The 288,358-nt window shown below is 41.0% G+C and overlaps 2 protein-coding genes, 1 non-coding gene and 1 pseudogene across 5 annotated transcripts; 3 read left to right on the top strand and 1 right to left on the bottom strand.

The window, feature by feature from the left end:
- The first annotated feature begins 67,083 nt into the window (after positions 1-67,083).
- On the top strand, positions 67,084-71,863 carry LOC117979067 (peptidyl-prolyl cis-trans isomerase NIMA-interacting 4-like; annotated as a pseudogene).
- Positions 71,864-71,984: 121 nt separating this feature from the next.
- INTS7 (integrator complex subunit 7) lies at positions 71,985-167,487 on the bottom strand. The gene is made up of 20 exons (XM_003814185.6): positions 167,172-167,487; positions 152,892-153,021; positions 151,926-152,072; positions 148,698-148,835; positions 142,911-142,957; positions 138,782-138,981; positions 138,170-138,292; positions 119,426-119,543; positions 114,203-114,337; positions 112,621-112,718; positions 109,813-110,052; positions 108,124-108,261; positions 106,707-106,913; positions 100,083-100,277; positions 99,454-99,557; positions 98,014-98,082; positions 84,156-84,288; positions 78,208-78,306; positions 76,374-76,559; positions 71,985-73,701 (listed from the first exon to the last, which is right to left on the bottom strand). The coding sequence occupies exons 1-20, from the start codon at positions 167,263-167,265 to the stop codon at positions 73,414-73,416; spliced, it is 2,889 nt and encodes a 962-aa protein (XP_003814233.1). The 5' UTR covers positions 167,266-167,487; the 3' UTR covers positions 71,985-73,413.
- LOC112438492 (small nucleolar RNA SNORA26) lies at positions 157,369-157,490 on the top strand. Its single transcript, XR_003026911.1, has one exon. It is a non-coding gene; the product is annotated as a small nucleolar RNA SNORA26 (small nucleolar RNA).
- On the top strand, positions 167,458-234,501 carry DTL (denticleless E3 ubiquitin protein ligase homolog). 3 transcript variants are annotated; one of them, XM_003814190.5, is made up of 15 exons: positions 167,458-167,770; positions 174,804-174,929; positions 176,478-176,576; positions 178,968-179,029; positions 179,114-179,234; positions 194,080-194,145; positions 196,110-196,222; positions 198,012-198,085; positions 199,420-199,523; positions 199,793-199,897; positions 203,302-203,414; positions 209,371-209,460; positions 211,739-211,874; positions 231,340-232,172; positions 233,932-234,501. In XM_003814190.5, exons 1-15 carry the CDS (start codon positions 167,719-167,721, stop codon positions 234,028-234,030), a joined length of 2,193 nt encoding a protein of 730 aa, XP_003814238.1. In that variant the 5' UTR covers positions 167,458-167,718; the 3' UTR covers positions 234,031-234,501. The 3 variants fall into 3 exon arrangements, with proteins under 3 accessions (XP_003814238.1, XP_063453370.1, XP_054964360.1); XM_055108385.1 differs by lacking the exon at positions 167,458-167,770 and adding an exon at positions 167,792-167,893; XM_063597300.1 differs by lacking the exon at positions 233,932-234,501 and having other exon boundaries at positions 167,566-167,770; positions 231,340-232,582.
- The last annotated feature ends 53,857 nt before the right edge of the window (positions 234,502-288,358 follow it).

The raw sequence follows: 288,358 nt of genomic DNA, 5'->3' as shown, positions 1-288,358 counted from the left end.
GTGAGAGGAGGGAAAGTGTCCTACAGTCCTATGATTAGGTCTTGGTCTTTGGTGATCCTGTGCCCCTGGACTAACAACTTCACCAGTGCTCCTCAGTTTTGTTTTGTTTTTTCCCTCCTTAAATGGGACAGGATTGCTAAAGGGGATGAGAGTTGTGTATTTCTCTTCCACCATGTGGAAGGCTAGAGAGAGCTGGGAGTGGCTATTTCCCTTCCTCCAGATTGGTTCAGCACTGGTAAAACCCCAGCAGGTTAGACTGTGGTAAAATAGTTTCTCCTGAGGGTAGACTTTGTTAGAAGAAAAAGAATCTTCTGGCATATTTCACAGTGGTTCCTTCTCCCCCTTCCCTACCAGAAGCCCAAGGGGATTTTTCTGAGATATTCACTGTGAGAATTTAGTAGAGCTCCAGGAGGTAAATCTCACAATATTTTCTCTCCCCACAACCCCCAACCTCTGCATTATTGGATCCCCCTGGAATTTTTATCTCTCAGGCTTATCCACAGTGAACTTCCAGCAATTCATCAATTACAGTTTGGATTTTCCTACCCAGCCACTAGTTCCCATAGTGTTTTCTGCTCATGAGTCTCTGGCCAGTTGTGATTTTGTGTATCTGCCTGTCATTCTCTCCATTCTTGAAGGCAGTGGTTTGCCCTCTAAGCTGACTTCTCTGATGGATCTAAGAAGAGTGGCTGATTTTTCAGTTTTTTAAGCTTTTGACTAGTTGTTAGGACAAGGTAGCAACTTCTAAGCTCCTTACATACCAGACTGAAAACCAGAAGTTCCCATATGATCTTTTTTGAAGCTCCAATCATTCTCTCTTTAGCCATTGAGACAGAGACTCTTCAAGTCAGCTCCCAAGTCCTTTTGCCATGACTCTAGTAATCTTTAATAGCTTCCTTGCTATCCAGGCTCATTTTGTAAATCTCCTGCCTCAGACCTAGAATCATCCATTTCCCTCAAAAAGCCTGGTTTCTTTTAGTGAAATTGTATTTTAAGACTATATTCTGGGTGCTAGAAGTGCTCATTATTACTGGATTGGTAATTGTTTCTAGGGTTGTAGGCCGTATGATACTTTCATTCAAATTTAGGGATATAGGGCTGTTGTTGTTATTTAGTTTGTTTCTCTCTTTTTTTAATAACATTTTTTACATTACACCTTTATTCCATACCAAGAATCTCAGTTCCTAAGGACACATGGGATGACAGAATTAGAAAACTTTGGCTGGGCACGGTGACTCACACCTGTAATCCCAGCACTTTGGGAGGCCAAGATGGGCAGATCACTTGAGGTCAGGAGTTCAAGGCTAGAATGGTCAACATGGTAAAACCCTGCCTCTGCTAAAAATACAAAAATTAGCTGGACTTGGTGGAGGTGGAGGTTTCAGTGAGCCGAGATCATGCCACTGCACCCTAACCTGGGCGACAGAGCAAGACTCTGTCTTAAAAAAAAGAAAAGAAATTGTAAAACTTCATAATTATTTATTTTATTCAATGTCGAATACACAGTATCAGAATACTAATACTAATGCTAATGCTGCAATTATAATTAGGGAGAACAAGTTTTTAAAATAGTTTTTTTTTTACAAGTGTGTTACTAAAATAGTTTTTCTTTTTTCTTTTTTTTTTTTTTTTACAAATGTGCTCACTATTCCTGCCCAATCCCAATTTTGAAGTTCTCTCATATCTATACTGCCTGAGCAGACAGATACAGATATTACATATTATACTCTCTTTTAATTCTCATCTGGTCTTGGTTATACAAGATAAAGGTTTGAAATGAGGGGTTGTCTAGACCCATGAAATCAAAAGTTGGATTCTACAGTCACCCCACCACAATTTGGGTTGGGCAGACACTCATTTTATCAGAACTGGAGATGAGGACTACTTGACTAAGAAATTTTGCTCCTCAAGGTTAGACGGTGCACCAAGGATCACATAGGCTCTTTCTGCTAATTACCATCTCTAGCATGCTTCATAGACAGTGTCTATATTATCAACATTATTACTGCTGTTATTTCAGTAACCAACATTCCTGACGAGTACTATGCCTTCCTTATAACAATAAAGATCAGAAGGAAAGAATCCAATGGAATGCTTCCAAGTAGATTTCAGAATTTCAAAAGCATAGGTATGTCAAATGGAAAAAAAAGGGATATGGAGTCATTAACAAGAAAGTAGTATGTGATGACATTAGGGACAAACCAGAAAAAAACAGAATGATAAGTGCCTCATAATAACATTAATATAACTAATGTTTATTTATCATTTACTATGTGACAGGCACAATACTAATTACCTTATCATAGCATTATCATATTTAATCTTCACCACAATACTATGAAGTAGGCACTATTTCCTGCTATCTATAGATGAGGAAATTAAGGCTTTGTAACTTTCAATAAGTTGCTCAGTATCACACAACCGGGGCTAGGACTCAAATCCAGTCTATCTCCAGAGTTGGAGCAAATTCATAATATCAATAACAATTACTATTTAATAAATATCACTGATGTGTCAGGCACTTTATATACATCATATTTATTTCTCACTGCACCCTGGGGAGGTAGCTATTACAGACATTTATAGGATATTACTGTATTAACTATTAATAATATCTTGATATAGAGTTACATTCAAAAGTATGAAAAGCCAATACTGAATTTCCTCAAAAGTAAATCATCATTAGCATCTGTTTCTCCTCCTGCTCCTTCTGTGAAAATGGGCAGTGGGAAAGAATGGATAGAGTGTGGATGTCAAAGCCAGACAGGCCTAGCTCTGACAGACTTGGGATCCGACTCCAACACAGTTGGGAAAATAGTAATGGAAGAGATCCCACGAGGGGCACAATTCTCTAACTCTTTTGTAACCTTCATTTAGTGTGCTGTGGATATAGCAGCTTGTTTGTTGGGGAGTAGAGTGAAACCTCAGGTCTCTAAAATGTATTGGAAAGGTTAAGAGCAAATGCATAGAAAGAGGTAGTGTTAGAGAATAAACATAATTCAAAGAAAGATAGGAACATTATTCTTTTTTGAGATGGAGTCTTGCTCTGTTGCCCAGGCTGGAGTGCAGTGGTGCAATACTGGCTCACTGCAACCTCTGCCTCCCAGGTTCAAGCAATTCTTCTGTTTCAGCCTCCCAAGTAGTTGGGATTACAGGTGTGTACCACCACACCCAGCTAATTTTTGTATTTTTAGTAGAGACGGGGTTTCACCACGTTGGCCAGGCTGGTCTCAAACTCCTGACCTCAGGAGATTCACTCACCTTGGCCTCTCAAAGTGCTGGAATTACAGGTGTGAGCCACTGCACCCGGCCTCTGAATGCTATTCTTTGCAAATAACAAACCTGAAAACCTGGAAGAATAAGACAGCAACTTTCTATAGTAAAGATGAGTTCCCAGAATTAGGAATACGACAGGGAAAACTTTGATTATTTGGGGAGGAAAAACATACTTCTAATGTTATGCAACTTGTCCTCATTGCTTAAGATGTGGTTTGAAGTTCCAATTTGCAAATTATTCAAACTTGTTGCTTTTCTTTCTACCATTGCCTTCTTTGGACCACTTTATTAACTATTTTCAGGATTATCAGTGGGTGCGCAAGGAAAGGGAAAAGAAGATGGACCCATGTCCATAAAGAATTTCTTTTCTTTATTATTATTATTATATATATATATTTGAGACAGAGTCTCACTCTGTCACCCAGGCTGGAGTGCAGTGGTGCGATCTTGGCTCACCGCAACCTCCACCTCCCAGATTCAAGCGATTCTCCTGCCTCAGCCCCCTGAGTAGCTGGCATCACAGGCATGCACCACCACACCCAGCTAATTTTTGTATTTTTTGTACAGACAGGGTTTCACTATGTTGGCCAGGCTGTTCTCAAATGCCTGACCTCAGGTGATCCACCCGCCTCAGCCTCCCAAAGTGCTGGGATTACAGACGTGAGCCACCGCGCCTGGCCCCATAAAGAAATTTTGATAAAATATTTGATAAAAGAATGGCAAAGTGGATGAAAACCCCGGTTAAAATTAATTTTCTAGTTAGCCGAGTGATTCAAACACCCGTGATTAGATGAACACTTGGAGCCACAGTGGGGAATCTGTTGGTTCATTGGCATAGCTTGCTTGACTAGGGCACCAACTACACACACCCTCTTAATTTGCAATTTGCCCCTTCCCTAAAGGTTTATAATATAAAGATTAGAGCACATGAAACCATACCTGGGGATAACTGCAACACAGGTGGGATGAGAAGATGAGTACAGTTACCCGGGGGAGGAGACCTGAAAAGTCCCTCTTTGCTTTGTACCGGATTCCCTCACATGTGCTATAATCAATCTCCCCAAAAGCCTTACCCAAAAGTCTACACTGTGGGGAATTCCAGAAGAAAAGGAGTCTGTTCTTGTTAGAATGAAGATCCTGTACATGTCAGGAATCTTGGTTACTGAAACAATAGCAATAACAATGTTGATAACACAGACACCCTCTATTAACTGTGCTAAAGATGGCAATTAACAGAAATAGCCTACGTGATCTTTGGTGTGCCCATCTAACCTCGAAGAGCAAAGCTCACAGTCAAATAGTTCTCATCTCCAGTTCTGATAAAATGAGTATCTGGCCAGTCCAGATGGTGGTGGGGTGACTGGATTGGTGGTAGTAGGGTCCAACTCTTGATTTCAAGGGTCTGAAAAATCCCTCAACCCTTTATCTTAGCAAGTTCCATGATGCTTCCACGGGCAATCCCTGCTGGTGTTACGAAGAGCTTGCGGGGACTACCTAGCTCCATGCTCCATCCACAGGGTCAAGAGAGCCTCTGTTTAGTGGCTATTACCCTGGATCAGCTCTGGCCTCATTCTCTCATCTCCTGCAATTCCCAGTGCATTCACTGTGGACCTCTACACACAGTCCCAGCCACTTCTCCTCACGCAGTTCTCGATCCCATCCTGACTGGGCAGGGAGTTCAGTATATCACAGGCTTAGTGTCCCCCCCAGTCTCATCTCATGGAGCTGAGAAGTCAGTTTACAATCTAAGACCTGAAGTCTGACTCCCTGTTTATGCCTGTTGGGTGCCTGTGTGGCCTGTCTCTTCGTTGCTTGATTCATTTGGTTTCTGGGACAACCTAGTGTGTCCGGAATTGGTGGGTTCTTGGTCTCACTGACTTCAAGAATGAAGCCGCGGACCCTCGCAGTGAGTGTTACAGTTCTTAAAGGCGGAGAGTCCGGAGTTTGTTCCTTCTGATGCTCAAATGTGTTCAGTTTCTTCCTTCTGGTGGGTTCGTGGTCTCGCTGGCTCAGGAGTGAAGCTGCAGAACTTCGTGGTGAGTGTTACAGCTCATAAAGGCAGTGTGGACCCAAAGAGTGCGCTGCAGCAAGATTTATTGCAAAGAGCAAAAGAACAAGGCTTCCACAGTGTGGAAGGTGACCCCAGTGGGTCGCCACTGCTATCTGGGATAACCTGCTTTTATTCTCTTATCTGGCCCCACCCACATCCTGCTGATGGTTCCATTTTACAGAGAGCCGATTGGTCTGTTTTACAGAGAGCTGATTGGTCCATTTTGACAGGGTGCTGATTGGTGCGTTTACAATCCCTGAGCTAGACACAAAAGTTCTCCACGTCCCCACTAGATTAGCTAGATACAGAGAGTGCTGACTGGTGCATTTACAAACCTTGAGCTAGATACAGAGTGCTGATTGGTGTACTCACAATCCCTTAGCTAGACCTAAAGGTTCTCCAGGTCCCCACCAGACCAGCTAGACACAGAGCGCTGATTGGTGCATTTACAAACCCTGAGCTAGACACAGGGTGCTGATTGGTGTGTTTACAAACCTTGAGTAGACACAGAGTGCTGATTGGTGTATTTACAATCCCTTAGCTAGACATAAAGGTCTAAGTCCCCACTAGACTCAGGAGCCCAACTGGCTTCACCTAGTGGATCCCGCACAGAGGCGCAGGTGAAGCTGCCTGCCAGTCCCGCGCCTTGTGCCCGCACTCCTCAGCCCTTGGGTGGTTGATGGGACTAGGCGCCACAGAGCAGGGGGCGGCGCTCATAGGGGAGGCTCAGGCTGCACAGGAGCCCACAGCGGGGGGCGGGTGGGGGGTTGTTGCGGGGAGGCTCAGGCATGGGGAGGTGCAAGTCCCGAGCCCTGCCCTGCAGGGAGGCAGCTAAGGCCCGGTGAGAAATCGAGCACAGCGCCGGTGGGCCAGCACTGCTGGGGGACCTGGCGCACCCTCTGCAGCTGCTGGCCTGGGTGCTAAGCCCCTCACTGCCGGGGGCCGGCAGGGCCGGCCTGCCGTTCCGAGTGTGGGGCCCGCCAAGCCCACGCCCATCCGGAACTCTAGCTGGCCCGCAAGCACGGCGCGCAGCCCCGGTTCCCGCCCGTGCCTCTCCCTCCACACCTCCCCGCAAGCTGAGGGAACCGGCTCCAGCCTCGGCCAGCCCAGAAAGGGGCTCCCACAGTGCAATGGCAAGCTGAAGGGCTCCTCAAGCACGGCCAGAGTGGGCACCGAGGCCGCGCCAAGAGCGAGCGAGGGCTGGAGGGCTGCCAGCACGCTGTCATCTCTCACTAGGACTTAATGTTCCTGAGGAACATGGAGGGTGATCATGTTGACCTATGAGGCATACCTCTCCTTGCTGCCTGGCTTCCACCACCCTAGTCCTAAATTCCTCCCAGTTACCCTGTCCAGAATGTCAGTGCTGATGCTGAAAATCAAAGCTCAGCAGAGTGGCTGGAGTTGTTTTTTTCTAGTTTGGGGCCACTCCAGGCTTGGGGGTACTCCAGGCTTTGGGTTTTGGCTGCAATCTTAATTCCCTCTTGCTGTGCTCCCTGCCCACCTCCAACCTACCTTCCAAAGCCAAGTTTTCTGAAATTGCGTTCTGCTGGTCTGGGATTCCATCCAGAGCCAGTGTGCTGCAGCAGGAGAAGGCCCAGAGGTAGATTCACCATGAAGCTTGCTCAGAACGTTTAAACTTCAGGGTACCTCAATCACACAGGCCCCTGTGAGTGCTGAAACTTGTACAGTGACCTAGGTGGGGAGAGAAAGCCACGTTGTGATCAAGAAGAATTTCTGCTGGTAAATTGCCCACAGTGATCTCAAATAAAAAGGATATAAATCTCCATATAAATAATAATAATTGTCTTTTTTTACTCATTCTAAATATTCTAATATTCTATTCACTTCCGTACGTAAATTTGTATTTATAATCTTTGTTATTTTTCTTACAGAAAAACTATAAAATTTTAAAAGCATCTGGCCCCACAAAACTTGGATCTGCCCTTGGGAAGACCCATGCCCAAGCCCCTATCTCCACAGATGATGATTTAATTGATCTAGGGCAGTAGATCTCAGCTAGGGTCAACCCACCTGAGATCCATTCAGGGGATGTATCTCCCAGTCACCCACAACCTCCCCGCCCCCGACTCCCACCCACCAGGGGATGAAGATTTAACAATGTCTGGAAACATTTTTAGTTATCACAACTTGGGGGTGAGGGCTTGTTATTTGACATCTAATGGGTAAAGACCAGGAATGCTGCTAAACATCTCACAAAGCACAGGAAAGTCCCCCACAACAAAGAATTCCCTGGCTCAAAATGTCAGTGGTACCACAGCTGAGAAGCCCTGAACTAGGATGGGGTTCTGAGCCTCAGCATTTCTCAAAATCTTTCAAATCAATTAATTTGAACATACAACCCAGGTTGCGAACAAGAGTTGTACAGATAATAACAGTAGTTAACCTTTACTACTGAGTACTTACTATGTGTCATTGTTTTCAATGAATTAACTCATTTAGTCATTTAGTCTTTGGAATAAGCTTATCAGATAAGGTTGGGTTTTTTTGTTGTTTCTTTGTTTTTGTTTTTGTTTTTTTTTTGAGATGGAGTCTCGCTCTGTTGCCCAGCCTGGCGTGAAATGGCATGATTTCGGCTCACTGCAACCTCTGCCTCCTGGGTTCAAGCTATTTTCCCACCTCAGCCTCTCAAGTAGCTGGGATTACAGGCACACGCCCACACCTGGCTAATTTTTGTATTTTTAGTAGAGATGGGGTTTCACCATGTTGGCCAGGCTGGTCTTGAACTCCTGACCTCAAGTGTCCACCTGCCTCAGCTTCCCCAAGTCTTGGGATTACAGGTGTGAGCCACCACACCTGGCCTCGGATTATTATTGTTCCCATTTTACGGGTGAGTAAACTGAGGTACAAAATATTAAGAAATGTGCCCTGGGATTCAAACCCAGACAGTTGGGCTCCAAAGCCTGAGCTGTTAACTAGTATTGTGTACCTGACCCTGCTTGACTGGCTTACTTCCTCCCGCTGGAGATCTCTATGGGAGAAGGGAGGTAGAATCCCTGCCTGCTCCCAGAGTGCAATTCTCTGCCCGCACCCATTACTGGGAAGCAAAAAGAAGTAGGTACAGCTGAAATGAGGAAAGAAATATAGCACCACTTGGACCTGTGTGCCAAAGGATAACCCGCGAGTTGGGGGTGTGGGCATTTGTTCCAGTTTTGCAGGTATGTTTTTGTCTAGTTCAATTTACTGGATGCAATTTCTTAAAATGAAAGTTTTATTCAGAAATAGCAGAGCCATGTTCAGGTAAGAGCTCTAAAAAAAAAAATACTTTGGCCCACTAGATTATAAATAATTGTAATTGTTGCTGCCATCACCAGCTCTAGAGCCATAATGGGCTGTATGGCAATGTACCTTTCACAGATGGCTGTCTCTAATTGAAAGCCATGCCAAACAGCTGTCAGAAATGCTGACTACCAGACTGGGGAAAGTAATGCCAAATGGGAAAAATGCAGACAAGGACTGTGGCAAAATGGTAGAAATATGTAACCGAAGATGACTCTCTCTTTATTCACTGTTATAAAATGCTCAAGCGAAAAAGGAAAGTGCACCAGTACACTTGAACTTCTTACTTCAGGTCCACAAAACTGAGAATAAGAGGACAGTTTCAGCCTTCAGTGGAGGGGATGTGGTGGGGATAAGACAAAGACACAAGCATTTCTGAAATGAAATAGACTATAGAAAGAGGTATAATAAAAGGCTATGGAAATTCCAAACTTGGACAGGAAACTTGAGTCCCATATGAGAACCACAGCTATGGCCAACTCTGATTTCAGCCTGTTAAGATGTTGAGCAGAGAATTTGGCCTCAACTTCTGATCTACAGAAACTTAACAAATTTGAGTCATTTTTAACTGCTAAATTCATGGCAATTTTTTACATAGCAATAGAAAATGAATACAGTGGGCCGGGCACGGTGGCTAACTCCTGTAATCCCAGCACTTTGGGAGGCCAAGGCGGGTGGATCTCTTGAGGTCAGGTGTTCAAGACCATCCTGGCTAACACGGTGAAACCCCGTCTCTACTAAAAATACAAAAAATTAGCCGGGCATGATGGCAGGCGCCTGTAGTCACAGCTACTCGGGAGGCTGAGGCAGGAGAATGGTGTGAACCTGAGAGGCGGAGCTTGCAGTGAGCCGAGACCGCGCCACTGCACTCCAGCCTGGGCAACACAGCGAGACTCTGTCTCAAAAAAAAAAATTAAAAAAAAAAAAAAGAAAATGAATACAATGGGCCGGGCGCGGTGGCTCACTCCTGTAATCCCAGCACTTTGGGAGGCCAAGGCTGACGGATCTCTTGAGGTCAGGAGTTCAAGACCATCCTGGCCAACATAGTGAAACCCCATCTCTACAAAAAATACAAAAAATTAGCCGGGTGTGGTGGCATGCACTTGTAATCCCAGCTACTTGGGAGGCTGAGGCAGGAGAATCGCTTGAACCAGGGAGGTGGAGTTTGCAGTGAGCTGAGATTGTGCCACTGCACTCCAGCCTGGGCAACGGAGAGCAACTCTGTCTCAAAAAAAAAAAAAAAAAAGAATACAATGAATTACAGAATTACATTGATTGATTTCTTAATGGTAAACCAACGTTACATTCTGGGATACACCCTATTTGACCATGATGTGTTGTCCTTTTATATACTGTGTTGTCTTTTTAGCAAATTTTGATTTGCTAAAATTTTGGACAGAATTGTTTATATATGTGCATGAGGGACATGGCTCGAAGTGAAAGCAATGAGAAATTTGAAGGACAAAGAAATGGAAGTAGAGACTGGGCATGGTGGCTCATGCTTGTAATCTCAGCAATTTGGGAGGCCAAGGTGGGCAGATCATTTGACGTCAGGAGATTGAGACCAGCCTGGCCGACTTGGTGAAACCCCATCTCTACTAAAAATACAAAAAAATTGGCTGTGTGTGATGGCGCATGCCTGTAATCCCAGCTACTTGGGAGGCTGGAGCAGGAGAATTACTTCAACCTATGAGGTAGAAGTTGCAGTGAGCCGAGATCACGCCACTGCACTCCAGCCTGGGTGACAGAGCAAGACTCTGTCTCAAAAAAAGAAATGGGAGTAAGGAAGGTGAGAGAACAACATAAGCAAAGGTGGGAAAATGTCAGAATCTGTTTGGAAACCCACCTATAGTTTAATTTGGCTGGATAACCCCATCTAGGGAGGAAGACAAGTGGTAGGAATGAGGCTGGAAGACCTAGGGAGTAGAATGCATCCTTCATTTGGGAGACACATTAAAGAGCCACTGAAAGTTGTTGGGGCACATGACTGGAGGGGGCATGCCAGCAGCAATGTATAGTTTGAAGTGTGCCAAGCAGAACCTGGAAGATGGTAGAAAAGCCCTTGCAATTGTCTGACTAGAGAACATTACAGCCCAGGCAAGGAAGCAAAAGATGGAGGAATAAATCCAGCCCTTAGCCCTCATGTTGCTAAGCCTAGATGCTAGATTGGCCCTGAAAGTGAGAAGGCAAGCTGAGAGAAGCTCTCAACTGGGCCTTAATACAAGTAAGAAGGTTGATTGGAAGGGTGGAGTTGAAGAGAGAGAACTCTTTGGGTACCTAAAAGCATCAGCAGCGCTTTTCCTATTATCTGGTGTTTGCAACCAACCACTGATGCACAATCTGCAAACTGCCGATCAGCTACAGGTCCAGCTGTCCATGTTCCTGCTGGATCCAGGCCTGGTTGGGTAGGTCCCCAGAGAATACAGTTACTAATGGTGGCCTAGGAGGAGGAGCCTCCAAAACCCAGCCCAGAAGGACTCCAAGAAACGGGTTTGAGCTTGCTTTCCACTCTGGGATGGGACGTGGTTCAGCTCAATAGATGAAACACAGGAGAAGAGAAAGGGGCTCAGGGAGCAAAACTGTGCTCACCCAGTAGGGGCTTAAAGCATCTCTCTTGGGTTTGTGGTCCCAGTGCAGAGGCTGATAGGAAGGACTTCTCTGAGGTGAGCCATCACGAGGCTTCGTACTTATCCTATCACAGAGGTTAGAAGGGAGCATAACAGCCTTGGGGAAGTGCAGCATGTTGGGTTTTTATTTTATTTTATTTTATTTTATTTTATTTTATTTTTTATAGCCTTAAATACTTTATCTTTTTTCTCTTTTTTTGTATTGATTTTTATTTTTTTTGAATTTTATCTTTTTTTTCAACTTTTAAGTTTGGGGTACATGCGCAGGTTTATTATATACATAAATTGCATGTAGCAAGGGTTTGTTGTACAGATTATTTTCACCCAGGTAATAAGCATAATACTTGATAGGTAGCTTTTTAATCCTCTCTCTTCTCCCACCCCCCACCTTCAAGTAGGCCCTGATGTCTGTTGTTCCCTTCTTTGTGTTCATGTGTACTCAATGTTTAGCTCCTACTTATAAGTGAGAACATGCAGTATTTGGTTTTCTGTTCCTGTGTTAGTTCACTTAGGATAATGGCCTCCAGCTTCATCCATGTTGCTGCAAAGGACATGATCTCATTCTTTGTCATGGCTGTGTAGTATTCCATGATGTATATGCACATTTTCTTTATCCAGTCTACTATTGATGGGCATTTAGGCTGATTTCATGCCTTTGCTATTGTGAATAGTGCTGTGATTAATGTACGTGTGCACATGTCTTTACGTAACAATTTATATTATGTAACAATTTATATTATATAAAAATCTTTATGTAACAACTTATATCATATAAAAATTATATTAAACATAAATATTAAAATATAAATTATATTAATTATATATTTATATATGTTAAATATATGAATTATATATTTATATATGTTAAATATATAAATTATATTAAAGTAACAATTTATATTACTTGGGGTATAAACCCAATAATGGGATTGCTGGGTTGAATGGTACTTCTCTTTAAAGTTCCTTTAGAAATTACCCCACTGTCTTCCACAATGGCTGAACTAATTTACATTCCCGCCAGCCATGTATAAGCATCCTCTTTTCTCCTCAACCTCATCAGCATCTGTTTTATTAGACTTTTAAATAATAGCCAATCTGACTGGTGTGAGATGGTATTTCATTGTGGTTTTGATTTGTATTTCTCCAATAGTTAGTGATGTTGACCATTTTTTCATATGCTTGTTGGCCGTGTGTATGTCTTCTTTTGAAAACTTTCTGTTCATGTCCTTTACCCACTTTTTAATGAGGTTGTTTTTTGCTTATAAATTTAAGTTACTTATAGATTCTGGACATTAGACCTTTGTCAGAGGCATAGTTTTCTCTATGGGAGGCACATATTTTCTCCCATTCTGTAGGTTGTCTGTTTATTCTGTTGATAGTTTCTTTTGCTGTGCAGAAGTTCTTTAATTTAATTAGGTCCCATTTGTCAATTTTTGCTTTTGTTGCTATTGCTTTTGGTGTCTTCATCATAAATCTTTGCCAGGTCCCATGTCCACAGTGTTATTTCCTAGATTATCATCCAGATTTTGTAGTTTTAGGTTGTTCACTTAAGTCTTTAATACATCTTGAGTTGATTTTTGTATATAGCGAAAGTAAGAGGTCCGGCTTCAGTGTTCTGCATATAGCTATCAATTATCCCAGCACCATTTATTGACTAGAAAGTCTTTTCCCCACTGCTTGTTTTTGTCAACTTTGTGGAAAATCAGTTGGTTTTAAGTGTGTAGCTTTATTTCTAGGCCTCTATTCTGTTCCATTGATCTATGTGTCTGTTTTTGTAGTGGTACCATGCTGTTTTGGTTACTGTAGCCTTGTAGTATAGTTTGAAGTTGGGTAACCTGATGCCTTCAGCCTTGTTCTTTTTGCTTTGAATTGTCTTGGCTATTCAGGCTCTTTTTTGGTTCCATATGAGTTTTAAAATAGTTTTTTCTAGTTCTCTGAAGAATGTTATTGGTAGTTTGATAGGAATAGCATTGACTCTGTAAATTGCTTTTGGCAGTATGGCCATTTTATAAATATTGATACTTTCTATCCATGAGCATGAAATATTTTTCCATTTGTTTGTGTCATCCCTGATTTCTTTGAGCAGTGTTTTGTAATTCTCCTTGTAGGGCTCTTTCACCTCCCTGGTTAGCTGTATTCCTAGGTGTTTTATTCCTTTTGTGCCTATTGTGAATGGAACTGCATTCTTGATTTGGCTTTGAGATTGGATGCTGTTGGAGTAAAGAAATGCTACTGATTTTTGAACCTTGATTTTGCATCCTGAAACTTTGCTGAAGTTGTTTACCAGATATAGGTTTTCTAGGTATAGAATTTTATCATCTGCAAACAGAGATAGTTTGACTTTCTCTCTTATTATTTGGATGCCTTTTCTTTCTCATGCCTGATTGGTCCGGTTAGGACTTCCAATTTTTTTCTTTTTCAACTTTTATTTTACAATCGGGGTACATGTGCAGGAATGTTATAGAGGTATATTCCATTATGGTGAGGTTCAGGGTATGATGGAAACTGTCACGCTGTTAGTGAGCATAGTATCCATGATATACATAATTTTTTAGCCCTTGCCCCCATCCCTCTCTCCCCACTCTAGTAGTCCTGTGTCTCTTGTTTCCATCCTTATGCCCATGTGTACCCATGTTTAGCAACCACTTATATATGAGCATATGCAGTATTTATTTCCTATTTCTGTGTTAGTTTTCTTAGGATAATGGCCTCCTCCAACTGCATCCATGGTGCTGCAAAGGACACAATTTTATTCTTTTTTATGGCTGCATAGTATTCTATGGTATATATGTACCACTTTTTAAAAATCCAATCCACCATTGTTAGGCACCTGGGTTGACTCCATATTTTTGCTTTGGAAATAGCACTGTGATGAACATAAAAGTGCATGTGTCTTTTCAGTAGAATGATTTAATTTCTTTTGAGTATATACCCAGTAATGGGATTGCTTGATTGAATCATAATGCAACTTCTAGTTCTTTGAGAAATCTCCAAACTGCTCTCCATAGTGGCTGGACTAATTTACATTACTATAACAGTATACACGTGTCCCCTATTCTCCACGGCCTCACCAGCGTCTGTTAGTCCTTGACTTTTTAACAAAAGCCATTCTAACTAGTATGAGATGGTAACTCATTGTGATTTTGATTTTCATTTCGCTGATGATTAGTGATGGTGAGCATTTGCATTTTTACATAAACTTGTTGACTGCTTGTATGTCTTCTTTTGAGAAGTGTCTGGTCAGGACATTGACTTTTGTTCCTTTGATGCATGCAAGCTCCCTGGGAGAGGCACTATATTATGAGTACATTGAGCAGCCACCCCACAATATTCTTCAGGGAACTGCCCTCTACATTCATTCTTTCTCCAGGAGAACTTTCACTTTCACCAGCAGAGGCAGGTTTCTCTAATGAAATGCTGGTTTCCTGGAAGGAGATGAGCGCATCAGTTGTTTTGATCATCTTGGGGCACAGAGAGCTTTGGGAGGGATAAAATAAAGGACTTGGATGGATTGATGAGAGGTGAGAATGCACCTAAGAAGCTGAGCCAATGAAGTGGGTGGAAGTATGGGAGGGTACTGGGGTGGCACTGGCACCAAGATAAGACTGCAAAGCACAGCTTTGCTTAGGGATCACTCTGTAGCTCATGTAACACTCCCTCACCTTCCCTTCTGCGGTGGTTTTGAAATGTGTCTAATATAGTGATCTGCCTCCCCTTTATTATGGGCTGGACTTAGTGATTCGCTTCTAATAGAATATGACAGAGACTTATTCTATGTTACTTCTGAGACTAAGCCATAAAAGGCGTTGTGGCTTCCATTGTAGCCACTCTTTCTTGAGTCACTTGCTCCATTGGTAGCCAGCTACCATATCACAAAAAAAGGTCCATATGGCATAAAACTGAGGCATCCTTCCAACAGCTGTGTAAGTTGAAGCATCTGAGAAGTGGATCCGCAAACCCCAGCCAAGCCTTAAATGTTTGCAGCCCCTGTCAACATCCTAACTGCAACTTCATGAGACACTTCAAGCAGAGCCACCCAGTGGAGCTGCTCTCATTTCTGACCTAAAGAAACTGTGACATATATATGTTGGTTATGTTTGTTTTTGAGTCTCACCAGGCTGGAGTGCAGTGGTGGAATCTCGGCTCGCTACAATCTCCGCCTCCCGGATTCAAGTGATTCTCATGCCTCAGCCACCTCAGCACCTGGGATTACAGGTGTGCAACAACACACCCCGCTAATTTTTCCATTTTTAGTAGAGACAGCATTTCCCATATTGACCAGGCTGGTCTTGAACTCCTGGCCTCAAGTGATGCATCCACCTCGGCCTCCCACAGTGCTGGGATTGCAGGCATGCCACCACGCCCAGCCACATGTTGGTTGTTTTAAGCTACTAAATGTAGGGGTAATTTGTTACGCAGCAATATATAACTATTATACCATCCAGCGGGTCTCAATTTAGCTGTTTCAGGTCAATGTAATTCAGTGACTCTTAGCATAGAAGAGCCTGGCAATCAAAGATTGTTGAGTAGGACCAGTCTCTATTTCACATGAAGGAAAATGAGGCTTTATCTGAATAGGGCCAAAGTGCCTTTCTTTGTTTAATTTTGTTTACCTGAAGAAATGCTTTTGAACCTGGGCACAGAAAGCTGTATGTTGCAGTGTGCAAGTGTATGCAGAACGCTGAGAAGGGAAACCATTATTCAGCTGTTAAACAGCAGCTTTTTGAGCAGAAATATAAACTAGGACAGGGGACATGTTGCTCTCTGGGGGTAAATCCATGGAATATTTGTTTCCTTTAGCCTGGAGGCATCCCAAACAGAAGGACAAATCTTAAAACTGATTCTAAAAATTATTTTTGCTTTGCCAGAGAGTGGAGCCTCATGCACTTCCTCACATCCTGAGCTTCCATTCACCCTGATCCCAGAAGGATGACTCTAGTTTCACAAGTCTTGACAGCCACTCTTGAAAAAGGAATGAATAACCTTGCTTGATAGGAAGAAACAATTTTGAAAATGGGAGGCATTGTAGATTCTGGGATGAAATTGGGTCAGTTTGTTTCTGGACCAAATACAGCTTGCTCCATCAGGTAAGCCAGTGGGCTGGGCAGTCAGTGGACACATCTGAAGGCCCATTGTGGCCATCACTCTACCCATATTATAAGGGGTTGCTGACCTGAGGAGCTCTTTAACTGTGGCAGTCAGAAGTGATTGCCAGTTGGGGCTGTGACTCTGGAAGTGCTGGGGAAGGAGATAATTGCAGAAATCTTATTTCCTCCCATCTGCTCCATCCTCCTTCCCCATCAGCTGGGAATGTGTGATTTAATTACCTTAGCTCTTCTCCCGGGGTGGGGTAGGGGTGGAAGGCTTGTGCATATTCAGGGGCCTCAACCTCCACAAGAGGCTTTCTTTGCTCCCTATCAGATGCAGTCCCTCCACCTTCTGAATGCTCATTCTACTGTATCTGTACCTTCATTACAACACCATAATGTCACACTGCCCTTCATGCTATTGTATTATGCTCCCTTGTAGTGGATGCTGTGGTGTGCTGCCCAAATCCCCACGTTCAGGCCCAAGGCTCCCATTTTCCCAACTTCCAGGAGTGTTGCTTGCTGAAAGCTCCAGGCTCAGCTCCTTCTCAGAAATGTCCCTCCACAGAATGGAGCTGTCTTGTGTAAGGCTACTCCCCTTCCCTGGGGAAAGCCTACACTCTATGACATTCAATAAAGGGCACAGACACCTCTCCCTGGTCTCAACTTGAGACATCTCTGAAGGGCATCTCAGCTTCAGTGTGTCCCATGGAGCCCGCTCAGGCTTATGTTGCATTACAGCTCAACTTACCCACCTCTGCCCGCTTCCTTCAGTCACACACAGATGTTGTTTTGGGGTATACTCCCCAATAAACCTCTTGCCCCCAGTTCTCTATCTCAAACCCAGGGAACTCAACCTACACCACTCCCATTAGGCTGGAAGTGTATAAAAGGCCACCTGTCAAGTCCTTTGTTATCTACCTCCTCCTTCCCTCCTGCTGCATCACCCTGGTACCCAGCACAGTGCCGAACAGAGTAGACCCTCTACTAATGTCTAATGAACAGAAAACAGATGATGACTTGGACAAAGACTGGGCAAGGACTTTCTACTCTCCTTCTCAAGGATGTACTCCCTTTATATCCGAAGTCAACACTGAATATCTTACTGTCCGTAATATGAGAAATATTCACAGAGTATAGAGAATACAAAATATGTACACTCTAGGGTATTACTTGTGTAAAGTGTTTCCTGGAGAAATTCACTTTTCAAAACCTGAAGAATGTTTATTTTTAAAATCAGGAAGTGTGTCCCAGGCTGACTTTAATCTGTCTGCTTCAGGTCGGCAGGTCTCTGGGGAGTCAGGAGTGGCATCACATAAATCTGTTTTGTTGCAGGCACCCTGGCAACATTTTCTGTGTTGATGAAGAATGTCAACAACTCATTCCAGTGACTCTGCAGGCATTCTCAAAAGATCTGTTTAACTAAATTCTTTCCTTTTTCAGTTCAATGATAATTTTGCCTCACTGAATTTTAGTGGCAGTGCCTGTAACCTAATTGGTGCTGTATTTCTGCTCTCGTGGGTACCATTCATTCCAGGAGAGGTTGCAAAGCCTTGGTTCCAGACTCCCCTGGTGGATTGGCATTTTACTCCTCTTCCGGGACTTTGACCTTCTGTTCTGCTTGATTAGCCTTGCTGCCCCTGTTGCTTGAGCTGCCCTTCCTAACCACCTTCCTCCCCACAGCACAGGGGGATGTCAGAGGATGCTTGTTTGAACTGGATTATAGATTACACAAATCCAGGAGGTCAAGGTTCTTGGTTGAACTGGTTGTTAACATTTATTTTTGTATCCCCAGGATGTAGCACAGTATCTGGCTCAAAAATGTTTGATGAATGAATGAATGAACAGTCAAAGGATGACAGTTTCCCCCTCAAGACTGTGAAATACCAAAGGCAGTTCAGCCTGGCAAGCCAGTGATAATTTTCCTCATTCTTTGTAGACAAGAAGCATGAGCTGAGCTTCTCAAATCTTCCCTCAGAGCACAATGACCTTTACAGATGGTCTTACCTGTACTTTTAATTTCTTTTTTCTTTATTTTTGTTTCAGAGATAGGGTCTCACTCTGTTGCCCAGGCTGGAGTGCAGTGGTGTGATCCTAGTTCACTGGATCCCCAAACTCCTATGTTCAAGTGACCCTCCTGCCTCTGTCTTCCAAAGTCGCTGGGACTACAGGTGTGCGGTTTTTTGTAGAGATAGTGTCTTGCTACATTGTCCAGGCTAGTCTTGAACTCCTGGGCTCAAGAGATCCTCCTGCCTCGGTCTCCCAAAGTGCTGGGGTTACAGGCATGAGCCATTGCCCTGGCCCATACTTTTTACCTTTGTAAATGCAAACACCACCACCATGTTCCACATGGAGCAGAGAATTCTTACCATTAATTATACTATTATATTTGAGCCCCACCTCCAACTACTTGCTAATCACGCTGGCCTCCCTTTACTAGATCGGCCCTGCCCCCACCTCTGAGATTTAATTCCCATCAAAGACTTCGCAGGAAGATCTGCTATCTTCATCCCCAGTCCGGGCACTCTCTAGCCAACAGCTCAGCTGACAAAGACCTCTTAGTTCTCCCTTTTCTCTCTCTCTCTCTTTTTTAATTGAGGTGGGGGGTCTCACCATCTTGCCCAGGTTGATCTCGAACTCCTGGGCTCAAGCAATCCTCTCACTTTGGCTTCCCAAATTGCTGTGATTACAACATGAGCATGACACCTGGCCAGTTCTCCCTTTTCTAACAAAAAAAAAAAAATTTTTTTTTTTTTAAGACAGAGTCTTGCTCTGTCACCCAGGCTGGAGTGCAGTGGTGCAATCTCAGCTCACTGCAACCTCCACCTCCCGGATTCAAGTGATTCTTGTACCTCAGCCACCTGAGTAATGAATTACAGGGGCCCACCACCATGCCCAGCTAATTTTTGTATTTTTAGTAGAGACGGGGTTTCGACATGTTGGCCAGGCTGGTCTTGAATTCTCGGCCTCAAGTGACCTGCCAATCTCAGCCTCCCAGAGTGCGGATTACAAGTGTGAGCAACTGCGCCTGACCTATAACCAAAATTTCTTAATTGACAAACCCCATGCCCCATCTCAGCCCCAGATGACTCATTCTATATTCAGTTATGTGAACATATTAATCAGGTAAAACTCCTGTTTTGCATTTCCAGGAAACTTTCATTTGTTTTCTCTTTAAAGTGGCTTTGCATATCTCTGCTCTGATTTATCAATTTTTATTTTACTTCCTCTATTCCAAACCGTGAGGTCATCCTCCCAGCTGGCCTCACTCTTCTCCACTTTGGTTTCCTCTGTGGTTCCAGCAACCTGTGGTGGTGGGCTTCCTTTTCAGTGTTTAGTGTTGTTGACTATTGTAGCTCAAGGGCACAGCCTAGGCTACGAGGTCAGTACCCCCTTGTGGGCCACCTCTGATCCACCCTCTGCCCATGCCCTTCCCTTGTTCCCTAGCTACTGCCTCACTCAACAGAGAAGCACAGAGTGCCCACCAAGGGCCAGGCACAGAGCCGCCTGCTTTGACTACAGGGTATATAGACCTGGGTGTTCCTCACCTCCAAAGCCCACAGCGAGGGAGTCATGGAAACAAACACAATGTGGTCCCTGCATTGTTGGAAAGATCCATGTAAGAGAATGGAGGGGAAGCTCCAAACTAGGAAAGAGGAAAGTGGCGTGGGGAGGCTTCCTAAGAAAGAGTAGGCCTGAGTTAGGCCTTAAAGGATCAGTAGACAATAGCCTGATGAAGATAAGGAGCAAATGTGCATTTATCATTCATCCAACATGCATGAATGATAAGTGCATGCTGAGGACCTGCCATGCGCCAGGCTGGAGACTAGCAGTGAACAAAACAGAAAGTCCCTGCCTTCATGGAGCTTTGCTACTCGTGGGAAGAGACAGAGAATAAGCAAAATAAATAAGTAAAACATAGTATGTTGGAAGGTGATATGTGTTCTATAGAGAAAAATATATCCAGGAAAAGGATTCAGTTGTATGCATAGAAGACGGGTAATTTTAAAAATCCAGTAGTTTTAAATATGGCAGCCAGGGACTGTTATCATAGTGATATGAAACCCTTTCATCTTAATTGTAGCTTTAACTATTTGCAAAGGGCTTTAGTTCTATCAGCTCATTTTATTATTAAAACCATCTTATGAGGAGGTGAGAAAAATTAGTCTTCTGGGCTAGCTGCTCTCTAAATGAGCCTGCTAGGGCTGCTATAGCAAAGTACCACAAACTGGATGGCTTAATCAGCAGAATTCTGTTTTCTCACCGTTATAGAGGCCAGAAGTCCAAGATCAAAATGTGGGCCCCAGGGGCCAGGCGTGGTGGCTCACGCTTGTAATCCCAGCACTTTGGGAGGCCGAGGCAGGTGGATCCCATGAGGTCAGGAGTTCGAGACCAGCCTGGCCAACATGGTGAAACCCTCTCTCTACTAAAAATATAAAAATTAGCTGGGCATGGTGGCAGGCGCCTGTAATCCCAGCTACTTGGCAGGCTGAGGCAGGACAATCACTCGAACCCCGGAGGAGGAGGTTGCAGTGAGCCAAGATCAGCCACTGCACTCCAGCCTGGGCAATGAGCGAAACTCCATCTCCGAAAAAAAAAAAATGTGGATGGGGTTCCTTCTGAGGGCCGTCAAGGAAAGATCTGTTCCAGGCCTCTCACCTTGGCTTGTAGCTGGCTGTCTTCTCCTGTGTCTTTACATTATCTTCCACTATCTTTCTGTGTCCACATTTTCCCTTCTCAAGATACAAGCCATACCAGTATCTCACTCTGAGAGGTGACAGCGTGCTGGCAGCCCTCTGCAGCTCTTGCTCGCTCTCGGTGCCTCCTTGGCTTTGGCGCCCACTCTGGCCGCGCTTGAGGAGCCCTTCAGCCCGCCGCTGCACTGTGGGAGCCCCTTTCTCAGCTGGCCAAGGCCGGAGCCGGCTCCCTCAGCTTGCCGGGAGGGGCGGAGGGAGAGGCGCGGGCGGGAACCGGGGCTGCGCGCGGCGCTTGCGGGCGAGCGCGAGTTCCAGGTGGGCGTGGGCTCGGCGGGCCCCGCACTCGGAGCGGCAGGGCTCGGGACCTGCAGCCCGCCATGCCTGAGCCTTCCCCCCCGCCCCCCGCCGTGGGCTGCTGCGCGGCCGGAGCCTCCCCGACGAGCACCGCCCCCTGCTCCAGGGCGCCCAGTCCCATGACCGCCCAAGGGCTGAGGAGTGCGGGCGCACGGCGCGGGACTGGCAGGCAGCTCCACCTGCGGCCCTGGTGCAAGATCCACTGGGTGAAGCCAGCTGGGCTCCTGAGTCTGGTGGGGACTTGGAGAATCTTTATGTCTAGCTAAGGGATTGTAAATGCACCAATCGGCATTCTGTATCTAGTTAATCTGGGGGGCCTTGGAGACTCTTTATGTCTAAGTAAGGGATTGTGAATGCACCAGTTGGCACTCTGTATCTAGCTCAAGGTTTGTAAATGCACCAATCAGCACTCTGTGTCTAGCTCAGGGTTTGTACATACACCAGTCTACACTCTGTATCTAGCTAATCTAGTGGGGAAGTGGAGAACTTTTGTGTCTAGCTCAGGGATCGTAAATGCACCCTGTCAAAATGGACCAATCAGCTCTCTGTAAAACAGACCAATCGGCTCTCTGTAAAATGGACCAATCAGCAGGATGTGGGTGGGGCCAGATAAGAGAATAAAAGCAGGCTTCCTGAGGTAGCAGTGGCAACCTGGTAGGGTGTGCTTCCAAAGTGTGGAAGCTTCCTTCTTTCACTTTTTGCAGTAAATCTTGATGCTGTTCACTGTTTGGGTCCACTCGGCCTTTATGAGCTGCAACACTCACCATGAAGGTCTGCAGCTTCACTTCTGAAGCCAGTGAGACCACGAACCCACTGGGAGGAACGAACAACTCCAGACGCGCCACCTTAAGAGCTGTAACATTCACTGTGAAAGTCTGCAGCTTCACTCCTGAGCCAGCAAGACCACGAACCCACCAGAAGGAGGAAACTCCGAACACATCCGAACATCAGAAGGAACAAACTCCGGACACGTGGCCTTTAAGAACTGTAATAGGCACTGCGAGGGTCCGCGGCTCCGTTCTTGAATTCAGTGAGACCAAGAAGCCACCAATTCCGGACACAACTGGATTAGGGCCCACCCCGGTGACCTCATTTTAACTTGGTTACCTCTGTGAAGAGTCTAGTCAAATAAGGTCACAGTCTGAGGTACAGGAAGTTAGGAGGACTTCACCATATGAACTTAAGGGGAGGGGGAAACATTCAACCCATAATACTCCTCCAGTGACTTTGAACTTAGGTTTCACAGCTCGTGCTGGCTGACTCAGTGAGGCTAGAGGCCTGCGATAGCCTATGCTACACATAAGGGGTTGATGATTCCCAAACCTTCTTACCTTCAATTATTTATCCAGGAATGAAGGGGCTTCACATAAAGGGCCCTACCATACTCATTCAGAATGCCATATCTTTTTTTAAAATTTTAACTTTTAGAGATAGGGCCACATTCAGTCACCCAGGCTGGAGTGCAATGGCACAATCATAGCTTACTCTGGAACTCCTGGACTCAAGTGATCCTCCCATGTTCGCCTCCAGAGTAGCTAGGACTATAGGCATGAGCCACCCTGCCTGGCTAATTTTTGTATTTTTTTGTAGAGATGGGATTTTGCCGTGTTTCTCAAATCAGTCTCTAACTCCTGGCCTCAAACCATCCTCCTACCTTGGCCTCCCAAAGTGCTAGGATTACAGGTGTGAACTACCATGCCCAACCAAAAGCCAAATCGTTTTATTCTTGAAAAAGGACTCAACAAATCTGGGTTGAGTTATATGTTGACTCCTTTTGAACTCAGAGTAACCCTGAAAAGTCCTGTAGCATTTTAAGGATAAGCAAGGCCTGAGCAAGCTACTGAAGCAGGAACTGAGAAACTGAACGGAAAGAACAAGAGAGAAAGGAACAAATCCAGAGGCATGTGGACCAAAGGAGAGAGTTGAGGTAAGAAAAAAGAGGTCAGGGAGTCAGGACACCTCAGAAACTCACTCTTTTTTCTGGAGATTGCAGTAACACACGCAAATGTGTTTGGAGAGGTTAAAGTGTTACACAATTGTGAAGTGTTATTTTCTAAGGTAGAGTTACCTGGGTATTGCACCCTTTGGAGATGGGTGCTGCTAGGTTTTCTGGCAGACTGTTTCCTAGTCTTTTGTCTAATTTTTAAGCCAAAGGTAAAATATCATAACGCTTCTGTGAATTGCTGACATTCACCTTTGTTGCTTTGAGGAAGTTGCTTCTTTTAAATTAGCAAGGGTGAAATCTTCCAACTTACAGTAGCCTGTGTACTAACCTAACTGGTGGTGTCAGGTTGGAATGCTTAGCTTTTGCCTGAGGTCCTGACATAACTCTTATAGTAGAAAGCAAGAGAGTTGAAACAAATGTCTCTGGTTCTCACTTCTCGTGTCTCTTAGTCTAAGACCCCTGCATATAACAAACAATTCAGTTGCATTCCAATGCCTTTTAACCAGTCCTTTTTTTTTTTTTGGTGGGGGGTGGAGGGGACAGGGTCTTACTGTGTTGTCCAGGCTGGAGTGCAATGGTGCGATAATGGATTACTGCAGCCTCGACCTCCTAGGCTCAAGAGATCCTCCCGCCTTAGCATCCCAAGTAGCTGGTGTGCAAACCACCATACCCAGCTAATTTTTTCATATTTTTTGTAGAGACAGGGTTTTGCCATGTTACGCAGGCTGGTCTTGAATTCCTGGGCTCAGGTGATCCCCCCGCCTCTACCTCCCAAAGTGCTGGAATTACAGGCATGAGCCACCACACCTGGCCCCAACCAGTGATTGTTAAATGCTACCCAAGACCCACCTGACGGGCTTCAAACTGACCCAAGAAAGCAAGTCTTCCCTTTAGGATGAACTACTGTAAATAATTCTCTTTAGGAAGAGCTATTTACAAATTCATCCACACTTATTTTTATGTACATCTAAGACCTACTTACTAAAAGCTTGCTAAGTGAATGACTACAGGTTAACCCAGTTTGGAATTTATAAATAAAAGTCAGTGTGCTACCAAATTTTATTAAGGCTTCTGATTTTGTATTCCCCTGAGAAGTTTGGCCTCTGGAGAAAGCGTGGCCCGACATTGTTGGAGCCTTGCCCATCCCTGGCATTGTGTGGACAGATGCTTTATCATCAGTCTGCCATCAGTGTTGTTTGTCATGTGTGGGTCAAGGTCTCCAACTGCTGCCATTCTTGCTTCTAATTGTAATTTACTGTTAATTTAGCTTCATCATTATCAAGTCAGTTGGGATTTGTTTGAAGCTTAAGGTGACCAGTGATATATCTTTGTTTTAATTGTATTTTTGGCCTTTAATTTTCTGGTAATTATACCTAAAGACAATTATGCATTGCAATTTGAATATGAATCATGTATGCCTTGATCGCGAAAGCACATGTACAACTAATCCGCCCCACCTAGATAGTTTACATTGACGCCTCAATAGTATGCTTGCATTATTTTTCCACTTGTATGTGAGAAAGGGTGGAGCAAACTGACTGTGGGTTATTCTGCCCAGCTTAAAGTGGCCTAGAATAGGAAAAAGAAAAGATTGAAAACCACTTTTTTAGACTCTAGGAAACAACAGAATGTACTGCAGGCTTTGCAAATAGCTTGCAAATGGCACGTGCAAATTCATTTCCCTTGGTAGATGCATGGGAAATAAATATCCATACTGAACCTTTTGCCAGCCCCTACCAGCCACAGGCTCACGGTGATTACAGCAGAAGTAATGGAAGCCAATTGGTCAGGCAGCAGAGCTGAGATGGGGAATGAGGGAGGGAAGTGGGACTTCTCGGAACAAAACTTTCAGGGCAACTGCACCAACAACACCATGCTCTGTAAACAGTGGCAACAGCTCGCAGCAATAAGTTTCTGTTCAGGGTTGTACGGGTTGCTGGTCACACATCCGTAAATGGTCAGTGCCCACAAAAGCCTGAAACAGCTTTGGTCATTTTGGGGTTTCTTTGGGCATCCAAGTATGCAGTAATCTCCCCCTACCCCAAACTAGGCCTGGGATGCCTTAGCCACAATTTGGTCTCAAATACTTTCTCCCCTGTGTATCCCAGTGAATTATATTTGTATCTTTATTATATTATAGCATTATGTTCTGTCTTGCTTTATAGTTGTACAAAGGTCTAACCCTCCTTGCGGGCTTTGTTACTTTGGGGCAGGACCAGGTTTAACCCATTTTTGGGAGCTGGCAAGTACCAGCTTTGGAGCTGGGGAATCGGAAAGACCAGGTATGAATCCCGACTCTCCAGTGCTGTCCACGTGACTTTTGGACAGTGTACTTCTCTGAGCCTTGACTACTTCATAGGATTGCTGTGAGGATGGAAGGAATCTATTAGGACTGTCTGTGTTCTAAGTATTAAAAACCCAACTCAAACCAGCTTACACACACACACACACACACACAGATTTATTCACAGAGGTATTGCTAGTTTACATTACAACATAATTTAGGACTAAAATACAGTTGTCAGGGTTGGATGGATGGTTAGATAGATAGATACATAAATAGATAGAAACATGTATCTCAATTTATCTTTCTCTCTTCACACACACACACTTCTTTCTGTGTGTTGCCCTTATTTTCTCCTACTACAAATGAGCTTCCTCCATACAAAGGGTGGCAATGGTTGCAAATAGTTTCAGTTTATGTTTTTATTTTTTAAATTTCGAGATGGGGTCTCGCTATGTTGACCAGGCTGATCTCAAACTCCTGACCTCAAGCATTTCTCCCATCTTGGCCTCCCGAAGTGCTGGGGTTGTAGGAATGAGCCACTGCACACAGCCTAATTTCAGTGTTTTAAAAAATAGAGATAAGGTCTCAATCTGTTGCCCAGACTGGAGTGCAGTGGCGCAATCACAGCTCACTGCTGCCTCGAACTCCTAAACTCAAGCAGTCCTCCTGCCTCAGCCTTTGGAGTAGCTGGGACTACAGGTGCATGCCACTTTAGTTTTATTTAATTTCTCCTTAGCAACCCCAGAGGGAAGGAGGGCTTCTCTTTCCCAATATCCATATATATAAGCCCAAGGAAGGCTCTGATTGGCCAGATCTGGGCTGAGGCAAGAAGGGTTTTGTGATTAGCAGTCCCATCAGAATCATTGAGAATGGGGAGAGGAAATTTCCCAGAGGACAGGGTATTCGTAAATGTTGTTACCAAAAAATAAGGATTTGGGAGCAGGAGTAGATTTGGGCAGATAAAAGTCACCATCTATTTCAATTGATGGGATGCCATATGTAAGGCTATAATGCCTGGGATCTAAATAGACATAAACTGGGCCACTTGTTTCTTCCTTCTTTCGTCAACCCCCAGTCCCTCTGTTCTTAGTGCCTCCTACCTCCTTCCTTAAATATCTTCCAGCCACACCCAGAGTCATTTCTGAGACTGTTGGGAAACTCCAGCCAAAGGGGACCAAAAAGACCCTGTCCCTCTGCACAGCCTCTAGGAGCAAGAGAAAAATGTGCCTTAGTTCTGGAATAGAAAGAAGTTTTCCAGAGAAATCAGAAAGCTGTAGTTGAAAAGAAAAAAAAAGAGCCTGAGAAGCCACTATGAGGCCTATTCTCTTAGCACTTGAGGGATTATGGGCTGGGACACAAGTCCCATTAGAATCAGTGGCAGTGTTCAGAGAGGTGCCAATAGAATGACAAGCAGGATTTCTTTTCTTTCTCTTCCTCCTCCCGGTTCCTTCTTCTCTCACTCTTCTCCCTCTCCTCTGTTCCTCCTTCTTATCATCCCTCCCCTTCCCTCTTCCTTTTCTCTGCTGTTTTCACAGTATCAGATCCCTCCAGGCAAGTCCCTTCCCCTGCCAGACCTTCAGCCCTGAAAGGCCACAGTCCAGGGCTAAGGTGTTTGAACACTAAACAAAGAGTCATTGAGCCCAGGCCCAGATAAGGCACAGCTGGGGGCATTGTAGGTCTCAGCCCAGTAACCTGTTCCATTAGGCTTTTCTGTGAGTCGGTGGCAGAGGACACTGTTGGGGAAGACGGTTGTTGATAGACTAGGATTCTTCTGAGCCCTCCTCAGCATGGCACAAGTGTGGCACTGACAATGGATTCAGTGCCAGGAGGAACCATCTCCCTCAGGACAGGGAGAAGTCAACGCCTCAGCAAAGATTTGTGCTGAGTCCTTGTTTTGTTTGTTTGTTTTCCCATTCAGAGTATATTCCAAGAAGACCAGGGGTGCAAAGAAGGAAGGAATATATGGTTCCTAAGTTCTTGGCCATAGCTGGGGGCTAACTGGCACAGGAGGTTGGACACATGAGAAAGTCAGCGATGGTTAAGGACCCCCTTCTGTGCAGTTGTGATGTATAGGAAGAGAATGAGATGTGGAATCAGATCTGAATGTAATGCCTGACTCAACTACTCACATACTGTGTGACCTTGGACAAGTCACTTAGCCCCTCCATGCCTCAGTTTCCTCATCTGAAAAAATGAGGACAATAAGACTTCATGGGGTTGCAGTAAGGATGAAAGCAGCAAATACCTGTTACTATGCCATTCCATTTCCCTGGGTCTACTGCCCTCCCCAGGAAGCTGGCGAGTGTATTTTCACAAGTTCATGCCCTGGAATTTGATAGAGTTCGATCAAAATCCCCAGTCTTAATTGCATAGAGAGCTATTTAAGAATGAAATGATGAGATGTCAGGGATTTGCTTCAAAATGAATGGGGGTGTTGCAGAAACAAGACTGGCCATGAGTTGATAATGGTTGAAGTTAGGTGCTGGATACATTAGGATTTGTATGTCTAAAATCTGTACAAATCGGTACAAATCTGCACAAATCTGCCTGCTTTGTATATACAGTGGGCTCTTCAGATCTGTGGGTTCCACATCCTTGGATTCTGCATCCATGGATTCAACTGAGGATCAAAAATATTGGAAAAAATTGCATCTCTGCTGAACATGTACAGACATTTTATTTTATCTTATTTATTGTTTTTAGAGATGGGGGTCTCTCTGTGCTGGCCAGGCTGGACTCAAACTCCTGGGCTTAAATAATCCTCCCATCTCAGTTTCCCACATAGCTGGGACTATAGGCCCATGGCTTGCAGACATTTTTCCTTGTCATTATTCCCTAGACAATGCAGTATAACAACTATTTACATAGCATTTACATTGTATCAGGTATCACAAGTAATCTAGAGATGATTTAAAGAGGATGTGCATATGTCATATGCAAATACTAGCCATTTTATATCAGGGATTTGATCATCTGTGGATTTTGGTCTCTGCTGGGGTCCTGGAACCAATCCCCCAAGGATACCGAGGGACAACCATACAGGCAGTTCTCAATTTGCATGGCTCCAATCTGCATGGATTTCAGTTTCCATGGTTTAGTTAAATAACATCAGTCACCCCACAACACAGTTCAGATTTCAGTTTCCACGGTATATTAATGTGAGTAATTGCATAAAGTACAAACTTGGCTGCTGGCGCTTCAGTCCCCAAATCACTGTGTAAATAACAGATGCACATCGTGATCAGTGGTCAGTCACATCACTTCCTTCAAAGTCTGTCGGTTGATGGTTGGTCACTGCCCATCTGTGGTTCAGTTCACACACAGAAGGGAGCACGTTTCATGTTGCCTCCTTGTCTCCTAGTGATAAACCCATGACATTTTCCCAAAAAAATGGATAGTTAAAAGAGGAAACTGGCCAGAAAGAAAGAAAGAAAATGTACCAAACAAATGAAAAGTGATAACAATAGTGAAATTCGAGACAAACACAAATAGAATTATAGGAGAAAATTCTGAACCATGGGAATGTCGACACCGCCACTGTTCAAGACTCTGTGTATGTAGCTAGGGGAGCTAGTGACATCAACATAAATGGGGAAAGTAAAGAGGATGAAGATGTCCCAGAAGAAGTGACACTGGTGGAAAAAACCTTCACATTAACCCATTTATGCCTGAGGATGCAATTTTTTGAATTTTGAAAATCAGACCTTGGCAATGACCTTGAGCAGTAGGATGTATAAGATAACTCCCACATGCTTAGCGTTCCAATAATGGAACACTAGGCATAAATGGGCACACTTGGAGATGTTTTACATCATTGAAAATGCAAAAGATAAAATGCTGGAAGCTGATCCAAATTCAGGAGTGTGACAATAAGCTAAGACATAAAAAAGATGCCCACTCCATATCATACATTAAACAATGAGAAGGCAAGCACTGTTCAAATTATCCGGATACATCTTTTACAAAGAAATAAAACACCTATTTTCAATGTTTCTAATGTTTTAAATTATAATGTACTAAATAAATGTTGGGTTTTTAAAATAATTTTTTCATTTCCCTATACATTTACAACTGCAAGTAAGAGCATTTTTAATGCTTTGACAAACATTTTTAAAGGTCACGAAACAATTGTAATTTTCCACATTTATTATTACAGATTGTTTGCATGGCCGTTTTCACAGTCTTGCACTACTGTAGAAAGCGAGGAATGCCATCCTAATTTGAAATTTCAATACGAAATTTTTTTTCAAATCCCCATTCAACCACTTTCTTTTTTTTTTATTTTCTATTTTTTTTTTTGAGACAGAGTCTCGCTCTGTCACCCAGGCTGGAGTGCAGTGGCGCAATCTCAGCTCACTGCAAGCTCCACCTCTCGGGTTCACGCCATTCTCCTGCCTCAGCCTCCTGAGTAGCTGGGACTACAGGCGCCTGCCACCACACCTGGCTAATTTTTTGTATTTTTAGTAGAGAGAGGGTTTCACCATGTTAGCCAGGATGGTCTCAATCTCCTGACGTCGTGATCCGCCCGCCTCGGCCTCCCAAAGTGCTGGGATTACAGGTGTGAGCCACTGTGCCCGGCCCTCAACCACTTTCTGATGAGAGTCATTTAACCCTTCCATGCCTCAGTTTCCTCATCTGCCAACTGTAGATAATAATTACACTCTCTTCAACTGGTTGTTGTGAAGATTTAACAAGTTAATACTTGCCAAGTGAAAGGCAAGAGTGAAAGGTATAAATAAAACATGTAATGTTGGCTGCTATTATATGTATTATATGTATAGATCTGAACCAGATGGAGACAGAATACACAAAGTGGTCAGAGAGTGCCGGTGTTGTTATAATCATCACCACTGCCACCAGCAGCTGCCTCACAGCTACTCCCCTTTGCAGATGTCCTTAAAGTGCTGCCTTGAGTACCACATAGTACTCTGTTCAGCACAGCTCATTTTCTCTAGGAATTTCCATTTCTGGATAAAGACATATTGATGTTGACCAGTGTTTCTTAACCTTTTCTTCATGATCACCCCTCTCTAGGAAGTTGCTTTAGGCATTTTTTTCCTAATCATCTTTCTTATGAAATGTTAATATTATAGACATATGGTATATCTGTTAAGGTACTCTATGTATGTTTCTGTTTTACACATAAAAAGAGTAAAATCTTCATTGAACCATTTATTTGCCTGCCTGGGGGAATATCACTGCCATTGAGAATATATGATGTGGATGGAAATTTAGTAGACATGTTGATTGCCTCCTCAAACCTCTCATCTCCCACGTCCTCACTACTTCTGGCCCACCCCCAGTCCTCTGGTTTCTCTCCTTTCTAAGAGAGCACTAATTTTTTTTTTTTTTTGAGACAGAATCTCACTCTGTTGCCCAGGCTGGAGTGCAGTGGCTTGATCTCAGCTCACTGCAGCCTCTGCCTCCTGAGTTCAAGCAATTATCCTGCCTCAGTTTCCTGAGTAACTGGGATTACAGGTGCCCACCACCACACCCAGCTAATTTTGTATTTTTAGTAGAGACGGGGTTTCACCACGTTGGCCAGGCTGGTCTCGAACTCCTGATCTCAGGTGATCCACCTGCTTCAGCCTCCCAAGGTGCTGGGATTACAGGCGTGAGCCACCATGCCCGGCCCCTAATTTATTGTTGTCTTGAACCCATTGTCTTCCACGTGGTCATGCACTTTGCTAAATCAATTAAGCAATATCCTATTCTCTTTGCTAATGATTGGTTAAGAATAGGTGTATAACACAATTCTGGGCAACAGGATGTGAAGGCAGATTAGCCATCGTTTTGTTGTTGTTGTTGTTGTTGTGTTAATGAAAAAGGTGGGGTTGGTGGGGGCGAGCTCAGTGGCTCATAACTGAAATCCCAGCACTTTGGAAGGCTGAGGTGGGGGAATCGCTTGAGCTCAGAGATCTAGACCAGCCTGGGCAACATGGCGAAACCCTGTCTCTATAAACAATTACAAAAAAATAAATAAATGAGCTGGGCTTGGTGGCACCTGCCTATAGTCCCAGCTACTTGGAAGGCTGAGGTGGGAGGATCCCTTGAGCCAAGGAGGTCGAGGCTGCAGTGAGCCAAGAGCATCTCAAAAAAAAAAAAAAAGGTCAAACTTGAAGAGGTGGCCTACCTTTTCCCCACAGATGTTGTCAGGTCTTGATGTGTTGACTTGAACTCTGGTTGCTATCTTTTGTCTATCAAGATGGTTTGCTTAAGGGCCTGACATGCTGAAGATGCAAAATGGGAAATAATCAGGGTTCTTAATGATGCTGAGTTGCTGACTCACTGAATTAATCAACCCTGGAACTGACCACATTGGGACTTGTTTGTTTGTTTGTTTTTGTTTTTGTTTTGAGATGGAGTCTCACTCTGTCACCAGGCTGGAGTGCAGTGGCCCGATCTTGGCTCACTGCAACCTCTGCCTCCTGGATTCAAACAATTCTCCTACTTCAGCCTCCTGAGTATCTGGGATCACAGGCACCTGCCACCACACCTGGCTAATTTTTGTATTTTTAGTAGAAACAGGGTTTCACCATGTCGGCCAGACTGGTCATGAACTCCTGGCCTCAAGTGATCCACCTGCCTCAGCCTTCAAAAGTGCTGGGATTATAGGCCTGAGCCACTATAAGCCCAGCTGGGACTTCTTGTTATATGAGGTGATACTTTTTCCTTATTGCTTTGGCTTGCTGAGTCAGCGTTTCCAGTTACTTGTAGCCAAAAAGATCCCAGGCATTATGGGGAAAGAAGAGCTATGGACAACAAAAGAATGTTGAACAAATATATTAATAAAAAGTCAAAGCATTTGCGTAAATTGAGGATTGCTGCATTTTGGAGACTAAGACTGGAAAATGTCTTCTTTCTTCTATTCCTGAGCAACCTTGGCCATATTCATAGCTTCAGCTCCCAGATTCTGGAATAACTGGGTTTGAATCCTACTCATCCATTGACCAGCTGAATGGCCTTGGTAAGTTACCTTTTCAAGTGCCAGATTCCTTTTTAGTAAAATTAAGACAGGATTCTCTGTGCTGCATTATGAAAGTTAAAAGAAATAATACAAATAAAATGCTTAGAACAAATCTGACATCTATGTAGTATTTAGTATATGGCAGTTCATTTCTCTTATGCTAATGGCTTCCAACTCTGCCTCTCAAGGTCTGTCTGCTCCCAAATTTTCTTCAGATATTTTCACTTGGATGTTTCCATATTACTACACATTTAACTCATTCCTTACTTCCCCTCCGTGTGTTCTCAGGTGTGCTGGGAGCAGGCAGGAGCCCCACCCTCCCAAGCACAGCCTCAGCCACCCAAGTCGTGGCTGCAGACCTGGGCCTACCTGTGCTCTTGGGAGTGCTGGGAGCAGAGAGGAGCTCTGCCCTCCGGGTGCAGCTACAGTCACTGAAAATCATAGCTATGGACCCATGTATTTCATTCCACAGAGCATACAGGAACCCTTTCCCCTGGGTGCAGCTACAGCCACCAAGCTGGGGCTGCAGAGCTGGGCATCTCTGCACTCTTGGGTGCCTGGGAAGGCCCCCTCCCCCCATAGGCTCAGAGGTGTCTGCTCCTGCTGCCTGGTCTCTCCCACTCCTGGCACCTGATCTGATCTCGGAGCAAGGTTGGGGCTGAGCCCAGGTGCTGTCGCACCTAGCTGGATGTGCACACGCTTGGGGCAGTGCTGACATGACAGCCTCCTGCCAGCTTGGCCCCCTCCAGACTTTGGCCACCAACAAGCATGGGAGGGAAGCCTAGGTGGGGCTGAGGGCAGCTCAGCATTGGCCTGCAGGTGCTCCTGGGTGCGAACAGCCTGGACGTCATTGGCAGTGGGAGGCAAATAGGCTCCTGGGTGGAAGAGGGTGGGTCCCTAGTGAGGCCCCACCTTCAGGCCAGGGAGGGCTTGAAAGCTGGGGGCCAGGCTGCCAGTCCCCACAAATCAGAATGGGAACTTGTGGTGCTTTTTCTGAGCCCACCCATGGCCACCCATGGACCAACTGATGCTCACTTCCTCACCTCTGAGGCCCATGAAATCTCCCAGCTCAGCCAGAGCTGAGCAGATATCAGGATGATCAGCTGCAGAGAGGAGCTACACACTCCAGGGCCTCCTCTCTGCTGACAGCAGCAGATGTCAGGATGACCAGCTGCAGAGTGGAGCTACCCATACCAGGGCCTCCTCTCTACTGAGAGCTGCAGATGTTGGGACAACCAGCTGCAGAGAGGAGCTACCCTACTCACTCCAGGGCCTTCTTTCTACTGAGAGCAGCAGACATCAGGATGACCAGCTGCAGAGAGGAGCTACCCACTCCAGGGTCTCCTCTGAGCTGTCACTCAATAAAGCTTATCTTCTCCGTACTCACCCTCCACTTGTCCACATATCTCATTCTTCCTGGAGCAGGACAAGAACTCAGGAACTGCCAAATGGCAGGGCTCAAAGAGCTATAACATAAACAGGACTGAAACACACCCCTTGCTCACCATGTTACAGGTGAAGAGAAGGTGAGAATAGCTGTGGTCCTTTGGGGAGCCAAGACTTTGGAGCTCCTTGAGCCAAGGCTGTCACTCCCTCTTTGGGGCCCTGTGATTCCTGGAGTCTCCAAGCTTCCAGGCACCACTGTGTTCCCCAGTGGCAGCTGTGAGAAGCTGTTTGCAGTGCACCTGGTCCAGCTGCAGCCTTGCAGAGAGCCAGTGCCCATGCTCGCACCTGGAGCTGCCTGCCCCACTGCAGCAGCCAGTGTGCCTCACTGTGCACCATGGCCAGACCCCACACTCACTTGCTCACACACCCCTCGCTACTGCACACCTGGCTCACCCTTGGCAGGTGTGGGATCCAGACCAGTAGTATGAGCCGAGTGCAACCTGCCAGGCCGAGTGGATGGAATGAGCCCAGCAGGCCCGAGCAAAACTCAAACAAAAGCACAAACAGCCACAGAGGTTTCTGGCCAGAAAAGTGACACCCCCAAGGATCCTGCAACAAATGTATTTCTATTTTTGTATCTTTCAAAAATGCATCTATTACAGCCCAGCTCCTTGATCCCTCAGGTGCTATAAACAGCCTTCTTCTCTAGTTTCTAAAAGCACTTTGTAGCTCTCATATCACTTCTTCATTATGAGTAAATTACAGCCCTGTCTTCCCCTCTAAACTGTAAACTTCTTGCAAATTGAAACTGTAATGGATATTTATTGGAAGATGACATAGTATGCTTTCTGCCACTCTCTGATAGTATCCCAAATTTCACTCAGTATTCACTCTCTGGCCTATTGGCTTTGGAGGAAGATGATTCCAACCCCTAGCTCCAGAGATGAGTTTTTATTATCTAGAGGTAATCATTCCCATGCTGTTTGCCAAGCCAATTGGTGTATGCCTGGGTTTCTGAACCATACAATGCATGGCATTTCTCTGGATACAGGAATTAATTTTGGAAAGATCATGTGATCCAATGTGAACCAATGAAGAACAAGGCAATCTTCACTAGGTGTTTATGGGAAAGGTGTTTCTGGGAAAGTTCTAACCTCCATTAGAACTTTTCCTCTCTTTTGTAAATCCTGATGTCAAAAAGAGCCAATCTGGCACAATGAGGGAAGCCAGTCTGAAGAAGAGACCAGTACATGGGAGATGACCCAAAAGCTACTGAATGAATCTAACCCTGAAGCCTGTCCTACCTCTGAACTTCCTTTTACATGAGCCAAAACAATTGCTATTAAGTTGGAGCCAAGTTCTTTCTAGCTTGCAACATGAAGAGTTCTAGTGGATACAGGGAACTTATCTTCAACTTTGTATCCACCACAATATCTGCCACATGGCAGGCATTTGATAAATGCTTATAGGTTTGCATGAGCCAGTGATTCTGGTATAGCTGTTTTCTGGTTCTCTGGATCTTTCCTGCAGAGTTTTCCTGTTAGCAGTCTGCCCCATGCAAGTTCCCAGCAGCTCTTTTCCTCATTTGAGCTTGAGGCTTCTGGTAGGAGGATGTTCTCATTTTCAAGAACTGAAACGGAGCTTCCCGAAGTGACAGGAATGTTGTCTATCCAATCCAGCTCTCTTGGAAATCCCTCAATGGACCCTGGCAAATCTTAACTCACTGGCTGCCCTCCCTCTAGACTTTGGACTGCCACCTGTTAGATTGCAATTGTAGTTATCATTTCAACAGACTCTCATGAAGTTTTAAACTTATAACTTCCTGGTGCTAACTTTGGAATCACCCTAATTTAATCATTAAACTGTGTAAAAAATCACATTTTAGTTGGGTTATTGTTATTAGGTATTCAAATACCAAATAGTTTTTTTTCAAACTCCCATACTCTGAAATTATATAACTTCTAAGAAGTCTCCTGCTAATTATTTTCTTTATCTCTGGATGTGGATTAAGAGCTTTATTATCAGTAAATAATATTTATTTTTCTTTTTCTTTTTTCAATTTTCAAGTACATAATACATTGTTATTAATTGTAGTCCCATGGTATACAATAGACCTCTTAGACTTATTCCTTCTGTCTAACTAAATCTGTGTCCTTTGACCATCATATCCCCAATCCCCTTACCACTGGCCTCCGATAACCACCATTTAACTCTGTTTCCATGAGTCTGACTTTTCCACACTTCATGTATAAGTGAGATCATGTGGCATTTATCTTTCTGTGCCTGGTTTATTTCACTTAACATAATTTCCTCTGGGTTCATCCATGATGTTGCAAATGACAATATTTCCTTCTCTTTAAAGGCTGAATAATATTCCACTGTATATGTAGATCATGTTTTCTTGATCCAAGAGTAATATTTCTAGACTTGGCTATCTTATTCTTTGTCTGATTTCCTCCTGCCCCATTATTTATTTATTTATTTATTTTAATTTTATTATTATTATTATTATTTTGTGACAGAGTCTCACTCTGTTGCTCAGGCTGGAGTGCAGTGGTGCAATCCCAGCTCACTGCAGCCTCCGTCTCCTGGTTTCAAGTGATGCTCCTGCCTCAGCCTCCCAAGTAGCTGGGATTACAAGCCCCCACCACCACACCCAGCTAAGTTTTGTATTTTTATTAGAGATGGGTTTTGCCTTGTGGGCCAGGCTGGTCACAAACTCCTGGCCTCATGTGTTTCACCTGCCTTGGCCTCCCAAAGTACTGAGATTACAAGCATGAGCCACCACGCCTGGCCTATTTATTGCTTTTAATGGTATTCTAGGCCAGGCATGGTGGCTCATACCTGTAATCCCAGCATTTTGGGAGGCTGAGGTGGGTGGATCACAGGAGGCCAGGAGTTCATGATCAGCCTGGCCCACATGGTGAAACCCCATCTCTACTAAAAATACAAAAATTAGCCAGGCATGGTGGCGGGTGTCTGCAATCCCAGCAACTTGGGAGGCTGAGGCAGGAGAATCTCTTGAACCCAGGAGCAGGAGGTTGCAGTGAGCCAAGATAGGGCCACTGCACTCCATCCTGGGCAACAGAGTGAGCGCTGTCTCAAAAAAAAAAAAAAAACAAATAAGTAAATAAAAATTAGATGGTACTCTCCATCTTAGGCCCCAGCTACTAGATCCAGAGATTGGCATTGACCCCAAGGCAGACATCCATAGGTGGCCCAGGTCCTAGGAAATGGTCTGGTATGAGAGTATCAACCACACCACATTTCCCTATACTGTGCCTGGTCAACCAATTAGATGAGCTTTCAGAGATCCTGAATGTGAACCATAGATAGGAAGAGATACAGACTGAGGGATAAAAAGATAGGTAAGTTTAACCATATTAAATTTAACTACTCTGTTCATCAAAACACCAGATAGAGAGTAAAAAGACAAGCCACAAGGTGAGAGAACATATTTGCAACATTATGTGAAAGATCAATTATTACATAAAAGAATTCCTACAAATTAACATAAAAATGCTAGATAACCCAGGAGCTCTCTCCAAAGGTTTTGAATAGTCACAAAAGAGAAACTACAAATGGCCAATAAACAACATGAAAAATATTCAGCCTTATTAGTAATCGGAAAATGTAAATTAAACCCCATATATACACTAGTAGATATTTACAAGGTTGCCAAATTAAAACACCTGAAGATAGCAAACAAGACTATGAAACAAAGGGAACACAAATATATCACATGAAGAAGTATAACTGGTACGACCACTTTCAGTTTGGCATTTCTAGTAAAGTACTCAACAACTCATCAATTGTACTCCTAAGAATATACCCCAGAGGAATCTGCACACAGATGCAACTAGAAGTATGTACAAGAATGTTCATGTACATTTTGGCAAAAAAAAAAAAAAATAGAAACAACCTAAACATCCATCAGTGAAGAATAGATAAATAACTATGGTATACTCTTACAATGGAATACTACTGAGCAATGAAAATGAATGACCAGTGGCTACATGCAACAACATGGTTAATCCCAGTGGGCAGGAAGTGGTAAAAGTATGGAAGAGGTATGTCCATAGTCCCTCATGACTGATGGCTTTGCCTTCTGAGAGGTTCTTCATCCATTATCCCCTCTTGCAACATACGAAGTGAGTATTGGATTAAGCCCTCTTAGGAGCAATGCAGATTTCACAGCTTGGTCCTGCTGGTGCAGATGTGGGGGCCCAAGTGCTGCTTTAAGGCATAAATGCTTAAAGACTTTTTTACTGATGAGGCTTGCAATTTATTTGGCAATTAGTTCCCTCAAAAACTGAGAAGGTTTCAGTCAGCTCCATGGACCAGTCACCACTCCCAAAGTTCTTTCCTGGGTGTAGTTCTTCTTTGTCTTCTTCTTTTTATTTTTCTTCTTCTTCTTCTTTTTATTTTTCTTCTTCTTCTTCTTCTTCTTCTTCTTCTTATTATTATTATTATTATTATTATTACCACCAAACTTTTTTTTTGCCTCAGCATAAAAAGGACACTGGCTTTCCAGTACATAATATCAATTTTCTTATCGCTCAACTGCTGAGACAATGCCACATATTTCAGATTTTGATAAAAGCAATGCTGTATTTTCTATACTAATTTCTATATTAGTATAATGTTAGGTTTCTCTAACAGAGACCGATCAATAATTCCATACCTTAAAGAAAATAAAAGAGGCCGGGCACAGTGGCTCACACCTGTAATCCCAGCACTTTGGGAGGCTGAGGCTGGCAGATCGCTCGAGGCCAGGAGTTCAAGAGCAGCCCGGGCAACATGGCGAAACCCTGTCTCTACTAAAAGTACAAAAATTAGCTGGGCATGGTGGTATGCACCTGCAGTTCCAGCTACCTGGGGAGCTGAGGCAGGAGGATGGCTTGAACCTGGGAAGTTGAGGCTGGAGTGAGCTGAGTTGGCGCCATGCACTCCAGCCTGGGTGACAAAGTAAAACACTGTCACAAAAATAAATAAATAAATAAATAAAAGTTTGGTTTTTTTCTCACATATCAGTTCAAGGTGGGCATTCCAAGGAGTGGGTGGCTCTGTTCCACCTAATCATTCAGGGATCTAAGTTTTTTCCATCTTGTTGCTCCTCCATTCCCTAGGCCTTGCTGTTATCTGCATGGTCCTGGTTGAATCATTGCCGTGTCTCAGTCTCAGTGTGTGGAAATGGGGAAGAGACTGGGGAGGAAACACATTCAGGTGTAGTCCTGGAAGTGATACACAGCACTTGTGCTCACATTCCTTTGGAGGAAATTTATCCACTTGGCCATACCTGACTACAAGGAAGGCTGAGACATGTGACTGGGATGAGGAGGAAAACGGGTTCTGGTGAGCAATTAGACCAAAAATGTTCAATCTCAAGCCTTCAAGTTATTTTGCTGCTTTGAGAATAGAATGAGACTCAGAATATTGACCATAAAGTCAGAGCTACATAGAAGACCAGAAATATAAGACACAGTTCTCCTGTCATGTATATTATCTACAAAAAGCCAAGCAATTTCACATCTTTTTTAATGATTAAAGTAATATATTTACTTTTCTTTGAAAATTTCCCATGTTGGCTATATGTTCATTATCCATTGATCCAATGTGAACAGGGAGGGGGGTTTTGACTTTAATTTATTTCTATTCAGCATTATTGAGGTAGAATTGACAAATAGGAATTGCATATACTCAAGTTGTACAACATGATGTTTTGATATATGTATACATTGTAAAATAATTACCACATCTAGGCTAAGTAATGTATCCATCACCTCACATAGTTACCTTTGTGTGTGTCTGTATATGTGGTGATACTTAAGATCTACTTTCAGGCAGTGGCTCACGCCTGTAATCCCAGCATTTTGGGAGGCCAAGGCAGGCAGATCACTTGAGGTCAGGAGCTCGAGACCAGCCTAGCCATCATGGTACAACCCCATGTCTAATAAAATACAAAAATTGGCTGGGCATGGTGGTGCACACCTGTAGTTCCAGCTACTCAGGAGGCTGAGGCACAAGAATTGTTTAAACGCGGGAGGTGGAGGCTGCAGTGAGCCAAGATCATGCCACTGCACTCAGCCTGGAGACAGAGCAAGACTCTATCTTTAAAAAACAAAACAAACCAAACAAAAAAACTACTTTCTTAACAAATTTCAGGTATACAATCTATTATTAACTATAGTCACCATGCTGTACCTTAGGTTTCCAGAACTTATTCATCTTACAACTACAAATTAGTTCCTTTTAGCAACACTTCCCCATTTCTCCCACACCCTGACTTCTGTAATCACCCCTCTGCTCTCTGTTTCTATGAGTTCAACATTTTTTAGATTTCATGTGTAAGTGAGATCATGCAGTATTCGTCTTTCTGAGTCTGGCTTACTTCATTTAGCATAATGGCCTCAAGTTTCATACATATTGTTGCAAATGGCAGGATTTCCTTTTTTTTTTAAGTCTAAAAAAAAATTTTATCGATTTCACCATATCTTGCCAAATCAGTGGGGAATTGAGATCTTAAATAATTTTTAGCAAACCAGACATGGGAAAAAGAAATTAATTGTGTGGGGCTCTAATAACTAATTTAAGATATATGAATTTCATATTTACACTCTTTAATAAAAAAGAAAGAAAAGGAAAAAGAAAGCCTAGCACAGTGCCTGGCATAAACTAGGCACTTAAATGTCAGTTCCCCTTCCTGTGAATTCCCTTTCAGCATGTTTATTCTTCTCCAGGGGCTGTCCTGGCTCACCTAAAACCAAGTGATGTAATCCAGGATGGCAGAGGGAGCTGCTGCTGCCCAGAGGGCCCAGAGCAGAGGTGGTGGCAGCAATGTAATGTCAAGGGTTGTCTAGTAAAATGGCAAGTGCCACTACTGGGGAGCAGCACCCTGAACACCGAGAGGTGGTGACGACCTACATAACCCATGCACAGCCTTCTCCTTACTCATCCAGGCCCCTCCTAGCTGACTCTCCCCTTCTCACCCCTCTCTCCTCTAATAGCCACATCCTATAGCCTCAAGGCCACTATCACTGGCTTGCCGTGGGAAGGAAACAGGCTGTAAGGGCTACAGCAGCAGGGGGGCACATGTTATGTAGCCCCCCACTGCAGGAGCTCACCCATTGCATGTGTGCACCTGCTGCCTAACTGGTGGGGACAGGGGTGATCCCCCAGTAGGCACTTCACTTCTTGTTTGTTCTGTTCAGGCAGGTCAGAAAGTGCAGGAATGTGATGTGATAGATTTTCCTAAGTTCAATTAGGGCGATTAAATAGATGTCTCTATTTTTGGATGTTTGAGTAAATTCCTGTCTGGATTGCCTAAGCGAAAGGTCACTCCCGTTGAATCTAAAGCCTCATGTTGAACTATGTCCACTGTCAAGAAGCGAGCATCCATAAGGAGAGGAAGAAAAGGACACGACACCAACGACATTGCTATTTGGGAAGCTCCCTGGGAAAGAATAAGCATGAAGATTATTATGTTGAGCTCTAAAACAAAACACTCAGAACCACACACACACACACACACACACACACAAATTGACACCAGTTGTATGTGAAGCCTTGTGCTAGGTATGAAAAGGAAAGAGGAAGAAGCCCTTGTTCTGAAGTCCTTCAGTTGCACAAAGAAACAGGGAAGACAAACTTATCCTAAAAGAAATGTTAGTGAAGTAAAACATAGCATGCTCCATATGTCAGAGGGAAGGGACAGTGAATGAAATGAATCTGGAAAGAAAATGAGTTTGTTTAATCATTCATTTATTCTTTCAATCATTCACTCTATAGACATTTACTAAGTACGAAGTATGTGCCATCCACTGTGATAGGGACTAGAGACACATCACCAACTGGACACAGACCTTGCCCTTCAGGGGCCCCTGGGTAGAAGTGGGAGACAGATAGCTAAGCAAGTAGAAGCAGGAATGTGTCATTGGGGCTATCATAGACATGGGGACAAGGTTCAGGGTGAAGCCAACCAGGAGGGAGTCTGTGGGCAGAGGCCAGGAGGAGGCTTGGGAGAAGTGGTGGCGATGGTGGCAGTTCTGACAAGCAGGTGTGTGGCAAGCAGGCGCAGTTCTGGGGTGGTGAGAGTGAAGGTGGGAGATGCCAGAGGCTTAGGAAGCCAAGCTCCTAAAGGAATTTCTCCTGCTCCATGCCATTAAAACGTGGAAAGCAACAGTGTTGTAGGAAAAATGCCCACTGTTCTAGGGAGAATGTGATGATGGAGATAGGTGTGTGACCACTGAACTCTGTGAACTAGCTTCATTGCTGCTGGTCAGCTCCTGTGCTCATCAAAGCAGCTGGCTCTCAGGCTGGTGACACCTAATTGGCACAGGGGCCACCTTGATGATGCAAAGAGCACGCTGTCTCACCAGACCTCCTTTTAGGAAATGTTACTTTAAAACTGCCACTCTGAAGCAGACAGAAAAGAAGCAGGAGCTCCTCATGGACTCTGCATAGGTGCAAACTTGTGTTGGAAGACTGGCTCCTTATTTAACAAATAGACAAAGCACTTGTATTAGTAAGAGCTTATTGGTTGTGAGTCATGGGCACTCAAGCTGGCATAAGTAATAAGAGTCAATTTATTATAAAGCTATAGGGCTGTCTCTTTACTGGAGGGCAGGAAGGCCCCAGATCCCAGGAAGAACCAAAAACAGGGAAGTGGGCAGCCACCCACAGGGAGCCAAGTGGTGCCTCTCTCTGTCTCTGTATCTCTCTAGGCATCTGCTTCCTCTTTCTCTCTCTCTCTCTGTCTCTGTCTCTCCCTCCCTCCTCCCCTCCCTGACCACCTCCTACTCCCATCTTCCTCTGTCTCAGCATAGCAGAATATGACCATCCCTTGCCCTTGCTTCAAATTACAGCTCCCATCCCACGGAAAGCGTGGATCTGTCTTGGACACAATTCCAGATGTGTGCTCTCTCGGGGAGGGGCTCTGACTCAGCCAAGGACAGACAGCAGGGTTCACACTGAATGGAGGGTGCTAGGAGCAACCACTGTGGGCAAGGGGCAGTGAAGAGGGCTCTTGTGAGTTAGGCAGGCACCCCAAAAGCCATAGTTCTTCATATCTCTGGCCCCTGGTCCCTGGAGACAATGGTCACTGCTTTACCTGGCTATTGGACTGATTTGATGAGATAATGTATGTAAAGCAACTGCTGCCCAGTGGGCCCTCAGTAAATGGAGGAGATTATAATTCTAATTATTATTATTATGTTTTTTGAGATGGAGTCTTGATCTGTCACCCAGGCTGGAGTGCAGTGGCACGATCTCGGCTCACTGCAACCTCCACCTCCCAGGTTCAAGCGATTCTTCTGCCTCAGCCTCCCGAGTAGCTGGGACTACAGGCGCATGACACCACGCCCAGCTAATTTTTGTATTTTTAGTAGAGACGGGGTTTCACCATGTTGGGCAGGCTGGTCTCCAACTCCTGATCCGCCCACCTCAGCCTCCCAAAGTGCTGGAATTACAGGCATGAGCCACTGCGCCCAGCCGATTATAATTATTATATTAGTCAATAAAGATATCTGTGATCTGTTTAGGAAAGATTGTGCTTTCTTTCCTCCACTGGCAATGTGCCTTCTTTCCTCCACCAAAGCTGTTCACATTAACACAGAGATGTGGGGCAGGGCCTCTCTTCCTCTCTCAGTCCCCACCCCTCTCATCTCTTGGTTACAACTTATTAAAACTCCTGCCTCCACATGCCCCCAAGCTTTCTTTGCTATTACAAATCAATCATGTACTCTTTCAGCCCTTGCTACCCCCATAGGTACTCATCTGTAATGACTATATTTAGGAATGTTAGGTTCATATGGTGATTAGATATCTTCCCTCTCAAAGTCTAAGACTGTGGACTGAGAGACTTTTCTGAACACCCAGGACATTGCCACACATCTCATGTTTACCTGGTTATATTTGTTGATTCATCATATTTTCATAGGAAGGGCAATTTCCATTTATAGCCTCATAAAAGGAATCTCAGGAAGTCATTTATTTCGGGTCACTGCCTTTGGCCAGGATAAGACTTAAGCTTCCTAAATAAATGAGTGTGTATTTTATTTGTACTCCCACATAAGCCTATGGTTGTACAATCTGAGATTTGAAAGGGACCTGGAGGGTCTTCTGGGCCAGGCACCTCCCAGGGTGAGATTCTGCTATCCACGCCCCCTGTGACATGGGCATCTGGTCTGCAGGAGAATAGGGGGATTGTGGCCTTCCTGGGAAGTTCATTCCATCTTTGTTCCTTTTTTTTTTTTGACAGAGTTTCACTCTTGTTGCCCAGGCTGGAGTGCAGTAGCATGATCTCAGCTCACTGCAACCTCTGCCTCCCGGGTTCAAGCAGTTCTCCTGCCTCAGCCTCCCAAGTAGCTGGGATTACAGGGGCCTGCCACCACACCAGGCTAATTTTGTATTTTTAGTAGAGATGGGATTTCACCATGTTGGGGCGGCTGGTCTTCAACTCCTGACCTCAGAAGATCCACCCGCCTTGGCCTCCCAAAGTGCTGGGATTACAGGCATGAACCACTGTGACCGGCCTCTTTTTTTACAAAATAGAGCGTTCTTCTTCGTATGAAAAATATTAACTCCGCCTCTGTGTCACTGCCATTCAATGTTCCTAATTCTGTAGGACCAGAACTACTGCCTCTTCCCCATGGCAGCTGTTCCCCCACACCGAGTGAGGGCGTGTTCATGATACCATGCCCCCTCCAAGTCTCCTTCTCTTCCTCCCAGTTGTCCTTAAGTCCTTCTCCACAACACACAGTTTACAGACCTTTGTCTCCCCTCTCACACCTTGACATGTTATGTTTCCCTTTGTGAATCTTAGAGCTGAGAATTTAGCACTGCACACACACTCCAGCGGGCTCTGAAGGCGGTGTGGGGGTGGGAGTAGGACCTTCTTTGTTCTAGAGCTAGCTACTGTGGTTTTAGGAATGCTGTGTGAATTTGAGCTAGCTTTTTCTTTTATTTTTGGTAGAACGATCTCAATTTTGGTTCATATTAAGCTTTAAAATCCTTGTTTTTTTAATCATGGAAAATTCAGGGGGAGAAAAAGCAAAACATGCAAAGATAAAGAAGAGAACAACAACCATATTGTAACCTTACCTCTTCAAGATAAGTATTGTTCACATTTTGGTATATATTCTTCCAGGCATTTTCTATGCGTACACACATTCTCTGTCTCTCTCACACACACACTCACATGCAGACATGAACACACAGACACACGTACACATGAACACACACACACACACACAAGTGGGATTAAGCATCTGTGGTAAATTAAAAATGACTCCTAATTCTTTGCCACTCCCCGCACTGAACGGTGGGGTCTGTTTCCACTCCCTGTGTATCCAGGCTGGGCCTGAGACTAATCTGTACCAATAGATTGAAGTGGAAGTAACACTGGGTAGCTTCCAAGGCTGGGTCTTGAGAGACCTCAACTTCTGCCTTCATCTCTCGGAGCCCAGCCACCATGTGAGGAGGACTCACTAGCCATGTGAAGAGGCGCACATGGAGGAGAATGGAATCCTGTGGCTGAGAACGCCAGTAAAGCTCCAGATGGTCCCAGTACCAAATGTGAGCTGCCCCAGAGCCCCAGTCAGTACCAAGTGATACAGAACAATCCACAGAATCATGGGAAGTAGTAAATTGTCATTTTAAGCCACTAAATTTTGGGGTAGTTTGCTAAAACAGCAATTGATGACTGAAACAACTACACAGAAAAATAGTATTACATCGTGCTTACTATGTGCTAGGCAGTTATAATTTTTAAATACATATTAACTCACATAACCCTTACATTAACCTGATGCAGTAAGTACTATGATTTTATATTATTATCCCCACTTTACAGATGAGGAACCTGAGGTGCAAGTGAGCAAGCAATGGAGCTGGGATTTGAACCTGGGCAGTCCATTAGGATCCATGCTCTAAACCATCTGTGCTCTAAACCATCATATCCCACTGCCTCTCTGCTGCTTCCTTTCATTTAAGACATCACGAACAACTTTAATGTCAAGAAATATCAACCTACAACATGATACTTCAAGCTACATGTTAAAATCTGTTGAAATACTGATTTGAGCTCCAAAGTACTAGCAATCTCTTCTAGTTTGGGGATTATCTTCAGTAGATTTATAGCCTATTAATGTCTTTGAGTGTTGGTAATTTTTCTTCTTTTTTGAGATGGAATTTCGCTCTTGTTGCCCAGACTGGAGTGCAATGGTGCAATCTCAGCTCACTGCAACCTCCACCTCTCAGGTTCAAGCGATCCTCCTGCCTCAGCCTCCCAAGTAGCTGGGATTACAGGTGTGTGCCACCATGCCCAGCTAATTTTGTATTTTTAGTAGAGATGGGGTTTCACCATGTTGGTCAGGCTGGTCTTGAACTCCTGACTTCAGGTGATCCACCCACCTAAGCCTCCCAAAGTGCTGGGATTACAGGTATGAGCCACCACGCCCAGCCTTTTTTTTAGGGTTGAAGTTTTTGAATAAGACAGAACTCAGGAATGAGCCTCCATGCACCCACCTGAGATCTTCCAGAGTAACATCATTCAGTAATAGTCTGTAAGTGTAGATTGTTTAAAAATCTAGTATCTGACCAGTGTTCTATGATCTTAGCCACTTGTTCCCAAGTGCAGGGTGAGAGACAGGCCACATAAGAATAACCTGGTACTTACAAAAAAGTACAGACTCACAGGCCTTGCCCCAGACCCCCGAGTAATAGCATTGCTGAAAATGGAGCCCTGGAATCTGTATTCTAACATCCCTCCATGTGATGCTGATGACAGCTAGGTTTGGGAACCATTGATCTAATCACCATTTCTCCTTCTTATCCATATTGATGGATTTATTGAATCCTCTACCAAATTCCAAGTCCACTAAGGGAATTTGCTAGTGACCATTTGAGAAATGTCCTGGCTCTGCTCTTCACCAGCTATATGATTTCATCTCTGGACATTTTTTATCTGTCAAATAAGGAAGTTGGATTAATTATTGCAGTGGATGCCATGGTGCTGTGGTGAGCCCACACATCCCATCTTCAAGATCCAGTCACTCATTCCCTCAACTGTTGGCAGTGTTGGTTGGCTGCTGCCAGTTCTCAGGTGTTCCAAGTTCACGTTTCCTCCAGGGGTGAAGCCCGTGTCCATTGACTGGTTGATGAGGAAGTATAATCTAACCTCCTACACCCTTGTCTCAAGGTGGGCCAACTGTGAAGAGTTGTCCCATGGGTTTGGCCTGAGACCTCTGTTGCATCTACACCACAGTTGAACCCATCCCTCTGCCCTTGCACTCTCTTCACTCCCCCATAGGTGTGGGTCCCAAGGGCACTCCTCAATAAGCTTCTTGCACACAACCTCCATCTCAGTAGTTTCCTAAGGAACCCACTACCACAATGACTGTTGGCACAATGATCTTTTGCTTCTGACTTGGATTGAGTTGACAGCAAAGATGCCTCTTAGGACCTTTTCAAATACCTTGGGCTCGTTGTTGAGCTTGAAGAGCCTTCTTCTCTTCAGCCTCCTCCCATTCATTCTTCATTCATTGAGCAAACTTATTGTACCCCTACTATGTGCCAGGCCCTGAGCTCAGCTGGGTATTCAGAGACTTGCCTGTGTCTCCAATAGTGGAAAAGAATAAGCACTTAGAAGCTGAATGGCTCCTCTGTCTCTGTGATTTGTTATCACTGTGCTGTTTCCCAAGCTATGGGACTAGTCCATCTTCTTGTCCTGAACTTCACCTAATAGGCCTCTTTATTGCCCTGCCCACGGTTTGCAAGGCCCCTCTCTGTAGTGACTTTAATCTTCCTGACACTATTCTTATGAGTTTGTGTCTTTCTTTCTATTCCCTTCTTAGCTTCCAGGTTCCTTCTTCCAGCTCTTGCAGCCAGCGTGGGCAAGGGCCAACATCAATGTTTTATCCATTTAGGACACTAGTGTCTATTTCAGCCTTATGGGGCTTTCGGTAGTAGAAAATTTGGGGAAAAGGGTCTCAAAACCTTCCAGATGGGCTGGGGCAGAAGTAGGGGCTCAGAGTCCAGTTTCCATCCAATAATCCATGTAGGGCCAACCCACCTCAGGCAAAACTGAAATTAATCAGACATTGCTGTTGCCACCCCTCTTTTGGTCAACTCCAGCCCCTGAGGGTGTTCTTCAGCCCCATCTCCCCATTCGCCTTCACAGATCTGCAGCCTTCCTACTTTATTTTCTGAACACTTCCCCTTTCCTTTGCTGTCAATCATTTTCATTTTTTACTTGAATGAGTCTGAGTCACAATGCACCTTTTCCAGGGATTATCTCATTTTAAGCTTTTTCTTTTTTTTTGAGACAGAGTCTCGCTCTGTCACCAGGCTGGAGTGCAGTGGTGTGATCTTGGCTCACTGCAACCTCCACCTCCTGAGTTCAAGCGATTTTTCTGCCTCAGCCTCCTAAGTAGCTGGGACTACAGACACACACCACCACACACAGCTAATTTTTGTATTTTTAGTAGAGACGAGATTTCACCATGCTGGCCAGGATAGTCTCGATCTCTTGACCTAGTGATCCACCCGCCTCGACCTCCCAAAGTGCTGGCATTACAGGTGTGAGCCACAACACCCAGCCTCATTTTAAGCTTTTTCTTACGCCACGTTGCAACCTGAAAGGCTTTGTCCACTGGACAAAGCATCAACAGACACTTAGAATACAGAGGGCTCTTTTTTAGCCCTTTGCAATCACATGACGTCCAAGGGCTTGTCACTGAACCAATGTAACTATCTAGCACAAGAGCAGAAAGTAATCAAATCCAACACTCTCATTGTATAGATGAGGAAACCAAGTAACAGTGAGGTCAAGCAACTTTCCCAAGGTCATTACCAGAACAAGAAGGGAAGACACCTTCTACAAGGAAAGAGTATACAGATGGTACATTTTAGGAAGGGCACAGCCTGTGGAAGGTGCTAATTTCTAGATGCTACTTTAGAGTATGACTTTGATTGATTACTTGCAAAAGTAGACCTATGCTTGTTAGTTATGCCTCTTTCACCTGCTACTCCTCCACAGTTGGTCAAGACCAAGCCCTAGTCATCCTTATTGATTGAATTAGGAGCAAAATCTAGGTTCTAGTCCTCCTAATTCTACTACTTACAAGTTGCCTCACCTTAGGAACGCCATTTAACTGCTGTCTCCTTATTTTCCCAGTCTGGCCTTGTCCTCACCGTTGTGGGGTATCAGGCAAGATAAAGCACACAAAGTCTCTCTGCATGCCGGAGAGCATTTTGCAGCATGAGGAGATGTTTTCTGCCCCACCTATGTACTAGAATCCTCCAAGGAGCCCGAAATGTGAGTGTAGGGGTCAGGGGCAGGCTGGTGACTGGATGCTTTTGTTTAAGTTCCACCAGTGATTTTGATGCACATCCAAATGTGGAAACCACTGACAAAGTACAAAAGACAAACAGGAGAAGAGAAATAAATTGTGAGCTAAAGACGCAGGCATGTTTTAAGCTCTCTTTAGAGTGGATAACTAAGGGCCAACTTAGAGAACAATTAAATTGCCCATCTTTTGCAAGGTACCTGAAACCCTAATCTCAAGTCCCTTTTTTCTTCCTGGAAAAGATGTATATGACTTCAATTACATTACTTTTCTTACCTAGCAATCTAAACACACACTGAAGATTTCACGCGCACACACACACACACACACACACACACTTCGTGAATCATCTCTGCCTGGTTGCATGCTGAAGTCAGATTCCGAGTAATGTCTGTTATTCTTTAACCTCTGAGTAATCACTCTGGCCCTGGTCTGCTCTTTATCGTCCAGGAAAACAATCTGATCAAGCCTTGGATGATGGATTCATAGTTGCTCAAGTCTCCAGAGTGCTGTATAAACCAGACTATTAATTTATTCCATGGGGATATTCTGTGAAAGTCCTACTTCTCCTTTTTAATAATTGAGTGGCCTCGAGCAAGTCACTCAATCTCTCTAGGTCTCTAAGATGATTATGATCACTAAGCATCACTCTTTACAAAGTATTTCCTTCTTTGTGACATCTCTCTTTAAAATGTCAGTTGAATGTTCTCAGAAACTTGCTGCAGTGGGCATAACATTAAAGAAAATGGGTAAGGATGAGAACAATGAATTTAAGGAACATTTCATTCAGTCCATGGGACACCAGAGTGGACAGCTGTGACTTGTGTCTGCTCAGCACTTCTTCTGCTCTTCAGGGGACAGAACTTCCTTCCATGGGGGAACTGCTCCTTTCTTCTTCCACATGGTTGTGAGGAGGCTGCTGATCAAAGGACCCTGGCCTCCTCTTCTTCGGCCACAGGGGTGGGCATGTGACCCTGACTCAACCGTAATAACAACCTACTCACCTAGCCACAGTGATTGATCTGGGAATTAATCCAAGGATCAATCTGAAAAGAGAGAGAGAGAGAGAGAGAAGAAAAAGAAAGAAAGAAAGAAAGAAAGAAAGAAAGAAAGAAAGAAAGAAAGAAAGAAAGAAAGAAAGAAGGGAGGGAGGGAGGGAGGAAGGAAGGAAGGAAAGGAAGGAAGGAAGAAAGGAAGAAAGAAAGAAGGAAGGAAAGAAAGAAGAACAAAGAAAGGAAGAAGGAAAGAAAGAAGAAAAGAAAGAAAGAAAGAGAGAGAAAGAGAAAGAAAGAAAGGAAGAAAAAGAAAAAGAAAGAAACAAAGGGAAAGAAACAAAAAGCAAGCCAGGGATTTTTCTAAATTAAGCTTGTAGGGAAAAGTATCTTCCCTTTCTGGTCAAGGAACTTTATCAATATGACCCCATGTGCCACATGAGAAGGCTGGGAGGACAAGGCCACCAGCCAGAGGGAAGAAGAAATGAGGCAGTGAGAGACAGAGATGGAAACAAGGAAAGGGTCTGTGGTGTCGAGTTCCCAGGTCTGACTCTTCCTGGCGTCATCTGGCAATTGTTCTTTTGATTCCTCGAGCTACCCCAGAGCTTTCCCCAAAAGTCACTCTCTCTTTTTTTCTCACTTAGGTCAGTTTGTTTTAGAATTTCTACCACTTGCAACTTAGTCTTGATGAACAGAAACTCTCCGACAGTTTTCCTCTCAACTATACCTTAAAAGAAACATGGTCCCAAATTTGAGGCTCTATGTCCTCTTGTCACCTGGCCCTTGACGGCAGCCAGACTTGTCTTGCTTTCTGCAAGCTGCACCTTGTTCACCCACGCCAGGCCAAGCAGTGACTCTCGTGATTCTTCACCTCCCCTTTTCAGATCTTTACTTCCCCACTTTCCCCACTGCATTGTGTAAGATCTCATTCTTATAATAAATACCTTAGTCCATAATAATCGGTGGTTCTGCTTCCATGGTTTGGCCCTGATTAATGCAAATGCTATTGGGTTGGCCCTGACAAAGAAGCTTCCTTCTTCTTATTATTATTATTATTACTTTTTTTTTTTTTTTTTTTTTTTGAGATGGAGTTTCACTCTTGTCACCCAACCTGGAGTGAAATGGCATGATCTCGGCTCACTGCAACCTCCGCCGCCTGGGTTCAAGCAATTCTCCTGCCTCCTCAGTAGCTAGGATTACAAGCACGCATCACCAAGCCCCACTAATTTTTTTGTATTTTTAGTAGGGAAGGGGTTTCACCAGGAATGTTGACCAGGCTGGTCTCGAACTCCTGACCTCAGATGATGCGCCCACCTTGGCCTCCCAAAGTACTGGGATTACAGGCGTGAGCCACCGTGCCCAGCCAAAGCTTCCTGCTTCCCTTCTTTGCTTCCTGCCCACACCCCCTCCATCTCTCCATCCGCCTCTCCTCTCCAGTCACCACATCTCCATCTTTCCTCATCCTCTCCCTGCGTCAGTGGGAAGGTCTGATGCAGCCGCTGCTCCTCTTAACCACTATGCTATTTACAGTCTCAAGCCCTCTTCTCTCTGACCTCTGCCTGGTTTCCTTTTGCACTATTTCCTGAGCTCCATTCCCAGTCGCAATTCTGTGTCTGGCAGGCAGCCTGAAGATTTAACACAGGCTGGCACCCAGCAAAGGCAAATGCCAAGATGCCCTGCCCAGAGCTTCCCACTCATTATTTCCAATTAGAAAATGTCACTAGGGAAGAAAACAAATACGCTCAAAGATAACTCAGAGAGCACTGTGTGTTTGTTGCCTGGAATAGATGCCAAATAAATATTTTATCAAAGGAATTTACATAGTAAAACTATTTGAGTTGGAAATTATCCAGGAATACTTTCAAAATGAACATGGTGGTTTTTTATTTTATTTTATTTTATTTATTTTTTATTTTTTGGTAGTATGCATGGATTTGAAATTCCCCCTGGGAGCTGGCTCTGTTTTTGATGAGCTCAAGGTCTCTTCCAGCTCTGTGATGATGGCTCAAAGGCCAGAGCTTCTGATCCCAGCCCAGCCATTGCTCAATGTGAGTCAGCTGAACTCTCTAGACTTTGCCTAGTCTATCTGGATCAATGAAATAATCAGAGAAAAAAAAATCAAAATCATTGTATCTTAGGCTTGGAAGCAACCTTACAGGTTATCCCTAATTAAGGAAGCTGGCTGTTGTCTGTCTCCATCCAACCCCTCTGGCTTCGCCAGACCCGTCACTTAGCTGGGACCCCGTGGTCATACAGTATTGTCTTCTCTCAGCAGGCAGATGCTGGGTATGGTGACTCAGGCCTCTGTCCAAGAGTTGGGACAAGTGTCTAATGCAGAATTTTCTTCATGTAGAATTAGACACTGTAAATCTTAAAAGGACATTGTTACCCAGGTTGACATGGGACATGAGTAGCAGAGTATAGCCAAGTGAGGACTGGGAGAACTTGGGACACGTGAGAGGAAGAATAGGCCGGGTGCAGTAGCTCACACCTGTAATCCCAGCACTTTGGGAGGCCAATGTGGGCGGATCACGAGGTCAGGAGTTCAAGACCAGGCTGGCCAACATGGTGAAACCCCATCTCTACTAAAAATACAAAAATTAGCTGGGCGTGGTGTTGTGTGCCTGTAATCCCAGCTACTCGGGAGGCTGAGGCAGGAGAATCACTTGAACCAGGGAGTCAGAGGTTGCAGTGAGCCAAGATCGCGCCATTGCACTCTAGCCTGGTGACAGAGCGAGAAGCTGTCTCAAAAAAAGAAAAAAAAAAGAATAATGTATTGGAAACAAGAATGAAGCAGGTAGCTACTGTTCTTAGGCACCTAGTATGTGCTACACAATTTATATCTATGTTAACATTTAGTCCTCACAACCACCAAGGAGGCTCTCTCCAATTTACAAATGAGGAAACTGAGGTCCAATAATCCCAAGTAGTATCCCTCGAGTCGCACAATTGGTGATTGGCAGATTTGGGATGCCAGACACTTCGGAGTGACCCTGACCTCTCTTCTCTTTCCACATACAACCCTGCACCCCACACCCATCTCTCAGTCGTGCTCAAGAGTCTTTTCCTGTCAGGCACAGTGGTGCATGCCTGCAATCCCAGCACTTTTGGAGGATTTCCTGTAATCCCAGCCAAAGTAGGAGAATCGCTTGAGCCCAGGAGCTTGAGACCAGCCTGGACAACATCGTGAGACCCTGTCTCTGCAAAAACAACAACAAAAAAAGTTGGCTGGGTGTGGTGGTGTGCACCTGTTAGTCTCGGTTGCTTAGGAGGCTGAAGTGGGAGTATTGCTCGAGCCCAGGACGTCAGGGCTGCAGTGAGCCATGATTGTGCCACCTCATTCTAGCCTGGGTGACAGAGTGAGATCTTATGTCAAAAAAAAAGTATTTTCCAGTTTCCTGCTAAGAAAGGAATTGAGAGCACATGTCAAATCATATATCACATCAGATCACGTATCAGTAGTTAGTTGGGTAAATTTATGATTAAACAATGCAACTATCTTTTAGTCCTGCAGATTGAGTTATTTTTACCTCCTTCTTTTGTTGTCTACATACATTCCTCAGTTGTGTAACTCTTCTGTTCATTTGGGCTGGTTGGGTTCTACCAGGCCATGGAAATCAAGGCCACGTGTCCTGACCAGGCAAGCTGAGTGAGCAGCAGCCCTTACCTGAGGTTGGCTTGACAAGGTTTATTTGGTTCTGCTGCATATCACACTTGTCTCACATCTGTCTTTGGAGCCTCTTGAAGCACAGGGGCATCCCAGAGGACCCCCGACTGCAGCCCAGAGAGAAAAAAGACCTGCTCCAGCCAGCGGCAAAGCTGGCACCTGAGGCCGAGGTCCCTGACTCCCGTGTGCATGTTTCAATGTTTCTTTCCTATATGTATGGTGTAGTTCTACCTGTGGCTAGTGCTGCCTTCAAGAGCAGGGTTGGAGGCCTTAGCCACCCCCTCTTAATCTCCATCAGCATCCCATGCCCGCCAACACACACACACTTCCTTCTTTGTCATGAGCATCTGGCGTTTTCTCAGTTCAGGTAAAGTCCTGTGAAAACACAACAATCCAGGTCCCCAAGCCTGCCCCTTCCCAAGTAAATGAAGCCCCTGTGTCCCTCCTAGGTGGAAATTCTGGGATCATCTGCACATATGCCTATCTCTTCCATGAGACTCTCCACTCCCTCCCAGGGGTAGGAAATAGACCTGTTCTTTCTCTCTGATACCCCCAAAAGTGTAATGAGGGTTCTGTACACTTGCAATGAATATTTGTCACTGTGCCTGCTGCTGCAGTGGCCAGCTGTGCTTGGTCCCAACTAAGAAGGCTTGTGCTTGTCTGTTTGGAAGTAGGTATTCCTTGCATTTCATCTGTAATGTAGGCAAGCAGTTGAAAGAGAAGACTTTAATTTTTAATGGCTCATGTCACTTTGCTGCTGTGTATATCACAGACTCCCACCTTAGACTGTGGGTTCCTAAAGCACCTTAGACTGTGGGTTCCTCAAGCAAAGCAATCACGTATCAGGCATGTAGTTGCTACCCAGTAAGTGGTTGCCAGGTAAACGACTGAGCATCTGAATACTGCTCCTTATAGCACCTAATAAAAGGGGAACACACCTTATCTGAAAAGGTGACTCGGCAGTCAGGTGTACTGTCACTTAACAGGGAGTCATCACACGATGCTTTTTACTGCAGAAAGAGATAAAACAAATGGATCTGCCACACAATGTAAAACATGAGGGCAATCATTGCACACCTCCATGCCTTCTGCCTGTCACGTGTTAGTGACTTAAAAGATACACTTACAGGAAACGATAGTACATACTTCAGAATTGCAGTGGGTTATCTGCTCAGCTGCTCTTCTCTGGGGCCAGTACAACCTCCCCTGCACTTCTGATGCACACACCCCTAGATAGTTCCAGGTGGTCATGTTTATGCTGTGACCTGCCCAGATTCCTCTCCCAGGAATTGGGAATTTTGGACACAGAAGCACAAAGAAAGGGAGCTGTCTGGGGAGGCAGGCCCATTATGGCAGCCTCCTGGAGGGAAGCCCACCACCACTGCTACTGCACACCCAAGATCAGCCACAGCAATTGCCCATTCTAGGCCAGCACAACACAGGAAAACACGACATGGAAATACATAGACTCTAGTAAAACATACACACACACACACACACACACACACACACACACACACACACAGATGGAATCAGAAATCTTTCTAGTCCTCATAAATAAAGATGTAGAATTTGGAAGTGAGTTACTTTTTCTCTGTTGCTCTCCTCACTTCTGTGGTATCATCACGGCTTGTATTTTACTGAATTTTTCCGACATTTCTAGAAACCTATGGAGGGCAAGAATGTGTCTTATTCACCTTTGTGCATCTCACTGGCCTAGCCCACCCCTCACCTCCACAGGCACTCGATGGACACTGATGTAGCTGAATTAAGTTTGATTGACTAGGACAAAAATAATGAATTTGCATGTTTCTAGGGTAAACAATATTAAAACTATGCTCAAATTTAATCATTTATCCTTCTTTCTATCCAGATATTATTTAGGAAACAGGCAGCCATTAGGTAAGTGCCTGTGCTTTTTTAAAAAGGGGGGAAACAGAGATGAAAGGGAAATTCCTGTGGCACATTTCCCATTTCTTGTCCCCAGCTCCTGTGCCTTTGCCTCTCTTTAGTGCCCTTTCTCTGCCCTCAGCCTCCCTCACCACTTCATGGCCCCAACTCCAGGGCTGTGTGCTGTCGGGGGCCCCACCGCAGACACCGCGAGTTGTGTCTTACTATGCAGTTAGGACAGGGCACAGAGGGCAACTGGGCGCTGCCATTCGGACATCTCACCGAGTAGACTCTCGCCAGAGCCCAGCTGCCTTTCTGAGCTTTAGAACCAAAGAAAGACATGGCTGAGGGAAGAGTCACGAACCAGGAGTGGTCAGAAACGGGTCACCAAGAAGGTCCCCAAGATGGTGAGCTTGGGGGAACAACAGAGCAATCCTAAGGAGTCCTTTGGCCACTGTTTAAGACTGAGTAGCCTCCCCGTTGGAAGGGCTTTTTATTTTTTTATTTGATTTATATTTTATTTTATTTTATTTTTGAGACATAGTCTCACTCTGTCACCCAGGCTGGAGTGCAGTAGTGTGATCTCAGCTCACTGCAACCTCCACCTCCCAGGTTCAAGCAGCTCTCCTGCCTCAGCCCCCTAAGTAGCTGGTATTACAGGCTCATGCCACCACGCCCAGCTAATTTTTTGTATTTTTAGTAGAAACAGGGATTTGCCATGTTGGCCAGGCTGGTCTCAAACTCCTGACCTCAAGTGATCCACCCACCTCAGCCTCCCAAAGGGCTGGTATTACAGGCATAAGCCACCGCACCCAACCGGAAAGAGCTTTTTATAGTGATTTACTGATCACTGAATTTGTCACCTAAAAACACTCCAGAGGTGTGGGTGATGGTTTTGGTGAGATGGGGAGAGGTTCTGAGTCAAGAGTGGCAGTCTTCCGCTTAGAGCAGTCAGGGCTGTTACTCCAGCGCCAGGTGTCCCCTGGCCACACCCTCCTGTCCTGCCCTCTCGGCTGCCTCACCCCAGAAGGCAGCTGTGTGGTGCTGACTGAGATGCGGCTGTGGATGCAGCTGAAGGCTGCCAACATTCAAATGCCTTCCCTGCTGGCTGCTCAGAAAGTGCTGGACAAAGGAGAGGGAGATGATACAGACACATTTCTTAGAAATCTGTAAACCTGTATTTGCCTGTGTGCTACACTAAATATTGTATACAATGAAGGGGGCCTTGCACTTTGAGGGGATTCCTCTCATGTTTCAGAATGTTAATGATAAGAAAATGTATTCTTACATTATTTTTCTATGCCTGTACTATATCTTGGAAAGTAAGCAATTGAGGTGATTTTTTTATACTGCAGACCCATTAAAAATAATTGAAATATATCTTTTGATTATTTTCTTTTGCTTATTTATTTATTTTTGAGACAAGATCTTGCTCTTTTACCCAGGCTGGAGTGCAGTGGTGCAATCTCGGTTCACTGCAGCCTTGATCTCCTGGGCTCAAGCAATCCTCCTGCCTCAGCCTCCTGAGGAGCTGGATTACAGGAGTGCACCACCACATCTGGCTAATTTTTCTTTTCTTTCTTTCTTTCTTTTTTTTTTTTGTAGGGACGGGGTCTCAATATGCTGCTCAAGCTGGTCTCGTACTCCTAGGCTCAAGAGATATCCCTTCCTTGGCCTCCTAAAGTGCTGGGATTACAGGCATGAACCACTGCACCGGGCCTATTTTCTTGACTGTGAGTAATACACGTACCATTTAGAAAGAACCACCTTATTAATATTGCTATAGACCTTCTTACTTATGTACCTTTACATGAAAATATATTGTGTTAAAAATAATTAGATCATACCATAACCATAATGTTTTGAAACTTTATTTTACTAAAAAATATATCGTGAATGTAGTTCAATGACAGTCAACAGATGTACATCATCATCATCAATCTTAATATTACATAGTTTTCTATTTTATGGAGTAGTATAATTTGATCAGTTTCTATTTTAAGACTTTAGATTGTTTCTAACTTTTGTCTTAATAAACCACATTTGATAAATATATTTTTATAATACCTCTGCTTTCTTGTCTGATCACTGTTTTAGGAAAATTTCTTAGAAGTATAATCTACATGATTTTTCACTCATAGCCACTCTTTCATCTAGAAAAACTCTACCAATTTATACTCCACCCCACCCCCAACAGGAATGGCATAAAAGTCTATTTAAAATAATTTTAAATTTGTTTTTATTAAATATTAAATACATACAAATAATATTTCTAATGTGAAGGATGTAAAGAATACACAGATATTTATCTGTGAACCCACCATCTAGCTTCAGAGCTAGAATATCACCAGTCTCCTAGAAGCCCCCCTGTGCCTTCTCTGACCCCATCCCTGCACTCCTCCTCCTCAGAAGAAGAATCCACTTTCCTAAACTGTGTCTCTACCAGTTCCTTGCTTTTAGTTAGTTTTACCACATATGCTTGTATCCTTTAACAATATGTGCCTTAGTTCTGCATATTTTTCCTTTATAGAAATTAAATTGTACTTATGTATTCTTTTATAACTTGCTTTAAAAAATTTGTAAATGAAGTATGTCACATATTCAAATGCCTTCCCTGCTGGCAGCTCAGTGCTGGACAAAGGAGAAGGAGATGATACCAGACCCATTTCTTAGAAATCTGTAAACCTGTATTTGCCTGTGTGCTACACTAAATATTGTATACAATGAAGGGGGCCTTGCATTTTGAGGGGCTTCCTCTCATGTTTCAGAATGTTAATGATAAGAAAATGTATTCTTACATTATTTTTCTATGCCTCTAATATATCTTGGAAAGTAAGAAATTGAGGTGATTTTTCTTATACTGCAGACCTATTAAAAATAATTGAAATATATCTTTTGATTATTTTCTTTTGTTTAATTTTTTTAGAGAAGTGCACGTATTGTAAGTTCAGCGTGGTGCATTTTCTGAGGGAGCACACGCCTAGATCAAGACACAAAACATTACTAGCACCCCAGAAACCCTTTTGACTCCCTCCCAGTTACTGTCTTTGTCTGAAAGGAACCACTATTCTGACTTCTAACACCATACAATTTATATAAATGGAATTAGAGTGACTGACTTCACACGCTCAACTTTATGTTCATGCCTCTTGCTATATGTAGCTACAATTCACTCATTTTTACCACTGTATAGTGTTCTATTATACAAATATATAATTTATATATCTATGTATCTATTGATGGATATTTGGGTTTCTTCCAGCATTTGCTCTTATAAACAGGGGTGTTCTAAGCATTCTCCTATGTGTCTTCTTATGCCCAGGTGCAAAGGTTTCTTTAGGAGAAACTAGGAATGGAACTGCAGGGTCATAGAATATAGTTATTGTTTGCTTTAGAACATGAACTCACCACTTACCACTAAAAAAAAAATTGGCCAATCTAATAGGTAAAAATTAAATTCATTGCTTAAATTTGCATTTTTAAATTATATTTATTTCACTATTACTTTTTTTTTTTTTTAACTCCTGGGCTTAAGCAATTCCTCCCATCTCAGCCTCCCGAGTAGCTGGGACTACAGGCAGGCCCACTGCTCATAGCTACATTATTACATTTTTTTTTTTTTTTGCTGTTCATTTGTCATTTTTATTTTTTCTTTTGTGGATTCTCTGTGTTCTCAATTTCCCGTGCTAGTTGCTGATCTTTTTCTTAATGATTTGTAAATGCCTTTATATATTAAGGATATTACTCTGATATCTATTATGAATGCTGCAAATATATTCCCTATAATTTATTCTATCTTAGAGTTTGGCTTATGATACTTTTTGCCATTTAATGTTTTCTTTCTTTCCCCTGGGATGTGCAAACTCCAGAGAAATGGGGTCAGTGCTCCCCCATTTCAAGTTTTAAATTAAAATTTTTGTCCAATTAGTGCCATCATTCTTTTTTTCTTACAGGCTCTGCCCTTTCTGCTGTTGGAAGCAGGTTTAAACATGCTTTTCTACTCCAGGATGACGCATTTGTTAAGGTGACTTTTTATTTTTCATATTTACAGAGTAACTGGTTTTCCCAAGTTGCTGTCCAGAGATAGCAGTGGCTGGGTCAGGGTGTGACCTGCTATGCAGATTTTAGAAGCAAAAGTGATGATGCAGCTTCTGTTATCTGGAGATCTGTTTTCATCACACAGAGGATGATAAGTGAATTCACTTGTGTGCTAAGGCCAGTCCTTTGCTTCTTACGCCAAGGATGTGGAAATAATGGTCCTTTCTCCCTAGAACCCAGCAGGTAGGCTGGGCTCATTACAACAGGGAAATTTCACCAAAGCAAGAACACCTGAGGGACAAAACTGGCCTGCCAAGACCAACCAAATGAACTCTCCAGCAATTGCCTGGCATGGGCTCCCCTCCCACAGGGGTTGCTGATTGCTCAGGCTTTTATAATTCTTGAGCCCTGTTCCAAGGAGCTTTTGTGGTTTAAATCAATATGCTTCTGGGAATAAGTGCCCTTATTATTTCCTCGTTCACATTATTTGCTGTGCTCTTATAGCACCCTGACATAATATTCTTTGTGCTGCAGTACAATAACAGTCCTTTCAGGAATCTCTAACAGCTTTCTAATTAGGACCTACAACCTCACGACAGATGGAGAACATGAAGCCCAGAGACAGGGATGGTGAGGCTTCACCTTGGTCACAAAAGAGCCAAGCTTCAGGGCCTATGGGCTACACTGCTTATCTAGCAGTGATTGCAGAATTATAAGGCTGCTTCAGGGCATGGCAGGGAATGCTGGATCCTTTGCAGTAAGGCTTAGGGACACCCGCTATTGAACTAGCCTCTGCCATTTCTAGCCACACCCAGGAATCGGTTGAGCAATAGCTCTTGTGTTTACAGCCACTTCTCAGTAGCAAGGCTCAGACAGAAACTGCATGAAGGCTAGGTAATTTGACACTGAATTTTGCGTTAAATAGTTAAACTTTCTTGATTACCTACCATGTGCCAGCCACCATGTTGAGCACCAGGAAGGCAAAGATGAACTCCCAATCCCTCCCTTTGGATATTTACAGTCTAGAAGAGGAGACAGATCTGTGAGCAGAACATTATAAAGTTATCAGAAGCCGGGTGCTTTACTAGAGAGTAGAACAGAAGGCCAGTAGTACTCAGCCCCGGGGCCTTCAGTGTTCGTCCTGCTTCCTGGAAAGGAGGACTTTTGACTTGGGTAAATCGTAGGAGATGGGCTGGAGCTTGCTGGGCAGAGTTGGGAGAGAAGTGCGTTGCATGCTGAGAGCCAAGCACCGACAAAGGCCCAGAGACGTGCAATGTACTGGGGTTCAGGGAGCAATGAGAAAGTCAGCATGTCCAAAGTGGCCATGGTCATCCCACTGTTCTTTCTCTTGTCTATTATTACAACAAAAATCTCTCTTTCTATGCTCAATATTTTATTTCGGATGTTGAAAAGGCTGAACATTGTTTTTGTCTTTGCCTTGTTGCTTTAACCCTTCATTTCTCCTCAGGGACTTGTGGGTGCCTCTGAGGAGGGAAAGGTCACGTATCTTTCCTGAAAAAAAAGCACAAAGATGAATATCTCACTGCAGTATGAGGACACAAGGTGGGGCAGTTCAGGGAATTTGGGGCAGGAACCCAGCTGGGCTTTCTTTTACCATCTTTACAGCAGAAAGCATGGCCTTGGAAAGCTTCCAAGGTTACCTGTCCAGACCCAGTCATCCAGAGGGAGGTCCTGTGGTTCAAAGCTTGTTGCAGAATCCATAGATGAAAACACATGGCAGGTAGGGGTGTGAGGGGAAAACACGAGCTGGCAAGCAACCTGACACACGGCCCACATAGGAGCAGAAGCCTCAGATTTGAGCTTTAGGAATCGGGTTCACAGCTGGCTCTGGAATCAGGCTTGACTGCAGTGGTGGGAAACAAAAGGCCACCTCTGGCTTCCTTTCTTTGCCTTTTTTTTTTTTTTTTTTGAGATGGAGTCTTGCTCTGTCACCCAAGCTGGAGTGCAATGGCGCCATCTCAGCTCACTGTAGCCTCCACCTCCCGGGTCCAAATGATTCTCCTGCCTCAGCCTCCCGAATAGCTGGGATTACAGGCACGTACCACCATGCCCGGCTAATTTTGTATTTTAATAGAGATGGGGTTTCAGCATGTTGGCCAGGCTGGTCTCACACTCCCGACCTCAAATGATCTGCCCACCTCAGCCTCCCAAAGTGCTGAGATTATAGATGTGAGCCACCATGCCCAGCCTCTTTGTCTTTGTTTTCCCTGGTGTCTTCCTTGCTCACTCCACCTTCCACAGGGTCTTCCAGGTTTCATATACCTCCTTAGTCAACACAAATAATGTGTGTCCTGCTCAAGTCTCCCTCAGTGCCACTTGGACACCTCAGCTAGACCTTGGCACCACGGACACTCACTGAGTACCCTGACATAGCTGACAACATCTGGGAGCTTCCTGGGGGCAGGGACTCTGTCCCTGCTACACATATACATGATGATTTGCACATAGTAGATAGTCTAGGAAAAAGAAGGGCCAGGAGGGAGGAAGGATGGACAGGGAAGAACCTAGCTGGAAATTGAAACCCCAGCCATCCAAAGCAACAACATATTCTAAATTCTGACCAAGAGGAGGCTGCTGCTGGAGGAGGGTGAGAATGACTAGGAGGAAAGAGATAGATAAGTACTCTTAAAAAAATTTTTAAAAATTAAAACTTTCTTGCAAGTTTTAGTCACTGCCCACTCCCTCCTACCTCAGCCCTCAGTTCAGAGCCTCAGCTGCACTTGAGGCCCACGGTGAGCCTCTGTGATACTAGCAGGCCCTGCTCCAGCCTCTCCACTGCTCAGAGCTCAGACAGCTTGCCTCTCTGCCTCAGTCTCCGAGGCGAACACTGGGGATGGCCAGCAGGCAGATCAGCCAGGATTGCTTCAAGCCAGGGTGAGAACCAGGGCTGGAGGCCAGAGAATAGCCAAGGAGCTGATGGGAGGCATGGGGCAGTGGAAGGAGCTGGCTGCTCCTGGCAGGACATGGTAACATTAGCCTCCATTTGTCTACAGTGACTCCAACCCGAGGGCCATGCAGCTAGACTGCTTCACACAGATGGATTGGGATATGGGCTATGGAGGAATACTGAGTATTGTGTCTGGCTAGAAATCAGGACGTGGAAGGACGAACAGGTTTTTCACGGATGGAGGGAAGAGTGTTCAGATAGAGGGAAAATATGAGCAAAGCCACAAAGGTAAGATAGTGCAAACTGAGCTCATGGAATGCCCAGGGTGCCAGTTTTACTGCAGGCTGGGATACACACAGAGGGCCGTAGAAAAGAGAGGTCTGGGCCAGGCGCGGGGGCTCACGCCTGTAATCCCAGCACTTTGGGAGGCCGAGGCGGGCAGATCACGAGGTCAGGAGATCGAGACCATCCTGGCTAACACGGTGAAACCCCATCTCTACTAAAAATACAAAAAATTAGCCGGGCGTGGTGGCAGGCGCCTGTAGTCCCAGCTACTCGGGAGGCTGAGGCAGGAGAATGGCATGAACCCGGGAGGCGGAGCTTGCGGTGAGCCGAGATTGCGCCACTGCACTCCAGCCTGGGCGACAGAGCGAGACTCCGTCTCAAAAAAGAAAAAAGAAAAGAAAAGAGAGGTCTGGCTGCTAGGCCTGTGTCTAATTGTGGAGGATCTTCAATGATATATTGAAGAATGTGCACTGTATTGGGAACCCAGTTTTTTTTTTGTTGTTGTTTTTTTTTTAACTAGAAGAGGGAATTGCAGCTGGCGCGGGGGCTCACATATGTAATCCCAGCACTTTGGGAGGCCAAGGTGGGTGGATTGCTTGAGCCCAAAAGTTTGAGACCAGCCTGGGCAACGTGGTGAAATCCTGCCTCTACAAAAAAATACAAAAAATTAGCCCGATGTGGTGGCACGCGCCTGTTAATCCCAGCTACCCAGGAAGCTGAGGTGGGGGATCCCTTAAACCCAGGAGATCAGGGCTGCAGTGAGCTGTGATCGTGCCACTGCACTCCAGCCTGGGCAACAGAGTAAGACTCTGTCTAGATTTAAAAAAAAAAAAGAAGAAGAATGAATTGGGAAGCAATGGTAAGAAAGGTTCACTCAGAGGAGACTGAAACTAGCAGCAAGGAAATTAGGAAGCGAAAGCAATATTCCAGGAAGACATAATGAGGTTGTGAACTAGGATGATGGTAGTGGGAAAAGAAAGAAAGCACGTTGTGAAGAACAGCACCCCGTTCCCTGAAAGTAGGACAGCTCCTCTCCCTGCATGAACACCTATCTCACAGAAACATGCAGACACACACACTTAGGAGGTGAGAGAAAACACAGCCTCTTCACCGTCACTCTCTTCTCAGCTGTCAACCCCAGCCCTCCCCAACTCCACCCCCACTCCACCCCCACCACTTCTCTGTGCACCCTTCTCCTGTTCCCTCCATCCCATTCTGGGCAATGGCTGGAGGCATCCGCTCTAAGGACAGAAAGAGTCACACGAAGGTTATTTATATCTGCGGCTGCACTGCCTGAGCCCTTAGTCTCGAAGGCATGTGTTTGGTGGGGAGCTGGGCCACAACCCATCTCCCAGGCAAAGCCCTCGTGCTGGGAAGTCTGCAGCTGTGGCCTCCATGAAATCTTGCTGATAAAATAGGGCCAAGAGGTCATAGAGTCCATTCCTCTGCCTCCAGAGAGGCTCTTGGCAAATGCACCTCTGTGATTGAACAGGCTTCCTGTCTTAAGGCCCTTCAGAAGCACCCATGAAGCCTGAATGCTTCCTTCTTTCAGTATGTAATTGTTTCTAGAGTTCACTAAGTTCTTCCTTATACTCAATGTAAACTTCCTACATGAAGCAAGCCGCCTTGCTTCTTGCTCCATTTTTGGGGGGTGGCAAACTCTCCAAAACCTTGTTAGTAGGGAAAGAGTTCTGATCAGTTAGGTATGAAGCACCCATTGAACCATGGGGCTTATGTCCAGTAGATTTGATGGTGCGAACTAACTTTGGATATAAGCCCATTTATTTTGCAGTTGACCAAATAAGTCTCAGAAAGAATGACAGGATGTCTGGGTCGGCTCACTGCACTGGTGATACTTCTCCCATATCTTCCTGGCACTCTCCTGCCCCCTCTCTCACTTCCCCAGGGATCAAGACTTGTGCTGACAGGGAAGGCTGAGAGATGGAAATACCCTCCTCCCAACAGAAAAGGATACATTCCTCTTGAGTCTAAGAGCTTTTAGTCCCTGACCTGGAACGTCATCCTTCTTTAAGGCAGAGATGACCTGAAATGTCACTGTTTTGTAGGGCTGAAGTTCCTGTCCCCGCTGCTCTCTGGGCCACTGGGCCAGGCTGGCCAATCCACCACTGAGGAGGAAGGCAACCAATATCTGTTGGGCACCCGCCAGGCACCAGGCTTTGTGCGTGTTATCACATTTAATCTTCACAACTCTTCAACAGGGTAACTATGAGCCCCCTTTCACAGATGAAGAGGCCAAGGCTCAGAGAGATGTGATGAGAAGAAACAGAGACTCGGAGAATAGCCAGGTGGCTGATATAGGGTGTGGGACAGTGGAGAGAGCTGTTCGTTCCCATTAACAGGACCTGATAACATTAGCCACCATTTATCCACATGGCAGCCAACCCCAGGGTCAGGCAGCTGAGTGTACACAATACTGGTTACAGAGAAATATGAAGGATTGTGCTTGGTTAGACAAATCAGGGTCAGGGTGTTTCTGTAGGGTCTGGAAGGACAGATGGGTTTTTCTATGTGGAATAGTTGGTGTCAGGGGAGACTGAATTCTGACAGGAGTTATTTCCCTCTGGCCAAAGCTTTGTGGGAGTTTCCCATCTTCCCCAATCGCAGAGAATTGAAGCAGGCTTAAGATTGCAGTGAGAGGCTGAAGTGGGAGGATCACTTGAACTCAGGTTGAGGCCGCAGTGAGCTATTATTGTGCCATTGCGCTCCAGCCTGGGTGACAGACCTCTCATTTTTAAAAAGTAAAAATTAAAAGATTGCAATGAGTGGTTTAGGTTGGATATAAGAAAAACTTAGTGGGTTGTGAGGATGGTTAAATACCAAAGGAGACACAGGGTGAGTGAGCCTTTCTGAAGGGCTGCACAGGAAACTGCAGTGGCTCTGCCCTGGGGAGTCCTGTCCAAACCCATTCCTTTCTCCTTTCACTGGAGAACATGATCAGCCACGTGAGGAAGCTCAGGCTAACCCTGAATAGTCAGGGTCAGAATGTGTTTCTCACCACCCTCCCTCCCATGGTCTCTGCAGGAAAGAGGGGGTGGCATGGCCGTGAACCCCAGGAGCTTGGCCACCACTGTATTCCCAGCACCTGCTATGCTGTGTGTTTGACAGACATCTCGTGCATGAATCAAAGAATACCTTCTCAAAATGGTTTATGCCCTTGCTGGCCATGCCTTTGGGTTTATGCCCTTGCTGGCCATGCCTTTAGCATACATCCGGAAAATCTGTGTTCGAATTCCTTCTCTGACAAATGCTGATTGAGCTGCAGTGCCTTGTGATGTCAGCTGAGTTACCTTCAGTGCTCAGGAGTGTTTTCTTTTCATCAGCTACTCCTGGTCAGCCACTTGGGAGTAGGGGGCAGGGGGAATCAGTGCCTAGGACAGATTCTCAGGCCCTCTCATGTGTCAACGGCCCTCAAGGAGATTCCAGATGTGCTCACTCTCAGAGAGAACAATTCTAGCCAGGCTAATATGCTTTTGAGCATCCCAAGGGACATGGTAATCATTGAGTAGGATAGCTCTGATGTTGCTGAAGGGATACTGTGATTATGCTTATTTCTCCCTAATACTCCAATACCTTGAAATGTGACACGGAGGGGTTCAAATCATCCAGCAGCCTGGCCAGAGGCAGCAGCAGTTTCTGTAAGGAGACAGTATTTAACTTTTTTTTAAGTGTAAACTCCTGTCTCCCTGAAGTTAAATATTTCCTTCACACTTTAGGGGCCTTTTTTTTTTTTCGAAATGCTCTTTTGCCCCTCTCTGGATAACAAGTAGTAGGTACTCAATTGTTTGAATTACATCAAGAAGAAGCTGAGAAGGGACACACGCATTCTAAATGCTGCAAAAGAAGAAAATGCCAAACGATGGCCAGTTTTTAAATTACTTAAGATCCTCTCCCGAGTGTTACATACAAGGGGACACTATCATGAATTTCAGAAATGGTACTCTTTAGTGTTTTGTCACTTTTTTTAAGCCCTCACCACATTTTCTAAAAATAGGCCTTATTCTGTCCAGTGAGACTCCAAGTTGCTTGGGGGTTCTCCCTGTCAGTTTCCTTTTGACTCTCCCACGGCCAGCTCAGGCCTGGCGACGTGTTGTGCTCTCACAGGGAGAGTCCCTCTCCTCCATTTGCATTTCCACAGTAGTCTTCTCTTCTGCTTCTCCTGTGAACCTCCTAATCACAGGATGTCCACTTTTGCTGGTGGGTGGGATATGAAGGCAAAGCAAGGCAGGATCAAGTGTTAACAATTCATCATCACTTTCCTCATCTCACTACTCTTTCATGCCATCAGGGCAAGATGACATAAACAGAAAGCATCATTAGCTCCACTGCTTCCAGTGGGGGATGGAGGGAAACTCCAGCCTATTTTCACCTTCCATGGTCTTGGGAAACAGGAGAGGGTAGACATCAATATCTTCTCATAATTCCTTAGTGTAACTTAGTTCCCTTTTATTTGTCCTAATCCTTTAAACATTTTTAACTCATCACCACAAATAAATTCATCAAAACCCTCAAATGAAATCACCAAGAAAACCAAAGAAAGTTGAGTTAGAGAGTATTTCTTCTCTGCATACCATGTAATTTTCTTCAAAACACCCTTTCTGGGTATTTGAGATGCTCATTTTCCTGATTGTTATAATTCACTTGGCATTACCCCATCTTTATTAATTTTACTTAAAAAATTATCTGGAAACAACAAAAAAATATTTTTAGAACAGCAAATTTCAAAAATGATGCCCAAAGGAAAAAACGGTTCTGGAAAAGGGGGAAATGGGGACACGTCTCTGGGAGCAACAGTGCTGATGAGAAGGCTCAGGGCCCCAAAGTGGGTGGCGACACAGCAAACAGACACATTCTACGCGAAAAACATGGCAAAAACGACGGAAGCCATGGAAAAGTTAAAATCTAGTATGAGACTCAATGAAGTGTCTCCACAATATAGTGAAGATAAAAGCCAGGCCAGGGGACGACTTGGGTAAGGAGGATAATGACCCACCACAGACCCCCGCTTTTCAAGAAGCAGCATTTGCCTTGCCTGTAAGTGGGATGGGTAAGCCTGTGTTTACAGATCCTTCCATAAAGACAAAATCTGGATATCATATTATTATGGTTGAAGGAAGAAAAATCAAATTAAGCCAACTCACCAGACTTTGGACTTCTCACTACATCTCATCATACTGTTATTGTCCATGTGACTGGTAAAGGCTAAGTCCAAGGCATTGTGCAAAGAACAGGGTTTGATTGAGCAACATAATTTTTTTTTTTTTTTTTTTTTTTGAGACGGAGTCTCGCTCTGTCGCCCAGGCTGGAGTGCAGTGGCGCAATCTCGGCTCACTACAAGCTCCGCCACCTGGGTTCACACCATTCTCCTGCCTCAGCCTCCCAAGTAGCTGGGACTACAGGTGCCTGCCACCACGCCCGGCTAATTTTTTGTATTTTTAGTAGAGACGGGGTTTCACTGTGTTAGCCAGGATGGTCTCGATCTCCTGACCTTGTGATCTGCCCGCCTTGGCCTCCCAAAGTGCTGGGATTACAGGTGTGAGACACCGCGCCCGGCCTCAACATAGTATTTAATACCAGAAGCAAAGCAAACGCATGAACCTAAATACCCTCCTTGTCATCTGTACACTCTTTCGTGTGGAACTTTTAGTGAGTCAAAGAATTCCAATGTAGGCACCCTTATCTAGAAATCCACTTAAGGGTTATCTAGGTCTTAAGGTAACAGTTCTCATTTTTTCATTTTTCATTCCCTGCACTTTCCAACTCCATAGGCAGTAGCCACATGAAGCCATTTAACTGAAGGAGGCCGGGCATGGTGGCTCATGCCTGTAATCCTAGCACTTTGGGAGGCCGATGGGGGTGAATCACTGGAGGTCAGGAGTTCAAGACCAGCCTGACCAACATGATGAAACTCCATCTTTACTAAAAATACAAAATTAGCTGGGTGTGGTGGCACATGCCTGTAATCCCAGATACTTGGGAGGCTGAGGCAGGAGAATCACTTGAACCTGGGAGGCGGAGGTTGCAGTGAGCTGAGATCGCACCATTGCACTCCCCCAGGCAACAAGAGCAAAACTCCATCTCTAAATAAATAAATAAATTTAACTGAATTAAAAGTAAATTAATTCAGTTCCTCAGTCACACTAGCCATATTTTAAGTACTCAATAGCTACATGTGGCCAGTGGCTGTAGTGGTTAGTGCAAATTTAGAACGCCTCCATCATTACAGAAAGTTCTGTTGGTCAGTGGTGCCTATACTCTACATACCAAGTGCCAGGTCATCTTATTCTCAATATTCTGTTGGCAGATACTGGCACAGAAAGATCAGGTGACTTATCTAAGGATTAATGATGAGTCTTATAAATAGAATTTAAACTGACTTCTCTGGGACCCTAGTCTGAGGATCTTGTCTAATTGGTTTGTTCTTCTCTGAACAGTATCTTAGCATGAGAAATGGCATATTCCCCAGTTGCAAATTGCCTGCTATCTTGGTTGGTTTGCGCTAGAAAGGTTATGTCTGAAGGTCTTAGTTTAAGCTGGAATACATTAATTTCTGAATAGTCAACATTCTATTGCTATCATCATTGAAGGCAATCAGCAGAATGTATTTATATACATTTCTTTGTATGTCTGCCTTTACATATTTTAATTAAATGATTTATAGCATAGTAGACAGAAATTCTATTTTGTTTAGATCATTATTACTCAGTGTACCCAAATTGCATTAGGAAAGATAGCTTAAATGTGTTTAATAGCAGAGACAAGGTAATAAAATGCTCAGTGAGAACTGATCTAACACTTTGGAAAAAAAAAATACTAAGGAGGATAATGACAGTAGTAGTAATAATAAAAGCAAATGCTTATATATCTGTTTTACTATATGCCAAGCATGTTCTAAGTGTTTTCATACATTAATTCTATACTAACTCACTTAATTCTCATACCTACCCCATGAAACACTAATATGTTTCTCTATTAGGAATAAGGAAATTGAGGCATAGAGAGACTAAGTAGCTTGTCCAAGGTCATAAAGTTAAGATTGGAACCTCGGCAGTATGGCCCCAAAGGCTGGTGCTCTCAGTCACTGGACTACACAGCAGTCCCCCTTATCAGTAGAAGATACGTTCCAAGATCCCCAGTGGATGCCTATGACTGAGGATAGTACCAAACCCTATATACACTACATTTTTTCCTATACATACACACCTATGCCAAAGTTTAATTTATAAAATAGGCATGGTAAAGAGATTAAAAGCGATTATAAAATAGAACAATTATAACAATATACTGTAATAAAAATGTGAATGTGGTCTATCTTCACCTCTGGGAACCGAAACTGAAAAGCAAAGTGAAAGTGAAAAGCAAAAACTGCAGATAAGGAAACACTACTGCACTGCAAAGTGACGAAGCACTGAGAAAAACTAGTCCTGTCTTCCTAGCTTTAACCAGCAAGTGCCCTTCATATTTCTAAATTTAGGGAACATGCCCACTTCACAATTAGTATGCATATCTTTCTTTTCTGCATCTCATTTTTCTTTTCATTCATTAGTGTAGTGTTGAAGTTATAAACAGCTTCCCCCACCACAAATAACCGTTTAACAGCTGATGCCAAAAATTCAGTAGATACTTTACTAAATCAGAGTTCCAATCCTGGATCTAATGGACATACTAAAATAAGTCTTTCTTGCTTCAGAGTTATGTTCAATTCAGTTATACTCTGAACTTCTTGGACTTGCTTTTAATAATTCCTGGCCAGGCACGGTGGCTCACGCCTGCAATCCTAACACTTTGGGAGGCCAAGACGGGCGATCACCAGAGTTTGGGACCATCTTGGCCAACATGGTGAAACCCATCTCTACTAAAAAATATAAAAACTAACCAGGCATGGTGGCACATGCCTGTAATCCCAGCTACTCGGGAGACTGAGGCAGGAGAATCACCAGAACCTGGGAGGTAGAGGTTGCAGTGAGCTGAGATCGCACCACTGCACTCCAGCCTGGGCAACAGAGCGAGACTCTGTCTCAAAAAAAAAAAAAAAAATTCCTTTCTGAGTTTGTGCCAGGAGCCCATAATACACCAAGTTAAAAAGTTCATAAACATATCTATCAAAACCTATCTTTTAAGAACATAACATTTGGGAAGTTCTCAAAGGGAACTGATGGCTTACAAGATTTGCTTCTTTTTTGGAGAAATCTACCCTGAATGGCACCAGAAGCTTGAAATCCACATTGTAAACTTTAACCCTGAAAATAGCCACTTAATTACAAATAAAAAAGATTTCCAATTTAAGAAATGTTTTTGTTTGTTTTTAGTCTTTCAGTCACTTGTTAATACAACTCTAGGCTGGAATCCAGAAAACCAGTCTAATTCAGTCACTTGACAGACAGAAAAAAAAAACAACCCCTAAGATGTAGAGGTAAAGTGACTTGCTTGGTCACACAGCTAATTCATCAGAACCAAGAGTGAAACCCAGGCTTTCTGATTCAGCTGTTTCCACACCTGGTAAAAGAACAAGGGGTTCTGCACTGCTCTGGCAATTTTTCCTAAGCACGTGTTCCCAGGTGCTGAGATGACTGTGCAGGTTGTGTGAACCTCATACAACTGGGCTGCATCTAAAGAGATGTCATTCACAGTGGACACTGTAGATCTGTACACATTTTATGAGAATGTTCTGGCTGTTAGCAGTACAATGGGTTGTGCTCATGAAGGCAAGCAATCTTGGAGACACCCAAGTTGCAAATCACTTCTCAGTCCCAGAGGCCACATGACAAGAAAGAAAGAAAAAAAAAAACCCTTTTTATTTTTTAACTTAAGCTCCATTCTCCTTTGAATTAATGTTGACTTTGAAGAGAAAAAGGCAAAACACAAGCAAAGAAACAGATATTTATTTAAAAAGGAAATTCCAGGGAAAGTACCCTGCTTTACCTTAGGAGCTGCATCTGGCCAAATTACTTATAGCGTCGGCATCTGCAACCATATGATCCCTGATGTTTAGAAATTGTGATCCTGAAGCCCTAAATGATCCCCAATCAAAAAGCAGTTAAGTTGTATCTAGCATACTGTGCTAAGGAAGTCTATTTTATCATGGTTTTCAACCAGTATTAAAATAGGAAAAAAAGGGGTTTTCTGGCTAACCAGAAAACTCTGTTCCCTGAGCATCCCAACAAACTGAGCCTGTGTAATAAAGAGACTGCTCTCTCTAAACAATCAGTCTAGCATAATTCATCAAGTATAAACCAAACCAATCACCAACCAAAGGAAAAGATCCACCCCTTCTAACTTAAAACATTGAAGATATTAAATGAGTGTTCTTCACTTTTGGAAACAATGTGAAATGTCTGTATTATACACAGTTGCAGACACATCAGAAAAAACAAATTAATTTTCTATGAAATTGCTAGCTGCTCTTTGTTTCAATTAAATATGAAAATAATAAAGATTGCTTTAGCACAGGAAGAGATAGATATGTGGTTGAACTAATACAGCAGGATGTTTCAATACTGTTAGACTGTGGGCTTTCATAATCCAGAAGGCTGGATGTTGCACGGAACACTTTCAAGTCCATCTACAGAAGGACTCAGGTTCTGCTACCATGGATAAACCTTGTAGTGACTGGTCAGAACCTCCCCATGAACAACTCAGAATCCTAGGTCTAAGTCAGGCAGCAAATGATGTATTTTGGAAGAGTAGCGGTCAAATTTACCAGTTCAGTGATCTCAACATGTGACTATTCTTCAAAGAAAAAAAAGCTTGGCAACAGAAAAAACGGTAATAATAAAACAAGAAAGAACAATCTTTCTGGCCAGGATCCCAATTATTTTTCAGACAAAATGTATTTATTTATTTTTTTGAGACGGAGTCTCGCTCTGTCACCCAGGCTGGAGCGCAGTGGCGTGATCTCGGCTCACTGCAAGCTCCGCCTCCCAGGTTCACACCATTCTCCTGCCTCAGCCTCCCAAGTAGCTGGGACTACAGGCGCCTGCCACCACGCTCGGCTAATTTTTTTGTATTTTTTAGTGGAGACGGGGTTTCACTGTGTTAGCCAGGATGGTCTTGATCTCCTCGTGAGCCGCCCACCTCAGCCTCCCAAAGTGCTGGGATTACAGGCGTGAGCAACCACACCCAGCTGTCAGACAAAATTTTTAAGAAAACAAAATTTTTTCCAGAATATTACATTACAAAAATCAATGAATAAATGAACTACACTGTAACTTTAATACTTATTCCATATGAAAAAGCAAACTGTTTCTGGCAATTTGATTGATCTCTTGAGAGTCTGCAGTGCATTCATTCCATGGTTAAAACCGTGTGTAGGCATTGCGTTGCTGCTGCTGCTGTAATGGCTGCTGGGCTTGCTGCTGTTGTAAGCGAATTTGCTGGGAATAAGGGTCTTCCAGGGATTTTACAAATATGGTAGTTCTGGGACCAGTCTTCCATACTATACCATTGGCATCTTTCACAGAAGATTCCACTGTAATGTTGTGTGTTCCAAGGATAGCAAAGTTCAACAGAAATTGAGTACTGAAGTAATCATTATGAGGTTCAACCCTTTGCTCCATCTCATTGGTCATGTTGTCAATGGGTATCTGCAATGAAACAATTGTTAAATAACAACAATGGCTAACATTTATTCAGTGCTTACTATGAGTTAGGCCCTGTTCTAAGAGCTTATTTAGACCATGCAGACAATAAAAAATTAGGTACTGCTATCATCCTTGCTTCACCGATGAGGAGTCTAAGGCAGACAGGTTAAGTAATGTCTCCAAAGTCACATGATTAGTGAACGGAGTAGGAATCTGAACACAGGCCGACTACCTCCAGGGCCTACACTCTGAACTACTAAGTGATGCTCCTCACTATACTTGAGTAGAATGAGCTCCCAGAGCCGTTGACAGCCCCTTCACATGCTGGCCTTTCTTCCTTGCTTACTCAACCCCATCTCTAAATCCCTATCTTCCTTTAGACTGTGAAGAGATATTCTGAAGAAATAGGATGAAATCACCTGTTCCAGAGAGTTTAAAACCTAAGAGACTGAAAAAGAACAAAACACTAAGCAAATTTAAGTTAGGTTCCCCCCCACCAGTTAGTCTGATTTTTATTACTTAATGTAGTGATTCCTTACTCCTTTAACAAATTAACTGAACAATTTGTACATTGCTCATTTAATAATCACTGTTTTGTTCAGACTGGAAGTACAATATGTTATAAAATGCAGATTTATAGGCTCATTCATTTAGCCAGACACTCATGCCTTTGTTCTTCAAAGGCCAGAATAAAACCTGCTGACGTACTCTTACCTGTACCCAAGAAGAAACGTGTCAAGAGACAGATTTATCCTGAGAATGCAAATAAAGGTGATCTTAATGTGTATTTGACCAAATTACTCTAGGTTTATGTGCGTGTTTCTGTGGTGTAATTAATTATATAAATGTGCCCTGCAGCTTTGTGTCTCAAGGAGCAGTTATCATGTCACTTTTCCAGAGACATTTACCTGTAACAATAATGAACTGACGTCACCAACCAATTCAAGGTCTTAGAATTATTTATAGTACAGGTACTTTTTCACATTTAGCCTTTGTACAGTTTGTATTTCCCTAAAGAATATGCCTACCAAAGAACTTCCTTAAAAGGACCAGAAATAGGCCTAGGGAACCTGCTCGCCCTGAATGGATGGCTGCATTTTAAGCTGCAAACTCACTGTGAATAACACTGCAAAGTAATCATGTTATTACTCAGCTTATTATATCAGCTTCCTGACTTTAATCAATGCCTCTTGAGAGGTAGGTCAACAAGCAGAAGACCATAGCTTCTAGGTTTGAATGTCATTTTCTTAACAGTAGAAATTATATGCAAGTAACAAAGAGAATCATGGTTACTACTGTTTCAAATTCAAAGTGAAGAGAGAGTTGCAGACAGGGATAAATTATGTAAATTCTCATTACAACCTTCTGTGACAGCAGATACCCAATTTTAACAGTTGTATTCTAAATATAGTAAATAATTTTTTCATCATTCACAAATTATTGAGTGGCTACATAAGGTACCATGCTGTATGGCACAGAAGTCAAAACAGAGGAAAAGAGGAGAATGAAGGCTCAGCCGTGTCAGAGTGGACAGAGTGCCAAAGTGAGAGGAACTTGCCATAGTTAAGAAAGTAGTAATGGCTTAAGAAAGTAATAATAGTTTAGAACCAGACCTTCCCTTGGCTTTTTAACCTAAAACCACCAAAGATAATAAAATGCTCTCTTTTTATACCTTCACTGATACCCTGCCTTCCATGCTATGCCACAATAAACCTGGACACAGCCAATCTGGGCATCTGAGTAACTTCGCTGCTACAACTGTGGACTTGGTCCCTTGCTTCATTTACTGTGGATAAACCACCAGGGAATCGGAAATAAATGTCTAAAGCAAGGAACATTCTTTATTTGGAACACTGGCATTTCATGGGCACAGATTCAGCATCTTAGCTCTGGCTAACAATGTAAGCCTAATTCAGGTTATTACTTACCTATATCCTGAGTTCCCAAGGCAGCAAATCCCTAGGGTTACACTCTTAAAAAAAGATTTCACTTTATCTGATCATTTTATAGAAATGCTATATACTTTTTTTAATGATAAAATTTACTTAAAATGGAGAAAACTAAATAGATGTGTATTTTTTGTGGGAAGGGAATGGGTGGGTTAGGGAGACACTTATTTTCCAACTTCTGACATTTGAAGGGACCTCCTGACATAAGAGAGACCTTTCGTTAGATTAATATTACTGACCTAGCAGGGAGGAGGTGAGTCTTGCGGATGGGTGACTTTCTGGGCAGGAACCAGACATGGGAAGGTAAGCACTTGCTCTTTCTCTTCTGCTTTGGGCACCTGAGTCCTCTGTGCCCTGCCATAAATTTTATAGGGGCAGGCTCCCATACGTACTGACTGAGGCTGGGTGAAAAAATCCAATTCAGGGGTCTACGGTTAGAAAGGCCTTGCTGCCAGGCATTGGAGTTAGGTTTTCCCACAGCTCCAACAGTAATAAAACTCATATTTTGATCTTTGCCTGGATGCTTTGTCCCTATCAACTGGTTCAGGGAGAGAAAAAGAAGTGTTTATCAACTCCTTTCAGCCCCAATGTGGGCTTTTAATTTATGTCCATCTGATCCCTTTGGAGGTATAACTGCAATCTATTTAACCATGAAAAACACTGGAAAACTTCCATCAATGAGCTCATATAAAACCTGTATCACAATTCTGCTCTTTTCTAAATTACCTTGTAGTCTTGTCCAGATTTACTCTGCAGTGTGGAAGAAACATTCAGACAGACAGACTGAATTTTGCGAAAGAGTCCTGGTTTAGATCCGTGCTGAACCACTCCCTCTACCTTTAGCGCCAGCTGCTGGTTATTCTGGACAGCAATGGGCTCTGCAGGATTCCGGGGCGATGGTGACAGAGCAAGCTGGAATGCCAACACTCAAATAAATGCCAACAACCAAGAGCAAGCTTCCTTCCGACAAACATGTCTGTGCTAATCACTGGTTACAGGTTAACAAATTCGACTGTGCACTCCCCCACCCCCACAGGACCTGACTGTGCCAGGACAAGACAGATGTACCTTTAAAGTGCCTCCTTCTAAACATCACTGTGGTTTTCATCCCAAACCTCAGTTCTATTTGAGGATAATAGAGAATTAGAAAAAAGCAAAGGCACTATTCTCCCAATTTTTGTGGTGAGGCATTTCTTTGACAATGAACCACTTCTAGTAGGGAAAGGCATCATATAAATTTTCATTACCTAAGAGCTGTCTCTTTGGTCTTAAGTAATTTTAAATAAACTAAATTCAAATGTAAATGAACTTAAAGTTCCAGGATTATCTACACAACGAAGTCACTGTGCTATAAAAAAGTCAATATCTACAAATGAATCAAATGACATTTTTCACCTCTCATTAGTTTTTCTTCAAAAATGTATTAAAAATCCCAAACACATCAATTAAAGAAAGCTCAAGTCTTGCTAAATGAAAAGATGGAAGAAATTTGAGTCTTTTTGATAATGTTGTTGAACTACTGATCAACCCTGGAGACATCCTACTTTAGGACTTCTTATCTAGATCGTCAAATCTTCCTCATTATTCCAGTCATTTTGAAATGGAATGCTCTGTTATTTGTAATCAAAACATTTGCATGGATGTAAAAGTTTACTGAAGACATTAACTAACAAGGATAATCCAGGAGATCTCTTAGAAGTGACAATTTTCTCCCTTTTCCAACAATTTCATTTTCTGAATCAAAAATAGCTTTTGAATTGTGAGTGGCTTAAATATTTCAAAATACTAATTCTACTCACTGGTTAGCCCCTCAAAACATGTTACTGAAAGGCAGAAGTACTTTGGAAGAAGAACTGGTGACAGTTTACTGGATCTGATTCATTCTAAGTTGGGTCTATAAGTTGGGTCTGAATAGACTCAGCTCAAGATCCTTGCAGGCTACTGTGATAAATCACTAATTTATTCCTGGAGGTAAGAGACAAACAACAGAGCTCCAGTTACCCAAATGCCTGTCTCATAGAATTTGGCACTGACAATTAAAAAGGGAGAGAGTTTAACTCCCAAATTCACTTCTTTCACCAAACCACTTGATAAAGGAGACAAATGGCTTACAACTAGGTTTTATCAAAACCAAAGGTAAGCCAGGCACAGTGGCTCATGCCTGTAATCCCAGCACTTTGGGAGGCAGAGGTGGGTGGATCACTTGAGGTCAGGAGTTCCTGACCAGCCTAGCCAACATGGTGAAACCCCATCTTTACCAAAAATAAAAAAATCAGGTGCGTGAGGTGGCGGATGCCTGTAATCCCAGTTCCTTGGGAGGCTGAGGCAGGAGAATCACTTGAACCCGGAGGTTGCGGTGAGCCAAAATCACACCACTGTACTCCAGTCCGGGCGACAGGGTGAGACTCTGTCTCAAAAAACAAAACAAAACAAAACAAAACAAAACAAAAAAACCAATAAACCAATGGTAACACACTGAAGTGTAGCTATGTCCTAAATAATCTTCAGAAGACACCTGGTTTTAAAACCTATATTAACCTTAGTATTCTTCCTGTATTACCTTGATGCTGGTAGACTGTAGTTTCTGGAAAAAATATCTCTGGAAAGAAAGGGGAACTTTCAGCAAAGCAATGATGGCATTGCAGAGGCATGCTGTATGCTGGGGGAAAAAAGAAACTAAATCAAATAAAAATAAATTTTCAAATTTCATCAACAAGTGGTACATTCAGTATAAAACTACAAATGCCCATATAGATTATTACAAAGGTACATACCAATCAAGAACTAGGCATCACATCCAGGAACTGTGCATACATACTAAATCATTCATTACAGATTTTTACTTTATTGTGAAGTATATTCAATAAAATATAAGTGACAGAAATGAGAAAATCCACAGTCCTCGAGGCCAAGCAATAGGCAAATTCCACATTTCTACAGCGCTCAGAACTATCAGTGTATTATTAAACAATTATATTAGATACTAAAATATAGAGTAACTATCACATGGCAAAGTATGATAAACAGTATGGTAAAGAAGCCCGAGCATTTTGCAGGACTTTGGCTTTGAGCTGGCTCATTCTTTCATTAGGTGGCTTGTCTCTATGGCCATTGGTCCTCAGAGTAAGCAGTGGTGGAAACTTAGTTGAATTCAGATGAAAGAGGACTATATAGTCGGGGAATCCTGAAACTCTAATAAAATATCTTATTTCTCAAATCTGCTTCACACATTTAACTGAGTTTTGAAAATCCCAGCATGACTGCAGAGGTACAGAAACACCGCAGATAATATTTTGAGCCTTAATGAAAGTGGTCATAAAATCAGAATTTAAGCGTTCAAAGATATTTTAAAGATTACCCAGTCTAATAGAAGAAAACTGCAAGTATCATAAGAACACTTTTAACTTCAGGTGAACCAGAACCATTCCTGCTTGGTCTACTATCCCTTCCTCAGTCTACTCCCATCTCAGTGGCCTCCTAAGTCACCACAGTGAGGCAGCGCTCCTTTCACGGGGGGGCACTAGCTGCGGGAGGTCTGTTCTTGCAGACCCGATTCAGCAACGGATAAATAAAGTATGCTGACACTCAGATATTCTGCTCTGCCAGTCCAGCTGAGGGTCCCAGCTGCTTACAGGCTCCTGCTGAGTCCTGTAAACAGTTGCGACTAGGCCCTGATCAGCTAGTCAGACTCGCATTTATTCAGTAAGATTAATTAACAAAAGCTTGAGTCAACACCATTAGAGGGAAATTGACATTGTGGACTTCTGAGTAAAAGGCACTTAAGCACTCACCGTACATCAAAGGTTAGTCTTTATATGAGTAAACAAGCTAGCCAGGTAAACTACTCTGCCTTTCTTTATTACTATTTTAATTTGTTTAAAGGTAAAGAGATCAGGCCGCCTTCAGCCAGATCTATTACTGAAGTTAGGCAAACTTCTCAGCCTTCCAAGAAGATTTGTGTCTATTTCTATAACTATCTCTAATATTTTTCCCACCAGCCTGATTGAAACCCAACACCACAGGTTGAAAACTGCTGCATGCACCATGTGGTATGCTGTCCGTCCCTCTAGGCTCCTGCTTTCAAGCAGAGTGTCACCTAGTTGCTCATGCTGTAAACATTTTTTTTTTAAAGTTGGGTGTTAAGGCTAAAAGCCAGAAAAATCCATTCCTTATTGGGTTCAGGCAGTTGAACATTTTGTGCCCAACAGACTCATAGTACAAATGCCAAGTCTATTACCTGAGATAATCACAACACAGATTTAAAGACACTGGTTCTATTTTTTCAGATTTAACTGTTAAAATAGCATTAATCAGCTTCCTGCAACAAGTAATTTGGAAAGTATTTGCAGAGACAACCACCTTTGGTGGACCTCTGATGCCACACTAGTGTCTAAGGAGAGAAACATCTTTGAAGCGTGGACTCAGAGGACCACAAGGGACTTCAGGCTGTTTTCAGGCAGAAAGTCACCATTTTGCCTTTTAAAAGAATGGTGCAGATTTTGCAATACCCTCTTGGAAAAGTGTGGAGTGCATCTGAGGTCAACAGCCCCTTGGGTATTGACCTCCATAGGTGTATTAGCAGATCACTATTAAGATGTCTGGAAATGTAAATTACATATCATGATCAGTAAACCAGCAGAAAGACGTTAACGCTTTTTGTTTTGTTTTGTTTTTTGAGACAGAGTCTCTCTCTGTTGCCCAAGCTGGAGTGCAATGGCACAATCTCGGCTCACTGCACCCTCGGCCTCCCAGGTTCAAGCAATTCTCCTGCATCAGCCTCCTGAGTAGCTGGGATTACAGGCATGCGCCACCACGCCTGGCTAACTTTGTATTTTTAGTAGAGACAGGGTTTCACCATGTTGGTCAGGCTGATCTCAAACTCCTGACCTCGTGATCCGCCCGCCTTGGCCTCCCAAAGTGCTGGGATTATAGGCGTAAGGCACTGTGCCTGGACAATGCTCTCTTAATTGTCAATCCAATGGATACTTTCCAGTCTTTGTATTTTCTGACATTTCTGTGGCACCTGATAATGCTCTTCCTTCCATGAAATTCCACCTAATAGTCCATACCCTTATTTCTGATTCTTCCTTTCGCCATCTTCTTTTTAAAGAGCCTCTTCTTTTGTGTGTTCCTTAAATGCTGATGCTCTCCTTGTCGTCTTCTCTTCTCAATCCATGTTTTTCATAGGCAATTCTCCCCACTCCCGTGACTTTAAGAACTTCTATGTGCAGATGACCTTATATGCATCCCAGCCCATCTTTCTTCCAACTGCAACGTATTTACTATCCAACTGCCTAAAGACAGCAACATGTTTGAAAGTAAAACCTTCATCTTCTATCACCTCTCTATATTCTCTCAGTAAAGGATCAATCAGTTGTGTAACTGATCATTCAAGCTGGAAACCTGGAAGGCATGCCTCCATCATCTCATGTCTAGTTAAAAAACTCAGCCTTGAAAATATTTTCACTAAATATCTCTCATATATATCTATTTTTCTCATTCCTACTGCCATTTTAGTAATTTGTTCCTTAGTTTGGATTACTGAAAAAGCCTTGTAGTCATTCTTCTTTCCTCTAATTCCACACCCTGCCAGCCATTTCCTGTTTTGCTTCTATATGATAATATACAATCTATATTAAGCACTTCTCTCTCCTACCCATTTACAATTTCTAAGAAGCCCCCCTGTGCCTAAGGACAAAGTCCAAACTCCCTTATACTGTGTTCAAAGCCTTTTGTCACCTGGCCGCTGGCTACCTCTCTGATTTCATCTCTCTAATCCCTAGCCTGTATGTTACATTGAAGTAATAACAAACTGTTCCTAGAAGACACCACGCTATTGCATGCCTCTGCTTTTGAACATGTTCTCTACCTGAGATTCCCAACCCCTTCTTATCTGTCTGGAAAACTCATATACAAATACATCTTCCCTCTCAACTGCACCACCAATCCATTTTCCCTATCTTTTGATGTGAACTACTCTCTTTTTTGTACTACATCTCTACCTTGTGCAGAATTCTATTAATGCACATATACTGTATTGTGTTTGTTTATAAAATCTTTCTTTCTTAGACTATGGACAACTTGAGGGAAGATCCTGTGTCTTTGTCATTTTTCTATCCCTAGGATCCCATAAATACTTGTTGAACTGAATCTGGAGGCTCAGACAGTAACAAATCTATAAAGTACAACTTGGAAATACAGAAAAAGGGAAATAATTTACTTACTTATTTATTTGAGATGAAGTTTCACTCTTGTCGCCCAGGCTGGAGTGCAATGGCATGATCTCGGCTCACTGCAACCTCCGCCTCCCGGGTTCAAGTAATTCTCCTGCCTCAGCCTCCCAAGTAGCTGGAATTACAGGTGCTTGACATCATGCCTGGCTAATTTTGGTAGTTTTAGTACAGATGGGGTTTCACCATGTTGGGCACGCTAGTCTAGAACTCCTGACCTCAGGTGATCCGCCCACCTTGGCCTCCCAAAGTGCTAGGATTACAGGCATGAGCCACTGCGCCCAACCGGGAAATAACTTTTATTAACCACTCCTTATATGACAGCACTGTGCTAGGCAATTAGCATTATTTCATTTAAACCTCGCAGTAATCCTATGAGGCAGGTATGTTTTCTACTTCATATAAAAGGATGTTAAGCAATGTGACTAAAGTCACACAGCTGCTGAGCAGCAATGCCAGAATTTGAACCTAGTTCTGAATGAGCCTAGGGCCCTTTTCTCTGTACTGTGTCTTCTGCTGGGCAGAAAATTCCCATTCCATTATATTCAATTCCATCAAAATGAAGTTTCTGTTTAGCATCTATTTCATTTTTTAGGATGGAGCTTAGAAGAATATGAAAATAACCACTGTCTCACACAGATGTGTGTATTTCTTTCAAAGATTGTCTTTACACTCTCCCTTAGCAAACAATGTCACTGTCAAACAGCTGTCAATTCGATTCAGTAAATACTATTGACAATTTTACATGGAAAGCAATATGTCAAAGGAATTGCCCATCTTTAGATCTAACCTAACTCTTTAATGACATCCTATTTATTCTAAAACACTTGATAAAGCATGAAAGTACAGAATGAGAAGAGCAGAAGCAGAAGAGAAACTCTCCAAGGGGTAAAGTTCAAAGGCTGGGAATTGGGAACTGAATGTTCGTGTTCCCCCAAATTCGTATGTGGAAGCTGTAACCCCCAAGGTAATGGCATTTGGAGGTTGGCCCCCATGATGGGATGAGTGTTTTTTTTGTTTGTTTGGTTTTTTTTTGAGACACAGTCCTCGCTCTGTTGCCCGGGCTGGAGTGCAGTGGTGCTATCTCAGCTCACTGCAACCTCCGCCACCTGGTTCAGGCGATCCTCCTGCCTCAGCCTCCTGTGTAGCTGGGATTACAGGCATGCGCCACCATGCCCAGCTAATTTTTGCATTTTTAGTAGACACAGGGTTTCACCATGTTAGTCAGGCTGGTCTCAAACTCCTGGCCTCGTGATCTGCCCGCCTCATCCTCCCAAAGTGCTGAGATTACAGGCGTGAGCCACTGCACCCGGCCAGGATGAGTGTTCTTAAAGAAGAGGAAGAGTGACCAGAGCTCTCGATCTCTCCCTACCATGTGAAGATGTAATGAGAAGGTGGCTGTCACCAGGGCCAGGAAGAAAGCCCTCACCAGGAACCGAATCTGCTGGCAGCTTGATACTGGACTTTCCTGCCTCCAGAACTGTGAGAAATAAATGTCTGTTGTTTAAGGTACCAAGCCTACGGCATTTTGTTATAAAACCTGAGCAGAGACACTGGGGAATGGTCAGACAGGGAGGAGAAAATTTGGGTGAGAGTATGTTAGCCTGTCCTGTGACTGGGAAATCAGGGGAGAAGATTTAATAAAGGGTGAGTGCTCTGAGAACTTCTTAGGAAGTGCTAAAGGCAGCAGAGATTCAGCAGGGTAAAGGCTGAAGAGTGTACTGAAAGGCATTAATGTCATCACCTGGTAGGAAATGACTCATTGCCAGTCAGCCAACAAGCCCTGTTCTTTCTGTTTCAATTGTCCAGTGGTTCTCCCAACCATGGCAGCATGACAGAATCACCTGAGTGTGTGTAAAACTACTAATGCCTGGGCCCCAATTCCAGAAATTCAGAGTTAGCTGGTCAGGGGTGAGGACTGTATATTAATGTATTCTTTAAAAAGCCCTCAAAGTGATTCTAATGTGTAGCCTGCGTTGAGAATTATTGCAACTTCAGTTAAATTGTTAAAAAAAGAAAAAGTTTTATTTGCATTCTGGTAGAGCAGATTTTTATATATTAATAGAACTATGTAGCAGCTAGAGATGTGCTAAGTACTTTCATGGATTATCTCATTTACTCCCCACTACAATGCTGTGAGGTAGGTATTAACCCTGTTTTATGGATAAGGAAACAGGCACAGAAAGGTTAATTTGTTGAACTCACACAGTAAGTGCCATAAATGTATGAAAAACCCACATCCATACAATAAAAGCTCAATAAAACAAATGCCACTTGCCATATAAGAAACGGGGGTATATTTCCGATTGAGTGATTCTACCTCCTCCAAGACATGATTATATACAGACATCATTCTTCTTTCATATTCACTATCAGCATGGGCTGTTCCAGTAGATCCATATTCCTGGAAACTGAAGTAAAGGTCAATATTCATTAATCCATCAAAATAGCATGGCTATTTAATGCCTACATGTATCAGGTACTTTCAACATATTTTCATTTAATTTTTAAAATAATGAAGTTATTTCCATTTACAGGTGAGAAAATTGAGGCTAGGAGAGGGTAAGTAGCTTGCCTACAGTCATACAGCTAGTAAATGGCAAGCCAGAATTCAAACCCAGGTCTGACTTCAAGTTATGTAATTCTTAATCTCTTTGGTTGCCAGGAAATATGACAGTGTTACTGCCACAGGTGAAAGAGACATAAACACATCTGAAAAGGGGACTATCAATAAAGCCAGCAGATAAGCGCCAAACCATCCATAAAGATATATAATAACAGGTTAGATATACAAATAACAGGTCAGAACATGGAGGAATGTCACAGAAGAAGAGAGTCTTGAACATATCAGTAGGTAAGTAAGATGGGTAAACTTTGGAGAGATGGAAAGTACAGGACATTCATAGCTAGAGAAATGGCATGAATCTAAAGCATGGAGATGAAACGCATAGGCACGTTCAGAAGACAAGTCTGTATACACAGCGTGCTGGGATAAGTTTAACCTAGATTTCTTTCTTTTTCCTCTACTGCTTCGAACCCCTGCAAATTTCTGAAAATATTTCTAAGTGAAAAAAGACATTTCTATTTTATTTTTTTAACTTATTATTATTTTTTAATTTTATTATCATTATACTTTAAGTTTTAGGGTACATGTGCACAATGTGCAGGTTTGTTACATATGTATACATGTGCCATGTTGGTGTGCTGCACCCATTAACTCGTCATTTAGCATTAGGTATATCTCCTAATGCTATCCCTCCCCCCTCCCCCCACCCCACAACAGTCCCTAGAGTGTGATGTTCCCCTTCCTGTGTCCATGTGTTCTCATTGTTCAACTCCCACCTATGAGTGAGAACATGCGGTGTTTGGTTTTTTGTCCTTGCGATAGTTTGCTGAGAATGATGATTTCCAGTTTCATCCATGTCTCTACAAAGGACATGAACTCATCATTTTTTATGGCTGCATAGTATTCCATGGTGTATATGTGCCACATTTTCTTAATCCAGTCTATCGTTGTTGGACATTTGGGTTGGTTCCAAGTCTTTGCTATTGTGAATAGTGCCGCAATAAACATATGTGTGCATGTGTCTTTATAGCAGCATGATTTATAATCCTTAGGTATATACCCAGTAATGGGATGGCTGGGTCAAATGATATTTCTAGTTCTAGATCCCTGAGGAATTGCCACACTGACTTCCACAATGGTTGAACTAGTTTACAGTCCCACCAACAGTGTGAAAGTGCTCCTATTTCTCCACATCCTCTCCAGCACCTGTTGTTTCCTGACTTTTTAATGATTGCCATTCTAACTGGTGTGAGATGGTATCTCATTGTGGTTTTGACTTGCATTTCTCTGATGGCTAGTGATGGTGAGCATTTTTTCATGTGTTTTTTGGCTGCATAAATGTCTTCTTTTGAGAAGTGTCTGTTCATGTCCTTCGCCCACTTTTTGATGGGGTTGTTTTTTTCTTGTAAATTTGTTTGAGTTCATTGTAGATTCTGGATATTAGCCCTTTGTCAGATGAGTAGGTTGCAAAAATTTTCTCCCATTTTGTAGGTTGCCTGTTCACTCTGATGGTAGTTTCTTTTGCTGTGCAGAAGCTCTTTAGTTTAATTAGACCCCATTTGTCAATTTTGGCTTTTGTTGCCATTGCTTTTGGTGTTTTAGACATGAAGTCCTTGCCCATGCCTATGTCCTGAATGGTATTGCCTAGGTTTTCTTCTAGGGTTTTTATGGTTTTAGGTCTAACATGTAAGTCTTTAATCCATCCTGATTTAATTTTTGTATAAGGTGTAAGGAAGGGATCCAGTTTCAGCTTTCTACATATGGCTAGCCAGTTTTCCCATCACCATTTATTTAATAGGGAATCCTTTCCCCATTGCTTGTTTTTGTCAGGTTTGTCAAAGATCAGATGGTTGTAGATATGTGGCATTATTTCTGAGGGCTCTGTTCTGTTCCATTGATCTACATCTCTGTTTTGGTACCAGTACCATGCTGTTTTGGTTACTGTAGCCTTGTAGTATAGTTTGAAGTCAGGTAGTGTGATGCCTCCAGCTTTGTTCTTTTGGTTTAGGATTGACTTGGTGATGTGGGCTCTTTTTTGGTTCCATATGAACTTTAAAGTAGTTTTTTCCAATTCTCTGAAGAAAGTAATTGGTAGCTTGATGGGGATGGCATTGAATCTATAAATTACCTTGGGCAGTATGGCCATTTTCACGATACTGATTCTTCCTACCCATGAGCATGGAATGTTCTTCCATTTGTTTGTATCCTCTTTTATTTCATTGAGCAATGGTTCGTTGTTCTCCTTGAAGAGGTCCTTCTTGTCCCTTGTAAGTTGGATTCCTAGGTATTTTATTCTCTTTGAAGCAATTGTGAATGGGAGTTCACTCATGATTTGACTCTCTGTTTGTCTGTTATTGGTGTATAAGAATGCTTGTGATTTTTGTACATTGATTTTGTATCCTGAGACTTTGCTGAAGTTGCTTATCAGCCTAAGGAGATTTTGGGCTGAGACAATGGGGTTTTCTAGATATACAATCATGTCATCTGCAAACAGGGACAATCTGACTTCCTCTTTTCCTAATTGAATACCCTTTATTTCCTTCTCCTACCTGATTGCCCTGGCCAGAACTTCCAACACTATGTTGAATAGGAGTGGTGAGAGAGGGCATCCCTGTCTTGTGCCAGTTTTCAAAGGGAGTGCTTCCAGTTTTTGCCCATTCAGTATGATACTGGCCGTGGGTTTGTCATAGATAGCTCTTATTATTTTGAGATACATCCCATCAAAGTCATTTCTAACTAAACTTTTGAAAATACAATGTAGGTAATTTAAATATGCTTGGCATAGCACTACTCTAATTATTCCCTACTATCATTTTAATGCCTACTATGTACAAGGCATTTCAGCCAGGTATTTTACATATATTAGTTCATTTAATCTTCACAACTACTCTGGGAAACAGGCATCATTATCTACCTACAGTTTATGCATACGTGGCTCACTGAGATGACATACATTCACAGAGCTAGGAGTGACTGGTAAGGGATTCATGTTCACATTTGCCAGGCTCCAAAGTTCTGTTTCCTGCTCTGTACTATATCTTAAGTTCTATTAAGACAAGAACTGAAGCTCATTTGTATGATGGACTTTAAGGACAGCTAAACTACATAAAAGACTTGCTAACAAAACAATTCCATTTCTGGTGGTAGGCAACCACAGATTTGCTTTTTATCTCTGTAAATAAGATTTGTTTCCTGATAGTTCATATAAATAGAGCCATACAATACATACTCTTTTGTGTATGGTGTGGGGTAAGGAAGATTATTTTTTCCCTTTTATATATGTAGTTGTTCTAGCACAATCTGTTGAAAAGACTATTCTTTTCCCATACAATTATTTTGGCATCTTTGACAAAAAGCAAGTGACTACGTGAGTATTTCTGGACTCTCAATCCTACCCTTAAGCCATCATCACATTGTCTTAGTTACTGTAGCTTTATATTAAGTCTTGAAACCAGTAGTTAAGTCTTGCCACTTTAGTTTTTCTTATTTTGCAATATGGCGAAGTACTTAAATTGATTTTCTAATGTTAACCCAACCTTGCATTCCTGGGATAAACCCTGTTTAGTCTTAATATATTATATTTGTATATATTGTTGGACTGAACTTTTTAAAAAAATTTTTGTCTATGCTAATGAAGAATATTTAAATTTGTCCTGTTCACCTAAGCAAATTTCTTTGCACAAAGTTATTCTTCCCTTATTATGCTTTTAATATCTGTAAGATTTGTAATGATGCCACTTTTATTTCTACTATTAGTGATTTATTTTTTTTCTTGCTCAGACTAGTTTTATCAATTTTATTAATCTTTTCAAAGAACCAGCTTCTGGTTTCACTGATTTTCTCTTTTGGCTTCTTTCACAGCATGTTTCTGAGGGCACTCATGGTTTCTGTATGACCTGCTGAATGATCAACAGGTCATTCATCTTTATTACTTAGTATTTCATTTGTGGATATACTACAATTTGTTTATCCATTAGCCTACTGAGAGACACTTGGGTTTTTCCAGATTTGTTATTATGAATAAAGATGCTATGAACATTTGTGTATACATCTGTGTGGAAACATGTTTTCATTTCTCTTCGGTAAAACAGTAGGAATAGAATTGGTGGTCATATGATAAATTTATGTTTAACTTTATATGACATTGTCAAACAGTTTTCCAAGTGGCTGTATCGTTTTGTATTCCCAACAACCTACTAGTATGAATTCAAGCTCCTCCACATCTGCACCAACATTGGACACTGAAGGTCTTTTTAATCTTATCTGTTCTAGTGGGAGTGGTATCTCATTGTGATTTTAATTTCTCTAGTGATTACTGATGTCAAGCATCTTTTCATGTGCCTATTGGATATTAACATACCTTCTTTTTTGAAGTGTCCAAAACTCTACCAGTTTTATAAAATTGGATTGTCAGCCGGGCATGGTGTCTCATGCCTATAATCCCAGCACTTTGGGAGGCTGAGGCGGGTGGATCACCTGAGGTTGGGAGTTTGAGACCAGCCTGACCAATATGGTGAAACCCTGACTCTACTAAAAATACAAAAATTTGCTGGGCATGGTGACGCATGTCTGTAATCCCAGCTACTCGGGAGGCTGAGGCAGGAGAATCACTTGAACCTGGGAGGCGGAGGTTGCAGTGAGCCGAGATCACACCACTGTACTCCAGCCTGGGCGACAGAGAGAGGGTCCGTCTCAAAAAAACAAAGAAAAATCGGATTGTCAAGTTGTATGGCGTTCTTAATAAAGCAATGTCTGAATAGAAGTCTTTTGATAGAATATGTTTTGAGAATATTTTCTTGCTGTCCATAACCTTTTTCATTTTTTAAATGACATCTTAACAAAACCAGATTTAAAAGTTTAAATCCAATTCAGCAAATTTTTCTCTTATGGTAACTGCCGTTTGTGTCCTAAGAAATCATGACCAATTTCAAGGTCATGAAGAGGTTTTCCAATGTAGTCTTCTAGAAAGTTTGGAGTTTTATATTTTAGTATTCCACTTTATGGCTCTACTGGCTTGTTTTATTTCTTGGTGGCTGCTCTAGAGTTTAAAATATTCACCTCAGTTTATCAGAAGTTACTGTCAAATGATATACTACTAAATGTAAGATTCTTACTACTATATCCCCCCGTTGTCTTATTTCATATATTTTACTTCTATATGTTATAAACTCCTAAACATCATTTTTGCTATAAACGGTCAAATATCTTTTTAAAAATTAAAAAAACACATTTACCACTTGTAATCCTTCTTACTGTTTTGTAGGTCTGAGTTTATATCTGAAATAATTTTCTTTCAGCCTAAAAAAGTTCCTTTAACATTTCTTGTAGTACAGATCTGCTGATGGCAAAATTTATCAGATTTTTTCTGAAAATGTCTTAATTTAACCTTAATTTATTGTATGGTATTTTTCCTGAATATGGAATTATAGGTTAACTTTTTTTTTCCAGGACTTTAAAGATGTTGCTCCACTTGTCTTTTGGCTTGTAATATTTCTGATGAGAAATCAGTAGACATTCTGATCTTTCTTCCCTTCTAAATAATATTTTCTTCCCTTCTAAATAATCTTCCCTTCTTTCTCTTTAAAAAATTTTTCTCTTTATCATTGGTTTCCAGCAATTTGATTGTTACGTGTGCCTTGCTCTAATTTTATGTTTTCCCTGCTAGAGGTTCATTAAGCTTCTTGGCTCTGTGGGTTTATATGTTTAATTAAATATAAATGACTTTTAGCCATTTAAATATTTTTCTGTTCCCCCTTTCCCTCTTTCTGGGATTCCAGTTACATGCATATTAGTCTAAATGACATTACCCCACAGGCCAGCTTTGACTCTTCATTTTTTCAGCCTTTTTTCTTCCTCTGTTCCAATCTGGGTAGAGAAATTTAAACTGCTTTGTTGATTATATTCTCTTTGAGGAAACTGATATTGGAATCTCAGGCCTTACTAGATTGAAATTATAGATAGTGTAAATGGGCAAGATGCCTGACTAGACACAGCCAGGTGGAACAGCTACCACCAAGGGACCAGGATGACTGGTCCTCTCCTAACAGATCTTTAGAGGGAAGAAATTAAGGGTGGACAGAGGGAAGACACAGAAGCTGGGCTGAAGGGGAGGAAGCTGGGAGGGACCCCTGCATGGGGATATCGCACCGGGGGAACAGTGACTTGAACTGGCAAAAAAACAACCAGCTACTGCCACGGGCCTCTGGAATCCTGGCAGGAGGAAATTCCTCGACCACTATGGACACTTGAGTTGGCACAGAGGGCTGCTTAGAGAAGTGTTAGGGGCCGTATTCTAGCCAATGCAGAGCCCAAAGGGTTTGGTGTGTGAGCATCTGTAGTGGAATACGGCCAGGGGCAGCCATCCCTCTAGGCTTAACTTGCTGACTTGCTCCCATAGGAGACTTTATCCCTAAGGGAACTGTCAGACCTCAAGCCTACAGAGCAGTCTTGACGATCAGATGGGGCCAGTCCATCTGGCCTCTCCTGGGGCCCCAACCTGGCTGTGCCTGCTTGCAGTGCAGCCTTGGGTGTCCTGGGGGGCCTGCATCATAGCTCCTGTGCTTGTGGACTGCGCCTAACTGGTAGTGAGCTCCAGCACAGCAGCCCAGCATGTGGACATGTGCCGGCTCACCTGCTCCCTCCCCGTACTGGCAGCTTTCCCTGGGCCCATGGCCACCCTCAACATTGCTTTGCCTGCGTGTGCATGGGCAGATCTTGCCTCCCCAGCCCCACAAGTGCACGTTCACCTTGCCCTGCCACTGCTGCTGGTGTGAGTGCATTCTGCCCCCATTACCCCCACATTACCGCCATTGCATTTGGAGCTCCTTTGTCAACATTGCCCTGGGAGTGAAACCAGGCGTGAACAACAATGGACCTTCCCCTGCCCTAAGTGGCTACCTCCACCTACATAGAGGGCACACACAGTTCTGTGTCCGCCAGCGCCACGCCCCTATGCTTATACGACCACTAGTGCCATGGCGTGCAGTTACCAACAGGGTTCCCCTGCACCCCACCGGCCACCTGCGCTGCCTCTGCTGCTGCTGTGAAGGCCCACACAAAGGCCGGCATCCCAGACCTGCTAGTATCCTGCCGCGGTGGACAAGTGTGCATCCCGTTATGCTGCTGTTGCTGCTGCTGGTATGTGCAACTGAGGATGGATCCTGCTGCCAACATCCTAATGAAACGCCTTGGCTGGCACCACCCATTGGAGTGTAGTAACCAGTGGCCCTGGAGCACCTTGGCCCCCTACCCAGCGCAGTCAGTTCCTAGCCTCAAGTAGCTAGAGAACAAAGTTGAGGCTCCTAGCAGTCCCCCAGAGCAGGTAGTCCAGGAGTTATGAGCTGAGCCTTGGCTCCCTGAAATCTTCCGGAAATGAAGCAAGTTGATTAAACCCACCTTATACCACAATCAAACTCTCAAGGTCATCAAATGGGATTAAAAAAAAAAAAAACATGCAAAGGACAGCAACTTCAAAGACCGAAGGACCATCAGCCCACAAAGATAAGAAAGAACCAGTGCAAGAACTTTGACAACTCAAAAAGCCAGAATGCCTTTTTTCTTCCGAATGACTGCACTAACTCTCCAGCAAGGGTTCTGAATTGGGCTGAAATGGCTGGAATTACAGAAACAGAAATCAGAGTATGGATGGGAATGAAGATCATCAAGAAGCAGGAATACACTGAAACCCAATCCAAGGAAGCTAAGAAGCACAATAAAATTATACAGGAGCCAACAGACAAGAATAACCAGTATAAAAAAGAATGTAACCAACTTGATAGAGTAGAAAAACAAACTGCAATAATTTCGTAATGCAATCCTTAAAATTAATTGCAAAGCAGATCAAGCTGTGGAAAGAATCACAGAGCTTGAAGACTGGCTTTCTGAATAAGAGAGTAAGACAAGAATAGAGAAAAAACACTTTGGGAGGCTAAGATGGGTCGATCACTTGAAGTCAGGAGTTTGAGACAAGCCTGGCCAACATGTTGAAATCCCGTCTTTACTAAAAATAAAATAAAATTAGCCAAGTATGGTGCTGCATGCCTGTAATCCCAGCTACTCAGAAGGCTGAGGCAGGAGAATCACTTGAACCTGAGAGGCAGAGGTGGCAGTGAACTGAGATCGCGCCACTGCACTCCAGCCTGGGCAACAGTGAGACTCTGTCTCAGAAAAAAGAAAAAAAAATAGAGAAAAAAGAATGAAAAGGAATGAACAAAACCCCCGAGAAATATGGGATTATGTAAAGAAACCGAATCTACAATTCACTGATGTCCTGAAAGAGATAGGGAGAATGGAAGCAACTTGGAAGACATATTTCAGGATATCATCCATGAGAACTTCCCCAACCTAGAAAAAGAGGCCAACATTCAAATTCAGGAACTGCAGAGAACCCCAGTAAGATACTTCACAAGGTCATCCTCGAGACATATAATCATGGTTCTCCAAGGTCGCAATGAAAAAAGAAAAAAAAAGGCAGCTAGAAAGGTCAGGCCACCTACAAAGGGAAGTCCATCAGACTTAACAGCAGACCCCTTTGAGCAGAAACCCTACAAGCCAGAAGAGATTGTGGGCCAATATTCAATTCTTTTTTTTTTTTTCTCCTGAGACGGAGTCTTGGTCTGTTGCCCAGGCTGGAGTGCAGTGGCACGATCTTGGCTTACTGCAACCTCTGCCTCCCGGGTTCAAGAGATTCTCCTGCCTCAGCCTCCTGAGTAACTGGGATTACAGGCACGTGCCACCATGTCCGGCTAATTTTGTATTTTTAGTAGAGACGGGGTTTTACCATGTTGGCCAGGCTGGTCTCAAACTCTTGACCTCAAGTGATCCTCCCACCTCAGCCTCCCAAAGTGCTAGGATTACAGGTATGAGCCACCTTGCCTGGCCTCAACATTCTTAAAGAAAAGAAATTCCAACCAAGAAATTCATATCCGGCCAAACTAAGCTTCATAAGTGACAGAAAAATACTATCTTTTTCAGACAAGCAAATGCTGAGGGAATTTGTTATCACCAGACCTGCCTTATTAGAGCTCCTGAAGGAAGCACTAAATATAGAAAGGAAAGACCAGTCACTACAAAAACACACTTAAGTACACAGACCAGTGAGACACTATAAAGCAACCACACAAACAAGCCTGCATGATAACCAGCTGCTATCATGATGACAGGATCAAATCCATACATCAATACTAACCTTTAATGTAAATTGGCTAAATGCCCCAATTACAAGGCACAGATTGGCAAGGTGGATAAAGAACCAAAACTCAATGGTATGCCAAGAGTCTCATCTCACATGCAATTACATCCATAGGCTCAAAATAAAGAGATAGAGAAAAACCTAACAAGCAAATGAAAAATAGAAAAAAGCAGCAGTTGCAATCCTAAATCAGACAAAACAGACTTTAAACCAACAAAGATTAAAAAAAAAAAAGACAAGGGTATTACATAATGGTAAAAGGTTCAATTCAACAAGAAGACCTAACTATCCTAAATACATATGCACCCAACACAGGAGCACCCAGATTCATAAAGCAAGTGCTTAGAGACCTTCAAAGAGACTTAGACTCCCACACAATAATGGTGAGAGAATTCAACACTCCATAACAGTATTAGATCACTGAGGCAGAAAATTAACAAAGATATTCAGGACTTAACCTCAGCACTGGATCAAATGGACCTGATAGACATCTACAGAACTCTCCACCCAAAAACAACAGAATATACATTGTTCTCGTCATCATCTCATGGCACATACTCTAAAATCAGCCACACAATTGGACACAAAACAATCTTCAGCAAATGAAAAAGAATGAAAATAATAACCACTTTCTTGGACCACAGCACAATAAAATTAGAAATCAAGACCAAGAAAATCGCTCAAAACCATACAATTAACATGGAAATTAAACAACATGCTCCTGAATGATTTTTTGGCAAGAAATGAAATTAAGGCAAAAATCAAGAAGTTCTTTGAAACTAATGAAAACAAAGAAACAACATACCAGAATCTCTGGAACATAGCTAGTGTTAAGAAGGAAATGTACAGCACTAAACACCTACATCAAAAAGTTAGAAAGACCTCAATTTACAAAGTAACATCACAACTAAAAGAACTAGAGAATGAAGAGCAGATCAACCCCAAAGCTAGAAGACAAGAAATAATCAAAATCAGAGCTGAACTGGAGACTGACACACAAAAAAACATTCAAAAGATCAACAAATCCAGGAGTTGGTGTTTTGAAAAAAAATTAATATCTACTTGATAGACAGCTGGCTAGACTAATAAAGAAGAGAGAAGATCCAAGTAAACACAATTAGAAACAACAAAGAAGATATTATCACTGACACCACAGAAATATGAACACCTCTATGGACACAAACTAGAAAATCTAGAAGGAATGGATAAATTCCTGAACATACACACTCTCCCAAGACTGAACCAGGAAGAAACTGAATCCCTGATGAGACAAATAATGAGCTCTGAAATTGAATCAGTAATAAACAGCCTACCAACCAAAAAAAAAGCCCAGGACAAGATGGATTCACAGTCAAACTCTACCAGGTATACATAGAAGAGCTGGTACCAGTCCTACTGAAGCTTTTCCAAAAAAATTAAGGAGGAGGGACTCCTCCCTAACTCATCTACGAGGCCAGCATCACCCTGATACCAAAACCTGGTGGAGACACAACAACAAAAACCTCAGGCCAATATCCCTGATGAACATTGATGCAAAAATCCTCAAAAAATACTGGCAAACTGAACCCATCAACGAATCAAAAAGCTTATCCACCACCATCAAGTAGGCTTTATCTCTGGGATGCAAGGTTGGTTCAACACATCCAAATCAATAAATGTGATTCATCACATAAATGGAACTAAAGCCAAAAACCACATGATCATCTCAATCAGTGCAGAAAAGGCTTTTTGATAAAATTCCATATCCCATTATATTAAAAAAAAACTCTGAATAAACTAGGAATTGAAGAAACATACCTCAAAATAATAAGAGTCACCTATGTCAAAACCACAGCCAACATCATACCAAATGGGCAAAAGCTGGAAGCATTCCCCCTGAAAACCGGCATAAGAAAAGGATGCTCTCTCTCACCACTCCTATTCAACATAGTATTGGAAGTCCTGGCCAGAGCAATCAGGTGAGAGAAAGAAATAAAGGGCATCCAAATAAGAAGAGAGGAAGTCCAACTATCCCTGTGTGCAGACATGATACTATATCTAGGAAAGCCAATAGTCTTGGCCCACAAGCTCCTTAAGCTGATAAACAACTTCGGCAAAGATCCAGGATACAAAATCAATATAAAAAATCACTAGTATTCCTATATACCAACAACAGTCGAGCTGAAAGCCAAATCAGGAATGCATTCCCATTCATGACTATCACAAAAATAATAAAATACCTAGGAATACAGCTAACTGGGGAGATGAAAGCAAAACACTGCTCAACAAAATCAAAGATAACACAAACAAACGGAAAAACATTCCATGCTCATGAATAGGAGAAATCAATATTGTTAAAATGGCCATACTGCCCAAAGCAACGTATAGATTCAATGCTATTCCTATCAAACTGCCAACGACATTCTTCACAGAATTAGAAGAAACTATTTTAAAATTCATATGGAACCAAAAAGAGCCCAAACAGCCAAGGCAATCCTAAGCAAAAAGAGCAAAGCTGGAGGCATCAGGCTACCCAACTTCAAACTATACTACAGGGCTACAGTAACCTAAACAGCATGGTACTGGTATACAAAAAGACACACAGACCAATGGAATAGAATAGAGAGCCCAGAAACAAGGCCACACACTCCTACAACCATCTGATCTTTGACAAAGCTGACAAAAACAAGCAATAGGGAAAGGACTTCCTGTTCAATAGATGGTGCTGGGATAACTGATGTCATATGCAGAAGATGGAAACTGGACCCCTTCCTTACGCCACAGACAAAAATCAACTCAAGATGGATTAAAGACTTAAATGTAAAACCCAAAATGATAGAACCCTGGAAGACAACCTTCAGGACTAGGCATGGGCAAGGATTTCATGACAAAGATGCCAAAAGCAATTGCAACAAAAGCAAAAATTGACAAATGGGATCTAATAAAACTAAAGAGCTTCTGCACAACAAAAGAAACTATCCACAGATTAAACAAACAACCTACAGAATGGGAGAAAATTTTTCTAACTATGCATCTGACAAAGTTCTAATATCAAGCATCTATAAGGAACTTGAATTATTTACAAGAAAAAAACAAGCCCATTAAAAAGTGGGCAAAGGGCATGAACACTTTTCAAAAGAAGACATACACATGGCCAACAAGCATATAAAAAAAAAACTCAACATCACTGATCATTAGAGAAATGCAAATCAAAACCACAATGAGATACCATCTCACACCAGTCAGAATGGCTATTATTACATCATCAAAAAATAACAGATGCTGGTGAGGTTGCAGAGAAAAGGGAACCCTTATACACTGTTGGTGGGAGTGTAAATTAGTTCAACCATCGTGGAAAGCACTGTGGTGATTCCTCAAAAAGCTAAAAACAGAATTACCATTCGGCCAAGAAATCCCATAACTGTGTATATACCCAAAGGAATAGAAATCATTCTATCATAAAGACACAGCCACACATATGTTCACTGCAGCACTACCACAATAGCAAACACATGGAATTAACCTAAATGCCCATCAATGGCAGACCAGATAAAGAAAATGTGGTACATATGCATCATGAAATACTATGCAGCCATAAAAAAGAAGATCATGTCCTTGGCAGGAAGATGGATGGAGCTGGAAGCTATTATCCTCAGCAAACTAACGCAGGAACAGAAAACCAAATACTACACGTTCTCACTTAGAAGTGGGAGATAAATGATAACATATGGAAACATAGAGGGGAACACCACACACTGGGGCCTACCTGAGGGTGGAAGGTGGGAGGAAAAAGAGGACCAGAAAAATAACTATTGGGTACTAAGCCTAAAATCTGGGCAACGAAATCATTTGTACAACAAACCCCGGTGACACGAGTTTACCTATATAACAAACCTGCACATGTAACACTGAACTTAAAAGTTAAAAAAGAAAGAAAATGTATATTCCAAAAGAGAATACTATAATAGGAAAAGAAAAAGGAATCATTCTTTAATGAAGACAACTATTTTGAATAATTAATTAGTTATTGGGGGAGGGGAAAAATTTAAAAGAGCAAAACCAGGGATATTTTGGTTTAAGAAGCCAAAGGAAAAAAATCTCAAGTTCAAGTTTAATTGTATCATTAACTCAATCTTTCATAGTATAACATACAAGAAGAAATTGCTCATATTCAAAGAATGTCTTCCCAGTTATCTTTCCATGTTAACTTTTTGAAAACAGGAGGCAGGAGGTAAATCTATGTTTTGTCACTAGTTATGTGACCCACAAAAAATGCTGAAGAATTCTTCCACTTTGTTTTTACTTCCATAATACTAGCTCCAAAATAGTCTTCTGATAATTAGGTAAGACAATGTATAGAAAGTGTTCTGTAACGTCAACTATTATTAATATTAGAATTACCTTGCTGATTCTGGATCCAAAATCAGGGCTTCTATTGCATGAGATATCAGTAAACAGCTCTGCTGCTGTCTGGATTGATGTTAAGGTTACATACGAAAATAGAGAAGAAACCCACTATAGGTTTCTATTACCTGAATACTAAATTGGTCAAGATTGAATGATTGCCTAGTGAAGGTAATCATAATGTTATCAACTCGAATGGTCTGGGGCTCTACCTTTTCTTTTTAAGGGATATACGCTGTCTATAATAGTGATCCTCAGACTCTGTTCCAAGAAGGGTACTTCGGAGGCTACTACTGTGGGAAGGGGAAATCAAGTGATAGGCCCCGTGATTCAATTACAGCAACTCTGTTTTTATCTGTCTTAGATATAGGGGTTTTTCATAAGAGTTTGAGACAAGCAAATAAAGCCTTCACTGATAAAAGTTAAAAAACAAAAACAAAAACAAAACACAGTGGTCTAAGGAGCCTTTATCCCAGAGGTTCCTAATCTAGGGCTCAAGAGGTCTGGCAACTCCCTGAACTTACGTGCACATTTTGGGTGTCTCTGCATATATGCATTTTGTAGGGCAGAGGGCCCATAGCATTCACTGGGTTTCAATCAGTAAACTAAATGCCAAGAACTACTGATTGGAAAGTCCTACAACTTAAAAAAAGAATTTCTATTCCTTCCTTTCAAAAGTGATTTGAAGTTGCTAATAAGAAAATATGGAGAACTTAGGAAGGGTTTAAAAGTGACGACCAGGCTGGGCACGGTGGCTCACGCGTATAATCCCAGCACTTTTAGGTAGATCACTTGAGGCCAGGAGTTTGAGACCAGCCTGGCCAACATGGTGAAACCCTGTCTCTACTAAAAATATAAAAATTAGCCAGGTTGTGGTGGCACGCACCTGTAATCCCAGCTACTAGGGAGGCTGGGGCAGGAGAATCGCTTGAACCCAGGAGGCAGAGGTTGCAGTGAGCCAAGATCATGCCACTGCACTCCAGCCTGGGCAACAGAGTGAGACTCCATCTCAAAAAAAAAAAAAAAAAAAAAGTGACAACTAATGCTACTGAAGAGATCATTAATAAAGGTGATAAAAACTAGGACTGTTGGCCACAAAGAAAGGTGAGGTGAAACACACGTTCTTCGGTGGGAAAATGTGTTGTGTTGTCTGTTGTAGCTCAAGTGAGCACAGGTAAGCAACACTGGCTTTGGATGTTGCTTTGGATGCTCTTTCTGGATATAAAAAAGACACCTTCGAGTCACCATTTTTTGTTAAAATCCTGGGTAAAGTTAAAAAGTAAGATTATTCTGCTTATATATTTTAAAGGGGAAACTATATAATAAATTTATAGGGTTATTTAACATGTATTTTGTAGGTAAGCATATCTGAGGTAGTCTGTATTTAAAAGAATACTTCCAAAAAGAACAAGAAGTACTAGGGCAAGCTTGGGATACAGTTCAACATTCCTCAAAGTTGCTGAGTCAGCATCAAAAGATGCCTGGTAAAGATCTCCATATCGAGAAGCAAGGCTTCGAAATTCTTCCATGGACTGTTTCATCTATAAAAAAAAATCAATTATGACAAACAAACATGCTATCATTATTGTATAAACAACACAAAAACCAAAACAAAAAAAAGCACCTTCAAACAATAACAATTCAAAAAAAATACTGCCATCTTTTCACTATCACTCCATTCATTTTCATAAACTTTGTTAAATAAAAACAAAAATGGCAAATGAAACTATACATGTTCACAAGATTATTATATATGACATATAGAAACAAAAACATTTGTATTTTAGCGTCTTCAAGTTCCACTAAAATAATTTAGTTATAAACATTCTCAAGTTTTTAAAAAAATCTGTCCTTTATATAAACATGTAGCACCCATTGAGATACCATGAATCACTTTATCTTTCTAATAACACATCAGCCTATTTTTTAGCCAGACAGTTGAGTTAATAAACATTTATGATAATGTCTGAGTTAAACCACTGATTTTATATTTTACAACTTTTCATCTTATAACTTCGAAAACCTCTGAAGTGTAAATAAAAAATGCACTGAAAGTTAAGACATGCCTGATTGGAGATGCGACCACACCTCTGGAGGTCATTTCCTAAGGTCATGGCAATTGTTGTGGCAATTGCAGGTGGTGGGCTTGTCTTCAGGCTATTACAAGTACAGATAAGTTGAGAGAAGGCTTGTAAAAGGTCAATCCTGAGTTTTACAAATTCACACTGAAAGCTTAAAGGATTCAGTGGTGTACTAGCTGCCTGGAAAAAAAAAAAAGAGATATTTAAGACAAAGTAAACAGAACAGTGAGATGGGGCAGTACCAAGTATTTATCAGTTTGTGGTCAAGTGCAGTAGTTCTCTAAAAACACTGATGGACAAAGACCTAAATGATAAAAAGAATAATGTAATATTAGAATGAAAAACATTGTTATTAAACACCAGCTCTGAAAAACTGTATGTACAATCACTATTCAAAGGTTCCTTACTGCCTACATTCACAAAGACCCCATAATATGTGGATTGTCAAGGTGGCTCACGCCTGTAATCCCAGCACTTCGGGAGGTCGAGGCGGGTGGATCACAAGGTCAGGAGATCAAGACCACCCTGGCTAACATGGTGAAACTCCGTCTCTATTACAAATACAAAAAAATTAGCTGGGCGTTGTGGCAGGTGCCTGTAGTCCCAGCTACTCGGGAGGCTGAGGCAGGAGAATGGCGTGAACCCGGGAGGCGGAGTCTCCAGTGAGCCGAGATCGCACCACTGCACTCCAGCCTGGGCAATAGAACGAGACTGTCTCAAAAAAAAAAAACAAACAAAAAAAAGAAGATAATCACATAAGGGATGCTTCAAGGACATTACCATCCCCCAAAATCCCCTATTACTTTGCTACCTTCCTAATCTGAAATTCCCATCACTGGAACCTTGTAAAGTCGGGGGCAGAAAGAAAAAGAAAGATAAGGGCAGGAGGAATATGTTTCTAGACAGTCACTGTTTTTAAAAAAAAAAAAAAAGGACATTGCCTCAAAGTTACCCTCTTCCACTACTAGCCCAAATTTCTTTCTCTTTTTCTTTTCTTTTCTTTTTTTTTTTTTTTTTGAGACAGGGTATCATTCTATCACCCAGGCCGGAGTGCAGTGGTACAATCATGTCTCACTGCAGCCTCAACTTCCTGGGCTCAAATTATCCCCCCACCTGAGTTTCCCAAGTAGCCGGGACTAAGGGTGTGTACCACCATGCCTGGCTAATTTTTTTTTTTTTTTTTTTGAGACAGAGTTTCGCTCTTGTTGCCCAAGCTGGAGTGCAATGGCACGATCTCGGCTCACTGCAAGCTCCGTCTTCCGGGTTCAAGCAATTCTCCTGCCTCAGCCTCCTGAGTAGCTGGGACTACAGGCGCCTGCCACCACACCTGGCTAATTTTTTGTATTTTTAGTAGAGACGGGGTTTCACCGTGTTAACCAGGATGGTCTCGATCTCCTGACCTCATGATCGGCCCGCCTCAGCCTCCCAAAGTGCTGGGATTACAGGTGAGAGCCACCGTGCCTGGCTGTGCCCAGCTAATTTTTTTTTGTAGAGACAGGGTCTCACTATGTTGCTCAGGCTGGCCTCAAACTCCTGTAGCTCAGATTAATTTTAAAAATAATTTCTGAGTAGACACTTCAGAAAGCACAGAGAAGACACCAAGGAAGAAGAGGTTATAACACACAAATAAGTTTCAATGAGGATGGAGCGGTATCCGGGGTAAGTCTTGGGTAGCATTAGCTAGGTAGAAAAGGTAAATGGTAAGGCAAGCCAGGGTGGGCAGAGAACTAAGAAAACCTTTAACTATTTGGCAACTGTCCTAGTGGAGATCCTAGCACTAAGTAGTTTTAACAAAAGGCACATACTAAAAATGTGCTAATTTAACAATAAACAGAGGCATAGTGAAAATTTTCCTCTATGACATGACACACTTAAAACACGCTGATGCTGTTTCTTAGATACTATCTCACATTAGTCTTTTAGCAAAAGAGCCAGACATGATTTTGGGGTTCTAGAAGTCAGTTACAATATTATCTGGCCAATTTTACCTCATATTGACCTTAGCAAACAAAAGATTAGTATCCAGAACATATAAAGTACTCTTATAAACCAGTAAGAAAAAGACATAAAAACTAGTAGGAAAATGAGCAAAAATCTTCAAAAGGAACTTCACAGAAAATAAAACACAAATGGTCAAACATATGAAACAAATGTCTAATTGTATTAGTAATCTGGGAAAAGCCAATCATAAGCTTTAGAACCTACCAGACAAAGAGAAAAATGTATGGCAATAGGAACTCTTATACACTGCTGGGAGGACTTTAAATCTGTAAAGCCACTGGGAAAAAACTGGTATTAGCTAGTCAATTTAAAGATGCACATAACCTGTGCAATTCCACTCTTAGGTAATATCTTACAGCAATATCTCTAAACAGGAACAGGAGTATTCTTAGCATTGCAGGAGATTAGGTATTTAGCTACTGACCATTACTACCAGTAGCAATGCTTCCCAACTCCCCATCACTGACAAAAAAGAAACATCCACACACACTTCCAAATTGGAGCAGGGGGAAGATACACAGCTCCGAGTGAGGTCCACTGCCCTAGGGAAGGGTTTTTCTCTACTTGAGTACTACTGACATTCTGAACTGAATAAATTCTTTGTTGAGGGGGGCTCTCCTGTGCATTCCCTCTGCACTAAATACCAGTAACAACTGGGCAAGTGGTGATAGCCAAAAAACGCTCCAGATACTGCCAAATATCCCCTGGAGGATAAAACCATCCCTGGTTGAGAACCACTGTCCTAGAGAAACCTTTGCAGTAAGTGCATCAAAAGATATGTACAAGAATGTTCAGAGCAGTATGTTGGTAACAGCAAGAAACTGGAGAAATCAAAATGCTTATCAACACTATAGAGTGGGAAAATAAATTGATGTATATTCTTATGATGCAAGACTATATGGCAGGGAAATTGACCTACAGCTTCCTGAAACAAAATGGATGAATCTTAGGAACATAATTTAGATGATCAAAGCAAGTCAAAGAAAAATATGACTCCTTTTTACATAAAATTCAAAAACAAGCAACATAAAACAGAACTTTGTTTAGAGTTACAAAAAAGCATGTTGAAATTATAAAGAAAGGGCCAGGCATTGGGCTCCCCCCTGTAATGCCAGCACTTTGGGAGGCCAAGGCGGGTGGATCACCTTAGGTCAGGAGTTCGAGACCAGTCTGGCAAACATGGTGAAACCCTGTCTCTACTAAAAATACAAAAATTAGCCAGGCATGGTGGAGAGCGCCTGTAATCCCAGCTACTTGGGAGGGTGAGGCAGGAGAATCACTTGAACCTGGGAGGTGGAGGTTGCAGTGAGCCAAGATCGTGCCACTGCACTCCAGCCTGGTGACAAGAGTGAAACTCAGTCTCAAAAAAAAAAAAAGAAAGAAAGAAAGAAAAGAAAAAGAAAAAGAAAAAATTATAAAGAAAGGCAATGGAACAGTAAACACAAGATGCAAAGTCCTGTTACCTTTGTGGAAAGGAAACAGTATACAAATGTGGAGGTGCACATAAGAATTTTACTTTTTTTTTTTTTTAGGAGACAGTGTCTTGCTATGTGACCCAGGGTATTATTCACAAGCATATAAGAATTTTAAAAGGCAATGGTAATGTCCTATTTTCTAACTGGATGTTTGGATATTTGTTGTATTTTTTTATGCCCTACATAATACATGTGTAGATATTATGCCTATTCAATATTTAATAACAAAAATTAAATGATTAAAAAAAAAACTATTGTAGGAAGAACGCTAAGCTGGTTCCTCTGATTCAAGTTCCCTGGTATCCACACCTTGGGCAGGCTGAATATCACTAGTTTGAAAACCTAAAATCTGAAATGATCCAAATTCTGAAATGCTCCAAAATCTGAAACTGACATGATGTTCAAAGGAAATGTTCATTGGAACATTTCAAATTTTGAATTAGGGAGGTTCAACTGGCATAATGCAAATATTCCAAAATCCAAAGAAACCTCACAATACAAAACACTCCTGGTTCCAAGCATTTTACATTAAGGAATACTAAACCTACAACATCTTTTGAAGGTGGATAGCACCCAAAACTTGCTTCTAACTAATGGAATATGGCAAATGTGATGAGATTTTGAGGATGTAGTTTAGGTCCCTAATGAATTGACTTTATATTAGTAGAAAGGGAGATCATTCTGAGTGAATCGGATCTAATCAGTCGAGGCCATTAAAAGAGGGTGAGAGATTCTCTTGCTGGTCTGGAAGAACCATGTTCCACAAGTTCTTCAGGTGCAAGGAAATACATTCTGCAACAAATTCATGATCTTAGAACAGGACCCTGAGCTTCCTTGAGCCTCAGATATCTGAGACTGGCCCTCACAGACACCTTGATTGCCATTTTGTGATACCATGAGCAGAGGACCCAGCTAAGCCATGCCTGGACTACTACTGCTACTTCTTTTTTTTTTTTGAGACAGAGTCTCAGGCTGGAGTGCAATGGCACAATCTCAGCTCACTGCAACCTCCTCTTCCCAGGCTCAGGTGATTCTCCCACCTCAGCCTCCTGAGTAGCTAGGACCACAGGCGCATGACACCATGCCTGGCTAATTTTTAAACTTGTTTTTGTAGAGACGGGGTTTTCCAACATTGCCCAGGCTGGTCTCAAACTCCTGGGCTCAAGTGATCCTCCCATCTTGGTCGCCCAGAGTACTGGGATTACAGGCATGAGCCCCCATATCTGGCCTATGCCTGGACTTTTCTGACCCACAGAAACTGTGAAATAATAAATAGGTATTGTTTTAAGCCACTAAACTTGTAGTAATTTGTTACACAGCACAAAAAGCTAATATAAACACTTTTTATAATTTTTATTCCTAAGAAATAAGACAACTCTATCATTAATCATTGTATTGAGAAATTAAACACCTAACTTTGCTATCGGGTCTCCATAAACAAAGAATTTTGAACTTCTCCTGTTTAGCGTGGCTGAAGCAGATACAAAGCATGATCCTTAAAGCTGTACGATCTCAGGTATGGATCATTCACATCAGTAAGTTAAAAGGGGCAGCCCATGCTCATATTTACTCAGTTAAAAAGATAGAAAGCAATTGTCAAATCCACACTTACCAAATGAACAGGTTAAAAAATAAAAATAAAAAAAGTCCTCAAAAAACCCTGAGAGTATACAGTACAATCAGAGTTCTGGGAAGTTTCCAACAACTCTGAGGATCATACTGCCTTCCCCTGTAGACTACACTCAAGTGAAGAATTATTTCCTGTTTTTCTTAATCCTAAAAACAGTGTTTGACACATACCAAGTGTTTATGATCTGTTGAATAAAATAACTCCATTTCAAAAGGAGAATATCTGAGGCCCAATGACCCACCCAAAGTCACGCTGTGTTAATGGCAGAACCAAGACTAAGACAAGGTCTCCTCTCTGTCAATCAAGTGCTTTCTTCCTGTATCAGAATTCAATCCTTAATTATTGTCAAGCCTCATTAAATACACATACCACACAAATCATTAAACAAGTATCAAATATTCAACAGAATTTTTCATAAACTTAATTCCATCTGCCTCACACTGTTTTGTAAGCCTGTCTGTTCAAAGTTCTTACCACTTATGGTACTAAATAATTACCAATTTTCTGCTCCACATAAACTAGAAAATGAAATAGTTCTATTGATCTCAACCAGTAATTATATTTTTTAATTTTCTGAGGCATTTATTAGCCTAATATAGGAAACAACAATCTCTTCCCAGAATATATATATATATATATATAAAATACTTCAAAATATATGTGCCTCACAGTAGTCTGAATATTCTCTTTAGTGACACCTGTTTTTTCTACTTTGAAACATTTCTTTTGAGATAGACCACCATTCAAAATATTTTAGATATGTTATAAATGTACGTAAACAGGTACCAAAAGTTTTATGGTCCCATCTCAATATATACAATTTTTAAAGTCATGTGACAGTATTTTTAAAATGTTTAACGTTGATTATATAACTTCTTTACAAAGGGAAAAAGCCCTTGCATTAATACAAAAAATGCTGATTTTAGGGAATAGGTTCCTACTTAGGAATATAACTAATTTCAAGGAAACATAAGGATCTCTTTGCAACCCTTTCATTTTCTTGGCAGAGATAATAGAAACTGTAGCTAGCTAATGGTTAATGTGGAGTAGGAGGATACCACAGAGAGATACAAAGTGGGACACTAGAATCTTTGATAATTTCTCTTTATCTATAAAGCAAGAAACTTTAGTTACTTAGTCAGTAGCTGCCAGGTATGAGATGAGGTCAGGGGTTTATGTTTGATGGTGGTACTGATGCACACAGGCTGGAATCTTACTAGTAAGAGTCTGTAGAGGGAGGATCCTATCTACACACCACTTACCCATTCTGCATGGATTCAGCAATCCTCTTCACATGTGGTACCCAGTTATTTTTAACAAGAAAGTGATAAACTTTTATCAATCTAAGAATGTTAAAAAGGGGAAAAGGTTAAGGGTTTATTTCCATGACCTATTTCATATCAGCAGTTTTCTCAAGTTAGTTGAAATAGGACAATCCAAAAAGAGAAGGGAGAGAACTCTCACATAAATCATCACCACCAAAGGTGAATTAAGAGGACTTACTGTTAAGGAAGCAATCCCTTTGTGATAGAATTTTAAAGACTCAGCAATGCAAGAAAGTGCTGAACTATAATTTTCCTCTTGCAACCCAGTGAGACACTGTTCTGCATGTGAAAACTCCTTCAAACTATTTAGCCAGAAGTAGAAGTGTTCTGAGGCAACCTGAGTCAGCAAACTCTGATAAAGCTCTTTGGCCATGTCATGATTACCCTAAAAACAAAAAAAGAAAAGAAAAAAGAATAGAAGGAGCACACGGTAAGGTTCTTACATTTGAAAGAGTTGATGCAGCAGCTAAAAGAGAAACCCAAACCTTGGATAAGTCTGAACAATCATTCCTCATATTATGTAATTCGCTGAGACTCTGTCTAAATATTTCCTCAGAGAAAATATGCTGAGTTGCTTTTATGTAACATAATGCTTGAAATTCTTTACTAAAACAGTTCCGAAAGAGAAAATAAATGGAATCAACTATAAACCAAGTCTAGAACTTTAGCCCAAAATACAGGAAGTATAAATACTTTTTTATGTTATTCTAGATGAACTATTTAGTGGGTGAGAGAAACCCCAGGGGAGAAGGCATAGTTGTAGGGAGAAATGTGAATACCATTTAATGCCTGGGGCCAGGGATACTCAATGTCCTGCAATGCTTGGGACAGAACAGTATAATGAAGAATTGTCCTGCCAAGAGTGTGTGCTTCTCCCCCATTTGAGAAGCAACATAAAATTAAGAACATGCACTTCAATCACCTAGAGTAATGCTTCCTCAAACTTTGGTCTCTGGACTTATCCCCAAGGATTTTTTTTTTTAATTTATTTTTAGTAGAGACAGGCTTTTACTATGTCAGCCAGGCTGGTCTCAAACTCCTGGCCTCAAGAGATTTGCCCGCCTTGGCCTCTCACAAAGTACTGGGATTACATGCGTGAGCCACCCCACCCGGCCAGGATTTCTGTACTAACCAAGGTTTCTATTTCCTCTCAAACAAAATTAATAAAACTTGTTAGGCTTTCCATATGGCTGAGAAGAGTACAGCATACTAAAGCTTTCCCATTTCTACTTAAGAATGACAAGACTGGGGAGAGGAACAAAGATGTGGTATACTGAGAAAGGAAGATAGAAACAGCGGATGGTAGGTGGCCTTGGTTATAACAATACAGAGCAAAATGAAAGTGGCACTAACAACCTACAGCCAGAAAGGGCCCAGATTTTAACTTCCTCATTACTAATGCCAACAACATAGATACCATTATTTTATGATAAAAGTTAAAAATCAGGTCCTTTCCTTCCTCATCTTCAGAACCCATGACTAAAAGGTACTTCCATCTTTATTTTTAGTTTTGACTACAACTAATAATCATACAATTGAAGATACATGACCTGACATTTCCAGCAACCCAGTTCACTCAGAAGGGTAACACATACCATTCTGGAAGCCTGTCTGGCAATACGGTATACAGTCCATCCATTGGAGACACTTTCAAGCTGCTGCTTAATTACTGCCTTACTTTCCACAGACAATGCCTTCTGACTTGCAACAAAAATCACAGTAGCCAAACTCACCTAACATTGGACAAGAAGAAAACCAAGAAAATCATTTAATTTTATTCAGTGTCATTGATAACCTACCCTAAAGGGAGGAAAACTAATTAGAGCCCACTGCAAAAGAACAAAATTTGTTTTCCAATGACATTTATTTAATTTTTTATTTTGAAGTCATTAATTTATTCCATTCACTCAGGGCACTCTTTATAACAGCAAATAAGTAGAAGCAATACCCATAATATGAATAAATTATATAACATAATCAAACAATGAGATACGTAAATAAAATGGATAAACTAGCGACAGACTTACCAACATAGATGACAAGCAAAATAGGCAAAAATATGCAAAATGCAAAAGATTACAAGTAGTATGATAAAGTTTACATGAAATTAAAAATATGCAAAATACTGCGTATTACTTAGGGATATACACTTTGGTAGTAAAAGAATAACAGGCATGAGAATGATAAATACCAAATTCAGGATAGTGGTTACCTGAGAGAAGGGAGGAGATGCTATCAGCAAGGTAAACAGGGGGCTTCAACTAAACTGTTAATACCTTTTTCTTAAGCTAGATAATGAATGCAAGAGTTTTCACTGTATTATTCCTCAGATTTTTTGAATATTATGTTTCATAATTTAAGACAATCTTAAAGTAGTACTCACAAAAAAGATATCAGGACCGTTAGTTCAAAATGCCACTTCAATAAAAAATAAACTTAGCTAACTGCCTCTTAATATTTCAAAGCTGATTGATATAAAGATCCATACATTTGGTCATCAAGGTAACCTTTTCTGGCAGCAAATGATGGGATGGGGTCAATCTTTTACACAATTCCCTCTGGAGGATTAAACATAAAACAGGCTTGAATATATTATTTCATTATATTTTTTCCCACATTCTAAATTAAGATGAACAGAACAATATGGAATGGCGACCTTACAACTTTCATTTAATTTACAATTATTTAGAATGTAGCCTACTCTCAGTCCTGCAGAACTTTTCAACTAAACATTTTATAGCTTCCACAGCTTCTGTTTCTTTCTAAGCATGTACCTTTCCCAACCCCAAGGGTCTACAGAAGCCTAAACTGGATCCTAAACAGCTAAAGAGGTCCTGGAATGGAAAACATAAATTTGGGCTAATTTATGGTCATTATTATCATTAGATTTTTAACTTCTATTTTCTAAAGTACAAAACAGGGTTTAGTTCATTATTTACTCTGTATAAGAAAGATAAAAGTTTCATTTTCATTCTGTCCTTTGCAATAAAAAAAACATGAGATTGAAGGCTTTGGCTATACTAAGCTGATTTGACAGGGTTTCGGAAGAAAGCAGTTTTAGAGGTGAACAAAACACGGCTTTCTAAATCAAAAGTGAAAAAAGTAAAAAGCTCATAAAGCCAATTCTATTTTGATATCAGCACACTCTTTGGTCTTAGGTAATGAATTTAACCTATTGTTTGTTCTGTTTTTTAAGTAAAGTCAAATAGTAATGTTGACTTAAAAGTAATTCCCACTAGACCAGATCCTAGTCATTCAAAGGAGATTCAAAATGGGCTTTTTACCAGAAGTTCTTGCTGCTTGTCTGTGGCTGATCGTCCAATCACCTTGTACAGCTCCATGAGGTCACCAAGCATCCCATCACCCAGCACTGGCAGTTGCATGGCAATGGCTGCCAGGCAATGGCACATCAAAATCCGGGCAGCGTCTTGAGCACTGTGCAATTGAGTCAACAAGGTCTCAACCACTGACTGGCTAAGATGGGGCCTGCCCTTGGCCAACTTCACCATACAGTTTAGAGCAATCTGCACGCCAAAAAGAAAATGAACTAGTTAGATTTTGAAGATACAGATGAAGCTTTAAGGAAAAGAGCTTTGTACAGGTTACTGGGGAAAATCAAGGGTGAGGTTTCTTGTAGGCATAACATTTTTCTTCATAAGAAATATGAGGTACTGAATCCCACATTAGGGTTTCTGAAGTGCACTACGTTTAAAATAACAAATTAGGACTGCATGTCAACCACTCATTTCAATCTAAGACTATTAAAATACTTTTAAGAAAGATGGAAATCATAAGGAATAATGCTGAAGAGGCAAATATAGGCCAAATGTCACCATCACTGTACTATCATTACTTTTCAGGAACTGCTTCTGAAGTGTGGCTTGTAAACTATGCCAGCATCTCCCAGAATGAAAATAAAGATTCCTGAATTAACATACGTGTGTGTGTGTGTTGAGGCTACTGAGGTTTCAGTTTTAAAAAGATGGCTTAGATGACTCTAAGTACACTGAAGTGGGAAAGAGGTTCCCAATTTTCTCTTATTTCTCAACTGAAATCTAAAAACCAATTTGGCTACAGAATTTCTCCTACCAAGGCCTTCTTAAAGGCATCACTAATATCCAGCCAAAAAACTAGAAACCTAGAAATATTCCCACTTTCACATAGCTAACAGATTCTTTTGTCAAGCCTCCAATATCCACTGTTAGCACTTTTCCATTCTCTCTACCACATCATAAATCTCTTCCTAATTCCAATTTCTTGAAAAGATGGGCCCTTCAATCCATCCTTCACAATGCAGCCATGTAGCCATCAATGGGGTGTCAGGCACACACATAACTTTAGAGTCTGATAAATGCAAGGGCTGAAGCTCAGCTTGCCCCTTATTAGCTAGGTGGCTTTGAACAAGGTACTTCTCTCTCTCAGCCTTAAGTTTCTGATGTGTATAAGAGGAGAACACATTTCATTATAGGGTTATTGAAGGACTGAAAGAAATGTATATATAAGTCTTCAACAAAGTTTGGCACATAATAGACATTCAAATAACAATAATAATTACGACAAAGGTTACCATTACTTTAAAATTATATTATCTCCTCATTACCTATAGAATCAAAGCCATAATACCATGTTATTTGATATCCTCTATGACTGAACTACTTTTCCAAATCTCAAATTATTTCACCCAGCCACAGTGGGCTAGTCACCATTCTTCCACCACAACAGGTACATTCTTACTTTCAAGTCTTTTATAACAGTGGTCATTGGGCTCAAACAATCTTTCCTCATTACTGTAATTCGATTCCATCTTTCACAACTCAACTCATATGACATTTATTTAAAGTCTTCCCTAATACCCTTGGTTAAAGTTAATCACTCCCGACTCTGACCTCTCATTAGAACTGCACTTTTTTTGTGAAATATCAGAGAATGTATTGTGTTCCACTTGGTATTATAGTCCCCTATATAAACATCAGTAGCCTATTCTAGATGGGAAGCTCCTCTATTACAGGAACATTTCTTGGCCATCTATGTATGTCCCACTGTGCTGAATCCAGCATTTTACTGACACCCACAATTGTTGGAAAAAAGATTTGCTTTTAAAAAAAGTCTTAAATGTACTGTGGTTCCAAGGGGATTCTGAGGATCCCCCTCAGAATGTGTTGCCAAACACATGTTGTCTACTTCCCTTCTCTACTTATTAGCTTTCATTTAATGATATTACTATCTTTATTGTTCATCACTATGACCATATCACAACTTTCCTTAACCTGCTAAAATGAGCCATGACTTCCTTGAAACCACACCTTAGACAAGCTAACGCCAACGTTTATCTAACAGTTTCTTACTTCTATTAACTATGCTTCTCCTTATTAATTTTGCACCATCACAAATTATATTTCATGTTTCACTCCAAAAAGAGTAGTTTCATTTCACATTTTATTTATTTATTTTTTTTGAGACAGGGTCTCATTCTTTCACATAGGGGAGAGAACAGTGGTGCAATAATGGCTCACTGCAGCCTCAACCTCTCGGCCTCAAGCAATCCTCTCACCTCAGCCTCATGAGTAGCTAGGACTATAGGTGTGCCCCAATATGTCCAGCTAAATTTTAAAAAATTTTTCTAGAGATGGGGTCTCAGTATGCTGCCAAGGCTGGTCTTGAACTCCTAGGCTCATGCAATCCTTCCACCTTGACCTCCCCAAAATGCTGGGATTATAGGCATGAGCCACTGTCCTGGCCTCATTTCACATTTTAAAAATCTTGCATATCTCTAACATGATTTCTGTAACTAAGTGAAGGTGAAAATTCCTTAAAATATTCTTCCCTGGGCTTATAAACTAGGGCTTACACCATTGGGAAATTAATGAACGCTTATGTTAAATTAATGAACATTTATGAGTTGGCTGCAGTCATTTCATCAGTTTTTTTGTGGTTTTATCAGTTAGATTAAATCAGTGTAGTTTTATCAGTTAGATTTAATCACTTAGATTAAAACTTCTAAGAGTACAGGAGCTATGTCTGCTTAACTTTGCTTTCTATTGCCTAAGACCATCATATATATCTATTACAACTTAATAAATAAAAGTTTTCACCTTTAAAGTGGCCTGAGCACCTGGACTATCATCTTGACTACAAAGTACCAGTAGGGATTCCAGGCCAAAGACAGCATCTTGTTCCAGTGCCAAAAGATCTAGAAGAAAAACAGTAAACTTTATGATGGTCAAGTGATGTGTGTACAAACACACACACATATATATGCATACACACTCTCTTAGAAAAAACATTAAGGAGTTTAAGATACAGGGAATTATTAAATGGATGAACCTAACCTTCCTTGAAAAAGTACATGTGGCATTACTTCTAGAATGTAAAGTCTATCTTCAGACTTTATTTCTACCACTTTATTGAAGTATTTATAAAAATATACACATTAAATCAAGAGCTAAAGCCACAAAGCTATAAATAAAGCAAAACTGAAATAGTGTCACCAGCTTAGCTAAGGAAAATACTAAGAACAGCAAACTATGCAGTATGTGTTAATCTCCCTAATCAGAAATAAATTATGCAGGTCCATTTTTACCTAAGATATAACAGTTTTCAGCTTCTAATGAAAGCTGAACCACTTTTAGGAAATAATAAGGTCTCCACATAACCTTATTACTGTTTTAAGTCTGACCATAAAGAATGAACCTCTTAGATGTCTCATGAAATAGCAGCACTAGAACATCTTTTCACTACCATAGGGTTAAAATTTCTCTGAAGGTTTTAGAAAGTTCTGAATATATTAGTTACCTTTAGGTTAATATATTTCAGTGTTGAGAACACACAGCAGTTTTCTGTGTTACATGGGAGAAAATACTCTTTGCGATGCCAATATAAAACAGGCTTAATTATCCAAATCAGAATCAACTTTCAACTTTAAGAAATGTTTCCTGAGTGCAGGAGCTTGGCAAACAGAGTAAAGGCTAGTGAAGGTCAGGTTGCTAGAAAAAAACAGGTACTAGGAACAAGCAGTGCTAAAGGCTAGGGGCGATAAGAGGAACCACTGAGCTTGTAATCCTTAATGAAGATCAAAATCAGCACTGAAACAGATGGAATATCCAAAATGCATTTCTTGTTCTTGAACACAAGTCAAAAGATGTTAGGTAGACAACAAAATATGTGCATTATTTTCCTTGCATGTCCTCCTTGATTATGCAAGTCAGTTTAATGCCACATATACCTAGAGTAAATTCTGTGAAAATTTAATTCACACTGGTCTGTGAATTCACTTGCCTCTAGGTGAAACTATTTGTTATTTAAGTCCCTGGAGAACCTAAGTAAATTTTCTAGGTTTTTGTATAAGTGAACACACCACCTTATACAAAAGGGGTAGAGTCCTAAGCAATCTCTATCCACCATATATGTACCATATATGCAAAGGTAAGCAGTGGAAGGAAACGGGCAATGTTCCATAAAACCTTTCAATTCCACTCCCAAGTTCTTCATCTCTTTATTATTTTTCACAAGGATAAAGTAGTCTTAAGAACACATGCTCTAAGAACACTTTGAAAGGAGTCAATTTGTAGATCAAGGCACACAGGCTAAAAATAAGGGATTAAAAAAAATCAAACAGAATTCTGTCCAAGGTCTAAACCAAAGTTTATACATAATATCAGTCCTGATCAAACTTACCCTTTTCTTGACAAGAAACAGTTATATTAGTTAGGACTCTAACTCCATGAGCTGCAATGCCCCTGTTATTATGGTAACAGCACTCTTGGGCTAATTTGACTAAATCAGAAGATCTGGGAGAAGAACTCACATTTCCTAAAAAAGCAGAGAAAAGTAGTAGAAATTGTAATTCAAATAGTTCAAAAGCAGTTCAGCTCATAGGTTCAATTTTCTTAATTTTTGAGAAAACTCTCTAACAATAAACTTCAACAAAATTTCCTACCACAATCCCACTATCAATACATATCAGCATTTCTCTCCATTAAGGTACTTAAAATAGGTATGTGCCAACAGTTTCGTAATGACTAAGATCTAAAATCAACGTATAATTTCTTAAAAAATATTAATAAAAATTGACTAACAGTACAAAAGCCAAAACAACTATCCTAAGAGTTCAAATGAATTCTGATTAAAACAGGTATCATTATAGGCCTCTTGTCAGACAAAACCATACTTTCAAGATAGGAGAGAAAAGAGAAAAAAATTTAAATTTGCTTTTTTTTTTCCATCTCAGATTGCTGACATACATTTATACCTCATATGAATTCATGAGTGTAGAGCTGGAAAGAATTTTGGGATCATCTGATTTAACACACCCTATTTTTACAGATGGAATCAAAGCCCAAAGCCCCAAAATTTTAAGAATCTTGCCATTAAGTTCATAAAACTTATCAGTCGTGTTCTAATGCCCCTGTTATTATACTCTTCTGCTTTATACCTTAAATTCCATGCTATAGATTGCAGCAATTTTTAAAATTCACATTTGAAATTCTGGAATGCAAGGTTCATGTTGTAACTATTGTAATTTACAGTAGAGAAGCCCTCAGTTATAACTGAATAAGCTTCAAGAAAATAAGGAGATTAGGGCTTGTTCAACTACTTAAAAGAGTCTCCCATTCCTGTCTTCTTTTCCTCTGCTTATTTTTCCATGATTCTCGTCAACTTCAACTTTGTTTCTCATACCAAGGGTGACCGTATTTTTTGAGGCTGAAAGGGACGCTACTAAGAATTACAATAGACATAAACCATGAATATCTGAGGTGACATGGGACCTATGGTCACTTTGTTGATTTCTGGTTTAATATAATACAAGTTTAAGAGAGAGCCTCAGTGTTTTTTGGGTTTTTGTTTGTTTTGTTTTGTTTTTTTTGAGACAGAGTCTCACTCTGTTGCCCAGGCTGGAGTGCAGTGGTGCGACCGTGGCCTACTACAGATCACAGCTCACTACAGTCTCAAACTCCAGGACTCCAGCGATCCTCCCACCTCAGCTTCCAAGTAGCTGAGAATACAGGTGCATGCCACCATACCTGGCTAATTTTGTTATTTTTTTTGTAGAGATGGGGTCTTGCTTTGTTGCTCAGGCTGGTCTCAAACTCTTGGCTTCAAAAGATCCTCCCATCTTAGCCTCCCAAAGTGTAAGCCACCATGCCTGGCCCCTTCAGTGTTTTTAAGTTAGGCAAAACATTAGAAAGATGAAACTATATCTTTATTTTTTCAAAACTGTGGAAATTGTATTTCCTCTATTCTTTTTGTCCATGTGATATGGACAATGCGGAGTCATCTATAAATTTACAAACATGTTTTATAACTTGTTTTTTCTTTGTTTTATTCCTACCAACACTCACCATAGAAAAGTCAGAAAAAAAACCCAGAAAAATCCAAAGAACAATACAAAAATCATACCAAATTTCACAAACCAGCATGATCTTACTGTTAATTTTCTGAAATATTTCTTTTAAATCTTTTTCCCCCTATGTACAACAGTACAATTTAAAAACTCACACATAATCAGGATATGTAGATACTGGCCAATATCCTGCTTTTAAAATCTAATATTTCTGAGCCTTTTCCTATGTTTTCTAGGAATAAGATTATTTTTAATTTAATTTTTATTTATTTAGTAATGATTTTCTAAGATAAACTCACAAGGCTTACAAGGTACAACAAAGAGTAGAAAATGGTAAAAGGCTAGTGAGAGAAAAGTTTTCCTCCCCCACCCGATGTTATCAGCTTCTTGTGTATCATTCCAGAGTCTATACATTTACAAGCACATTTATTCCTTTCTTTCTTTTTCCTTTTCACATACTGTTTTCCATCTTGTTTTATTTCTCTTTAAATATTGTATCATGGAGACTGCTCCATGCCATATTTTCTTTTTAGTGAACTGCATTGATTTTTATTGCAGTGATGTGTCATAATTTCTTTGAGTCCTCTATTGATGATCTTTTAATGCTATTACATCCTCTACTAAGAAATAATATTTTGCTATTATATAAAATGGTGCTCAGAATAATCTTGTATATATGCCATTTCTCAATGTGTGACTATGTAAATAAGATAAATTCCTAGAAGTGGAAAGTCTGGGTTATCTGTAATTTAATGAGTATTTCCAAATCATCTATGTACAAGTTTAATAATTTATATTCACAGCAGCAATGACTGCTTACCCACACCCTTGTCAACACACTATGTTTATCAGACTTCTAAATCCTTGCCAATCTGATGGATTAAAATTATTTCAAGTGTTGTTTTAAGGTGCCTTTTTCTTAAATATGTCTGATATTGAACATCTTATATATCTGAGCCATTTGTTAGTGATGATTTAGACATACTAAATTTAAGTTTGCTTTTTAAACTACTTTTGGCTACATTGAAAAAACATAATCAACGGAAATAAAGATTTGCCATTATTTATGGAAATAATGTAACTTTGGAAAATCCTTGATTTTATTTTTTATAAATATTATCTAGTCTATTTATTTAAGCCTTTGCTTAATTCCATATATAAGCCAAAATTAACAAACTTCAATAAAAGGACAAATACCTAGCTTGAAAAGTGTTTAAGTATTATAACCCAATATAATGCTAATACATGTCTTTGGAATTAAAAAATAAAGAAAAATAAAGTTACTGTGCATGTAAGTCAGTTTGGTACAAAAAAGAGAATTCTGAGTCAGACCGCTGAGTTCAGGCCTAGGCTCAGACACTTCACAAGTATGTGAACTTTGGACATACCGTCAAACCTTTGTGAGTCTCAGTTTCAATACTTATAAACTCCTTTGCATATGCCTCACTTGAAAGGCTACTTGTATGGGAAAGCTCTCATCTATTATATGATTAAGACTTTGTCTATCACAGCTCTTTCAAAGTGCAATGTCGGTGAAGGATGTTAACTACAAGCTAAGAAACACACTGGGTGATTTATGCAGAAAAAGAATAAATTGAAAGCACCCTGGGTATATGGTACGTTGTTTATAAAGAAGGCTGTGATAATTTCTCACATCCCTTGTGGACATGCTCCTTTACCATGTGATCTTCCAATTCCATGTGACTTGCTTTGGCCAATAAAGCATTGGAAAACAGGCTGCAAGCAAAAGGTTGACAAGTGCTTTTGTGTTGGTGGCTTGCTTTCTTTTGGCTCCAACCAACGTCCTGAAAACAAACCCAAGTTAGCGCACCAAGAGTCACATGGATAAAAACGGTGCCTCAGCAGAAAGCCTTTCAATTTCTAGCATGTGAATGAGGCCATCTTAGACCATCCAATCCTGGTCATACATGACCATAATCACACAAGTGACCCCAAGTGAGGCCAATAGGACTGCCCACCTGAGTACAGTCAAAATGGTTGATTGACAGAATTAGAGCAAATAAAAAGGTCATGGTTTTAAGCTACTCGGTTTGGGGTGATTTTGTTATGTAGCAATAGATAACTGATAATGTACTTCAGAGAATCACTGGAAAGCCTGCAAAACTAATAGGAAAACAAGGTCAGAAAATAAATAAGAAAAACGCCAGGGAGCAACCAAGACCACAGCCCAAAAGACCATGCATGGAATTAGTCCAGTGAGGACACAGCAGCCATTGTTACTGATTATTTCATGTCACAGCTTAACTTCTGTCACAGGGTACCAGACATAGCAAACACCCACTGCTAGAGTATATTCTGGAAACAAATGTTGCTCTGTCATTGCTACATCACCATATCCCCATTCTCTCATATCCCTACTTCCTTGTTGTTACTGGCTCCCAATTCAGTCTGTGGCATGGAAATGATTAGTTGAGTCCAAGCCACATGTAAGCACACTAGCTGGAAGGGAGGTGTGACAACAGAGTATCAGGTCTTTTTAGCTTCCTATTAAGACTTACGTGGCAGGGAATTCCCTACACCTAGAAAGTATCATATACTATGCGGCCATAAAAGGGACAAACAAATGTACATTACAGTTCTTTAATTCAAACTAACTGACTACAAAAGGAAGCAATAGAGGTTCCGCAAAACTTGCATTAAAACAAAACAACCAGCTCGGGCACAGTGGCTCATGCCTGTAACCCCAGCACTTTGAAAGGGCAAGGTGGGTGGATCACTTGAGGCCAGGAGTTTCAGACCAGCTTGGGCTGAATGGTAAAACTCCATCTCTACTAAAAATACAAAAATTAGCCAGCCATGGTGGCGGGCGCCTGTAGTCCCAGCAACTCGGGAGGCTGAGGCAAGAGAATTTCTTGAAACTAGGAGGTGGGGGTTGTAGTAAGCCAAGATCCCCCCACTGCACTCCAGCCTGGGCAACAGAGTGACACTCTGTCTTAAAACAAAACAACAACAACAACAACAACAACAAAAAACCCAAAATGACAAAAAAGTTTAGCTTTAAGTCTGTTAGGTAAGCAAGCTTCTTACCGGGCATTAATGAAAGCATTTTAGAGTTAATCATCTTGAATAGGTAACTAGGAAAGTGTTATTGGGCTGGAGTCAAGTTTTATTTTAATTGTTTTCCAGAGAAATAATATGCACCTAAAAGGAAGCATATGACATTTGCTTTTAAAACTCACTACTACTTGACCTTTGAAATGTACTTAAATTCAAAGGGCACTTTGAGTCAGAGATATACAAAAGCAAACCAACTATTTTAAGCATCCTCAAAAATATTTTCACCCACATATAATTCAAAAAAAAAGGACAAACCTAGAAAAATATATTATTGACTTAAGATCAAGGATGCGAGATGTTGTTATCATAGGCATTAGTTAAGAAATCATGTTCAAATAAATCACTAGCATGTAATGGAGTATGAGATTTTTGAAACTTTTCCCTGATGTTAAAGTTTTATAGAAGAAACAACCTGAAACATAAATATGGATAAAGGAGTTAGCACATTATTTATATGGTATCTCCCGTCTTTTCCTTACCTGGAACTATACTGAAGTAATGTTTGATGGCGATGGTCCCTGATAGTGTGGAAAGGACAGACAACATCCCTAGTTTTAAGCTGTCATAAGGAGTCTGGAGGGCACACTCACAAAGTGCCTGGAATGCAGAAGAGAAATGAATATAGAAGTTAAAACATCAATATACTTCTAAACTGTCTACTCCACTTACATTTTCTGGCTTTTAGAAAAATTATATATTAAGGACTTTTTTTCATGTTAAAAAACTTAAATCGAGGCCAGGTGCAGTGGCTCATTCTGGTAATCCCACCAGTTTGGGAGGCTGAGGTGGGAGGATCACTCTAGCTCAGGAGTTTGAGACCAGCCTGGGCTCAGAGTGAGGCCTTGTCTCTACAAAAATTCGAAAAATTAGCTGGGTATGGTGGTACGTGCCTGTGGTCCCAGCTACTTGGGAGGCTGAGGCAGAAGGATCGCTCAAGCCCAGGAGGTCGAGACTGCTGTAAACCATGTTCACGCCACTGCACTCCAGCCTGGGGGACAGAGCAAGACCCTGTCTCAAAAAAAAAAAAAAAAAAAGCACTAGGTCAAACTTCCAAACTCTTTAGGGGAGCCTCAGGAGGCAGGATAACTAAATGTAAACTATGTTGATACATAAAAACGACACTAGGTAAAAACTAAAGAATTATGAATAAAGAATGAACTTTGGTTAATAATAACAATGTATCAATATTGGTTCATTTATAACCAAAGTACTATACTATTGTAACATGTCAATAATAGGGGAAATGGTGGGGGAATGTGGGAACCCTGTGTACTATCCTCTCGATTTTTCTGTAAAACTATTCTGAAACCCCCACCATATTTTGCTTAAGAGAGATATGAATATTATTTCATATATGTGTAATTTTTAAAAACAACGGCGAATATGGAATTCTATCTAGTTTCTAAGTGAACAGAGCTATCTTCCTCCCATTTCTGGCATTTACTCTACTCTTGACCAGGTAGTTTGAAGTATTACCAAAAATAAGATGCTAGTTTTTCTTTCAATGCAGTGAACTATGAATACATAATCACAGTACAGTGACTCTTGCCTTATCCTTTATCACATGATTCTGTATCATATAACTGCATGTAATATAACAAGTCAAATAACTGTTTTGTTAAATTAATTTCCATTCTCCCACAAAGATAAAGGTTCAGAAAATAAGCAAAACTTAAAGTCCAAGGAAAAAAGTTAAAAATAACATTTCAAAAAGGGTTAAAATAAATTTAATATGACCATCAATAAAAATGTCAACAAAACTGCAGGATGATTTAGATTATCTGATTTTAAAGATCATGTGGAAAAATAAAAATCAGAAAACAACCAGAAAAACTGGCAAGGAATAGATTCAAATATATACTAGAATTTAATATATGATAATGGCATTTTAAATTAAAGATACCAGTTAATCAAAACTACAAAGACAATTAACCAGTCATTTGGTAAAATAAAACTATATCCCTGTTTTTTTTTTTTTATGGCAAATAAAAAACCAAAACTGTAAAAAATACTATGAGGTAACATGGAACAATACAAAGTAAAAAGATAATTGGCAAACCTAGAAAAAAATATTCACATCATATAACATCAATTAAGGACCAAGAACCTTAATATATAAAAAGTTCTGGCTGGGCACAGTGGCTCACGTCTGTAATCCCAACACTTTGGGAGGCCGAGGCAGGAGGATCGCCTGAGGTCAGGAGTTCGAGACCAGCCTGGCCAGCATGGTGAAACCCTGTCTCTACTAAAAACACAAAAATCAGCCGAGTGTGGTGGTGCACACCTGTAGTACCAGCTACTCAGGAGGCTGAGGCAGGAGAATCGCTTGAACCCAGGAGACAGAGGTTGCAGTGAGCCAAGATCGCGCCACTGTATTCCAGCCAGGGCGACAGAGCAAGACTCCGTTTCAAAAACAAACAAAAAAAAGTTCTTACTAATAGGCAAAAACTCAATAAAAATTTGGTATTTCACAGAAAGAATGTAAACAAATGTCTTTTAAATAGTCTAACCTCATTCATACTTTGAACATTTTAAATTAAAATGTGTCACTTTTTACCTATCAGATTGACCAAGGTTAAAGTTTGATAATACATAACACTGAAGAATATGGGGAAATAGGTGTTCTCATTGTTGTCAGAAGAGTAAAATGGTGTAAATCTCTTTGGTGAGTCATTGGTATTAACTCTCAAAAATTTTTAAATATCCATCATTAGACCTAGAAATTTCTTTTCTGAAAATTTATGCTCACAAAGGTTGATTTTTTTACAAACCATTCAATGTAGAAATGTCAACAGTAACCGTGAAAGTATCAGAAACAACCCTAATGTCCATCAGTGGGGAACTGGGTATATAAAGGAAGTAGCACACAGCTGATAAAAAAAAAAAATGCAGTAGATCTAGCTGCTAATATAAGATGTTCCCCCATATTAAGAGGTAAAAGGTTTAGAACATGCACATAGTGTATCTTCACTTGTAAAGAAAAAAAGATGGGGCATACACATTTCCATATTGATGAAAAAGTTTAGGAAGGATACGTAAGAAACTATTAACAGTGATCACTTCTGCAGAGGAGACCTATGAGAAGAGATGACTTATATTTCACTCATGGTATACTTTTGAGCTCTAGAAATTTTTTGTCATATACATGAATACTTTTTTGACTGAAAGAAAAACCTAGTTAACAAGAAAAACAGCAGCAGCAGCAAAAATTATCATGAAAGGAATGGAAATAGACCTGAAAGATGCAGTATGTTTCTGGTAACTGAAGGGAAGACAGTCTAGGTAATGCATACACATACTCTGGCAATTAGGCCAGAATATGGGGTGTTTAATTTTGGCCTAAGAGGAGATATGTTCAAAAGGATAGAGGCTAAGTAAGATGGGGGGGATTAGGCCAGATGATATAGGGCCTTAAAAGTTAGGCAGAGTAATTAAAACCTGATGAAAAAGAAAAAAAGAAGCCAGAGGAGAGAATAATGGCATCTAAAGTGTTAGGCAGGAAAATTCTGGCAAATGGTAAACAAAATAAAGTTAACAAAGAGAACTGAGAGTTAAGGATGCCAACCTATAGCCTCTGGCAGTAATCCAGGCAGGTGGTCATGATGGCCTGAACTAGAACTTGGTGGCAGGAATGGAGACTAGTGAATGAGTATGACAGACATTTTAAAAGAGATTACATATCAAGAAATGAATAAGAAGGATTCAGTAAGTATTACAAACTTTCAAATCTAGTAACCAGATTCCATTTAAAAGACTGAAATTTATGGGGGATAAACCAATTTTAGAAAAAGGACAGAAAATAGGATGAGATATGAAGTCCAAGAAGAAATATCCACCAGGCATTTGGAACCTAAGATACAGCAAATTTTTAACTGGAAGACTCACATCAGAATTCTGGCTCTGCCACCTACCAACTCTGTGATCTGAGCCAATTACTGAAATATTTGAGTCTCAACTTCTTTGTCTGTAAAATGGGGTAAATATTTGTAAAGAACTGTTGATTTTCATAAAAAACACCTCTAGAAAAATATACAAAAAAATAGATATTGGTTGCCTCTGGGCAAAGGAGCTACATAGATGAGAGAACAGTAGGCAGGAAACAGTCATTATACATCCTTTTGTAGTTTTGGAATTTTGACCACATGAATGTGTTGGCATTTAAAAAACTGAATTAAAATTAAAAATCAAATGTAAGCGAGGTAACATCTACTGTCTGTAAGATTACAAAGCCACTAAAAGTCAAAGCACTTTGTGACCCATACAGGCTACTATGTTAGAGAGCAATGTAGAAGCTCAGGTAAAAGGACTAGATTGTTGGAGGCCCTGCAAACTGGCATTAAGAAAGGCCATAAGAATGACAGAATAAATGGTAGAAAGCAGAGAGCCATGGACTCAACTTGGAAGAAAAAGGGCAGTGAAGAATACAGAGAAGGTGCAGGTTAGGTAGTGTTATGAATGAGTGAGGACAGTTAAGTGCCAAAGAGGCCAAGAGAAGGGGCAGGTTGACAGTGCCAAATGTAAAGTGCCTAAGCAAAGTGACAGGAAAACAGATCAAAATGCAAGTGTATGAAAGAAAGAGCAGGGGATGAGGAAATAAAAGCAGATATAGATGCTGTTTTTGAAGTTCAAAAGAATGCATCTTTAAAAAGTGATTATTATTTAATACTATAATTTATATTTATTTATTCAAGCACTTAGGCCATTTCCGTTGTTCACTTTTTGTTACCTAAATTGGCCTGCCTTGTACTGTTAATTAGCTTGTGATTAGGACTAATATCCTAAACCAAACAGCCCCAGAAGTTAGGAACTATGTTCTATATTTATATGTATTCCATATTATGTCTCAGATTGCTCTATGTATAATAGATATTTAGCCTTCTGTGATAATAAACTAGGTGAGACATTTTATATAAAATGATAATATTAATAATTTTAAATAAGAAGAATTTTACCGTTTAAAACACTGAATATTAGAAAATCTTGTGATAAAATTATTTACAATGTTATATTCTGTTTCTGTCATCTAGCACATTATTGGGAACCTAAAGCAGTCTCAGTAAATAAATATTCGTTTAAGCCTGGGCACACAGCAAGGTCCCATCTCTACTAAAAATTTTTTTAAAATTATCTAGGTGTGGTGGGGCGCATCTGTAGTCCTAGCTACTTGGGAGGCTGAGGTGGGAGAATCACTTGAGCCCCGGAATTTGAGGTTGCAATGAGCTACAATTGTGGTACAGCACTCCAGCTTGGGCAACAGGGTAAGACTCTGTCTTAAAAATAATAATAATAAAATAAAAAAACACTGATTTAAACGTTCATTAGTCCAAATCAGTAAGCTTAACAGAGCAAATCATGAAGTTCCCCAGAAACGGTACGTCAATCACATTTCAATATAAAATCTGGTTCGTGGACATTACCTATTACAAAATTGTTACCAGGACCATTTTTCATAACAAAAAGGAAAAACTGTCTTTTCAAATGGAGTCCTCTGTCTCATTCATTACCACTGCCTTCTTCACTAACTATTTGGTCTACATTTCCTTCTCTACTGGCTTAACTCACTACTCAACTAGAGGCTCTGGCCTGAATTATTGTTTTCTGGGTCAATCCCTAAATAGGGGCTTCTCCTACACCCTGGAATAGGACTGGTCACCAGGGATATGTTCCAGAAAAGTATAGTAAAAAGGAGTTTATAATCTTTAAAGTAAAGAAAAATGTTATGTTTGAAAGTATTCTGTCAGAGACAGAATACCTCAAAACTTTCTGTCTCCATTGTACTAACTGCAAAGAAAAAGATTATTACAAGAACTAATTCTCAGGCTGAACTTGTCACTCCTCCTAGTCACAGGTAAGGTACAAATTAGAAGCTCTCAGAAGAGATAATGCTAAAAATAAAATTTACATCTTTGAGACTATCTGGAACAAATAATACTTTGCTCTGTAACAGAGAGGTTGCATAAATCAAATATTCTCTTCCAGTAAGACTACAGGCCAGGTGCGGCAGCTCACGCCTGTAATCCCAGCACTTTGGGAGGCCAAGGCGGGTGGATCACCTGAGGTCAGGAGTTTGAGACCAGCTTGGCCAACATGATGAAACTCTGTCTCTACTAAAAATACAAAAATTAGCTGGGCGTGGTGGCAGGTGCCTGTAATCCCAGCTACTTGGGAGGCTGAGGCAGGAGAATCGCTTGAACCCAGGAGGCAGAGGTTGCAGTGAGCTGAGACGGCATCACTGCACTCCAGCCTGGGCGACAGGGTGAGACTAAAACTCAAAAAAAAAAAAAAAAAAAAAGACTACAGCATCAGATATTGTAAACTATTAATAGAGATTAACACAAGCTAAGATGGTTATTTATCCCAGCATGGCATCAAAAAAATCTAAAGAAAAATATAAACACACTAAAAAATGTTTTTCCTATGAAACTATTGTTTTTGACTACCGTAATAATAATAATATACTTGGACCTTGATTTAGGCCCTTCCTTCTTTCAGGTTTTTAAAGGTATACAGAATGAAAGCTATTCATTTAAACCTGAAATATCTGATTCCATCTGAAAATTATAATACTAACCAACAAACCAGAAAAAGTAGCAATGGAAATGGACACAATGTGAACCTGAAATACTAAAACTCAAAAACAACCAGCAATGATAAGACTGGCTGAGAGAAAGGCAGAAAGTAACAAAAGAAGGAAAGACAAAAGGAGAGAAGGAAGAAGGGAAGCCCTACAATTACTCTTGGTAATTGTAAAATAATGATGGAAGAAATAAGTAAAAAACCTGTTATACAATCACTCTTGGTAATTGTGAGTAAAATTCAAATTCAAAATCAACACCTTATTACTTCAGAAAAGGTTAAATTGTTAGAATTGTTTTCCCCTGCTGTATTTCAGTATTTTCAAAAACATATCTAGGCTATAAAAAATGATTAATTGACAACATCTGTTTAATTAAAATCAACATGCTCAGGATTCAGCCGCAACGGAAAAAACATTCTCTTTTTTTTTTTTTTTTTTTTTTTTTGAGATGGAGTGTTGCTTTTGTCACCCAGGCTGGAGTGCAATGGCGTGATCTCAGCTCACTGCAACCTCTGCGTCCCTGGTTCCAGCAATTCTCCTGCCTCGGCCTCCTGAGTAGCTGGGATTACAGGTGCATACCACCACACCCAGTTAATTTTTGTAGTTTTTTTTGTTTAGTAGAGATGAGGTTTCACTATGTTGGCCAGGCTGGTCTCAAACTCCTGACCTCAAGTGATCCGCCCGCCTCCGCCTCCCCAAGTACTGGGATTACAGGCGTGAGCCACTGTGCCCAGAGGAAAAAAATTCTTCATGAAGAAACAAACATTAAAAAAAAAGTATGTTCAATAAAAAAAAACAAAACAAACATAAAAATCCATAAGAAACATAAATCAGAATAAAAATTCAAGATATGGTATAATGAAGAAATAATAGTAAGCTGTGAAATCAACAAAACAATTGCATGTAACTAATTGTTAATGTGGTTGTAAAGCTCAATGCAAATATTATTTTTAAAAATTATTACAAAAAAGAAACTTCATAGTATTAAAAAAAAAAAGATAACTGGCAATTAGATTCCAGATTACTTTAACATGATATGGGGTGAGGGGAAGATGAATGGCAGCAGAAAAGAGAATTAGGCCTCTTAAAATTTGCAACATTTCAGCCATCATAATTTTCATTCTTAATGTTAATAATTATGCCTAATTAGCACATTAAAATATTTCAACTCACTAGAGGAAGACAAGAACAAAGAAAACTTGATCAAAATAGCAAAGAAAAGCAATGGGACAAAGGAAACAGAAAGCATTACAGACAGCATAAAATAATGATGGAAGAAATAAGCAAAAAAACTTGTTATACCAATAAATGTAAACAACTTATGGTACATATTTTTAAAGACTCAAATTAAGTCAAAAGAGGTAAATTGTTTCTTCTTTCTTTATTTTACCTGACAGCAATAACTTCAGCAACAAAAGAGGTAAATCTAACTATAAGGATCATACCTAGATGACAGAGAAAGGTTAAACGGATAATAAAACTGGCAAAGACAAAAGATACATGCAAAGAAAAACAAGCAAGTGGCAATATTAACAAAATGAATGAGGCCAAGGCTGCAAATAGAACAGAAGATTCTTTTATGCAGATAAAACTCTCTATGGAATAAGACAGCCCTAATATTTTTTAATTGAAATGGTTAGATATTGCTGTGGTCTGAATATTTGTGTCTCCCCGAAAATTCCTATGCTGAAATCCTAACCGCCAAGTTGATGGAATTAGGAGGTGGGGACTTTGAGAGGTGATTAGGCCATAGGGAAGGAGCCCTCATGAATGGGATAAGTAACCTTACAGAGGAAGCACAAGGGAGTGTGGTCACCCCTTCCACCATGTGAGGGCCAAAGCAAGAAGACAGAAAGTGGGCCCTCATCAGACACTGAATCTGCTGGAGTCATGATTTTAGACTTCCCAGCTTCCAGAAAAGTCCGAAATAAATTTGTGTTACTTGTAAACAACACAGGTTATGGTATTGCTACAGCAGCCCAAATGAACTAAGAAAAATATAAACTGGAGTGAGAAACTAAAGACTATCAAAATTTCACACACTGAAAAGAGAAAAAAACTAATTTAAGATATAGTATACCTAAGTAATATCACCAATAAAATAAGAGTCAACAGAGCTTATAGAAAATATGTCTTCTGGCCAGGTGCGGTGGCTCACCCCTGTAATCCCAGCACTTTGGAAGGCCAAGGTGGGTGGATCACTTGAGATTGGGAGTTCAAGACCAGCCTGGTGAACCTGGCGAAACCCCATCTCTACTAAAAATATAAAAATTAGCCAGGCATGGTCGTGGGCACCTGTAATCCCAGCTACTCAGGAGGCTGAGACAGGAGAATCGCTTGAACCCAGGAGGTGGAGGCTGAGGTGAACTGAGATAGCACCACTGCACTCCAGCCTGGGCAACAGAGGAAAACTCCATCTCAAAAACAAAGCAAAACAAAAAAAAAATGTCTTCTTTTCAAACCCCTGAACTGTTTACAAAAAGTGATCCTACAATGGGCCACAAATAAACTTTAAGAATGACAAAAAGCAACAACAAAAATTCCACCAACAAATATGGAAAACTAATCACTTCAAAAGCAGAAAACATTAAACTAATGCCATGGTCAAAGAAGAAATAAAAATTGCTCTCATGGATATTTAAAAAAATCACTTACAGTAGCATTAAGACCATGAAATATTTAGGAATGTATCTAACAAAATATGTGCAAGATTTCTATGCTGAACTAAAAACCACCCATGTGGCCTGGCGCAGTGGTACACGCCTATAACCCCAGCACTTTGGGAGGTCGAGGCAGGCAGACTGCTTGAGCCCAGGAGTTTGAGACCAGCCTGGACAAAATAGCGAGATCTCATCTCTACAAAAAAATACAAAAATTGGCTGGGTGTTGGTGTGCACCTGTGGTTTCAGCTCCTTGGTAGGTTGAAGTGTGAGGATCGCTTAAGCCTGGCGGGGGTCAAGACTGCAAAGAGCCGTGATCGCACCACTGCACTCCAGCCTGGGCACTGGAGTGAGACCCTGTCTCAAAAAATAAATAAATAAAAATAAAAACCACTGATAAGATGCGGGATAAAAGACTACAAATTGGGTACAGTGTATAGTGCTTGGGTCATGGGTATACCAAAATCTCACAAATCACCACCAAAGAACTTACTCATGTAACCAAACACCACCTGCTCCCCAAAAACCTATGGAAAAAACAAAACAAAACAAAAATACCACTGATGAGAAACTGAAGAAGAGCTGGAAAAAAAAAAAAAAAAAAAAAGAGAGATAGGCCAGGTGCAGTGGCTCATGCCTGGAATCCTAGCACTTTGAGAGGCTGACATGGGCAAATCATTTGAGACCCGGAGCTTGAGACCAGCCTGGGCAATGTGGCAAAATACCACCAATACAAAAATTAGACAGGCATGGTGGCGTGTACCTGTAGTCCCATCTACTCAGGAGGCTGAGATGGGAGATCACCTGAGGCTGCAGTGAATCATGATTGCACACCATTGCACTCCAGCCTGGGCAACAGAGTGAAACCTATCTCCAAACAGAAAAAAAAAAAAAAAAAAAGGGAGAGATGTACCATGTTCATGGATCAAAAAACCACAATACTATTGGCCAGGCACAGTGGCTCTCGCCTATAATCCCAGCACTTTCGGAGGCTGAGACGGGCAGATCACTTGAGATCAGGAGTCTGAGACCAGCGTGGCCAACATGGTGAAACCCCCGTCTCTACTAAAAATACAAAAGTTAGCTGGGGGTGATGGTGCGCACCTGTAACCCCAGCTACTTGGGAGGCTGAGGCAGGAGAATCGCCTGAACCTGGGAGGTGGAGGCTGCAGTAAGCTGAGATCACACCACTGCACTCCAGCCCTGGTGACAGAGCAAAACTCCAACTCAAAAAAAAAAACCACAATACTATTAAGATGTCAATTCGTCCCAAATTGATCTTTAGATGTAAAGACGAACAAAAATCCCAGCAGCCTTTTTTTCATAGAAATTTACAAACTGATTCTAAATTTTACACGGAAAGGCAGTAGACCTAGAACAGCCAAATTTGAACTCTTGGCCTCAAGTGATCCCGCCAGCTCAGTCTCCCAAGTAGCTAGGACTGTAAGTGTATACCACTACGCCTAGCTGATTTTTAAAATTATTTTTTTTGTAGAGACAGGGTCTCACTATGTTGCCAAGGCTACTCCTAAGCTCCTCACCTCAAGTGATCCTCTCACCTTGGCCTCTTAAAAGTGCTGGGATTATAGGCATGAGCCACCACATCCCACCCAGCATAACAATTTCGAAAAAGAAATACAAAGGTAGGGGACTCACACTATCTGATTCCAAGAGTTGCCATAAAACGATGGTAATCAAGACAGTGTATTATTTGCACAGACCAATAGAACAGAAAAGAATTTGGAAATAAATCCATACAGATATGGTCAACTGATTTTCAACAAAGATGCTAAAGTAATTCAATGGGGAAAGAAAAGTTTTCCCCACAAAATGGTGCCACAACTGGCTATCCAAAGCACCTTGATGCCTACCTTGTACCATACACAAAAGTCAACTCAAAATGGATCACACAGGGCTATATATAAAACTTAAACTATAAAACTTTTAGGAGAAAACTTTTGTGATTTTGGATTAGGCAGACTTCTTAGATAAAATACAACCTATAAAAGAAAAAAACATTAATAAACTAGATAGATTTTATCAAAACTTAAAACTTCTTTTTAAAAGACAGATACTAAAGATACATATTGAGAGGAAATATTTGTAAAACATACATCTGATAAAGGATTAATATCAAGGATATATAAATAATAATAACAAAAAGACAAAAAAACTAATAAAAAAAGAATAAAATATTAGAATAGGCACTTCACTGAAGATACAGATGACAAATAAGCCTGTAAGATGCTCAACATCATTAGCCATTAGGAAAGCGCAAAATAAAACCATGATGAGATACCACTACACACTATTACAAAACCATACAACACAAAGTGCTGGCAAGGATACAGAACTATAACTCTTATATATGGCTGGTGGGTAAGTAAAATGGTATCGCAATTTTGGAAAACGGTTTGGCAGTTTCTTACAAAGTTAAACAGAATAAGTGTTTACCACACAACCCAGCAATTCCATTTCTAGGTATTTAACCAAGAGATATCACACAAAACCGTGTATGATTGCAGCTTTATTCATAATGGCCAAAAACCCAGAAACAATCCAAATGTCCGTCAACTTGTGAACAGACAAACAAATTGTTGTAGGCCCATATATCTGAATACTGCTCAGCAATAAAAAGGAATGAACTATTGCTACAGGCAACAACATGGATAAATATTAAAAGTATTATGGTAAGTGAAAGAAGCCATATCCAAAAGGCCACATACCATATGATTCTATTTATATCCTGGAAAGGCAAAATCACAGCAACAGAAATCAGACTGGTAGTTGTCAGGGGTTGGGGAAAGGACTGACTACAGAGGGGCCTGCAGAAACTTCTGGGGGTAATGAAAATGTTCTGTATCTCAATTGTGGTGGTGGTTTTGTACATTTGTAAAAACTCATCCAAATGCATACCTAGAAAAGTTTCTGTAAATAAATTATACCACAATAAATCTGGCTTTTTAAAAAATGCATTTCAAACCAATAGCAATGAGAACAATACAAGACATAATTTACGAAATGCGGTCAATCTGTACCAAGAAGCAAATTAATGGTCTTAACTGCTTTCATTATTAAACGGGAAAAATAAAAATGAATGTACCAAGGACTTGAAAAAGATAAGATAGCAAAGCTTCCGGCAAGTCTAATCAAGAAAAAGGGGATATACAGGCCAGGCGTGGTGGCTCATGCCTGTAATTCTAGCACTTTAGGGAGGCCAAGGCAGGTGGATCACCTGAGGTCTGGAGTTCAAAACCAGCCTGGCCAACAGGGTGAAACCCTGTCTCTACTAAAAATACAAAAATTAGCTAAGCAGGGTGGCTCATGCCTATAATCCCAGATACTTGAGAGGCTGAGGCAGGAGAATCGCTTGAACCCTGGAGGCAGAGGTTGCAGTGAGCCGAGATTGTGCCACTGCACTCCAGCCTGGGCAACACAGTGAGACTGTCTCAAAGAAAAAAAAAGAAAGAAAGAAAGAAGAAAAAGGAAAAAGGGATATAAACACAAATGTACAAGATAAAAAAAATTTTTAAATCAAAGATATTAGAAGTTATAAAGACTCTTTATGCTGATACTAATGAATTTGAGAAGTAAATTAAATGGGAAACAAATGACCAAAACTGATTGCAGAAGAGGTAAAAAACTGACAGGACAATAACATGTAGTGATTGGAAATGTTCTCAAAACAACTATCGCTGGAAAAAGTTCTAGATTCAGATAAATTTATGGTACTTTTAAAGTTGTATCTTCAGAAACAGAAAATTCTGTTATACTTCTTAACCACTCCAGAGTATAGAAAGAGAAACTTCCCAGTTCATTTTAAGACAGCACAACCCCAACCCTACAATCTGTCAAAGTATTCAAAAAGGAAAAACTAAAGAATAAACTTACCTTTCATATAACTTACAGCTACCCTTAAAAAAGCATTTATTTGTATGTGCCAAACACCACATTATATATTGCTTTACTCAAATATCTTACATGGCAATCCTGTATTTCCCTAGTTTATCTGAATTTCTGTGTTTCCTTAAAACCTTTCTCTTTGCCTCCTCCATTTTTAACCATACCTAATGACCATGTTTCCTAATTACCTAACAAAACAAAACCCAAAAAAATCCATCACAAGAGATTTTCTATAACTTTTTACCACAATACCTACTCATTCACCTACATTAGGCTTCTTAAGGTCTTCCTTCCTATTCTATGTGAACTAGAGAAAGCCTATCTACTTCTACACTGGATCCCTTCCAGTCTCACCCACTCAAGGCCATTGCTGTTGCAATTCTTCCCCTCTACCAGGTCATTTCCATCAATAAAAAACAAGTTTACTCCTCCCAGGATAAAAACAAACAAACAGCATACCCTTTAGCAATACCATATCATTTCTCTGCTCCCTTGAGGGCAGAATTCCTTTTTTTTTTTTTTTTTTTTTGAGACAGAGTTTTGCTCTTGTTGCCAGGCTGGAGTGCAATGGCGCGATCTAGGCTCACCGCAACCTCCGCTTCCCGGATTCAAGCGATTCTCCTGCCTCAGCCTCCCAAAGTAGCTGGGATTACAGGCATGCGCCATCACGCCCAGCTAATTTTGTATTTTTAGTGGAGACAAGGTTTCTCCATGTTTGTCAGCCTGGTCTTGAACTCTACCCACCTCGGCTTCCCAAAGTGCTGGGATTACAGGCATGAGCCACCACGCCCGGCCCAGAATTCCTCTTAAAACGTTTTCTACAGTAGGCACTCAATATTCATGGGTTCCGCATCCACTGATTCAACCAAATCCAGATCAAAAGTATTCGAAATAATAATAAAAAAGAATAATACAAATAAAAAAACAACATAATACAACTATTTACTTAAGATTACATTGTATTAGGTATTATAAGTAATCTAGAGAAGGGTCGGTCCTGGAACCAATCTCCAGCGGATACTGAGGGACCAATGTACATTCACTGCCTTAAATCTCCCTCCTGTTTTCCTGCAGAATCCACTCTAGTCAGTCTTTTACCCACAACGTTGCAGCAAAATTGCTCTCTTAAGGTTATCAATGACTTCATATTGCCAAACGCAAAGGTGAACTATCAGTCCTTATCTTGGCGAATATGGCTGCAGTAGCTTTCATGGTAGATCAAGGTCTTCTCCCTATAAAATACTATTCTGACTTACGCATCACTGGCCACTCCTTTTCAGGCCCCTTTGCTGGTTGTTTCTCAGTTCATCATTCCCTAAATCTTCTCTAGCCATATTGTCTCCCTAGTTGAGTCATCCAGTCTCATGGCTTCAAATACCATCTATAAACTGACAACTCTCATATTTATAACCTCAGCTGGATCTGTCCACTAAACTCCAGGCATATGTCCTTGACATCTCCACCTGGATGTCTGACATTTTACAGTTTATATACTCAGAAATAAACTCTTGATCTTCAAGAAATGAGTCTCCCAGAGTCTTGCCCATTCCAAGTAAATCACAATTGCATTTGTTGATGGTAAAAAGCTTAGAGCCACCTTTCTTTCTCTACACTATGCCAGGAAATACATCAGCTCTAGCCTTTAAAATATATCCAAACTATTACCACTTCTCACTACCACCCCAACTACCTTGGTTCAGGTAACCACATATTTTCTAATTCGATTATTTGTAACTGCCTCTTAAATGTTCTCCCGGCTTCTGCCTTTGGGCCCCTACAACCTAGTCTCAATATAGCTAAGCCAGAGATAATCTTTTAGAACTTAAGTCAGATAATGTCCTCTGCTCAGAATCTTCCAGAGGCAATCTATCTCATGTAGAGTAAAAAGCTAAAGTCCTTAAGAAGGACTCAAAGGCCCTAAATGCCTATTCTTCCGTACCATCACCTAACATCACCTCCTACTAATCTCCTCTATTAACAGTCACACTGACCTCACACTCATGAATGTTCTCATTTCAGGGCCTTTTGGCTTTTCTCCTACTGATAATACCCTTCCTTCAGGGGCCCACAAAATTGACATTCCCTTCTTTAGGTCTTTGCACAAATGTCAACTTCGCAGTGAGGGTTTCCCTAACCAGCCTACTTAAAACTGCAACCTCCACCTTCCATATTCACTAATCTTCTTCCTGACTTAAGTTTTCTTGGCAGCATTTATCACTGTCTGACATCTCTGCCTAGTGGAAGCAAATGCAAATCTCTACAGGAATGTACTTTTTGGTCTGAGCCTCAAAGAATTCCCACACATACTTCTCCAAGAATAATGACTAGTTCAAAGTGAAAAACAATCAGGTATACAAGGAAAAAGGGTATAGAAATAGAGAGCAGAGACAAATCTGCAGACTTTAGATAAACTGAAAAAATAATTATTGAACTAAAACATATATAAGAAGAAATTACTGAGAACTTAGCACAAAGAGATAGAAAATAGAAAACAAGATAAGGAACATGAGGGATTAACGGGAGAAGGGTTATCATACATTTAATAGGAGGTCCAGAAGAAAAGGTGAGAAAAAGAGACAGTGGCAATATCTGAAGAAATTACAAGTAACAATTTCCCAGAATTGCTGAAAGACATCAATCTTCTGATTCAAGAAATCAAACATAGTCTAGACAGTTAAAAAGAAATTCGCAACTAGACATTTCATAGTGAAACTACAGAAAATCAAGTCAAAGAGAACAATTTTAAAGCAAAAAAAAAAAAAAAAAAAAACCCTCCAAAGAGTTTTACTATTTTTCAGTGGCAATAAAGAAAACCAGTAGACAGCAGAATGGTATCCTCAATGCCCTGGGAATTCTATCCCAAGAAAGCATCTTTCAAGATTGAGGACAAAATGAAAGCACTTTCAGGCAAGCAAATATTGAGAGGGTTTACCACCACAGACTCTCACTCAAGCACCTTCCGAAGGCAGAAGGAAAAGTAACTAGGAAATAGCTGAGATGCAAGAAGAGCAAAGACAGTGGAAGGTGCAAATGAACAATGAATTCCCTAAACAATAACAAAACTGTATCAGAAAAAATAGTTTAATTATATTTTATTTAACTTGTATTTTAATTATACAAGACAATAATACATAAAAGTGTAGAGTGATGAAAATGGCATTCAAATGTGTTCAAAGGACTTTTAGCAGAATTAACTTTCGACTGATATAAATGACTATGAGTTATATTTTCATTTCTAGGATAACAACTAAAAGAATATTTAACAACACTGTATACTTCCAGACTAGTCAAGTCAAATGGAATGGTAAGATATCAAAAATAATCAATACAGAAAGAAACCCCCCTCTCCTCCAAAGAGTGAAAAGGAACAGGGGAGACAGAAAACACAAAATAAAATGGTAGATTTAAACTCAAATGTGTGACAAATCACAGTAAATCAGATGAATCAAATGCTCCATCTGAAAATGACAAAGACTGCCAGGCTGGATTAAAAATAATCCAATTAGTCCAGGCATGGTGGCTCACACCTGTAATCTCAGCACTTTCGGAGGCTGAGGCGGGTGGATTGCTTGAGGTCAAGAGTTCAGGACCAGCCTGGGCAACATGATGATGATTCTCTACTAAAAATACAAAAATTAGCTGGGTGTGGTGGCACACACCTGTAGTCCCAGCTGCTTGGGAAGCTGAGGTGGGAGGATGGCTTGAACCCTGGAGGCAGAGGTTGCAGTAAGCCAAGACTGCACCACTGCACTCCAGCATGGGTGACAGAGCAAAATTCTGTCTCAAAAAAACCCAAAAAACCTCCAATTAAATGCTGTTTATAAGAAACATGTGAAACATAAAGATATATAAAGATTGAAACTAAAAAGATGGTAAACAACCTATCATGTCAACATATGTAAAAGAAAACTAAAGTAGTGATATTAATATCAGACGAAATAGACTAGGGCAAGAGACACATTTAAGGCACCTAAAATAAGTGGAAAGATACAACATGTTCATGCACTGGAAGACAATATTATAAAGTTACCAATTTCTTACAAACTAATCTTTATATTCAGTGTAATCCCAATCAAACTGTTAAATTTGACAAGCTGATTCTGAAATTTATATAGAATTGTCAAGGACCAACAAAGTATGAGTATTCCAAATATATAAAAAATAACTACGAATCAACAGAAAAATAGGCAAGAGACCTGAATAGCCATGTCATAAGAGAAAATCCAAATGGTCAATAAACATATTAAAAAGGTGTTCAATTTCTTTAATAATCAAGGAGCTACACATAAAAAGTACAACTTCTAAACTGGTAAAAAACGTAAGTGTGATAATTCTATGTGTTGGTACGGATGTGATTAATGGACGCCCTCATACACAGCAGGAATGTAAACTGGTTCATTGACTTTGGAAAATAGTTTGACATCATCTGTTAAAACTGAAGATACGCATTTTCTATAAGTCAGAAATTTCATTCCCAGGTATACACTCTAAAGAAATTTGCATGTGTGCACTGGGAGACAAACAGAAGAATGTTCTGCACTGTTTGCAATAGGTCCATGCGTAAATAACCCATCGAGAGCAAATAAACTGTGATACATTCATACAATGGGATAGTACATTACAATTAAAGGGGAAAGACATGGATGAGTCTCACCAGTGTAATGCTGAGCAAAAGAAACAAAAACAAAGCTAAACAGTATTCTTTAGGAAGACATGTGAAGAAGGTAAAAGAAGAGCAAAGAAATTATTATCATGAAATTCAAAATAGTGGTTTGCTTTTGGAAGGTGTAAAGTTTCAACCAGGAAGGACCACGCAAGGGAAGGAGGCAGGGTTCTGTGATCCTGTAATGTTCTATTTCTAGCTGGATGGTAGTTGCATGGGTTTTCGCTTAAAAGTATTTAAAATATTTATACATTTTACATACTTTTCTCACTTAAAGGTATTTAAACTATTTATATATTTTACATACTTTTCTGTATGTATGATCTATCTCACAATAAGAAAAAAATGAGAAGGAATAATACTGTGCTTCTCACTCATCTTTCTAAATAACTGGGTTTTGGTTCTTTGCACAAATTCTCTAAAATGACTAAAGTGGCTGGGCACATTCTCTTCTTGGAAAGATAGCATTATTTAGTAGAAAAAGCAGTAAGACTAGGGATCAGAGGACGGAAGCTCTCTTAATTAAATTCTTAATTTACTTCTCTTAAGATGCTCTCTTAAGCATATTAAGTCTCTCTGAACCCTAACTGCTTATCTATTAAATGCAGATTTAACAACTGCCCTTATCTTGGGATATCTGTGACTATCAAATCATAATATAGTAAATTAAAAGATGTTTAGAAAACAGCAAACAAACAAACAGAAAAACAAACACAGCAGTTTAGTTTTAATAATCTGAAATTCAAAGATTTTTAATCCACTGGAGTCATCATGAAGCTAAGAGATAAAAACTACCGTTCTATTTTAAATAGCATTATTTGCAAAATGGTGTTATTTCTATCAGTAATGGGTAAACAAACAGGGTTCTATTTTGAGAAAAAAATAAACATAAAATATTAATTTAACCTAACAGATGGTAACAGATGGTGTCAAAGATGTCACATTAAAAGTCTAAAGAGTGAGATCTGCTCTTCTGTTTACAAAAGAAGACTTAAGAATGTCTTCAGCTCTCCAGGAAGAGAGAAATATATTTCCCAAGTTGCCCATCCAGCCCTACCTCCATTACAGATAACATTCAGCCCCTAAATTTTTCTCCCCAAATTGACTGAAAAATACAAGAATAAAAAAACCAAACCAATGTAATTGGGCTTCTCAATTAGCCTTAGTGCCACTATGGGAAAATGAACAAGCAACTGAGTGGCAAGTTTCACTGACTAAAACAAACATTGAAGTATAGAAGTTTTATGTATTTATTGTGCCAATTATAAAATAACTGCCACAAACATCAACAATGCTTTTAGAAGTTTTTCATATTCAACCACTTAGAAGATGACAAAGACAATATAAAAATGCAAAACATTTTACTATATTATAATGTTATATTATTTTTTCTATATAAAATGTTACAAGTTCTACATACCTGAATATTCTCCCTACTCCAAGTATGTGGTGTTTTATTAGCAAGTAATTTCAGATCTTGAATAGCAAGTCTCTTTACTGCCTTCCTGGGATCATTCTTCAAATACTGCAACAGAAGCTGAATCTATAAAGGAAATAAGTCACTCCATAAACAATACTGTAACTGAAATGATCATGAGAAATGCAGTGTAGTTTAGTGAAACTTATAAAGGGACAGGACTCACTTCAAATCAGAGCCCTGTCACTCATTAGCTATGTGCCCACATTTGGGCCTCTTTCTCCATGTTTGTAAAATACTACCATTTAACTTTAAAGTTTTAGCACAGGCCCTGGCATTTAACAGATACTCAATCCTTTCTTTTTTTTTTTTTTTATATGGCCAACTTCACACCCAGCCATGTACCCCATAACATCTCATTTTCCTCAAGGGCTCCCAACAATCAGTACTGTGAACAGAGAGAATAAAAAAGCAAGCAAAAGCAAATTAATCTGACCTTTATTAGAGAAAGAACCTTAATGTCCTCAAGACTCGTGGGCCACTTTCTTATTTCTAATCATATATTTAATATGTAAGTTTACCAAAGATAGGCAGTTTAAAGAAAATTGAAATTACCTGCTTAGGTGTATCAACCAAAGATGAAGCTGCAAGCAGAGTGAAAGTGTGCAAAGACACAATCACCATTTTGGTGGACGGATAGGATGTGACCAGCTGTTGTAAAAGCTGACGAGCACTGGAAGCCAAGATTGCATCATGGTGCATGTGCTGTAGAATGGGTATCAATTTTAGCTTCAAGTCTACTGGTGTTGCTAAACCTAGACACAAAAAGAATTCTCAAGGTATTTGTGATCATCATCCTTAATAGTATTCCAGATTTAAAAGCTGTGACTCAATTAGCAAAATTGCACTTGAAAAACACAGTATACTAATATATTTATAACATTAAAGATTATACTAGAACCAATTGATAAATTCAATATTTTTTCCGAAGTATTTATCTTGACATTAACTTTTCAATGATTATAAAACTACATGCTGATAATAAAAACTGCCTTTAAAAAGCACAGTAGAAAGCAAAGTCATATTTGCTGCCTATTTCCTCTCATTATCATAGTAAAAAAATTATACATACACATATACATATATATACACAAACACACACACTTGATGGCTACAGTCTGATTATACTTATGATTTTAATTATTTCCTTCAACAACTAAATCAGAATCAGGATGTGAATAAACTGTGTGTAGAATGGTTTTGAAGTCCTCTGAACTTTGTGTAGTAAATGCCTTTCTTTATTGCATACATGACTGCATCCATGAAGACTAACCCTAATCCACGTTTTCCTGTCAACAGTGGAGCGAAACCAACAAATCTTTTCTCTATGGCATGGCTTTGTGGTCATGGTGAACACAAATTTCTCAGTCATAATGTACCACATACATGCCACAAGCTAACTATACTCTGCGTATTGCTGGCTTTTCCATGGTGAAATAATTGTGGGTATGAACGTAAGACAGCATTTCAACGTCGAACAGTTGCCTACGTCAATAAACCCCTTTGCTAGATGGCCTCTACTTGGGTTTGCCAGAGGGAAAAGAATGAGATCAGAGTATTCCCTGCTTTCCTCTCTGCAGGGTCACATCATGCTCATGTTATTACTTTGTTCCTTAAGGTTCTGAATGCACTTGACACTGCTGACCATTCTATCTTTGAAACTCACTCCTAATGGCTTTGGGTCTTCCACTTTTACTGTTTTCTGACCTCTTTCTCTGGCTGTTCCTTCTTAATCTCCTTTGTAGTCTCCTTGTCTGTCTACGCTTTAATTTCTGATATTCCCATAGGTTGGTAATAAATTCTCTTCTCATTCTATGTGCTTTCCCTGAGTGAGCTGATATAATCCCATGGTTTCCATTATCGGCTAAATGTGAAAGGCTGCCACCCATTCGTCCTCCTGCCCCGACGTCAGATGCATGTACCTCATTATCTTCTGGTCATCTGCACTAGGAGGTCTCAGAAGCATTTTGTATTAATAGGGCCCAAAGAGAACTGATCTTCACCTTGAAACTGCCCCTCCAAAAATATTCCTGTCTCAGTAAATCACATCATTATAAGTTCTTAGACCCTGGAGTCTTTCTTATTAGTGAAAGAAGGATTCTCTCACATCCCATTTCCAAATGTATTAGCAAATCTTATTGGTTCTAACTTCAAAATAAAACCCAAACTGACTCTTTCTACCTCCGTTGTTACCATGCCGATCCATTTCCACTACCATCTCTTGACTAAATTATTGCAAGTCTCCTAAGTATTCTCCCTGCTTAGGCCTTTCCCCATGGCAGACTCCACTCTTATATCCCCCTCTTTCCTCCACTGCAAGTTTATTCTTAACCCAGTACTCAGAGGGATCTTTGTGTTTACAGGCATCTTTACTAAAGATTTAGGGAGGCTCGGAGATTTTACTTGGCAGAAACAAAAGTGGCTTAAAACCAAATGTCAGGATTCTGTTCCTAAAACTCCTCTTTCATTTCCATATCTTGGGTTCCAATTTTCCTCCACCCACACTCCTGTGTTTTCCTCTGCCTCTCTCTCCTGCTAATTCCTGTTCTTTCAGATTTTTTTAAGATAAAATTTAAGGAACAATAAGGTAATGAATCTTAAGTGTACAGATTAATGTATTTCTACATATGTATATTCCCATATAACTGCCATCAGATACACAGAATACTCCAGCATCCTAGAAGGCTCACCTGTATAGCTTTCATCAACTCCCTTGCTATCTACCCTTTGTTTGGGTTTAACCAATGGAGATCCCAGCAGGAGTTGCAGAGAAGAATGAGGTCAGAGTATTTATTCCCTGGTTCTCTCACTGCAGGGTCACATCGTGCTCCTGGAGGTTAGCTTCTCAAAGTGGCCCTCCTGACATGATACCAATTTTCTAGTAACCTCTCTTTAACCTGTACCCTTAGAGGTATGGTAAAAGCTATTACGGGCTCAAGAACTACATTATCCCCTATAGTACACCCTGACCATGCCTTTGTGAATGGTTCCTTTATTACACCTTCCTTGAGTTATCTTAATTCAAATGTGCCACCTGTTTCCTGCTGAGATCTTGTCTGATGCAGCAGGCAACTGATAAAATCCTGCTCAATGAATAAGTGATGCTTCCTTCTAATGTCATAAGGATACTTTTCTGCAGGAAAGCCCTTTTGCTAATGGTGGAAGAAAAAACACAAAGGAATAAAGGGGAACACAACAAAGCTCATTCACTGTATCTTGGTCTTTAAGTGATTTTTATTATTTATGCAAGTGAGCAAGTTCTCTTTAATTTTAATTTGAAGGACAATTTAAATGCATGCAAAATATAACTACACTAAGCAATTCATGCCTTAGAAGGGCACAGTAGCATAGTGGTTAAAAGCATCGGCCTCAAAGCCAAACTGTAAGTTATCAGCTTTTTTACTGTGAACCAATCATTCAGCTTTAGTGTGGCTCTATTTCCTTTCCTGTAAAACGAACATAATAGTATTACCTATCCAAGGCTGCCACGTTGCACAATTCAAAGGAATGCTCTTTATAAGAATATAAACAAAGTGGTGTTCTCTAGAGTCAGGCAATGCTGTAGCCCAAGAGCTCCCTTTTACAACTGTTAGGATAAATAGGGGTATGACACGTGTATTAACCCTATGGGAGCTCTTGGGCTCCCATAATGACTGTTGTAAGGATAAATAGGGTTAATACACATGACTTATGGTATAAGAGACTGGAAAACCAGGGCTTTGTAGTCTATGGTAAGGAATCTGGATTTGATTCTAAATGCAACTGGAAGACACTGGAGGGACATAAGCAGAGAGTTCCAGAGCTCCTAATAATATTAGCCTTTCTCACACAGAGCAGTCTTCCCTAAACTAATCATGCCCCCCATAAGTATGCTTTGGTGAATGATGGACCACATGACAGACGGTGGTCCCATACGATTATAATGGAGCTGAAAAATTCCTAGTAACTTCATAGACCCTGTAGTCATTGTAACACCACAGTGCAATATATTACCTTTTCTACCTCAGATATACAAATCATTTTGTTACAATTGCCTATGGGTATTCAGCACAGTTACATGTTGTATAGGCTTAGAGCCTAGGAACAATAGGCTATACCATACAGCCTAAGTGTACAGTTGGCTATACCATTTAGGTTTATTTAAGTACACTCTATGAAGTTCAAACAACAAAACTGCCTAAGGACCCATTTCTCACACAGGATCCCCATTGTTAAGCAATGCAAGACTATATCTGCATGGCTCACTCCTTTCTCTCCTTCATGTCTCACTCAAGTATCATCTCATCAGAGACTGTCTCTGATCAATATATACAAAAAAGTCCCTTCTCTGATCAATATATATAAAACAGATAAGTCCCTTATCTTACCCCACCAACCACTTACTTTTGAGACTCTCTATCCTTCTTCTCTCACTTTTTCACCATAGCACCAGAAATGTCATAGGCACATTTGTCTATCCCCACACACCCCACCCCTGACTAGAGTGTAGGTTAGATGGGGGTAAGGACTTTGTTTTGCTCACTCCTGTATCCTCAGCATTTAGAACAGTTTGGGCAAATAGAAGATACTTAATAAATATTATTTGAATGTATGGTGACTAGCAAATAATAAGTACTTAATTAGTGTTAGCAACTATTATAAATCTCATTAAGTCACTTCATAATACTAAATGAAGAATACATACCTTGAATCATTTCACTGATTTTGTTACAGATTCCTACAGCAAAATCCCTTTGGAAAAAGAGAACAGAGAACAGAAAAAACTTTGATACCAAAAAATTACATTTGCTTATATTTTCTAAGGACTTAAAAGGAATAAAACACAATTAGCGCAGAAGAAATACAATATTCCAAACTGCAACTAATATTCCAAGGTCAGGTGCTCGGGTTAGGGGAGGTGGTAAGAAACACAACTAAAACAAAAACTCCAGCACCAAATGGGCTATGCCAACACTGCTCTAAAGCAGCTCACTTAGGCCATTACCACAATACAGTGTTATTTTTTCATAACACTAACAAGCATCTGAAATTATTTTGTGTTTATATAACAACAGGGCCTGACCTTTTTCACTCCTATATTTCTGGAACTTAGAAAACTGTCTGAACATGGTGGATATTCAGTAAGTATTTCTTTAATAACCATATAAAGACTTCTTATAACAACTTAGAGTTTAAAAATCTGTTACAGACCTTTAGGGCTAAGAAACTGCAAACTAGGAGACTGCAGGTTTTTTGTGTGTAATAATATTTTTAAAATTCTTTTTAAAATAACATTTTAAAAATTCTTAATGTCAACATTTAAATATAGTGAGCCCGAATAGAATAATCTGGTTTTTCAGATTATCCTCTCTCCTTTGCCAAAAACCTGAGCACTGGGCATCCATTCCTGCACTGTTAACAATAGGCTGGTGCCATGGGGCACTTTAGATGCAGTGGACATGCTTCAGTTCACCACAGTTGCCACTAGGGGACATTGCTCTCACTGACAATGTTCACCTGGCCCCTGAAAGCACGTGAGTTTGTAACTCCTGCTTTGCCACCCAGGGACTAGCAATTTAGAACAAAACAAATGTGGTTATGGTAGGAGATTGGGGGTGGGGGGGAGGGGGCGGAGAACAGGATTAAATAAATTCTAAAGGTCTTATTTGGCTTGGCTTGTTACTCTGATTTAATATCCAAAACTGATCAATACAGATACTAGAAAAAAAATCCATCAGTACTGACCAAGATATGTGATCTCAAGCCAGGTCATTATTTCCGGGAGAAGATATGAACACTGATATCAAAAATATAAGTCTTGTCAGCTGGCCACAGTAGCTCACACCTGTAATCCCAGCAATTTGGGATTGCTGAGGTGACAGGATCACTTGAGTCCAGAAGTTCGAGGCTGCAGTGAGCCATGATTGCGCCACTGCATTCCAGCCTAGGTGACAGAGACTCATTTGGTATTTTTTAATAAATTAGAAGTATATCATATTGAAGCATGGTATATTAAAAACTGTTTCTACATAAACTGCTAATTTAGATGTTTAATCATCATTTCCACAAGTGAAGAATCTTGCTGTTTCTCTTACTTGGTCTTAATCATTTTCCAAAACCAGTAATTACGCAGAGTGAAATAAAATTAGCTTCTAATAAGAACACAAGAGAAAAACTGAACTAAAAGTGACTCTCATATATAAAATTTAATCACTAAACTACAAATTTATCATCCAAATTTAGAAACTAAATTTAGAAAACTATTTTTGGAAGCACTGGAAGTATATATTTAATCTGACAGACTATGAAGCACTGACACCTTGGCAGTGGTAATCAGATGATAATTATTCCCTAGGCACAACTCCTAATCAATAAAAGTACAGTCATGTGCAGCATAACAACGTTTTGGTCAACAACAAACCACATATTGACAGTGGCCTCAAGAGATTATAACAGAGCTGAAAAATTCATATTGGCCAGAGATGTCTTGATGTCTGACCCTGTGCAGGTCTAGGTTAATGTATGTGTCTCTGTGTCTTTTCTTTGAGGGGTCTCACTATGTTGCCTAGGCTGGTCTTGAACTCCTGAGCTCAAGTGATACCCCGGCCTCAGCCTCCCAAGTAGCTGGAATTACAGGTGTGAGACACTGTGCCCAGCTATGTCTTAATTTTAACAAAAAAAGCTTATAGAATAAGGATATAAAGAAAGTATGTTTATACAGCTGTATGTTTGTATTTTAAGCTAAGTGTTATTATAAGAGAGTCAAAAAGTTAAAAGAAATTAAGACTTTACAAAGTTAAAAAGTTATAGTAAGGTAAGGTTAATTTATTATTGAAGGAAGAAAAACTTCAAAAATAAATTTAGTGAAGCCTAAGTGTACAGTGTTTAGGAAGTCTACAGTAATATACAGTAATGTCCTAGGCTTTCACATTCATTTATCACTCACTCACTGATCACCCAGAGCAAATTCCAGTCCTGCAAGCTCCATTCATGGTAAGTGCCCTCTACAGGAATACCATTTTTATCTTTTATGCCGTATTTTTACTGAGCCTTTTCTATGTTTAGATATACATATACTTACCACTGTGTTCCAACTGCCTACAGAATTCAGTACAGAAACATGCTACACAGGTTTACAGCCTGGGGCAACAGGCTATACCATATAACTTAGGTGTATAGTAGGTTATACCATCTAGATTTGTGTAAGTCCTCTACAATGTTTGCACAATGATGAAATTTCCTAACAATGCATTTCTCAGAATGTAACCTCATAGTTAAGAGACGTGTGACTGAAATTTTTAAAAGTCCTCTCAATACCAACGACTCTCTCAATGAGGGAAAAAAATGCTTATTTTCAAAGGCACAAATAGGAACTGTACTTATTCAGGTATTTCTGATCATCAATTACTGCTGCATCTATTTATTAATTTTGATCTGTGAAATTAAAAATTATATGCTTTCTATTATCTACTTCTTCAGTAAGAATTCCTGGAACTCTGAAGGTTTGATAAGAATAGCTGAAGGGGCCGGGCACAGTGGCTCACGCCTGTAATTCCAGCACTTTGGGAAGCCAAGGCAGGTGGATCACCTGAGGTCAGGAGTTCAAGATGAGCCTGGCCAACGTGCTGAAACCCCATCTTTACTAAAAATACAAAAATTAGCTGGGCATGGTGGCAAGCGCCTGTAATCCCAGCTACTTGGGAGGCTGAGGCAGAAGAATCACTTGAACCTGGGAGATGGAGGTTGCTGTGACCCCCGATTGCGCCACTGTACTCCAGCCTGGATGACAAGAGTGAAACTCCATCTCAAAAAAAAAAAAAAAGCTTAAGAGGAGGGTAGGCAAATACTATTTTTTAAATTTTAAAAAAATTTATCCTCTCCCTCCCCCTCCCCCTCCCCCTCTCCCCACGGTCTCCCTCTGATGCCAAGCCGAGGCTGGACTGTGCTGCCGCCATCTCGGCTCACTGCAACCTCCCTGCCTGATTCTCCTGCCTCAGCCTGCCGAGTGCCTGGGATTGCAGGCGCGCGCCGCCACGCCTGACTGGTTTTTGTATTTTTTGGTGGAGACGGGGTTTTGCTGTGTTGGCCGGGCTGGTATCCAGCTCCTGACCGCGAGTGATCTGCCCGCCTGGGCCTCCCGAGGTGCCGGGATTGCAGACGGAGTCTCGCTCACTCAGTGCTCAATCTTGCCCAGGCTGGAGTGCAGTGGTGTGATCTCGGCTAGCTACAACCTCCACCTCCCAGCCGCCTGCCTTGGCCTCCCAAAGTGCCGAGATTGCAGCCTGTGCCCGGCCGCCACCCTGTCTGTGAAGTGAGGAGCGTCTCTGCCTGGCCGCCCATCATCTGGGATGTGAGGAGCCCCTCTGTCCGGCCGCCCAGTCTGGGAAGTGAGGAGCGCCTCTTCCCAGCCGCCATCCCGTCTAGGAAGTGAGGAGCGTCTCTGCCCGGCCGCCCATCATCTGAGATGTGGGGAGTGCCTCTGCCCCGCCGCCCCGTCTGGGATGTGGGGAGCACCTCTGCCCGGCCGCGACCCCATCTGGGATCTGAGGAGTGTCTCTGCCCAACCGCCACCCCGTCTGGGAGGTGAGGAGCGTCTCTGCCCGGCCGCCCCATCTGAGAAGTGAGGAGCCCTTCCGCCCGGCAGCCGCCCCGTCTGGGAAGTGAGGAGCGCCTCTGCCCGGCAGCCACCCCATCCGGGAGGTGGGGGACAGCCCCCGCCCGGCCAGCCGCCCCGTCCGGGAGGGAGGTGGGGGGCAGCCCCTGCCCAGCCACCCCGTCTGGGAAGTGAGGAGCCCCTCTGCCCAGCCGCCACCCCGTCTGGGAGGTGTACCCAACAGCTCATTGAGAACGGGCCATGATGATGATGGGGGTTTTGTTGAATAGAAAAGGGGGAAATGTGGGGAAAAGATAGAGAAATCAGATTGTTACTGTGTCTGTGTAGAAAGAAGTAGACATAGGAGACTCCATTTTGTTCTGTACTAAGAAAAATTCTTCTGCCTTGGGATGCTGTTAATCTATAACCTTACCCCCAACCCCTTGCTCTCTGAAACATATGCTGTGTCCACTCACGGTTAAGTGGATTAAGGGCGGTGCAAGATGTGTTTTGTTAAACAGATGCTTGAAGGCAGCATACTCGTTAAGAGTCATCACCACTCCCTAATCTCAAGTACCCAGGGACACAAACACTGCGGAAGGCCGCAGGGTCCTCTGCCTAGGAAAACCACAGACCCTTGTTCACATGTTTATCTGCTGACCTTCCCTCCACTATTGTCCTATGACCCTGCCAAATCCCTCTCACCCAAGAATGATCAATAAATACTAAAAAAAAAAAAAAAAAAAAAAAAGTTAACTTTTCGGGATTCAATTAAAAAAAAAAATTTATTCTTCACCTGGTTATAAAACTGGAACTTGTTCATGCCAAGATATAGAGATATAGAGAAATTTATAAAAAGAAAATAAAAATTACATACCATCTTACCAAGATTTTGATATATATCCTTCTAGTCTTTTTTTCTATTGCATAAATACAAATATTACGGCTTTTATTTTTTTTAAACAAATCTGTTACATTATATAAGCTATTGGGGTTTTTAAAAACAAACCTGTTATATTACATAACCTATTACATAACCTGCTTCCAAATATGTTTCTAAAAACATTGGTTTTAAGCTGTTACCGTATTCTATTGTATGATCATAATTTATCTAAGCTCAATGGAAGAAATTTAGGTTGCTTCTCATTTCTTTTGTTGTTACAAGTAACACTACAACTAGCATCCATACAAATAATTATCAGTACATATTGCTGTTATCTTAGGATAAATTCTAGAAGTGAATTTCCTGGGTCAAAGGGATGTACTTGTTTAAGGCTTTTCATATATATTACCAAAATGCACCCCAGAAGGCAATGCTACTTTTCCTGTCAGTCAGGGAGATATTGTATTTTCTTTTACAGAAGAGAAGCCAATCAAACATAGTAATAAAACCATGGTCAACATTTAATCCTCCTGCCCAAAACAAAATACTGTTCTGTAAAACAGTGTAGGACATGACATTCTGAATAGGTTAAAATTGGTTTTAATTCAAGTTATTGTCTTTGCCAAACTGTGGACAGCTCTAATGCAAAACAAATTAACATTAGAAGACAGTAAGTAAGCAATTTAGTATTACAGATCTACATGTCTGGGAGAAGCTCCTCAGTCAACAAAGCTTCTGCTACCCAATGAAGCCTTCTCCAACTAATCTATGCTGATCCTGTCCTTCTGGAAACTCATTTCATTTACACAATTAATGCCAACATTTGTACTTACCTTTTCCATTTAATGAATTTAAGTCTTGTTTCCCCAACATAAGGTAAACCTTCTTGGAAAACATACCTTGTCATTTACACTTTCCTGTATCTCTCAGTGTTTATATAAGTTGATCAGTTTTTCCTTCAAAAATTTTTCTTGGGAAGCCAAATTACTAAAAGGGATGTACTTTTGTAAGCTTACTTTGACTGTGCAGAGAAGTTTGCAGCAGCAAAAACAGCAGCTTCAACTTCTACATTATCATGTGAATCTAAACTCTGACGAATACTATGATGAGCATTCTTCCTCTCAGGAATTATTGATGCCAGACTTCCCAACATCCTACAGAAACAGAGAAACCCAAGAAGATCGGGCATAAAATAAAGTCAAGGTCAGAAAAGTAAGAGGCAAGGCAAAGTCAGATTATCAAAACTAAAGTTTATAGGTAATTCTATGTAACTCCAGTTAATAAAGCATAACTTTAGAAATCCATGACTCAAATTTTAAACGCTTTTACATATTTCAATATGTCAGAAAAATTAAAATGGCCTATCTAAAAAGCAAAATTTTTAACAATCACCTTGAAGTACATCCCAGGTACCAAACAGCCCAGGAAGGAAACTTCTGAATTATTAAAGCATCAAAATATCAATTTTCCAATGTTGCATAAAGAAGTCCATTTCAGCAAAGCATTAAGAATACAACATTTTTGCTGTTAAGCAGATACACAAAGTAAAAAAAAGTAAGAGCTCCCAATCTTTTTTTCCCACATCAGTAAATATTGGTATGATGATTTTCAAATGTCCTCAAGATCAAGAAAGCAGTGGTTGAGGACGCCCCTGGGGCTCACACCAGAATCAACAACGGTGCAGAAGGTAAAGCTTGGAAAACACAGTCTACTTTATAATAAAATTATACATTTAGAAAGGAAAAAAATCTATTGTTTGTGGTATAAACTACAGAAAGTAGTTTGAAAAATCCTTTCAGCAGAAAGGCATACATTTTAGAAATTTGCAAAACACTGCAGTAAACAAAACCTACAATGTTCCTACAATGACAACCTTCTTCAAAGTCAACATCCTAAATAACCTTCCAATGTGACATGTAATCACCTAATTATTCCCTGTAATTACACTCAATTAAGTAGTACTGTTCCTAGTACTGTTAAAAATAAGTAATACTGTTAGTAGCAAGAAACTAAAATGGACTAAATATGTAATTTATATTTAATTTGAAGGTTTTGGAATTATACATCTTTCAAAAGAAATAACAAATGACTATTAATCTATTATACCAGAAAAGATTAGACTAGGCTAATACTGACACATTTAATGACTTATTCCCACTGCTTCTGGCTTAATTTTTCTCTTCCTACTTGAGTACCTCCTTCTAGAATGTTTACAAAACAGGTCCTATATGGCAAACCTCCTAAGGCCTTGTGTGCCTGAGAATCTTTTTATTTTACTACTCTTTTAAATGAAAACTGGATTAGATATAAAATTCTTAGCTCAATTTTCCTTTAATACTTATTGCATCAAGTGTTACTGTAGAAAAATCTGATTTCAATCTAATTTTTTTTCCTTTAAAGTGATCCTTCTTTTTGGAAGCTTTCTAGAGATCGCTGGCTTTATTGATAACCACAGTGCTTAAAAAAAGAATTGAGGCAAAAGTCAATTGCCATGACTTAGAGAAGGGCAAGCATGGAAAATGATTAACATTCAAATATTAATCCACATTCTTATCAAAATATTCAGGCTAGCTCTAAATTATTTATGAAATTCATTCCACCAGTTAAATTCTATTCTTCTCTATTATCTTTTGATTAAAAAAAAAAACCATGTTTGTGAAAACCAATTCAAACATTACCAAAAAAAGCCAAATGGAAAAGCCTCTTGTAATCTATAACCCAAAGACTCTACCATAAATAATCACTGTTAACAGTATATATTCCTCTAGATTTTTTTCTGAGCCTATATAAACATATATATTAATATTAACTAGCAAAATGAGTTAATAAAATGGATACTATTTGACTACTTTTTAAAACTTAATATCTTTCTATGTCAGTATATATAGACTCACAACTCACTTTACTCTTTAAAAGTTATACAGTAGTTCACCAATAGCTATTCCCATGTCAATTTTTCCCCAATTTTTCATTCTACAAAAATGATACTATAATCATCTATATACATATATTCACCAACTTTTAAAAATGATTCATTTAAAAAATTTCTATAGGTATATTTGCTGAAGTAAAGGGTAAAAATACCTTAAATTTAAATTCTGGGCCAGGTGCAGTGGCTCACGCCTGTAATCCCAACAATATGGGAGGCCGAAGCGGGCAGATCACCTGAGGTCAGGAGTTCGAGACCAGCCTGGCCAACATGGTGAAATGCTGTCTCTACTAAAAGTAAAAAAAGATAGTTGAGTGTGGTGGCGGGCACCTACAATCCCAGCTACTCGGGAGGCTGAGGCAGGAGAATTGCCTGAACCCAGCAGGCAGAGGTTGCAGCGAGCCAAGATCACGCCACTGCACTCCAGCCTGGGTGACAGAGCAAGACTCCATCTCAATAAATAAATTAATTAATTAATTCGATTGAATATAGCTTTCAAAAGATGAAAATCAATGAACTGACTTTAAAATATCACATATTACTCACAATTTAATCACTCAAAAGGCAAAGAAATGACAAAAGCACTAAATTCTGAACAAGAAGGAAGAACTGATTCCTGGTGTGGAAAAAAGGACACTCAGGGAAGATGTGACATCCCAGACTTCCTGGTTTTACTGTCTGGGCAGGCTAGGTCAGAAATGAACCCTATAATTTAGGAAAGTGAATTTCAAAAGATATAAAAAGTTATAGATATGATACTATAAATGGCAGAGCTAAAAAGAGAATATGGTTCAAGCTGGATATAAGGCTTACAAAATGAAATTCTAACAAATAAATTTTTTTAAATATGCCAAGAAAGAAAAGAAAAAGCTAAAGAAACTATAGTGGTTATATCTGATGTTCTCCAATGAAATCAAATATGATTTATCACATTAAAAATGATCACATAATCAAGGAAGAATATAGAAAACTGACAGAAAACATTAAGTACAAGGGCAGGAACACGAAGTTCAAAATGTGCTGAGGCTAAGCTATATTGAGATCCACCAAGTTATTTGATCAGAACACCTATCTACATAGAGATGCATTTCAAACACAAGTTAGGCAACAATTTATAACCAAAACAGTTAACACAGATGTTAACTAAAAAGCATTTGCGGACTGGGATAGTTATCACAGTTTTGCCTTGACTCTTAGTCAAAAAAACATAAACAACTCCTAATACTCAAAATGAAAAATGTAAATACACTGCCTTTTTTGTACATAATTACAGTTCAAATAATCTCATAGTGAATTATTATAATACGGTATATACCGGAGGGTGATGGCTCTTGCCACAGGATCATTACTATGAATCACAGAAAAAATTCTCTTCACAAATTCATCCACATTTAGAATCTTCTCCAAATGTTTCTCACTTTGTTGGGTAACTTTAAGAACACATAGCCTCAGGAAATTATTTCTAGAAAAACCAGAAATAAAATAAATTAGGTCACTTTAGAAAGTAATATTTAATTAGGAACCAAAGCAACACTAATAATATTAAATTTTAGCAACACACAAATATTTTTCAATCTTAACATTATTTGTTTAATTACTAAAAGAGTTAAAGTCTGTACTTTAGGTGGACATTAAGCATAAGCAGTGAGCTATGCTACGGTCTTGCTGCAAGACACCAAAATGGCAGTGACACAAGGAGAAGACCTAGAGCAGAACTAAATCTCCTCAAACTATATTATAACCAAGGCCAGGAAATCAGACGGTCTTTCTCTTCTCTTGGGCTTATTCCACAACTTCTTTTCTCCTTCCAGTGTGGTATTGTGTGCATATGAGCACGAGTGCATGGAGAATGGCAGAAAGCAGCAGAAGATGGAATGGTCGGGGGAGAAAAAGCAAATAGGCATGTATTCAGTGCTTACATGTTTCAGGTACTTCACAGACATGCATCTCATGCTAAAAAATAAATTATTAAATTAAATCAGAAACTTCTCAAAAACAATCTGTACAAAGACACAGATTTTCCTGAAGTACACAGTAAAATATTAAGGTTGTCTTAATTTTATTCTGTTCTCCAAAGAAATAAGTATTGTCTAAATTATACTCTTCATTTTGCTTTAAATGTCATTAAATCTCACACTGATGTGCTGCACACAGTCATGTGTGTCCACTAATGGTAACTAACCAGGTGGAAGTCCTAAAAGGCAAAAAGAAAAAGACCACAATATAAAACAAGAAATATGAACAAAGTACTTTAGGACATCGAGAATTTAAAAAGACTTACCCAACTCTGAAAACATCAGCTAACTTTAGGAATGCAGAATTGATAAGAATAGGGAATGGATACTTCTGAAAAAGTCTGGGAAAGCGAACAACTGCTTCACACTGTTCACCAAGTTTGCCAGATCTCAGGCCTATGGAAAAAAAAAAAGCACAGAGAGGGAAGAACAGTTTGCATATTTGTGGCTACAAAGCAAAAATAGCAAATATAATTTACTAGATAGTAAAGAAATAATCATTCTTAAGAAGCAGGTAAAGTATAATTCATTACCCTTTTAAAAGTAAAAATGGTATATTGAAATAGTAATCTGGAAATCGCTACTTTTAGATACATAATAATGAAAAAAAATTTTTTAAAGGTAAGAGTTAAGAATATTCAAAGCCATAAAATAAATCTCAACACATTTAAAAGGACTGAAATCATACAACATATGTTTTCTGACCACATGGAATTAAATTAGAAATAAGAAAAAAAAAAAGCACGTTTAACCCATAGGTGGCTCATGCTTGTAATCTCAACACTTTGGAAGGCTGGGAAAAGAAGGACTGCTTGAGCTCAGGAGTTCATGACCAGCCTGAACAACATGGTAAGACCTCATCTCTTAAAAAAAAAAAAAAAAAAAAAATCCAAATGTGGTTGTGTGTGCCTGTGGACCCAGCTACTGAGGAGGCTGAGGTGGACGAATCACTTGAGCCTGGGAGGTTGAAGCTGCAGTGAGCTGTGATTGTGTCACGGTGCTCCAGCCTGGGCAGCAGTGCAAGACCCCATCTCAAAAAAAGTTTTTTAATAACAAATAAATAAATAACCCACAGCTGAAAGAAGAAATTAGAAAAATATTTTGAACTGAATGAAAATAAAAGCACAATCTATGGGATGCAACTAGAGTAGTGCTTCAAGGAACATTTATAACATTGAAGGTTTATATTAAGAAAGAAGAAAGTTCTCAAATCAATGATCTAACAAAGGTACCAACATAATTCAATGTGGAAACAATAATCTTTGAAACATGTGATTCTGGAAAAACTAGATAAGCATAAGCAAAAAGAATCAACCTCCACCCTTAACTTGCATCATACACAAAAATTAACTCAAAATGAACCACAGACCTCAGTGTAAGAGCTAAAATTATAAACTATGTAGAAGAAGACATAAAGACAATTTTTATGAGCTTAGGTTAGGCAAAGAATTCTTAGATAAAACAAAAGGCATAAACCATAAAATAAAAAAGTGCTAAGTTAAATTCCATCAAAATTTAAAACTTCTGCTCTTCAAAAGACACTGTTAAGAAGATGAAAAGACAACCACATGCTGAAAGAAAACATTACAAAACACATATGTGATAAAGGACTTCATCCACAGTTGTTGTAATTCCATAATACAAACCAACTTTTTAAATGGACAAGAATTGAAATTTCATTGAGGAAGAAATATGCATGGCAAATATAAGCACATGAACAGATGCTCAACAGTGTCATCAGGGAAATGACAATTTAAAACTCCAATAAGATACCATTACACATTCACTAGAATGGCAAAAACTTTAAAAAGACCAACAATGTCAAGTGCTAATGAGGATATGGGATAACTATAACTCTCATACCTTGTTAGTGGGAATGTAAAACTGTACAGCTCTTTTGACAACCCTCTGGCTCTTTCCTTTACTTTTCATTTTTCTTTTATTTTAGATTCAGGGGGTACATGTGCAAGTTTGCTAATGGGTATACTGTGAGACGCTGAAGTCTGGGGTACGAATGATCCCATTACCCAGGTAGTGAGCATAGTACCCAATAAGCAGTTTTTCAACTCCTCCCCTCTCCCTCCCTTCCTCCCTACTTTTAAGAGTCCCCAGTGTCTACTGTTCCTCTCTTTATGTCCATGTGTACCCAATGCTTAGCTCCCACTTATAAGTGAGAACCTACAGTATTTGGTTTTCTGTTCCTACATTAATCTGCTTAGGGTAATGGCCTCCAGCTGCATCCATGTTGCTGCAAAAGACATGTTTTCATTCTTTTTTATGGCTGCATAGTATTCCATGGTGTATATGTACCATGTTTTCTTTATCCAATCCATGATTGACAGGCATCTAGGTTGATTCCACATCTTTGCTATTGTTAACAGTGCTGGGATAAACATATAAGTACATGTGTCTTTTGGGCAGAATGATTTATTTTCCTTGGGGTATATATCCAGTAATGGGATTACTGGGTTGAATGGCAGTTCTAAGTTCTTTGAGAAATCTCCAAACTGCTTTCTACACTGGCTGAACTAATTTATATTCCCACCAACAGTGTATATATAAGCATTCCCTTTTCTTCACAGCCTCACAGCATGTTATTTTTTGACTTTTCAATAATAGCCATTTTGACTGGTGTGAGATGGTATCTTACTATGGTTTTAATTTACATTTCTCTGATGATTACTGAAGCTGAGCATTTTTTTCATGTTTGTTGACTGCTTGTATGTCTTCTTTTGAGAATGCTTTTTCATGTCCTTTGCCCACTTTTTAATAGGGTTATTTGGTTTTTGCTTGTTGAGTTAAGTTCCTTATAGACTCTAGATATTACACCTTTGTCACATGCATAGTTTGCAAATATTTTCTCCCATTCTGTAGGCTGTTTACTCTGTTGATAGTTTCTTTTGCTGTGCAGATGCTCTTCTGCTTAATTAGGTCCCACTTGTCCATTTTTGGTTTTGTCGCAATTGCTTTTGAGGATTTAGTCACAAATTCTTTCCCAATGCTGATTTTCTTCTAGGATTCTTACAGTTTGAGGTCTTACATTTGAATATTTAATCCACCTTGAGTTAATTTTTGTATATGGTGAAAGGTAGGGGTCCAGTTTCATTCTTCTGCATAGGACTAGCCAGCTATCCCTGTACCATTTATTGCATAGGGAGTCCTTTTCCCATTGCTTATTTTTATCGACTTTGTTGAAGATCAGATGGCTGCAGGTGTGCAGCTTTATCTCTGGGTTCTCTATTCTGCTGTCTATGTGACTGTGTGTGTACCAGTACCATGCTGTTTTGGTTACTGTGGCCTTACAAAATAGTTTGAAATTGGGTAATGTGATGCCTTCAGTTTTGTTAGTTTGCTTAGGATTGGTTTGGCTATTTACGCTCTTTTTTGGTTCCATATGAATTTTAGAAGAGTTTTTTTTTCCTAATTCTGTGAAAAATCATGTTGATAGTTTGATAGTAATAGCACTCTGTAGATTGCTTTGGCAGTTTGGCCATTTTAATGATATTGATTCTTCCAATCCATGAGCATGGAATGTTTTTCCATTTGCGTCACCTAAGATTCCTTTTGGTAGTGTTTTGTAGTTCTCCTTGTAGAGATCTTTCACCTCCTTGGTTAGATGTATTCCTAGGCATTTTATTTTTTGTTTGGTCTTTCTTAATGCAGGTAAACATACTATATACATAGCAATGCTACTTTCAGCTATTTATCCAAACGAAATGAAAACATATGTCCACACAAAGATCTGTATGCAAATATTCACAGCAGCTTTATTCATTAATAGCCCCAAACTGGAAACACATATGTTAATCAACTAGTGAATGAATAAACAAATTGTGGTATATCCATACAATGAACTACTACTCAGCAATAAAAAAGGAACCAGTTACTGATGCATACAACAAAGGTGGATCTCTGTTGTGCAGCTTTGAAATGATTACAAACACATAGTCTGCTATTGTGAGTGAAATTTTCTGCTGTGATAAGAACATGGAGTGTAATCTCCCTCCCTGATGACATGGCTCCTAGCATTGAAAATCTTGTTGTCATCATGGATCTCCAGTGTTGGTCTGATCATCTCTCCAGAGAACATCTCATAGAAAGGTACACCTCAAACTTCAATTAGACTACATTCACAGAGGCCTGTTTCCATCCTAAATGCGCAACTAGACTTTACTAATTTGACTCTAAATGAAACTAGTATTCACTCACATGTGGTTTCTGGACTTTGTCTATCAAATGTGTTCCCTGTGAGATATGTTCTTGTTATTCTCCCTCTCTAAACATTGTGAAAAAGGCAGGGAAAATTCTTTCTGTATGGTAATAAACTGCGTGATTTGTGAAATCATACCTTATTTTAACCACAGAAAACAATCTCAAAATCATTATGCTGAGTAAAAGAAGCCAGACCTGAAGGACTACACTTAACTTACTGTATGATTCTATTTTATATGACATTCTGGAAGAGGCAAAACTATAGGGACAAAAAACAGATTGGTGGTAGCCAGGAGCTAGAGAGAGGGAACTGACTGCACAGGGGCACGAGGAAAGTTTTTGGGGTAAAGGAAATATTCTATGTCTTGACTATGGTCATGGTTTCATGACTGCATACATTTGGTGAATTTTATCTGATACACATTATACCTCACTAAATCTGATTTTTAAACAATTAAAAAAAAACCCAACCAAGAAAAAAGAGTTAATATTCAATTTTCTAAAAAATGCATTAAGAATTTGCCCTTTCTTATGCCCTTTTAAGGTTGATGTGGTGCTTTAAGAAGCTAACATAGAAGGATAAAGTAAGTCTCTACAAAACCCAGAGAAGAGACTGGAAAACTCCTCTCTGGATCCTGCCTGGAGTCACAGCTGTACCAGGAAAAAAAAAAAAAAAAAAAATTCACTAAGAATGAATACCTTGGTAAGGATTTAACAGCATCAATTTCAAATGTCTCTGTTTAGTATTTTACCAGTCACAAAATGCTGATTATATCCTCACAGGAATAAGTATCTTAGAATATCTCTGTCCAGTAACCTTTGATTATTCTTAAAAAAAACAACAAAGGAGGCCAGGCACAGTGGCTCATGCCTGTAATCCCAGCACTTTGGGAGGCCGAGGCTGGCAGATCACCTGAGGCCAGGAGTTCAAGACCAGCCTGGGCAACATGGTAAAACCCTGTTTAAATACAAAAATTGGCCCAGCGTGATGGCAGGCACCTGTAATCACAGCTACTAGGGAGGCTGAGTCATGAGATTTGCTTGAACTCGGGAGGCGGAGGTTGCAGTGAGCCAATATCACGCCACTGCACTCCAGCCTGGGTGACAGAGACCCTGTCTCCAAAAAAAACAAAAAGACAAAGGAAATCTGAAGGCTTTTCCTAATTGCCACAATGTTTCATACAAAAGACAACCACAAAGTAAAACTGCATAGGTGATTTCTATCATTTACTAATGGGTGATGTTCCGTAATGCACTCATGTTAGTTATTCAGTACTTAGAACATTATTTCCTCATAGGAAAATAATAGCACTATCAGCACTCACAGTACTCTGGAACCTAATAACCATTTATAATAAATGTTTCTATGGGAAAATTAATTAACATTTCTAACTGAGATAGAACACATCCCTCCTTCATCTGCTCCCTCCTCCCCTTCACCCTCTTACACACACAAAGAACTGCCTCTGAAGCTCTAGAAATCCTTTTCCTATCAAACACAATGCCAAAAGGGATAATTCTAAGTAGCCGGCAGTGTGGCTCATGTAGCCTTAAAGGCTCTTCTAAAAGCCTGATATGAAAAACGGGTCAAGGGACACACAGGGCAGAGAAGGGGAAAGACATAGCTGAGGATGGAGGTGAGAGGAACAGAGAAGGAACAGAGATGTGTGCTTACGTATATGTGTTGGCAAAGGGGTTGAAAAAATCCACAGTAATTGGATTGTTTCATTTTCTTCTCACTGTCAGTAGCTGAGTTAGATACAAAGGATGGTAAAGTTCTGTTTGTAATGAATTAACCTTGGCTGAGATGAAAAAGGCATAGTAGGAAACAGCCTATGTACAGGTAGTCTCCTTGACAGAATATAATCATGTTTTATCTTCCCTTGAAAAACAGAACCAAAGACCATATTGATTTGTTTAAACATGCTGATTTAAAATGTAACAAAGATTATTTTGAATGAAGCGAGAGAATGTTTTGATTTATCTAATATCATCAAACTTTTTTCTCTGAGATAAAGTAGACTCTCATTCCTCTGTAACAACGCCACGGGGTAAATGAACTAAAGAATATTAAATCTCTTCTGTATTTTCTGATGTAAGAGCCCTCCTTAGGAAAGAGGTAGTGAGAATTCAGGCTGGCTCCGAAGGATAGGAGCTAAGGTGAAAAAGAAGGAAAAAGTGCTTTAAAGGCCTATTACTTAGCAACAGCCCTGGGTTGGGGTAGTATGGTACTCATCTTGCTTGCTCTAGGCCAATTTTGTAAGCACTGGAAAACAGGAGCTCAGCACATTCCAGTTCTAGTCTAAGAGGGGCTAGACATTTTATTTGTATTGCTTGCTACAGGAAGAATGCCCTGGTCATAAGACCACTAACCATAAGAATACTACTGTAAGCCCAGAGATAAGATTAAGAAGGAGGGATGTGATTGCTATACCTATATTTTATTTTGTATTCTTCCACCAAAAAAAAAAAACAAAAACAAGAACAGATCTCTCTTCCTTTTCTGTGCCTGGACTTAAACAGTGCTTAACTCAGTTGCAACATGCACGTAGACCAGGGGAACTAAAATAGGCTGTAAAATCATTTATTCATTCAAAATTCATTTGGCAGTAGTAAAGCATTCATTATTCTAACATTATTTCGCACTTAAAATGTGCAGAGCTTTTTGCCAGGCTAGTGGTTTTCAGCTTGGTTCTGCATCAGCAATATCTGTTAAGTTTTTGAAAAATATCTATGCTATGGGTTTTACTCCAAACCTACTAAATATATGGGGCAGAGTCCCAGGCATCTGTTTAACTACTTTGAAAAGGTTGGCACCGAGATTCCTTTTTTTTTTTCTTGAGACAGTCTCACTCTGTCGCCCAGGCTGGAGTGCAGTGGCGCAATCTCAGCTCACTGCAACCTCCGCCCCCCGGGTTCAAGTGATTCTTGTGACTCAGCCTGCCGAGTAGCTGGGATTATAGGCGTGCACCATCACACCTGGCTAAGTTTTATATTTTTAGTAGAGACAGGATTTCACCATGTTGGCCAGGCCAATCTCAAACTCCCAACCTCAGGTGATCCTCCCGCCTCAGCCTCCCAAAGTACTAGGATTCCAGGCGTGAGCCACTGCGCCCAGCCAGCACCTAGATTCTGAAGTTAACTTCTGCCACTTGATAACTTATTTAACTAGCCTGCCCACACTGATTATACTGGAGTTAGAAAACTACTAGGCTGCTGAATTTGGTCCTCAGAAAGCTTTTATCTGGCACAATGTTTTTAAAGGTTTTGAACACGCTGTCAAGTTTTACAAATCATACTTCACATAAAACCCCAGGATCTCTGGTTTTAGAAAAGTAAAAGATCTAAAATCTTACTGAAGAAGGTAGAAGTGTCTGACCAAAGAAACATAGTAGTACTGCAGAAACATTACAGTACTGCAGGTCCATGTTGAAGGTCAGTGTGGATTTGGCTCCCATTTATGATGATAGCCATGTACCCCACTGTATGACTTTCTGCAGCAATTTTTGACTGCCTTTGGGGATACATGAGTAGAATGGAACCTTGGATGTGAATTTAAAGTACTGGTAAGAAAGTAAATGAAGTTAATAAAATGAAGGACCATGAAATCTAAGCTGAACAAAGAAGTAAAACAGGTACAGAAATGTAGAGAGGTGAAATACCGAGGTCTGAATGAAAATAAAGACTAGCCAAAATAGCAGTTAATCATAATGATAATGATGATACACATGAAGTGCTTATTCTGTGCCAGTCACTTTAAGCACTTTACATGTATTAAAGTCTCACTAAAAATCACATAAATTAGGTACCATTATTTTCCCCATTTGAAAGGTGAGGAAACAGGCACAGACCAGCTAAGCAATTTGCGTAAGAAACAACAATGTTGACAAATGAGAGAGTTGGGATTCAAATTCTGGCAATGTGGCTCCAGAGGCTATAGTGCTAACCACTATGCTAAAATGCATCTCTAGCAAGCAACTAGAAAGAAAGAGATTAAGATTCAAGAATGAGACATTTAAATTAGTGATTAAATGGTGGAATTCTGAGGTGATGAATTCTAGGGAATTAGGGGAATACCATAAATTATGGTAAACTTGGGGTTTGGGATACACATTAATCAAGTTTTCAAAACAGCACAAATCTCCAAGTAGCATCTATCAGCAGTTCTTAGCTGCAAGCAACAGAAGCTAACTCTGGCTTATGAGGCAGAAAATGAGTTTATTAAAAGCTTAAGAAACATTTTTAAGGCTAAATTTCTAGGAACACCTAATACCACACTACCCAACCAACTGGATGGAGGAACCCTGTCTTTGATAGGAAACACCAGATGCAACAATTAGCTCTGCTGTCATCTAGGAATATCGTAGCCATTGTTGTTGCTGCTGTAAGCTAGAAATACTGCTGCTGCCATGGCAGAACTGTGAGTGGACACTTCAACTCTTCCTTCTTGCATCTCTAACTTCTAAATCAGACAGTGTGAAGGAGGTGTGTCTGACTGGCAGAGCCTAAGTCAGATCCTGCACTCTTGCAAGGGAAACTAGGAAATAAGTTTTTGCTTCTACCTTGGTAAGACAAGGTTCATGATATGGGACATTCCTTAAGCATAAAAAGAGTGTTCAAAATATATTAAACAACCATCAACATAACTAACATCCACTACAAAGAACACCACAAATAAAGCATTACCAAACAAACACAATTTAGGACAATTTGTGACATACATTTGCTTTAGCTAAGAGATGAGGATGACTCAAAATTGAACCATAACACGAACATATCTTAAAATCTATACATTAATAAAAGGTGTGTGGGGGGACATGGGTAGAAATATGAACACAAGCATACAACCCACAGCTTAAAAAATTGATGGCAAAGCCCATTTTTATATTTAAAAAGCAGAAATAGAAACAAGTAAAATGACAGTGAAAACTAATGATGCATTAATAAGGCAGCATCCATCCCCCAAATTTCAGAAAATGTCTGTAAACGTACATGGCAAGATGTATGCAACGTCATCCAGTATGCACATGAGAATACTAATCTAGAATTCTAAACAAATTTGAGTTTATGAATACCAACTTCTAGGAATATTTAATAACCCACTTTGCAAATTCCAAGACAGTAAATCTTAGTTACATATAAGAATGAGTCTGTGGGTTTCAGTAAAAACTTGAATTTTTGGATTAGTTCATAGCCCATCAAGGAATTACCAACCAGGCTGCTGGTTTTTATGTTGCATTAAGTTGCCCAGAGTCTCACCTTAGCTTCAATTCTACGTGATTTTTTTTTTTTTCTTGAGATGGAGTTTCATTCTTGTCGCTCAGGCTGGAGTGCAATGGCATGATCTCAGCTCACTGCAACCTCTGCCTCCTGGGTTCAAGTGACTCTCCTGTCTCAGCCTCCTGAGCAGCTGGGATTACATACAGGTGCCTGCCACCACCCCCGGCTAATTTTTGTATTTTTAGTACAGATGGGATTTCACCATCTTGGGCAGGCTGGTCTCGAACTCCTGACCTCAGGTGATCCGCCCGCCTCGGCCTCCCAAAGTGCTGGGATGACAGGTGTGAGTCACTGCGCCCGGCCTAATTCTACATGATTTTATAGGTCCGCTTCTCAACACTCTCAGACTAAGTGTGGTCTGGCAGCAGAGATTCTCAGGAGAAAGAATTTGACTCAGTGTGGGTCACATGCCTACTTCTGAATCAATCAGTTATGGTATGGAATTAGTCACCTGGAACAAATCTGGCTGCTGAGGCCTTTCTCTTGAGGAGGGCCTATGAAGATACTTCCCCAAAGGCCTCATATTTGTTTACTGAAACACCAACGACATCTGAGCCATATCGATAATGTAAAAGCAATCTGTGGTCTTTCTTGACAAACTTTTTTGATGGTCTGAGAATTCAGGTATTTTGGAATACAGGTGAGGTGACAGCGTCTAAGGGGGAAATCAGAGTGTAGAGACAGTTGTCCTGATTCACATCATTTCTGTATTTCATAACTAAATTTTTCATTAAGCACACCATCAAGTTTTTTCACACAGCATTAAATTCACCAGCACCTCTAGTAACAAATCTATCCTCTATATTTCCTCCTTTCCCATTGCATCAGCTGCAAGAAAGGGAATGAGTCACTGCTCTCTTCCCCATTGCTTTCAACTCATCCTTTCCAAGGTCAACATTGCAGAAGGCAGATAGGCTGAATAATATCATTTAAGAGACTCCTCTTTTCCCAGGGGGAAGGAGATCTTGCATAAGTTTTCCCAACTCATCAGGATAACCTTCCATCAGCTGATCTAAAAATGTTTAGACTAAGAAATTATATTAGTGAAAAAGTTACACTAATTTTTGTGAGATGCATCCTTTATATTGCCAATTATGTATAGTAATGATCATATCATGAAATGTGTCAGATAAACATAAGCTGTAATGTATTTGATTATGACGCTTAACTCTGCTTGTGTATGCTCAGTCTTACAGAAGCTCAGGCAGCATGGCCATCAGCCTACAACTTTCAATGCCTTCCCATTGCACTCTGCACAAAATCCAACTTCTTGTCCTGACTAACGGCACCACATTTGATCTAGCATTGTCCATCTCCTTACATTTGTATGCAATCTCCTTAAAGATGTCTTGTTTGCCAATATAGCCCCTAGTCTGAGTATAGAGCCTGAGACAATGCAGGTGGTCAGTAAATATCTGTTGAGTAAATGAATGGCTATCACATGAAGGATGATCTTCCTGTTACTAACTACATCCTAAAGTAATGGAATTGAGTCAGCTTCAAAATAGTATTCACTTATTCCTATAGAGATCAGAAACAATCAGCTTACTGCCAATGCTTGCTCAAAAGGCTCAGGATAAAGTACAACAGTTATAAATATATAACAGGTTATGAATGGCAGCATTTCCTGAGTGTTTCTAAGGACACCAGTGCCACAAAATATTTCTTTAAAATAGCGTTCAAAGGTTACATCTTATGCCTGTCTACTCATCTCCATTTGGATGTCTAAGAGACATCTCAAATTTAACATGACCCAAACTGATTTGATTTCAGTAAACAACAATACATACATCCTCCCAGTAGCTCATACCAAAAACCTCTAAGTTTTCTTGACCACTTACTCTTATATCCTCATCTAATCCATTAGCAAATCTTGTTGGCTCTACCTTGAAAGTATATCCAGAATCTCAGCACTTCACACATTTTCAGTGTCACCACCTTGGTCTAAGCCACTATTTTCTTTTCCCTGGATTGTTATAGTTGCCTTCTCATTGGTCTCCCTACTTGGGTCCCTGACCCTCCCCACTTCAGTCTATTCTCAACACAGTAGCCAGACTGATACTTTTCAAAGGAAAGTCAGATCATGTCACACACCTGCTGAAAATCCTCCATGGTTTCCTTTCTCACTCAGAATGAAAGCCAGTCCTTTTGATGGCTTGCATGGCCCTACCTGAACGGGACTCTGGTTATCTTTCTTTTTTTTTTTCTTTTTGAGACAGTCTTGCTCTGTCGCCCAGGCTGGAGTGCAGTGGTGTGATCTCGGCTCACTGGAAGCCCCGCCTCCCAGGTTCACGCCATTCTCCTGCCTCAGCCTCCCAAGTAGCTGGAACTACAGGTGCCCACCACCACGCCTGGCTAATTTTTTGTATTTTGTTTAGTAGAGACAGGGTTTCACCATGTTAGCCAGGATGGTCTCGATCTCCTGACTTCGTGATCCGCCCGCCTCAGCCTCCCAAAGTGCTGGGATTACAGGCGTGAACCACCACGCCTGACTGACTCTGGTTATCTTTCTATACTCATTGCCTATTACTTTGCTCCAGATAACTGCATGCAAAGGAGGCTTCTACCTCAGGGCCTTTGTACTTGCTGTTCTTCCACTTGATTGAGGAGGTCTTTCTTGCCTATCCTTCATAAAATAAGAAATCAACTCCAGCCCCAGATCAGTTTTCTCCAGTCCCTTTCATTGCTTCATTTTCCTTTATAATATGTATCACTAACTGTCACGTTTGCTATATTTGCTGAGTGTCTGCAACTGCTGTCTAGAATGTAAGCTCTATAGGGGCAGGAGTTTTGTCTCATTAACTGCCATGTTCCTAGTACAAAGCCTGATCAAATAAGTCATGTGTCTGAGTGTGCATGCTGAGGTGGGGGAGATATTTCAGAAACAGTATTCCTTGGAGTTTGGGAACGAAAAAAAGAGTTGGAACTTGTAGCCTTCTGACCTTTAGCTCACAAAACAGAAATACTTTAACAGGTACAAGATGAAATGACTCAATATTTAAAATACTCAACTATATTCTACACGAAACTGGCTATAACTTAATTTCCTAACAGCTTTAAAAGTTACTACAGATGAGATGAAAAAGAACAAGTCATCTTTCTGAGCCTGAGATTCATCTGTAAAATACTCACGCCAGGCATTGCTGGGAGGAGTGAAAATGATCACTTACTCTGTGTCTAAGATTGACACCTGATTTCTTTCCTACAGATATAAAATATTTTCATTTCAACTCTTCTTTAAAAAGGAAAAATTGTGGTTTTTTTCTTACAACTGCAAAATTTGAGGAATTAAACCATTCTAGACTCCTCTTCAGTGCCCCATCTTTATCCCTGTTCCACAACCACTATCCTACTGTCAGCATGAGACAAGCTCAGCTGCACCAGAATGGTAGAAAATGTCCTTAGAACTTGTAGGGATATTAGATATTATCCTGACCTGTAACTTTCACTGAGGAATAAGAAAGAAATGTATCAGAATGAGGAGGAAAGTGTTTGAAAAACACATTTAAGGCCGGGCGCGGTGGCTCATGCCTGTAAATCCCAGCACTTTGGAAGGCCGAGGCGGACGGATCACCTGAGGTCAGGAGTTGGAGACCAGCCTGGCCAACATGGTGAAACCCCGTCTATACTAAAAATACAAAAATTGGCCGGGCGTGGTGGCGGGCGCCTGTAATTCCAGCTACTCGGGAGGCTGAGGCAGGAGAACCGTTTGAACCCGGGAGGCGGAGGTTGCAGTGAGCCGAGATGGCGCCACTGCACTCTAGCCTGGGCAACAGAGCAACACTCTGTCTCCAAAAAAAAAAGAAAAACACATTTAGTATTATAGTTTTTTTTTTTTTCCAGAGGAGAAAACCCCTAAAGATTTGGTAAGAGAAAGAAAAGTTCAACATAATTTTCTTGGTTGATGGGGGTGCACTAAAGATACTGAGACTCAACCAAAAGAATATCCCATTAGGGGGCTGTGAAATTTTTGTGTTTATCAAAATAAGGTAAAAGCTTTTTTAAGAGCCTGAGAAACTCTTATTTAGACTAACCCACTAAAAATATTCAGTTTAAAAAACAAACAGAAAAAGAGTCCCAAAAAAGTTAATAGACATGTCCAACTCAGAAAACTGGGAAGTGGCTCAAATCCTTCTGAGTTCTAGTCCAGTTCTCCAACATTATATATTGGCTACAATTAATCAAGATTTAATTGTATACCAGCTGCCGAAATGTTTCCTGTACAATAAAAATCCTTAATATGAAATAAAGGTTTCATATTACTAGTCGAGTTCTTTACTAACAAATTTCCGACCTTGCCTCCCATATCCACATCTAAGAAGGGAGGTATATCTCTTCAGCATTTACTAAATGCTTCTTTTGCATACCATTAAGTCACTTAATACAATTCTGCCGGCTCAATGGTACTGTACCCACTTTGCAGACGACAAACCGAGGCTAGATGAAGTTAATCATAAAATTAGCGGCATTGAAATTTAACTCAGTGTAACCCCAAAGCTCCTTCTACACCAAGCTGCTCCCTGTACGGAAACAGAACTCCTGGAACTTGTCCGCAGAGAATGAGCAGGGCCCTTGCTTTTTTATGGTCTTGGCCAGGTTTAGCCTGCCTTGTAACCCGCAGGTAACAGAGCTATGGAAATCAAATGAATCGCTGTCAAGTCGGTGCAAGATTACTATTCAGCACATTTCATGAAGACCTGGTCTCAACTGAACAGACTGAAAACCAATTTCACAATTTCTTTGCAGTGTCTCTTAGAAACTAGCCACTGTCACTGCTTAGAAAATCGGGGGACTGCTCCCTCAAGTGGTCAAAACGGGCCTCTCACTAGAGCTCGCTACTTGTTTAGCCGGTATAAGGCCAGTCACACAATCCTGCAAATTTCCCGCAACCTCCCGAAGGGGTCAAAGCCCACGCCCCAGCAAAAGCACAGGCGCTCCCCGCCCAGCGAAGATATGCGCATGCGCCTATCCGTCTTCTCCCAAAGCAACCACCACCTGGTGGCGCCACTTCCCCCCACGCTTGTTTCACCCATTCAGCCCTCTCTTTCGAATACCTTTGTCCAATTCCATAAGGGCAGAGTTGGCATCCAGTTCCTGTTCGCCATAGCCGGCATCTGCCAGGAAAGACTTAGTTGAGTTTGACGCCATGACCCGAATAGTTACTCGACTAGCCTGGTCAGAAAGATTGCAAACTCTACCCCAGGACCGCCATCTTCCCCCACCGCCTTCTTGCTGGTTTTTCTTCCGCGCGCTGTCAAGCCCTGTTACGCATGCGCCCTGGTCACCCCGCGGTTTGTCCGCGCCTCGGCTACCCCCTGCGCAGGCGCTCAAGGAGCTCTTGGACTCCAGGTTCCCGCGGCTGGGCGAAAAGGAGGCGGGGATCCGAAGGGGGAAATGACTCTGAGGCGCCCGGACGTCGCTCGGAAGCCAATCAGAGAGCGTGACGTCAGTTTGGCGCGGAGTTTGGCGGCCGGGGCTTACAGTGGCGGGAGTTGGAGGCGATAACGATTTGTGTTGTGAGAGGCGCAAGCTGCGATTTCTGCTGAACTTGGAGGCATTTCTACGACTTTTCTCTCAGCTGAGCCTTTTCCTCCGACCCTGATGCTCTTCAATTCGGTGCTCCGCCAGCCCCAGCTTGGCGTCCTGAGAAATGGTGAGTAACGGTCCCAACCGCTGCTCGGAGCTGGCGGAATTCATTTTCCCCGAAACACACGCCACCTCCGACCAGGGCCGACTCCAATTCTGAACTCAGCTTCTGAGTTCTCCCATGGCAAGGGTAAATTAGTGTTAGCAGGGACTACTAAAGAAAGCTGTACTTTCATCCCCTCGGGACACTTGTAATCGTAATCGGGCTTTTAAAATCGTAACGTAGGCAGGGACGTCGAAATAACTGCCTTCCAAGGCCCCTTACAGCTTACATCTCCATTGCGCGTTAACGGGAAAATGCATGCATTTGTGTGTATATGTTTCCCTCAACAGTTATTTGAGATGCTCAAAACTCCTAATCATTGATTAATTCATTCGTTTGTTGTGGAATCTTAGTGAGCCCAGCTATGTGCTATAGGTATATACCAGTGAATATGACCCGCTGTTAAGGAACTCAGTCAAGCAGAGAAGACAGGATATCTGCTTCTAACAGGAACAAAATCTTATTTTCCCCGTTTACTACACGGTCATAAAAATTTAAATTATAGAGTGAAAGATGCCTGTAACCACATCCGCCAGAGATGACCTCTGTTAATAGATTGAAGTATATTATTCCAGATGTTTTCGACGCTAGAGGTAATACCTATTATTTTCAGAAATCGGATCAAAATGTCCAGTTTTTTCACTTTAATGGTATAAGTTGAACGTATTCCCATGTTAATACGTAGAAATCTAACTTATATTCTTACGCTAAAACATTGGCAGTAAGAGATTTGAGGTTAGATTTGGATGTCATCAACTTAAACTTTTTGGTAAGTTTCAGATAAGGGAGCTAAACTACCCAGACTAACCTTGGACAGAAATAAAATCTCACTCATGTGAAGGTCGACTATAGCCAGAGGTTCTTTTTCCCCTTGAAACTATGTGGAAAACGAACCTGAGAAGGGAATTTTTATATTCAGGGATGAGTCTAGGAAAATAATATTGAGAAAGAGACTGAGAAGTAGTCCCTCAACTTCCTGCTAGCAGTCTGAAACTTTATACCATCCTTATTTATTTCCCTCTTAGATAATCTTTGTAATTATACTTAAATGCTCCTCTTTCTGTCTCTCCTGGGACCTTGTTTGAGTAACTTCTTTGTCCTCTGTTTAAGAGTGACAGTACGCAGTGACTAAGAGCTCTGTCTTTGAAGTTAAACTGCCTGGGTTTTATTATACCTCCACACCTTACTATATGTGTGTCCTGGGGGAGCTATTCAGCCTCTATTTTGTGACAGATTTTCTCCTAATTCTCCATGTGTTTACCTTTCCCTTCCCTCTTTCCTATTCTCAAGTACTCATTCGTTGTTACATAATAGTCACTGAAATTCATTCGTTATTATATGAAATCTATAGAATCATCTCCTTTCCTCTTCAGTGTTGGTGTTCCATCCTTGACCCCTTTTCTTCTTCTACCTACTCCTTTGGATGATCGCAGCCACAACCAGGGCTTCTTCCACTTCTACATACATACAACCTTCTGTTACTTATATAGTAAGTCCTCACTTAATGTCTAGATAGGCTCTTGGAAACTGTGACTTTAGGGAAAACAGTGTATAACTAAACTAACTCTACCATAGGCTACTTGATATAAATAAGAATTGTTTCAGTGGCATATTTTGGTCACACAAACACCACCGAACTTCTAAAGAAAGACTCAAAGCACTTTTAATATTAAATGTTGAAATAATTGTGTGCTATACATATATTTGATAATAATAAAAACAGGTGAGATAATTATCCAAGTTTTGGTGTATCAGCGAGTGACCTCGGTCATAGTGGCGGTGGGCTAAATCAAGGAATAAGTGTTTGCAAAGTGAAAATTGGAAGGAGCACCTCCTACCACCACCCAGTTCAAAAACAATCACAAATATGGCAGCTCACTGAGCCCTTTCATACCAAATCGTTTATTGTCATTCATTTGTATGATTATTGTAAAGTTTACCCATTTTTATTTTACAATTATTTGTATTCATTCATTTTCTGACACACTTATTCCAGCTCAGGGCTGTGGGTGCCCGGAGCCTATCCTGGCAGCTCATGGTACAAGGTGGAAACCAGCTCTAGACTAGACACTATTTCATCACAGGAAGCACTCACACACACTCATTGTCTACTGGGACCATGTAGACACACCAGTGAACCTAACATACACATACATCTTTGGCATGTGGGAGGAAACCAGAGTACCTGGAGAAAACCCCTATGAACATGGGAAGAGCATGTACAAACTCCACACAGCCAATGGCCTCAAACAGGAATTGATTTTTTCCTCATGAACAGTATAACGAAATGACATTGTACAAAATTATGTTATTGGAAGACTTCCTGTACCTGAGATTCATTTCTATAAAAGCTATGTGGGTTGATTATCACCTAGACGGTCAATCCCACAAGCATCTCAAACTCAAATACCCAAAACTGAACTCAGCTTTTCCCCCAAACCTGCAATATTACCAATTTTAGGGAGTGGCCTCATTATTTAAACCTGCCAGAAACCTGAGTCAATTAAAGAGTTCTTCATCTTCCTCACAGTTACACATTCAAAACATTTCGTTAAAATCTCTTGAATCCATCCTCTCTTCTTTATCTGTTATGATTATGCATCTTTACTGTATGCTGGATGTGTTCTATTTTTACCATTCCATTTCCCTAGGTTGGGCCCTAATGCCTTCTTGTCTGGATTGTAAGAAGTCTCCCAGATGGCCTCCGAGTTTGTCTGTCTTCAGTTTATTCTCCACATTGCTGCTAATGATCCTTCTAAAATGGAAATCTGATTACTCTTCTGTGTATTTTTAAATTGATATCTAAAAGTTTTTATTATAAACTTAAACAAATGCAAAGAATATAATTTCTGACCATGTTGGGAATATTGACATTTTAAAAATAAAAATGCTATATCACTCCTTTAAGTGTATCTAATATAATTTAAATACTATAGTGATTTGATAATCACATCATCCATTTTTTAGAAAAATACAAACAAACTCCTCTTTATCTGCTGGACATTCCATATAGCTGCTTTTTCCTCTTGAATTTATTTCCATTTCATTTCTCCTACAGAATTTCTCCTAATGTAATTTAATTTTATGCTTGAAAAGCTCTTTTACTGATCACTCTGTCATACCCTTCTGTGTCAAAAAAATGTGTTTAAATTGCTGTTTTCTGTCATAAGCCTCCAAGTATTAAAACTTCTTTATGGATTGAATTTTCAATTCAATTATTAGTACTATATGATTGATTAAAACAATATAGATTACCAATTTTGATAATTATTAACCAAAAGTAAAATTTTATTGGAAGTACATGCTTTTAAAGAGATGAATTTGGGTGTTTATGGTCCCTTTATTGAAGGAATTATTTAATTATCTCTTAGTTAAGGTTCCACCAGTTTATTTGTTTTTATTTAAAAATATTTGATACCCAAAAGTTTTTATTCTTTGGATCAGTGCAAGGTTTAAGATTGGGGCACGGGAATGCCTTTCTTTTATAAAGTGGAAGAAAGGAAGTGATGAAGGGAAAGGGAAAAAGTGGTACCTCAACCTTCTCAGAGACATCAGGTTTTTCAGACAGGTGAGTTTTAGAAATGCGTATATAGTCATCCAATTGCTTATAAATGGAGATAACATTTTGAGAAATGCATCATTAGGTGATTTTATCATTGTGCAAACATCACAGAGTATAAACACAAAGCTAGATAGTGTAACTACTACACACCGAAGCTATATATTTTTCCTAGGCTATAAACCTGTGTAGCATATTACTGTATTGAATACCGTAGGCAACTGTAACACAATGGTAAGTATTTGTGTATTTAAACATAGAAAAGGTTCAGTAAAAATAGGATATAAAAGATAAAAAATGGTACACCTGTGGAGGGTGCTTACTATGAATGGGAGCTTGCAGGACTGGGGGTTGCTGTGAGTGAATCAGTGAGTGAGTAGTCAGTCAGCACGAAGACCTGGGACATTATACTACTGTAGACTTTATAAACACTCTATACTTAGGCTGCATTAAATTGATTAAAAAATACTTTCTTCAATAATAAATTAACCTTAGCTTAAACTTACAAACATCTTAAATTTTTTAACTTTTTGACCCTTGTGGTAACAGGTAGCATAAAGCACAGACACAATGTATAATTGTACAAAATATTTTATTTCTTCATATTCTTATTCTATAAGTTTTTTTATTTTAAATGTTTTTCTTTTCTTAACTTTTCAAACCTTTTGTTAAAAACTAAGACACAATAGGAATTTTTAAGCTCCATTATAATCTTGTAAGACTACCATTGTGTATGCGGTCTGTCTTTGGCCAAAATGCCATTACATGGCATATGACTGTATATCGTAGTTGAGTACAGTAGTACCTCCTTATCCTTGAAGGATACGTTCCAAGACCCAACCCTATGTATGCTGTGTTTTTTACTATACAGACACATACCTATGATTAAGTTTAGGCACAGTAAGAGATTAACAATAACTAATAATAACATAGAACAATTATAACGATATTCTGTAATAAAAGTTATGTGAAGGTGGCCTCTCGGAATATCTCACTGTACTATACTTGCCCTTCTCATGATGATGTGAGATGATATAATACCTACAACATGAAGAGATGAAGTGAGATGAATGACGTAGGCAGGCACTGTGATATAACATTAGGCTACTACTTCCAACTATGTGACAGACAAAGCAGCTTCCATGTGATATAACATTAGGCTACTACTCCCAACTATGTGACAGATAAAGCAGCTAAGTGACTAAAGAGCAGGTAACATATATGGCACTGATACTCTGGACACAGGGATGATTCATATCCTGGACAGGTCAGGGTAGGACAGTGTGAAATTTTCTTGCCACTCAAAATGGCACACAATTTAAAACATGAATTGTTTATTTCTGGAATTTTCAGTTTAATAGTTTCAGACCATCGTTGACTATAGGCAACTGAAACCACAAAAAGCGAAACCACGGGTGAGGGGTAACTACTGTATCTGGAAATTGAGTCTCTGAAAACTCTCATGTTCTTGTATACTACTTGGAATATGTGCATGTAACTCCAGGGGCTTAAGTTGTACAATGAGGAAATAATAGCTTTTTCCAAATGTGTTGTGGAGGAAAGCATTACAGTTTCATGTTGATAACACAATAAGGATCCAAAAGTAGCTTTGGGTGGTTCATCAGTGAAGTGTGTATTGCAGGGATTGCATAAGTAGAGGGGTAGGCAAGGACCAATCACTCACCATTTATTGGTGTTTGGATGTTAATTGTAGACAATGAGGCAGAGTTAAAGAGTCATTGTTTAATTGTAAAAAATTGTAGGTTTTTTGGAGTGTATCATCTTCATTTCAACCAAGTTGTTAAAAAGTCCCTTTTGAGTTTTTATTTTGCAGTTGATTTTTTTTAATTCCAAAACGTGTATATATACATAACCTTTGAACAGAGGCTTTTGTTTTTACACACTTATTCCGTAGGTTAATACTTGTGACCTCAACATAACTATTGCATTTTTGGGGGGTGGGGGTGGGACAGAGTGTCGCTGTGTTGCCCAGGCTGGAGTGCAGTGGCGAGGTCTCAGCTCGCGGCACGCTCCGCCTCCCGGGTTCACTCCATTCTCCTGCCTCAGCCTCCGAGTAGCTGGGACTACAGGGGCCTGCCACCATGCCTGGCTAATTTTTTTTTTTATGTATTTTTAGTAGAGACGGGGTTTCACCGTGTTAGCCAGGATGGTCTCGATCTCCTGACCTCGTGGTCCGCCTGCCTCAGCCTCCCGAAGTGCTGGGATTACAGGTGTGAGAGACCACGCCCGGCCTATTGCATTCTTTTAATGGTCTTTAACAGCTCCTTTACAATGATATCTGATGTTGAAATTATGACGTGATGGCCCCAGAACTAATTAAATTTGGATTAAATTTCTTTGGTGCCCTTCTGTTGATTCCTTCAGATTATGTCTATGAACATCCAAATGTAGATTTGTCTGAGGTTATGTCAGGCTAAGATGTATTCTCCACATAGTACTTTTGATGGAAAGTGAGGATTCAGAGTACCCTAAAATGTGAGTTTGTTAATTATTTAAGATGCTTTCAATAGATTGTAAACTCAGTGTTTCCTCCAATGCTTATTGAACATTTGGTTTTCAGTAATTACTTGTTGAATGAATGTTTATTTTATATATTTAAAATGTCTTGATCACAAATCAGTATAATAAAAACAAATCTCTGAAGATGTCTTTACTATGTAGGAGCATAGTGCACATTAGATCTCTGACCCAAGCAGAATAAACTTTTCTTCTACCCTGAGTCTCTTGTTCTCTGTTCTAAATTCAGTGAAAATTTACCCATCTTTCAAGACCTCCTGTAAAGACTCCCTGACCCACTACCACTAGCCAGGGCTAACTAAATGTTTTCTAGGGGTAGGTACATAACATTTCACTTTACAATTTCTCTAATATAATTTAAGATACTATAATTGCTGCTATTAACATTTTAGATTCCTACAATTTCAGCACTAAAGGAAAAAGGAAGTAAATTTGGTGAATATGTTACTGGCTATAGTAACTGCATTAACATATATTATTTTCTTTGGCTCTTTGACCATTGGATTTTGTATGATGTTCTGGAATAAGAATTTAATTGAAGGGGATAGCAGTTTTAATGGAATGCTTTTGTGGTTGTCTCTTTGGTAGGAGAAGGGGGAAGATCTTTCTTAATATGCAAAGGCCTCTTGTTTCTTCTAATCTCAATGTACTAGTGAGAGTCTCCATTTTAGATAGTAAGCCCAAAGCTATACCTCCCCAGAAGTTGGAAGTGCTCTTTCATTTTTTCCTTAGGACTCCTTAATGAAATAACAGAAATGGTGTCTTCCATAGATATTAATAGTAAGTGGATCTATGTTAATATCTAAAGTTTCTTAAGGACAAATATTTACCTCTGAATTTGTTAAAAATGCTGAAATGTGATGCTGTATTGAAATTCTATAAGGAATTGTCTTGTTTTAGGATGGTCTTCACAATACCCTCTTCAATCGCTTCTGACTGGTTATCAGTGCAGTGGTAATGATGAACACACTTCTTATGGAGAAACAGGAGTCCCAGTTCCTCCTTTTGGATGTACCTTCTCTTCTGGTAAGAGAATTACTATCTAGGCAAGGCTTGGACAGAAATGATCTATTTCACACTTATAGGGAAAATATACTAGAGTATTTCCCTTTCAAAGAAAAATAAATTAGGTGGATGTTAGAGTTTTTGTAAAAACTGTTGTCTTCTGATTTATAAAATAGACTTTTCTTAATCTCTATACATCATTAGCATAACTATATTTCCTCTAAAGCATAGGACTATTATAGCACTATTTTTAAAAAATCAATATAAGGAAAGGGTTGCAAAGGTTCAGCTACTATGAAAACTGTTTTATCCAGTAGATACATACCCTTTGATCTGGTTGAATGTATCTTTCTGTGACTCATTGGGGAATATATGAACAGAAATAGAAGTACTTCAGCCAGGCTCAGTGGCTCACACCTGAAATCCCAGCACTTTAGGAGGCCAAGGTAGGTCTGGGCACAGTGGCTCACACTTGTAATCCCCGAACTTTGGGAGGCCAAGGCGGGTGGATCACTTGAGGTCAGGAGTTCAAGGCCAGCCTGGCCAACATGGTGAAATCCCGTCTCTACTAAAATTGCAAAAACTCAGATGGGCGTGGTGGCGCACCCCTGTAATCCCAGCTACTTGGGATGCTGAGACAAGAGAATCACTTGAACCTGAGAGGCAGAGGTTGCAGTGAGCCAAGATCATGCCATTGCATTCCAGCCTGGGTGACAGTGAGACTTCATCTCCAAAAAAAAAAAAAGAAATAGAAGTATTTGTCTCCACCCATAATAGTTTGAGAGGAAAGAAAAAGTTGTGACAAGGAAATTTAAAACTAATAGACTCCTTATAAAAATTAGCTGGGCATGGTGGTGCATGCCTGTAGTCCCAGCTACTGGGGAGGCTGATGCAAGAGAATCGCTTGAACCTGGGAGGTGGAAGTTGCAGTGAGCTGAGATCACGCCACTGCATTCCTGCCTAGGTGACATAGCGAGACTGTCTCTCAAAAACAAACAAAAACTAATAGACTATTACATAGTCATGATTGTGGTAAAAATAAGTAAATAAGAATATGGTTAAAAAAACTAATAGACTCAGCCTGCTGGCAGCCTACATCATCATATGCCTTTGTTTGCCATTGGCCAGTACCACTCTTGTTTTAAGTACTACCCTTGATTTAGCCCTTCTCTAAATAAGAGATTATCTGAAGAAAATTTTGGTGGTTTTGAGTAAGCTTAAAAATTTTTGTAGCTAGGCGTGGTGGCTCACGCCTGTAATCCCAGCACTTTGGGAGGCTGAGGTGTGTGGATCACTTGAGGTCAGGAGTTCAAGAGCAGCCTGACCAGCATGGTGAAACCCCATCTCTAGTAAAAATACAAAATTAGCTGGGCGTGGTGGCGCATGCCTGTAATCCCACCTACTTGGGACGCTGAGGCAGGAGAATCACTTGAACCCAGGAGGTGGAGGTTACAGTGAGCCAAACTGCACCATTGCACTCCAGCCTGGGTGACAGAGCAAGACTCCGTCTGAAAAAAAAAAAAAAATTGTGTTACTCTTTATATATTTTATTCTTTATTTCTGCTTTAGCTCCCAATATGGAACATGTACTAGCAGTTGCCAATGAAGAAGGCTTTGTTCGATTGTATAACACAGAATCACAAAGTTTCAGAAAGAAGTGCTTCAAAGGTAAGTCTAGGTCTACAATTTTTGTTTTAACATTTAAAAAACTTTACAAATCCTCAAGTATATTATTATTTGAACACATTCTGTTTTAGTCTGTCTTCTGTTGCTATAAAGGAATAACTGAGACTGGGTAGTTTATATAGAAAAAGTTTACTTGGTGCGTGATTCTGCTGGCTAGAATATTAGACATCTGGTGAAGGCCTCAGGCTGCCCCCACTCCTGGCAGAAGGCAAAGAGGAGCCCATGAATACAGAGGTCACATGGCAAGAGAAGGGTGTACTACCAAGCTCTTTTTTAACAATCAGCTCTCCAGGGAACTAATAGAATGAGAACTCACTCATCTTTTCACCTCTTAGGGAGGGCGTTAATCTGTTCATGAGGGATCCACCCCCATGACCCAAATGCCTCCCATTAGGTCCCACTTCCAACTTTGGGGATTAAATTATAACATGAGATTTGGGAAGGGACAAACATCTGCAGTATATATAACACATTCCCAATTATATTAACTTCTGATTAAGTCTTTTTAGGGACCAGATTAGATGTGAATGGTGGACTGCCTATCTGTCAATAACTGTTAACTGTGACAATGCCTTTACTCAAAGTTAAGAAAAATACTTTTTAGGATTAAAAACAATTCTTCAAAAAGTTGAATCTTTAACACTTAATGTGGTTAGAGAAGTGTTGCTTTAAAATACTTATATTAATCAAGAATTTTTCATGTTTAAAGCAAAGTTCTAACCTTAAGAAGCTGATAATTTGGAACCCATAAGTCAAGTGTTGAAATAACTGAAATAAAACAAAGACTATAAATTATGTAGAAGTAGAAAGAAAACACACTGGTGTCAAAGAGAAAGCTCTCATGTAGTAAAGAAGGCTAGGAAAATTTACGAAGCATGGGGCATTTGAGTTGGATTATGGTATTTAGACCAGTGGAAATGGAAGGGGGCACTCCAGGTGAAGGGAAAAGCATTAGCAAAGGTCTAGAGATAGAAAAGCATAGGATATAATAAAATAGGAAGTGACCAATTTGTTTGGAATAAGGTATCAAGAACAGTGAGAGATGAGGCTTGCAACCAAGATAAAGACTAAAGAATGCAAAATGTTGAATGTCAAACTAAAGTATTTTACATTCCATTCAGAGAGCATCATGAAGTTCTTTTTGTTTTTGGTTTTTTTGTTGTTGTTGTTGTTGTATTTTTGGTAGAGATGGGGTTTCACCACATTAGCCAGGCTGGTTAACTCCTGGCCTCAAGTGATCTGCCTATCTTGGCCTCCCAAAGTGCTGGGATTACAGGTGTTAGCCACTGTGCCCAGCCAGTATCATGAAGATTTTTGAACTGGAATATATTTCAGAAAGATTCCATTTTAGAGAATATATTACTAGTGAACTCATGGAAAGGAATTTGACATCAGATGGTAGTAGTTCTCATGTGGTAATTAAGGGAATGTGTAATTTCTGTGAGTCCACAATTCTCTTTGCTCATGCCAAAGGGTGCTGACTACTGATTTTTTATGTGTGCATCTTTATTTTTATTATTTTAAGTTCCAGGGTACATGTGCAGGACATGCAGGTTTGTTACGTAGGTAAACATGTGCTGTGGTGGTTTGCTGCACATACCAACCCATCACCTAGGTATTAAGCCCAGCATGCATTAGCTATTTTTCCTGATGTTCTCCCTCTCCATGCTCCCCCTCAAGAGGCCCCAGTGTGTGTTGTTCCCCTCCCTGTGTCCATGTGTTCTCGTTGTTCAGCTCCCACTTATGAGTGAGAACATACGGTGTTTGGTTTTCTGTTTGTGCATTAGTTTGCTGAGGATAATGACTTCCAGCTCCATCCATGTCCCTGCAAAGGACATGATCTCATTCCTCTTTATGGCTGCATTGTATTCCACAGTGTATATGTACCACATTTTCTTTATCCAATCTATCATTGATGGGCATTTGGGTTGATTCCATGTCTTTGCTATTGTGAATAGTGCTGCAGTGAACATATGCATGCATGTATCTTTATAATAGAATGATTTATGTTCCTTTGGGTATATACCCAGTAATGGGATTGCTGGGTCAAATGGTATTTCTGGTTCTAGTTCTTTGAGGAAGCGCCACACTGTCTTCCACAATGGTTGAATTAATGTACATTCCCACCAACAGTGTAAAACTGTTGCTATCTCTCTGCAGCCTTGCCAGCATCTGTTGTTTCTTGACTTTTTAAATAATTGCCATTCTGACTGGCGTGAAATGATATCTCATTGTGGTTTTGATTTGCATTTCTCTAATGATCGACTACTGATCTTTTTACTACTACAGCTTTCCAGGCATTTAAAGCTATATTAATATGGCTACCACAGAATACAATTTAGACATTTCACATTTACCATTTTCTTTGTTTAGAATGGATGGCTCACTGGAATGCCGTCTTTGACCTGGCCTGGGTTCCTGGTGAACTTAAACTTGTAAGTGACTTTATTTCATTAGGATCTGGGTAAATACTGATAAGGGATTGCTTTATTAAATTGTGCTTACCTTATTTTTGAAAGGTTACCGCAGCAGGTGATCAAACAGCCAAATTTTGGGACGTAAAAGCTGGTGAGCTGATTGGAACATGCAAAGGTCATCAATGCAGCCTCAAGTCAGTTGCCTTTTCTAAGTTTGAGAAAGGTAGGTTTGTGCTTATCTTCTTTCATCTCCTTAACCTTCTTTGCAGTTGGGAGATAAGAACCTGTAATTGTTTCTACCCTTTCCCCTATCAAAGTTACTACTTTACCTACATAGATGATTAAGATTCTTTTTTTGGAGACAGTTTCGTTCTGTTGCCCAGGTTGGAGTGCGGTGGCGCCATCTCGGCTCACTGCTACCTCCGCTGCCTCCCGGGTTCAAGTGATTCTCCTGCGTCAGCCTCCGGAGTAGCTGGGACTACAGGTGCACATCACCATGCCCAGCTAATTTTTTGTATTTTTAGTAGAGACGGGGTTTCACCATGTTGGCCAGGCTGGTCTAGAACTCCTGAGCTCAGGCAATCCACCTGCCTCAGCCTCCCAAAGTGCTAGGATCACAGGCGTGAGCCACTGCACCCAGCCAGGTGATTAAGATTCTAATATGACTGAAAACCTTAATAAAATTAAATTGGTTTTAGGCCCACTCTTCTGGACATTATCTCTAGCTTGTCCCTGAAAGTCAAGAGTCTTTGATAAGTTTTTCTGTAATCTTGCACATAAGGTAAAGATTTATAAACAGCTACAATACCATTGTTCAACTTTGATTGTTCATTGAAGTTAAAACCTTGTACTGGGCACTCATTAACTATTTGTAAAACAGAGTTACTTTAACTCTGCTTGTTTAATCTAAATGAGCTATAAGGCTGATAAACAACATGATTTTTTTCTACCTAAAAATTTATCATGTATTTGGTTTAAATGGCCTGTTTTTTGTTTTTTGTTTTTTGTTTGTTTGTTTGTTTTTTGAGACGGAGTCTCTGTCACCCAGGCTGGAGTGCAGAGGCTCGATCTCGGCTCACTGCAGCCTCCATCCCCCGGGTTCAAGCAATCCTCTCCCTCAACGTCCCAAGTACCTGGGAGGGATTACAGGATCCTGCCACCACGCCCAGCTAATTTTTGTATTTTTAGTAGATCTGGGGTTTCACCATCTTGGCGAGGCTGATCTTGAACTCCTGACTTCGTGATCCACCTGCCTCGGCCTCCTAAAGTGCTGGGATTACAGGCGTGAGCCACCACACCTGGCCAAATGGCCCAATTTTCTATTATGTTTTCAACTATTACTTAAAATTGATTTTCCTATGTTTATATTGTTATAATGGACAAGGAAGATTTAAGAGTTATATAACAGCACAGTACTGTAGCAGCTAGGGAAAAACTTATCAGTGGTGTCTGAATAAGCTCTTCATTTCTGTTTTTGTTTGTTTGTTTGTTTTCTCCTTCCATTTGTTTCTCACTAAATAAATTTTTTTAAATGGACCAACAAACATTTCTCTCAAAGGAGTCTCTGAAATAATCTGACTTTAATCTCTGAATAATAGTGACAGACATTACAATCTCCTTTATCACTGAAAAAAAAAAGTACTCTGTTTTAAAAATCAAATGTTTTCATTTATTCACCTGAGCCATTTAGGAGGTTAAGCTGGTTTGGACTGGTTTTTTGTTTGTTTGTTTTTTGAGACAAATTCTCACTCTGTTGCCCAGGCTGGAATGCAGTGGCGTGATCTTGGCTCACTGCAACCTCCACCTCCCAGGTTCAAGCAATTCTCATGCCTCAGCTTCCCAAGTAACTGGGATTACAGGCGTGCACCACCACGCCCAGCTAATTTTTGTATTTTTAGTAAAGACAGGGTTTCGCCATGTCGGCCAGGTTGGTCTCGAACTCCTAACCTCAAGTGATCTGCCCGCATTGGCTTCCCAAAGTGCTGAGATTACAGGCATGAGCCACCACGCCCAGCCTGGCTTGGATTTTTAAGAAAGTCAGTTTTAATCTACTGTGGTTGCAGTTGAAACTGGAACCTTGAAGGGGAAATATGACATGATTTTTCTTATTTCTGCATAACTTTATTAACATATTTAAGTAGTTAGGTATGCTTGTGTTCTAGTTTTCTACACTCTTGTGTCATATCTGAGTTTGTGAAAATAATTTTAAGATAATGAAAATTTACCTAACTAAAGAGTAGCGGAAAACATCATATCTTTTGGTCTTGTTGCTTAATTTTTACAACTCCGCATGTGAATCAGCCTATGACAATGAGCTGTAGAAGAAAAGGCACTGAGTTAGAGATTGGGGCAGGTGGCTTTTTTCATGATTTTCAGTAGTTCATAGGTACTCTAGTGTAAATTAGTCTGATCGGATACTACTCCCAAGCCCTGTGGTTTGTTTTGGTAAAACAGAATAGATAATAGCTCCACTCACTCCATCAGCCATAAGCCCTCTTGCAGGGCAAACCTTTGCAACTAAACATGGAAGCCCTCTGTTTTATTCTGGCCTCCTGGGCAAAGTGATTTTAACCTCCTTGGGCCTTCATTTTCTAATTTTATGAGATAAATACCTAGTCTATTTAGGTCACAAAAATATTGTAGACATAAAAGTGAGGTGAAATATGAATACTTTTTTTTTTTTTAATCTGAGCTCATTATGGTGGCTCATCCCTATAATCCCAGCAACTTGGGAGGCTGAGAAGGATTGCTTGAGGCCAGGAGTTCACGACCAGCCTGGGTAACATAGTGAGACCCTATATCTAAGAAAACAGAAAATTAGCTTGGTACAGTGGTATGCACCTATAGTCCGAGCTACTTGGGAGGCTGAGGTGGGAGGATCGCTTGAGCCCAGGAGTTTGCAGCTGTAATGAGCTGTGATTGTGCCATCGTACTCTAGCCTGGGCAATAGAGTGAGACCCAGTCTCAAAATAAATTAATTAAATCAATCGATCTATCTATAATCAATCAGAGGACCATATAAATACTTAGTGTTTTGTGGGGGTTTTTGTAGGTAGTATGGTAGAAAACATCTTTGGTCCAGTTCCTTCCACCCTACATAGGTAGGATACAAATAATCCTAACTGGACATAGTCATACTAATGGAATTTGCCTTCCCTAAGTATCTACCAACTAAAAGCAAAGAAAATGGACTCAGATAAGTGCTTTGTGTGGCAAAAGGGCAGGTATTAGAACTTCTAGTGGATAATTAAAATTGATTATAAATTTATTTCTATTTCCTCTCCTACAAACTTACCTATATTTACACCTTCTTTCTCATTCTTCATTCTCAAGTTTTAATTAAATGAGAATCTCTTGCAAGTGGGCCAGGCATTTATTTTTTCAAAGTTCCTCAAGGGATTTCAATGTGTAGCTAAAATTGAGAAACATTCTTGATCCTTCCCAAGACCTTCCACCATCACATGCATCCCCACTACCCTGTATCTTCAAGTTCTCCCTCTCTATTGGCTGTTTCTCCTTAGGAAAGACTCAAGAATGTCTGTGGCCTATTTTCCCAAATATCTTAACCCTGTGTTCTCTTTTAGTTGTTACTGTTTCATATTTTCCATCTCCTTTAATTTGGTTTAATCTATTTTCCACATCTAGCCCTCTTCCTGAAATCACTCTTGCTAAGGTTATTAATTATCTAATTATCAGAAAGCACGAAACTTTTCAGGTCTTTTCTTCTGCTTGTATAATGTGTTACACTTTTGGTCTTTTATAGAATTTCAATAAAAGTCTTTGCTTAGAATCTGTGATATCCCACTCCCTCTGGTACTCCTTCTGTCCTTCTCTTTATTCTTTCATAGTTGCTTTTACCTAGCTTGAAGTGTTAGCAAGGCCCAGGATTTGGTGTTTAGCCTTTTTTTGCTTTCAACCTATACCTTCTTGGACAGTTTCATCTGTACCAGTTTTGTTTTGTTTTTCATCCTACTTGTGTTGACCCAGATCTATATTCCTAGCCTTAACCTTTCTGCAAGTACTTCAGATTCAACATGTCAAAAAGTGAACCCACAATTCCTCCCTGAACTCATGATTTCTCCCTGGCAATGCCATCTTTTTCCTCTCCTCTGATATCATTTCCTTGAACAACGTATTTAACTTTTCTTATAGTGTGAGTCTGATGGTAATAATTTACCTTAGTTTTTCTTTACCTGAAAATGTCCTTATTTCATCATCATTCTCGAAGGACATTTTTGTTGGATATGAAATTCTGGGTCAACAGCTTTTTTTTCCTTTCATTGCCTAAAGTTGTTCCACTATCATCTCTGCTTTCATTGAGAACTCTGTGGTTGTTAAAATCATTTCCCTGTATATAATATGCTGTTTTTCCTGACTATTTTCAGGATTTTTTGTCTTTGGTTTCTAGCAGTTTGACTGTGGTATGTCTAGTCATGGTTCCCTTCACAGTTTTCCTCTTTGAGGCTTGTTGAGCTTTTTGTATTTGTAAATTCCTTTTTACTGAATAGGAATTTTTCTGTCATTTCTTGAAATACTTTTTCTGTGCCAGGTGTGGTGGCTCAGGCCTGTAATCCAAGCACTTTGAGAGGCTGAGGCAGGCAGATCACCTGAAGTCAGGAGTTCAAGACCAGCCAGGCCAACATGATGAAATCCCATCTTTACTAAAAATACAAAAATTAGCCAGGCATTGTGGTGGGCACCTGTAATCCCAGCTACTCAGGAGGTTGAGGCAGGAGAATCGCTTGAACCTGGGAGGCAGAGGTTGCAGTTAGCTGAGATCGCACCACTGCACTCCACACTCCAGCCTGGGCAATAGAGCGAGACTCTGCCTCAAAAAAAAAAAAAAAAGAAAGAAAGAAAGAAATATTTTTTCTGCCTAATTTATTCATATTCTCTCTCCTCACTGTTTCTTCTGTTACCTTAATTACCCATATATATATTTTTTTCAATTACTCATGTATTTGACTTTTCTAAATTATCCCATGCATCCTTGAGGTTTTCTTTTTTTCAGTTATCTTAAACTTAAGATAAAATGAACAAGCCATAAAATTCATCCATTTAAAGTGCACGGTTTAGTGGTTTTTAGTTTATTCACTAAGTTGTGCAGCTATCACCACAATCTAAATTTAGAATCTTCTCATCAGCCCAAAAGGAAACTTGAACGCATTAGCAGTACTTTCACCCATTCCTTCCAACCCTGTACAACCACTATAGTAATTTCGGTCTCTATAGATTTGCCCATTATATACATGCATACAAGTGGAATGATACAATATGTGGTCTTCTGTGACTGGCTTCTTTAATTTAGCCTAATGTTCAGTTCTATTTTTCTCTCTCTTCTTCAAATTGAATGATTTCTATTAATTTGTCCTAAAGTTCACTTTCTCTATTTTCTCCAGCCTGTTCTTAGGCCTATCCAGTGATTTTTTTTTTTAATTTCAGATACTGGTTTTCAGTTCTAAAATTTTCTTATTTTTTTTTAAGACAGGGTCTGGCACTGTTGCCCAGATTAGAGGGCAGTAGCATGATCATAGGCACATGCCACCATGCCTGGCTAATTTCTTTTTGTATTTTTTGTAGAGATGGGGTTTCACCCATGGTTGGTCTTGAACTTCTGGGCCCAAGGGATCTTTCAACCCCGGCCTCCCAAAATGCTGGGATTACAGGCATGAGCCACAGTGGCTGACCTTCATTTGTTTGTTTGTTTGTTTCCTGCTGAGATTTATCATCTTTTTATTGATTACAAGTGTATATATTTTTTCTTCCTTTTTTTGTTTTTTGTTGTTGTTGTTGTTTGAGACAGGGTCTCACTCTGTCACCCAGTTTGGAGTGCAGTGGCGAAATCTGCTCACTGCAACCTCTGCCTCCCGGGCTCAAGTGATCCTCCCACCTCAGCCTCCCAAGTAGCTGAAGCTATAGGTGCATGCCACCACACCCGGCTAATTTTTGTGTTTTTTGTAGAGATGGGGTTTCACCATGTTGCCCAGGCTAAGTGTACATTTCTTTAACTCATTTAACATGGTTATGTATCCTTTACAACCTTATCTGATAAATCAATATCTGGATTATCTTGGGATTGGCTTCCATTGATTTATTTTCCCTTGAGAATTATTCGTTTTCCTGGCTCTTTGTAAGTCAAGTAATTTAAGATTATATTCAGGACATTGCGAGTGGTATGTTGGGTTCTAGATTCTGTTATATTGCTTAGAAAAGAGCCTTGGTGTTCCTTTTTTAACAGGCAATTCACTTGTTTGGATCCAAATTGAAGACTGTCACACCTACAGGAGGGCAGTGGATCTTATCTCAATTATTTTCTTTAGTTTAAGCCTCAGCTGCAAACTGCTTTCAGTTTCTCTTGCCCATATGGTACAGGGGTCAGCCAGAGACTTGGACTGAGTTTAAACACGGAATTATGGGTTCCCTTTCTCTAGCTGTCTCCAGGTTTTCCCCGTCCCCTCACTCTCTGACTGTTCTTGTTGCTCCCAGTCTCCTTTTCCTGGTTCTTCTGGCTTGAAAGATGGCAGATTTTTTAATTTGCATTTTAGCTGCCTGGTATTAATGCTGCAACTTTGGCTGTCCTCAAGGTAAAACCACACACACACAAAAAAAACACCAAAAAACCCAGTAACTTAATCTCAGGCCAATCATTTGCTAAAGATGTTGACTCTCCTCCAAAAATTGCATGTTTAAGAGGAAAGTGGGCCGGGCGCGGTGGCTCATGCCTGTAATCCCAGCACTTTGCAAGGCTGAGGTGGGCTGATCACCTGAGGTCAGAAGTTCGAGACCAGCCTGGCCAAGATGGTGAAACCCTGTCTCTACCAAAAATATAAAAAATTAGCCGGGTGTGGTGACACATGCCTGTAATCCCAGCTACTTGGGAGGCTGAGGCGGGAGAAGCGCTTGAACCTGGGAGACAGAGGTTGCAGTGAGCCAAGATCGTGCCACTGCACTCCAACCTGGGTGACAACGAGACACCACCTCAAAAAAAAAAAAAAAGGAGGAAAGTGGTAACTTAAAGGGAGGAGTAAATTTTATCCTCAAACAACAGTTTCTATTTTAGGCGGAGTAAATTCCAACAAAAGAGGGGAAAAATGAACCTGAGTGACAGTCTGTACAGCCAAAGCTGTTAAAAGGAATGAATAGTGCCTGACACTTAAAAAGTGCTGAATTAGACGAATGGTTTCAACATGGCTGACTAGATGCATCTGGTACTCACCTCTTTCACAGAGTGGAACCAAAATAGTGAGATATTACAGTGATAGTGAGATCATAGATAATCACCCTTCAAATAGATCATCTAAGAGAGAACACTGGGATTCAACAGAGAAGTGATAAGAAGCTCCGGAAGCAAGGAAGAAGAGAAAAGTAAAGCAGCCTGTTTGGCTGGGATCAGCTAGGAATCTGGAGAGGCTTCCTATGCAGGGAAAGAGTAAGTGAGAGACCCCCAGCAGCCCAAATACCCACTGTGAACCCTAATAATAGCCATGGGAGACCCCTTGATTCTCACGGACCCTGAGACTAACATAGGGAGCTGCCTGGAGACTTGATGGAGGCATTGCTCCAGAGAGATATCATACTGGGTCCCACAAACCCTCAAGTCCTAAGCAGCTGTAACACTGATTTTCAGAGCCCAGCCCCCACCAGACTGTGTCCTGCCCTGCCACCCAGGCTGAATTGGGAGCCACACACAGCGACCTCATTCCCCTGAGTGGAGGGGCAGCTGCACATTTTCACACTCCCCAAGGACAAATTCCACTGCCTGCAACCACCACCACTCTGGGCTGCTGCAGGGCAGAGGTGTGGGCAAAACTCAGTCCTTTAACTGCCTGCCTATGGGTACTCCCAGGGAAAGCAACCCCACTCTCCATGTCAGTACTGCAGCATAGCTGCTGCTGCCCCTTACCTGAGCATTCCACCAGAAGCCTGGGGATCACCCCACCCCTGCCTTCCATAGCCAGCACCTGCATGCACCACCAGGGTCACTGAGGGCAGTTCCACCCAGCCTGGCTTCATACCCGCCACTACCCAAGCACACCCTCTGGGAGGCCTGAGGATTGCCCAGTTCAGTTCATCACCAGTGGTGCCTGAGCACTCCTCCTAGAGTCTAAACTTGGGCCTACTCAATCTGCTGCTACCACCATAGCTGGCACCAACCTGTACATGCAACCTGCAGGTCTAGGGACTGGCCTGCCCAACCTGTCACAGCCATCGCCAACACTAGTACGGAACACTTGGGTTCCAGGGGATTTTTTCATCACTGCTACTGTCATCATCCACACCACTCCACACCTCCTGCCCAGGGGCTCAAGAACTTGCCCACCCACCTGGCCCACTGCTGCCATTTCCAATACCTGAGTAAGCCATCTGAAGGCCCAAGAATCTACCTGCCTGGATCCATTAACACCAGTGCCAGCGTATGCTGCCTTGGGGCCAAAGGACACAAAGGCTCAGACCACTGCTGCCACCACTGGGGCCTGAAGACTGGCCCACCTGGTATTTCAATTTCTGGCAAAACTTAACCAGTCTGCACTAAAAACCACACTCTAATCTGCCAACGAAACCAGATACCAATGACTCTATTTATGGCCAAAAGGAATGATAGAGACTATGCTACTGCTTGCCTCCAGAACCAAAGCCAAGTGTCCTCTCCAACCATCACCATAGATACATCTTCAGGAAAATGTTCTCCACTACAAACCAAATTCAAAAAATTGGAAAAAGCAACTGTTACACCAGGTGCACAAATATCAACATAAAAACACAGAGAAATCAAAAAGCAAGGATATGTGACACATCCAAAGGAACACAGTAATTCTTCAGCAACAAATCCCAATCAAAAAGGAATTCTCAAAATCCTGGAAAAATGATCCAGAATATTGATACTAAGGAAGCTCAGTGAGAGAGAAGAGAATTCTGAAAGACAATACAAAGAAACAGAAAAATAATTGAGGAAATGAATGAGGAATCTACCAAAGAGATAGGTATCATAAAATAGAGCTAAATTCTGGAACTACAGAATTCATTTAATGAAATACAAAATACTTTTGAAAGCTTCAACAATAGACTAGATCAAGCAGAAGAATCCCAGAACTTGAAGATGTTTTGAAGATCTTTTAAAATAACCTAGTCAGACAAAAATAGAGAAAAAATAATAAACATGAATGACTAAAGCTTTCATGGCATATGGGACACTATAAAGTGGCCAAATATATGAATTTTCAGTGTCCCAGAAGGCAAAGATAAAATGAAAGGGTTAGAAAGCCTATTTAACAAAATAATAGGTGAAAACTTCCCAAGTCTAGCAAGGGATTTATATATCCATATACAGGAGGCTCCAAGATCCCCACATGGATATAATTCAAAAAGATTTTTTTTCCATGGCACATTGTAGTCAAACTCAAAAGTCAAAGACAAAGTGAAAATTCTAAAAGCAGAGAAAAAACATCTAGTCACCTATAAAAGAAACCCCGTCAGACCTAACAGCAGATTTCTCAGCAGAAATCTTATAGTTCAGGAGAGAATGAGATGATATATTCAACATGCTTAAAGAAAAAAAAAAAACCTGCCACCCAAGAATACTACATCCAGTAAAATTATCCTTCATAAATAAAAGAGAAATAAAGTCTTTCCCAAACAAGCAAAAGCTGAGGAAATTAATCACCAGTAGATGGGCCGTACAGAAAATACTAAAAGGAGTCTTATACCGGGAAGTGAAGAGCAATATCTACTGTCATGAAAACACAAGAAAATATAAAAACTACTGGTGAGTAAACACACAAACAAGAAAGAGGAAAGACTGAAATGTTACCACTACCGAATACCATGAAACCATAATGATAAAAAGTACCAGAGAAAGGAAGGAACAAAGGATATACAGAACAACCAGAAGTCAATCAATAAAGTTAGGAATAAGCCTTCACATATCAATAATGTTGAATGTAAACATGTTAAACTTTCCATTTGAAAGGTACAGACTGGGCAAATAGACAAATGTGACCTAATTATATGCTGCCTACAAGAAACGCATCTCACCTGTGAAGACACGTATAAACTGAAAATAAAGGAATGTAAAAAGATACTACATGCAAATGGAAACCAAAAGCAAGCAAGAATAGCTATACTTACATCAGATAAAACAGACTTTATGTCAAAAGCAGTAAGAAGAAACGAAGGTTATTCTATGATGATAAATCAGTTCAGCCAAAGGATATATCGATTCTAAACATGTATATACCTAACACTGGAGCACACAGATATATAAAGCCAATACTATTAGATCTAAAGGGAGAGACTCCAGTTCAATAGCAGTTGAGGACTTCAGCCACCCCACTCAGCGTTAGACAGATATCTAGAAAGAAAATTGGATTTAAACTGCACGTTAGACCAAATGGACCTAAGAGATATTTACAGAACATTTCATCCAACAGCTACAGAATACACATTCTTCTCATCAGCAAACAGAATATTCTCCAAGCTAGACCACATGTTAAGACACAAAACAAGTCTCAACACATTTTTAAAAGTCGAAATAATATCAGGAATCTTCTCAGACCACAATGGAATAAAACTAGAAATCAACAACAAAAGGAAGTTTGGAAACTACAAATACGTGGAAATTAGGCAGTATGATTATGAATGACTTGGGTAAAGGAAGAAATTAAGGAAATTTTTACAATTCTTGAAACAAATGAAAATTGAAACCCAACATACCAAAACCCATGGGATACAATAAAAGCAGTACTAAGAGGAAAGTTTATAGCAATACACACCTATACCAAAAAAGTAGAAAGACTTTAAAAGAATCTAACAATGTACCTCAAGGAACTAGAAAAGCAAGAACAAACCAAACCCCAAATTAATAGAGGGAAATAATAAATAGCAGAGCCTAACTAAATAGAGACTTAAAAAAACAAGAAAAAGCGTCAACAAAACAAAAGGTTGGTTTATGGAAAAGATAAAATCAATAAGGTACTTGCTAGACTAACCAAGAAAAAAAAGAAAGATGGTCTTAAATAAAATCAGAAATGAAAAAGGAAACATTGCAACTGATAATACAGAAATACAAAAGATCATCAGAAACTATTGTGTACAACTATACACTAACTAGAAAACCTAGAGGAAATGGATAGATTACAGGACACATACAACCTACCAAGACTGAATCAGAAAGAACTAGGAAACCTGATCAAATCAGTAGTAACAAGATCAAAGCAATAATAAAAAGTCTTCCAACAAAGAAAAGTTCAGGACCAGATGGCTTCACTGCTGAATTCTACCAAACTTTTAAAGAACTAACACCAGTTCTCAAACTATTCCAAAAATTGAAAAGGATGGGAATTCTCCCTAATTCATTCTACAAGGCCAGCATTATTCTGATACCAAAACCAGACAAGGACAAGGACACACACAAAAAAACTACAGAACATATGGACATAGATGCAAAAATCCTCAACAGAATACTAGCAAACTGAATTCAACAGCACATTAAAAAAAAAAAAAATACACCATGATCAAGTGGGATTTATCCCAGGAATGCAAGACTAGCTCAATATAGACAAATCAATAAACATGATACATACATCACATCAACAGAATGAAGGACAAAAACCATATGATCATTTTAGTAGATACAGAAAAATAATCCGATAAAATTCAGCATCTCCTCCGAATTAAAAAACTCAACCAACTAGGCATAGAAGGAACATATCTCAACATAAAAAGGCTGTATATGACAGACTTACAGTTAACACCACACTGAATCGAAAAAAGCTGGAAGCCTTTCCCTTGAGAACTGGAACAAGACAAGGACGCACGCTTTTCACCACTCCTATTCAACATGGTACTGGAAGTTCTACCCAGAGCAATCAGGCAAGAGAAAGAAGTAAAAAGTATCCAAACTGGAAAAGAAGTCGTATTTTCCTTGGCTGATGTTATGATCTTATATCTAGAAAAACTTAAAGACTCTACAAAAAAAAAAAAAAAAAAAAAACCTCAGATCTGATAAATTCATTAAAAGTTGCAGGATACAAAATCAACATACAAAAAAATAGCATTTCTATACATCAATAATGAATTAGCTGAGAGAGAAATCAGGAAGGCAATCCCATTTACAATAGCTACAAAAAATAAAACACCTAGGAATAAATTTAGCCAAAGAGGTGAAAGACCTCTATAAGGAAAAGTATGAAACCGATCAAAGAAATTGAAGAGGAGACAAATGGAAAGAGACCTCATGCTCATGGATGGGAAAAATTATTATTTTTAAAATGGCCATACTACCCCAAGCAATCTACAGATTCAGTGCAATCCCCATCAAAATACCAACATCATGTTTCACAGAAGTAGAAAGAACAATCTTAAAATTTATGTGGAGCCAAAAAGAACCCAAATGCCAAAGCAATCCTAAGCAAAAAGAATATAGCTAATATAATAACTAAAACAGCATGGCATAAAAACAGACACAGAGACCAATGGAACAGAATAGAGAATTCAGAAATAAATCCATATATTTACAGCCAACTGATTTTCAATAAAGTTGCCAAGAACCTACAATAAACGGTGCTGGGAAAACTGGGTATCCACATGCAGAAGAATGAAACTGTACCTCTATCTCACTATATTAAAGAAAATTAAGATAGGCCAGACATGGGGCTCATGCCTGTAATCCTAGCACTTTGGGAGGCCAAGGCAGGTGGATTGCCTGAGCTCAGGAGTTCAAGACCAGCCTGGGCAACATGGCAAAACCCCACCTATACTAAAATACAAAAAATTAGCTTGACGTGGTAGGCGTGCCTGTAGTCCCAGCTGCTTGGAAGGCTGAGGCATGAGAATCGCTTGAGCACAGGAGGCAGAAATTGCAATGAGCCAAGATAGCACCACTGCACTCCACCCTGGTTGACACAGTGAGACTCAGTCTCAAAAAGAAAAAAAGAAAAAAAAATCAAGATGGATTATAAAGACTTAAATGTAAGACCTGAAACAATAGAACTACTAGAAGAAAACATAGGGAAAACACTTCAGGATATTGGTTTAGGCAAAGATTTTATGGCTGGCCAAGAACTGAAAAGCACAGACAACAAGAACAAATAGATAAACTAGACTATACTAAACTAAAAAGCTTCTGCATGCCAAAACTTTTTGAATGGGAAGTATTTGCAAACTATTTATCTGATAAGGGAATATATGTAGAATGTATACAAGGAACTCGAACAACTCAACAGTAGAAAAGACAAAATATTAAAAAGTAGGCAAACACAGACTGGGCAATGTGCCAAAACTGTCTCTACAAAGAAATACAAAAAAATTAACTGGGCATGGTGGTGTACTACTGTAGTCCCAGCTACTTGGTAGGGCTGAGATGAGAGGATCACTGAGCCCTGAGCGGTGATTACACCACTGTACTCCAGCCTGAGTGATAAAGTGAGATCCTGTCTCAAAAAAAAAAAGGCAAAGACCATGAATAGACATTTCGCGAAAGAAGACATACAAATGGCCAACAGGTATGTGAAAAACTGCTCAACATGTCTAATAACCACAGTGAGATATCATCTTAACCCAGTTAGAATGGCTATTATTAAACAAAACATGCTGGCAAGGATGTGGAGAAAAGAGAACTCTTATACACTGTTGGTGGAAATGTAAATTAGTCCAGTCACTATGGAAAACAGTAAGATTTCTCAAAAAAAAAAACAAAACACATAGAATTACCATTGATCTGGCAGTCTCATTATTGGGTATTGATCCAAAGAAAAACAGTGTATCAAAGGAATAACTGCAGTCACATTATTGCAGCACTATTCACAGTAGCCAAGATATGGAATCAATCAACCTGTCTATTAACGAACAAATAGAGTTTTTAAAAATGTAGTATATACACAATTGAATACTATTTGGCCATAAGGAAATGTCATTCACATCAACATTATGTTAAACAAGCCAGGCACAAAAGATAAATTTCACATGTTCCCACTTATATGTAGGTGCTAAAACAGTATCATGGAGGTAGAGAGTAGAATGATAAATAACCAGAGGCTGGAAAGTGATTGGGTGTGAGGGGGGAGTGAAGAAAGGTTGCTTGATGGATACAAGCATAAAGTTAGATACAAGGTATAAGTTCCATTGTTTGATACCTGACTATTGTCACCTTACAAATTATTGTATATTTCAAGCAGCTAGAAGAGAGAACTTAAAATGTTCCCAGCACATAGAAATGATGACTACAAGGTGATGGATACCCCAGATACCCTGACTTGATCATAACACATTCTATGCAGGCATCAAAATATCACATATACCCCATAAATATGTAAAATATTATGTATCAGTAAGAAAAATTGCATGTTTTCATTCAATTTCCACAGACCCCTCAGGTAGCTGTTTTTGTGTTTTATCCCATTTACAACTAATGCAAGTGGATTAGTTTAAGTGCTCACTCTTTCACACAGGAAGCAGAGTTTTTTTCTGGCTTAATTTTAAAGAATAAAACATTACAGATAAATTGAAGTTCTCCTATAGTGCCTTTTCCAATCCCATTGCATCCCACAGGCAACCTCTTTAACAAACTTCATATGGATCTGGTCCATATTTTTATACTGAGCCAATACAGTTTAGAGGTTTGGAGTGTAAGCTCTGGATTCATACTGCCAGGAATACCTTTACAAGTTACTTATCCTCTCTGTGCCTCTCTTGGTACTTACCTAATAAGGTGGATAGCAAGGATTGAGATAATTTTTATAAAACACGCGGGATAGTAGCTAACATTTAGAATAAGAAGCACTCTGTATTTTGACTCTTGTTATTCTTATTACAACTGTACTATATATTTTATATGGGTTTTAAAAAATTCACAGAGGGGTGATTCTATGAAGTTTTGGTTCAACATTAGCATCTCAAGCTCTTCATAATCCTTTTTCCTATTTGTTATTGAGCCATATATTTTTAAATGTTTGATCTCCAGTGACAGATACAGTACCTAGCACATAATAGATAGTCTAGGAAATTTAAACTGAAATATATGTGTCATTGACTGGTTTTGTTAACCTCTTAATAATCTGTTTATTTCCCCACAGCTGTATTCTGTACAGGTGGAAGAGATGGCAACATTATGGTCTGGGATACCAGGTGCAACAAAAAAGGTTATCTAGATCTATTTTAATTTTGAGAGATTTGGGATTACCCTGTACTTAATTTTGAGTGAAAGTTAGTGATTTCATCTGATTACCACCAGGGGGCATGTACTCATAATTCCCCATTTCTGCTCACTGTTCCAGATCTCAGGATCTTCACTGAGTGTCCTGAGTGATAAATACATGAGTGTCACTGTTACAAGTATTACACTCATGTATTTATCTCATATTGTCTTCTGAATTATAATGCCATTTACCCACATTATTGATGGACTTAAAAATATTAATATGCAGCCTCACTGATAAATGTCTTTATTTTGGTTTTTAAGAATTTATTTTATTTTATTATTATTATTTTTTTTTTTTTTTTTTGAGATGGAGTCTCTGTCACCCAGGCTGGAGTGCAGTGGCATGAACTTGGCCCACTGCACTCCCCACCCGCTGGGTTCCAGCAATTCCTCTAGCTCAGCCTCCTGAGTAGCTGGGATTACAGGCACCGCCACCATGCCTGGCTAATTTTTGTATTTTTTTAATAGAAATGGGGTTTCACTATGTTGGCCAGGCTGGTCTCAAACTCCTGACCTCAAGTGATCTGCCCACCCCGGCCTCCCAAAGTGCTGAAATTACAGGCGTGAGTCACCAGGCCCAGCCTGATTTTAAAGAATTAGATTGAATTAAACATAAGCTCATGGTTGTCTCATGATGCCATTAAGCAGACGATGATTATCTCACTGTTCACTTTTAGTTAATTTATTAAAATTTTTTTGTGTGTCTGCATTTTAAAAAATTGATAACAGTTCTACATATTTTCAGGGGTATATGTGATATCTTGATACATATATAGAACATGAAATGATCAAATCAGGGTAATTGGGATATCCATCACCTCAAACATTTATCTTTTCTTTGTGTTGGGAACATTACAATTCTTCTCTTCTGGTTTTTTGTTTCTTGTTTTTTTTTTTTTTTGGAGACGGAGTCTTACTCTGTCACCCAGGCTGGAGTGCAGTGGCATGATCTCATCTCGCTGCAACCTCCGCTTCCCGGGTTCAAGTAATTCTCCTACCTCAGCCTCTCGAGTAGCTGGGATTACAGGTGCATGCCACCACGCCCGGCTAGTTATGTATTTTTAGTACAGACAGGATTTCACCATGTTGGCCAGGCTGATCTGGAACTGACCTCAGGCAATCTGCCTGCCTCGGCCTCCCATTCTTCTAGCTATTTTGAAATAAATAATAAAATTATTTAGAAAAATTTTAATAAACCTTATTTTGTAGAGCAGTTTTAGGTTCACAGCAAAACTGAGCAGAAAGTACAGAGAGTTCCCATATAGCCCCTGCCCTGCCCACACACAGACTTCCCCACTGACAACATCCTATGCCTGAGTGGTACATTTATTATAATCAGTTAACCTATGTCAACACATGCTGTCACTCAGAGTTTATAATTTACATCAGTGTTATATATTCTTAGTATTACACATTCTGTGGATATTGACAAATATGTAATGACATGCGTCCACCATTGTAGCATCATACACAATAGTTTCACTACTCTAGAAATCCTCTGTGCTCCAGTTATTCATCCCTAACTCCCTCTAAGCCCTGGCAACCACTGATCTTATTACTTCCCCCAGTCACATTTCCTCCATGTCATTTTATGGCTTTATCAAGCTCATTTCTTTCCAGTGCTGAATAATATTCCATTGTCTGGATGAACCAAAGTTTATCCATTCACCTACTGAAGGACATCTTGGTTGTTTCCAAGTTTTGGCAATTATTAAAGCTGTTATAAACATCTCTCCCTTTTTATACATTATAGTCTCACCACGGGAGATGTAGTACAGCTGGCTCTGCTGGCTTCTAATTTCACCAACTTGGTCAAAAATTACTTAATATTGAAGTTTTATGTACACATGTTATATTCAGCATGTAAGAATCCTGAAACCTAAATTTCCTTGGAATATCTTTCAGATGGGTTTTATAGGCAAGTGAATCAAATCAGTGGAGCTCACAATACCTCAGACAAGCAAACCCCTTCAAAACCCAAGAAGAAACAGAATTCAAAAGGACTTGCTCCTTCTGTGGTAAGGTTTTACAGATGTATACATGTGTGCAGATCTTATCTGTAGGATAGAATAAATGGGAGGCTATTGATTAAGTGAATGAGAATCTTCATGATTCTCATTTAATATCAGTGGTTTATTGCTTATTCAGTACCTACATTTGTGGTTCTCAAATTCTAATTTTTAGTTATTCTGAATTATAATGCCATTTACCTATATTATTGATGGAATTAAAATATTATATGTAGCCTCGTTGATAAATATCTTTAAATTTATTTTGGTTTTAAAGAATTAGATTGAATTAAACATAAGATGTTGTCTCATGCCATTAAGCAGAAAGTGATTTTTTTTTTTACAATTTCAATATCTACATTTTTAAAAATTGATAACATAATTTTACATATTTTGGGGGGTACACTATGTATAATGATCAAATCAGGGTAATTGAGATAGCCATCACTTCAAATACTGTGTGCATCAGAGTTGCCTGAGGCACATGTTAAAAATTCACCTTACTCATCCCTAAAAATCTCTCTACACACACAGACACAAACACACACATACACACAAACACACCCCTATAGTGGAATTCATTAGGAAAAGTGGGGGAGGAGTAGTTTGAAGAAGCATATTAAGTACTGTGATGCAGTTTTCTAAGGGGAAAGAATACCTGTTGTTTTCGTAATACAAACTACAGAAAAATATGTTTTTTGTTTTGAGACAGAGTCTCGCTCTGTCACCCAGGCTGGAGTGCAGTGGCGCAATCTTGGCTCACTGCAAGCTCCGCCTCCCGGGTTCACGCCATTCTCCTGCCTCAGCCTCCCGAGTAGCTGGGACTACAGGTGCCCGCCACCACGCCCAGCTAATTTTTTGTATTTTTAGTAGAGACGGGGTTTCACCGTGTTAGCCAGGATGGTCTCAATCTCCTGACCTCGTGAGCCTCCCAAAGTGCTGGGATTGCCGATGTGAGCCACCACGCCTGGCCAGCTTATTTTTAAGCATTTGACAAAATATTGTTAAATATATTGAGAAACACATGGGTAGAACATAGTACCACTCTAATAACTTACAGTCAGAGCTCAAACAATGCCCATAATATATCCTTTTTCTTTAAAAAATTGCCCTTTTTCTCACTTTAATGTAATTTTTTTTCATATTCCTGGTGTGTAGGGTACAAGTTAATATTTTGGGGGAAGTATGACTGCTAAGACATTAAGACTTAAAACTATACACCGCGAACAGGACACAAGCGTGAATGGAAGCAGATAGTAGAGGCCATATGAAGTTAAAACGAGTAGCATCTCAGACATTTAATCTGGTTCTGAGCCAAGATAACTTGTTAAGTAATAGCAATTAGGAGGTACGACTCCACTGGGCCTCTTTTTCAGGGCATGAAATAATCTTTTATTCATAATTCTTTTGATACTCCTATATGATAATCTAGGTAGACAGCAACATTTTAGAGATTAAACTGGCACAAGAAAGTTAAATAAGTTTCCTAAGGATACCCACAGCATATTAGTAGGGCTGAGTCTAAGTAGATACAGTAGGCTCAGACAAGCAAAATCTTTTAGTCACCAGTTTGTTTTTTGAGTATAAGTTGAAATATTAACACTATATACTAAAACTTAATGATCCTTGCTAAAATTACCTCTTGGTCAGCATATATATCTGATTGAGATTATTAGACAAGACTTCATCTAAGTCAGTCTGGGGAGAAAAGTCGTTTTTTAGCACCTTGTTCTCTTGATGGTAAAGATTATGATGCCCAAGATAGAATCTTCTTCTTTTTCTTTTCTTGTGCTATCAGGATTTCCAGCAAAGTGTTACTGTGGTCCTCTTTCAAGACGAGAATACCTTAGTCTCAGCAGGAGCTGTGGATGGGTAAGAGTCTATTTCTTTTTTCTTCTGACGAGATCTTTTTTATGAGACTGTGATGAGGCAGTCACATAGTCTCATTATAATTGAATGTGTGTGCTTTCAACTGTCAACATAGCAAGTACCCCAACTGAGGAAAGGAACTATAGATCACATTGGAAAATACCTAGTTGAAGGACTCTTGCTGGATAATTAAATGAAAGAATACATGTGTCACGCTTAGCACATTGTCTAGCACATAAGAGCAGTGGTAGCTGCTGTTGCTATCTTAGAAAAGAAGCTGGCTGGGTAGCTTGCTTGCCTTATGCAACATAATTTAGTCACTAATTCTCATTTTGAAGAGTAAAATTTCTGTTACTTTGGGTTTTGTCTTTTTCAGGTTTAAGAATATCCTAAAAGAAGAAATCTGATTCTGGGGATGTAATTGACATTTCTGGGATTAATCTAACTAGATTGATGATAGTAAGGTCTAATGACTTTTCACATACCTGTCATCCATGATTAGTCTGAATTCTTGGCTTCCAAATAAGTCTGCTCTGTGATGCTTGTTGGTTGTGTTGTAGAATATTAATTCTTTGCAAATGGAGACTCTTTAAGTTTCCTTCCTATTATATCTCTCAAGGTATCCTTCTCTTAAAATTTTTAATTTAAAAGATGATGGCTTACCAAACTAGGATTTCCATTGTGTCCTCTGGGCACTAAAACCCTCTGAACCAAATTCTCAGGCAGGAATGAAGGATTATCTAAAGGTTATTAGTTCTGCTTGTGAATGACTGTGAAAGCTTGCTCTGTTTGTTTCCAAGAATACTGTCATTTCATAGCAGGTCTGTGTTTTCAAGTTGCCTTCATACTAGAAGTAGAGGATTAAGACAATTATCTCAATAGATGAAATGAAAAAATACTTTATTTCACAGAACAATTTGTTTAGATTATTTAAAGAGTTATGTATGGAGATATAACCACAGGGACAGAACTTGCTACTTATGATATCAAAAGATATATGCAGAATATTAAAGGCTTAGGAAGTGTATTTTCTAAAAACAATGGAACAATTACTATCGGCACTCAACCTTCATCTTCCTTTTCCGTTCTCTTAGAGTAAACTCCAGTAACCCATCACTGGGTCAAATCACATCTGTTTCCGTTCTGTCAGAATTATAAGCCTGATATTGGAGACAACAGTATAAGATACTTTAATTTGTTTCCCAATGAAATATCCTTACTGTACCTAGTTAATGTGCCAGAGGAGTTAGATTAAAAGTCATTTCACATTTAGTGTAATTGAAGTTGTTTGGGGTTGGAAGAAGGTCTACAAAATATTTATTTGCCTTGGTTTTTAGGATAATCAAAGTATGGGATTTACGTAAGAATTATACTGCTTATCGACAAGAACCCATAGCATCCAAGTCTTTCCTGTACCCAGGTAGCAGCACTCGAAAACTTGGTAAGCCTTTGTATAGGTCTTTTGGGGGAGATAAGAGTTTTTGTTTAAAAACAAAAAAGGCTAGTTTCCAGTAACATTGATATGAAAAATTCTAATATGTGAAGTTCAAAAGATAAAAACTCAGAAGAATGTTTTTGGTTTGTGTATATTTTGGGGACAAAGAATTCTGATGATGATTCTTATGAAATGATCTATTTTTGTCTCTACATTTTAACCTCACATCTACTCACCATCATCAGGACATGCTAACTTAAGTTTCCTTTTTCCAGGATATTCAAGTCTGATTTTGGATTCCACTGGCTCTACTTTATTTGCTAATTGCACAGACGATAACATCTACATGTTTAATATGACGGGGTTGAAGACTTCTCCAGGTAAGATATTAGTCATTCAAATTCTCTTACCAGGAAAGCATTATGGGCTTTTTTTGGTGATGATAATTTAATGGGCTTTCTTCTAAACTGAACTTATTAAGCCATATGAGGACTTTGGCATCTTTGATTACATCCAGTGATAATTTCATAAGTGTACATTCCTTGTGATGATTTCATAAGTTAGCTGAATTGTGCTTTACATAGTGACTTTATTTTAATAGAGAGTATCTCCTGAAATTATGCCCTTTGGCCTATATTTAGAATTCTCTCAATTTTTGGTGTAATAAGCTGTGGAGTAGATAAAGTGCTTCTGCTCAGCTTTTTTCCTCTTTAGGGGCTGCTGGTTAAAATTAGGGGGCTGAAATTTTCATACCCCCAAAATAGTTTCAGCCTATCTCAGCCTTCTCCTTAATGTTAGAGGCCCTTTTATTTCTAGATGTTTTCCCCAGCCTCACCTTTTTTTTTCCTCAAAACTTTAAAAATAGAATCTGATACTTTAATAAATAAATGATAGTTTTAAAAAGAAAACCCAAGTTTCTCAAGCATGCTTTCCTCTTTTTTTTAATCCTCTCCCCTCCCTCTTCCAAATCACCAGCCTCAGGCATGCTTTAAGAGAGTTATTTGGGTTACATTATTTTTAAGAACATCAATTTCTTAAGCAACATCTTAGTAGCCTGGTTATTCCTCATCTATAGATCTTTCAAAAACACTTTGAATTCCATAACCAATCCTCAGAGTTACCCAGTTTCCACTAAAGTAAAAAGTGCTGATAAACAAGAAATCTCAAGTACAGAACTTGTTTTATTTTATTTATAGATAGATAGATATAGCTATAGATATAAATTTTTTTTTTTTTTTTTTTTTTTGAGACGGAGTTTCACTCTGTTGCCCAGGCTGGAGTGCAGTGGTTTGATCTCGGCTCACTGCAACCTCCGCCTCCTGGATTCAAGCAATTCTCCTGCCTCAGCCTCCCAAGTAGCTGGGATTACAGGCGCCCGCCACGACACCTGGCTAATTTTTGTATTTTTAGTAAAGGCAGGGTTTCACCTTGTTGGTCAGGCTGGTCTCGAACTCCTGACCTCATGATCCACCCACCTCAGCCTCCCAAAGTGCTGGGATTACAGGCGTGAGCCACCATGCCCGGCCCAGAACTTGTCATTTTAGCTGAGATCTTACAGAATTTTCCAAAGATCACCCCAAGCAATCTTATTAGGACTTTAGTATCGGTGGCAGCATCATAGTCTGCATTTCTGATACTTTGCACTGGGTCTAGTTTTCTCTAAACAGGAGCAATAGTATTTAGAAAAGGGAAGAGGTGTTTCTTTTGCTATTTTCCTTAATGGAATCTGAGCTTGGAGAACTGCTAATTTAGTTAGTCAAATAAAATAGACTTTTCAACATCTTTCCTTGAAAGATAAAGCCTAATCCTGATTATATTATCAGATGTACAAGAGCTCTTTCTATATAATTTTTGCTACAGTGTGGCACTGAAAAGGTCCTTGAGTTTAGTGTCCTGCTGTCCAACACTTTGCTAATAATTTAGTAAACCTTTTCTGTGCTTCTATTTAATTTCATTTGCGCAGATGGATAGATAGGTAGATAGGTTAATAGATCGATTTGTTCCTTAAAAATTGAATGACAGCTGGCCATGGTGGCTCACACCTATAAACCCAAGCCGAGGCTGGCAGATCACTTGAGCCCAGGAGTTCGAGACCAGCCTGGGCAACATGGTGAAACCCCATCTTGACAAAAAGATGCAAAAAATTAGCTGGATGTGGTGGCATGCACCTGTAGTCCTGCTACTTGGAAGGCTGAGGTAGGAGGATTGTTTGAGCCTGGGAGGTTTGAGTCTTCAGTGAGCCATGATCTTGCCACTGCACTCCAGCCTGGGTGACAGTGTAAGACCCTGTCTCAAAAAAAAAAAAAAAAAAACTGAATGACAACTATGTGTGTGTGTGTAACGTCTTGTAATTACTTGTCCTTTTCAAAACTTCTGAATCGATCTTGGATTCGATACTTGATCTACCATGCTTTGTATTATGGTGTTTATATGTTCATAAGGAAGACTTGGTTGGAAGTACTTTAAGAGCCCAGATCACCAAAGCAAGATTAAATTGAGCTCATTAAAGCCAACATACATTTTAGGAGGATTTTCAGCAAGGTTTAAACATTTACAGTGCATATCATACCAGCCTTTCTTAGACCAGCAGAGGGCAATAAATACTTACAGGTGTAGTGGGAAATTCAGGCTAGTTTTCCATTCATAGTTGAGAGTTGAGGAAGATTAAAAATTACAGTTTTAGAACAATGTTCAGAATAAAGGAGCTTGTTTATTTTGCAGTGATAATAGGTGTATACAAATTGATTCATATCCTGCCTCACTTTCACAGTAAAAATGTCTGATGTGAGGAGTATTTGCTATGCCTGCATAGCTTTTTCCTTTAAAGCTATAAATACAAAGTTCTTTTCCAGCTTTATTCTAGAAAATGGAAGAGATTCCTGTGAGCACTTATGGAAAGCTGTTAAGTCCCCTACTAATACTTTTCTCTCTGGAGTGTGATTGTTTTTTCCTGCCTAAAGGTACCCTTAAATTCTCCAATAATTGAGATTTTTCTCTTGTATTTCCTAGTAGTGTTCTGATGTCAGAGGCCTCAGGTTTTGACCTTCTTAGGATAGAAGAACCTGTTAAGAACATATGCTAGATTGGGTTACCTGCCCTTTTGCCATTGAGAGTGAGAAGGCTAAACCTAATCTAGTGCCTTACATATAAACAGTTTACCCCACTAGCTCTTCCACCATTCAGCCTACTTAAAGTGCTGGATTAAAATGATTCTCACATCCCACATAAGCTATTAGTAAGTTTTAACCAGAACTCAAATGATACTTTTCACTGATTTTTTTTTTCCTTTTCATGGAACAAATGTTTGAGGATCTACTCTGTTCAAAGCACTATAAAGTCTAGTGAGGAAAAAGTAAGATATAAAATTTATCCTCAAGAGGCCTGAAGTCTAAGGGGAAATTAGATGAATATATTATGCAGTGGAAAAAATCCTACCCTGGGCTGGAGAGAGAGGGTCTTATAAAGGCATTTTACTGCAAGTTGGACATTGGCTGGATTCTTTTTTTAAGGAATGTTTTCCCTCCAATTTTTTTCTCTTGATATCGCCATTTTCATACCAAGTACTCAGACTGAGTTCATGAGATTGGATCTAATATAAAGCTTCCTTCTAGGGTTTTGTTTTTCTGCCAATGTCTAGTTCCCTTGTATTTGATGGATAAAGCTAGATCATCTGCTTCAATAGGCAATACAGTGATAAAACTTGTTAGAATATATATGCTGTCTATATCCATTTGACCACTAGAAATAACAGGAGCCAAGTAATTTGGTTTTTTTCCTCTGGCAGTGGCTATTTTCAATGGACACCAGAACTCTACCTTTTATGTAAAATCCAGCCTTAGTCCAGATGACCAGTTTTTAGTTAGTGGCTCAAGTGATGAAGCTGCCTACATATGGAAGGTAAGTTGCTAAACTTCACCCACAAGTGTTAGACTGAAGTTTTCTTGCAAATATTTGTTCTGTCCAATATGAGATAAGTTTAATGTAACCACATGCTATACTATTCCTGCATCAGATATTTAGTAAAGGTTGCTCTTGGCTCTTAATATAGCTGAAACCTTACTCTACTACAGAATGTATGACACTTTCAGGGCCATAGCTTGTCAGAAATTGACAATTCGTATCCTCTGTTTCAAAAATTATTAGGAAATTGAGAATTCAGAGGGTGATAAGAACCTTAACTACTTTGTCCTGCATCCTGGAAAACATGCTATACTGACTTTCTGCCCTATGTTTTCAAACTCTCTTTCAGAATACAGTATTTTGATCCCTAGGCTCCTGTGCTTGAATCACCCATGGAGCCTTGCACAAAACAGAAACTCAAAAATATTTTTATGATTAATTTATTCTTTATTCTCTCCTTACAAGTAGGTGATCTTCAGGCCACTAAAGTAGATATGGCTGCTTTATCAGATTTTTATATATTTAATAGCATTATTTGCTAATCTTTTTTTTTTTTTTTTTTTTGAGATGGAGTCTCACTCTGTCGCACAGGCTGGAGTGCAGTGGCACAATCTTGGCTCACTGCAAGCTCCGCCTCCCGGGTTCACGCCATTCTCCTGCCTCAGCCTCCCGAATAACTGGGACTACAGGTGCCTGCCACCACACCCGGCTAATTTTTTTTGTATTTTTAGTAGAGACGGGGTTTCACCATGTTAGCCAGGATGGTCTCGATCTCCTGACCTCGTGATCCGCCCAACTTGGCCACCCAAAGTGCTGGGATTACAGGCATGAGCCACCATGCCTGGCCAATAATCTTTTAAATAACTTTTTTAATAACAGTAGTTCTAAAGTGTCTACTGTAAGCTAAGAAATTTAAAGCTGTCCATTTGAAGTCCAGTGGAGAAAATAAAAATGTTAGACAACAGGTAGCACTTGCTTATTACTGAAAAATGTCTCTTGAAGGAATAATTAATTATGGAAATGTTCTGGGAATTCAGAGAATGATCATTAAGGCATTGTTTACCCATGACTAAGAATTAATTATCTTCTAGATTTCCCTGTAACTTCATAAATGTCTTTGACATTGGTGAATTGAATGATTAGAGTTCACATATTTTGGGTTTTGAAGTCATAATGTCTAAAACTTCATAGATCCCATAGTTCTGATAGTATCAAATCCCTTCTCAAGAGAAAGTTATATCATTTTTTATCCTGCCAAGCTCTAGAAAGTAATATTGCTAATTTTTTTTAGGACAGGGGTAAAACCTGTTTAGTATGAAGCATAATTCTTCAGCTTAATTTCTTCCAATCCTGAGGGAAGTACAAAAGAAAAGTGATTTCTATATAACTGGAGTTGCGAAAATGCAACACTACTTTATTAAAATTTTACTAACAATATCCTAAATAGTCACAGGGTGGAGATATTGCTCTATCCAAGATGCTTCTATTGGGCCTGCCTTTTTCTACAAGCATATTTCTTTCTTTTGTTATATTTTTAAATGCCTATAAAGTATATACTTGACTTCCATCACAAGATGGAGTTTCCTCTTTATAATATTCTTCTTACTTGAGATTTTAACTTTAACAATGTTATGTCGCTGGCACTAACGCTCTGTCTTATATTTAAAATTTTCAGTTTCAAATTTGGTCTTAATGCTTATTTTGCTACCTTTTTCCTTTCTTCTTTGCTCACTGTCTTGCCTATGTTTCCTTCTCCACTTTGGCTCCCAACTTAACTAGAGGATTTTATTCCTACCACAGGTCTGTATCTTTTAAAGTTTGTTTCTTGTTAAAAAAAAAAAAATTTTTTTTTCCAACATCACAAAAAGCATATAAGAATAATTCAAAAAATACTTATGTATTGATCATTCTTGTTAAATTATTCTTAATTAAGTTTTAATTATATGTACATAATTATGTATACAATTACATGTGTTGTATAGTTTCTTGATAGTTTTTAAATTCTTAATAAATTTTTAAATTATATATATACATAATTATGTGTACAATTATATATTATGTGTATCTGTGTAAAGTTTTCTTGACAATTGTTAAAGTTCCTTCCTCTTCTCTAGTGCAAAGGCCTTTTTAAAATTTTGTTTCAGGGAATGAAGGTTGTGGGAATACTTGCCTTTAAAGATATACACTAAATATAGTTGGCCGTTGTTTCTAAGCCATTTTCAGACAACCAATCAGTGGCTACCACATACATGGGTTACCCTTTTTTAATTCCTAGGCTAGGTCACATGTCAGTGTTGAATGACGTGGTTCAGACGTGATGTTCTTCTGCCTGTCCACACATAACTCGGTGTACAGGCTCTGATATTTGAGATCCTGGCAAGCTCGCACCTCCTAAATTTGAATTTGCCTAGTGAGGTGGCTCAGTTTCTCTTTTCCATGATTAAAAAAAGGAGGAGTGGTATTTTAAGAGCAATTCCATTCAAGCTGAGTATCCAGGCTGTTAGATTGCTCTTCTACGTGTTCAAAAAGTCAGAATTCTCTTAAGTATTGGAATTTTTTCTATACTAAAAAGCCAAAAAGCCCATGGGCACAAGAAAACAAAATAGAAGGGAGTTTTGTATCTTAAGACAGAAGAGAATGGCCTCTTAATCCTCACTACTGCCCAGCAAAGGAGAAATATAATATATTCGGACTGATATTGAGGCCCAAGACTTAAAAAGATTTAATATTATACCTTTTCTTTTTAATTTCCTAACTATTGCCTCACCCCCACCCCATCCTCTTTTCTCTGGTTTGTTTCTGATATAGCCACTGAATAGCATCGAAGTGGTTATAAATAAACTGATTTGGCATAGTCATTCTACCACTGACTGGTGAAACGTTGAGCCTGACACTTTAGGAAGTGTAAATGATCTCATGGCAGAAATAAAGATTAGACTTGGTTTCCAACTGGGCAGAGAAGAGATTTTGTGAGGAAAAGTGCTGATATTCTTTGTATGTTTCAGTACACAAAATAACTTTATGACATCTGTAGGTTAGAGCCACTTACTTCTAGAGGTACCTTCTTAGTTCTAGGAGATTTAACTTTGGGATTCCTTGTGCCTTGAATTAAAGTCTTTATTTTACAAAAAGTAGAATATGTAAGAGAGGACAGTCTTCTGTGTCTGAGCATCTCCAAAATGCATGGATATAAATGTCTCTTAGACTTAATAGTCGCCTTCCTACTTAAAAGGGAAAGGAAGCTTTAAAAAATGAAGTTACGTAATTATGATAATGTTCTTATAATAATGTAGGGACAATAAATAAAAATTTATTTGAATAAAAATGAAGGATTTAAAAGCCACCTGAATCTCATTAGAAGAAATGAATCTTTCTTGAAGTAGTCATACTATACCCTAGGATAGTCCTAAACTATCAAAGCATAAAAGTTCATAAAAACGTGGTAGACATTAGTTTCTCATTTTAACCCATAACACGCCCTTCCTCCCATTTTTCCTTATTCAGATAGAATTCATATAACATAAAATTCACCATTTTAGTCATTTTAAAGTTTACAATGGAGTAGTTACTATTGTAATCACAGTATTGTACCAACATCACCACTATCTAATTCCCAAACATCATCACACCAGAAAAAAACCCGTGTCCTTTAACAGTCACTCTCTAATCCCCTCTTCCTCCCCATCACCTGCTAAACTACATTCAGTCTCTATGGATTTGCTATTCTAGACATTTCATATAAATGGAATCATACAAAATCAGCATTTTGTGTGTGACGTCTTTTACTTAGCATAATATCGAGGTTCATCCATGTTATAGCATGTGTCAGTACTTACTCCCTTTTATGACTGAATAATATGCCATTGTGCGGATAGACCACATTTTGTTTATTCATTCATCGGTTGATGGACATTTGAGCTGTTTCCATTTTTTGACATGAATAAAGCTGCTGTGAACATTTGTGTATAAGTTCTTGTTTAACATAGGTTTTTAATTCTCCTGGGAGTGTAGGAACAGAATTCTATTCCTAAGAATAGAATTGCTGGGTCATATAATTGTTTAACTTTCTGAGGAAACTTCCCCCCACTTTTAATGCTATGTAAAGTGCCTGGCTTAGACTTTTACTGTCGTCATTGATACCTTGTTAACGTATTCCAAAATGTTTTCCTAATGGGTCTCTTTCTTTTTTCTCTGAAACCCTATAGATAAATGCAAAAATGTGCATATATTCTATTGGTGGGTATTTAGGGGGTTTTTTGAAACTTATTTTAACCCTTGGTGTACACATTTAGGTTCTCCTAGGTATTATAATACAGAAACTGAGAAAGGACCAATATCATGAAATTAAAAGCTATAGGCAATAAGCAGGGTGAATCAATGGAAGACAATAATGTGTTTCTACCAGGGATGCTCAGTAGGACTTGAGGATTTCCTCTCCCTTCTAATTTGCTGCTACCAGACCTGTTTGGACCTTGGGTGAAGAGAAACTTAATCGACTGGGGCTATCCCAAACAGAGGAGGAAAGGAAAATTTCTGTGACTACTGGGATAGTTAGAGACGATCTTCAAAGTCTTTTCTAAAATATGTTACGTTGTGAAAGAATGAATTATCTCTGTGCCATTGTAGGAGTAGGCAGTAAGTGAGATTCCTGTAGATGTGGAAAAAGCTTCCTTTCTGATAAATTTTAATTAACTCTGCAAGACAAGTTAGACTCCGCTCTTTGTCTTCTTTTGCTTTTTTAATTATTGCATATGTACCATTTAAGCCAAGAGAGGAGTATTAATGATTGAGTTGAATAACCTTATCAGTCAGTGTGTCAGATCTCTTAACCATAATCTGGGGAATCTATTAAGTTTACTTAGTCATTCTCACAAATAATCATTCCAGAGTCACCTCCACTTTCTTCATACAAATGAGCCATGATTCAGAGCCTCAGGAAAATGAAAAGAGAATAACTTCTCTCAGCCCCAACCTCCTTGCTCTTTTGAAACACACATGCTAATAATAGTTATGTGCGTTTGTACTCGTTATTGTGCTGATTAATTCCCATGGCCTATGAAAGAGATTGACATCTCTTGAATGAGTCAGCTGTATGATGCTGTCAAATGTATATAACTGGTGGCATCTGATGATGGGAAAATATTCTTAGTCACATGTACAGGACAGTACAATGTAACCCTTCTTTCTGCATTAAAATATATTAAAATGTGAGTGACACTTACTTGAAAATTCAAAACTTCTCTCAGAAAATTAACTAAAATATAGTTTTAGAGGAAAAAAATGTTTTTCAGAAAGGATACCAAAGTGCCATGTAAAATATAGTTTATACCCCTTCAGAATGAAGGTTATCCAACTCAAAATGAAGGAGTATAACTTTGGGTTTTGTAAAAGTTAGTGACCAGCTCTGTTGGGACAAGAGGACGGTCTTCTTTTGGAAGGAAGACCGTCATCTTGTCCCAAGAGAGCTGGTAGCATGTTTCAGAAATCTTCAGGTTTCACAGTTAGTGTTCCTAGAAGTAGCTGACTAGGGATCTGAAGATGTCTATGCTGTGTAAAAACAGGACTGAGTTGTCGAGTTGACTACTTAAGGATGGATAACATCCTTCCAGAAAGTTTACCACCTAAGGAATAAGGGACAATGCCAGTCTTGAATTTTAGTCAAAATATATATGGCTAGGTTGTCCTGATAGGAAATAAGAACTATCCTTGTGTGTAAGCTCATGTTATTTACTTATTTTGACTGTTTTCATTGTGTTTTCTCAGATTAGTAACAGAAATATTTCATTGCCCATTGGAAATCTTTTTTTTTTTTTTTTCCCAACTATAGCTAGGCAGGTCTAGTGGCCTTTGGTAACAATCCTAAAGCTCTCTAAGACACACTTCTGAATTCAAAGGCCTCTATCTGGGAAATCTAATATTGCTTTGCTGACTTGTTTGTTTTTGATTGCACTAGGTCTCCACACCCTGGCAACCTCCTACTGTGCTCCTGGGTCATTCTCAAGAGGTCACGTCTGTGTGCTGGTGTCCATCTGACTTCACAAAGGTTTGTAAATGAATCTCTATAGTTGGTTTAAAATGTAGATCACAGGTTTATAGGTTTTTCTAAGGTTTGTTTTGAGAATGATATAAATTTTTATGTTTAAGTTGAGATTTTAAAGACCTAAAGGCCATCCAGGATCTATATTCACATTACTCAGGCATATTCTGCTTTTCTCTACCCATACCATAATGGTATTATGCCCTGTGAAATAAGGATAGATTTCTGGTTCCCTACAGTTATTTCTTTCCTAAATGTAGGATTAAGTTGTTAATTAAAATTTTCTACTAAAATCTAAGATAAAAATACAATCTAAGGTGAGAACTAGTCTTTTTTACTTTTTAGATATTATCAATGTAGTATATTAAAGGTAACATCTTGACAGCCCAATTTGGGTTTTCACATATGGCTAACAAAATGGTAACTGTGAAGTCTTAACATGTTAGGTTATCTATTGCTTAAACTATGTAAGTAGGTCTGAAATGTTTTAGATACTTCAGAAAGAAGAAAATATGCCCACCTTTTAATTTTTTTATAGTGACACTTTAAGAAACAAAAAAACCCTAAAATGTAGAAAGGCCAGAAACATTAAAAACTATGTATCTATTGGAATTTCATATAATAGTAGCTCAAGTTCCAGTCATTCTCCCAAACCCCATTGCCTCTGGTCTTTGAGTTATTCTGGGTTCTACAGGAAATCTTATTTCTGTGGAGGTCTCCCCTTTCACGTATGACGTTTTGAGGTTTTGTTGCCTATTGTTCCCTTCTGTTTTTTTATCTTCCAGAAACTTCTCATGGTCTGGTCTATTTGTGGCATCCCTGCTAGCTTCCAGTATTGCTGTGGATTTCTCTCCTTATTGTTACCATTTCTGTGCTCAACTTCATGGCAGACCTTTACTTTTTTTTAAGTCATTACTTTAGTCACCCAAAATTACATATTAATGATATTTTTTCCTCTGAGATTCCATGTAATTTCTTTTAACATGGAGGGTTATATCTTCATGGGACTTACTAAGTTGAATGATTTTTGAATTATTCAGTTAATTATGTTATCTTTTTTCAATCGTCATATATTATCCTTACCCCTGTGCATCTCAAACATCATATATTAATTATCCTTATTTCCTGTGCTTAAAGGAAATAGCAGGACTGTTTACCTATACTAATTTATTGGCTACTTTTTTAAGTCTTAAAAATAATTTCATCCCAAGCCTAGAAATGGGAAAGTAGAATATGGTTTGTGTTGTTTTTGTGTTTTTAATGTCTGGCATTTGGAATAGGAGAAAGCTGGGTTTAAATTCTAGCTCTTCCATTTGATTGTGGTTACTTTGGGCAAATAACTTTATTCCCATTTTGCATATGAGATTATTTGAGTACAAAGCTCAATATTGTTAATATACTATAGAGGAACTGTGAGATTCCAAACATTTCATATTGAACAGTTAAATATGTGTATCTTCTTTTGGCCTCCCAGTAAGGAAAGGAAAAAGCTGCCAGTCTCTTGGGGGCCAAGACTTAAGAGAACGTGTATTCTTTTTTTCTTTCTCTTTAGTGACTGAAATAGAGAAATTATATAAACAAATGCTGGGGAACAGCTCTGGTACCAGTGGCCATTTGCCACAAGCTCTTCAAGCTGGACTTTCTCTGCCATAAAAGGCTTGGGACCAAGATCGAGAATAGTCAGATATTTTTAAAGGGACAAAGGTTATTTTTTAACTTCTTTCAGCCTAGTGAACTTGTTGTTTTCCCAGATTGCTCCTTTACCTATCTGAAAAAGAATCTCAAAAGGAATGGTTTCCTTCTACTTGTCACAGCCTACTAGAGTCATGGGCCAAGTCTGATCTTGCAAATGGTGCCATTACTTTAGCAATGTGGCACAACATGCAGAATTCAGAAGAAAGTTGTAGAAATTGAATGTTGGTAACATATACTGATTGATCATTTAACAGAAGAGTAAAAAGAGTGTCTTAACTACATATTTTGTATTTATACAGAAGATGATAAAGAGCCAGAACTTTAGATTAGATAAGAAATGACCGTAACAAAAGACATACTAGTAGAATGTATATGAAGAAGAAACTAAAAAGTCAGCTTTGTTGGAAATCTGGAATGATTCCTGAAAGCAAGAAATGGATGTACATGATCTTTAAAATATTATTTTCTATATCCTGTTTATTAGACAAAATAATTATCTAGTCACAAGGCCTTAAGACACACCTATTTTTTAATGTATTTTGAATCTTGATTGAAATTTCTTAATTCCCTTCTTGGTACTCCCTCTTAGATTGCTACCTGTTCTGATGACAATACACTAAAAATCTGGCGCTTGAATAGAGGCTTAGAGGAGAAACCAGGAGGTGATAAACTTTCCACGGTGGGTTGGGCCTCTCAGAAGAAAAAAGAGTCAAGACCTGGCCTAGGTAAGGATATCATATACTTTCCAAGTTTTTTATGGTTTGACTAGTTTAGTCCAACAGTACAGAGTAATAAGCTAGATTTGATCTTGCTTTGGTATGTTTTTAAAGAAAAGCACTATCTTCTTGCCATTTATTCTTTTTGATAAGTATTTCCCAAGCACTACTATGTTTATCATTTATACAAGGTAATACAGTGGTGGATTTATTCAACAAATATTTCTTGAACACCCAGTATGTGCTGGGCCCTGTTCTTAGTTGCTAGGGATTCAGCAATGAACAAAAGAATAAAAAATCCTGAAGATGTAAATAGAGCTAACATATTAGTGTGAGAGGCAATAAACAAGATAAAAAAGTAAAATATATACTGTGTCAAATAACAATAAGGGCTTAGGAATAAAGGAAATAGGAAAGGGAGAAGGGCAAGGGTGAAGTATGCTATCAAAATTTTATATTAGGTGACCAGGGAGGCCTCAATGAAAAGATGGCATTTGAGTAAAGAAAGTGAAGTAGTAAGCCATATAGATATTTTAAAGAAGAATATTCCAGGCAGATAAAAGTACACAGGCCCTAAAGCAGGAGCATGCTTGGCATATTTTCTCTTCCTCAGAGAGGCTAGCATGGCTGGCCCCTAGGGCTGCAGCAGGCAAAGGAAAGGGAGGGAATAGTAGTAGAAAATGAAATTCTGTGAGACTTTGGCTTTTATTTTGATAGACAAAAGTCCACCAGAGGGTTTGGAGCAGAAGAGTATCATAATTTGATTAACTTGATCATTCTTGCTCCTGTGTTGAGGATAAATTGTAAGGGGGTCAGGGTAAAAGCAAAAAGCTACTTTTAAAAAGCCATTGAGATCATCCCGGAAGTGATGATGGTGACTTAGACCAGAGTAGTAGCAGAAGCTATGGTGAGAAGTCATCCAATTTTGGATATATTTACAAGACAGAGCCAACAGAATATGTTGAGGGATCAGATGTGGGGCTATATGGGAGAGTTATCAAGGATAACTTCAGAGATTTTGCTTAAGAAGCTGAAAAGATGGAGTGTCATTAACCTAGATAAATATCCCTGCAGGAAGAGCAAGTTTGGGAGGGAATAGCTGGAGTTCCATTTGGACATGTTGTTTGATATGATTATTAAACACCCAAATGGACATGTCAGGGAGGCATTTAGATGTTTAATTCTGCAGTTCAGGGTTGAAGTTGCAGATGTGAGGTTCATTATCACACAGGGAGAAGATAGCTATAGATAGAAAAAAATAGGCCTGGTGTCTTGGGGTACCCCGATGTTTAGAGGTTGAGGAGGTGACAAATACCATTAAAGCCTACTGAGCAGCCACAACCAGAGAAGTAAAAGAAAAACTGGGAGAGTGTTACATCCTGGAAGCCAAGTAAATAAGAGGAAAGAGGGATGAATTTGATTTGATGTTTCTGGTATACCAAATAAGGTGAGGCCTAAAAACTGACCAATGGATTAGGCAATCATAGGGGTTATTTGGTGACCTTAATGAGTGTTGTTTTGGTGGTATGGTGGTGGCCTGATTGGTGTCATTCATGTATATGACTTGGGGACTACAAGTATAGACAGTTCTTTCAAGGAGTTTTGTTACAAAGGAAAGAAGAGAAGTGAAGTGGTAGCTGGAGAAAGAAGCAGGGTTGAAGTTTGCTGGGGTTTTTTTAAATAGGAATATAACATTTCACAGTGATTGGCAGGATCGTATAGAGAGGGGGAGATTGATGCAGGGGAATTTGCTGGAGCAATGTTAAGCATGAGGGGATACTATCTGATACACAGTAGGAGGGTAGGCCTTTGCCAGGAACGTGGATAGTTGACCCATAGTAATTGGAGAAAAGGTGGAATATATAAGCATGGTGCAGGTAGGCTACTGAGAGATGGTGGGGAGAGAGGTGGAGAGATGAGATGGCCATAACTTACAGAAGCTTCCTTCTGTTCTGATGTTAAAACATGAATCAGGGTTATTAACTGCGAATGAGGATAAGGGAGAAAGGGAGTAGAGATTTTAGAAGAGATAAGAAAGTCTGAAATTGTCACTGAGAGAATAGAGGAATAAATGGACAGGAAAATATGATTGTTGGGCTTCAAGAGTCAACTTGAGGCTAGCAATAATTAATTGAAAGTGAGCACTCCACATGGTTGTGTGTTTGCTGTGCAAGTACAAGTATACTATAGGTAGAGAGCTAGATTTAACCAGGGATGTGGTTTAGCAATGCAAGTGAAGAAGGAAGTTGACAGTGGATGCAGAGGATGATTATGACTATAAGATATAACCTTGGTAAGGAGGCATATTAGTCCATTTTCACACTGCTGATAAAGACATATACAAGACTTGGCAATTTACAAAAGAAAGAGGTTTAATGACTTACAGTTCCGCATGACTAGAGAGGCCTCACAATCATGGCGGAAGGCAAGGAGGAGCAAGTCACACTTTACATGGATGGCGGCAGGCAGAGAGATTGGGCAGGGAAACTCCCCCTTATAATATTGTCAGATCTCATGAGACTTATTTGCTGTCACGAGAACAGCATGGGAAAGACCTGCCCCCATTATTCAATTACCTCCCACCAGGTCCCTCCCACAACACATGGGAATTCAAGAAGAGATTCAGGTGGGGACACAGCCAAACCATATCAGGAGGGAAGTTAGGACATAATGGGGCCAAGGGATAGTGTAAATGTGGTACTAGCAGTGGATTGAAGATAAAAGATTGTTGGAATTGAAATACTAAAGGGAGATGGGAAAATAAGTGGTGATGAATGGGATGATTGAAATTAAGATAATGGAAGATTTCCAGGTATTGGTAATAATAAGATAAAGAATAAGTGGCTTAGGAGAGTGAAAGGACAAGATTATAGAAGAAGGAGGTCAAAAAACTGAGAAACCAAGGTATTGGAAAGATCATGTACATAGATTTTTTAATCACCATAAATTGACAGATAATGTTGAAGAGAGTAACAATGAACCAAGAGCAAAAATCTTCAAGCAGTAAGCCACCCACAGTGTGGATCCTCAGGGTATCATTAGTTGTGCTGTATACTTGTACTTACATGGTAAACACACAACCTTGTGGAATGCTCACTTTCAATTAATTACTGCTAGCCTCAAGTTGACTCTTACTGGCCAACAATCATATTTCCCTGTCCATTTACTCTTATATTCTCTCAGTGACTGTTTCAAACTTTCTTATCTTTAAGCTTGAGTTTTAAGCTTAAAGATTCATTTTACTTCAGCCATCAAGGCCTAAGGTTAACGGGGAATTGAAGGTGAGAAAGGGAAAATATACAGGTTCATTTTTCTAATGACTTATTTAGTTGCTTAGAAGATGCAGAACTAGACTTCAGAGGAGTCTTTTGTTCTAAGTCTGGTTTCTGTAGTCTTTGATGGTGCTGCCTTATTTGTTTTTGCTCTTTGCTTTTTTTAATTTCTTTTTTTCTTTTCTTTTTATTTTGAGACAAAGTCTCACTCTGTCGCCGAGCCTGGAGTGCAGTGGCATGATCTCAGCTCACTTATTCAAGCAATTCTCCTGCCTCAGCCTCCTGAGTAGCTGGAATTACAGGCGTGTGCCACCATGCCCAGCTAATTTTTGTATTTTTAGTAGAGATGGGGTTTCACCATGTTGGTCAGGCTGGTCTCGAACTCCTGACCTCAGGTGATCCACCCGCCTCAGCCTCCCAAAGTGCTGGGATTACAGGCGTGAGCCACCGTGCCCAGCCCTAAAAATTTTTTTTCATTAATTTAGTATTACAGTTTAATAAGTCAGCTAGTTCTACAAGACTGAATAAGATAAATAGCAGTCCACAGACCCTCTGCCTCATAGTTTCCCTTTCCCAGAGGCAACCTCTTTCAAATCCTTTTGCTGATTCTTTGATATGTATGTCTAGACCTCTAAATAGTTTTGTGCATTTCTATTTATTTTTTGCAATTTTCAGCTTTATTAACTTCTTTCCTTTGTAACATGAGGATTTAACTCCCTTTCCTGTGTCCCACCACTATCAAACCTTCATATTCCTCATCCTCCTAACACAGAGTCATGATTTTGGTTAAATTAAGATACAGCTCAGTTCCTTTTAGTATGCAGTTGTCCCTCAGGATCCATGGGGGATTGGATCCAGGAACCCCCAACAGATACCAAAGTCCACAGAAGCTCAGATTCATTATCTATGATGTAGTATTTGCCTATAACCTATGTACATTTTCCCATATACTTTTATCATCTCTAGATTACTTAAAATACCTGGTACACTATAAATGGTATATTAATAGTTGTTGTACTATATCATTTAGGGAATAATGACAGGAAAGAAAAGTCTGCACATGTTTAGTACAGACACAACCATCTTTTTTCGTGTTTTTGTTTTAATATTTTCAATTTGTAGTCAACTGAATGCATGGCTGTGGAACCCAGTATACAGAACTCAAGATACAGAGAGTCAACTATATTTAGAGTTATGTAGTCATTAATACAATCTAATTCTAGAATATCTTCAACACCTAAAATGAGGGTTCCAATTTCTCTTATGTTCTTGTCAACATTTGTTATTGTCCATCTTTTTCATTATACCCATCCTAGCAGGTGTGAATTAGTATCCCATTGTGGTTTTGATTTATATTTTCCTGATGGCCAGTGATGCTGAATGTCTTTTCATGTGCTTATTGGCCATTTATATATTTTCCTTGGTGAAATGCCTATGCAGATCTTCTGCCCATATTCTAATTGGGTTATTTGTCTTTTTATTGTTGAGTTGTAAGCATTCTTTATATATTCTGGACATAAGTCCCTTATCATGTAATGATTTGCAATGATTTATTCTGTGGGTTGTGTTTTTACTTTCTTGATGGTGTCTCTTGACACATGTAACTTTATAATTTTGATGAAGTTCAGTTTATCTGTTTTTTCCTTTGTCACTTATGCTTTTGATGTTAAATCAAAGAAACTATTGCCTATTCTGAGGTAACAAGGATTTACTCCAATGCTTTCTTCTAGTTTTTTAGTTTAGGCCTGTGATTCGTTTTGAGTTTATTTTTGTGTTATGATGTGAGTTAGGCATTCAAATTTTTTACATATGGATATTTAACTTTCTCACCATCACTTGTTAAAGAGACTATTCTTTAGCCCATTGATTCGTCATTGGTAAAAATCTGCCAAAAATCAATTGACCATAAATGTGAGGGTTTATTTCTGACTTCTCAATTCCATTGATCTATGTGTCTGTCCTTATTATGGTTCTGCATTGTCTTCATTACTGTAGCTTTGTAGTAGGTTTTGAAATCCTACTTCTGTTTTCTTCTTTTATTTCAAGATTGTCTCGACTGTTCCGGGTCTCTTTTATACAAATTTTAGTTTCAGCTTGTCATTGTTTGCAAAATAGCCAGCTAGGATTTTGATAGGAATTGCAGTGACTGTGTAGATCAGTTATGGAAGTATTGACATCGTAATAATGTTAAATCTTCTGGTCCATGAACTTGGATGTCTTTCTATTGCCTGTCGTTATATGTACTTTTCTCTCTCTCATTTTAGAAAATAGAAAAGAATCATATGAAGCCATTAGAGAATACTGATTTTTAAAAAAAAAGTCATCAGTATTCCCTCCACTTTGACATAATTTTAAATGACATTTCCAGTTATTTTTTGAGGTTTTTCCCTTATATATAGAGATTCTTTTTAACAGAACCATAGTTGTACTGAATACGCATTTGATTTCTCTCAAGCCATCCTACCACTTCAGCCTCCCAATAACTGGGACTACAGGCATGCACCACCACGCCTGGATAATTTTTGTATTTTTTGTAGAGATGGGGTTTCGCCATGTTGCCCAGGCTGGGCTCAACTCATGAGCTCAAGCAGTCCACCCACCTCAGTCTCCCAAAGTGCTGGGATTACAGGCATGAGCCACTGCACCCAGCCTTAAGTACTTTCTATGTTATCTTTTTTGCAACACTATTTCAAATACTACACTTGAGTAAATGTTCCATAATTTACCTAGCTATTCTACTGTAGTTTAAACATTTGTTTCCAATATTTTAAAACTTGGGGTTTTTTCCTCCCTGAATTTAGGGTCCCCCTTCCCATTAAAATAAGATTCCCAAAGGTGGAATTCTTGTGTTAATGACTATACCATTTTTTAAAATTTGTGATGAAAAGTATCTTGCTTTTAACTATGTACTTTTAGTGTGCCATTAATTATCCTTAGTATTAGAAGCCAAGTCACCAAAAAAGTTACATATTGACCAAATGTGAGTTGTAATAATAACAACGGTTAGCCATTATTGACTCCTAGCATAATTGTTCTAAGGACCTACTTGGATTATCTCATTTAATTATGAAAACAACTGAAACTGAAGGTCAAGGAAGTTAGACTTGCTTAAAATCTCATAGCTATGAAGTTGTAGAACCAGAGTCTATAACTGAACCCTTGCAGTCTGATTCTAGAACACATGCTCAGAACCACTCTGCAGCACTGCCTTCTTTAGAACCTAACAGAGCAGGCTGGGTGTGGTGGCTCACGCCTGTAATCCCAGCACTTTGGGAGGCCGAGTGAGTGGATCACGAGGTCAGGAGATCGAGACCATCCTGGCTAACATGGTGAAACCCCGTCTCTACTAAAAATACAAAAAAAATTAGCCGGGCATGGTGGCACACGCCTGTAGTCCCAGCTACTCGGGAGGCTGAGGCAGGAGAATGGCGTGAACCCAGGAGGCGGAGCTTGCAGTGAGTGGAGATCACGCCACTGCACTCCAGCCTGAGTGACAGATCAAAACTCTGTCTCAAAAAAAAAAAAGGAACCTAGCAGAGCAAGGCAAAAGTTCAGGTTAAGATCAGAGTAAGAGTTATGCCTAGATTACTCCATTTCTGGGTGATGCTAGGGTTACTCTGAAGAGCACTACGAAGCAACAACCTGACACGGGTTTTCAAAGGCTGGCACACTGACCATTCGACTCTCTAAGCCAGCTTCCAGCCACAGATTTGCTGCTTCTAATCACATTGCCATCTTGAAAATCATGTTCCCCTGCTTTCCCAAGCTTCTAATTGCCACGCCAACCTTTCATTGCTGTCCTGGGCTGCTTATCTTCACTTCTGGCCCTGGCTTGTAAACCCCCTCAGTTAACACATTAATTGGAAGGGTTTAAGTGCTAAGACATAGCCTCTTTTCCCCTGCCCTACTTTTCCCAGCCGGCACCTGCTTCATTGCTTACCACTCTTTCCCTGTGTTTTAGCCAGAGATCTCATAGCACTGTTGAAACCAATAGTCCTCAATCTTGGCTATGCATCATAGCTACTGGGGAGCTTTTCAAGTCCGTGTATCCCCAGTGATTGATTCAATGGGACTGGACCTGTATTTTTACAAAGCTCCAAGTAGGTCTGTTATGTAGCCAGGATTGAGAACCTCTGGTTTAGGCATTATTGAGTGATAAAGTTGATTATCCTTATCCTAAAGAGAAGGAAACCCTACCTATTCTGTCTCAGTTGCTTGCTGCAGTCTCACAAGTCAGCAGGATAATTATAGAGTCAATTTTCTGATCCCTAGAACCTCACCTGTATCCTTGTCAGCAGTAATGAAACTTAACAAACATTGTTTAATAATTCCTTACTACACATTATAGGGGCACTGGGCCTAAAGATGAGTAAACCATTATTAGCTGCCCTCGAGGCTCACAGTCTAGTCTAGGAGGCAGATTCAAAAACTATAGCACACAGCCATTAGCTGTGTAAACAAGGGGCTCTGAGAACCTACTTCCCCTGTGAGAGGAGAGCTCTGTGGGAGAAGAGGAAAGAAGTTGTGAATTCTTCACAGTGGAGTTAACATTGTCATCAGAGCCTTGAAACATGAGAAGAATTTCTGCCTGGCAAAGGAGGAGCTGACTTGGCAAGAAAACCACATGAACAAAGAAATGTGACAGTACACAGCTTGTTCAGGAAGCAACTAGTAGTGTCCTGTAACGTGATCCTAGAATAGCAAAGTACATGATAAGACTGAAAAGGCAGGCTGAGGCCAGATGGCAAACTCTCATATAGAAAGAAGCTGGCTGGGCACGGTGGCTCACGCCTGTAATCCCAATACTTTGGGAGGCCGAGGCAGGCTCATCACCTGAGGTCAGGAGTTCGGTACTAGCCTTGCCAACATGGCAAAACCCCATCTCTACTAAAAATACAAAATTAGCTAGGCATGGTGGCACACGCCTGTAATCCCAGCTACTCGGGAGGCTGAGGCAGGAGAATTGTTTGAATCCAGGAGGCGAAGGTTGCAGTGAGCCGAGATCATGCCACTGCACTCCAGCCTGGGCGACAAGACAAGACTCCGTCTCAAAAAATAAAGAAAGAAGCTGCAAACTGTTAGTTGGCTCCGTATAATTCTTCGAAGGAACTAACTTTAGGAAGCATTTAGGGCAATAACTCCGTCTATGCTACCATGTCATCAAATCTCATATATTGCTTAAGGTCAATAAGGAGTTGGTCCACTTAAGTAGATGAAGTACTAAAGAAAATGGCATGCCATATTTAAATGTGTAGGCCCATATAATGGCATGCTATGCACCTGTTAAAAATAATGCAATGCATCTATGTGTACTTACATGAAGAGACGTAAAAATAAAAGAGCAAATTGCAGAACATGTACAGATATATATATAGTATAATCCATTTGTATTTTGGGGTTTTTTAAGGTCTGATACATATATACCTTTGTATGTGCTAAATAGGCACAGAGAAAATTGTGGAATGCACAAGAATGTAAAAGTGAAATGAAAAAGTTGAAAAGAGGATCCTGTTTCCACCCTCTTCCCCTCTGTACTGGTTGAATTTTTTTACCATTAACTTTCATGCTGTTATAATGTAGTTACTGTTTAAAAAACATATACACACACACGTAAATTTGACCCAGCATTTGCTAACCTTCAAAGCTAACAAAATTTCTTTGACCCCCATGGACCACTTCCTCTTTCACCATGACATCCTGAAGGAAGAGGAAATGCCCCAACTTTCCAACACATCAATTTCATACCAGCCTTATCAGTAAATACTCCAGTGTGTGCCATGCAAGTTTCAGAAACCTAGATACCTGGTTTGTCCCTGTCCCAGCTCTTCCTTCTTCCCCAGTCCTGCCTTGTTAATCGGCATATTATAGGACTCATAAAATTTTAGGACTTTCTGCCCTAAATGTACACTTTGACCCACTTAAATGGAACAGATGACTGTGGCAGCTGTGCAGTGACTATTAACCTGCACCGAGGAGTGCAGCAAATGAAAACTTCCTTTTCTGCTGAAAAAATAGCTGTTATCAAGCTCTAGAGCATTAGTGTGAGAACCATAACCAGAGGCTTCATGAATAGGTCCCTGTTACTAAGTCCTTTTCATGGCATCTTATGACAAAATGGGGTTTTTCAGTAATGATCCTTATTAAAAGAGCAGTATCATTTTGGCTGGTTCTAAACATATGGTTGATGAGAAAAGTTTAGGCAAAAGTCAATTTGTAGAATTTCTCTCTCTCAAGGCAAGACTGCTTTAGGAGTGAAAAGCACAGGGTAAAAAAAGGACAGGATAATTAACTGACTAAAGTGAGTACTTGCCAATCTTTCTTTATGCTAAAAGAGAGATTGCATTTTTATATCAGCCCATCCTAAATTCAGCTGGATATAAATGCAATTAGGTAATTAAACTGAATTAAAAATTATAGTTAACAATTCAAAGGCTTTGTGACTGAGAAATAAATAAATGCCCTTGTTATTTGAAGACAGGAATGCTATTTCAGCAATCTAGAAAGCTCAGAAGGAAATTGAGAAAGTGTTGTCTGTGGTAGGGCCCGAGAGGGAAGAAGCATGAAGTTCATAAAAATTTGCCTGAAGTATTTGCCATTGTGTGTAAACAAAGGGACAGGTACACATACAGAAGTCCTATTTACTAAGTTTGATTTGATTTACAGAGAGCAAGCACTGAGATTCTGAATGTTTTTTGCCTTGTGGAAAATAGTAGTCATTTGTAAAATAAAGTGGGAAGCCATGTGAGGCCTGATAACCTTAACAAATAATTGATTGAATGGCTTCTTGTGAAAAGAAAAACTATCTCCTTTAACAGATATAGAATCTGAGTCCAAAGAGATAAAGGGTTATGCCCAAGTCACATAGTAAGTGATTGTGCCAGGTTTTAGATCTGTGCATTCCTGTTTGAGAGCCCCTGTGCAGTGCCTTTCTGCCCTAGCATTGCTCAACAGTTTATATAAGAATGCTAATGGCAGCGTTAAATGTGTTGTAGAATACCTATACCTTAGAATACATTGTAGCTATTAAAAATGATAAATCTGTATTAATGTGGGAAATGTTCACAATATATTAAGAAGCAGGTTATTCCTAATTTTAAAATGGACAAAGGGCCAGAATAGACGTTTCTCAAAAGAAGACATACAAATGCCCAACAGGTATATGAAAAACTGCTCAGCATCACCAATCATCAGGGAAATGTAAATCAAAACCACAATGAGATATCCCCTCACACCTGTTAGGATAGCTTTTATCAAAAAGACAAAAGGTAACAAGTATTGGTAAGGATGTGGAGAAAAGGGAACCCTTGTACACTGGTGGGAATGTAAATTAGTATAGCCATTATGGAAAACAGAATGGCAGTTTCTCAAAAAATTAAAAATAGAACTACCATATGATCCAGCAATTTCACTTTTGGGTATATATCCAAAAAAGTGATCGCAGTATGTGGAAGCGATACCTGCACTCCAATGTTCACTGCAGCACTATTCACAATAGCCAAGATACGGAATCACCTAAGTATTCATCAACAGATAAAGACAATATGATGTATATACACAATGGACTACTATTCAGCCTTGAAAAAGAAGAAAGTTAATGTCATTTGCAACAATAGGGATGAACCTGAAAGACATTATGCTAGGAGAAATAAGCCAGACAGAGAAAGACAAATACTGCATGATCTCACTTGTGGAATCTTAAAAAGTTGAACTCATAGGAGCAGAGAGTAGAATAACGTACTATGTACTTGAAAATTGCTGAGTAGATTTTAAATGTTCTCACCACAAAAATATATGAAGTGATGTTAGTTGGCTTGATTTAATCATTCTACAATGTATGCATGTATCAAACCATCACATTATAGCCTATATACACAATAAAAATAAATTTGCTTGAGATAAAATATTATGAAATAGTATATATATAGTGATCTCTCCTTTTTTAAAAAATTTCAATAGTTTTGGGGGAACTGGTGATGTTTGATTACATGGATAGGTACTTTAGTGGTGATTTCTGAAATTTGGTGCACCCATCACCCAAGTGGTGTACGCTGTAACCAATGTGTAGTCTTTTATCCCTTACCTCCCTCCCACCTTGAGTCCCCAAAGTCCGTTGTATCATTCTTATGCCTTTGCGTCCTCATAGCTTAGCTCCCACTTATAAGTGAGAACATACGATGTTTGGTTCCATTCTTGAGCTACTTCACTTAGAATAATGGTCTCCAGGCCAGGCGCAATGGCTCATGCCTGTAATCCTAGCACTTTGGGAGGCCAAGGCAGGTGGATCACCTGAGGTCAGGAATTCAAGACCAGTCTGGCCAACATAGTGAAACCCCCCTCTACTAAAAATACAAAACTTAGGTGTGGTGGTGCATGCCTGTAGTCCCAGCTACTTGGGAGGCTGAGTCAGGAGAATTGCTTGAACCTGGGAGATGGAGGTTGAGGTTGTAGCAAGCCAAGATCGTGCCACTGCACTCCAGCCTGGGTGACAGAGTGAGACTCCATCTAAAAAAAAAAAAAGATAATGGTCTCCAACCCCATCCTGGTTCCTGCAAATGCCATTATTTCAATTCCATTTTATGGCTAAGTAGTATTCCATGGTATATATATACACCACGTTTTCTTTATCCACTTGTTGATTGAAGGGCATTTGGGCTGATTCCACATTTTTGCAGTTGCAAATTATGTTGCTATAAACATGCATGTGCAAGTGTTTTTTTCATATAGTAACTTTTTTTCCTCTGGGTAGATACCCAGTAGTGGGATTGCTGGATCAAATGGTAGATCTACTTTTAGTTCTTTACAGAATTTCTGTACTGTCTTCCATAGTGGTTGTACTAGTTTACATTCCCACCAGCAGTGTAAAAGTGTTCCCTTTCCACCACATCCACCCCAATTATGGCCATTCTTGCAGGAGTAAGGTGGTATTGCATTGTGGTTTTATTTACATTTCCCTGATTATTAGTGATGTTGAGCATTTTTTCATAAGTTTGATGGCCCTGTGTATATCTGTTTTTTGAGAATTGTCTATTCATGTCCTTAGCCCACTTTTTGATGGGATTATTTGGGTTTTTTTCCTTGCTGATTTTAAAACCGGAAAAGTTCCCTTGTCCCCCTTGCAGGGCGTGCGATGAGGGTATGGCTTCCTTCTTCAATGCCCCGCTGCTCAGACCTCTATGGGAGCATACAGATGGGCAGGCTGTGGGGCTCTGACCCCACAGCAGTGTCTGGGGGTGAATGTTTATAGCTCCTGAAGCCCCAGTGGGTGTGTGTTACAGTGTGCTCTTTTAGTTTTGCTGTCTATAGGCGGCTTGTGTTAAGCAGCTCTATTAGACCCCTGCCTTATCGCAAGGACAGAGGGCTTTCTGTATCCCGGGGTTCTTGCCTTGGTGTACCAGAAGACTCGGATCACATGTGGGCTTGGAGAATTTGAGTGCAAGGTTCCACTGAGCAGAAGTAGCTTTCCGCAGATGGGGGAGCCAGAAGGGAAATGGTTTTCCCCTGGAGTTGGGCCCTTGGCGGCCCCAGTTCTCCTCCGACTGCCCCGACCAAACTGCATCATTCCACCGGTTGATGCCCTGCTGGCCTGCCGGACTGCCTATGCCTGTCAGTGTGCTCTTTTGCCAGCGTGCTTCTCAACGTCTGCTTGACGACCAGCCACTTGTGTCTTTCTCTGCCCATGTGTTCCTCACAACATCCAGCCACCATGTGTTCCTGCTAGGGTCTTGGGGGTTTTTATAGGCACCGGATGGGGGCGTGGCAGGCCAAGGTGGTCTTGGGAAATGCAACATTTGGGCAGGAAATGCCTGTCCTCACCTAGGTCTGTGGGGATGGAGCCCTAGCCAGGGATCACACCTTCTTCTGCCCAACACTTCCTTCCCCCATTCCGTATCATTTAAAGGGACCATGCTCTTCCCTTCCCAGCACTCCCGTATCAATTTTTTTGAGTTCCTTGTAGATTCTGGATAATAGTCCTTTGTTGGTTGCATAGATTGTGAAGACTTTCTCCCACTCTGTGGGTTCTTTGTTTACTTTGCTGATTATTTCTTTTGCTGTGCAGAAGCTTTTTAGTTTAATTAAGTCCCATCTATTTATCTTTGTTTTTCTTGCATTTGCTTTTGGGTTCTTGGTCATGAACTCTTTGCTAGGCCATGTCTAGATGAGTTTTTCCCATGTTATCTTCTAGAGTTTTTATGGTTTCAGGTCTTAGATGTAAGTCTTTGGTCCATCTGGAGTTGATTTTTGTATAAGGTGAGAGATGAGGATCCAGTTTCATTCTCCTACATGTGGCTTGCCAGTTATCCCAGCACCATGTGTTGAATAGGGTGTCCTTTCCCCACCTCATGTTTTTGTTTGCTTTGTTGAAGATTATTTGTCTGTAAGTATTTAGTTTTATTTCTGGGTTCTCTGTTCTATTCCATTGGTCTATGTGCCTATTTTTATACCAGTGCCGTGCTATTTGAGTGACTATAGCCTTGTAGTGTAGTTTGAAGTCAGATAATGTGATGCCTGCAGATTTGTTCTTTTTGCTTAGTCTTGCTTTGGCTATGTGGGCTGTTTTTTGGTTCCATATGACGTTTCAGATTGTTTTTTCTAGTTCTGTGAAGAATGATGATGGTATTTTGATGGGAATTGCTTTGAATTTGTAGATTGCTTTTAGCAGTATAGTTATTTTCACAGCATTGATTCTACTCATCCTTGAGCGTAGGTTGTGTTTTTCCATTTGTTTGTGTCATCTGATTTCTTTTAGCAGTGTTTTGTAGTTTTCCTTGTAGAGGTCTTTTACTTCCTTAGTTAGGTATATTCCTAGGTTTTGCAGCTATTGTAAAAGAGGTTGAGTTGTTGATTTGATTTGCAGCTTGTTTGCTGTTGTTGTATAGCAGTACTACTGATTTATGTACATTGATTTTGTATCCTGAAACCTAACAGAATTCATTTATCAGATCTAGGAGCTTTTTGGATGAGTTTTTAGGGTTTTCTAGGTATACAATCATATCATTTACTAACAGTGACAGGTTGACTTCCTCTTTACCAATGTGGATGCCTTTTAATTTCTCTTTTCTGACTGACTGTGGCTGGCTAGGGCTTCCACTACTATGTTGAATAGAAGTGGTGAAAGTGGGCATCCCTTGTCTTTTTCCAGTTCTCATGGGGAATGCTTTCAACTTTTCCCCGTTCAGTATAACGTTGGCTGTGGGTTTGTCATGGATGGCTTTTATTACCTTAAAGTATGTTCCTTCTATGCTGATTTTGCTGAGGGTTTTCATCATAAAGGGATGCTGGATTTTGTCAGATGTTTTTTCTGCTTCTATTGAAGTGATCATGTGTTTTTGTTTGTTTTTCTCTTAGAGTTTCGCTCTTGTTGCCCAGGCTGGGGTGCAGTGGTACCATCTCAGCTCACTGCAACCTCCACCACCCAGGTTCAAGGGATTCTCCTGCCTCAGCCTCCCAAGTAGCTGAGATACCACGTCTGGCTAATTTTTGTATTTTTAGATGGGGTTTCACCATGTTGGCCAGGCTGGTCTCAAACTCCGGACCTCAAGTGATCTGCCCTCCTCGGCCTCCCAAAGTGCTGGGATTACAGGCATGAGCCACCGCACCCGGCCTGATTTTTGTTTTTAATTCTGTTTATATGGTGTATCACATGTATTGACTTGTGTATATTAAACTATCCCTGCATCCCTGGTTTGAAATCCATTTGATCATGGTAGATTATCTTTTTGATATACTGTTGGATTTGGTTAGCTAGTATTTTGTTGAGGATTTTTGCATCTATGTTCATCAGGGATATTGGTCTGTAGTTTTCTTTTTTGTCATGTCCTTTCCTGGTTTTGGTATTAGAGTGATACTGGCTTCATAGGATGATTTAAGGAGGATTCCCTCTTTCTCTTTTGGAATGGTTTCAGTAAGATTGGTACCAGTTCTTCTTTGAATGTCTGATAGATTTCAGCAGTGAATCCATCTGGTCCTGGACTTTTTCTTCTTGGCAATTTTTTTATTACCATTTCAATCTAAGTGCTTGTTATTGGTCTGTTCAGAGTTCTTATTTCTTCCTGGTTTAATCTCGGAGGGTTGTATATTTCCAGGAATTTATCCATCTCCTCTAGGTTTTCTAGTTTGTGAGCATAAATGTGTTCATAGTAGCCTTGAATGATCTTTTGTATTTCTGTGGTATTCGTTGTTAGTATTTCCTGTTTCATTTCTAATTGAACTTATTTGGATCTTCTCTCTTCTTTTCTTGGTTAATCTCACTAATGGGCTATCAATTTTGTTTATCTTTTCAAAGAACCAGCTTTTTGTTTCATTTATCTTTTGTATTTTGTTGTTGTTGTTTCAATTTTATTAAGTTCTACTCTGGTCTTTGTTATATCTTTCCTCCTCCTGGGTTTGGGTTTGGTTTGTTCTTATTTCTCTAGTTCTTGAGGTGTGACCTTAGATTGTCAATTTGTGCTCCTTCAGACTTTTTGATCTAGGCACTTAATGCTGTGAACTTTCCTCTTAGCACTGCTTTTGCTGTATCTTAGAGGTTTTGTTAGGTTGTGTCACTTTTTTCATTCAGTTCAAAGAATTTTTTAATTTCCAGCTTGATTTTGATTTCATTATTGACCCAAAGATCATTCAGGAGCAGATTATTTAATGTTGCATGGTTCTAAGAATTCCCTTTGGAGTTGACTTCCAATTTTATTCCACTGTGGTCTGAGAGAGTACTTGATATAATTTTGATTTTCTTAAATTTATTGAGACTTGTTTTGTGGCCTGTCATATGGTCTCTATCTTGGAGAATGTTCCATGAATGTTCTGATGAATAGAATGTATATTCTGCAGTTGTTGGGTAGAATGTTCTGTAAATACCTGTTAAGTCCATTTGTTCTAGGGTATAAGTCCATTGTTTCTATGTTGACTTACTGTATTGAAGTCCCCCACTATGAGATGAGATTCTATTTTTGTGTATTTCGAGGTTTTGCTCTAAGATTTAGAACTCCTTTTAGCAGTTTTTGTAAACTATGCTGGCTTGGTAGTGGCAAATTCTCTCAGCGTTTGAAAAAGACTTTCATCTTTTCTTCATTTATGAAGCTTAGTTTCACTGGATACAAAATTCTAGGCTGATAATTATTTTGTCAGCTAATAATTATTTAATAAGGCTAAAGATAAGACCTTTATCCCCTCTAGCTTGTAGGGTATCTGCTGTTAATCTGATAGGTTTTTCCTTTACAGGTTACCTGATGCTTTTGCCTCCCAGCTCTTAAGATTTTTTCCTTCATCTTGACTTTAGATAGCCTGATGACTGTGTGTCTAGGTGATGATCTTTTTGTGATGAATTTCCTGGGTGTTCTTTGAGCTTCTTGTATTTGGATGTCTAGATCTCGAGCAAGGCCAGAGAAGTTTTTATTCTTTTGCCTTTGTCTTTGTTGGATTGGGTTAATTCAAGAGTCTTGTCTTTGAGCTCCAAAATTCTTTCTTCTACTTGTTTGGTTCTATTGTTAAAACTTTCCAGTGTATTTTGTATTTCTCTAAATGTGTCTTTCATTTCCAGAAGTCATGATTGTTTTTTATTTATGATATCTATTTCTCTGGAGATTTTTTTCATCTACATCCTGTTTTGTTTTGTTTTTAAAATTAAGTTGGTTTTCATCTTTCTCTGGTGCCTCCTTGAGTAGCTTAATAATTGACCTTCTAAATTCTTTTCTGGCAATTCAAAGATTTATTATTGGTTTGGATCCATTGCTGGTAAGCTAGTATAATCTTTTAGGGGTGGTTATAGAACCTTGTTTTGTCATATTACCAGAATTGTTTTTCTGGTTCCTTCTCGTTTGGGTGGACTGTCAGAAGAAAGATCTGGGACTCAATGTGTGCTGTTTAAATTCTTTTGTCCCACAGAGTGATCCCTTGGTGTGGTGCTCTCCCCCTTCCCTAGGGGTGGGGCTTTCTGAGAGCTGGACTGCAGTGATTGTTATTGCTCTTCTGGGTTGAGCCACCCAGCAGAGCTACTGGGTTCTAGGCTGGTACTGGAGAGTGTCTGCTAAGAGTCCTGTGATGTGATCTGTCTTCAGGTCTGTATGCCATGGATACTAGCACCTGCTCTGATGGAGGTGGTAGGAAGGGAGTGAAGTGGACTGTGTGAGAGTACTTGGTTGTAGTTTTATTTAGTGTACTGGTTGTCTTGAATGCTAGTTATACTAGCACTGAAGTTATTACATGGACAGACTCAGGACCTCTGGTTGGCCAAGATGTTACAGGCAGTAGAATTAGCTGTTATTTTCTGCTTTCTTGGAGCAGGGTTGTTCTGTTGAATTGCTGTAATGGCTTGAATTGGTTGGCCTCCAGCCAGGAGGTGGCACTTTCAAGAGAGTATCAACTGCAGTAGTATAGCGGGGGATATAAGCTTGCCTTACGGTTTCCTGGATAGGTTTTCGGGCTTCTCAGGCAATGAGCAGGGCCCCACGAGTTTTTGTCTTTTGTTTACGGCACCAGGGCGGTTAGAGAAAGACCATCTGGTGGGGGCAGGGATAGTATGTCTGAGCTCAGACTCCTTGGGCAGGGCTTGCTGTGGCCTCTGGGCGATGGGAGTGGTGGTTAACAGGCCAATGGAGTTACGTTCTAAGGGAGATTATGGCTGCCTCTGCTGCTTCATACACATCACCAGGGAAATAAGGGAAAGCCGGAAGTGACAGACCACAGCCAGCAAGGCCAGTCTCACTCCTGTAGTGCTTCCCCAACAGCCAAGAGAACCAAATTTATATCCATGCCTCCAGTGCACAGGGTGGAGATCTTGCCCTAGACTACAAACCTCCCCGCCGAGAAAGCAAGCAGGGCTGTTAGGCCTTGTCCATCTGCCTGCCACAGCTTCTGTGCTCATATCTGCACTTCCTGTTTGTCCCATCCCCCTACAGATTCTGCCCAGGAAAATTCACGCTTAGTTGAAATCATTACAAAGTTCAGCTGAAAGTCTCCTTCTCCCTATGGTCCTTCCCCAATTCCATTGGCTGCCCTCTCCAAAGACCCCTGTGAGATAGTCAGAAATGGTTTCCCTGGGGACCAGGAGTGCCTACAGGGCTCTTCCTGCTGCTGCTTCTACTTTTATATTTTGTTTGGCTCTCTAAATTCATTTCAGTTCTCCTTCTCCCATGATCTGGATCCTCAGTGAGGATGTGTGCAGAAGTGGACTTTACCCCTCTCACACTGTTTTTTGTTTGTTTGTTTGTTTTGAAACGGAGTCTCGCTGTCAGGCAGGCTGGAGTGCAGTGCGTGCGATCTTGGCTCACTGCAACTTCCACCTCCCAGGTTCAAGCAACTCTTCTGCCTCAGCCTCCCGAGTAGCTGGGACTACAGGTGCACACCACCATGCCTGGCTAATTTTTGTATTTTTAGTAGAGACAGGGTTTCACCATGTTGGCCAGGCTAGTCTTGAACTCCTGACCTCAAGTGATCCACCCACCTCGGCCTCCCATAGTGCTGGGATTACAGGCATGAGCCACCACACCCGGCCACCCTCTCACACTTTGGACCTTGAGAGCTTGTTTGGAGGTTCTAGCAGGGGAGCACATTTACTCATATACCCTTGACTGAAGACTGGTTCTCCTCTTATCAGGGATGGTTGTCCTCTTCGACCAAGCACACAGCTTCGGGAGCCCTCTCACACTTTGGGCACTCAATTTTTCTGCTGTCTTGTGGATTTTGCAGCAGCAAGCCACTTCTTTCAAAGGATCTGTTAATTCTTTTGTTTTTTCTGGTATGTTCCTGCGATAGTTCTTGGAGCCAAAGTTCACTATGTGAGTCTCCACATGCTGTTCTGTCTGTCTGAGTGGCAAATTAGTCCTGCCTCCTATCTGCCACTTTCCCCTTAAATCAGTCTCATTTTTGTAAAGAAAAAAGTTGAGATGTATAGTATGTATCACATGCACAAATATAGAAAGTATGCTAAACATGGTTTACGTAAGTGCTTTAAATTTTTTCTCTTTATGTTTTTTGGTATTTTGTCGATTTTTACAAGTATATATTTTATGATGGGATAGTTGGGAGGTTGGTGACTTGGAAAAGAGAAAGGAAAATGATAAAAGGGTGTGGTTGGAATCAAGTGATGTATACCTACTTACTGGCAAATTGACCCTTAGATGATTAGGTTAGCTATGATTTTTCTTGATGAGAATTTAGGGACTTTGTATGGCTTTCACTTCTGATCTTCATGATCCTCTCCTCTTTTTCAGTAACAGTAACAAGTAGCCAGAGTACTCCTGCCAAAGCCCCCAGGGTAAAGTGCAATCCATCCAATTCTTCCCCGTCATCCGCAGCTTGTGCCCCAAGCTGTGCTGGAGACCTCCCTCTTCCTTCAAATACTCCTACGTTCTCTATTAAAACCTCTCCTGCCAAGGCCCGGTCTCCCATCAACAGAAGAGGCTCTGTCTCCTCCGTCTCTCCCAAGCCACCTTCATCTTTCAAGATGTCGATTAGAAACTGGGTGACCCGAACACCTTCCTCATCACCACCCATCACTCCACCTGCTTCGGAGACCAAGATCATGTCTCCAAGAAAAGCCCTTATTCCTGTGAGCCAGAAGTCATCCCAAGCAGAGGCTTGCTCTGAGTCTAGAAATAGAGTAAAGAGGAGGCTAGACTCAAGCTGTCTGGAGAGTGTGAAACAAAAGTGTGTGAAGAGTTGTAACTGTGTGACTGAGCTTGATGGCCAAGTTGAAAATCTTCATTTGGATCTGTGCTGCCTTGCTGGTAACCAGGAAGACCTTAGTAAGGACTCTCTAGGTCCTACCAAATCAAGCAAAATTGAAGGAGCTGGTACAAGTATCTCAGAGCCTCCGTCTCCTGTCAGTCCGTATGCTTCAGAAAGCTGTGGAACGCTACCTCTTCCTTTGAGACCTTGTGGAGAAGGGTCTGAAATGGTAGGCAAAGAGAATAGTTCCCCAGAGAATAAAAACTGGTTGTTGGCCATGGCAGCCAAACGGAAGGCTGAGAATCCATCTCCACGAAGTCCGTCATCCCAGACACCCAATTCCAGGAGACAGAGCGGAAAGACATTGCCAAGCCCGGTAAGTCAGCAGTGGTGGGAAGATACATTTCCTAACTTAAAAGGGGCCAGGCACCCAGATGTCTCAAGTCAGGATGCTTTTTTTTTTTTTTTTTTAAGAAAGAAATCTATTTATTCCTAGTGCTGCCAAATTCAGCACATAAATACAAAACAAATTTTGCATGGGCCATATTTTTAGTAAAAATTTTTTATGCTAAGAAACTATTTTTGTTTGTCTGAAATTCAAATGTAACTGAATGTGCTGTATTTTATCTGGCAACTCTACTTACTCCCATTAAAATCCCTCCTGTCAGGGTCCATACTCCTCAGCCCTGTTGCCTGATTGACTAAAGCCTTCATCATGCTCCAGGATATCAATTCAAAAATATCTCCCCTCTCCTGTTAGACAGTATGCCATCCTCTTTTTATAGATAAAGCTGTTGTTCATGGGAAAGTTGCCAACATCCATAAGTAGATTTCCAGTTTGTAATTCCATTTTGTGATTATTTAAAATACAGTGAAACTTAGATACTTACAAAACAATTTGAGTGCAGAATCTTTCTAGATTTTTATGACTTCTCTGCAATCTTTTATAATCATTTTGCCACACCACAGTAATACTTTTGACACCTATATCTATTCTTTTTAACATTCAGTGTAGTGTCACTTATCTTTTTAGGACTCATTTCATTGACTGACTTAATATTTAAATTAGATAATATCAGTCATCAGTGATTGATGGCAGAAATAGGTTTGTGAACCTTGAAAAACAAGATTCATTACAGTGGTGGAGGCAGAAGTAGCTGAGTGCATTGGGTGAGCTATGGGCACCAGTCAGAGAATAAAAAGCTTCTATTGTTTGCATGTGAAGGGGAGATGGGTTAAGGAAGTTTCCACTGTACTTCACAGTAGCTCTTGTGGTGGCGGGATGATTGAAATAGAATCCAGAATCATGATCAGCATCATCTGCCATTTTAAAGGGCAGAAGCTAGATAACCAACCTTAGGCCAGTTTGAGTTTAAAAAGTGTTCATAACCCCCACCTGCTCTCATGAAGACCTATCCCATAATTTTAGAAAAATAAACTGATAGATTTTAAAGACAACTTAGTACACAAACTGCAATCAAGACCTTGCTGTAGAAAGTGGAGAAAAAAGACAGTTATAAGGAATCTTTCCTTCTCTCAAAATTATGACTGCTCTTTATCCCTAGCCAAAATTTCTATTTTTTTTTTTCAAGGGAGCTGGTCTCAGCTATGTGTTAGCAGAAAAGTAGTTTCAATGAAAAACTATTTTCACTGATACATAAATCTTAAAATCTTTAGAAAGTAGAAATAGTGTGCTGGTCTTGTAATTTATTTGAAGCTAACATTTCTTAAAAATTTTTTACTTTTATATGATGATAATGTCAACCTTCAGAAGAGAGTAACTTCTTCCATTTGAATACCTATCTTGTTTATAAATTGGGGGGGCTGATTTATTCATTTATTTCAAAAAGGATAGTAATTGTAACTTATTTGTTTCTTATTAGGAGACTTAGCTAGTAAATGTTTTCTATTCACATAAGAAGTCTATGCCTTCTTTCCCTACATATCATCTGTTAAGTTTTTACTATAGTCAGTACAAATCAGCCAAAAGAGACATTGCCATTGAAAGTATTTGGAGCTGAAAGCAGGCTAAACAATGAAATTTCTGGCAGCCTAATTTAAGGTATGCCTTAGTAATAACTTAGTAACAGTTGAACTTCAAGGAAATCTCTGAAATCTAAACTTTCTTCTTCTAGGTCACCATCACGCCCAGCTCCATGAGGAAAATCTGCACATACTTCCATAGAAAGTCCCAGGAGGACTTCTGTGGTCCTGAACACTCAACAGAATTATAGATTCTAATCTGAGTGAGTTACTGAGCTTTGGTCCACTAAAACAAGATGAAAAATACAAGAGTGACTCTATAACTCTGGTCTTTAAGAAAGCTGCCTTTTCATTTTTAGACAAAATCTTTTCAACGCTGAAATGTACCTAATCTGGTTCTACTACCATAATGTATATGCAGCTTCCCGAGGATGAATGCTGTGTTTAAATTTCATAAAGTAAATTTGTCACTCTAGCATTTTGAATGAATAGTCTTCACTTTTTAAATTATTCATCTTCTCTATAATAATGACATCCCAGTTCATGGAGGCAAAAAACAAGTTTCTTGTTATCCTGAAACTTTCTATGCTCAGTGGAAAGTATCTGCCAGCCACAGCATGAGGCCTGTGAAGGCTGACTGAGAAATCCTCTGCTGAAGACCCCTGGTTCTGTTCTGCCTCCAACATGTATAATTTTATTTGAAATACATAATCTTTTCACTATGCTTTTGTGGGGTTTTTTTTAAGTATGTGTAAAAATGTGATGCTCAGATAAGTACATTTATATCAGTTCAGTGTTAAAATGCAGTCTCGAGTTAAAGTCATCTTTATTTTAAATGCAGTGATAAATGTCAACTCTTTGGAGAAACTAGGAGAACAACAACAGAAAGCTGTGTTTGTCTTTTTTCTCTCAAATATATCTCCCGTATGAGATTTCAGGTCCCCATGTTTTCACCAAGCAATCTGCTATGTCAGCCAACCCAACATCACTTTCTACAGGAGGTTATGATTTTTGCCATTTACTAGAGGAAGATGTTTTATAAAATCAATTTGGGGTTTGAATTCAGGTGCAGTCATCAGTTCTTTAGGGGCTGCAATGTTTTAAAAAAAATAAGTCATCAGATTTTAAGAAAAAAGTGATGATTTCTTATTGATATTTTTGTAACAGAATATAGCTCTTAACTGAAAATCCAGAACCAGAAACATAAATCTTGAGTTTCTTTTCATGTACATAAAAAGCAATAGCCTTTTAGTATAGATAGCCCTGAGCCAAAAAGTAATAGAATTTTCTCTAGATATTTAATACAGAGAGTGTATAGACTGACTCTAAGTTAATAATGTGCAAAATATCTTAAACATCCCTCCCCTTATTCAACAATTATGTATCAGTGATCTTGAACCATTGTTTTATATTTTTCACCTTTGTAACCTCATGGGAAGAGGCTTTACATACTTTCTATGTACTATTTACTTAGAAGGGAGCCTCCTTCCAGTCATGAAACTTCATTTGTTTTATCCGTATCCCTGAGGACTGTGTAGACTTTATGTCAGTTTTTGTCATTATTTGAAAATCTATTCTGACAACTTTTTAATTCCTTTGATCTTATAAGTTAAAGCTGTAACAACTGAAATTGCATGGATCAAGTAAGCATAGTTTTATCCAGGGAGAAAAATAAAAGGAAGCCATAGAATTTCTCTGGTCAAAACCAAGCACACCATAGCCTTAACTGAATATTTAGGAAGTCTGCCTAATCTGCTTATATTTGGTGTCTGTTTTTTGACTGTTGGGCTTTGGGAAGATGTTATTTATGACCAATATCTGCCAGTAACGCTGTTTATCTCACTTGCTTTGAAAGTCAATGGGGGAAAAAATCCATGAAAAAGAAAAAGATTGATAAAGTAGATGATTTTGTTTGTATCCCTACACATCTCCTGGCAGCCCTACTGAGTGAAATTGGGATACATTTGGCTGTCAGAAATTATACCGAGTCTACTGGGTATAACATGTCTCACTTGGAAAGCTAGTACTTTTAAATGGGTGCCAAAGGTCAACTGTAATGAGATAATTATCCCTGCCTGTGTCCATGTCAGACTTTGAGCTGATCCTGAATAATAAAGCCTTTTACCTTATCTGATGTCCTTTTCTGAGCTTTTTGCATTACCTAGAAGCAGTCTACAAAAAAGAACTATAGTAGTCAAGAATCCCTTCTACTTGTTCATTAAAATGTTTATTCCCAAAGTTATAATCTATTTCAAGCTGAAAGAGCTTTTAATAAAAAACATCTTGCTTGGATCAGACCTTGAGCATTTAAGATGGCTTGGATTACTTGATAAAGCAGGGTGGAGTGATGTAGTTCTTTTTCTAAACAAGTATTTCCAGCACAAACTTTTCCATTTGAATACATTCCAAGCACTATTGCTAGGATCCCGTATTAGAGTTTGCTTTTGGCTGTTTCAACACGGGCCCTTAATTAAATTTTGTGAGGATGACTGATTAGTCTCTTCAAATGTCTCTTCATCTGGACTGCACATTTAACTGATGTTGGATCAATACCATGTGTAGCTACTCTTGTGTTGAGGGTCAGCCCATTATCCCCATCCCCAGCCCTAACAGCTTAAAACGGCTTTAACTCCCATCTTGAAATTAGCCTATGGCCATGTTCATAACATAGGTAGTGTGTGGGTTCAACAAATGCTTTTTGAGAGCCTGTCATAGCCAACACACTACTGCTTTTAAGTCTGTTTTTCTGCTTTTCCTAGTCCCTAGTTCCTTTTACATTGCTCTTAAAGCAAAGGCCAAGTAGTCTAACAGAGAAAAATAAATTCCACAACTAAGATAGTGTGGGCAACATTTTACAAATGTGTGTCAGAAGACAGACTGAGTGAAAACATTGTACTAGAAAAACTGAGTTAATTTCCTCCCTATGGCAATTCAACACAAGTGGTTTCTGCTTCATAATTCCATAAAGGGCTAAATGTAGGCCCAGTTGAGCTCTTGCGGTAGATCTCATTGCTTCTCACACAGGTCTTCACAGGGAATTCTTTGCCTGCCCTAGGTTTGGATCATGCCACATTACCAGTTAACCCATTACTCATAAAATTCTCAGGGATTATGGTAAAAAAATTGGATTATGCATCAGTTCTTTAGATATTGGTTGGAAGTTATAGGCAGGCTGAACACATTTTGTTGGACTTGAGTTAAGTTTAATGCTTTGATGCCTGGAATACGACCCCAGCTTGTTATAAGTTAACCATTTTGTTCCCTAAAGTGGTAGCAAAACCTGTTTTATTTCTGAGCTGTGTTTGAGTGCAAGCTAAAAAGTGTAGGGGTTGTTAAGAAATGATATAAGATAAATTCAGCCTTTAAAAAAGAAATCACCTGAGCATATTAAGCAGCTTGTTTATATTGGTATGCCTGCAGCAAGCATATACATCACAAATGAGAGATATTATGTTATTAAAGAACAGGCTTACTTGATCCCCAAAGTTCATCCCTTGCTAAGCCAGGAAAGAGGATTTTTAGGGTATGCAACTAGGTTCTTTACTTTGAATGTAAAAGGTTTAATATTCCATTTGTACTCCATTTCTCTTTAATTTCCTTAACTTGCCACATGCCCCTTTGTTTTGACATTCTGAATAGTTTATATTCAAGCCATTTTGTGAAATATGAATAGCACATTTCAAAATGCCTTTGATTGGAAGGCGTTTAAGTCAGCCAACATTTACATATCACCTGGGTGCCAAGCCCTGTGTGTGAGGCACCTGGTCTGCAAAGAGTTCCTTTATTTTCAGTTGCCAAAGGAGTCACTTTAATACTTCAGTAGGCCAGAGTCAGCATTTGAGAGAAACAGCAAAGATCAGATTTCAAGTCCTTTGAGTAAAGTTGTTTGTAATCAGCTATTATGTAGCAAGTACTGTCTAGAAGCCTACTTTTCCTCCAGGAACTTAATTCAGCAGCTGCTTAGAACTTTTAACTTCTCAAAGTAAAATACTTTTTGGATACATGTTTTTATTATATTCCTTATAAGGTTATAAATAATGGTTGAAAACATGATCCCTAGTGCCACACTGTCTAGCTTTAAATCCAAGCCCTAACTGTGTCCGTGGACAAGTTACTTAACCCTTCTGTGAATGGGTTTCCTACCTTAAAATGGAATTATGTGGGGCCGGACACAGTGGCTTATGCCTGTAATCCCAGCACTTTGGGAGGCCGAGGCGGGCAGATCACAAGGTCAGGCGATTGAGACCACCCTGGCCAACATGGTGAAACCCCATCTCTACTAAAAATACAAAAATTAGCTGGGCTTGGTGGTTCACGCCTGTAATCCCAGCCACTCGGAAGGCTGAGGCAGGAGAATCACTTGAACCAGGGAGTCAAGTGGTTGCAGTGAGCCGAGGTTGTGCCACTGCACTCCAGCCTGATGACAGAGCGAGACTCCGTCTAAAAAAAAAAAAAAAAAAAGGATTTTTGTGGTTATTACATGTAAAGCTCTTAGGACAGTGCCTGGCACATAATACCTAATGTTTTATTGAACAGTTGCTGTTAGCTGTTAAGTATGGAGGGCAAGAGTTATTATCTATATTCAATACATGGACATAAAAGTTTAGCTCATTCCTGTTCCCTTTCCACTAACAGCTGCAGTCTGCAAAGGTCTTCACAAATCAGAATCAACTGGTAATTAAAAAAAAAAAACAACAAAAGCATAAATGTTGCCTGGACCTCCCAGTCCCAGCACTTTTCAAAAGGAGCAAGTAGGTCTGTGGGGAAAAATTAAGTTTGAAATTCATGACTTTGTCTTACCAGGTACACATGAAAATTACGGAGATTATTTCGTATGTGGCCTGTAGCCACTGTTCAAAGAGACCATAATCTTCAAATCTATATCCTGAACTCTTAAACAAACCAAAGCCTTTGCTCACACAAAGCCCACCCTCCCATTTCCTGACTGCTGCCCCCAGCTCTGCTACATTGTTTAAGATGTGATCACCTTTAGAGAGGAAGCTGCAGCTGCTGGTCTTTAGAGCCAAGAGCCAACTCGTACTCGCTTGTTAGGCTATTGTGCTCTCTTGCTCATGAGCAGACAAATAAAATAGGTAAAGCTCAAAACAAGCCATGTTGCTGTCTGTTAGTAGTAGGATACAAAAGAAGATTCAAACATTTCATTGAAGTATAATGAAGACTCTAGATTCTTTGCTCTCACTTGATGAGATTCTTCCCCAGGCTACTCTGTTTTTGATGCCAATAAAACTTGTCATTCTCACATCAGTGTGAAAATACCAGCCCTGAAAGTTTGCTTGATATTTTGGTGTATAAATCCAACATTGGGGTTTCAGCTGTCATCTAAGCATTGAATTTATGCTGCCACTGATGCTATTAGGGACCCTAGTTTCCAATTTACAGGAACTTAAGGAATGTGGTATGCTTTTATTAGAAGCTGGTATCTGCTCCTGCAAATAGTCCTGCCACCTTGTATCCCCTTCATGGGTTTGTGCCAGTTATCAATTCAAATGAAGATGTTAAGAGCTGGGTTGTTTTTTTCTTGATAACAACCTTGCTTACTTCTGAAGTCAAGGTCTAAAAGTAATTATACAAATCAACCCTTTATCAATATATTACCACATGATATATGTTACTGAAACAAAACTAAACCATCTGGCCTTGCTATGTTGACATGGAGTTAGCAAATATTGTTATACCACGTCACTTGATAATCATTCAGGATGACTGTTAATTTCTCTTTCACCTTTCCCCCATCTTCTGCAATATATTCAAACACAATTTTCCAAGAATTATTTGATAAGAAGCATAAGGAGGATTTATTAAATGTAACTGAAATAACTTATTAGTGGTTCAGGAACTGAGAAATTAAAATCCAGTGGGCATTGTTGCCTCTATAAGAGGCAACATTCAGCCCAATCGTTAATGTCAAGTTGGAAATGCTGCTTCCTCAAAAGCCGTTTTGGATTTAGACAGTTTTATATGGCAGTAAGAGACTCAGAGTCCAAAAATCAATGTCTTCACAAAGAGGAAGACAAGTTAAAACGAACATTAAGATCTTGAGCGTGATTATGATAAACACTTCCCAACTCCCTAATTAGGTAATGAGGTATTGGCCTTGGAGTGCTGCACGTGTAATTAAGTATCTGGCTTTGGAAAACTCTCCTAAAACCAAGAAGTGTAAGTGACAGAGTCTGAAGTTATACACGGAAAGCCTGTAGGATAAGGAAAATTATAATGATTAGAAATAGTTTCTGTTCCAGCCAACTCTCCTGTACAATAAATTGCACAAAGAGAGGATGCTGTTTAGAGCAGCTTGTTAATTTGAGTTATCCTGTTGTGTCCTCTTGCCTTCCTGTTTACGTTGACAGCATTTCTAAGCCCATTTATATTCTCCCTTTTTATGTCATTTTGGCCACTGGACTCATTTGAGTAGTGCATGAAGCCAGGATTGTGGGTTTCATTCCTAAATGGGCCAATTCATTTCACTCTGTGTATTCTGTGGCCACAGGCAGCATCTCACATGCCTGCGCTAGCCAGCCACTCCACAAGGAGGAGTGGACAGAGTTTAGACTTAGTATAAACACTAGATAGAAACTCATAGTAGGTATCCTCACTACACAACCTGAAGGCATTCTCAATGCTGCCTGTCTTTCCTCTTCCTGCCTGAAGACCAAATGTATAAACCTCTTATAATCAAAGTTGTAGATTGTTTCATTTAGTGCACACTCCTATACCCACTTGTAACCCTATAAATGGGTATAATTATTATCCCCATTTTTTTTTCAGATAAGGAAACTAAAACACAAGTTAAATAACTTGCCCAAGGATATGTAGCAAGTGGCAGCTTGTGGATTTGGTCTGACTCAAAGCCCACAGTCTTAATTCCCATCCTAGAGTGTCTGTCCCCTGGCCCTCCCCATCAATCAAATGTGTGCTTTACATTGTCAGTATATTCAAAAGAGAAGAACTCTCAAAATACATTTCCTACTAGAGTAATATATGAAAAAAATATTACTCCTTAGAAGAAACCATTCTTACCTATAGAAGGAAGGGGATATGCAGGACTAGAAGCTAGAATCAGTACTGAGAGTGTTAGAGGAGCACAGGAAGAAGACTGATGAACACAGTGATAGGAAAACAGGAACAAAAGCACAGAAGTTAAAATTAGAAAAAGTGAAGAAAGGCTTTCCCCCAAATATGACGGCAGAGAATGAAGATAAAGATACACATGCCCTCTGACCCAACGATTCCACCCTTCTACCCGAGAGAAGCTCACATGCACTGGGACACGTATAAAGATGTTTGTGGCAGCATCGTTTATGCTAGTGAAAGACTGGAAATAATCCAAATGACCGCAGTAGAATGGATAAACTATGAGATACTCATAACAACAGTATATAATAATGAGATGGAAAAGAATGAACTAGCTACACAACAATGCCAATGAATGGTTAGAATGTTGAGCAAAAGAAGCAAGAAAGAGGAATGTATACAGTATGATTGCATTCAGATCAAGTGTTAACAGAAGACAGGAAATACTAGTATTGAGATATATACATGGGTGGTAAACAGCAAAACAAAATCACGATTTGATTATTATAATGAAACAGTAGTTCCCTCTGGAGGGTCGTGCTTGGGAAGTAACATGAAGGACTTCCTAGGTTATGGCAAGGTTCTGTCTCTTGCCCTGGTTAGTGATTATATGGGTGTTGGCTCTATAATTATATCTTGCACTTATGTTTTATACATTTTTCTATATATGTTTTATGATTCATGATGTTTTTAAAGGGTTTTTTTTAAAAGGAATGAAGATCAGATAGTTCTCTAGAGAAGATAGACAAGAGGTGGGCATTGGGGAGGCCTAGATAGACTTGCTAACAGTTCAAAGGGAATAAGCTACTGGAGTGAGACTGTGGGTCTTCTTGATACTTTCTAAGGAAAACAGGAGAATCCTCTGTTCCCTCAAAGCAGAAGGATAAACTAAGTTGCCTCTCCATGTACTGTCAGGATTCAGTATATTCATTCAGTTTAAAAGAAAAGAATTGTCCCTTCAGCAAAGTGTGCTGTGGCTCAAGCATGGGGTTTGGGATTTTCATAGCTGGGACTGAGCCAGAAGACAGCAAGGGGTGGCCAACAGAGGGAGGTCCCACAGCGTTGCCAGCACTGCAGCATTTGGCGGCCTGTTAAAGTTCCACATCATATGCATTTCCTCCTTTCTCCTTCTTCCCCAGTCTTGTATTTTCTTTCTCTCCTCAAGGTCCACCATCAAATCAATGCAGAAATGGGGCATAGAAATCAAATTCTTATTTTAAAGATACAGAGGGTCGCAAAGCTAGATAGTGGCAGAATCCATGCTGGTATCCTACAGTTTTTGCACCCAGTCCTCTTGATCTATTAGCCATTATCCTCAATACTTTGCTATTCTGGTATTTTGAATATTTTGAATACTTGAATACTTTGCTATTCAAAATGTTTCCTCTGCCTGGAATAGTTTTCCCACCTTATGACTACCTTTAAGCCCTCATTTTTAAAGATCCAGTTCAATCCCTCCACCACTTCCTGTAGGAATTCTTCACAGATTTTCCTAATATAGCTTCCTTCCACTCAGCCCCATAATGTCTGGTTTCAACACTCTGACAGTGCTTAGCACTTTGTCTTAGAATTATTTCTATATTTCCTCCACTAGACTAGTCTCCTCCATATCCAACTGATCTTACTCATCTCTCTATACCCAGTATTGTGCTGGAACTGGCTTATACTCATGACAGCCAATTATTAAATATTCAGGGATTTTGTGAGCTGTTAAAGTGTTAGTAGCCTGATACTCAGTAGTAAATACTCAGTCATGGCAAGAGTATTTACACTATGGAAGGTACAAATCAGGGTCTTTTTTATTTTTTCCTGGAGAGCTAGCTTACCAGCACATCACTGCACATACCCTATCACCACCTGCCTGCCCCTGTGCTTGCTGTAGTGCTTGGCATAGTGGTTGTAAGATGCATGAAGAAGAAAGGCAACCAGTGAAAGTGCAGATCAAAAGGAAAGAGAATTCAAATAGCGTCAGCTCAGGAGCCCAGGGAAGAGAAGTTTCTGAGAAGTGGGTGTTCACTGCTGCAGAGAGGTTGATGAAGATAACTTAAATAAGGCTAAATGAAGCACATCTTTGTCCTTCTCAAGAGCTACTTCAGTAGGATGATAGATATGAAAGATGGCTGGGAATGAAAAAAATACAGGTGGCTAGGAAATGAGCAGTAGATATAAATTCCTTTCAAGACAAGAGAAGGAGTCTTTCTCTTGTTAAACAGCTATTTGCTGAACATCTACTATGTGTCAGGCATTGCATTAAACAAAGACAATACATGGGCCCATCCTCATCTTGCTCCTGGACTCACAGGGCAGACAAACACAAGAACACAATGATAAGTGCTCTGAAGGCATGATCTGGGGGCTGTTGGAGCACGTTAAAATGAGCCTGGGGATCCCAGGAAGTTTGCATACAGAAGCCAACTCTGAGGTTAACTCTGGAGAAAAACAAATTTTCCAGATATTTAAGTGAAGAATTATCCTAGCAAAGGAAATAGCACAATAGCATGAACAGAGGTTTGAGGACATGAGAAAGAATGTCCTGTCTGGGGAACTCTAAGTTATTCCAGTTTCCCTGATGGCTGCAGCAGAGAGAACATGTAAAGAACAGCAGGAGATGAGACTGTGGAGGCAAGCAGGGGTAGGGCACAAAGTCCTGGCATTGCCACCATACTGAGTTTGGGCTTTATCTTGAGGCACTAGACAACTACTGAATGACCAAGCAGGGGACAAGCACAATCAGATTTTTATTTTAGAAAAGTGGTTCTGTAGTAATGTAAAGGGTAGATTGCAAAGGAACCAGACATTAGGCAGGCAACCCAGTTAGGAGATGTATTAGTCTGTTCTCACACTGCTAATAAAGACATACCCGAGACTGGGTAATTTATAAAGGAAAGAGGTTCAATTGACTCACGGTTCCACATGACTGGGGAGGCCTCACAATCATGGCAGAAGGCAAATGAGGAGCAAGGTCACGCCTTACATGGCGGCAGGCAAGACAGCATATGCAAGGGAACTCCCCTTTATAAAACCATCAGATCTCGTGAGACTTATTAATTATCACAAGAACAGCATGGGAAAGACCCGCCCCCATGATTCATTTACCTCCCACTGGGTCTCTCCCACGTCATGTGGGAATTATGGGAGCTACAATTCAAGATGAGATTTGGGTGGGGTCACAGCCAAACCATATCAGGAGGTGATTGTAGTGATCCATGCAGTAAGGAAGGTGGGCCTGAAACAAAATAATGGTGCACATGAGAGGATGTTACTGATTTGAGAGATGCTCCTGAAATGGCAAACTAAAGTCTTCTTAGGTGGTTATATGAGTGAGGAACCTGAAATGAGTCCCAGGATCCTGGCACCAGCTAGTGGGTAGATGGTGTCCTTTGGAGGAATGGGGTATATTAATAGTAGAAATGACCAGATTATGGGAGGAAATTATTTCCCTTGTAGACACCTGTGGGATAGCCAGTGGAGATGCCCTTTAGGTAGTTGTATGTATAGGACTAGAACTCAGGAGAGGGGTCTGGGGTGGGAAGAATTTAGGAGTATTAGGTGTGAAAAGAATAGTTAAAGTGGAGTTTATAGAGAAGATTGTCCAGGGAGATTGTAGCACAGCAGTTCTCAAACTTGAGCAAACACTCCACCAGTTTTTTTTTGTTTGTTTTTATCTGGAGGTCTGTGCTGGGGCCTGAAAATGTGCATTTCTAACAAGTTCCCAAGCGGTGCTGATGCTGCTGGTCTAGGGACCACACTTCGGAACCATTAGTGTGGAGAAAGGCCAGCATTTAGGGGTGATTAGAGAAAGAGCTGACAGGTGACTGAGAAGCTATTTTAGGGAGAGAGAGTCCAGGACAGAGTTTCAAGGAGTAAAACAGTAAAGTCAAGCAGGATGAAGCACAAATAATGTCAATTGCTTTTGACAATCTGGAAGGTAAGATTGGAGCCAAGTGGCAGTGTCAGGGAATGGGAGAGAGCAAGTGCAGTTTACATTTCCAGAGAGTTTGGCTGAGAAGAGAAGTGAGAAGAACAGACACTGAGAGGGTATGGAGGGGGTCATGGTCAAGAAAGGACTTGGGTATGGGAAACATTAGATCAGTTCATGGGCTAGGAGAAAGCAGGCGAGAAAGGAAGGTTTTAAAGACCCAGATAACAATGAGGGGTTAACAAGGGAAGCAGGAAGGAAAGGGACTTTGCCTTAAGCAGGAGGAGGAGCCCCACCTGTGAGGCCAGAGGGGCCGCTGAGGATGCCAGGAAAGGCCAGAAGAATCTAGGAGGGTTTGGAAGAATAGGTGCCCTGCACCAAGTTTATAATGTTTGTAGGCAGAAGGGAAGGAGCCAGCCAGAGGCAGGGCCCATGCTATGGGAGAGGTGAAGCAGTAGTTCGGGGTCCCAGAAATGGAAGCTTGGGAGGGATGGCATCAGGAACAGAGACTGGCAAAGAGATAATTTAGAAAGTGCCCAAAAATGCAGTTGAAGTTATCACAGTGTTATGTATAATCTTGGAAAAATAGAAACAGCTTAAATGTTTCTGTTACCAACAAAGCCAGTGCCCCAAAAATGGGATCTTTCCCTGTTTGATGCTACAAAGCCAATACACAAAACCAAAAGTGAGCATCTAGCAGTGCAGGCTTTATTCAATGGCCACGGAATTTAAGAAGTGGGAGTTTGACTCATAAAACAATTTATCAGCTTGTGAGAGCTGGAAAGTCACAGATACAGGGTGTATATATATATATTTTTTTGTTTTGTTTTGTTTTGTTTTGTTTTGTTTTGTTTTTAGACAGAGTCTCGCTCTGTCTCCCAGGCTGGAGTGCAGTGGTGCAATCTCGGCTCACCGCAAGCTCCACCTCCCAGGTTCATGCCATTCTCCTGCCTCAGCCTCCCAAGTAGCTGGGACTACAGGTGCCCACCAGCATGCCCAGCTAATTTTTTTTATATATATATTTTTTTGTAGAGACAGGGTTTCACCGCATTAGCCAGGGTGGTCTCGATCTCCTGACCTCATGATCTGCCTGCCTCGGCCTCTCAAAGTGCTGAGATTACAGGCATGAGCCACCGCGCCCGGCCGATACAGGGTATATTTAATGAAAGTTTTGGGCATTAAAAGCCAGGGGAGGAATATTCATGTCTTTTCTGGGAACAGGCGGAAAACTCCTCAAAAAAAGGAGTGCTGCCTTCCTTTATGTCCTTTTATGGTTTCTTCTGGTCATTGTCATGGTGATTGTCAACTGTCATGGTGCTGTGGGAGTGTCATTTAGTATGGGAATTAGATTATAATGAAGTTAGAGGTACTTCAGAGGTCAAGTGAGTACCATCTTGGATCCCATCAGTCTTAGCCAATTTGGTCATGAGGAAGAATTTTGATCTTAGGCATCAGAGTTAAGATGGGGTAGAAAATCCCCTATTTCATGTAGGTATTACATTGGGTATTACACTGGATAACACAGTTCCAGCATTCTTAGGGAATGTTTAAATAAATTAAAATATGGCTATTGGAAATTATATTACTGTAATGACTTTAAAAAAATAGGACATAAGTTGTAAAATAGGTATAATATATAATTTTGTTATAAAATGTATAAATCGACTGGGCATGGTGGCTCATGCCTGTAATTTCAGCACTTTGGGAGGCTAAGGCGGGCAGATCACTTGAGGTCAGGAGTTCAAGACCAGCCTGGCCAACATGGTGAAACCTCGTCTCTACTAAAAAAAAATACAAAAATTAGCCAGGCGTGGTGGCAGGCGCCTGTAATCCCAGCTACTTGGGAGGCTGAGGCAAGAGAATCACTTAAACCCGGGAGGTGGAGATTGCAGTGAGCAGAGATTGCACCATTGCACTCCAGCCTGGGCAATAGAGCGAGACTTTGTCTCTAAATAAATACATAAATGGTATAAATCAGGGGTGTCCAATCTTTTGGCTTCCCTGGGCCACATTGGAAGAAGGATTGTCTTGGGCCACACATAAAATACATTAACACTAACAATAACTGATGAGCTTAAAAAAATAATAATAATAACGTTTTAAGAAAGTTTACAAATTTGTGTTGGTCTACATTCAAAGCCATCCTGGGCCGCATGTGGCCCACGGGTCATGGTTTGGACAAGCTTGGTATAAATTATGTATAGACACATACATTGAAATGTACTGTAATCATAGTAGAAACCACAAGTGATTTTTTTCTTTTGCTTGTCTGTATTTTCCAAATTTTCCACAAGAAGCATATGTTAATACTGTAATTTTAAAAAGTTATTTTGGCTGGGCGCAGTGGCTCACACCTGTAATCCCAGCACTTTGGGAGGCTGAGGTGGGCAAATCACGAGGTCAGGAGTTCGAGACCAGCCTGACCAACATGGTAAAACCCCATCCCTACTAAAAATACAAAAGTTAGCTGGGCGTGGTGGCATGCGCCTGTAATCCCAGCTACTCGGGAGGCTGAGGCAGAGAATTGCTTCAATCTGGGAGGCGGAGGTTGCAGTGAGCTGAGATCGCACCACTGCACTCCAGCCTGGGCGACACAGCGAGACTCCACCTCAAAAAAAAAAAAAAACACAGAATATAGGCCAGGCATGGTGGCCCAAGCCTGTAATCCCAGCACTTTGGGAGGCCAAGGTGGGCAGATCACTTAAGGCCAGGAGTTTGAGACCAGCCTGGCCAACATGGCAAAACCCCGTATCTATTTAAAAAAAAAAAAAAAATATATATATATATATATATACACACACACAAAAATAAGCCAGGCATGGTGGCACATGCCTGTAATCCCAGCTACTCAGGAGGCTGAGCCACAAGAATTGCTTGAACCTGGGAGGTGGAGGACGCAGTGAGCCAAGATCACACCACTGCACTCCAACCTGGGCAACAGAGGGAGAGTCTATCTCAAAAGAATAAAAAACAAACCACAGAATATAGAGTCTTATAATGGAAAATATTTAAAGATAACAGATTATATAAGGTGATATAACTATGTTATAGAATATTATACATAGAATACACACATTTCCAACTACTTCTTCATAATAGATTCCTAGAAGTGGAATTACTGTGACAAAGGGTCTGATAAAGGCAATTGCCTTAAAAGTGCCAACTCATTTTTAAGAAACTTGTACTATAAACGAGAAATTTTTGATAGAAATACAAGGGAATTGAGAGAATTCACCCTAAAAGGTCATCTGCAGAGAATGAATTGACAGGAGAGGGGTGTGGGGGTAAGAGAAGGAAAAAGAACTAATATTTACAGTGCCTAATATGAGCCAGGCTCTGTGCAAGGCTCTTTAATAAATATAACCCTAATAAGAGTATCATTATTATTCTCACTTTGCAGATAAAGAAACTAAATCTAGGCCAGGCACGGTGGCTCACACCTGTAATCCCAGCACTTTGGGAGGCCAGGGGGTGGATTACTTGAGGTCAGGAGTTTGAGACCAGCCTGGCCTACATGGTGAAACCCCATCTCTACTAAAAATACAAAAATTTGCCAGGCATGGTGGCACATGCCTATAATCCCAGCTACTCAGGAGGCTAAGGCGGGAGGATCGCTTGAACCCGGGAGGCGGAGGTTGAAGTGAGCCAAGATCGTGCCACTGTATTCTAGCCTGGGCAACAGAGCAAGACTTCCTTTAAAAAAAGAATAAAAAGAAAGAAAGAGAGGAGAAGAGAGAAAGAAACTAAATCTCTTTGAATTTAAGTGATTTGCCCATGGAAGGTAGTGAGTGGCAGAGGGGGGATTTAAGTCCCAGCTTCCAAAGCCTGTTGACATGGAAATGACTTTAAATAACCATCATGACAATTGTAATGTCTTCTCTCTTCCCTAGAGAATGGGAACTGGGACAGCACAGCCCAGCTGAACAGTGGAGGTATCTGGGGTTGTGGCACATGGGGCCCTGAGGGAAGCTCATCTGGGAGCTAGTTCAACTCAAACACAAGGAAGAAGAGCATGGAAGGATGCCCTGAGAGTCTAGATGCCCACTGGGACCAGAGAGCAATGATCTCTGGTCTAAATTTACCAGAAGTATTAAAGAGTCAGAAATGAAATATACATACATCCACTGGGTACAGTGGCTCACGCCTGTAATCCCAGCACTTTGGGAGGCCAAAGCGGGCAGATCACGAGGTCAGGAGTTTGAGACCAGCCTGGCCAACATGGTGAAACCCCCGTCTCTACTAAAAATACAAAAATTAGCCGGGCATGGTGACGCACACCTGTAATCCCAGCTACTCAGGAGGCTGAGGCAAGAGAATCACTTGAACCTGGGAGGCAGAGGTTGCAGTAAGCCAAGATCACCCCACTGCACTCCAGCCTGGGCAACAGAGCAAGACTCCATCTCAAAAAAGAAAAAAAAAGAAATATACATACGTCCAATTAAGAGTGAACTGGGGATGATTTAAAAGATTGCTAGCTGCAGCAGAAGCTCTGATGAAAGTCAGCAAACTTTCCACGGAGCTCTTAAGAAGAGAACAGTATAAATGTGTCACCCAGATACCATAATCTTGACTCTGCTATCTACTGATCCTGTGATCTTATGCAAGTTACTTCATTTCTCTGAGCCCCAGTGTCCTCACTGAAAAACAGGAAAGGTGATAACAGTGCTTTCTCTGTTGTCATCGGAGGATTAAATAAATTACTATATGTAAGGTGCCTAGACAAGTGTCAGTCATGTACTACATTTCAACTTTTTATGATTATCCTGGGGGTGCTAAAGTCCCTACCTTGAAGTGCAAATGGTGGGGAAGACAGTCAGACACACATGGTCTTAATGGAATGGGTTGTTGAAGGCTCCAACACCACAGAGAGCTTGTACGTTTTCAGCTGCACTCAGCAATCTGGGAGCAGAGCCAAAGAACACTGAGGTAGGGATTACCCAAGGTGGGAAGTCAGCACGGGCGACCCAGGGAAGAGTGAAAGTATGCGGGACCCATGGGCACCCTGGAAACGGCAGGCCAAGGGATCCAGGCTGGATGTGGAGGATGCAAGAGATTCTGGGAAGGGTGAGCAGGTGAGGAAGAATTACCTGAAGCAGACAGGTAGAAAGAAGCTAAGATGTTTGTGGTCAGAGTAGGGTTGTAAGAATTTGGTATGATATGGGCCATTCTGATGCCCATGTCCAAAGTATATTTGTTACAGTGAATGACAGGTTGGGCAGAATTTAATGTCATTTGTAGGTTTTAGAAAACAATAGTGAAGCTAGGATACCAGAAAAGTAAAAAAACAGGTGACAGAAGAGGAAGTTGTCATGAAAGCTACAAGGCAGGTGTTAAGCCACTGAGGAGGGCAAGAGAATGTGCTGGACACCAGCGAACAGTTGAGTGGACTGAGCCAGCAGTAAAACAGGATGATGTGCCCAAGAAGGGTGGGGAAGCCGGGGTCTGGAGAAGCTGGGGTCAGGAGGTTGGAGAATGTCAGCCTGTTCTGACCCCGAGGAAGAGAGGTGGGGCCTGGTGGCAGGCCAGGTTTTCATTTAGGATGAGAAGGGGGAAGGAGTGTGTGTGAAAAGAATGGAGGAGGTAAGGAAAGGGTGTTCACCAGATAGCTGGTGCTGTACAGCCCAGGGGCACAGAGACACCTGCAAAAGCCCAGGGATAGTTAGCAGCAAAACGCTGTCCTGGATTACTGCCCTGCCAGGAAGTGAGAGTGAGAGGCCAGTTATGTCCCCACATAGCCCTGCCAGGGCCCTCCACTGCAGTGCAAGAGACAGGCTTGCAGGACTCAGCCTGAGAAAGAATCTGGGCTCCTGAGTCAGTGCAGCATCCTATTTCTGCTACATTCAGTCTGCTGAGTAATGGCTCCAAAGGCAATGCCAGCAGCTCACAGGGCACAAGGGGAAAGTGAGAAGCAGGGCCTGGCACCTTATTTTGGGAGCTGCTGTCAAAGGCCCAGCCCTCCGTTTCTGTGTGCCTGACACTCAGCGACAGCTCTCAGTGTGAGCTTGGATAACCAGCCCTGCAGGCACTGGCTGAGGTGCCCAGAGAGGCAGGCCCTGTGAGAAAGAGGAGTTATGTGACTTCACCGAAGACAGGGAGAATTGAGTCTTTACTTCTTAAAGGAGTCCTTACTTCTTGAAGGAGTCAATCCCATTGGTCATCCCAACTGGGCTAGTGCCTCAGCCTGAAGTCCCTTAGGAGTGAGCCTTGTATTCTTTTGCTGCTCACTTGTTCTTTGAAAATTACCTAAAATGATGATGACATGCGGAACACACACAAACTTGAGGTGTTTGTTAAGGTGAGCAGTTTGAGCTAGAGTGGACTTTGAGCTGGTTTCCAAAGGCAGGGATGCCACTCACACTCTCCCAGCCAGTCCTCCATGTGTCCCCAGTGATGCTCCTGGCTACAGCTAGGGCTCAGTCTAATGTGGAAACAGAGTGACATTAGTTGTCGCATAATCACAAAGGTCAAACTTGTGATCCTTTGAGCACAGTGCTCTGGAAACTTGAGCTAACTGGCCCTGAGAACCTTTGAGACCAGCCTTTGGGTTAATTTCTGCTAAACAGATAGAACCAGACTCAGCCCTGGGGATACTCATGGCTCTTGGATAGTAGATCTGGTTCCCTTAAATCTCCAGTCTTCCTTAGACCCATCCAGATCCCCCAAGTCTGGGCTCTAGGTGAGTAGCCATTAATATCTTAATTTCCTATATGCTGACCCACCTTTTTCTTTAAAAGTATATCCTATTGATTCCTTGGGATTTTTTCTTAGGAATTCAATTTCTCTCATATTAAATACGCTTATGAAATAAAGGAATTGGGGCCAGAAACAGTGGCTCACGCCTGTAATCCCAACACTTTGGGAGGCCAAGGCAGGTGGATCACCTGCAGTCGGGAGTTTGAGACCAACATGGAAAAACCCCGTCTCTACTAAAAATACAGAACTAGCCAGGCATGGTGGTTCATGCCTGTAATCCCAGCTACTCGGGTGGCTGAGGCAGGAGAATCGATTAAAACCAGGAGTAAGAGGTTGCGGTGAGCCAAGATTGCGCCATTGCACTCCAGCCTGGGCAACAAGAGCGAAACTCCGTCTCAAAATAAATAAATAAATAAATAAGTAAAGGAATTGGAATCCAATGAGATTGAGTGGTTTGCACTGAATGGTCATAAGAACTTTATAGCACAGCAGTGATGAGAGCCCCACAGTCTCTGCCTCTGTCAGTTGGCCCATCCTCCACCTGCTGACCTCTGGTTTGTGCCAGTCTAAGACCCAAACCACTTATGACCACAGGTGTGGACCCCTTCTATGTGACAGTCTGGACATCACTGTGTCGGGTAATGGTCATCACTACACTGGGGGAACTTTCTGACAGATTCCTTTCTGTGATAAGCCCAACCGGGTGGAATTCTATTGTGCCCAGAGATAATTGTCCTGCAGTCAGAGCATTCTATGTTTTTCTCTGTCGTTGATTAATCAAGAGGGTTTCAGGCTTCCCTGTAGTCAAAATGTCTAAAGCATAAAAATGGTGAGATCTGTGTTCTGAATTCCATTAGTTTTTCTGTGGCTACAACTGGGACTTACTCATTTATCAGATTAAATGCAATAGTGTTGGAAACAGGCTGGGTGCAGTGGCTCACGCCTGTAATCCCAGCACTTTGGGAGGCCAAGACAGGCAGATCACTTGAGGTCAGGAGTTCAAGACCAGCCTAGCCAACAATGGCAAAACCCCATCTCTGCTAAAAATACAAAAATTAGTCAGCATGGTGGCACGTCCTGTAGTCTCAGCTGCTTGGGAGGTTGAGGCAGGAGAATCACTTGAACCCAGGAGACAGAGGTTGCAGTGAGCCAGGATCACACCACTGCACTCCAGCCTGGGTGACAGAGCAGGATTTCTTAACCTTTAGAGGTTATCCACATTTTTGAGACTCTTTGAAATCTAAGGACCCATACCCCAGAAAAATTCACAAGATGCTTATATACAAAATGTTGCTTATAAGAGTGTGAGGAGGGGCGCAAGTTTGTAAACCCTATAAAGCCCATTGATGGAGTCTGGGGGATTTGTAGATCTCTGTTTAAAGATGCCTTAAACTACTCTAAGCCAATTAAAGCTCGAGCACAGTGCTGATGGAACAAGGTTGGTAGGTTTGGTCCCTATGTGGTCGAGCTAACTTTGTACACAGGAGCTCTTATCTTAGAACCACAGAGTAATCTCAAAAGTTCAGATCTAGATGGAGGTTTAGCATGTGCTTAGTTCAACCACCTCCTTTTACAGAATAAACAGGAAAAAAAAAGAAGCAAGAGAATATTAGTCATTTACTTGAGGTCACATGGATAATTACTGGCAGGGTCAGGACTAGAGCCTATGTCACACCACATATGCAAAGTAAATGTTCTTTTAATGGTGAATCAGGAATATCAACTTTATATATGGAAGAAAGCACATGATTATAATATCTCCATTTTTAAAGATATGAACCAAGATAGGCAGCCAGTATTTACTGTCTATCATACACTTGTTCATTTACTCATTTATCAAAAAAACAAATTTAACGTCCACTATGCAGCAAGCAGTGTGCTAGGTATTATTTACCATAAGGCTCAAATCTTCCTTAAGAAATTACTAACAAAAGCTGACCGAGCACAGTGGCTCATGCCTATAATCCCAGCACTTTGGGAGGCCAAGGCGGATGGATCACCTGAGGTCAGGAGTTCAAGATCAGCCTGGCCAACATGGCGAAACCTTGTCTCTACTAAAAAAAAAAAATACAAAAATTAGCCAGGCGCAGTGGCTCACACCTGTAATCCCAGCTACTCAGGAGGCTGAGGCAAGAGAATCGCTTGAACCCAGGAGGCAGAGATTGTGGTGAGCTGAGATCATGCCACTGCACTCCAGCCTGGGCAACAGAGCAAGACTCTGTGTCAAAAAAGAAAAAAAGAAGTTACTAACAAAAACAAACACATACAGACACAATTTGGTGCCAGCATCTTCTTCTATGGCAATATATTTATCTCATTCTGCGTGGATATAGATTCAGATGCTGTCTACACTCAGGGATCCCACTGGCCACAGCATCAAGATCTCTTCATGTCATAAATCAAGTTGGAGGGAGACAATTTTAAGGTCCTCTACCATCTATGGCCACTTCAATTTCAGATTCATCTTTGATGGGCATGTGACTCTGGAATAGGGCAACTCTAAAAGTTTGAGTAAATACTAGAACTAAACAACTAAACAAGGAAGCCAGGATTCCACACTAAATCCAGACAAAACTATTTTAGGTACCCACGCAAGCTCCCAGCCCTGTTCTGACTCTACCCTGTGTACCTCATCATCTTGCTGCTGCTTTTCCTCAATCCCTGACATTCTTTGCTTTTGTTTGTTTGTTTGTTTTTGAGACAGGGTCTCACTCTATCATCCGGGCTGTAGTATGGTGGTGTGGTGGTGCAATCATAGCTCACTGCAGCCTCAAACTCCTGGGCTCAAGCGACTCCCTAATAATTGAGCTACCTTTGCACACAGGAGTTCTACAGGCCAGGTGCAGTGGCTCACACCTGTAATCCCAGCATTTTGGGAGGCCAAGGCGGGAAGTTCACTTGAGATCAGGAGTTTGAGACCATCCTGGCCAAAATGGTGAAACCCTGTCTCTACTAAAAATACAAAAAAGGCCAAGTGCAATGGCTCACCTCACGCCTATAATCCCAGCACTTTGGGAGGCTGAGGTAGGAGGATCACTTGAGGCCAGGAGTTTGAGGCCAGCCTGGCCAACATGGTGAAACCTTGTCTCTATTAAAAATACAAAAATTAGCCGGGCATAGTGGTAGATGCCTATAATCCCAGCTACTCAGGAGGCTGAGGCAGGAGAATTGCTTGAACCTGGGAGGTGGAGGTTGCAGTGAGCCGAGTTCCTGCCACTGCACTCCAGCCTGGCCGACAGAGTAAAACTCTGTCTCAAAAAAAAACAAAAAAAAATAGCCAGGCGTGGTGATGCACACCTGTAATCCTAGCTACTTGGGATGCTGAGGCAGGAGGATCGCTTGAGCCCGAGAGGTGGAGGTTGCAGTGAGTCGAGATCGTGCCACTGCACCACTCCAGCCTGGGCAACAGTGAAACTCTGTCTCAAAGAAAAAAAAAAGAGAGAGAAGAGAATAGAACTATAGACACATGCCAATGCACCCAGCTATTTTTTTTTTTTTTTTTTTTTTTTTTTTTTTTTTTTTTTTTTGGTAGACGTGGGGTCTTGCTATGTTCTTCAGGGCACCATGGCCAGCTAATTTTTTTTATTTTTTGCAGAGACAAGGTCTCGGGGGCTCTCTATGTTGCCCAAGTTAGTCTCAAACTCCTGGCCTCAAGTGATCCTCTCGCTTCCGCTGTGATGGTTAATACTGAGTGTCAACTTGATTGGATTGAAGGATACAAAGTATTGATCCTGGGTGTGTCTGTGAGGGTGTTGCCAAAGGAGATTAACATTTGGGTCAGGGCTGGGCGAGTTGGCTTACACCTGTAATCCCAGCACTTTGGGAGGCCGAGGCAGGCAGATCACAAGGTCAGGAGATCGAGGCCATCCTGGCTCAAGCGGTGAAACCCCGTCTCTACTAAAAATACAAAAAATTAGCCGGGCATTGTGGCAGGCGCCTGTAGTCCCAGCTACTCGGGAGGCTGAGGCAGGAGAATGGCGTGAACCCGGGAGGTGGAGCTTGCAGTGAGCTGAGATTGCACCACTGCACTCCAGCCTGGGCAACAGAGCGAGACTCCATCTCAAAAAAAAAAAAAAAGCATTTGGGTCAGTGGGCTGGGAAAAGCAGATCTACCCTTAATCTGGGTGGGAACCATCTAATCAGCTGCCAGCATGGCTGGAATATAAAGCAGGAAGAAAAGCATGAGAAGACTAGACTTGGCCTAGCCTCCCAGCCTGCATCTTTCTCCCATGCTGCATGCTTCCTGCCCTCGAACATTGGTCTCAAAGTTCTTCAGCTTTCGGACTCAGACTAGCTCTCCTTGCTCGTTAGCTTGTAGACAGCCTATTGTGGGACCTTGTGATCGTGTGAGTTAATACTTAATAAACTCTCCTTTATATATCTCTGTATCCCATTAGTTCTGTCCCTTTAGAGAACCCTGACTAATACATCCACCTCCCAAAATGCTTCAATTACAGGCCTGAGCCACCGCGCCCAGCCCCTGACACTCCTTGATTTGCATGTAGTCCTCATCCTGCCCTGACTCCATCTGCACCTAGATTTTTCTCCTGGAAAAGCAGGGATTACCTGTAGACCAGGAGGACAATGGTATGCTCTAGGTAGGATGCCCAGTCCTACCTAGACATGGACTTAGACTTTGAATTGAGTGATCTGGCACTAAGCCCGGGTCATACTGGACTTGGCCAGCTGTACTGAACCCTCCCTAATCTGGAGTCATTCCCACAGCTGGGCTTCCTGGCGGGTCAGGGTGGGAAGGGATCATTATAGAGCACCAACTATGTCTTAGGCACTATGCTAAATACTTTACATGGATAATTTCACTTTATCTTTACAACAAAGATGCAAGGCAATACTTTTATTATCCCCATCCTAAAGATCAGGAAACTGAGGCTTAGAGAGGTTGAGTAACTTCCCTAAAGCTTGCAAGCGGTGAAGACAGGACTGAACCTAGGCAGTCTGGCTCCACCACGCCCCTCTAAGAGCCGAGTTAGCAGGAAGTCATGGGGTGAGCAAGCTCTAGTCACAGCCTCTGCCTGCTTTCCTCCGGCCTGCAATATGCCCAGAGACAGCCATCCTCTGGTGTCTCTATTATTTGTTTGGATGTGGATTACACTAGTTTTTCCTGTGTATGTGGCTTACTATTTTTAAAAATACATTGTGAGCTCCGTAAGGACAGGGACTGTGTTCCACTATAGTACTGCACATATGCCAAGCAAATAGCTCAGGAAATATGTAGTTACTGGGAATCCAAATTGCATGAAGACAGAGATTCAGCATAGAGAACCACAACTGGATCTCAAAGATCTTCTAGACTTCAGAGTCTCATTTTACAGTTGAGGAAACTGAGGCCTGCAAAATAGAATCAGGGCCTTTCTTTAAGGCAGAGCCCTCCCAAATCATTCTCTTCCCCACAGCCCTGGGACCATTGCCAGAACTCTGTACTTATCAACCGAATCATGTGAAGACCTTGATATCCAAAGACTGTAAAATAATTTAAACCCAGTGTCATTTCAGACCAACCAGAGACTAATAGCCAGAAGTAAAGGAGCCTTAGAAATTACCCTGTTCGGCCGGGCGCGGTGGCTCACGCCTGTAATCGCAGCACTTTGGGAGGCCGAGGCGGGCAGATCACGAGGTCAGGAGATCGAGACCATCCTGGCCAACACGGTGAAACCCCGTCTCTACTGAAAAAAATACAAAAAATCAGCCAGGTGTGGTGGCAGGCGCCTGTAGTCCCAGCTACTCGGGAGGCTGAGGCAGGAGAATGGCATGAACCCCAGGAGGTGGAGCTTGCAGTGAGCCGAGATCACGCCACTGCACTCCAGCCTGGGCGACAGAGCGAGACTCCATCTCAAAAAAAAAAAAAAAAAAGAAATTACCCCGTTCAACTTTCAGGTTGTAAATGAGGAACGGGCCCAGAGATGACAAGTCACCTTCCCATCCTTGTCAGTTGGCCAGTGACTTCTTATTAAATGGGGTTGCCCCTGGCCAGAGGTAACAGAGGCATGCAGGATGCATAGGGCAGCCTTTCCCTGGTTGGAGTGTGTATGTCCAGGTGGGAGTGGGGGTGACTGGCTCCTTCCCCAAGGCCAGATTGCTTGGAGAACAGTGTCCACCCTCCAGCAGAGCCACCTTCCCATGTTCGCCCTCACTCCTCTGTCTCCCGAGCAGTAGAGGCATGGCTGGAGCCTGTGGCTGAGCTGGAACCTGATGCCACCACTCCTTCCATCCTCCTCCCCAAGCCTTTCCCTTCCAAGCACCAGCCCTGGCCCAGAGACCAGGTTAGGAATGTCGCATATTCACAAATTCTTTGTTTTTTTGGTTTTTTTTGTTTGTTTGTTTTGTTTTGAGACGGAGTCTTGCTCTGTCGCCCAGGCTGGAGTGCAGTGGCACGATCTCAGCTCACTGCAACCTCCACCTCCTGGGTTCACGCCATTCTACTGCCTCAGCCTCCTGAGTAGCTGGGACTACAGGCGCCCGCCACCACGCCTGGCTAATTTTTTTGTATTTTTAGTAGAGACGGGGTTTCACCGTGTTAGCCAGGATAGTCTCAATCTCCTGACCTCGTGATCCGCCCACCTCGGCCTCCCAAAGTGCCGGGATTACAGGCATGAGCCACCGCGCCGGGCCACACATTCACAAATTCAAACTTGGCTGCCCTGTGTCTCTTTGGGTAAAAAATACAGAGCTGAGGAAAATAAGTGTCTCCATTCTATTTTGCTTCCCGCAGAAGCCAAGGGCCATAGGAAAGAGAAGTCCCGTTGCTTCTTATGGGCTGTATTGGAGTATCATGTGAGCTGGGAGAATTAAAGAAGGCTGTTTTGTCCTCACTGGACATTAATAGTGACCTTCCTCAGGGGGTCACCCCTGGCCCTCCCGTGCATTCCCAAGCACAGTATGGATCAAGAAAAAAGACCTTTCTGAAGGCTGAAAAGGATTGTTCCTGACAGGCCTGCAAAAACAGCAAACAGCATATGGGGGTACTGAGCTCTACATGGGGAATCTGTCAGGCTTAACAAAGGGCAGGCTCTCCCAGGGACAGGAAGTTAGAAGGTGAACTGCAGGGAACCTCCTTTCATGGGGATGGAGAACCGCTCTCTCCCACTTCCCTCTGGCTGTGCTTCCACAGAAGAGCTGAGCGGCTGGCTCTCTCCATCTATCTACCCAGGCCTTGAAGCAGTGCAGGGAAATTCTCTCTCCTCTCTGGCCAAATCCCACCCCCAGATGAAGGAAACTAATTTCTTCCTTCTTTCCTGCAACCAAATACTTTTTTTTTTTTTTTTTTTGAGACGGAGTTTTGCTCTTGTTGCCCAGGCTGGAATGCAGTGGCGCGATCTCGGCTCACCACAACCTCTGCCTCCCGGTTCAAGCGATTCTCCTGCCTCAGCCACCCGAGCAGCTGGGATTACAAGCATGCGCCATCATGCCTGGCTAATTTTTTGTATTTTTAGTAGGGACAGGGTTTCCCCGTGTTGGTCAGGCTTGGTCTCGAACTCCCGACCTCAGGTGATCCACCCGCCTCGGCCTCACAAAGTGCTGGGATTACAGGCGTGAGCCACCGCACCCAGCTTCCAAATACTTTTTTTTTTTTTTTTTTTTCAGATAGAGTCTCGCTCTGTCATCCAGGATGGAGTGCAGTGGCGCGACCTCAACTCACTGCAACCTCCACCTCCCAGGTTCAAGCAATTCTCTTGACTCAGCCTGCTAAGTAGCTGTGATTACAGGCGTGCACCACCACACCTGGCTGATTTTTGTATTTTTAGTAGAGACGGAGGTTTCACCATGTTGGCCAGGCTGGTCTTGAACTCCTGACATCAAGTGATCCACCCGCCTCGGCCTCCCAAAGTGCTGGGATTACAGGCGTGAGCCACCATGCCTGGCCTAAGGCAACGAAATACTACCAGAGAAAGTCACCATAAGGCAGATGGGTTTCTCTATAATTCAGAATCTCCAATTCCACATGGGACCAAAGGATGCTCGAAAATATGACTACTGTGCTCTGAAAATCTAGTGCTATAGCTCACTATTCCTACTATAATCAACTATTTCAAACCTTCTGCACTCTCCCGATACCTCTGACACTCCCCCACCCCCCACTCTCCACCGATGTCATAATCTTTGAGTTCTTCCTTGTGTTACCAAATGCTTAAACCCACTCACACCTGCACCCCTCCTTCTTGCCTCCTGTTGCAATTGAAGAGTTTCTCTTCCGACTGTCTAATCAAGAGCAGTTCCACCACTTGTGTTTTACATCCCATTTTCTCCCACCTTTTCATCAACCTTCTCTCTAAATTACCCAGTTCCTCTCTTGTGCATTTCATCATTCCCTCTCTGTTGGATCCATCTCATGGTTATTTAAAGGAGCTGATATCCCTGTAAAAAAAAAAAAAAAAAAAATCCTCTGCCTCTACACACTCTAATTCCTCAAAATAGTTCTACACTCTCTAGTTCCATTTCTCACCTCCCATTCACCCCTCAACCCGCTCCAATCTGACTTTTGCTCTCATTATTCTACTGGAACAGCTCTTGCAACAGTCATCAGTGACATTCGTGTTGTTTCATACAGTGGTCACCTTTCAGGCCTCATCTTGGCTCTTCATCATTTGACACTGTTGAATGATTGACCATTTGGTCTTTCTTAAAGAAAAAAAAAACTTTCCTTGTCTTCTATGATGAAACACTCTTCCTGCTTAATTCCTATGTCTTTGCCCACTCTTGCTCAGTCTCATTTGCAGGTTCATTTTCTCTACCTAGTCATTAATTGTTAGAGTTCAAGTCATGGCATTCTCAAGTCTGTTTATGCTAAAGTGCTCTTGAACACCACACTGTACTGCTCCATTAAAATGTTTAAATCTGCCAAGCGTGGTGGCTCACGCCTGTAATCCCAGCCCCAGCACTTGGGGAGGCTTAGGTGGGAGGATCGCTTGAGGCCGGATGTTTGAGACTAAACTGGGCAATGTAGTGAGACCCTCCTGTCTCTACAAAAAGAAATATTTTTAATTAGCCAGGCATGGTGGCACACACCTGTAGTCCCAGCTTCTCAGAAGGCTGAGGTGGTAGGATCACTTGAGCCCCAGTTTGAGGCTGCAGTGAGCTATGATTGTGCCACTGTACTCTAGCCTGGGTGACAGTAAGACCCCATCTCGTTAAAAAAAAAGTTTAAATCTGCAACATATTACAAACATCTCCCATATCTGCAAAATTATTTTACTAAGTGCATACTATGGATTTGTCATAACTTATTTACTTAGTCCTCCATTGTCGGTTATTTAGGTAGTTTCTAATATTTTTACCTTTATAAATAGCACTGCAATAAATGTCCTCATTTGGTTCTTTTTACATATGATTTGACAGGATGAATAATGCTAACATTAATTACTATTATCCAGTCAGTAATAAATTACTATAGGGAAACTGGGGATGTTTGGAATGTACACTTAATCTTTTGAGTCAATAACATGGAGTGCAACTACTAAGCAACCACACCAGAACATTGTCCAGGACGGAATCTGAGGCAAAAAAGAAAACTACTTGCTCTGTCTAGGGTGATATATCTGCCTTTTCCTGTTCTTTGGAGCTCTCAATGTGAGAGGCATCACCACGGACTGGCAAGGGCTTCCGGCCAAGGCTCTGCTCACTCTGGAAGTCACAGGCCATTTGCCTTATTCCCAGGCTACACTTTGGCGGAAAACCAGTCCTGATGGAGTCCATTTCCAAGGCCCGGAACCAGCCCTGGAACTGATCGGTCAGGCCTGGAGCTGGATGGCCACAGAACAAAGCAGGTCAGCAGAAGTCAGTGCCAGAAAGCTGGCAAGAGAAGGCTGACCGAGCAGACAGGGTGGGTAGAGTCATGGGTGTAAGAGACAATGGGTTGGGAGAGTTGGCACAAACAGCTCAAGAGTTCCTCTTCATCTCTCCAAATAACTTAATATTAGAGTGCCCAGGGCTCAGTGCTTGGCTTTATCTTTTCTATCTTTTTTCTCTACACTCACTTTCTTATTGAGCTCATCCAGACTCAGCCTCAAATACCAGCCGTACACAGACAATTCCCGATTTTATATTTCTAGCCTGGCCTTCAGCCTGAATGCCTGGCCTGTATATCCAACTTCAAAGCTGACATCTCCACTGGGATGTTTAACACGCATCTCAAATTTAACATGTTTAAAACTGAGTTCCTAATTTTACCCACCCTTACAACCCCAAATGTGATCTAACCTCAGGTAATAGCCATGCCTCTCTCCCACTTTCAGGCCAAAAGCTTGAAGTCATCCTTAGTGTCTTTCTTCTTCTTACAACCAATATCCAACTCATAATCAAATCCTATTGGCTTTATTTATTTATTTATTTATTTTTTCAGACAGAGTCTCGCTCTGTCACCCAGGCTGGAGTGCAGTGATGCCATCTTGGCTCACTGTAACCTCCGCCTCCTGGGTTCAAGCAATTCTCCCACCTCAGACTCCCAAGTTACTGGGACTACAGGTGTGCACCACCACACCTGGCTAATTTTTGTATTTTTTGTAGAGACGAGGTTTCACCATGTTGACCAGGCTGGTCTCAAACTCCTGACCCTAAGTGATCCACAGGCCTTGGCCTCCCAAAGTGCTAGGATTACAGGCATGAGCCACTGCGCCCAGCCCTACTGGCTTTATTTTCACAATATATTCAGACTCTGCTTCCACTTATGGAGAAATAACTGAAACAGGAGTTACTTTCTCCTGCTAAACAACTGAGAAGCTGGATCAAACACACGAAACAGCTATTTCCAGACATAGACAAAAGGCAGTGCAGGACTGACCACTCAGGGAAGGGAACAAGTGAGGTGAACCCACAGTTGTGGAAACAATTTCCAGATTTCAATACAGGAAAGGAGAACTCAGAAAGAGCCTCATGGTCTTCCTGAGTTGAGGAGTCAGAGACTGGAGTATGGGGAAGCCAAATCAGCTAGAATTTGCTAGATAAAATACCAGTGAGGAGGGAGCTACACAGAGAAAGAGCTCCATATAAAACATTGAGTCTCCAGCTGAATACCAGTAATGCATGCATAGGGTGACACTCCACAAGGCCAGGCCAAAGAACAACTCCTGGGGAAAGAACAATGACTGAGGAGATGGAAGCCAAACATCCTTAGAGCTCATGCAGGGCTTGGATCATTCAAGTTCTGACCAGTCAGAGTAGAGAGACCTTGTGACAGATTGTATTTCCCAAAGATGGACCAATAGTTCCAATCTTGCAACCTTGCTAGTCCCACATCAAGAGGTGGAGTCTAATTCCATCCTCCTTTAATCTGGGAAAATTTATGATTGTTTCTACCAATTGAATATGGTAATGAAGCTGTGTTGACTTTGAGCCTAGGTTGGAAAGGAAGTGTAGCTTCCAGACACCAATGTCATCTACCACCTCTCCCGCAGCTCGCACTTGTGACCACCTGGGTGGTCCCTTAGGATCAGCTGATAGAGGAGGAAAAAACACCAGCCTTGGTTCACAGATGGGTCCAGCCACAAATGGTGCTGCCTCTCAGCCCATTTCAGGGCAGCTCTGAAAGACAGTGGTAAGGGGAAATCTTCCCTGTAGACATTGCTCCTATGCATCTGTCATTCATTGATGAGGAAAGAGAAGTTGCATGAGGTAAAAAGTACAAAGATTCATAGGTTGTGGTGAATGGCTTGATTGTATTGGTCAGGGTCCTGGAAGGTGAAAGATTGGATTAGGGACAAGGAGGTCTGAGAGGTGTGTGTGTGTGAAGACACAGTTACAAAGTGTGAAGATCTTTGTACCACAAGTTAATTCCCACAAGAAAGCATCAGCCAAGCAGGCAGAATGACTCAGCCAGCTGATGTCAGATAGCCTCTGTCATGGGCCCCGTTAGTGCCACTCTCGAAGACTGGTCTAGAATGCCCAACCTGCCAGAAACAGAAACTGTTACTCAGTCTCAATACAGCACCATCCTTTGAGGAGACAATCCAATCATTTGGTGGCAAGTTGATTACATTGGGCCTTCTTCAGTCTGGAAGAGATAACAGTTTACCTTGACTGGGGATTAAAACCTATTCCATGAACTCAAATGAATCACAGATATACATGTAAAATGTAAAGTTATATAACTTTTAGAAAAAACAGAGGAGACCACCAGGCACGGTGGCTCACGCCTATAATCCCAGCACTTTGGGAGTCCGAGGTGGGTGGATCTCCTGAGGTTGGGAGTTCAAGACCAGCCTGACCAACATGGGGAAACCCCGTCTCCATTTTAAAAAATACAAAAATTAGCTGAGTGTCGTAGTGCATGCCTGTAATCCCAGCTACTCAGGAGGCTGGGGTAGGAGAATCACCTGAACCCGGGAGGTGGAGATTGTAGTGAGCCAAGATCATGCCACTGCACTCCACCCTGGGCAACAGAGCAAGACTCTATCTGAAAAAAAAAAGAAAAGAAAAAACAGAGGAGAATATCTTTGGGCTCTGCCAAGAGTTAGTGAAAGAGTTCTTAGACTTGATACTAAAAGCATAATCCATAAAAAGAAAATTTGATAAATTTGTCCTCATCAAAATTAAAAACTTGCTCTGTGAAAGACCCTGTGGAAAGGATGAAAAGACAAGCTACAACTGGAAGAAAATATTTGCAAAGCACGTATCCAACAAAAGACTGGTATCTAAAATACATAAAGAACTCTTAAAACGCAACAGTTAAAAAAAATTGAATTAGACAATGGGCAAAAGATATCCACAGACATTTTACTGAAGAGAATATGTGGACAGTAAATAAGCACATGAAGAGAGATATTCAGTATCATTAGCCATTAAATAAATACAAATTAAAGCAATAATGACATATCACTACACACAAAATTAAAAAATAATGACAACATCAAAGGCTGACAGGGATTTGGAGAAACTGGATCAGTCATACATTGCTGGTGCGAATGTGAAATGGTACAGAAACTCTGGAAAACAGTTTGGCAGTTTTTAATAAAACCAAATGTGCAATTACCATATGACCCAGCAAGTGTACTCTTGGGCATTTATCCCAGAGACATGAAGACTTATGTTCACAAAAAAACCTGTATACAAATGTTCATAGAAGCTTTATTCATAACAGCCAAAAAACTGGAGACGGCCCAGATGTCCTTCAGTGGGCGGCTGGTTAAACAAACTGGTACATTCATACCATGGGATACTCAGCAATAAAAAGGAATGAACTATTGATGAATGCAACAACTTGGATGAATCTTCAGGCAATTATGCTGAATAAAAAGAGTCAATTCTGTACTGTATGGTTCCAACATTTCATAAAAATGCTTTTAAAAAGCTTAACATTGGGCCAGGCACAGTGGCTCACGCCTGCCATCCCAGCATTTTGGGAGGCCAAGGTGAGTGGATCACAAGGTCAGGAGTTTGAGACTGGCCTGACCAACATGATGAAACCCTGTCTCTACTACAAATACAAAAATTAGCCAGTCATGGTGGCACGCACCTATAATCCCAGCTACTCAGGAGGCTGAGGCCTGGGTGACAAAGCAAGACTTCATCTCAAAAAAAAAAAAAAAAAAAAAAAAGTTCAGCATCACTTATCATTAGAAAAATGTAAATCAAAACCACAATGAAATACCATCTCACACCAGTCAGAATGGCTATTAAAAAGTCAAAAAATAGGCCACACACGGTGGCTCACGCCTGTAATCCCAGCACTTTGGGAGGCTGAGATGGGCAGATCACCTGAGGTCGGGAGTTCGAGACCAGCCTGACCAACATGGAGAAACCCCATCTCTACTAAAAATACAAAATTAGCCAGGCATGGTGGTGCATGACTGTAATCCCAGCTACTCGGGAGGCTGAGGCAGGAGAATTGCTTGAACCCAGGAGATGGACGTTACAGTGAGCCAAGATTGCACCATTGCACTCTAGCCTGGGCAACAGAGTGAGACTCCATCTCAAAAAAAGAAAAAAAAGAGTAAAAAAAATAACAGATGCTGGCAAGATTGCAGAGAGCAGAGAAAAAGGAACAAATGCTTATACACTGTTCATGGTAGTGTAAATTAGTTCAACCATTGTGGAAAGCAATGTGGTGATTCCGCAAGGAGCTAGAAACAGAACTACCATCCAACCCAGGAATCCCATTACTTGGTATATACCCAAGGGAACATAAAGCATTCTCACATGCACATGTATGTTCACTGCAGCACTGTTCACAATAGCAAAGACATGGAATCAACCCAAATGTCCATCATTGCTAGACTGGATAAAGAAAATGTGGTACATATACACCATGGAATACTATGTAGCCATAAAAAAGAACAAGATCATTTCATTTGCAGGAACATGGATGAAGCTGGAAACTGTTATCCTTAGCAAATGAATGCAGGAACAGAAAACCAAATACCACATGTTCTCACTGATAAGTGAGAGCTAAATGATAAGAACTCATGGACGCAAAGAGGGGAACAAAAGACACTGAGGCCTACCTGAGGGTGGAGGGTGAGAGGAAGGAGAGGATCAGGAAAAATAACAGGTTCTAGGCTTAATATCTGGTGACAAAATAATCTGTGCAAAAAACCTCTGTGACATGAGTTTACCTATATAACAAGCCTGCACATGTACCCCTGAACTTAAAATAAAAATTTTTAAGTCTTTTCTAAAATATTTTTGAAATGACAAAATTGTAGAAATGGAGAACAGATTAGTGGTTGTCAAGGGTTAGGGACAGGGAAAGGGAGGGAGAGATGAGTGTGATTATAAAAGGCAAACACAGGGATCCTTGTGGGAAGGGAACTGTTCTGTACCTTGATGGCGGTGGTGGATATACAAGCCTACCATGTGATAAAATTTGATAGAACTAAACACATGCACATACACACATGAGTGCAAGTAAAACTGGCGCAATCTGAATAAGTTTGGGTAGTTGTATCAATGCCCATATCCTGGTTGTGATATTGTACTACAGTTTTGCAAGATGTTACCTTTGGGGGAAACTGGATAAAGGGTACGTGTAGTATTTCTTACAACTGCATGTGCATTTACAATTATCTCAAAAATAAAAGTTTAATTTTAAAACAACATATTCCACATTGATCTTCCAAATTTGAATTTGCCTTTCTTACCAGTAGAGCCTCAGCCAACACCAGTATCCAGAGAACATTTGCTCCACTGACATGAGATTGAGTATAACCTTGGCTTGGACCAAGGACCTTACTTTTCAGCAAAAGGTGTGTGGAAGTGGGCACATGACCAAGGTATGCACTAGTTCTATCTCATACCCCAAAGCTACTGGCCTGATAGAGTGATGGAGTGGCTGCTTAAAGATGCAGCTGAAAAAAAAGCTATTAGAACTGATAAACAAATTCTGTAAAGTTGCAAGATACAAAATGAACCTGCAAAAATCAGTAGCATTTCTATATGCCAACAGTGAACAACCTGGAAAAGAAATCAAGAAAGTAATCCAATTTGCAATAGCTATGAATAAAATAAAATACCTAGGAATAAATTTAACCAAAGAAGTGAAAGATCCCTACAATGCAAACTATAAGACATTGATGCAAGAAATTGAAGAGGCCACAAGAAAAGGAAAGATATTCCATGTTCATGGATTGGAAGAATTAATGTTGTTAAAATGTTCATACTACCCAAAGCAATCTACAGATTTAATGAACTCTCTATATCTCTATCAAAATATCAATGACATTCTTCACAGAAAAAGGAAAAGCAATCCTAAAATTTATATGGAACCACAAAAGACCCTGAATAGCCAAAGCCATCCTGAGCAAAAAGAACAAAGTGGGAGGAATCATATTACCCAACTTCTTATGCTATAGAACTATCATAACTAAAACAGCATGGTACTTGCATAAAACCAGACACATAGACCAATGGAACAGAGTAAAGAACCCAGAAATAAATCCATACATCTACAGTGAACTCAGTTTTGACAAAGGTGCCAAGAACATACATGGGGCAAAGGACAATATCTTCAATAAATGGTGCTGGGGAAATTGGATATCCATATGCAGGATGACACTATATCCCTGTCTGCCACTATATACAAAAATCAAATCAAAATTGATTAAAGACTTAAATCTGGCTAGGTGCAGTGGGTCACGCCTGTAATCCCAGCACTTTGGGAGGCCGAGGTGGGCGGAATTCCTGAGCTCAGGAGTTCGAGACCAGCCTGGGCAACACGGTGAAACCCCGTCTCTACTAAAATACAAAAAAAAATTAGCCGGGTGCTGCAGCGTGCACCTGTAATCTCAGCTACTGGGGAGGCTGAGGCAGTAGAATCGCTTGAACCTAGGAGGCAGAGGTTGGAGTGAGCTGAGATTGTGCCACAGCACTCCAGCCTGGGCGACAGAGCAAGACTGTCTTAAAAAAAAAAAAAAAAAAAAAAAAGAGAGACTTAAATCTAATACCTCAAACTATGAAAATACTAAAAGAAAACATTGGGGAAACTCTCCAGGACAGTGGTCAGAGCAAAGATTTCTTTTTTTTTTTTTTTTTTTCTTTTTTATTGATCATTCTTGGGTGTTTCTCGCAGAGGGGGATTTGGCAGGGTCACAGGACAATAGTGGAGGGAAGGTCAGCAGATAAACAAGTGAACAAAGTTCTCTGGTTTTCCTAGGCAGAGGACCCTGCGGCCTTCCGCAGTGTTTGTGTCCCTGGGTACTTGAGATTAAGGAGTGGTGATGACTCTTAACGAACATGCTGCCTTCAAGCATCTGTTTAACAAAGCACATCTTGCACCGCCCTTAATCCATTCAACCCTGAGTGGATACAGCACATGTTTCAGAGAGCACAGGGTTGGGGGTAAGGTCACAGATCAACAGGATCCCAAGGCAGAAGAATTTTTCTTAGTACAGAACAAAATGAAAAGTCTCCCATGTCTACCTCTTTCTACACAGACACAGCAACCATCCGATTTCTCAATCTTTTCCCCACCTTTCCCCCCTTTCTATTCCACAAAACCGCCATTGTCTTCATGGCCCGTTCTCAATGAGCTGTTGAGTACACCTCCCAGATTGGGTGGTGGCCAGGCAGAGGGGCTCCTCACTTCCCAGTAGGGGCGGCCGGGCAGAGGCGCCCCTCACTTCCCCGACGGGGCGGCTGGCCCGGCGGGGGGCTGACCCCCCCACCTCCCTCCTGGAGGGGGCAGCTGGCCGGGCAGAGGGGCTCCTCACTTCCCGGTAGGGGCGGCCGGGCAGAGGCGCCCCTCACCTCCCGGACAGGGTGGCTGGCCGGGCGGGGGGCTGATCCCCCCACCTCCCTCCCGGATGGGGCGGCTGGCCGGGCGGGGGGCTGACCCCCCCACCTCCCTCCCGGACGGGGCGGCTGGCCGGGCGGGGGGCTGAACCCCCGCCTCCCTCCCGGACGGGGCGGCTGGCCGGGCGGGGGGCTGACCCCCCCACCTCCCTCCCGGACGGGGCGGCTGGCCGGGCGGGGGGCTGACCCCCCCACCTCCCTCCCGGACGGGGCGGCTGGCCGGGCAGAGGGGCTCCTCACTTCCCAGAAGGGGCGGCCGGGCAGAGGCGCCCCTCACCTCCCGGATGGGGCGGCTGGCCGGGCAGGGGGCTGATACCCCCACCTCCCTCCCGGACGGGGTGGCTGGCCAGGCGGGGGGCTAACCCCCCCACCTCCCTCCCGGACGGGGCGGCTGGCTGGGCCGGGGGCTGACCCCCCCCACCTCCCTCCCAGACAGAGCGGCTGGCCGGGCAGAGGGGCTCCTCACTTCCCAGTAGGGGCGGCCGGGCAGAGGCGCCCCCCCCACCTCCTGGACAGGGCGGCTGGCCGGGCAGGGGGCTGATACCCCCACCTCCCTCCCGGACGGGGCGGCTGGCCAGGCAGGGGGCTGATCCCCCCACCTCCCTCCCGGACGGGGCGGCTGGCCGGGCAGAGGGGCTCCTCACTTCCCAGTAGGGGCGGCCAGGCAGAGGCACCCCTCGCCTCCCGGATGGGGCGGCTGGCCAGGCGGGGGGCTGACCCCCCACCTCCCTCCCGGACGAGGCGGCTGGCCGGGCAGAGGGGCTCCTCACTTCCCGGTAGGGGCGGCCGGGCAGAGGTGCCCCTCACCTCCCGGACGGGGCAGCTGGCCGGGCGGGGGGCTGACCCCCCCACCTCCCTCCCAGACGAGGAGGGAGGACGCTCCTCACTTCTCTGACGGGGTGGCTGCCGGGTGGAGGGGCTCCTCACTTCTCAGACGGGGCGGTTGCCAGGCAGAGGGTCTCCTCACTTCTCAGACAGGGCGGCCGGTCAGAGACACTCCTCACATCCCGGACGGGGCGGCAGGGCAGAGGTGCTCCCCACATCTCAGACGATGGGCGGCCGGGCAGAGACGCTCCTTACTTCCCAGATGTGATGGCGGCCGGGAAGAGGCGCTCCTCACTTCCTAGATGGGATGGCGGCCGGGCAGAGACGCTCCTCACTTTCCAGACTGGGCAGCCAGGCAGAGGGGCTCCTCACATCCCAGACGATGGGCAGTCAGGCGGAGACGATCCTCACTTCCCAGACGGGGTGGCTGCCAGGCAGAGGCTGCAATCTCGGCACTTAGGGAGGCCAAGGCAGGCGGCTGGGAGGTGGTTGTAGCGAGCCGAGATCACGCCACTGCACTCCAGCCTGGGCGCCATTGAGCACTGAGTTAACGAGACTCCGTCTGCAATCCCGGCACCTCGGGAGGCCGAGGCTGGCGGATCACTCGTGGTTAGGAGCTGGAGACCAGCCCAGCCGACACATCGAAACCCCGTCTCCACCAAAAAAATACTAAAACCAGTCAGGCGTGGCGGCGCACGCCTGCAATCGCAGGCACTCGGCAGGCTGAGGCAGGAGAATCGGGCAGGGAGGTTGCAGTGAGCTGAGATGGCAGCAGTACCGTCCAGCTTCGGCTCGGCATCAGAGGGAGACCGTGGAAAGAGGGGAGAGGGGAGAGGGGAGAGGGGAGAGGGAGCTCTCTCCTGTGATCCTTTCTAAGAAGACTGGCAAGGCTGCTGCTCCAAAGATTTCTTAATACTCCAAAAGCACAGGCAACCAAAGCAAAAATGGACAAATGGGATTGCCTCAAATTAAAAACTTCTGCACAGGGCTGGTGTAGTGGCTCATGCCTGTAATCTGAGCACTTTGGGAGGCTAAGATGGAAGGATCACTTGAGGTCAGGAGTTCAAGACCAGCCTAGTCAACATAATGAGACCCCATCTCTAAAAAACAAAAAACAAATTAAAAAAAACCACTTCTGCATAGCAAGGGAAACAATCAACAAAGTGAAGAGACAGCTCACAGAATGGAGAAAATATATGCAAACTATCCATCAGAGAAGGGATTAATAAGAATATATAAGGAGCTCAAACAACTCAATAGGGAAATCTAATAATCTAATTAAAAATAAGCAAAAGATCTAAATAAACCTTTCTTAAAAGAAACATACCAATGGCAAACAGATACATGAAAAGGTGCTCAACATGATTGATTATCAGAAAAATGCAAATAAAAACTACAATGAGATATCATCTCATCCTGGTTCAAATGGCTTTTATCCAAAAGATGCAATAGGAATTTTTGGCAAGGATGTGGAGAAAAGGGAACCCTCGTACACTGTTGGTGGCAATGTAAATTAGTACAACCACTATGGAGAACAGTTTGGAGGTTCCTCAAAAAGTTAAAAATAGAACTACCATATGATCCAGGAATCCCACTGCTAAGTATACACCCAATAGAAAGGAAATCAGTATATTAAAGAGATATCTGCACTCCCATGTTTATTGCAGCACTATGCACAATAGCCAAGATTTGGAATCAACCTAAGTGTCCATCAACACATGAATGGCTAAAGTAAATGTGGTACATATACATAATGGATTACTATTCGACCATAAAAAAGAATGAGATCCTGTCATTTGCAACAACATGGATGGAACTGGAGGACATTATGTTAAGTGAAATAAGCCAGGCAGAGAAAGACAAACTTCACATGTTCTCACTGATTTGTGGAAGCTAAAAATTAAAACAACTGAACTCATGGAGATAGAGAATAAAAGGGTGATTACCAGAAGCTGGGAAAGGTAGTGGGGAAAGTCGTGGCAGGAGGGGGAGAGGGAAATGATTGTTAATGGGTACAAAAATATGGTTAGAGACAATGAATAAGATCTAGTATTTGATAACACAAGGTTACTACAGTCAGCAATAATTTGTTGTACATTTTAGATTAACTGAGTACAATTGGAATGTTCATAACACAAAGAAATGATGAATGCTTAAAGTCACAGATACTCCATTTTTTAAAACCTTTCCTATGGTGCTGAGATAAATACCCCATTTATCCTGATGTGAATATTACACATTGTATGCTTGTTTCAAAATATCTCATGTGCCCCATAAATATATACTATGTATCCATAAAATTAAAAATTAAAAAAACAATTTTAAAATGATGCAGCTGAGGTGCCAAATTGGAGTTGATATCCCACAAAGTTGAGGTGTCATCCTCTAGGGTATCATCCTAAATCAACAACCATGATATGACACCGTGTCCCCAGTGGGCAGAATACATAGGTCCAGCAACCAACGTGTAGACCCACTTACCATCACTCCAGTGACCTCCTGGAGGAATATGTGCGTCCTTTCTCTGCAACTTTGGCTTCTGTGGCTCTGGAAGTCCTAGTTTCCAAAGGGACAATGCTTCCACCAGGAGGAGGTATGGTAGTTTCAGTAAACAAAGCTATGGCTGCTGCCCAGTCACTAGGCTCCTCATGCCAAGAGACCAGCACACAAGGAAGGGAGTGACCACACAGGCTGACGTAATTGACCCTGATCATAAGGCGATAAGGCTGTGTTATGCTGTGAGGGCAGAGAAAAATTTCAAATTCATGTAATCCACTGAGATATCTCCTGACACTTCCTTTCCTAATTATAGAGGTAAGTGGAGAAGTGCAGCCTTGATCTGAGAAAGGCAAGGTGACCCACGGCTAAAACTTCTTAGGGATGAAGGTCTGGGTCATACCACACACAAGGTAAGCCGCTTGGAACAGCAGAGGTGCTAGCGAAGGGTGAGGGGACTCTAGAATGGGTAGTAGAGGAGGGAGATGATGAATGTTGATGTGGCCTTAAGACTAGCTGCAGCAGAGGGGACGGAGGGAGGGGTGGCTAGTTCATCCCGCTAACCTTTAAGTTTCCCAAGGAAATAGACCAAGCAGAATCCTAGAGAAGTTATTCCCAGATGGAGTGAATTTATTATAAGAAGCAAATGGATTTGAATGGTGAAAGGAGTGGTTTGTGGTTTGTAGTGGACTCTGACAGAACATCCAAATTCCCGCTTCAGAACTAAGACAGTCATCTCCTCAGCATCCAAGAGTGTTGAATATTGATGGCTCACAGCTGTGTCCTTCTCCGGGCAATTGCTGGCAGCTGAAGGGAGCTTCCTTGGCTCAATGCTATACCCCCTCACTGGGGGCAGCCCACATCCAAAGACTGGTCCATATGGGGTTACAAAGCCTTGCCCAGTGCCTTAGATTGAGGCAATTCAGTCTAAAAAGTATCTCAAAGTTAACTTGTTCACAGCCAAGTCTCTCTCTCTAAACCTAAACCCATTTCAGTACATGCCAATTCCATTCTTCTTGTCCAGTCTGAAACTTTGCAGTCTTCCTTGACTTTTCTCTTTCTCTGGTTCCCCACATCTAATTTGCCAGCAAATTAGATGGCTCTACTTTCATCTCCACGATTTGACCGTCTCTCAGCACACCACTGCTAACCCTCTGGTCCAAATCCCTATGAACTCTCACCTGGAACACACTATAGCCTCCCAACTGGCCTCCCTGCTTCTGCACTTGCCCCACCCAATCTATTCCAAGCAAGCAGCCAAAGTGATCCTGTTAAGAGCTAAGTCTGTTCATGTTACTTCTCTAACAAATTCCTTTAGTGGCTTCTCATCACACTCAGACTACAAGCTAAAATCTTTACAAGAGCCTCCAAAGCCCTCCATGTCCTGGCGCTGGGCCACCTGTCTGACCTCCTCCCCTGCCACTCTTCCCCCGGCCCAGTTCCAGCCTCTGGCCTCCATGCTGCTTCTCAGGCACACCAAGGACACTCCTGCCACAGACCCTGTGCACTTGCCTTTCCTTCTGCCTGGAAAGCTTTTCTCCCAGATAGCCACATGCCTCCATCCCTCACTTACTTTGGGACTTTGCTCAAATATCACCTTGACACAGAGATGTTTCCAGACCATCTCATAAGTCATAACAAACTCTACTCCCATCTTTTTTTTTTTTTTAAACAGGGTCTTGCTCTGTCACCCAGGCTGGAGTAGAGTGGCACGATCTCGGCTCACTGCAACCTCCACCTCCCGGATTCAAGCAATTATTGTGCCTCAGCCTCCTGAGTAGCTGGGACTACAGGTGTGCGCCAGCATGGCCCGGCTAATTTTTGTATTTTTAGTAGAAACGGGTTTTCACCATGTTGGCCAGGCTGGTCTTGAACTCCTGACCTCAGGTGATCCACCCGCCTTGGCCTCCCAAAGTGCTGGGATTACAGGCATGAGCCACCACGCCTGGCCCTCTACTCCCATCTTATCACCCACACCCTCTACTCCCCTTTGCCCTGCTTTAGCACTTACCACCTGCTGTCAATTTTTGTTTACTATCTATCTGCCTCCACTAGAATGTAACATGCGTGAGGACAGGGACTTTGTCTTTTTGTTTATTGCACAATATCTCCAGTTCCTGTAACAGTGCTTGGCATGTAGTAGATATGCAAAAGAATTTGTTGAATGAACAGGTAAAGTTTCAGGGACTTCATAGTCTAGGACTTCACACTACCCCACTCCACTCCAAAACAGCTACCTCCTGAAATGCAGATGCACCAAAACAACCACAGAAACACTCATAGATAGAAAAAGAAACATAGCACGGCCAGACAGCCATGGGAAACAACACAGTCACTGACCTGTGGGGAAAGAGGCTCCCTCACTTGTGAATTCACTCTCCTGAACCACCTGGATTGCAGCGGGACTCAAAGATGTAGGAAGAAAGAAAAGACCTGAGCCTGCAGGAATAACTTGTGGCCTGACACCAAAGCTGATTTGTCCATTAGGCAGAGGAAACTTAGCACCAAGGGCTCCTGACACTTTTAGGGGCCCATGAAAATATTTCAATTTCTTTTGGAATCAGAAGAAAAATGAGCATAATAATTAATATGAGGTAATAAACCCAGTTGGGATTATCATCATGTTTATACTAATGCAGTCATAAAATATAGTTTTTCTTTTATTTTTTGTTTTTGGAGAGAGCAACCAGGAAGGCGAAAGGGACCCATGAAAATAACAATGTGGCCCTGACTAAGCTACCCTTTAAGGCTCTGGCTAATATCAAGTAAGAGCCGGTCAGGACTGGGAGATGGAGGGAAACTGATACTCAGTGTGTTTTCCCATTTATTTGTCACCCCAACCCAGCTTTTTGGTCCCATGTTATAAAAGGGGAAATGGGAGCTTGGAAAAGTTAAAATGATTTTGCCAGAGCCAAAGATAGTAAACGGCCATGCTAAAATTCGAGCCTAGGATGTCAGAGACCAAGCCACAGATGACCTTAGCGCACTGCAGCTGCCAAATGGTGCCTGCAAAGTTACAGGCACAAATGTGCGGTTAGACATTTTCCTCAGATCTGCCTCTGCCTGCCAAAGGCAGCCCCACTGAGTCAGCCCAGCTCCGCCCTGCCCTTCATGAGCCCAAATGTGCCTTGTCTACCCCATCCCCAGTGCCAAGCCCCTGCCCCACCCCTAGCTCCAGGTCTTAATCATGAAACTTTGGGGAAATAAGGTTAAGTGGTAACACCCCACCCTATGAATAGGCAGCTCTGGCTGCCCTCTCCTGCCTGTCGGTCCTTGCAGAGAGCATGAACTCGTTCCTGAGAAAGAAAAGAGCAGCCTGGGAAGAACTCGTCCTTATTATTCCCACTGAAGCTGTGTGCCAAGGCCTTTCTCTTTGTGCCAATGCAAAGACTCTCAGGGCCTCTCCTGTCTGCATCCTAATCCTCCTCAGCATGCACTCAGGGTTAACTTCTTTCTTGACGCCTAAGCAAAACTTCTCTCAGATTTCCTCGTGAATCTCCCCTCTATCTCCTGCCCCTATTTGGTGAACCCTCACATAGGAGCAGTTGGGCAGTATTCAATATCCAAGAGGGCAAGAAAACCTAGCATGAACTTGGGAACAGAAGGGCTTAGTTGAATTCCAGCTCTGCAGATAAATAATTTAACCTCTCCAAATTGAACTAAAACCCTGCTAAACAAACAAAAAGAGAGAGAAAACAAAAGGTTCATAAACTGCTTAGCACAGAATCTGGAACAAAGTTGTACCAATCAATGTTAGTGATATTTGTGCCTGGTGATGTTTCCACTCTAATTTGCCTGGTTTTATGGTGGTTGTATTCTGGGTTCCTCATTAATTCAGTCATTAATTGCACATTTATTGAACACTTACTATGTGCTGGCCACTATGTAAGCATTAGAGACACAAAGTTGGAAATAAGACATCTTTGCCTTTGAGGATCTTGTGCTCTGATAAGGATGAAGAGAAGTGGATAGTCAACTACAATATAATGTGGTAATTGTCCATCTCTGCATCTCAGTTGATGGTGTTGCCATTGGGAAACCAAAAAGTCAGGGGTTAGAGAAGCGTTTAGCCTTCACAGAGGAGATTAACAACAAGAAACCAAAGTATATATAAGATAGACCAGGAGAGAGAAAAATGGGACCCTAAGACCTGGCCTTTGGCAATTTTATACAGTAGAAGGTAGAAAACTAGCTGTTCCTGGCTATTTCCCCTAAGCCTCTATTAGGATCCTGGGGATTTAGCTCTAGGAGGTTTCTAAAATAATAGATTATTTTTATCAGGGCTGACTTTATGAGTAAGTGGAGTAGGTTGCTACCTACGTGTGTGTTCTGAGAGACATGGGGAGGTGCCTCAGCCACATACAAAAATGGCTCCTCACATCACTGTTCCTGAAGATCTATTATTAGAGTCAGTCCTTAGGGACTCATTTAGCCCCCAGAATCTCCATTGAAAGGCACATAATCCAGGGGCAATGAGCCTTTGCCCTGGCTGTCCCCTGCTTAGGTTGCTCTTTTCCATATATTCAAATCCTAGCTGTCAGTCAGGGCCCGGTGCACTTCCTCAATGGTTTTGTTCCAGCCTACTCTGCTCTGATGCCCTATTCTTTGGGCTCTGTATTGCTGGTACATGTATTTGATCTAGCAGCTATGGCCTGTGTAGCTTCTTGGCTGGATTCTGTGTGTGTGTGTCCCCTCTCTTCCTGATTGTTCTATCAATTATCTACTGTTGCATGAAAAACCACCCCCAAACTTAGTAGCAACTATTGATTTACTCCTGACTAGGCTGGGATCAGTTGGGTGGTTCTTCTGCTGGTTGGCTTGATGTTTCTCATGCAGCTTCAGTCATCTGGAGGCTCCGCAGCAGTGGGAGGATCCCAGAGGACTTCATTCACCTGTCTGACACCTCAGCTGAGGAGGTTAGAACAGGGAGGGGCTGATTGTCCCATCTCTCCATGTGGGGTCTCATCTTCCAGGGCCTCTCTACATGAGCCTCTGTCTCCAGCAGGGTAGCCTGGACTTTTTTACAGCATGGTGGCTGAATTCCAAAAGAGCGTATTTCAAGAAGTTGAGCCTCCGTATGCAAGAACTTTTCTACTTGTTTCATGTTTGTTAGTATCTCACTAGCCAAAGAAGTCACACAACAAATCCCCAAGTCATGGCCGGGCATGGTGGCTCACGCCTGTAATCCCAACACTTTGGGAGGCTGAGGCAGATGGATCACAAGGTCAGGAGTTTGAGACCAGCCTGGCTAACATGGTGAAACCCTGTCTCTACTAAAAATACAAAAACCAGCCGGGTGTGGTGGCAGGCTCCTGTAATCCCAGCTACTTGGGAGGCTGAGGCAGGAGAATCTCTTGAAACAGGAAGGTGGAAGTTGCAGTGAGCTGAGATCGCGCCATTGCACTCCAGCCTGGGCAACAAGAGCAAAACTCCATCTCAAAAAACAAAAACAAAAACAAAAACAAAAACAAAACCCCAAGTCAATATGGGAAAGGTCTTCAAAAGGACATGACTAGCAGATGTGGTTTATTGGGGGCCATCAATGTTGACCACAGTTTATAAACACTTAGGGTAGAGATTGCATCTTCTATTTTGGAAATGTTCACATTTACTAGCATTGTCTAGAGTATATTGGTAGGCACTCAATCAATATTTGTTGACTAAATTAATGAATGGCGGCCAGGCGCAGTGGCTCATGCCTGTAATCCCAGCACTTTGGGAGGCCAAGGCAGGCAGATCACAAGGTCAGGAGATTGAGACCATCCTGGCTAACACGGTGAAACCCCGTCTCTACTAAAAATACAAAAAATTAGCCGGGCGTGGTGGCGGGCGCCTGTAGTCCCAGCTACTCGGGAGGCTGAGGCAGGAGAATGGCATGAACCCAGGAAGCGGAGCTTGCATTGAGCCGAGATCATGCCATTGCACTCCAGCCTGGGCGACAGAGTGAGACTCTGCCTCAAAAAAAATAAAAATAAAAATAAAAAAATAAAAAAAATAATAAATAAATAAATAAATAAATGGCAAGTAGAGTTAACAGAAAGCAAAGCTCTATAAGATGAGCCTTGCAGGCAAGAGCTGAAGGTTGCTCCATGAGGAAAGCAGAGGCCTGAGAGGAAAGGTGGTTGAACATCAAAAACCAATAGGTGGGTTTTAGTGAATTTAACTAATGCCTTCCCCATTGATTTTGAGACTAGAAGAATGTAAGCAATAAATATCCTAAGAAACCAGAGTATGCTCAGCTCAGCACTGTATTAGGCCTCAGGGTGGATATGGAAGAAAACAAGGCCATCGAGGTTATTGAAGAAACCAGAGAAAGGACAGGAAAACTTAAATATTACAAGGCCTTGGCCCGGTGCAGTGGCTCACGCCTGTAATCCCAGCACTTTGGGAGGCTGAAGCGGGTAGATCACCTGAGGTCAGGAGTTTGAGACCACCCTGGCTGGTGAAACCTCGTCTCTACTAAAAATACAAAAATTAGCCAGGCGTGGTGGAGCATGCCTGTAATCCAGCTACTCGGGAGGCTGAGGCAGGATAATCACTTGAACCTGGGAGGCAGAGATTGCAGTGAACCAAGATCGCGCCACTGCACTCCAGCATAAGCTACAGAGTGAGACTCTGTCTCAAAAAAAAAAAAATATATATATATATATATATATAAAATGTATATTACAAGGCCTCATAATGTACTTAACATAGTGCATGGCACATAAAAGACACTCAAAAAATATTCTGGAAAGAAGGAAAATGATGTGGTCAGGAAATAAAAGATAGGTTACTTCAGGGTTCAGCAAACAATAAACCACAGGCCAAATCTGGCTTTCCATCTGTTTTTGTTTTTGTTTTTTTGGTTTTTTGGGTTTTTTTTAGATGGAGTCTCACTCTGTCACCCAGGCTGGAGTGCAGTGGCGTGATCTCAGCTCACTGTAACCTCTGCCTCCTGGGTTCAAGTGATTCTTGTGTCTCAGCCTCCCGAGTAGCTGGGATTACAGATGCACACCCCCACCACGCCCGGCTAATTTTTGTATTTTTAGTAGAGACAGGGTTTCACCATGTTGGCCAGAGTGGTCTCGAACTCCTGACCTCAAGTGATCCACCTGCCTTAGCCTCCCAAAGTGCTGAGATTAGAGGCATGAGCCACCGTGCCTGGCCCCTCCATCTGGTTTTTTTTTTTTTTTTTTTTTTGAGACGGAGTCTCTCTGTCACCAGGCTGGAGTACAATGGTGCAATCTCGGCTCACTGCAACCTCCGCCTCCCAGGTTCAAGCGATTCTCCTGCCTCAGTATCTTGAGTAGCTGGGACTACAGGTGCCCACCACCACGCCCAGCTAATTTTTGTATTTTTAGTAGAGACAGGGTTTCACCATGTTGGCCAGGATGGTCTCAATCTCTTGACCTCGTGATCCGCCAGCCTCAGCCTCCCAAAGTGCTGGGATAACAGGCATGAGTCACCGCACCAGGCCCCATCTGTTTTTTAAAAGAAAGTTTTATTGGAGAACAGCCATGCCCATTTATTTGCATATTGTCTATGGCTGCTTGTCCACTCTAACAGCAGAGTTAAGCAGTTACAACAAAAACCATAAGGCCTGCAAAGTCTAAAATATGTACTATCTGGCCCTTTACAGAAAAAGTTGCCAACCTCTAGGTTAGTCTAAAATTACTCTATCAGTGCTTCCTAGACTCAGTAGAGTTGACACAGTTTTCCTTGATGGAGGAGAAGGGAGGTGAGTACAAAGTTAGATGGAAGATGAAATACTTTGTGCTCAAAACTGTGAATAGTTCTGGTCCTAGTGAAAAAATGTTTTTTGGGACCCCAACAAGGAAAAATTTGTGTTGATACGTGTCAGATCCTGGGCCCCTGTTTAGATCGGTGGTCCAGGTAATTCCTCTCAACTTTCTCCCCATTCATTACCCTGTTTGCACAACCCCATCCACATTTTTGTCCTGATGTGGAGCAAGGTATCCAGATATTGCAGTTGGATAACAGGCAACCACTGACAAGGTAGATGCCCTTTACATTCGAACATACATCGGGGTCCATTGGAGGAAATGGGAGCATCTAACTATGAAGACAAACAGCTTGATACCTTAAACCCTATTCCTTCACCTTACATGGGTCTCAAAGGTCATCTTGATCATTCCCCTCTAACTAGACTGAACTGATTTTATTTTTTTCTTAGTTCTATTTTTTTTTTAACATGGAGTCTCACTCTGTCACCCAGGCTGGAGTACAGTGGTGCAATCTCATCTCACTGCAACCTCCGCCTCCCAGGTTCAAGCGATTCTCCTGCCTCAGCCTCCTGAGTAGCAGGATTACAGGCTCCTGCCACCACACCTAGTTAATTTTTGTATTTTTAGTAGAGATGGGGTTTCACCATGTTGGCCAGGCTGGTCGCGAACTCTTGATCTCAAGTGATCCGCCTGCCTTGGCCTCCCAAAGTGCTAGGATTGTAGGTGTGAGCCACTACACCTGGCCTAGACTGGACTGATTTCAAATCATCTCCCAGATCTCTCTCTCTCTCACACACACACACACACACACACACACCCCTCCTACTGTACCCCACACCCACAGGCTTAAAAATAGCGTAGCCTCTCTCCAGGGCTGACCTATCCAGATAGGCAGTGGGCACAGCGTGGAGAATATTTTAGGGGCCAATAAAAATGTTTTAATTTTGATTTCAAACCAGGAAAATACAAAGGATGTAATAAGAATGGATAGATAATAATGAATCCAGCTTGGATCATACTCATCTTTATACCAGTTATGTAAAATATAACTTAATATTTTCTTATGGAGGAAGGACCCATAAAAGGCATAAGTGCCGAGGGCTAGCAGAAGTTACAATGCAGCCCTGACTTCCTTAAGTAACAGGTTTCAGGGTCCACAAACTTCCTGGAGACGGGATTTTTTTTCCCCAAGGTCTCAGAATCCCTGCTTTGACCATGTCCTCCCTTGGCCCAATACTTTGGAGAAGTGAACACAGCTGCCTTTATCCTTTGAGTCAGGATAAAAAACAAAACAGCTCTCTGGGAAGGAAGCGGAGGCCTGCAGGTAGGAAAGAAGAGTGCTGGTGTCATTTCAACTGGCCCCAGGGCCTGGCAAAGTGGGACTGCACAGCCCAGTTCTGGGCAGAGCAGAACCTAACTCAGATCCTCCTGAATAAATATTGCTTCAGGCCCAAGTGTGTTGACTTAAGAAACTGTGGTTCCTTCACCCTTCCCTGGCAGTGCAGATTAATCTAGGGGAGCCGCCTCCAGCTGAGAGCTCTCCGTGGAGTAAGTGCTGCTAGAGTTTGCTTTCAAGCTTTGGTCACTACTGATTTGCCACTTGGGCTCTAAAAAGCTTCGTCTCTCAGGAGCCAAGGAGTTTGTTTGTTCATTAACCAGCTGCTTCAATTTGCCTCTAAAACTCAACTCCCCACCACACCCCCGCCCCACCCCAGTTCCCTTTGTTTCTGCCTCATAGTGTTTTTTTTTTTTTTTGAGACGGGTTCTCACTCTGACGCCAGGCTGAAGTGCAGTGGTGTGATCTCAGCTCACTGCAACCTCCGCTTCCTGGGTTCAAGCTATTCTCCTGCTTCAGCCTCCCAAGTAGCTGGGACTACAGGCGTGTGCCGCCACGCCTGGCTAATTTTTTGTATTTTTAGTAGAGGCGGGGTTTCACCATGTTAGCCAGGATGGTCTCGATCTCCTGACCTCGTGATCTGCCCGCCTCGGCCTCCCAAAGTGCTGGGATTACAGGCGTGAGCCACCGCACCCAGCCTACAGTGTTTCTTCTTAGAAGGGTAGGGAGAAATTTGTTTTCCTTAAAGTCAGAGCATGTGGTGTTAATTAAAATGCAACTTAAAATTTACCTCATCTTTGTTATGGGTTAAAATATATTCCCCCAACAAGATATGTTGAAGTCCTAACCTCTAGTACCTCAGAATGTGACCTTACCTGGGAATAGGGGCATTGCAGATGAATTCAAGTTAAGATGAGGTCATATTGGAGTAGGGTGGGCCCCATAATCCAGTACAACCAGTGTCCTTATAAAAAGAACGGGCAGGGCTGTTCTTTGGGAGGCCGAGGCGGGTGGATCACCTGAGGTCAGGAGTTCGAGACCAGCCTGACCAATATGGTGAAACCCTGTCTCTACTAAAAATACAAAAAAATTAGCTGGGTGTGGTGGCGTGTGCCTGTAATCCCAGCAACTCGGGAGGCTGAGACAGGAGAATTGCTTGAGTCCGGGAGGTGGAGCTTGCAGTGAGCCGAGATTGTGCCACTGCACTCCAGCCTGGGCGACAGAGCAAGACTCTGTCTCAAAAAAAAATTTTTTTTAATAAATAAATAAATAATAAATTTAAAAAATAGGCCAGGCGCAGTGGCTCACTCCTGTAATCCCAGCACTTTGGGAGGCAGAGGCGGGTGGATCACGAGGTCAGGAGATCGCGACCATCCTGGCCAACATGGTGAAACCCCGTCTCTACTAAAAATACAAAAATTAGCCAGGCGCAGTGGTGTGTGCCTATAATCCCAGCTACTCAGGAGGCTGAGGCAGGAGAATAGCTTGAACCAGGGAGTCGGAGGTTGCAGTGAGCAGAGATCGAGCCATTGCACTCTAACCTGGCAACAGAGCGAGACTCCGTCTCAAAAAAAAAAAAAAAAAAAAAATTGGCCAGACATGGTGGCGGTTTCCCATAGTCCCAGCCACTCCGGAGGCTGAGGCAGGAGAATTGCTCGAACGTGGGAGGCGGAGGTTGCCGTGAGCCCAGATCACACCACTGCACTCCAGCCTGGGTGACAGAGCGAGACTCCCTCTAAAAAAAAAAAAAAAAAAAACTCCGTCAATTTACCTCTTAGTGCTCATGCTTGAGCCCACTCACCCACCTCCTGAGATCTTATCAGGAAGCTGCTGATCACCAGTTTCAGGTATTTCTATTGGGAGACTGCCCTTACCTGGTGCGGCTGCAACCAATTATCATCTGAGAGAGACAGCTTAACACCTGCCTGACCATCACCTGATGATCACCTGACTTTCCTGGTGGGGGTGGGGGACAGTTCTGCCTGCTCATGTCTGTTTGGCTACCTACTGTAACACTTTCATCTCCATTATCTCATTTTAGCCAAGTGATTACTTCGTGACACAGGGCAGATTTCATGATCCCTCATTTTATGGAAGCAAAATATGAAGCTCAGGATATAAAATCATTTACCCCAATCATACCTTTAGTATCTCTGTGGCTTAGAAGAATACAACTAGTAACAGAAATTCAAATCTAGCTTTGTTCCTGACTAGATGTATATGGTCTTTAGTGAGTTACCTAAACCTATAGTATCCAAACTTTGTGATTTCAAGTATAGTTATTATTTTATTTTATTTTTTATTTTTTTTGAGACGGAGTCTCACTCTGTCACCCAGGCTGGAGTACAGTGGCACCATCTGGGCTCACTGGAACCTCTGCCTTCCAGGCTCCAGTGATTCTCCTGCCTCAGCCTCCTGAGTAGCTGGGACTACAGGTGCAGGCCACCACGCCTGGCTAATTTTTGTATTTTTAGTAGAGAGGGGGTTTAGTCATTACTTTCTTTACAAAGAGCTTTAGGCCAGGCACAGTGGCTCATGCCTGTAATCCCAGCACTTTGGAAGGCCGAGGTGGGTGGATCACCTGAGGTCAGAAGTTTGCCACCAGCCTGGCCAACATGGCGAAACCTTGTCTCTACCAAAAATACAAAAATTATCTGGGCGTGGTGGTGGGTGCCTGTAATCCCAGCTACTCGGAAGGCTGAGGCAGGAGAATCGCTTGGACCCGGGAGGCGGAGGTTGCAGTGAGCCGAGATCATGCCACTGCACTCCAGCCTGGGAGATAAGAGCAAGACTCCATCTCAAAAAAAATAAAAAAAGAGAGAGAGCTTTAAAAATCAGCTACCATCTATGATCAACATCACTGCACAAAAGAAATGCCATTTTAATATTAAGAACAAGGAAGACCATGATATCAAAATTAAGAGCTCATCTTTTAAATTAAATAAATTCCATTTGTTTTATTCAGTTTATTCTAAAAATAAAAAGAGACTACTTTGCCCTTATTTTCATTTTTTGGAAGACTGACAAATATTCCTGTTGATTTTCTTGTATCTCAACATTTTATGATGATCTGACTCAAGCTCCGATTCTCTTTCCACTAACACAGCTGGAAATGGGAACCCATGGGTTTGGGTGGTAAAGGCCAGAATGCTCTAATTAGAGAAGCAGGCTGGATGAATGTCCAGGTTCTGTTCTGAAACCACACCATCCCCTGTGCCCTGATAAATCAACCAACAGTTGTTTTGGTAGCCCCAGATAAGCAGTGGGAAGAGCTGACTTCCTCTTAGAAAATGACTCCTTTGTATTTCTGGCAAAACAGCTTGGGATTTGATGTGCAAACTGCAGCCTGTTCTCTCCCGGTACCTTCTGCTATCAGGCCAGTCATGACTGGCTTGGCTTTCACCCTGAGTGAAGAGCTACTGGGTCCGTCGGGCTGTTTGCTCCCTGCCTACTGCTGTTCCAGGTCACAGTTTGGAAAAATAGCTTGGAGAATCCAATGCTTCTACAAGAGGCTCCCTGCCACTGGGCTCAACCAGGAGCTTGCTTGTGAGCCACAGCTAGTCAATGACTTTACTATTATGAATGATAAAAATAAACATCTTTTGCACATTTTTTAAAGTAGTTTTTAAAACCCACTATCTTTTTAGGATAACATCAATGCTCAGGGAAATCTTCATGAAAGAATAAGAGATAGAACTGGTTTACCCTGAAAAATGAATGGTATTTGGAAGGAAGTTGGGATGGGAGGATGGGAATAGGGTGTGGAGGGCAGAAGGTGCAGGGACACACAGGAGCTGAGGAAAGGCATGAAGGGAGGAATACTGAATTCTCATGAGGAGAAGAGGGGGCGAGGTGCAATGGCTCATGCCTGTAATCTGAACACTTTGGGAGGCCGAGGCAGGAGGATCACTGGAGGCTGGAGTTTGAGACCAGCCTGGCCAACATAGCAAGACCTTGTCTCTAAAAAATAAAAATTACCTGGGTGTGGTAGCACACTCCTATAGTCTTAGCTACTCAGGAGGCTGAGATGAGAGGATTGCTTGAGCCCAGGAGTTCCAGGCTGCAGTTAACCATGATCGCACCACTGCACTCCAGCCTGGGCAATGGACAGACCCTGTCTCTAAAAAACGGGGGTTAAAAAAAAGGAGAAGAGAGAATGAACTGGTATGGGCCAGATGTGTGATCTCTCAAGCTTTTGAGGAGGACAGACTTTGTCAAACCCTAGCTCAACCACTTACTGGTGCTATTACCTCCGCCCTCCACCTCCTGCCCCTCATTGTGAGGGAAAGCTCTTTGAGGCCAGAAATGTTAAGTGATCATGAGGAGTAGGGAAACGCCAGAAACATAATGAGTCTGACAGGGATTCTTCCTATTAAAAAGTTATTCAGGGAAATAGAAATAGTCAAACTACCTCCACCCTCTCTGTCCTTTGATCTGGGTGTTTCTATCCCCTCCTTTTCCTTGAGAGAGGTTTCAAGGTTTAAAAAAAAAAAAAAAATCCATGGACATCAATAGGTCTTCAGACAAATTTGATCCCTCAAAGGCAGTTTGACCAAACCACCAAGCCAAGAAACAGTCCCTCTCCCTTGCTCTCAGGCAGGGACATAATAAGGACTAAGGAAGTGACCTCCTTTCAGGAAGTAGGTGGACATATGACCTAAAATTCAACCCTTCTCTTCTTGGAAGGAACTTATCATCTAAAGGAGAAAAGCTTTAAAATGTGCTCCCTTTTCAGTGCTGAAGGAAAGAAGGAGTGGGAGAAAGAATTTACTGTCCTGCAGTAGTATTTAGAATATAGAGGAAAAATATTTTCTAAAAATGGACAACCTGAGTGAAGAGTTTGTAGCTTTAAAGATACCTTTCCCTGGAAGTTTTAGCCTCTACTTTTTTAATTGTCCCAGTTGGAAACCTGGGGAGATTTTTATCACCTGTGAGGTCGAGCTGTTTATTTATTTACTATATTTTTCCCATCACCTCCTGTTGCAACTGCTGCAATTCATACTGGGTGGTGTGTGAGGAGATGAGGCTGGGATTAAGAGGGGAAAGATTGGCAAGGAAGCCAACCTATGAAACAGAGAAAGATTGGGGCACACTGCTAAATGAAAGTGTATTTGACTTTCCATGACTTTATTTAAATTTGCATTTTTTTATTATGAAAATAATATATGTGGCCGGGAAGGGTGCCTCAAACATGTAATCCCAGCAATTTGGGAGGCCAAGGTGGGTGGATCACTTGAGGTCAGGAGTTTGAGACCAGCCTGGGCAATATGGTGAAAGCTCATCTCTACTAAAAATACAAAAATTAGCTGGGTGAGTTGGTGCACACCTGTAATCCCAGCTACTTAGGAGGCTGAGGCATGAGAATCACTTGAACCCAGGAGGTGGAGGTTGCAGTGAGGTGAGATTGTGGCACTGCGTTCCAGCCTGGGCAACAGAGCAAGACTCAGTCTTAAAAAAAAAAAAAAGGCAGAAAAGAAAAGAAAACCTGAAAATAATATTTGCACCTATTCAAATTTCTATTTTGTGATGATTAATTTTATGGGCCAACTTGAATGGGCCATGGGGTGCCCAGATATTTGGTTGAATATTATTCTGGGTTTGTTTGTGAGGGTGTTTCTGGATGAGATTAACATTTGAGTCAGTACACTGAGTCGAGTAGGCTACCCTCCATCATGCAGGTGGGCCTTGTTTAATTAATAAAAGGCCTGAATAGAACAAAAAGGCTGACCCTCTTGCAAGTCAGAGGGAATGCCTCTTGTTTGGCTGCTTGAACTGGAGCATCAATCTTTTCCTGCTTTTGGACTTGAATTGAAATATTGGCTTTTATTGAGTCTTGAGCCTTGAGCCTGCCAGCTTTTGGGCTACAATTATGTCATCAGCTTTCCTAGGGAATGTTATGGACTGAATTGTGTCCCCCCAAAATTCATATGTTGAAGATCTAATTCCCAATGTGACTGTACTTTGAGATAGGGCTCTTAGGAGGAGATTAAGATTAAATTAAGTCAGAGGGTGGGGTTCTAATTGGACAGGATTGGTGGCCTTATAAGAAGAAGGGAGAGACAGAAATCTTTCTCTCTCTGTCTCTCTCTGCCATGTGAAGACACAGCAAGAAGGTGGCTGTCTGTAAGCTAGGAAGAGAGCCCTCACCAGGAAACCATACTGGCACCCTAACCTCAGACTTCCAAACTCTAGAACTCTGAGAAAATTATTCTGTTGTTTAAGCCACCCAGTCTGTTGTATCTTGTTATGGCAGCCCAAGCTGACTAATACACATTTTATTACCCAGTGTAATAAAAGTAATTTAAGTACCCAGTGTAAAATAAATATAAATGCCTAGTGTAGAATTGTTCTCCTCCTCAGATAAGACCATGGTAAGCAGCTCCTTGTACATTTTTATAAAAAGTATGTATGCATATATAAGAATGTATCTTTTCTGTAAAAACAAAACAAAACAAAACAACACAACACATACAGAATCATGCTATACATACTGTTATACATCTTGCTTTCTTCACCTAAAAATCTTCTTTGGCAATCACTCTTTATCAGTAGTATGATCATATGTCCCAGTTTGCCTGGGCCAGTCCTGGTTTACAGTTTTTGTCCCAGTATAATTATCAGTAGAATCCCTTCCCACTCTCAAAAGAATCCTGGTTTGGATAAATCTCATAGTCACTCTATTTATCAGGCAGAATGAATCTGCCTTTTTGCTTTTAGTAAGTTTCATGGAATGGCATATCACAGATACCTTAACTGTAACTAAATCATCTATTTATGAATAGTTATTCCTAGGTTTTTTTTTTTTTTTTTTTTATGGAGGCTTGCTCTCTCCCAGGCTGAAGTGCAGTGGCATGACCTCTGCAACCTCTGCCTCCCAGTTTCAAGTGATTCTCGTGCCTCAGCCTCCGGAGTAGCTGGGATTACAGGGGCCTGCCACTAGGCCCGGCTAATTTTTGTATTTTTAGTAGAGACGGGGTTTTGCCAGGTTGCCCAGGCTGGTCTCAAACTCTTGGGCTCAAGCGATCCACCCACCTCGGCCTCCCAAAGTGCTGGGATTACAGGCGTGAGCCACCATGCCCGGCCCTTAGTTTTTAACTATTACAAAGAATTCAGCAGGGAGCCTCCTTCCTCATTCCCTTGAACCCCTGTGAGAGCACATGTGGAAGGCAAATTCTAGCAGTGAAAATTTCTGGGTCAAAGAGTTTGTGCCTTTTACACTTTTCTGTAAAATAATATTATGTATGTATGTATGT

This window comes from Pan paniscus, chromosome 1 (assembly GCF_029289425.2).
Source record: "Pan paniscus chromosome 1, NHGRI_mPanPan1-v2.0_pri, whole genome shotgun sequence".
Lineage (NCBI taxonomy): Eukaryota > Metazoa > Chordata > Mammalia > Primates > Hominidae > Pan > Pan paniscus.
This window is presented reverse-complemented; position numbering and strand designations above follow the sequence as displayed.

Excerpts from the sequence above, each read along its gene's own strand:
- INTS7 (XM_003814185.6), bottom strand. The coding sequence starts at position 167,265 with ATGGCGTCAAACTCAACTAAGTCTTTCCTGGCAGATGCCGGCTATGGC. Across the intron at positions 108,262-109,812 it reads ACAAGCAGCAAGAACTTCTG|GTGAGTTTGGCTACTGTGAT; the intron begins GTAAAAAGCCCA and ends GTCCAATGTTAG. Across the intron at positions 99,558-100,082 it reads GTGGTCGCATCTCCAATCAG|ATGAAACAGTCCATGGAAGA; the intron begins GCATGTCTTAAC and ends TTTTTTTTATAG.
- DTL (XM_063597300.1), top strand. The coding sequence starts at position 167,719 with ATGCTCTTCAATTCGGTGCTCCGCCAGCCCCAGCTTGGCGTCCTGAGA. Across the intron at positions 174,930-176,477 it reads TGGATGTACCTTCTCTTCTG|CTCCCAATATGGAACATGTA; the intron begins GTAAGAGAATTA and ends TTTCTGCTTTAG. Across the intron at positions 179,235-194,079 it reads CTTTTCTAAGTTTGAGAAAG|CTGTATTCTGTACAGGTGGA; the intron begins GTAGGTTTGTGC and ends ATTTCCCCACAG.